Raw genomic sequence first — 264,788 nt, forward strand, 5'->3', positions numbered from 1 at the left:
AAAAAAAAAAAAAAAAAAAAAAAAAAAAAAAAAAGGTTATGAAGAACCTAGGGGCAGGACAGGAATAAAGATGCAGACGTAGAGAATGGACTTGAGGACATGTGGAGGGAGAAGGGTAAGCTGGGATGAAGTGACAGAGTGGCAGGGACTCATATACACTACCAAATGTAAAATAGCTAGCTAGTGGGAAGTAGCCACATAGCACAGGGAGATCAGCTCCATGCTTTTTGACCACCTAGAGGGGTGGGATAGGGAGGGTGGGAGGGAGACGCAAGAGGGAGGAGATATGGGGATATATGTAAATGTATAGCTGATTCACTATGTTATAAACAGAAACTAACACAGCATTGTAAAGCAATTATTCTCCAATAAACATGCTAAAAAAAGAAACGTAAGGTGCCAAATTATTTTTATTCCTGATATATATCACTGGAAAAAAAAAACTCACCTTAATTCATGGAGTAAGTACCTAGTATTTCTCCTTTCCCCCTCCAACTCCCATCTTCCTAGCTGACCCTTATTTGTCAACAGAATTGGATGGAAAAGGAAAAGATTATATATGCATTTGGTGTGCATATAAGATGAATTCTACCCATTTTCTATTAATGCTCCTGTAAAACCACCCAGGCTTCTGTATTGGGGTCAACAGAAACGTTCCATTTACCATTTAAGACCACTTAAGACATGCAAAAAAAAATAGAAGAATATTAAGGGGATAATTTTCTCCTGCTCTTAGATACTAAGACAAACCTGAGGCATTTATGAAAAAAAAATACTGATGTGAAGCAGGGTCATTTATTTTTAAAGCACTGTGCTGCTGATTTGGTAATAATGACCTATTATCCCTGTCAGAGTAATAGACTATTCCTGGAGCTTCATTTCTGGTGTGTGAGCAACTGGCATAGTAGAGATGATTATACTGTCTAATAAATGTGTATAATCATTGAAGACACTGGTTGACAATACTATCATTAAATTGTCACCAGCTTGGCAAAGAGACAAACACCTCTACCACATCAACCTATCAGAGATGTTTATAACTGCAAAAACATCCAAGCACAATATTAATGTTAATAACTGAAATCTCATACACACACACACACACACACAGACACACACACCCCAGAATTCCAGCCACTAGGACCAAAGTGTGGCCAGGGATGAGCTGGAAAGAAGTGATACCTGGTCCTTGAGTCAGGAGTCCTGGGCTCTAAGCTCATCTCTCTGAGCCTCAGTTTCTTCCATTTTTAAAACAGAGATCATGTCTGTCCTGTGCATCTCACAATATTATTATCAGTAACAAAATTGTAAAAGATACAAAATACCAGGTAATAATAATATATTATTATGTATCTATATAACATTATGGTACAAGTTGCTCTTGGTATATTTAAGATTTTACATTGGTTTACTTTTTTAAAAAATTGTGGTGAAATACATATAACATTTATCATAACCATTTTAAATTGTACAGGTCAGTAGTATTAAATATGCACATTATTGTACAACCTTTATCAGCATCCATTTGCATAACTCTTTTCATTTTGCATCACTGAAACTCTGTACCCGTTAAACAATAACGTCTTATTCCTCTCCTCCCTCCAGCCCCTGGCAACCACCATCCTATCTTCTGTCTCTATGAATTTGACTACTTTAGATATATAAGTGGAATCATACCGTATTTATCCTTTTGTGTCTGGCTTATTACAGTTTGCATAATGTCCTCAAGGTTCATTCATGTTGCAACATATGTCATAGTTTCCTTCCTTTTTAGCTTAATAATATTTCATTGTATCTATAAATCATTTTTGGTTATCCATTTATGGTTGATGAATACCTGGGTTCCTTCTACCTTCTGGCTATTGTGAATAAGCCATAATTTATATGAATAGGAAAATAGGAATATATTCTATTTATGAGTATGAATATATCTCTTCAAGACCCTGCTCTCAATTATTTTGGTTATATACCCAGAAGCGGAATTGCTGGATCACATGGTAATTCTATGGTTAATTTTTGAGGACCTCCCATACTGTTTCTCACAGTGGCTGCACCATTTTACATTTCCACCAACAGTGCACAAGGGTTCTACTTTCTCCACATTATCAACAAGGCTTATTTTCTGTTTTTTTTCTTTTTTTTTAGATAGCAGCCATCCTAATAGGTATAAGGTGGTATACATTGGTTTATTTTTAATACAATGAAGGACAAGAACCATTGTCTAATATTATCATGAAAGTTTTCACATTTGGAATGACATTTTATTTTATTTTATTTTTATTGAAGTATACTTGATTTACAATGTTGTGTTAGTTTCAGATGTACAGCTAAGTGATTCAGTTATACATACATATATATCTATTTTGTTTTTCAGATTTTTCTCCCTCACAGGTAATTACAAATATTGGAATGGCATATTTTTTAACCATAAATTAGATTTGCCAAGTATGTTTACAACTATAGTACAGAGTAATTTAGGAGCTCCTCTAACACCTGTGTGTGTGTGTGTATATATATATATATATATAGATAGATAGATAGATAGATAGATAGATAGATACAGGTATTTACATATATAGTTTTAATGGAAATTTGCCCCCCAGAATTTATATGTTAATTATATATGTAACTCATACATATATAAATAGTGATACCTAAGAAGTTTTATAATTTATATATGTATATATAAATTACAAACCTTCTTAGTTTTATATATGTATAAAACTTAGTTATATATAACTTCTTAGTTACATATTTTTTTTTTATAAAAAATAAGCTTCTTAGTTACAAAATTTCTGAGATATATCAACCAGTCAATCTAGAGAATAAGAATCACTGGAAAGCTGAAAAACATGTCGGTGCTCAAGCCTCATCTCCAGAGATTCTCATTTAGTTGGTCTTGATCAGGCCCAGATGTCAGTATTTTGATGATTCTAGTGAGCAACCCGTGTGGTGAACCACTGCTGCCCTGTATCCATTCCACTGCAATTTTAAATCTGTTACTCTCTTACTTTTCAAACTGTGGATTTGGGTCATCATCACCGTCAGCATTATCATCATCATCATCATCATCATCATCACCTGAGAGCTTAGAAACTGAGAATCTCGGGCTCCACCCCAGACCTACTGAATCAGAATCTGCATTTATAACAAGACCCCCAGGTAAGGCATATACACATTAGTCTGAGAAGGGCTCATCAGTGGAGATGGAGAGAAGTTGTTTACCACCAACCACACACTATTTCTTTTCAAATCCTTGCACTGTAATATGCTTTTGAATAAAACCTATTTATAAGAAATACAAGCTGCTAAGACATGTACCCCATACTCTGCTTATAAAGTTTAATATTGGACTAAAGTAAAAGACTAGATTTTTTTGTAGGCAAATTTTGTATTGTTTGATTTGGTCTGTTGTTTCAGCCATATGAGAATTTTTTTGAATTCTAATTTTGTAACCCAGCATTCTTTCATTGATCACCAAGCTGCAGATATTAGCATAAAAGTCATTAGTGAAAATGTTGAACATTTTAGGGCTGAGGGATCAACCTCTAATTTATTCCTCCTGGAAAACTTCCTCTGAATTTATAATATTTCTTAACTAGCATTGTTTGTATTATTCAACAAGTTAAAAATCCTCTTACCTAATACAACGAGCCCACAGTTCTTTCATAAGGATATCTTGAATTCTTAGTCATACTGAAGTCCCAATACTCTGTCTATAAAATTCCTCTGATTTCCAGTATATAGCCCTTTAGAAAAAGCAAGATGCATTTAGACTGGTATGGCTTTATTTTTACTGAACCTACACTATTCCTAGAGATCACTGTTTACTTTGGAAACTCTTTAAAACTATCTTTAATTTAATTAGTCCTAGTTTTATTGACGATTTACTTATTCACAACATTTATTCTTTACAATTTCTTAAAGATTTCTGATGTCATTTCAACTATAGTTTTAGTCTATAAAAATAATAATGATAAAATGAATAGCTACTGTACATCGAGCATTTATTATGTGCCAGGTGCTGTGTTAAAGTGGCTTACATTGAATTGTCACCCTAGCCCTATGAGGTATATACCATTATCCCGATTTTACAGGTGAAGAAACTGAAATTTAAATCTGTTAAGTAACTTGCTAGGAAAACAAAGTGGACTCTAGGTCTGACTTCAAAGCCTGTTTTCCTAATCAACATACTATATTACCTTCCCTTGGAATGCAGTGGTTCAGATGTGGAGTCTTGAATAAACTGGGGCTCCAATTCCTTCTTATCAACACTCATCAACACCCTTTCCAGTCAAGTCTGATGAGCAGTCTTCTTACCCAGAAAAAATATTTAAAGGTAGTACAACAGGAGTGGAGAGGTTCTGCTTCCTCACTGCTGTTACATGCCAACCTAGCATCATTATTTTCAAGCCCTGGGCCGTTCCCTTCTCAGAATTCTTCCCACTCTGAATTTCTTATTTTCTTTACTATTTTTGTCTGGTTCCAATATTAGTCTTCCTCCAAGACTTGAGCTACTCCAAACCTTGCGTACATGTCATCCCATTCAACTTTCATCCATGCTCATCAGAAAGCTTATTGTCCAATCCAATTGATCTCATTTGATTCCTCCAGTTTTTCTTCCTTGGTGGAACCACTGCAATAGTCAGGATCAAATTGTGCACTTAATCATTTTCATTGTTTGCCTTACTTCTGATGGACTCACTATCATGACATCAGTTAGCAAACTTTCCCATTGGGGCTGTAAGAACTAGTACACTTCTCAGAGACAGCCAGGCTTGCACTCACAATCAGCCCATTCTCTGACTGCATTTGGCAGTAGAACTTTGCCTGGTGTTGTATGTGATATATGTTTTTCCTCTAGCAAAACCTTCCTGCATTCTAAGGAATCTGCTGGGTTAGTGCACTTAGAATATCAAGAAAACAATAAATATGCCATGACTCTGTCATATAGAAAACTTTCTTGGCTGTCAGCCATAGAGCTTCTGATGTGGAGAAGGGCTGTAGAGTAGCTGTTAACAGCTCACACTTAGAGTGCATAAAATCTACCATGAGTCAGCTGTAGGCGATGTGGAGATGGTGACATTTCTCAAGCTTTAATTTCCTCCATTGAAAATAGGGATGGTAAGAATGGGATAATACGTTAATGCAAATGTTCCTTAATGTGATGTAAGTGTGCCTTAGCACAGTGGCTGTTAAACTTCAACTCCTTGGCCCCCAGCGAGATTTTGATCAGCTGCCCCAAACTCCTTCCCAGCCTACACTATCAGCCCAAGGGTGTAGCTGAAGCTTGTGACCCCAGTGAAAACACTTAACCACTTTCTAAAGGCTTTGTGAACATTCTCATCCTCCAAGTGGTTTACTCTTGTTTAATTTTGAGTACAGAACAGGGGCCAAATTGATTAAAAGACATTGTGTATAGTTGTGAATAGTTTTTTAGAAAATATTTTTGGGTTTTAAAAACCTGGGAGAGGGAAATTAGCTCACTGGTTTCTTCCCATACTTAGGAACCCTCACTAACACTCCAATTCTCCTGAAAATAAACAGGAGCAAAGTGAGCTTCTGCTGCAGGGACTCCCTGTTTTGGATTACAGGCATGGGAAAGTCATTTCGATTCAATTAAAATGACATCCGTGTGGTTCTGTGCCATGAGGCAAAAGGTGGTACATTAGATTCTATTGCTGCTGTAACAAATGATCACGGATTTAGTGGTTTAAAACAATACAGATTTATTAGTTACAGTTCTGGAGATCAGAGGTCAAAAAAAAAAAAAAAAAACCACAAAAGAAACCCAGTCTCACTGGGCTACTGGGCTAAAATCAAGGTTACTTGATTTTAAAAACCAGGGCTGCATTCCCTCTGGAGGTTCTAGGGGAGAATCCATATCCTTGCCTTTTCCAGCTTCTAGTGGCCACCTGCATTCCTTGACTTGTGACCCTTTTCTCCATCATAGAAGCTACACTGTGGTATCTTCAAATCTGTCCCCCTCTCTCTTTCTCTTTCTGAGCTCTGCTTCCACCGTCATATCTCCTCTGACTCTGACTCTCCTGCCTCCCTCTTTCATTTATACGGACACTTGTAAATGGAAGTGGGCTTTCACTTTCAGAATGGGCTCACCCAGGTAATCCAGGATAATCTGTCCATCTCAAGATCCCTAACTTCACATCTGCAAAGTCCCTTTTGCCATGTTACTGACATATTCACAGATGTGGGGGATTAAAATATGGACATCTGTGAGGGCCTTATTTTGTCTACCACAGGTGTGGATTATACATTCTTTCCTCAAGCAGGGGGCCCAGATATTAGCAGTACTGGTTTATATTTTACAGTCAATACTTCAAATGGGACAAGGTGGCATTCAGAGAAGCCAAAGTTAATCAAATAAAAAGCAGGTATCAGCATGCACTTTATCACATCACCAAGAGAATCAAAACAGTATGATAGTAAATTTGACTTCTTGTCACGCTGAATTCTTCTTTCAGTGCTATGTTATCAGAAAGAGGCAGTATTGTTTAAATGTAATTTATATAGTGCCTTCCCCTGAGTGATGAACAGAATATTCCTCAGTACCCTCAGAGAATTAGGCTCTCTATCTCTCTTTATCCCAGCTCAGCCACTCCAGCAATATAATATGCAGCAATATAACATCTGTGTGCAAGAAATAAATCAGACTCACTAAATTTAAGGATGTTCACTTAAAGAAATTCCTTTTGGAGTTTCTTTTTTTCTCATTTGAAAATGCTCTTCTTTGGGTATTATAAAGCCATTGACCCATATTAGATTAATTAGGTCAATTAGCCTTTATGTAGTAATTACCAGTCAGATGGCTTTGAATAATTCCCTTTTAATAAAGATGTGCCTTGAAAAGAGATTATCAACTTAAATTCCTGCCACATAGTAGCATTAAAAAAACATGCATTTAGTAATTCTTTCTGCAATGTGGTTTGGGTGTAGCAATGAAACTGGGTAGAAAAAGCTTAAGGACTTTACCTTGATGAGTTGATTATTCACATTCACACACTGTTAAAAGCCACGTGGGTATTTTCCATTCAGAGAAGCTGTTGGTAGCCCTGAATGCTGAGCCTAATTCAGAGCAACTCCCTCTCTTTTTCTAACCTGTCAATAGGAATTCCCATATTTTTAGACTCACACTGGCCCCAGCACCTAAACTGGGACTCCCACTTGCTGACAGGACTATCTGAATTTTTTTGCTCTCTGCTTCTCTCCTTCAACAACATCCCCATATTTTATCCTAATATTGACAATAGCTGCCGCTCAATGAATATTTGCTAGGTTCCAGACATTTCACATTTGTTATTCCTAATTGTTACCATGAGTTAAGTCACTACACAGATGTTTGTTGAAATATTTGCTCTAGATACTGGAGATAGTCAAGTGGATATCCTATGTCCATGTAACAGTTGAGGAAACTGAGATAGAGGACCTTAGTGAGGAGCCTACCATCCCGCAGCATGGGGTTTTGCAGGAAACCCAGCGTCTGACTGGCTCCAACTTGGCTCCGTGCACCCCACCAGGCTACCCCCATTGCGGGAGGGGGCACTAGAATTGGTGTCTCCTTTGAAAGCTGTGTTAGAAAACTCACCGGACTGTTTGGGACATAAGGTTACTAATGAAGTCAGAACCTTCAAGAAAAGTTTAAAGGCACTTTAGGAATCAGGTTCAAAAATAGAAAACTCACAGTTACTTAGAACAAAAGTCCCACCCCTAGTAATTAAAGGGTTTAATTTTTTTGCTAAATTTCAGAATTCTGATACATATACAAGTGCAAAAACGTTGAGGTACTACTTAAACGAATACATACAAATGGCATGAGCGATAGTTCTAGGTGCATCCCTTGCTGTTTTCTCTTGCTGTAGTTCACTTGATTCCTGATGTTTAGATCAGAAGTCAGTGCTAAATTGTCGGTTGCACCCTGACATTAACATGTTGTGTAGTCTTTGATCTTCCACAGAACAGAAAGGACTCTGTGAGCAAATTTACTCTATTGCTAAGATCTGGACATTTCGGTGACATGGAATATGGAGATAACTTTGTTTCTGTTGGTTTGTTTTACAAAAGTTTTAGATTCCTACAAGAATCAGAAAGTTTCATATTGGGAATGTAAAAATGGAGTTTCTGGAGGGCAATTTGATAACAATTTGTTTCAATAATTTAAAAGGCAAATAGATAAAGATGTATGCTTAAGAATGCTCATTGTAATACTAGTTATTAAAAAAACTGGAAACGATCTAAATATATATCAGTAGGGTAATCATTAAATGTTATGCACATCCATGCTTGTACTACATGAAAAATTATTATGTATAACATTTATATTGTATTGCTAAATGAAGAAGAAAATAAAGATTAAAAAACAGATTATAATCCCACTTTAAAGTGTGTGTGTGTGTGTGTATCTGGATGACTGTATTCCAAAATATGCAAACTGTGATTATCATCAAGTGGTGGGATTGAGGGTGATTTTTTTTTTTTTTTTTTTTTTCGGTATATGGGCTTCTCATTGTTGTGGCCTCTCCCGTTGCAGAGCACAGGCTCCGGAAGCGCAGGGTCTGCGGCCATGGCTCACGGGCCCAGCCGCTCCGCAGCATGTGGGATCTTCCCGGACCGGGGCACGAACCCGTGTCCCCTGCATCAGCAGGCAGACTCTCAACCATTGCGCCACCAGGGAAGCCCTTGAGGGTGATTTTAACTTCTTTGTGCATTTCTGTATCATCTGAAATTTTCTTTTATCCACATTTCCCACTTAGATCACCCAAACCACCCCCCACTGACAACAATTCTAATGCATTTGATGTAAATCTTTTTAGTTTGCATATATTTCTATAAAATATATTTTCTTGTTCAGATATTTTAAATTTACTTAGTTTCATATTCTATTCCTTAACATTTTTCACCTAGTACTGTTTGTTTAGGCCTCTGTTGTTTGTGTACTAGTCTATTGCTGAACTATTTTCATAGTATAGGCACTGTAAATATGCATATGCTACTTTCATAATCAGAAAAAAATCCAGCAAAGCTCTTTTTATTATGAAGAAGGAAAAATTAAAGATAATTATTTCTTCTAACATAAGAGCATAAATTGCTTTACATAATTTTGTAAATGAAATATCCAACTGGAGAAATATTTATTACACTGAAGATTCTATTTTTCTAAACACACCTACTTTAGAAAAGTGTTTGGACATATGGAACTCTTTTCTATAAGTATAGAAAATTCAAAGAGAAAAGAGACTATTTCTTTCTATGAAGACTCTAAAATGATTTATTTTAGGAGGCAAAAATTTCAAAAGACAAAGTTATTTTGAAAGTGAAAAGTAGTGAAATGAACTTATTACAGTGTTCTCACCATATATTAAAAATGAAATTAAAATCATTTAAAATAAAAGAAATATGACATTGTAACACAAACAGAAATTGAGGAATATCCCAGAAGGATAGGACATGGTTGATGGACAGCACAGGAAAATGAAAAGGCAATCAGAGGAAGTAATAAAGCCTACTGGGAAAAACTTGAAATTTATATATTGAAAGTTCATAATTTTTAACATAAAAATCTAATAATAACTGATAATCCCTTTCTTTTCTTTAAATTTTAATTTAAGGATAAAAATAGAACTTTAAGAATAACTTTATTCAATCATATTTTTATAAGATAGATATCAAATACTCTCAGCAAGACTGTGTTTAACTTGCAAACTTTTCTTCAAAACAATATATTCCTAGATGAGAGATGTGGAAAAAAGTCACATATAACTATTTATTATGGGGGAAAGTGGCAAGATGAGAGTCATATTTCAAGCAGATGTTACTTAAGTCCTTCGATCCTGGAAAAGGTCACAAAGAACTGGGTTTCTTCTCTTTCTTTTTAAAGTTAGTTTTCACTGGCAGCAGAGAGAAGCTTTATGACATACCACTAGCAGACAAAACCAAGCTGCCTTTACGAAAAGAATTTTGTTGAACACAGGGTCTTTTTTTTTCTCTCTCTCTCTCTCCAAAATATTGGGTTTCAAAATGAAGTCACTGACCTAGGAAAGACAAACAAATAGTCTCCAGGGATCAGGAGGCAGGACAAAAAGCAGGTTAAAGTACAGAAGTTTAAGTGTGAGAACCAAGAAACAAAATAATGACCTGAGGGCTCAGGGCCAGTTGGGAAGAAGAGATGTCTACTAATGTTGACAGGTGACCTGCAAAGGGGAACAGCCCAGCACAATGACCAGGTTCTCCAGGGAGGAGGTCACAGCAGTCTTGCTTCTCTGGAAACTAGAGTTAAACTGGCCACTGAGAATGTAGGAGGTGTCTTGGCTAAGAGCCCTCTTGAATTTGCCTTAAATTCTCTAACACAGAAACTCTAAAGATTAGGAAAAACATGGATTTTGATAATTTTATGCGGCTATAAATGTTAGTGTTTCACTCATTTCTAAGCAGAATGGCATAATGTTTACACAAAGGATTCTTGGATTGCACAAAGTTCAAGCTTTTTGACCTCTTGCAATTTATTTAACTTCCTCATGTATAAAATATATACATAACAAGAGAATTTACCTCATAGGACTATTGTAAGGATTAAGCTAAATATGCCATCCATGTACTATGTGCCCAATGGCCTTATGCAGGAAGTAAAAAAAGGAAGTATGTTTAACATTTGAGCATCCACCTGAGATTCAGATCTGAATTTTTATAGCAATTGAGATTAGTGTTTTGTAATGTTTTTGATAGATCATATTGAATCTGAAGAAGACATTGTTTGTTACTAATAATATTAAGAAATGAGACCTTGCACAAATCTATCACTATTAATAATATAGTGGGTACAAACCTCGGTCCATTAGCTCAAGGATACAAGAAATGTTAAGTTTTAATTTTTCTTTCAAGCCCCCCTTCCACTAGATGTTGGAAAAACAATCACAGTCAACTCAAGTTTTCCCTCCCCTTACATTGGGATTGCATCCATGTTCCAGGGGGCTGTTACCTGTTGTCAGTTGTCACCCTCTCTGTATGCTACTATCTGGTAAGGTGTACATCCTGGTCCTGATGTACAAAGTTTATGTCCGTGTCCTCCTAGTGTTGGACATCAGCTTCTGTGACTGTTGGGAGAGTGGAAAAATGAATGGGGCACTAAAAGGCCCTACTCCATCCCCTTCTAGCCTCTGGCTCATAGAAAATGCTTCTGCTGTGCCCCATGCTATCCTGGGGCACAAAGGGACTCTGTGAGCTTATCTCAGTCCCCCTTTCCAACTCTAACACACAACACTGCCATTGCTACTCTACTGCTCCCAAACCATCGACTGTGGGGTCTTATCACCTCAAAGGAAGTAGGAAAAGTGACATTCTTTCTGCTCTTGAATCTCCAAAATTATGCAGAGATGAGTGTTCTATTATTCCCTAAACCTTACCACACCCTACTTCAGATGAATCCAGGAGAAAGCTGGGCACAGGTCCTTTTTCAGGTATCTAGCATCTTTACTTTTCCTCTGACTTCTCTTCTTCTCTACAAGTCTAGAGAGTCTTCAGTCTTGGGGACAGGGAAAAAGGTTTTGACTCATCAGGTATTTTTCCAATTCTTTCATCTCAAGTCTGGATCTTGACTTTTGAAATTTAAAAAATCAAGTATTTGACATCTCCCTTGAGGAATATCTACTTCATAGTCTAGTTGCTTCAATGAGGGGGCAACAGCAAACAAAATCAACCAGCCAAACAAACAAACACGATAGTTCAATACACCAGAATACACTGAAGTAGGGAGGGATGTATGTTTTATCATTTTCATCTAAACTTACATTCTAAATACTCTCCATAATGAATTAAAAAGTCTCCCAACTAAAATATTTGTCTTTGGTTAAAAACATGGGTTACCTTATATACTATTAAGTATCTGATTTTATAATTTCCTTTATAATTATTAATTACATAAATTTTATGCATATAATGATTCTAACACTAGTCTGCCAGATGAGGATGCTTCTTTTCTTTACTCTCTCCTTGCTTTTTTTTCTCCTTCTTTAACCTGTTTGTCAATGTTCCTCAGTGATCTCTTGTTACTCTCCGAATTTATTCCATCCTTTAGCTTCACATTTTTTATTTATAATTTGCTATCCAAAAGAATGTGTAGCTTTCCTTTTTGTAAAATTTGACTATGTCTGCATATTACCTTCTTAAGAAGTCCAGACACTATAAATCTTATGTAGAGTCTAGAAAAGCCTTGAAGTCAGAGACATTTGATAATATTATTTGATGGTGATGACGTTTATTTTTTAAAAAACTTGATAACGTGAAAGGTCATATATTTTTGTTGAATTTTGATCCCTGATACCTGGATCATCTATGAGCCCTTTGAAACATGGCGTGGTCATATTTATCTTTCTAGGACTAATTCATGATACAATAGATAGTATAGCAATTGTTTAATCACTACATTGAATGAAAGAACAATAAGATATTTGCCTTTTTTTAAACAGTAATGCATAGCAAGAGCATTCTAATCTACATACACCATATACTACAATATATGTGTACAATATTTCAAAAATATAAGTGTAGCAACAACTATGAGTAAAATTGTGTTTGGAATTGAGTTATTATGGTTCATAGGTAGAGAAGAATTTCTTAATACATTTAAGGAAGAAGAGAGTGAAGTACATTTTACATTTTTTAATCAAAAGATTAAAAGTTTACCAAACAAACAAAAAACGTTTACAAAACTGAGCATGAGATATAACCCTTAATGTTAGAACTGAAGTAGGAAAAGTATGGAACCAACCTAGGCTCAGTTCTGGTTCTACCAATTATTAGCTGAGAAATTATGGGCAAGTAATTTAGTATTTGGGGGGGCTCAGTTTTCCCTTCTGCAAATCAAAATTTTGAGTTAGAATCTTTACATTTTTTTCATTGTACCATTGCACCATTCAATTATTTCCCTGATTTAAAAACTATATCAGATAAAAAAAACTTAAAAATTATTTTTTAAATAAAACTCTTGTAGCAAATTAGTCATTAAAAAGGATTGTAGTAGTAGGCTTCAGAGCCTTTTCTGGCACTGGTAGATTTGAAACACTTTAAAGGACAGGACCCCAGGAAGAAGAGAGTGTACTGGTGCAGGAACCAAAAGATTTTTGGATCAGTTTTCCTTGATTTTTCTTTATTTAAAGATTGAAGTATTGGAGCCATCGGGATAAAGCTTCAGCACCCTCAATGTTTTCTTTCTGACATCACCATTAATAATCAACCTGCTGGAAGAGTTGTCTTTGAATTATTTTCTGATGTGGGACCCCAAACATGGGAGAACATTTATTGTCTTTGTGCCAGTGAAAAGGGGACAGAGAAATCAACTCAGAAGCCATTATGTTTTAAGAATTGTCTTTTTCACAGGGTTGTCAAAAATTTTATGGTTTAAGGTGGTGACTTCAGTGAAGGAAATGGAGAATGAGGGGAATCTATTAATGGAGGATATTTTGGACGAGAGTTTTGCTATTAAATACAAGAGAGAATTTCTCTTATCAATGACCAACAAAGAAAGCAAAGGATACAAACAGTTCACATATCTTCCTAACGGTGAAACCAACTCCTCATTTAGATGGGCATCATGTTGTTTTGGGGAAAGTGATTTCTGGTCAAGAAGTTGTGAGAGAGAGAAAATCAGAAAACAGATGCAGCTAGCAAACCATTTGCTGAGGTGCATATATTCAGTTGCAGAGAGCTAATTCCCAAACTAAAACGAAGAAAAGGCATAAGTCATCATCACCATCCTCATCATCATCCCATGACTCAGAAGAGATTCTCAGTCCTCTTCTGATTCTTCTGATTCTGAAAGTGCTTCTGAAGAGAAATTTTTAAAAAGAAACATAGGAAAAATTCCTGAAAACACAAAAAAGGAAAAATGAAAGAAAAGTGCATCTAGTGAAATGAGGCTGAAAATCTTGAAGCACAACCCCAGTCTATTGTCCATCCAGAAGATATCCTCCTATACTTGAAAACAGATTCCTAATCAGGAGCATGGGAAGACCAGAACCTCAGTGGAAACGGAAAACCAAAAATCAAATGGTCAAGAAAATGACCATGTACATGACAAAAATAAAAAATTTGAATCAAGCTCTAGGACAAATGAAGACAAAAGTGGATCAGTGAGTTGTGCAAATCAATTTCCATTCTGTCTAAATTTTTAAGTTTGGAGACTTGCTGATGAATTTCCTTTATGTTGTTTTCATCTTTTCATTGTTTTTAGGTTTTTGACTTTTTTTTTCTTTTTAATGTGGACTTAGTTGAATTGATATTTGATAATCTGTAACCTGGATAATTTGCCTTGCTAAAGTTTTAATAAACTTGAAATGATAAAAAAAATATTGCAGTAAAATTAGCTTTTAAAAAAATTCTAAATGGTAAAAGGTTAAGTTTCCAAACATCAATTCGGAAAGTAAAAAAAAAAAAAAGGTGACTTTATCGTGTGTGTAGTTTTAAGATTTTTTTTTTGATGTGGACCACTTTCAAAGTTTTTATTGAATTTGTTACAATATCGCTACTGTTTTATTTTTGGTTTTTAGGCCATGAGGCATGTGGGATCTTAGCTCCCCAACCAGGGGTCAAACCCGTACCCCCTGCATTGGAAGGCAAAGTCTTAACCACTGGACCACCAGGGAAATCCCGTGTGTGTAATTTTAAAGGATTGAAGCCATCTAACTGTCATAAGGAGGTATTTTAGGCAAAATGCTAATGTCAGCAGAATTTTAATTCCTCTTTTAATAAAACATTTTATAGCTACGACATATAATTCGTGACTGTAGGTTTATGCACACTTTTCTAAATCTTTCAGAATGCTATACGGGGTTTGGATTATTTTGTCTCATTTTGTTTTGCTGAAGTATGTAGGGATTTTTAAGGCATGTGTTAGTTTAGGGAAAGGTTTCTGAATTGAAATGTGAAAATAAGAAAGACAAAGATTGCTCTTTTGAATTATCTGATTTTATTATATTAATAAAACAAAACTCTATAGAGCATCTAAGTGCCTCTCAAGCTACATAACAAAATACCCAGTTGATGTATGAGAATTATAAAGATAATTTACACAGTTGGTGAAGAAACAACCTATACTGAAAGTCATTAAACAATAGCTATACCACCATGTTACATTTAAAATAGGAAATATATGTGCAGAAAACCAAGTAATCATCATTACTCTTTTATACTTGTCTTCTGGAATGGATTCTCTTAAAAGTCTGATATCGTCCCTTTCCTTTCCTTTCCAACGAAAACAAGTGCTTCTCACACTTTAACATGACACATAATCACACGCGGATCTTGTTAAAATGCAGATTCTGACTCAGAAGGTCTGGAGTGAGGCCTAAGACCTTCTAACCAACTCCCAGGGATCTCCTTTGTTACTGGTCTTTGGATCAGACTTTGAGTGGCAAGATCTTTAACTACTGGCAGCCCGGAGTTGAAATGCCAAAAGACAAGAAGTACCAGCATTTTCCTTTTTGTTTTGTTTGTTCTACTAACTAACCAAAACTCACACTAAATTCTTAGCTTACTTACTTAGCTTAATTCTAAGCTTAGCTTAGTTTACTCCTCTTTGCCCTGACTTCCTCCTCACTGGTGCCTTCTCTATACACACCTGTTATTATCTAGGATGCAAACGTAAATGTTATCCATTTATCCAATGCTCTCCCCCTCGGTTAGGGGTCCTCAGAGAGTGGTTCTCTACTGTGCTTGTTGTGTTGTTCCCATTTTTAAGAAATGGGATCTTGGTAAGGGATGCTCCATAAACTACTAAGAAGTAAATTGTGCCAAAACCTAAAAGAGTGAATAATCCAGCAATCATTTGGATTTGGCTTTAGAATGTATTATAATAGAATATGTCGAAGATTTATTTTATAATTACATTTTACTTAAGGTAATATTAAAATAGATTTGTATGCTCTGACCATAAACCAACTAAGAGTGTTGGCAAGGAGGGAATGGGAGTGGAGGGGACCTATTTGAAAGCATGAGGAAGTATATGTAGGAGGGAGGTCTAAGATTAATGTTTTTCCATGGATGATAATCTGTGGAAGTCAAGAGTTCATTTTTCAAGTTCTATGCAATTTAATGCAACTCAAATATGACAACTGAATACTGTATTATTTCACCCCTTCCCAATGGGTTATTTAAAGTGCCATTAAGGACACTTTGTTTTTAGCACAAACAGGTACCATTCATTGAGCACATACTATGTATCAGTCCTTAAACTAAGAACTTCCTATGCAGTGGCTTATTAAATTCTCACTCCATCCCTGTGAGGTAGCTGCCATTATGCTAACATTATGGACGAGAAAAATATAGCCAATTAAGGACATTTTTAATTGAAAAAAACTTCTGAAAAAATATAACCCAACAAAGATTTTTGTGAAAGCTCTGTTGTATGGTTCATTCTATAAGAATAAATAAACCCAATATATTTAGAACATAACTAATAAATAGGAAAACTTAGGGTTATTATTCAGTTCATGGAAAGAATACCCAGTGACTGTACTCCTTTAAGTGATCAGTATACGTAACAGGATTTTGAATTAATACATTTAACATACATATAATTTTTCAGGTAAGCACTTGTACAAATGGCAAATTATCTACCCAAGTGTTTCTAAAATTGTCCTGATCATAAAGAATGACCTAGAGTGCTTGTTAAAACTACAGAACTCCCAGTTTTGTCCACTGGAGATTCTGAATCAGTAGCTCTGAGATGAAGTCTGGGAGTTTGTACACTTAACATATTATCCATATGTTTTTTATGATGAGGCAAGTTTGGGAAACATCAGTTTGCTGAGTAAAGCTCAGGTTTCTTATTTTAACATCTAAAGTCCTCCACAGAGTGACCTTAGGTACAGTTCAAACATCTCCTACAACATTAACTTACGTTTAGAATTATCTATTCATTGTACCCCACATAGATACTTTCCTCCCTCGGAGGTTTGCTCAAGCTGTCCCCTCTGCTTACAATGTCCTTTTCTCATGTATTTTCCCATCAAAATCTTATTCATCTTTCAAGGCTCAGCTCAAATTTTAACTTCTCTGTAAAGGCTTCCCTGACCCCACAGTCAGGATAATATTCTCCCTCTTACGAACTCCCATAGTTCTTTAAATTTCTATTGCAGTGATCCTCAAAGTGTGATCCCTGGAACAGCAGCATCAGCATCACTTGGGAATTTGTTAGAAATGCAAATTCTCAGGCCCCACTCCAGACCTATTGAGTCAGAAACTGGGTATGGTGCCCAGCAATCTGTTTTCAAACATACTCTCTAGAGTATTCCAACACACCCTGAAGCTTGAGAACCACTTCTCTAATGTATTCTTTATTTTATTATTGCTTCATTATAGGTCTTAATTTCTCTACCAGAATGTAAAGTAAGCTCTATGAGACCAAAAACAGTGTTTTCATCATTGGTGTCCTTTGCATTAACAAGCACAGTACTTTTCACTTAGAAGATCACAATAAGTCTTATTGAGCTAAATTGCTATTTCCTTAGTATCAAAGTCTATATATGCTAGATGAGCAGATTGTTGTGTACCAATTTTTCATTTTAATAATGTTTAATAACTTTTAAAGGTTGTAGTATGATGGATTCAGATGAAGAAACACCAATTGTAAAGATGACTAAAATAAGGGCTGGTTGCTCTTATTTTTCAACAGAGACAAAGACAAAGCCTCTTAGATTTGTTCTAAGTTTAATACATATGATGCCTCATAAGTATTTACTAATAATAACTAACAACCTCAGCTTTTTCTTTGCTTCTCTTGTCTCTAAGGCTTTTATATCTAAAGAAAAATTCCTAAAATATCTTAAGTGGCTTCAACTTCACACTGTAACTATGAATAACTTAGATAATAAACATTGCTGAGATTGGTTCATGATAGCAGAGTAGAAGGACGTGCACTCACTCCCCCTTGTGAGAGAACAAGAATCACAACTAACTGCTGAACAATCTTCCATAGAAAGACATTGGAATTCACCAAAAAAGATACCCCACATCCAAAAACAAAGAAGCCACAGTGAGATGGTAGGAGGGGCGCAATCACAATAAAATCAAATCCCATAACCACTGGGTGGGTGACTCACAAACTGGAGAACAATTATACCACAGAAGTCTACCCACTGGAGTGAAGGTTCTGAGCTGCACGTCAGGCTTCCCAACCTGGAGGTCTGGCAACAGGAGGAGGAATTCCCAGAGAATCAGGCTTTGAAGGCTAGTGGGATTTGATTGCAGGACTTCAACAGGACTGGGGGAAACAGACTCCACTTGTGGAGGACACACACAAATTAGTGTGCACATCAGGACCCAGGGGGAAGGAGGAGTGACCACGTAGGAGACTGAACCAGACTTACCTGCTAGTGTTGGAGGGTCTTCAGAGGTGGGGGTGGCTGTGGCTCACCCTGGGGACAAGGACACTGGCAGCAGAAGTTCTGGGAAGTACTCCTTGGCATGAGCCCTCCTGGCGTCCCCCATTAGCCCCACCAAAGAGCCCACAGCCTCCAGTGCTGGGTGGCCTCAGGCCAAACAACCAACAGGGAGGGAACCCAGCCCCACCCATCAGCAGACAAGTGGATTAAAGTTTTACTGAGCTCTGCCCACCAGAGCAACACTCAACTCTACCCACCACCCAGTTCCTCACATCAGGAAGCTTGCACAAGCCTCTTAAATAGCCTCATCCACCAGAAGGCAGACAGTAGAAGCAAGAAGAGCTATAATCCTGCAGCCTGTGGAGCGAAAACCACATTCACAGAAAGATAGACAAAATGAAAAGGAAGAGGACTATGTACCAGATGAAGGAACAAGATAAAACCCCAGAAAAAGAATTAAATGAAGTGGAGAAAGGCAACCTTCTAGAAAAAGAATTCAGAATAATGATAGTGAAGATGATGCAGGACCTCAGAAAAAGAATGGAGGCAAAGATCGAGAAGATGCAAGAAATGTTTAACAAAGACCTAGAAGAATGAAAGAACAAACAAACAGAGATGAACAATTCAATAACTGAAATGAAAAATACACTAGAAGGAATCAACAGCAGAATAACTGAGGCAGAAGAATGAATAAGTGACCTGGAAGACAGAATGGTGGAATTCATTGCTGGCAATAAAGAACAAGAAAAAAGAATGGAAAGACATGAAGACAGCTTTAGAGACCTCTGGGACAATATTAAACACACCAACATTTGCATTATAGGGGTCCCAGAAGGAGAAGAGAGAGAGAAAGGCCCTGAGAAAATATTTGAAGAGGTTATAGTCGAAAACTTCCCTAACATGGGAAAGGAAATAGCCACTGAAGACCAGGAAGTGCAAAGAGTCCAAGGCAGGATAAACCCAAGGAGAAACAAGCCAAGACACATAGTAATCAAATTGATATTAAAGACAAAGAAAAATTATTAAAAGCAACAAGGGAAAAACAACAAATAACATACAAGGGAACTCTCATAAGGTTAACAGCTGATTTCTCATCAGAAAATCTACAGGCCAGAAGGGAATGGCACGATATATTTAAAGTGATGAAAGGGAAGAACCTACAACCAAGATTACTCTACCCAGCAAGGATCTCATTCAGATTCAACAGAGAAATTTAAACCTTTACAGACAAGCAAAAGTTAAGAGAATTCAGCACCACCAAACCAGCTCTACAGCAAATGCTAAAGGAACTTCTCTAAGTGGGAAACACAAGAGAAGAAAACAACCTGCAAAAACAAACCCAAAACAATTAAGAAAATGAAAATAGGAACATATATATCGATAATTACCTTAAATGTGAATGGATTAAATGCTCTAACCAAAAGACACAGGCTTGCTGAATGGATACAAAAACAAGACCCATATATATGCTGTCCACAAGAGACCCACTTCAGACTTAGGAACACATACAGACCGAAGGTGAGGGAATGGAAAAAGATTTTCCATGTAAATGGAAGTCAAAAGAAAGCTGGAGTAGCAAAACTCATATCAAATAAAATAGACTTTAAAATAAATAATGTTACAAGAGACAAGGAAGGACACTACATAATGATCAAGGGATCAATCCAAGAAGAAGATCTAGCAATTATAAATATATAGGCACCCAATGTAGAGGCACCTCAATACATAAGGCAAATGCTAACAGCTGTAAAAGAGGAAATTGACAGTAACACAATAATAGTGGGGGAATTTAATACCTCGCTTACACCAATGGCCAGATCATCCAGACAGAAAACTAATAAGAACACACAAGCTTTAAATGACACAATAGACCAGATAGGTTTAATTGATATTTATAGGACATTCCATCCCAAAACAGCAGGTTACACTTTCTTCTCAGGTGCACACGGAACATTCTCCAGGATAGATCACATCTTGGATCACAAATCAAGCCTCGGTACATTTAAGAAAACTGAAATCATATCAAGCATCTTTTCTGACCACGGCGCTATGAGATTAGAAATATATTACAGGGGAAAAAACACAAACACATGGAGGCTAAACAATATGTTACTAAATAACCAAGAGATCACTTAAGAAATCAAAGAGGAAATCAAAAAATACCTAGAGACAAATGACAACAAACACATGATGATACAAAACCTGTGGGATTCAGCTAAAGCAGTTCTAAGAGGGAAGTTTATAGCAATACAATCCTACCTCAAGAAACATGGAAATCTCAAATAAACAATCTAACTTTGCTCCTAAAGAAACTAGAGAAAGAAGAACAAACAAAACCCAAAGTTAGTAGCGGGAAAGAAATCATAAAGACCAGAGAAGAAATAAATGAAATAGAAACAAAGAAAACAATAGCAAAGATCAATAACACTAAAACCTGGTTCCTTGAGAAGATAAACACAACTGATAAACCTTCAGCCAGACTCATCAAGAAAAAGAGGGAGAGGACTCAAATCAGTAAAATTAGAAATGAAAAAGGAGAAGTTACAATGGACACTGCAGAAATACAAAGCATCATAAGAGACTACTACAAGCAACTCTATGGCAATAAACTGGAAAACCTGGAAGAAATGGACAAATTCTTAGAAAGGTAAAACCTTCCAAGACTGAACAAGGAAGAAACAGAAAATATGGACAGATGAATCACAAGTAATGAAATTGAAACTGGGATTAAAAATTACCCAACAAACCAAAGTCCAGGACCAGATGGCTTCACAGGTGAATTCTACCAAACATTTAAAGAAGAGCTAACACCCATCCTTCTCAAACTCCTCCAAAAAATTGCAGAGGAAGGAACACTCCCAAACTCATTCTATGAGGCCACTATCATCCTGATACCAAAACCAGACAAAGACACTACAAAAAAAAAAATTACAAACCAATATCACTGATGAACATAGACACAAAAATCCTCAACAAAATACTAGCAGACAGAATCCAACAACACATTAAAAGGATCGTACATCATGATCAAGTGGGATTTATCCCAGGGATGCAAGGATCCTTCAATATATGCAAATCAATCAATGTGATACACCATATTAACAAACTGAAGAATAAAAACCATATGATCATCTCGATAGATACAGAAAAAGCTTTTGAAAAAGTTCAACACCCATTTATGATAAAAACTCTCCAGAAAGTGAGCATAGAGGGAACCTACCTCAACATAATAAAGCCCATATATGACAAACTTACAGTAACCATCATTCTCAATGGTGAAAAACTGAAACCATTTCCTCTAAGATCAGGAACAAGACAAGGACGTCCAGTCGTGCCACTATTATTCAACATAGTTTTGGAAGTCCTAGCCACAGCAATCAGAGAAGAAAAAGAAATAAAAGGAATCCAAATTGGAAAAGAAGAAGTAAAACTGTCTTTGCAGATGACATGATACAATACATAGATAATCCTAAAGATGCCACCAGAAAACTACTAGAGCTAATCAATGAATTTGGTAAAGTTGCAGGATATAAAATTAATGCACAGAAATCTCTTGCATTCCTATACACTAACAACAAAAGATCAGAAAGAGAAATTAAGGAAACAATCTCATTCACCATTGCAACAAAAAGAATAAAATACTAGGAATAAACCTACCCAGGGAGACGAAATACCTGTACTCAGAAAACTACAAGACAATGAGGAAAGAAATCAAAGATGACACAAACAGATGGAGAGATATACCATGTTCTTGGATTGGAAGAATGAATATTGTGAAAATGACTATACTACCCAAAGCAATCTACAGATTCAGTGCAATCCCTGTCAAATTACCAATGGTATTTTTTTTACAGAAATAGAACAAAAAATCTTCAAATTTGTATGGAGACAAAAAGGACCCTGAGTAGTCAGAGCAATCTTGAGGGAAAAAAAAGAGAGCTGCAGGAATCAGACTCGCTGACTTCAGACTATACTACAAAGCTACCATAATCAAAACAATATGGTACTGGCCCAAAAACAGAAATATAGATCAGTGGAACAGGACAGAAAGCCCAGAGATAAATCCACACACCTGTGGTCAACTAATCTATGACAAAGTACGCAAGGATATACAATGGAGAAAAGGCAGTCTCTTCAGTAAGTGGTGCTGGGAAAACTGGACAGCTACATGTAGAAGAATGAAATTAGAACACTCCCTAATACTATATACAAAAATAAACTCAAAATGGATTAAAGACCTAAGTGTAAGATGGGACATATAAAACTCTTAGAGGAAAATATAGGAAGAACACTCTTTGATATAAATCACAGCAAGATCTTTTTTGATCTACCTCCTAGAGTAATGGAAATAAACACAAAAATAAACAAATGGGACCTAATGAAACTTAAAACCTTTTGCATGCAAAGGAAACTATAAACAGGATGAAAAGACAACCCTCAGAATGGGAGAAAATATTTGCAAACAAATCAAGAGACAAAGGATTAATCTCCAAATTATATAAACAGCTCATGCAGCTCAATATTAATAAAACAAACAACCCAATCAAAAAATGGGCTCAAGACCTAAACAGACATTTCTCCAAAGAAGACATACAGATGGCCAAGAGGCACATGAAAACTTGCTCAATATCACTAATTATTACAGAAATGCAAATCAAAACTACAAAGAGGTATCACCTCACACCAGTAAGAATGGCCATCATCAGAAAATCTACAAACAACAAATGCTGGAGAGGGTGTGGAGAAAAGGGAACCCTCTTGCACTGTTGATTTGAATGTAAATTGAAACAGCCACTGTGGAGAACAGTATGCAGGTTCTTTATAAAACTAAAAATAGAATTACTATATGACCCAGCAATCCCACTACTGGGCATATACCCTGAGAAAACCATAATTCAAAAAGACACAGGCATCCCAATGTTCACTGCAGCACTATTTACAATAGCCAGGTCATGGAAGCAACCTAAATGCTCATCGACAGACAAATGGATAAAGAAGATGTGGTACATATATACAATGAGTCATTTACGTGTATATTTATGACAATGAGTCATAAAAACGAATGAAATTGGGTCATTTGTAGAGACGTGGATGGACCTAGAGACTGTCCTACAGAGTGAAGTAAGTCAGAAAGAGAAAAACAAATATCGTATATTAATGCATATATGTGGAATCTAGAAAAATGGTATAGATGAACCAGTTTGCAAGGCAGAAATAGAGACACAGACGTAGAGAACAAACATATGGACACCAATGGGGGAAAGTGGTAGGTGGGTGGTGGTAATGGGATAAATTGGGAGATTGGGATCGATATATATACACTATGTATAAAATAAGTAACTAATAAGAAAAAAGATAAAATTAACCCATACTTATGTATTCATGGGAAAATTAAAAAATGTAAATGATCTAAACAGTCAAAGATGGTCAGACTGGATTAGAAAGCGAAACCCAACTATATAAAAACAAACATTGCTTACAGTGCCTATATACTACTTAACAGTAAAGAAATTTGAGATATATCCCACTGGAAAATAACATAAAATAGCTTTTGCTATAGTAAAAGTCAACATAACAAAGTTTTAGAATTTGTCACATTGAGAAACAAGTTAAACAGTCTATATTGATTAATGTTTCATTTATTGTTGCTTGAAATGATATAACAATAGGTTCAGACAGCCATTGGATTCTTAAAAATCTTTAGTAAAACAAAACAATAATGGTGAAAAATCGATAGAGTAAATAGATTCACTGACCTACCATCATTTTGCTTTCACAGAATACCTTTCTTCTTGTTAAGAAAATATAAAATTGGTTCCCATCAAAACCCAATTAATAACCAATAATTATTTCTAAATGAAACAATTATCAACTTATGAAACAAAGCCACTGCAAAAGTGCTTTATATGAAGTTATCAATATGATGGGGAAAAAAATCAGTCCAAATATTTTGTTGCAAAAGAGTCAACAAAGCTAGTCAAATCCAAGAGAAGAAAAATCTGAACAAATATGAACTACTTTCTAAAAATAAAAATCATGCTTTGTAATTAGGTGTCTTTAATACTTTGTCTTATTAATATAAAAAGCATTTTTGTCTGATTGTTTTAGAAAATACCATCAAATATTCCCAGAAAAGACTTCATTTCATCAGCTTCATCCTCAGGATAATACCGACTGGAGGAAAAAGCAAATGTAAAAATAATTATTTTTGTAACACAATTTATTTTTAAATTTACAATAAATAATAATAAATATAAAATGGATAAACTTGGAGATTGCTGAGAGGGTTAATTTATTAAACAAACTTCAATGTGCATAACCTTGTAAAAAGTCTGGAGCAAATTAAGATTTCATAAACTGTGAAAGATAGAGACAAGTGTCTTAGATATTTCTTTAAACATATTGGAAAGTAATGCCATTTAATCAGTGTCAACAGGTCTATAAACCTTGACTATTCAAGGAGAGGGAAACTGCTAGAGTTACCCATAAAAATGACCAGCAGTCGGGGCACTGATTAAACTTAGTCTGACCTTCACTTTGAATCTGTAGAATTGTAACAGAACTTGGTGGCTAAAATACAACTTGAATGTTAAAAAAATTAGCTGATCTCATTTCTCAAGTGACCTTACACTTCATATTATCAACATAGTGTATTCAAATCAGTAAAAAAAGTTTATCAACATAATATAATGTTTTAATTACTAGCATCAAATATATGGGTTCTCAAAAATTGAGATATTTGATATTTTGAATTATCTTAAGGAGCTTAGCTCACCAGTGGTCTAAAATTTTAATGTCTTTAAGTAAATAAAACATTTAGGTTCTGATCTTTAAAATGAAACAGGGAATACTGAACTTCTTTGTAAAAAGTTCTTACTAGTGTAGTTTCAAAATATTTTTAAAGAGTTCTTACCTGAAATCAATCTCCTTTTTATGTTCACCATTTCTAATAAAGCAATCCACTTTCTTAACAAAATTTGAAGAGCTTGGTATTTTTTCAGAGTGAGTAAAGCACAGCTTTTCAATCTCTGGCGACAGACTTTGTTGTTTTATTTCTTGTAAATGGACCTATATTTTGAGGTTAAAAAAATTAACGATCGTTGAAGGTTTAACTATTCAGGTGGTATTTAAAAGAAAAACAAAAGAAGTGCTTCTTCTTATAATACTTGCATTTCCAGCTTGTTGAGGTAATTTTGTCATGGAGGATGCAGCAAACTTGGACATAGCAGAATTTGATAAATAAATATCTGGCTTCTCATGTGATGAAACAAAACTAAAAATCAAAATGAATTATTTATAAAATACAGCAAATAAGAGAAACAAACCATTCTAATTTAGATCAACAGTGATTCTTTGGAAAATATGATTAGAGTTTATCATATTTATCAACCCCAAAATTAATGCTCCATTTCTTAGACTCATGCAGAACTTGGTGTATCTCCTCTCTTTTAGATAAAACAACAACTTATATAGTCCAAATAAAATAAGAATGTTACTTTTAAAGGCCTACAGAAATAATCATTCAACAATTTTCATTAAAACTGTCTTATGTTTAATCATCTATCATCTAGCAGTTTGTAAATCTTTTCTAAATCCCACTTGCTTAACTTTTAGTCTCCTTTCCCTATTCTGGTCTCACTGTAGACAGACATCTCTACCTATCTGTTCATGTATAACTGTATACTAGAATTCACCTTTAATCTTTTGTATTAAATTAATTCATTAAAAAACATTTATTATTCACTACTGTATGCCACACATTATACTAGGAGCTAAGTATGAAATAGTAAACACAGCCTCAGGTGGTTATCATCTATAGAGGGACAGACAATGAATAAACAATAAATATAATTATAGATCCTGAAGTGATATGAAAGAAATGAAATGAGCAATATTATAGGAAATGACAGTGTGGAGGCACAAACCCACTTTAAAAAGGTGGTCATGGATGCCGCTATGAGGAGGAGACAATTTAAGCTGACACAGGCTAAAATGTGACAGTCATACAAGGAGCAATAAACAGTAGATATGGGTAGAGAAGAATCACATATATTGATAAGAACTGAATCTCTTTATCTCTGATGAATGGCAAGGAATTAATATAGTAAAAAGGGTATGAAAGGAAAAGCATGTGTTTCCTTTTCATCTCAGACCCTCAGATTCCACAGGCCTTCTTCCTAGCAGCAACTTCTGGCATCGGTTTCTCAGAGGTTTCTTGATAGGATTCCTTTTTAAACTCACTTATCTTCTGTTGGTCACTTCTAAACTCTCCCAGAATTATTTGTACTTTTCTAAAAGTGTGGTGCACAAAACTGTTCATATGCCTGTTATCTTCTGACTTGTGATTTGCCTATTTTCTCTATACCCCCGGCTTTGTTCCACTTTGATGTTTCTAATCTGTTTATTCCGTATGACTCAGAGTTAGAAGCAATGAATGGAAATGATAAAAAGACACATTTTAGACAAATATTTTTAAAAGCTATTGAGTGATCTGAGAGATACAAACATGGAACAAGCACTGAAGAGTGAATAAGCTCCTGGACACTGGAGTTGTCTTGGTATAAATAGCATGATTACTTGCCAGTGATGTTGGATGGTTATTTAAGGATCCAGTGGTGGGGAGACTAAATGACATTTAAGTTAAACCCCCTTCAACTCTGAAATTCTCTGAAATCTATGATTCTGTGATGTTGATACTAATGTTCAGTAAAATGACTAAATAATAGCAAAAGTATCAAAAGACACCATAAATTTAAAACTTTTTTAAAGCAGGAGACATAAATAATCCTTAAGTAGAAGTTGGACCATGAATAAAAAGTTATCAATGTTTCTTCTCTGTGGGAAAGTTTTGGCTCTGGCTATAATTTCACTCCCTTGAGTTCTAATCAGGTCCAATATCCAAATGCATTTTACATTTCTACAAAGATACTGTAAGTTGCGGGGATGGGCAGTGGCGGTGGTGTGATGAATTGGGAGATTGGGATTGACATATATACACTAATATGTATAAAATAGATAACTAATAAGAACCTGCTGTATAAAAAATAAAATTAAAATTAAAAAAAAATACTTTAAGTTGAACATTTCTAAAATTATTGTTTTTTTCCCAAACGTCTATGTTCTATATTCTCAGATAATACCTCAATCTACCCACTTGACATTTATTCTTCCCTCTTCCTTTACTACCATATTCTAGCAATTGCTAAATCTAATCTGTGTTATCTATGAAATATTTGAAAAATCCAATTCTACCTCTCAGTTTCTATCACCTCCACCCTAGTTGAGGCCTCATCATAGCCTGCCTTTCTCATTGGCCACCATGCCCCTGCTGGTCCCACCCTCTACAAATCATTCTAGATATCACTGCTAGAATGATTTTTTCTGATTAAATTATATAAACTGTGCTTAAATATTTTGGATGGGCCCTCACTACTTACTATGGAGATCAAATACTAGAGGCCTCTAGGCTACATATGGTCTAAAAGCATTATTATTATTTTTTGGAGAGAGGGTGCTGCAGACCATATCACATTTTAAAAAATTAGCTGTCAAAATTTAAAAGTCAGGAGAGCTTCAAGATGGCGGAAGAGTAAGACGTGGAGATCACCTTCCTCCCCACAAATATATCAGAAATATATCTACATGTGGAACAACTCCTACAGAACACCTACTGAACGCTGGCAGAAGACCTCAGACCTCCCAAAAGGCAAGAAACTCCCCACGTACCTGGGTGGGGCAAGAGAAAAAGAAAAATCAGAGACAAAAGAATAGGGATGGGACCTGCACCAGTGGGAGGGAGCTGTGAAGGAGGAAAGGTTTCCACACACTAGGAAGCCCGTTCGCGGGCGGAGACTGCAGGTGTTGGACAGGGTAAGCTTCGGAGCCACCGAGGAGAGCACAGCAACAGGGGTGTGGAGGGCAAAGCGGAGAGATTCCCACACAGAGGATTGGTGCCGACCTGCACTCAGCAGCCCGAGAGGCTTGTCTGCTCACCCGCCGGGGCGGGCAGGGGCTGGGAGCTGAAGCTTGGGCTTCGGAGGTCGGATCCCAGGAAGAGGACTACGGGTTGGCTGCGTGAACACAGCCTGAGAGGGCTAGTGCACCACGGCTAGCCGGGAGGGAGTCCGGGAAAAGGTCTGGAACTGCCGAAGAGACAAGAGACTTTTTCTTGCCTCTTTGTTTCCTGGTGCACAAGGAGAGGGGATTAAGAGCACCGCTTAAAGGAGCTCCAGAGACGGGCATGAGCCGCGGCTATCAGCGCAGACCCCAGAGACGGGCATGAGACACTAAGGCTGCTGCTGCGCCACCAAGAAGCCTGTGTGCGAGCACAGGTCACTATCCACACCCCCCTTCCGGGGAGCCTGTGCAGCCCTCCACTGCCAGGGTCCCGGGATCCAGGGACAACTTCCCCGGGAGAATGCATGGCGCGCCTCATGCTGGTGCAACGTCACACCAGCCTCTGCCACCGCAGGTCGCCCCACATCTGTACCCCTCCCTGAGTGAGCCAGAGCCCCCAAATCAGCTGCTCCTTTACCCCGTCCTGTCTGAGCCAAGAACCATCACCCTCAGGGAACCTACACGCAGAGGCGGGTCCAAATCCAAGCTCAGCCCCTGGGAGCTGTGTGAACAAAGAAGAGAAAGGGAAATCTCTCCCAGCAGCGTCAGAAGCAGTGGATTAAATCTCCACAATCAACTTCATGTACCCTGCATCTGTGGAATACCTGAATAGACAACGAATCATCCCAAATTGAGGAGGTGGACTTTGGGAGCAACAATATATATATATATTTCCCTTTTTCTCTTTTTGTGAGTGTGTATGTGTATGCTTCTGTGTGTGATTTTGTCTGTATAGCTTTGCTTTTACCATTTGTCCTAGGGTTCCGTCTGTTTTAATTTTTTTTTAATACTTAAAAATTCTTTTTCTTAATAATTATTTTTTATTTTAATAACTTTATTTTATCTTCTTTCTTTCTTTTTTTCCTCCCTTTTATTCTGAGCTGTGTGGAGAACAGGCTCTTGGTGCTCCAGCCAGGAGGCAGGGCTGTGCCACTGAGGTGGGAGAGCCGAGTTCAGGACACTGGTCCACAAGAGACCTCCCAGCTCCACGTAATATCAAATGGCGAAAATCTCCCAGAGATCTCCATCTCAATGCCAAGACCCAGCTCCACTCAACAACCAGCAAACTACAATGCTGGACACCCTATGCCAAACAACTAGCAAGACAGGAGCAAAACCCCATCCATTAGCAGAGAGGCTGCCTAAAATCATAATAAGTCCACAGACACCCCAAAACACACCACCAGACGTGGACCTGCCCAACAGAAAGACAAGATCCAGCCTCATCCACCAGAACACAGGCACTAGTCCCCTTCACCAGGAAGCCTACACAACCCACTGAACCAACCTTAGCCACTGGGGACAGACATCAGAAACAACGAGAACTACAAACCTGTAGCCTGTGAAAAGGAGACCCCAACCACAGTAAGTTAAGCAAAATGAGAAGACAGAAAAACACACAGCAGATGAAGGAGCAAGGCAAAAACGCACCAGACCTAACAAATGAAGAGGAAATAGGTAGTCTACCTGAAAAAGAATTCAGAGTAATGATAGTAAAGATGATCCAAAATCTTGGAAATAGAATGGAGAAAATACAAGAAACATTTAACAAGGACTTAGAAGAACTAAAGAGAAAAAAAACAGTGATGAACAAAACAATAAATGATATTAAAAATTCTCTAGAAGGGATCAATAGCAGAATAACTGAGGCAGAAGAATGGATAAGTGACCTGGAAGATAAAATAGTGGAAATAACTACCACAGAGCAAAATAAAGAAAAAAGAATGAAAAGAATTGAGGACAGTCTCAGAGACCTCTGGGACAACATTAAACGCACCAACATTCGAATTATAGGGGTCCCAGAAGAAGAAGAGAAAGAGAAAGGGACTGAGAAAATATTTGAAGAGATTATACTTGAAAACTTCCCTAATATGGGAAAAGAAATAGTCAATCAAGTCCAGGAAGCACAGGCAGTCACATATAGGATAAATCCAAGGAGAAACACGCCAAGACACATATTAATCAAACTATCAAAAATTAAATACAAAGAAAAAATATTAAAAGCAGCAAGGAAAAAACAACAAATAAAACATAAGGGAATCCCCATAAGGTTAACAGCTGGTCTATCAGCAGAAACTCTGCAAGCCAGAAGGGAGTGGCAGGACATATTTAAAGTGATAAAGGAGAAAAACCTACAACCAAGATTACTCTACCCAGCAAGGATTTTATTCAAATTTGATGGAGAAATTAAAAGCTTTACAGACAAGCAAAAGCTAAGAGAATTCACCACCACCAAACCAGCTCTACAACAAATGCTAAAGGAACATCTCCAGGGAGGAAACAAAAGAGAAAGAAAAGACCTACAATAATAAACCAAAAACAATTAAGACAGTGGAGATAGGAACATACATATTGATAATTACCTTAAATGTAAAGGAATAAATGCTCCAACCAAAAGACATAGATTGGCTGAATGGATACAAAAACAAGACACGTATATATGCTGTCTACAAGAGACCCACTTCAGACCTAGGTACACATACAGACTGAAAGTGAGGGGATGAAAAAAGATATTCCATGCAAACAGAAATCAAAAGAAAGCTGGAGTAGCAATTCTCACATCAGACAAAATACACTCTAAAATAAAGACTATTACAAGAGACAAAGAAGGACACTACATAATGATCAAGGGATCAATCCAAGAAGAAGATATAACAATTGTAAATATTTATGCACCCAGCATAGGAGCACCTCAATACATAAGGCAATTACTAACAGCCATAAAAGGGGAAATTGACAGTAACACAATCATAGTAGGGGACTTTAACACCTCACTTTCATCAATGGACAGATCATCCAAAATGAAAATAAATAAGGAAACACAAGCTTTAAATGATACATTAAACAAGATGGACTTAATTGATATTTATAGGATATTCCATCCAAAAACAATAGTATACACATTCTTCTCAAGTGCTCATGGAACATTCTCCAGGATAGATCATAGCTTGGGTCACAAATCAAGTCTTGGTAAATTTAATAAAATTGAAATTGTATCAAGTATCTTTTCCAACCACAACGCTATGAGACTAGATATCAATTACAGGAAAAAATCTGTAAGAAATACAAACATATGGAGGCTAAACAACACACTACTTAATAACCAAGAGATCACTGAATAAATCAAAGAGGAAATCAAAAAATATCTAGAAACAAATGACAATGAAAACACGACACCCAAAACCTACGGGATGCAGCAAAAGCAGTTCTAAGAGGGAAATTTATAGCAATACAATCTTACCTTAAAAAACATGAAACATCTCATATAGACAACCTAACCTTACACCTAAAGCAATTAGAGAATGAAGAACAAAAAACCCCAAAGTTAGCAGAAGGAAAGAAATTATCAAGATCAGATCAGAAATAAATGAAAAAGAAATGAAGGAAACGATAGCAAAGATCAATAAAACTAAAAGGTGGTTCTTTGAGAAGATAATCAAAATTGATAAACCATTAGCCAGACTAATCAAGAAAAAAAGGGAGAAGATTCAAATCAATAGAATTAGAAATGAAAAAGGGGAAGTAACAACTGACACTGCAGAAATGCAAAGGTTCATGAGAGATTACTACAAGCAACTCTATGCCAATAAAATGGACAACCTGGAAGAAATGGACAAATTCTTAGAAATGCACAACCTTCCGAGACTGAACCAGGAAGAAATAGAAAGTATGAACAGACCAATCACAAGCACTGAAATTGAAACTGTGGTTAAAAATCTTCCAACAAACAAAAGCCCAGGACCAGATGGCTTTACAGGAGAATTCTATCAAACATTTAGAGAACAGCTAACACCTATCCTTCTCAAACTCTTCCAAAATATAGCAGAGGAAGGAACACTCCCAAACTCATTCTACAAGGCCACCATCACTCTGATACCATAACCAGACAAAGATGTCACAAAGAAAGAAAACTACAGGCCAATATCACTGATGAACGTAGATGCAAAACTCCTCAACAAAATACTAGCAAACAGAATCCAACAGCACATTGAAAGGATAATACACTATGGTCAAGTGGCGTTTATCCCAGGAATGCAAGGATTCTTCAATATATGCAAATCAATCAACGTGATACACCATATTAACAAATTGAAGGAGAAAAACCATATGATCATCTCAATCGATGCACAGAAAGCTTTCGACAAAATTCAAAACCCATTTATGATAAAACTCACCAGAAAGTAGGCATAGAGGGAACTTTCCTCAACATAATAAAGGCCATATATGACAAACCCACTCAACATCGTCCTCAATGGTGAACAACTGAAACCATTTCCACTAAGATCAGGAACAAGACAAGGTTGCCCACTCTCCCACTATTATTCAACATAGTTTTGGAAGTTTTAGCCACAGCACTCAGAGAAGAAAAAGAAATAAAAGGAATCCAAATTGGAAAAGAAGAAGTAAAGCTGTCACTGTTTGTAGATGACATAATACTTAACACAGAGAATCCTAAAGATGCTACCAGAAAACTACTGGAGCTAATCAAAGAATTTGGTAAAGTAGCAGAATACAAAATTAATGCACAGAAATCTCCTGCATTCCTATTCACTACTGATGAAAAATCTGAAAGAGAAATTAAGGAAACACTCCCATTACCATTGCAACAAAAAGAATAAAATACCTAGGAATAAACCTACCTAAGGAGACAAAAGACCTGTATGCAGAAAACCATAAGACACTGGTGAAAGAAATTAAAGATGAGACAAATAGATGGAGAGATATACCATGTTCTTGGATTGGAAGAATCAACCTTGTGAAAATGAGTCTACTACCCAAAGGAATCTACAGATTCAATGCAATCCGTATCAAACTACAACTGGCATTTTTCACAGAACTAGAACAAAAAATTTCACAATTTGTGTGGAAACACAAAAGACCCAGAATAGCCAAAGCAATCTTGAGACAGAAAAATGGAGCTGGAGGAATCAGGCTCCCTGACTTCAGACTATACTACAAAGCTAGAGTAATCAAGACAGTATGGTACTGACACAGAAACAGAAATATAGATCAATGGAACAGGATAGAAAGCCAAGAGATAAACCCACGTACATATGGTCACCTTATCTTTGATAAAGGAGGCAAGCATATACAGTGGAGAAAATACAGCCTCTTCAATAAGTGGTGCTGGGAAAACTGGAAAGCTACATGTAAAAGAATGAAATTAGAACACTCCCTAACACCATACACAAAAATAAACTCAAAATGGATTAAAAACCTAAATGTAAGGCCAGACACCATCAAAGTTTAGGGGAAAACATAGGCAGAACATTCTATGACATAAATCACAGCAAGATCCTTTTTGACCCACCTCCTAGAGAATGGAAATAAAAACAAAAATAAACAAATGGGACCTAATGAAACTTAAAAGCTTTTGCACAGCAAAGGAAACCGTAAATAAGACCAAAAGACAACCCTCAGAATGGGAGAAATATCTGCAAATGAAGCAACTGACAAAGGATTAATCTCCAAAATTTACAAGCAGCTCATGCAGCTCAACATTAAAAAAACAAACAACCCAATCCAAAAATATGCAGAAGACTTAAATAGACATTTCTCCAAAGAAGACATACAGATTGCCAACAGACACATGAAAGAATGCTCAACATCATTAATCATTAGAGAAATGCAAATCAAAACTACAATGAGATATTATCTCACGCCGGTCAGAATGGCCATCATCAAAAAATCTACAAACAATAAATGCTGGACTGGGTGTGCAGAAAAGGGAACCCTCTTGCATTGTTGATGGGAATGTAAATTGATACAGCCACTATGGGGAGCTGTATGGATGTTCCTTGAAAAACTAAAAATAGAACTACCATATGACTCAGCAATCCCACTACTGGGCATATACCCTGAGTAAACCATAATTCAGAAAGAGTCATGTACCAAAATGTTCATTGCAGCTCTGTTTACAGTAGCCAGGACATGGAAGCAACCGAAGTGTCCATCAATAGATGAATGGATAAAGAGGATGTGGCACATATACACAATGGAATATTACTCAGCCATAAAAAGGAATGAAACTGATTTATTTGTAGTGAGGTGGAAGGACCTAGAGACTGTCATACAGAGTGAAGTAAGTCAGAAAGAGAAAAACAAATACCATATGCTAACACATATATGTAGAATCTAAAAAAAAAAATGGTCATGAAGAACCTAGGGGCAAGATGGGAATAAAGATGCAGACCTACTAGAGAATGGACTTGAGGATATGAGGAGGGGGAAGGGTAAGCTGGGACAAAGTGAGAGAGTGGCATGGACATATATACACTACCAAACGTAAAATAGTTAGCTAGTGGGAAGCAGCCGCATAGCACAGGGAGATCAGCTCAGTGCTTTGTGACCCCCTAGAGGGGTGGGATAGGGAGGGTGGGAGGGACAGAGATGCAAGAGGGAAGAGATATGGGGACATATGTATATGTATAACTGATTCACTTTGTTGTAAAGCAGAAACTAGCACACCACTGTAAAGCAATTATACTCCAATAAAGATGTTAAAAAATTTTAAAAGTTAGGAGATGTTACATAAATTTTTGATCTTAGCTTTTTTTAAAAATCAGGATATTTGACAACACTAGACTCACATTTCCTGTACAGCAACAACTGGTTGGAGCTGAGTAGTGGTTATTTCCTTTAGATGGGACACTCTACAGTTAAACTTGGCCCATGAAATCCCAAAGGCAGTTTGAGCTTGTGACCCCTGACCTACTGGATACAGCACAGGTATCTAAATATGGCATTCATGGCCCTTCACAGACCTCAGCAATCTTAGCCTTAATTCTATGGCTACATAGACCACACTTTACTGACCCTTGAGCATGGGATGCCTTTTCAAGCCTTATCCCTTGACATGTACTCTTCTACCTGGAATGCCTTAGTCTCCTCTTTTCTACCTGTCAAACTCCTATTCAGTTTTCACATCTTATAAAAAGTGAAGATTCCTCAGCTCTAGCCCCAGAGACCATGATTCAGTAAGTCTAGCATAGGGCCCAAGAATGTGCATTTTTAATGTGCACCCCTGGGTAATTTTGATTTTGGGGTGGTCTGACAACAGCACTTTGAGAAACACAGCTCTAAGATTAAGAGGCTTTAAGTTGGCTAATACCCTATTGCTTCTCTGACATCTAATGACTTTATCCCCATCTCCACTTACATGTCAGGAGGATATAAAGTTGTAAGTGTTTGAAAATAAAGTTCTAAAACTTGCCTGTTTGACATTTCTCTTTGGAATTTGCTTTTTGATTCTTCAAAGGGTAGCTTACTTTCCCTGGTTCTTGAACTCAAAGGGTTTCCAAATCCTAGGTAAAAAGATAACATTTTGAAATAAATCGAATAGAATATCTGTATTCTATTCTAGAGTAGAATATCTCTCCAAACAGATATGATCTGGTTAAGGAGAGAATGAAAAATTCTTCTCAATAATCAAATTTAATGTGCATAGACAAAACAAAGGAGCAAAGCTAAGAGAATAAAACTATAAAACACATAGGTTAGCTTATTAGTCACTATATTAAAAGGTCCCCAACCACTATCATTCATTTATTTATTTATTTATTTATTTATTTATTTTTAAGCCATGTAAATGATCAAGTCGGAGTTCATTCAATATTTTCAATGGTCTGCAAGGGACTGATTTCCATCTGTCAGCCATCCTGGGAAAGAGTATCTCCGTCTCCCTATCTTGTCTTATACTTACCAAGATTTTCACTTCTCTGTTTTGGTGAAATAGAGTGGATTCACCAGTAACTCAAAGGCCTAGTCCCATTATTTTTGGATTGTATATGATTTAAGCACAATATCTAATACAAGAGAAAATAATCTTTTCCTGTTTATTTATTTATACTTGAAAAGTCAATATTTCTATTAGAAATAAAAGTTATCTTTTTATGTTTTTTGCTAGCATGTGAAAAAAGAATATTTTTTAAATTGGAACATTTTTGTTTTTCACAAACATTACCAGACTACGTGAGATCTTAAAATGGAGAGCAGGATAGTCTGTTTTATGAGGGAAAATTCGATAAACAATCTGAATTTGAATAGAGCCTTTAACAAGATAAGGAGCAATAGAATAGAAAAAGCTCATTTCCTATATCGTCATCATGGAATAACCTTGACCTCTGTCCCTAGGGATAGGGAATGTTATTTGTGGGAGGGTCAAATTTTACTTTTGCTAAAAATGATAATCTTAACAAACTGAAACTAATTAAGCAAGCACACAAAAAAGAAAAAGAAAATTAGTCCCAAAAGCTTAACTGAAAAATATTCAAATTATTTCTCATAAAATTATTTCATTCTAACATATATTTCAAATACAATACACACATATATACAAAAATACATACATACAAATGAAATATATTTCATGCTATTTACCTGATGTTTTTGTCTTCTCGGTATCAGTTGAAAAGCTAGTAACTTCTATTAAGCTTTCATCATCAAAATCATCCCAAACTTCATTTCCCAATTCAAAGTTCACATTCAAAACTTCTGAAAATGAAGAATTACTTTTAACCGCATCTGTCAAATCCTGGTTTTCAGATGCATTAAGATTTCTGTTGAACAGCATTGTTTGAGGGGCTTTCTCATTTGAAGTTGTAGAATAGGTCCGTTTAGAAAAATCTGTCATGTGTATGTATAAATGAGTATAGGCACTTTTTAAACCTTAAGCATCATTATCTATTGACATATCAAACACATCTTTCAACTACTAAACAGAGGTCTTGAGTAGTAGTGTTCTAAAGCATTGCTGAGTATTGTATTCAACAATTTTATTTACTGTATTACATGTAGTGATTGACTGCTGCACTAAATTTAATTTTCAAGGTATTCTTCTAGACAGAATTAATTTTCCCTCTTAATTCCTACATAAGAATAATCTTACTCCAAGATTGGATTGTAATAGCTTCTAAAATGGGCTTCCTCCCCCATCTCTTCTCCCTACAAGCAGTTAATTTTGAGTATTGTTACGAAAATATATCGTTATTTTTCTCCTTCTAAAATATCCTCAGTGTTATCCATTGTTTATAGCCTGGGTTTAGAGCCAGACTACCTGGGTGAAAATTCCACCTCTATCATTTACTAGTTGGATGATCTTAGACAAGTAATTTAAACTCTGAGCTTAGTTTTCTCCTCTGCAAAATGGGGATAATAATAGTACCTAACATGGAACTTCCCTGGTGGCATGGTGGTTAAGACTCCCCGCTCCCAATGCAGGGGGCCCGGGTTCGATCCCTGGTCCAGGAACTAGATGTCACCTGCATGCCACAACTAAGAGTTCGCATGCCACAACTAAGGAGCTGGCAAGCCACAACTAAGGAGGCTGCCTGCCGCAACTAAGACCCAACACAACCAAATAAATAAATAAATAATAGTACCTAATACATATGATTGTTATGGGGACTAAATGTCTTTACTTGTACAGTTTTCCATAGCAGTGGTTAATAAATATTCAATAACTCGCTTCTCCAAAAAATTTTATGCATATATATGTATTATATGTAAAGGATGTATAGCACACAATTTACAAATAATGATAAAATATACAGCATGCTTAACTGTAAATTCCATATAGCTAATTGATTATCACTGAACGTTTTCATTGAATTTTGCCAAACTCTTGTATCTGTATCAACCTATGGTTACAATTTATAAATGAATGTAGTTCTCACATTCATTTGTCAATTCGAGCGTTGTTTGATATTTTTGTTGACTTTAATAAAAGTAAAACAATAAAGACATATGTTGGGATTTCACTCATTCACCCATAGCCTTAAGCAATTTCCTTGCTGAATTAGATAATAATTTTCAAATGCTAGAAGAATATTCCTTCAATTTTTCTTGCTATCCACAATATAAGGGCTACAGACATGACACACTGATAAATTAAATCTGCACTACTGTCATTTTCTCCATCACTTTCTTAGGTATAAACAATAAACAAAACAATAAGTTAGGCCCTGATTTGTAGTGTTTGCTGATTTCCATTCTATAAGTATTCCCACCATGACTGATTTCAAGCTACAAATGTGACGTAACTCAAAGCAAAGTTGGGAAGAAATACAAAATAGCACCCCTTTATACAGTATTTCCACCATACAGATATAAATATAGATGCAAATAATCTCAAGAATACAGATAACAGTAAAATGTAGTAGAATAATTAGGAAATGGTTAGTTTTTAATATTTATAACCTTTGTGTTTAATATAACTTAATTGAAAGTTTATATAATTAAACTTTAATGATGCCTGATTCCCCAAAATTTAATAATCATGTCACAAGTTAGTACAGGCTTGCTCCAGTAAAATTTAAAGTGAGTTTCCTTCACTTTAAATAACCTCTATCCTTTTCTTCACTATCCAAATCCTTCTCTATCCTTCAACTGTACCTACAACTCCAGTACACATTATTCTACTTTTGTGCCTTGATACACATACACAGTATGCTATGTCCTGAAAAGAGAAGTAGGTACAAAGTGCAGTGGAAATATAAAGAGAAGAAGACCATCTGGCTAGATGGGGACTGGCAGCTAAAGAAGGAAGAGACTTGAGCATATTTATATGCTGAAAAGAAAGAGGCCACAGGGAGAAGACACTGAAAATAAGGGCAAGAGGAGAGAGATAGCTGGTCTTCTAAAGACCCAGAGGGGGCAGAATTGGAAAGATTATGATTACAGGTGGAGAGATAAACTTTGAATAGAAGAAAAGATAATTCTTCTTTCAAAATAAATAGAGAGTTATGGATGGGTGCAGAAACAGAGAAATATAATAGTTGGGGGGGTGGAAAGTTGAAAGAGTTTGTATATTACAGGCTTGATTTTCAATTCTCCACTGATAACTAAAAGTCAATTTCATTTTATAGAAATGGCATTGCCTGGGAATCAAGAGATATGAAATCTATTTCTAGTCCTGCTATTAATTAGATATGTAATTTTGGGCAAGTCATTTAATCTCTGAGTCTTGGCTTCTTTAATTGTAAAATGAGAAATTGCACAAAGGTCTGTTACAATTTAAATTTTACAATTCAACATGCTTTCTCATAATTTCTGACATTTTTTCTTCTTCTCTTTTTGCACCTGGAATACAGATGATAAAAATTGCCATGTTTTTCTTAAAACATTCTTAAGAGCAGTATTTGAATACATTTAAAGTATGTTTTGTCACCAAAGACTAATGTGGAAAAAGTATAATGAATATACTCAATTACTATTAATAACAGTACCAGATATTATGCTAAGAGCTTTATATATATTATCTCATTTAACCCTAAAATCCCTAAAATATAACCAGATGAGGGAATTGAGATGAACTGGGTAAGTATACTATGAAAAGTCATACAACTACTAAATGAGCTAGGATTTGAACCTAGACAGATAATCTCTAGATCCTGTAAGTTGAACTACTATATTATATAGCTTCTTTAAAAAAGGTGGGGGGCATTCAGTAAAAGAGGGATACAGTTATTATTGGGGTTTAAAGTATCTAGATGAGACTTTTATATCATAATACAAATCACATTTGGAATAGTGGGTGGGAAAGAAATAAAAGTAGAAAAACTATGTAAAGACAACATGAAAGTAGGGAAGGACAAACTCTGGTGTGGAGAAGGGCAGGGAACAGATCAGCCATACAAGGAGTAAGTTAGAGGGCTACAGGTTGAAGAGAGATAAAAATAAGAGGATTGATACTCTTACACCTTCTATTCATGTTGTAATAATATTTTCAGGCTTTGAACAAATTGGATAAATGTTCTGATAGTCTAGGTAAGACCAGGGGATTTTTCTTGATCTGATATTGGGCCTAATGGCTGCCACGGTGTCATAAGGGATGATGGGTACTCCAGCCCTTGCCTACCTAAGATCTTAAATTATGGCCAGAGAAAGCAATAGAGTGAAAGAATGAAGGAAAGAGTGGCAATAGAAGTCAAAAACAACACACACATGAAATTAATTGTTTTTAGAAAATCCCAAGTTTACCATTTCTACATACAGCCACTTGAACAAACAACTCTGTGGCCAGAATTATTTCTCACACGTTTTAACAGGCTGCTATTAGTATAGTAGCATGACCCAGAGAAATGGTGCTATTAATGGCAGGACCCGGAGAAATGATGAAACAGGCCCAAAGCTGAAGAATTTATATGCATTATCTCTTTAATTTAATGACAGACACAGATAAAAAGCAAATCTATATTACAAACCAGCTATATCCCACAAACTAGGTTATAGTCTCACATATCATAGAGTTTGTAAGAATCATAGGTTTAAGAACTGGAGAGATATTAAAGGTCACCCAATTTAATCCCTTAATTTTAAAGATAAGACTAACGCCCAAAGAGGTTAAATAATTTTCCCAAGGTCACACAGCTATTTTATAAAATGGACTAATTTTATAAATAAAAACTTATTTCAAATAATTCTAAAGACATATAAAAGTAATCGTTCAGCATTTTAATACTTTGCATATCCTAAGATCCCTTATATTCTCAGCTTTTCCTCATATTATCTTTTTTTTCTTTTGCAGTATGCGGGCCTCTCACTGCTGTGGCCTCTCCTGTTGCGGAGAGCAGGCTCCGGATGCGCAGGCTCAGCGGCCATGGCTCACGGGCCCAGCCGCTCCGCGGCATGTGGGATCTTCCCAGACCGGGGCACGAACCCGTGTCCCCTGCATCAGCAGGCGGACTCTCAACCACTGCGCCACCAGGGAAGCCCCCTCATATTATCTTTAAATTAAAATAGTCAATGCTATGTACGAAAAGATTTTTTAGGAATCTATGATAGACACAACAAGACCATCTGAAATAACAGACCTAAGAATTTGAAACTGCTTCAATAACTGAAGAGAAAAATGTTGCCAAGTTAATAATCATAATTTTAGATTTTGGTTTTTCAATAACACTGCTTGTCAATCCAAAGTAGTGAGAAATCATTTTCTCTCTCAAGTCAATATCAACAGTAATTTACCTTTGTCTTGATATGCAGATGGTTCTGGTTGTTGACCTTTTGTGTAGATCTCATGCTGATACCTCTGCTCCATTATAGGCAATTCGGGTATGTTTAAATATTCTGACCTTTATAAAGATAAATAAAACCATAAAAATGTTAAAGAAAATATTAAAATTAATCTGACTTTGAAAACTACTGATTCATATAAATGGGAAAAAACTGGTTCAGCCACTCAACACTTCTATGATAAACTGTACTAGCCTGAGTAGTAAAAGGTAAAAAAATAGGTGTTTAATGGAAGTGACAACTACTTAGGTCACTTAGTCATCTTTACATTCCCCCATTGGGTAGATTTCTGCTATTTGTGTGTAGCCTTAAAAATTTATTTCTAATGCTTCTTTCAGTTAGATAACAAAAGTTAGGATCTCTTGAAGTAGTGTTGGCATCTATTCTGATTGGTCAGCAGCTGTTCTGTACTGGTTGTTAAGTGTATTAAATGTCATCCCAGCATACAGAATGCCCTTATCTGGAAGGGAAATTACATATACTGTTACCTTTTAGGTATCATAATAGGAAAAGAATGCTGAATTATCATCTAGGGCCCTCTGAATATGAGCTTTGGTTATTTCATCTATATAATAGGATAAAAATACCTTGGTTTATGAGCCAGGTTGTTGTTAAGTTCAAAAGAAAGAATGCACAAACATGCAATTTTTAAATTATAAAGTATTTTATAAATCTGAGGTATTATTAATATAGAGTGGGCCCCTAAATGGAAAATATTAGACTTTATACACCAACATGACTTCTCTTTTTAAAGTATACTCTTGTCATCTGTTAAGTTTAGAAGGCAGAGAGAGCCTGGAGGCATGACACATAGGATGGGTAGTTTTCCAGGAAAGAGCAGATTAGATCAATGTTAAAGTATCCTTATGACTGCAGAGTTCTAAATAAATTTGGGGTGTAAAAGATAACAAAACTCTCCTGATGTAATTACCTCATTATGGAACTAAATGATTACTGTGATTCAAAGGTAGCCAGTAACCATCTTTCTCTGAATAAATGACTATTTGGAGGAACAGAGAGTTTATGATGAATATTTTACCTCCGATATTAACATTATATTTTTACCTTGATATACTGGTAAGAGAAGGTTTTGGAGTAAAACCAAACTCTTTAAGGTCCACACTTTGAGATTTATTCATCTGCATCTATTAATGAAAAATTAACAAGTTCAACTATCAATTTCATATCAATACACCTTTTAACAAATAAGCCAAACAGAAAATTCCTGCTGATACATATAGTCCCCAAACCAATAAATTGTGAGAAACTCAAGCTAGTTTTCAACTCAAATCTCCTTCTCAGGCCCTTCTTAAATGTTGATATTCTTCATGGTTCTTCATCACGAGGCCTTCTTCTTTTCTCACTCTCACTCATTCTCAATCATAGATCTCATTTACTCCCATGGCTTCAATTACCATCTACACATGAATGACTCTCAAATCTATAGCTCTCTGTAGATTTGAGCTTAGCTCTCTTTCTTGATTTTCTAGCTCAACTCTCTCCTGACTTTCAAACAGCTATTATCCAACTGTCTATAGAACATCTTTACCTAGACATCTTGTAGGCCTCTAAATTCAGTATTTCCCAAATGAACTTATCAAGTCTCTACTCCTCCAAACTTGTTTTCCATTTAGAGTTTCTACCCTAGTGAGGCCCCACTTTTTTCCCAGTTGCTCAAGCCAGAAGGGCATCATCTTTATTCCTTCTACTTCACCCCTTAAAACCAATAAGTAGGAAGGTAGTTGTTTCTACCTCTGAAAAATATATTAAACCCAGCCACTTCTCTCCATTGCTACTGCCATTACAGTAGACTAGGCCATCGTCTTGCCTGCACTACTGCAAAACCTCCCTAATGAGTCCTTATGTTCCTTTTCTATTATCCTCTAATGCATTCTCTACATTGCATCCAGAATGAACTTTATAAAATGCGGTTCCAATCATGCCACTGATTAAAGCCCTTCAGTGATTTCTCAGTACTTTCAGGATAAAATCCAAATCCTTAAAATAGCAAAAATGTTTTCATGATCTAGCTCCTACTTCTTCAGCCTTATCTTTCTCCACCCTCCTACTTGTAAATGAACTCCAGATATACCGTATTACTTCAGTTTTTAAAAAGATCTCTATCTCTTTCTCAGCTCTGAACCACTGCATATTCTCTATAGCTGAAATACTTTTCTATCCCTCTTTACCACCACTCTGGTACTCACCTCTCCATACTTGCTTATGCCCATATATCATTCAGGTCTCAATCACGTTTATTAGGAATCCTTTCCTGGCCTATCAAATGTGGAGTGAAGTTCAAGTTATCTTACACTTCTGTCACAGAATCACTCATCACACTGTATTGAAAAAGCCTATTTACTTATTTGTATCCTTCACTCAAACTGTAAGCTTTATGAGGTCTGGGACTAAAATGGTCTTATCACTGGATCTTCTACACCTACTATAGTGCTTGGCACATTCTTGGTGCTCGATGAATATGGAAGGAAGGAAGGAAGGAAGGGAGGGAGGGAGGGAGGGATGAAGGGAAGGAAGGATGATATGGAATAAGTACAAAAAGAAGGTAGGAAAAACTTGGGACACTAAAAAATAATTGTCTCGGAAAAGGTGGTTGCCATTTCAAACTGTAAACCTCTCCATGTTTCCCAATATTCTCCTTGTTTTAGCCTCATGACTGAGAATCTTCTTTCTTATAAAAGACCTAGAGAGGAGACCCTCAAGATGGCGGAAGAGTAAGACTTGGAGATCACCTTCCTCCCCACAAATACAACAGAAATACACCTACATGTGGAACAGCCCCCACAGAACACCTACTGAATGTTGGCAGAAGACCTCAAACTTCCCAAAAGGCAAGAAACTCCCCACGTACCTGGGTGGGGCAAAAGAAAAAAGAAAAAACAGAGACAAAAGAATAGGGACAGGACCTGCACCAGTGGGAGGGAGCTGTGAAGGAGGAAAAGTTTCCACACAGTAGGAAGCCCCTTCACTGCTGGAGACCGGGGGTGGTGGTGGTGGGAGCTTTGGGGCCACGGAGGAAAGCGCAGCCACAGGGGTGCGCAGGGCAAAGCGGAGAGATTCCCGCACAGAGGATCGGTGCTGACCGGCACTCACCAGCCCGACAGGCTTGTCTGCTCACCCGCCGGGGCGGGCGGGGCTGCGAGCTGAGGCTCGGGTTTCAGTGGGAGCTGAGGGAGAGGGCTGGGGTTGGCTGCGTGAACACAGCCTGAAGGGGGCTAGTGCGCCACAGCTAGCCAGGAGGGACCATTGTTTCAGGGTGCACAAGGAGAGGGGATTCAGAACACCGCCTAAACAAGCTCCAGAGATGGGCACGAGCTGCGGCTATTAGTGCAGACAACAGAGACGGGCATAAAATGCTAAGGCTGCTGCTGCTGCAGCAACCAGGAAGCCTGTGTGCGAGCACAGGTCACTATCCACACCTCCCCTCTGGGAGCCAGTGCAGCCCGCCACTGCCAGGGTCCCGTGATCCAGGGACAACATTCCCGGGAGAATGCACGGCATGCCTCAGGCTGTTGCAACGTCACACTGGCTTCTGCCACTGCAGGCTCGCCCCTCATTCCATACCCCTCCCTCCCCGCCGCCTGAGTGAGCCAGAGCCCCCGAATCAGCTGCTCCTTTTACCCCGTCCTGTATCAGTGAAGAACAGACGCCCTCAGGCAGAGGTGGGGTCCAAATCCAAAGATAAACCCTGGGAGCTGTGCGAACAAAGAAGAGAAAGGGAAATCTCTCCCAGCAGCCTCAGGAGCAGTGGATTAAATCTCCACAATCAACTTGAGGTACCCTGCATCTGTGGAATACCTGAATACACAACGAATCATCCCAAAATTGAGGCCGTGGACTTTGGAAGCAAAGATATATATTTTTTTTTCCTTTTTCTCTTTTTGTGAGTGTGTATGTGTATGCTTCTTTGTGTGATTTTGTCTGTATAGCTTTGCTTTCACCATTTGTCTTAGGGTTCTGCCTGTCTGGGTTTTTTTGGTTTGTTTTTTCTTTTTTAGTATAGTTTCTAGTGCTTGTTATCATTGGTGGATTTGTTTCTTGGTTTGGTTGCTCTCCTCTTTCTTTCTTTCTGTTTTTTCTTTTCCTATTACTTTAATTTTTTTAATTTTTAATAATTATTTTTTATTTTAATAACTTTAATTTATTTGTTTTCTTTCTTTCTTTTATTCTCCCTTTTCTTCTGAGCTGTGTGGCTGAGAGGGTCTTGGTGCTCTTGGCCAGGTGTCAGCCTGTGCCTCTGAGGTGGGAGAGCCGAGTTCAGGACATTGGTCCACCAGAGACCTCTCAGCTCCACGTAATATCTAATGGCAAAAGCTCTTCCAGAGATCTACATCTCAACGCTAAAGCACAGCTCCACTCAACGACAAGCAAGCTACAGTGCTGGACACCCTATGCCAAACAACTAGCAAGACAGGAACACAACACAACCCATTAGCAGAGAGGCTGCCTAAAATCATAATAAGGTCACAGCCACCCCAAAACACACCAACAGACATGGTCCTACCCACCAGAAAGACAATATCCAGCCTCATCCACCAGAACACCAGAACACAAGCACTAGTCCCCTCCACCATGAAGCCAAAACAACCCACTGAACCAAGCAGACACTGGGGGCAGACACCAAAAACAATAGGAACTACAAACCTGCAGCCTGTGAGGAGACCCCAAACACAGGAAGTTAAGTAAAATGAGAAGACAGAGAAACACACAGCAGATGAAGTAGCAAGGTAAAACCCCACCATACCAAACAAATGAAGAGGAAATAGGCAGTCTGCATGAAAAAGAATTCAGAGTAATGATAGTAAAGATGATCCAAAATCTTGGAAATAGAATGGAGAAAATACAAGACACGTTTAACAAGGACCTGGAAGAACTAAAGAGCAAACAAACAAGATGAACAACAATAAATGAAATTTAAAATTCTCTAGAAGGAATCAATAGCAAAAAAAATGAGGCAGAAGAACGGATAAGAGACCTGGAAGATAAAATAGTGGAAATAACTACCACAGAGGAGAATAAAGAAATAAGATTTAAGGACAGTCTCACAGACCTCTGGGACAACATTAAACACACCAACATTCGAATTATAGGGGTCCCAGAAGAAGAAGAGAAATAGAAAGGGACTGAGAAAATATTTGAAGAGATTATATTTGAAAACTTCCCTAATATGGGAAAGGAAATAGTCAGTCAAGTCCAGGAAGCACAGTCACATACAGATAAATCCAAGGAGAAACACGCCAAGACACATATTAATCAAACTATCAGAAATTAAATACAAAGAAAAAATATTAAAAGCAGCAAGGGAAAAACAATATACAAGTGAATCCCTATAAGGTTAACAGCTGATCTTTCAGCAAAAACTCTGCAAGCCAGAAGGGAGTGGCAAGACATATTTAAAGTGATGAAAGGGAAAACTCTACAACAAAGATTACTCTACCCAGCAAGGATCTCATTCAGCTTTGTCAGAGAAATTAAAACCTTTACAGACAAGCAAAAGCTGAGAGAATTCAGCACCACCAAACCAGCTTTACAACAAATGCTAAAGGAACTTGTCTAGGCAGGAAACACGAGAGAAGGAAAAGACATACAATAACAAACCCAAAACAATTAAGAAAATGAAATAGGAACATACATATCGATAATTACCTTAAATGTAAATGGATTCAATGCTTAAACCAAAAGACATACACTGACTGAATGGATACAAAAATGAGACCTACATATATGCTGTCTACAAGAGACCCACTTCAGACCTAGGAACACATACAGACTGAAAGTGAGGGGATGGAAAAAGATATTCCATACAAATGGAAATCAAAAGAAAGCTGGAGTAGCAATTCTCATATCAGACAAAATAGACTTGAAAATAAAGACTATTAGAAGAGACAAAGAGGGACACTACATAATGATCAAGGGATCAATCCAAGAAGAAGATATAACAATTGTAAATATTTATGCACCCAACATAGGAGCACCTCAATACATAAGGAAAATGCTAACAGCCATAAAAGGGGAAATCGACAGTAACACAATCATAGTAGGGGACTTTAACATCCCACTTTCACCAATGGACAGATCATCCAAAATGAAAATAAATAAGGAAACACAAGCTTTAAATGATACGTTAAACAGGATGGACTAAATTGATATTTATAGGACATTCTATCCAAAAACAACAGAATACACTTTCTTCTCAAATGCTCATGGAACATTCTCCAGGATAGATCATATCTTGGGTCACAAATCAAGCCTTGGTAAAGTTAAGAAAATTGAAATCATATCAAGTATCTTTTCTGACCACAAAGCTATGAGACTAGATATCAATTACAGGAAAAAAAAAAGGTAAAAAATATAAACACATGGAGGCAAAACAATACACTACTTAATAACCAAGAGATCACTGAAGAAATCAAAGAGGAAATCAGAAAATACCTAGAAACAAATGACAATGAAAACACAACACCCAAAACCTATGGGATGCAGCAAAAGCAGTTCTAAGAGGGAAGTTTAGATCAATACAATCTTACCTCAAGAAACAAGAAACATCTCAAATACGACCTAATCTTACCTCTAAAGCAATTAGAGAAAGAAGAATAAAAAAACCTCAAAGTTGCAGAAGGAAGGAAATTATGAAGATCAGATCAGAAATAAAAGAAAAAGAAATGAAGGAAACAATAGCAAAGATCAATAAAACTAAAAGCTGGTTCTTTGAGAAGATAATCAAAATTGATAAACCATTAGCCAGACTCATCAAGAAACAAAAGGGAGAAGACTCAAATCAATAGAATCAGAAATGAAAAAGGAGAAGTAACTACTGACACTGCAGAAATGCAAAGGTTCATGAGAGATTACTACAAGCAACTATATGCCAATAAAATGGACAACCTGGAAGAAATGGACAAATTCTTAGAAAAGCACAACCTTCTGAGACTGACCCAGGAAGAAACAGAAATATAAACAGACCAATCACAAGCACTGAAGTTGAGACTGTGATTAAAACTCTTCCAACAAACAAAAGCCCAGGACCAGATGGCTTCACAGGAGAATTCTATCAAACATTTAGAGAACAGCTAACACCTATCCTTCTCAAACTCTTCCAAAATATAGCAGAGGAAGGAACACTCCCAAACTCATTCTACGAGGCCACCATCACCCTGATACCAAAACCAGACAAAGATGTCACAAAGAAAGAAAACTACAGGCCAATATCACTGATGACCATAGATGCAAAACCCCTCAACAAAATACTAGCAAAGAGAATCCAAGAGTACATTAAAAGGATCATACACCAGGATCAAGTGGGGTTTATCCCAGGAATGCAAGGATTCTTCAATATATGCAAATCAACCAACGTGATACACCATATTAACAAATTGAAGGAGAAAAACCATAGGATCATCTCAATAGATGCAGAAAAAGCTGTTTTTTTTTTTTTTTCAGTATGCGGGCCTCTCACTGCTGTGGCATCTCCCATTGCAAAGCACAGGCTCCGGACGCACAGGCTCAACAGCCATGGCTCACGGGCCCAGCTGCTCCGTGGCATGTGGGATCTTCCCAGACCGGGACACAAACCTGTGTCCCCTGCATTGGCAGGTGGACTCTCAACCACTTGCACCACCAGGGAAGCCCCAGAAAAAGCTTTTGACAAAATTCAACACCAATTTATGAAAAAAACCCTCGAGAAAGTAGGCATAGAGGGAACTTACCTCAACATAATAAAGGTCATATATGACAAACCCACAGCCAATATCATTCTCAATTGTGAAAAACTGATACCATTTCCACTAAGATCAGGAACAAGACAAGGTTGTCCACTCTCACCACTATTATTCAACATAGTTTTGGAAGTTTTAGTGACAGCAATCAGAGAAGAAAAAGAAATAAAAGGAATCTAAATCGGAAAGAAGAAGTAAAGCTGTCACTGTTTGCTGATGACATGATACTATACATAGAGAATCCTAAAGACTCTACCACAAAACTACTAGAGCTAATCAATGAAATTGGTAAAGTTGCCGGGTACAAAATTAATGTACAGAAATCTCTTGCCTTCCTATACACTAATGAAAAATCTGAAAGAGAAATTAAGGAAACACTTCCATTTACCATTGTAACAAAAAGAATAAAATACCTAGGAATAAACCTACCAAAGGAGACATGGACCTGTATGAAGAAAACTATAAGACACTGATGAAAGAAATTAAAGATGATACAAACAGAAGGAGAGATATACTATGTTCTGGGATTGGAAGAATCAACATTGTGAAAATTACTATACTACCCAAAGCAATCTACAGATTCAGTACAATCCCTATCAAACTACCAATGCCATTTCTCACAGAACTAGAACGAAAAATTTCACAATTTGTATGGAAACACAAAAGACCCTGAATAGCCAAAGCAATCCTGAGAAAGAAAAATGGAGCTGGAGGAATCAGGCTCCCTGACTTCAGACTATACTTCAAAGCTACAGTAATCAAGACAATATGGTACTGGCACAAAAACAGAAATATAGATCAATGGAACAGGATACAAAGCCCAGAGATAAACCCATGCACATATGGTCACCTTATTTTTGATACAGGAGGCAAGAATATACAATGGAGAAAATACAGCCTCTTCAATAAGTGGTGCTGGGAAAACTGGACAGCTACATGTAAAAGAATGAAATTAGAACACTCCCTAACACCATACACAAAAATAAACTCAAAATGGATTAAAGACCTAAATGTAAGGCCAGACACTATAAAACTCTTAGAGGAGAACATAGGCAGAACACTCTATGACATAAATCACAGCAAGATCCTTTTTGACCCACCTCCTAGAGAAATGGAAATAAAAACAAAAATAAACAAATGGGACCTAATGAAACTTAAATGCTTTTGCACATCAAAGGAAACCATAAACAAGATGAAAAAACAACCCTCAGTATGGGAGAAAATATTTGCAAATGAAGCAACTGACAAAGGATTAATCTCCAAAATTTACAGGCAGCTCATGCAACTCAATATCAAAAAAACAAACAACCCAATCCCCAAATGGGCAGAAGACCTAAATAGACATTTCTCCAAAGAAGATAAACAGATTGCCAACAAACACATGAAAGGATGCTCCACATCACTAATCATTAGAGAAATGCAAATCAAAAGTACAACGAGGTATCACCTCACACCAGTAAGAATGGCCATCATCAAAAAATCTACAAACAATAAATGCTGGAGAGGGTGTGGAGAAAAGGGAACCCTCTTGCACTGTTGGAGGGAATGTAAATTGATACAGCCACTATGGAGAACAGTATGGAGGTTCCTTAAAAGACTAAAAATAGAACTACCATGTAACCCAGCAATCCCACTACTTCACATTGCATATACCTTGAGAAAACCATCATTCAAAAAGAGTCATGTACCACAATGTTCATTGCAGCTCTATTTACAATAGCCAGGACATGGAAGCAAACTAAGTGGCCACTGACAGATGAATGGATAAAGAAGACATGGCTCATATATACAATGGATATTACTCAGCCATAAAAAGAAATGAAATTGAGTTACTTGTAGTGAGGTGGTTGGACGTAGCGTCTGTCATACAGAGTGAAGTAAGTCAGAAAGAGAAAAACAAATACTGTATGCTAACACATATATATGGAATCTAAAAAAAAGAAAGAAAAAAATGGTTATGAAAAACCTAGGGGCAGGACAGGAATAAAGACGCAGATGTGGAGAATGGATTTGAGGACACGGGGAGGGGAAGGGTAAGCTGGGTCGAAGTGAGAGAGTGGCAGGGACTTATATACACTACCAAATGTAAAATAGATAGCTAGTGGGAAGCAGCTGCATAGCACAGGGAGGTCAGCTCGGTGCTTTGTGACCACCTAGGGTTTGGGAAAGGGAGGGTGGGAGGGAGACTCAAGAAGGAGGAGGTATGGGGATATATGTACATGTATAGCTGATTCAGTTTGTTATAAAGCAGAAACTAACACACCATTGTAAAGCAATTATACTCTAATAAAGATGTTAAAAAAAAAAAGACCTAGAAAAGAATCAGGCACTCTGCCATTTTCTTCGTTCTGTTTTGTGGCCTGATCAATTATTTTGCCCTGGATATGATGACTTAGGCTTAGAGTAAGTCTGCTAGTGACTAGCCTATCAACCAGTGGGGACTCCCATTTCTTCACCACTTGAAAGGGAGACTCTTGCTCAGTACTCATCTATGTTCATCAATCAAAATCAACTTCAGACTTTCCAGCGCAGTCCACCACAGATGGAGCCACAAAAGGGCAAGAGTTTCTAGTTTCAATTGCTGAACCAAAGCAAGCTGCATATCCCTCTTCTCTGGTTTAAAAAAAAAAAAAGGCTTATGAAGCAAAGGGATGTATAACTATGCCCCTATGCACCAAAAGTGGATTTATAGATTAATTATTAAAAACTATAGTATCTTTTCCTATAGAAACAGTATTATGAATAATAGTCATTTTCCTACTCAAGGCTTTATGTAACTCTAAAGTACTCTGTGGATACCTACCTGATACCCAGAATAAAGGGATATTCATATACATTTAATTACAGAACAAGGGATAAATGTTATTAAAACTAACCTTTAGACGTTTCACTGGAGGAAGAGATGAAACAGCATTTCTGTTTCTTAAATCAGATAAATATGAAGAAACTGCTGACTCTTTCATTTCTGACTTCTGTGCAACTCCATTTTTACCTATGAGAAGAAATTCTAGATTGTTTAAGTTAAACTTTATGTATTGTTCATATAAAGCCAAATTTCTTCAAAATTTCTAATCTAATATTTACTTTTTTAAAATGTTAACCACAAAAGAAAGAAAATTATTTGAGTTATAAGCTGCATAATATAAATATCATACATAGATAATTAGGATATTATTACTATTCTTCAATGACCTTTCAATTTTTAAAACCTGAAATAAACTTGTTTTATGGAACTCACAGCAGTCGTGTCCACATGTATGTTTATTTTTACAGTGATGTTTACATTCTCGGTTCCCAGGTTTTTTGCAGGCAGTCATTCCTAAATTAATATAAGAAAAGAAAGCCTCTTTTTCACTACATCTATTAATGTGACTAATTATAATTAGTTTTTATCCAGCTCTGTCCTTTCTGGCAGTACAAAAAGATTATGATTTTCACACTCCCTCAAAAGTTAACCCCTTTAATATGTATTTTTAAAAAGATATTCTGATAACAATCAGTCCCTGCCCACTATGGGGCCCATCCCAGCTTTTCACAAGGAGCACTGAGTCACCTATAAGCTTCTCTTAACCTCCCTGATATAAATAGAACCAAATTATCACTGAACATCAGTTAACTCCTGCTGAATGAGATAAGAATGAGGGTGGAGTTTTGAAACTTTTTTTTTCTACTTTATACTTAAGCCTGAAGAACCCGGAAAGAAGGAAACCTCATGGCATTTTGATGGTACCACTGACAGCAGCTAGTAGATAGGACACCATGCATATTTAATAAATGTTAGAAATAAGTGCTTTAGGGATATAAACAAATTTGCTATATGAATTCATAGAAAGGAGAGATTGCTTTCAGCTTGACCCCTCTAAGCTAGATTTAATATATCGAAATATATAATCTATTCTTCATTTATTATATTTAAGTAGGTTTTTTCTTGATTTTAACTCTCCGAGTAACATGGGAGAAGGGAGAGACATTTGAAGTGGTCCTTGAAGGACAGACAGGATCTGGACATGAGAAGGGGACCAGAGGAAGATGTTCCAGATAGACAGCATAATATCCAAAGGCAACCAACCACAGACTATAGAAACACATCAGTTTATTTTTGCTGGAGCACAGATTTTAAATTAGAAATGTTGGAGGTAGTGAAGAGCTCTGAAAACTTTTGTAATCTTTCTCGGTCCTTTACTCTTCATTTTCAGTGTGTTGCTCAATCAACTTTTTCAAGGCATGGCACATCTGAACAATGATAATATATGTATAGCACCCAGGGGTAAATGAATAAGGCTGCTCACCATATGAGGCAACTGGTTAGATGCCTTGGGGGCTGAGCAGATCAATGTACTGGGTACTGAAAAAGTAATAAAATAACCCTGGCAGCTGGTAGCTGACAGCTGAACCATAGTGTTCCCAACTGAACATAAACAATTTCGGCAGAATATAAACAATAATCAGATAAGGCCACTCTATGATCGTAGTAGAAGACAGATATAAGACTAGTGTGTAATTATTTCTGAAAGTAGAGACAAGGACGCTGAAGAACCACAAAAATAACTAAACATCTCCCTCTTCTGGCTAACACAAATGACTACTATTTTTTTAATTCTCCCATCTCCAAGATAAGATATAGCAAAATATCCAATATCCCATTTGCTGATAGCACCCAATCTAGAACTGACCTCTGCTTCTCCCAAACCCTTCTAAGAATCACCTGGCACAAGCTGAACTCCTATAATAGGCTCCTCGCAATTCCCTGAGATGACCCACAGTTCTGCAGGTGCTGTGCTCTCCTTTGCTGCAGCAAATTAAAAAATACCTAACTTTCCTCAAATATAGGTATGCTCTTAGTGATCCTTGTCTGAAAGGTTTCAACGTTATACTTTACAAGGTATGTCACGGCTTACTGGTTGAGAAGTTTTGCCCCAGTTCGTGATCTCTGTTTTCCTTGAATCCAGTCCTACCATGCTACAATTTATCTATATGCTGTTCCTTAATTAATCCTCCCAAAATTCAACTCTGATCAGATAATTTGCCCACTTAGAAACGTTAGTTACTTCCTGCTGCCAATAAAATTAATTCCACATTTAAGGTCCTCTACAACGTAATTCTAGCCTCCCTTCTAGCACCCATATTAACTCTACATCCAAAAACATACATTCTCTTGCCATTAGTGTTCAAAGAGTCCCAAGCCTTTCTATGATTGTACCTTTGATATTACCTCTTGTCTTAGAAGACCCTTCTTTGTCTACCAGAAGCCTATCTATCTGCTTTCACGACCAACTCAAATGGCACCTCCATCATGGAGATCTATACTGATCACCTAAATTGGAAGTGATTTCTCTCTCCTTCAAGCCCTTATGGCATTTTCTTTGCCCCTCTCACCTACTGTATGTTGCTTTATATTTAATGTATTTACATGAAAAACACAGTGGTGAAGTACAGGGCACCCTAAACTAGAGTAAGAAAACATGAGTTCTAATATGGATTGTTCTCTGTTAAAAACAACAATAACAGCAGGGATTAAAAATAATACTACCTGTTTTGGACTTCCTTGGTGGTGCAGTGGTTAAGAATCCGCCTGCCAAAGCAGGGGACACGGGTTCGAGCCCTGGGCTGGGAAGAGCCCACATGCCGCAGAGCAGCTAAGCCCGTGCGCCACAACTACTGAGCCCATGTGCTGCAACTACTGAAGCCTGTGCACCTAGAGCCCGTGCTCCGCAACAAGAGAAGCCACTACAATGAGAAGCCCGTGCACCACAACAAAGAGTAGCCTCCACTCGCCCCAACTAGAGAAAGCCCGCACACAGCAATGAAGACCCAAAGCAGCCAAAAATAATAAAAAATAAATAAATAAATTTATTAAAAAAAATAATAATACCTGTTTTGTTACCTCACAGAGGTAAAAAGATAAAATGAAATTACGTATGTGATAGCATTTTAAAATTAAGTAATAAACTAATATATTAGTGTATGTATTATCTCTATTATTACATTAATTAAAGATTATACAAGTAAATATAAAATTGTTCTGAGTGCTATGAAGGAGAGGGGCACAATGCTACATAACAGGGGGAATGGTCCTGGTCAGGAATGTCTTGGAAGACTTTCCTAATGAAGTGATAATTGGACTGAGGACTGAAAAAAGAATGGCATTAACAAGGCAAAGGGTAGGAGAAAGAAAGGGATAGCAAATGAAGAAGCTTTCAAGAGAAAGCTTTTTTTCAAGAAAAAGCTCAAAAACAAGAGAAAGCATGACACATGGAGAAATTAAAAGAAGGTCAATGTGGCTGATGCTCAAAAAATGAGACTGCATGAGATGAGACTACAGTGGTAGTAAGAACAACCTATATTCCTAGGGAAACAGCTCCACCATGGCACCCTGGTGATTGCATGTCTCCACCTAGGCAAGGCTCAGTTAGTTACAGAATGCCCTCGGATCCTCCCTGGGACATGTCAAGATAGGCAGTCTTGCGAGGAACTGTTAAAGGCTATTTCTCATCTGCCTCCTTAGCTTGCAGGAGGCTGCCTATCCTGCACAAGGCTGCCATGAGGCAGTTTCTCATCTGTCTCCTGGTTCTAGTAAGGCATAGGACTTTCCACCTTGACCCTTTCAGGTACAGCTGTAGGCTATAAAGTTGCTTAGCTGCAGCCTAGAGTTGACTCCTCAAAAACAAAGCAACCCATCATTTTCATCTGGTCCCTCCAGTTCCGTGTCATCCTCTGGGATTATGGATGCATGCAACTGATACCATGCTGATCATGTTTTGCTGTCTGTGTAAGTAGTAAACTGTCTAAATATATTTGGGTCTCTTGTGTCTTTACCAGTCAATCCTATGGAGGTGAGGCAAGACTACATAGCAGCTGGCACCCCACTGCTACTTAGGAACTGATTGACTTAGTGTTAGTATGGAACCTTGTAGTGGATGTTAATGATGTGGATCTTTTATTCTAGGAGCTATGGGGAGCCACTGAAGTGTTTTAACCAAAGAAGGGACATAACTGAATTTGCATTTTGAAAAAAGCAATCTATGGAGTGTAGTATGGAGAACAGATTTGAGAGAGGACAGAGTAGATGCAAGAAAACTAGTTAAGGGCTTCCCTGGTGGCGCAGTGGTTGAGAGTCCGCCTGCCGATGCAGGGGACACGGGTTCGTGCCCCGGTCCGGGAAGATCCCACATGCCGCGGAGCGGCTGGGCCCGTGAGCCCTGGCCGCTGAGCCTGCGCGTCCGCAGCCTGTGCTCCGCAACGGGAGAGGCCACAACAGTGAGAGGTCCGTGTACCGCAAAAAAAAAAAAAAAAAAAGAAAACTAGTTAAGAGGCTACTGTAGGAGAACGGATTTGAGAGAGGACGGAGCAGATAAAAGAAAATTACAGTAACAGTCTAGAGTGGTAGTATTAGTAGATTCAAAGAGAATGACTAATTTGAGAGATACATAGAAGGTAAAAATATTTTTAATGCAGAATCAAGTGGAGTGCTTTTCTTTCTTGAGCAACATATTATTTTCCCTGAAGTTTTACTGACTTTTAGTCTAGCAATATCTACCTAAAGTTTCTTTAGTTCATTCAATATTTCAAAGATAAAGGCAACTATATGAAAACACCTTACCCATTTACTCCCCCAATATATATCTCCTTTCTTGAGCCCTCCATCTTCCTCCCAATGCAATCTAGGCCTGTGCTATAGTTGTCATCCTGGAACTTCCTTTCATTAAGCTTCTGGGCTGAATCCACTATTGCTGGATTCTTTGACTTTTTCTTTATTGGTTAATTGTTTTCTTTATTGGTTAATTGTTTTTTCTTTATTGGTTAATTTGTTTGATTCTGCTCATCCTAGAACAACTGCCTGAGAAAGGATGTATGAGAGTTAAACTTTCTGAATCCTTGAATGTATTAAGATGTCTTTATTTTACTTTCACACTTAATTAATAGTTTTCCTGGGTATAGAACACGGGGTTGGAAATCATTTTCCCCCTGGATTTTTAAGTCCACTGTCTTCTACCATCCAGTGTTGCTGATAAAAACATTAAAACTACTTCAATTTTTGTTCCTTGGAAACATTTATGATTTTCTCTCTATCCATGATGTTCTGAAACATTGCTTCCTTTGTAGATCTTCTTTCATTCATCCTAACCAGCACTAAGTAAGCCTTTTTGATGCGCAGATATATGTCTCACTTTAAGTCTAGTGAATCTTCTCAAATTATTTATTCTGATTTGTTTGTTCTGTCTTTCTGAAACTTTTATTAGTCGGGTATCAGACTCCAGATTGCCCTCTTTTCTCATGTTTTCTGCCTCCTTGTCTTTTTGCTTTCATTCAGATTATACTGATTTTATTTTCTGGCTCTCCAGCTAAGCTGTTTTCTTTTTTTTTTTCAAATCATAATTTTTACTTCCCTGTGCTCGCTCTTCTTCTTTAATTTTTAGTTTTTTCACAGCATGCTATTCTGTTTTATGGTTTCAATTTAGTCTTTAATTTCTCTGATGTTACTGATTAGTTTATATTACGTTTTATTACATCTCTGAATTATCCGGTTGTTCTTTCGTCCACTTTCTGTTTACTTATTTTGGGCTTTCTTTCACATGTTCCAAATTTTCCTCAAATGTCTCTTCATCCTTGGTTGTCTGCTTATACAGCAGTCCTATTATATCTCCACAGATGAGAAAATTAATTCATAAAGAGGTTAAGTAACATGTTCAAAACTATGAAATAATAAGTAGCAAATTTGAGATTCTAATTCAGGTGGTCTAATTCCAGAGCCTGATCTCTCAACCACCCTGCTTTACTAGTTATACTAGCTGCCTTAGTTCTCCCCATATAATGCATTTAATTTACTTAGGGAAGGAATCTACAGTTTGTGGGGTGGGAAGAATAGGAAGAAACGCCTGGAAGGTTGTTGTTTTGAAGTAAGTGATAAGGAGTCACTTTGTCCCTTATCCAACAATTTCTAATAGATGAACTTCTAAACATTACCACAAGATGGTGCACAATGACTATACACATTTGTTCCCAGTGGTGGAAACTAACTAGGATCTGGAAATCTAATTATAGAGATTCTGGGGACACCCCAAAATTTCAAGGCAGTGTTGGCAAGTCTTGCTAGGAATGAGAACGATATACAAGTTTGTTTACAGAATACTAGCATACGGCTGTTACTACCTAAGTGACAAAACTACTGTATTTCTGTTAGAAATGATACTTAGAAAATATAAGTGCTCCTCCACTTATATATAAGTGCAACTCCACTCCCTAAGTCTGAGAACTGTCTGAATTTGTCTTATTAACAAACACAAGCTTACAGAGATTGTCAACTGGAAAAATAAGGTTCTGAGGGAAAAATAAGGTTCTGAGAGAAAACTGACCTAAGCTGTACACTTAGGTGTAAAATTAACAGATCCCATACCCCATCACTATCATAATCTGAAATGCATATATTTTCTTAGTTCTGTCACATAATATATTAATTTACATGTTTTTAAAGTTCCCGTTTCCAAGTATTTAAAGCAAAATAAATCATTAATGTGAACTAGAAATATATTTGAAGTAAATACTTAAAATTACTTTAACAGGGTCGATAATGACCAGTGGGGTAAGGGTCAGTTGCTTAAAAAAAAAAAAAAAATCCAGAAAAAAATTAAAAATAGGAGGCATCCCTGACACAGCTTCACATCCTAACTATAAATTCAAATAATGTGGTCTGTGCATAAGCTACTGGAATTAATATTTTTAAAAGAATATTACTTTTTATTTTTCAGTTCCTGATATATGCTAATCATATTTATAATTTTACTTTTTAAATGAGAAAGCAAATCTCCTTTCATTTTTTTTGTCAAATATTACACTATCATTTTGTTATTTATCAAGAAAAGGATAGCACTAATGAATTGGAGTCCTTGATTTTGCAATTTAATGCATGTATACACCAAAGAGTACAAAGAAAAGCAGACGCCTTTTGACTAGTATTTAAATGTGCACACTTCCAAACTGCTTGGGCACTGGTTTTATCCTTGCATTCTTCAAGTACATTAAATTTTCACACTCAAAATGGCATAGCAAATGCAGATGAACTTATTAACGTCAAATCAATTTTCTTCAAAGTAAACAAAGCCCATATTTCTTATTGAGAATGCATTTAAAGGATAAGAAGTTTAAATGATAAAAATAAAAGTTAAAAAAATTTACAACTAAAAAGGTGTATTTTTCACACTGCCTAATCTTAAAAATAGCAAAAATATTTTTCCTAAAATTTTACAAAAATTTTATCTCTTGGACTATAACTGTGAGAAACAACTAAAAAATAAAATTTTTTGAAAGAGTTGTAGGAAGCATAAAAAAATTTCTAATTATATTTGTACTCTTAGGTGCATACTTCTGTTTTTAAATATGGTCCTACAATTTGACAATATAAAATATTAAAATATTTGTTGAACCTACAAGCACATTTGGAAACAATCATTTAGCAACTATATTCTCTGAACTAAATATCAGTTTTTATCATTTAATAAAATGGTCTGACAAGAGGTCAGAAAAACTGAAATCTGTATTGTTTTGAAAAGGCTGTTGTCACAACCTTAGTAGGGTAAATCTATGACCCCTTCATTGTGTAAGTTACTGAGAAAGAAAATGCAGATAGTGTATGTATGTTATATATAAAGGTATAATTATCCAACTTTATTTGGGGATGCTTGAATTTGCATATAAAAACTGAATTATATAATCAGAATGTTCATAAGATTTGGGATGGTTTTATATATAATATATGTATGTGAAGGGGGTATGTGTATAATAAAACATTTGCCTGATAGGAAGCATCTTTTATCTGTTTTCCACAGGGTTATGCTGAAAATGTGGGGGACTTTTGCTCTCATAAAAGTCTCATGCTAGGGCTTTCCTGGTGGCACAGTGGTTGAGAGTCCGCCTGTCGATGCAGGGGACGCGGGTTCGTGCCCCGGTCTGGGAGGATCCCGCATGCCACGGAGCGGCTGGGCCGGTGAGCCATGGCCGCTGATCCGGGACGCCTGAGCCATGGCCGCTGATCCGGGACGCCTGCGCGTCCGGGACGCAGCCTGTGCTCCGCGACGGGAGGGGCCACAGCAGTGAGAGGCCCGCGTACCGCAAAAAAAAAAAAAAAAAAAAAGTCTCATGCTAGTAGGAAGTATAGTAAACATCGTAATTTTCACTACAGTTGCAAGCAACAGAAACAATTCAAGCTATTAAAAAAAAAACCCATGTGGTGGGTGGTGGAAATGTATTACATGAACATAGCCATCTCACAGAATCCAAAAGCAGCATGCAGCTAGGCATCACGAGGGACTGAAACCAAGAAATGGAAAGTCATCGGAACTTCAGCTCTGGCCTTCTCACCTTTGCTTCTTTCTATACCTCTGATTTAGTCTTCTCTTACATGGTCCAGCTAACTTTGATTATTTCTGTACATGGTAAAGGATGGCCACCGACAGCTCTGATTTTATATTCTCTTAGTGCAGTCCTAATTCTAAATTGTCTTTCTTAAACTGAGGTATTTCTTTTCTTCTAGGAATTTGGACTTTGAACTGAATGAAAGAAGGTCACCCTGGCTCCTGATAATTTTGCTGTCAGAAAAATAGTGGCCAGAACAGGGGTCCAAGGAGAATGCAGTACAAACAAGACAAACAACCTACTTCTGTGATGTGGCAGTCAGTTCTAAGAAAAAGGGAGTCATTGAAAGATAGACAGAAACCTTCTTCCTTTTTTATATCTAAACATATACACCATGAGATTTCTAGTTTTCCTGTAGCGTGGTCTTTCATCTTTTGCTACTGTATTACTAGATATTTGAGATTTCTAATGCTATTGTAAATGGTATTTTCAGAATTATGATTTCTATCATTTTTTTTGCTGGTAAGTAGTAATACAACTGATGTTTAAATTTTTTAATTGTAATAGAATTCATACCACAAAGACCTTTTTAAAGTACATGATTCAGTGGGTTTTTAGTATATTTTCAAGGTCGTACAACCATCATAACTATCTAATTCCAGAACACTGCCATCACCACAAAAAGAAATCATGAACCCACTAGTAGTCACTCCTCATTTCTTCCTACCCCTTGCCCCTGGAATCACTAATCTACTTCCTGTCATTATGTATATGCCTATCCTAGACATTCACATAAATGGAATCATACAATATCTGATCTTTTGTGACTGGCTTCTCTCATTAGCATAATATTTTCAAGGTTCATCCATGTTGTAGCATGTATCAGTAGTTTATTCCTCTTTGTGGCTGAATAATATTCCATTGAATGAATGTACCACATTTTACTTATCTATTAGTTGATGGATATTTGGATTGTTTCTACTTTTTGGCTGTTATGAATAATGCTGCTATAAACATTCATGTACAAGTTTTTGTATGAATAGTTTTCAATTTGTTTGGATATATACCTAGAGGAGGAATTCCTGGGTAATTCTATGTTTAACTTCTTGAGGAACTGACAAAATGTTTTCCAAAGCAGCTGCACCATTTCATATCCCCACTACCAAAGCATGAGGGTTTCAATTTCTCTGCACCTTTGCCAACACTTGTTACTGTCCATCTTTTTATTAAAGCCATCCTACTGGGTGATACCACACTGTGGTTTTGATTTGAATTTCTGTATTGATTAATGATGTTGGACATCTTTTCATGTTGTATATTGGCCATTTGTAGCTCTTCTTTGAAAAATGTCTACTTAAATTCTTTGACCAGTTTTAATTGGGTTATTTGTGTTTTTATTGTTGAGTTGTAAGATTTCTTTATATATATTAGATTCTAGTCCTTTATCAGATATATAATTTGCAAATATTTTCTCATCTTTTGGGTTGTATTTCACTTTCTTGATAGTGTCAGTTGAAGCACAAAAATTTTTAACCTTGATAAAGTCCAATTCATCTGTTTTTCTTTCTTTGGTTGCTTGAGCTTCAGATGTCGTATCTAATAAACTACTGCCTAATCCAACGTCAAGAAAATATACATCCATGTGTTCTTCTAAGAGTTTTACAGTTTTAATTCTTATCTTTAGGCCATTAATCTATTTTGAGAAAATTTTTATATATAGTATGAAGTAGAGGTTCAAACTAATTCAACTGGCTATCCAGATGCCCAGCCCTATTTGTTGCAATACTATCCTTTCCCCACTGAATTGTTTTGGCATTTTTGTTCAAAATCAATTGGCCATAGATGTATAGATTTATTTCTGTACTTTCAATTATATTCTATTGATCTATATGTCTATTATTATGCAGTACTACACTGCCTTGATTATGCAGTACTACACTGCCTTGATTACTGTAGTTTTATAGTAAGTTTTGAAATCAGGAATTGTGAGTCTCCATGTTTGTTCTTTTTTTTAAAGATTGATTTGGCTATTTTGAGTCCCTTACATTTGCATATGAATTTTAGAATCAGCTTGTGAATTTCTGCCAAAAAAAAAAAAAGCTAGAATTTTGATAAGGACTGTATTGAATCTGTGAATTAATTTGGGAAATGTTGCCACCTTAATGATATTCAGACTTCCAATCCATGAACATGGCATATCTTTCCATTTATTTAGGTCTTCTTTAATTTCTTACAATGGTGTTTTGAAGTTTGCAGTGTTCACACCTTGCACTTATTTTGTTAAATTTATTAAGTATTTTATTCTTTTTTGATGTTATTGTACAATTTTTAAAATTGACTCTTTATCCAGTGATGTTTCTAAATATATATATTAATTCTGATAGTGTGTCCGTAGAGTCTTTTATATTTTCTAGGTACATAATCATGTTGCTTTCAAGTAATGACAGTTTATTTCTTTCTTCCTAACCCTTATCCCTTATATTTCTTTTTCTATATAATTGTACTGACTAGGACTTCTAGCACAATGTTGAAAAGAAGTATTGAATAGTAAGAGAGAACATTCATCATTCTCCATTTAAATAGAAAAGTTTAAAAATATTTCACTATTGTGTATTTGCTATATATATACATTTGCTATATATTTTTAATGAAAAATTAACATTGAATTTTTGTCAAAGTTTTTTTGACATCTATCAAGAGGATCACATGTTTTTTTTTCCTTTTTGTTCTTTGCCCTGTTAATGTAAGGATTATATTGATCCATTTTTAAATGCTAAGGCTCTCTTGCATGTATGGAATAAGCCATACTTAACTGTGCTGTATTATGCTTTTCAAATATGTGGCTGGATTCCACTTGCTAATATTTTGTTAAGAACATTTGGATTTATATTCATGAATAGACTGATGAATAATTTCTCTTTCTTTTAATGTCCTTGTCAGGATTTGAAATCAAAGTCATGCTGGCCTTCAAAAAAATTAAAATATTAGAAAATATTCTTTCTTTTTTTCTGGAAAAGTTTGGGTAAGTTTGATTTTATTTCTTCCTAAATATTTGGAAAATTTTACCAATGACATTACCAATGAAGTTATCTAAGGCTCAGGGTTTCTTTATGGAAAGATTTTTTTTAAATTACTTCAAATTCATTATTAGTGTTAAGACTACTCAGATTTTCTATTTCTTCTGTCAGTTTTGGTAAGATTTCTCCTCAAGGTATTTATTCCTTTTTACCCAAATTATGTCAAATTTATTGGTATAAAGTTATTCATATCTTGTTGGGGTCTTTTTTACGCCTGTAGGATCTGTAATAATATCACCTTTTTCATTCTTGATATATTTTTTAAATTAATTAATTTATTTTATTTAGTTTTGGTTGCATTGGGTCTTCGTTGCTGCATGCAGGCCCCCTCCAGCTGTGGCAAGTGGGGGCCACTCCTCACTGCAGTGCGCAGGCCTCTTACTGTGGTGGCCTCTCCCCTTGCGGAGCATGGGCTCCAGGCACGCAGGCTTCAATAGTTGTGGCATGCGGCTCAGCAGTTGTGGCTCACAGGCTCTAGAGCACAGGCTCAGCAGGTGTGGCACATGGGCCCAGCTGTTCTGCGGCACGGGGGAGCCTCCCGGACCACAGCCTGAACCCATGTTCCCTGCATTGGCAGGCAGATTCTTAACCACTGTGCCACCAGGGAAGTCTGATATTGTTAATTCATGTTTTATCTCTTCTTTATCAGTCTTGGTAGGGACTTCTTAAATTTATTCATCTTTTCAAGGAACCAAATCCAATAAATTTGGCTGATAAATTTAGCAGTAATAATTAATTCCTTCAGTTATTTTTTTTTCTCAAAATGTCTCGATTTCACTTTAATTTTTGAAGGATATTTTTCACTGCACATGGAAATCTAGGCTGGCAACATTCTGAAGCTATTGTTCCATTATCTTCTGGTTTCCATCATCACTGCTGAGAAGTTAGCTATCAGTTTCACTGTTGCCCTTTGAGGGTAGTGTGTAGTTTTTCTGTGTTTGCTTTTGAAGATTTTCAGCAGTTCTGCTATATTGTGCCCCAGTGTGGTTTTCTATGTATTTGTCTCTGCTTGGGTTTGCTGAAATTCTAAACTCTGTGAGTTGATGTCGTTCATTATTTTGGAATGTTCTCAGCCATTGTCTCTTTAAATATTGCATTTGTCCCATTCTTTCTCTACAGTGTTTCTCAGCCTTTACGCATATGTTAGCACTTTGAGTATTATGCTCTTTTCTGTTCTTTCTGTTCTCTTATCTCTGGGCTTCCATTTAGACATTTTCTATTGATATGTCTAACAGTTCACAAATCCTGTGTTTGGCCATATCCAATCTATTACTAAACCTACCCAAAGAGTTTTTCACTTCAGATATTTTATTTTTCAGTTCTAGGAAGTTCACTTAAATCTCTGTATGGATTCCAATTTTCTGGTTAAAATTTCCATCATTTCATTCATTTCATCTTTTTTTCCCTCTATTTTCTTGAAAATATTAATCATAGTTGTTTTACAATCTTTAAATGCCAACGCCACCATTTGAATCATCCACAGAGTTGCTTCATTTTCTTATATAGTTAATTATGAGTCATATGGCCCTTCCTCTTTGCAGGTCTCACAATTTTTTTATTGTATGGCAGACATTATATCTACAGATTCCAGATTATGTTATATTCCACCATAGAGGGTTTCTTTTTTTCTCTGTCAGGCAAACATGGTGAGTAGCTGATCATATAAACCCTTTTTAAGGCATGGCTTACCCGGCCTTTAATTAAGAGCCTATGGATCCTTGACTCCTCAGCCCTGGAATGGCTCTCCCTCTCTGGAATTTTAGTCCCTTTAGTTCGCTTTCATAGATGTCCTAAAAATTGTAATTTTTATAACTTATGTAGGCTTTTATAATTGCTGCTATCAGAGCATTGGCCTGTCCCAAATTACCTCATCCTACCCAGAAGTGGAAGCTCCTCTGAATTCTTTAAAGAGGAGGATGAGTGCTCCTCGGCTCACAGAGTAGTTCTGTATGTCCTCTTTTGCCATCATTCACTGCAATTACTGTTTATTATAACTACCTATACTATTCAGAGAACATGACTGTTTAGATTACTTTGGTAGGTAGCTGCTGCTCTCACATTCCCCAGTACCTGTTAATTGCTCCCTTTACTGGGCCTTTCACAAAGCAGTGAAAATAGAACCAAGTGAATAAGGAAGAGCTGTATGGTAGACTGCCTATGCCTCAAGTATTAACAACATTTAGTGTTTGTTTTGTAGATTTGCTATGGAACACTGTAAATGTTTTACATTACTATCCATCAGAATTAATTCTTAAAAACTATTCAAACAACAGAAAATAAAATAATAAATAAAATAGTACATGTGTAGCCAGTTGGTGGGATACCCACACACAGAAGATCTATTCCAAGTAATGTTAAAACACAGTAATTTGATTACACATGCCTAGTGAGATATAGTCTAAGAATAAAAATATTTACCATAAAAACCTTAAAGTATTTTTAATAATGACATTAAGAGTGCACTTTGGGGAATTCCCTGGCAGCCCAGTGGCTAGGATTCTGTGCTTCCACAGCAGGGGGCATGGGTTCGATCACTGGTCAGGGATCTAAGATCCCACAAGCTGCACAGTGTGACCAAAAAAAAAAAGTGCACTTTGGTGTTGTTATCCTGAGACTTTGTTGTGTGTATAATGTAGAATAAAGAAAATTAGTGGGGAAACCTTCAAGATGGCAGAGGAGTAAGACATGGAGATCACCTTCCTCCCCACAAATACATCAGAAATACAACTACATGTGAAAAACTCCTACAGAACACCTACTGAATCGTGGCAGAATCTCAGATGCCCAAAAGGCAAGAAACTCCCCACGTGCCTGGCCGTGTGGCTTGGTGCTCCAGCTGGGTATCAGGCCTGTGCCTCTGAGGAGGGAGAGCCAAGTTCAGGACTTTGATCCACTAGAGACCTCCCGGCTCCACGTAATATCAAACGGCAAAAGCTCTCAATCTCAATGTTAAGACGTAGCTCCAATCAACAACCAGCAATCTAGAGTGCTCGACACCCTATGCCAAACAACTGGCAAGACAGGAACACAACCCCATCCATCCATTAGCAGAGAGGCTGCCTAAAATAATAATAAGGTCACAAACACCCCAAAACACACCACCAGACACGGTCCTGCCCACCAGAAAGACAAGATCCAGCCTCAGCCACCAGAACACAGGCACTAGTCCCCTTCACCAGGAAGCCTGCACAACCCACTGAAACAGCCTAAGCCACTGGGGGCAGACACCAAAAACAATGGGAACTAAGAACCTGCAGCCCGCATAAAGGAGACCGCAAACACAGTAAGTTAAGCAAAATGAGAAGACAGAGAAACACACAGCAGATGAAGGAGCAAGGTAAAAATGCACCAGACCAAATAAGTGAAGAGGAAATAGGCAGTCTACCTGAAAAAGAATTCACAGTAATGATAGTAAAGATGATCCAAAATCTTGGAAACAGAATGGAGAAAATAACAAAGATCTAGAAGAACTAAAGAGCAAACAATGATGAACAGCACAATAAATGAAATTAAATATTCTCTAGAGGGAATCTATAGCAGAATAACTGAGGCAGAAGAACGGATAAGTGACATGGAAGATAAAATAGTGGAAATCACTATTGCAGAGCAAAATAAAGGAAAAAGAATGAAAAGATTTGAGGACAGACTCAGAGACCTCTGGGACAACATTAAACACACCAACATTCGAAGAAGAAGAAGAAGAAGAAGAAGAGAAAAGGAAAGGGACCAAGAAAATATTTGAAGAGATTATAGTTGAAAAATTCCCTAATATGGGAAAGGAAATAGTCAATAAAGTCCAGGCAGTGCAGAGAGTCCCATACAGGATAAAGCCAAGGAGAAACACACCAAGACACATATTAATCAAACTATCAAAAATTAAATACAAAGAACAAATATTAAGAGCAGCAAGGGAAAAACAACAAATAACATACAAGGGAATAACCATAAGGTTAAGAGCTAATCTTTCAGCAGAAACTCTGCAAGCAAGAAGGGAGTGGCAAGACACATTTAAAGTGATGAAAGAGATAAACCTACAACCAAGATTACTCTACCCAGCAAAGAATTCATTCAGATTTGACGGAGAAATTAAAAACTTTACAGACAAGCAAAAGCTGAGAGAATTCAGCACCACCAAACCAGCATTACAACAAATGCTAAAGGAACTTCTCCAGGCTGGAAACTCAAGAGAAGGAAAAGACCTACAAAAACAAACCCAAAACAAATGGTAATAGGAACACACATATCGATAATTACCTTAAATGTAAATGGATTCAATGATCCAACCAAAAGACACAGAGTGGCTGAATAGATACAAAAACAAGACCCATATATATGCTGTCTACAAGAGGCCCACTTCAGACTTAGGAACACATACAGACTGAAAGTGAGGGGATGAAAAAAGATATTCCATGCAAATGGAAATCAAAAGAAAGCTGGAGTACAATTCTCATATCAGACAAAATAGACTTTAAAATAAAGACTAATACAAGAGACAAAGAAGGACACTACATAATGATCAAGGGATCAATCCAAGAAGAAGATATAACAAATGTAAATATTTATGCACCCAACATAGAAGCACCTCAATACATAAGGCAAATGCTAACAGCCATAAAAGGGGAAATCGACAGTAACACAATCATAGTAGGGGACTTTAACACCCCATTTTCACCTATGGACAGATCATCCGAAATGAAAATAAATAAGGAAACACAAGCTTTAAATGATACGTTAAACAGGATGGACTAAATTGATATTTATAGGACTTTCCATCCAAAAACAACAGAATACACTTTCTTCTCAAATCCTCATGGAACATTCTCCAGGATAGATCATATCTTGGGTCACAAATCAAGCCTTGGTAAAGTTAAGAAAATTGAAATCATACCAAGTATCTTTTCTGACCACAAAGCTATGAGACTAGATATCAATTTCAGGAAAAAAATCGATAAAAAATAGAAACACATGGAGGCTAAAGAATATGCTACTTAATAACCAAGAGACCACTGAAGAAATCAAAGAGGAAATCAAGGAATCCCTAGAAACAAATGACAATGAAAACACGACAACCCAAAACCTATGGGATGCAGCAAAAGCAGTTCTAAGAGGGAAGTTTATAGCAATACAATCCTACCTCAGGAAACAAGAAATAACTCAAACAAACAACGTAACCTTACACCTAAAGCAATTAGAGGAAGAAGAACAAAAAAAATCCCACAGTAAGCAGTTGGAAAGAAATCATAAAGACCAGATCAGAAATAAATGAAAAAGAAATGAAGGAAACATAGCAAAGATCAATAAAACTAAAAGCTGGTTCTTTGAGAAGATAAACAAAATTGATAAACCATTAGCCAGATTCATCAAGAAAAAAAAGAAGACTCAAATCAATAGAACCAGAAATGAAAAAGGAGAGGTAACAACTGACACTGCAGAAATACAAAGGATCAAGAGAGATTACTACAAGCAACTATATGCCAATAAAATGGACAATCTGGAAGACATGGACAAATTCTTAGAAAAGCACAACCTTCCGAGACTCACCCAGGAAGAAACAGAAAATATAAACAGACCAATCACAAGCACTGAAATTGAGACTGTGATTAAAACTCTTCCAACAAACAAAAGCTCAGGACCAGATGGATTCACAGGAGAATTCTAACAGTTAGAGAAGAGTTAACACCTATGCTTCTCCAACTCTTCCAAAATATAGCAGAGGGAGGAACTCTCCCAAACTCATTCTACTAGGCCACCATCACCCTGATAACAAAACCAGACAAAGATGTCACAAAGAAAGAAAGCTACAGGCCAATATCACTGATGAACATAGATACAAAAATCCTCAACAAAATACCAGCAAACAGAATCCAATGGCACATTAAAAGGATCATACACCATGATCAATTGGGGTTTATCCCAGGAATGCAAGGATTCTTTAATATATGCAAATCAATCAATGTGATAAACCATATTAACAAATTGAAGGAGAAAACCATATGATCATCTCAATAGATGCAGAAAAAGCTTTTGACAAAATTCAACACCCATTTATGATAAAAACCCTTGAGAAAGTAAGCATAGAGGGAACTCACCTACACATAATGAAGGCCATATACAACAAACCCACAGCCAACATTGCTCTCAATGGTGAAAAACTGAAACCATTTCCTCTAAGATCAGGAACAAGACAAGGTTGTCCACTCTCACCACTATTATTCAACATAGTTTTGGAAGTTTTAGCGACAGGAATCAGAGAAGAAAAAGAAATAAAAGGAATCCAAATCGAAAAAGAAGAAGTAAAGCTGTCACTGTTTGCAGAGGACATGATACTATACACAGAGAATCCTAAAGATGCTATGAGAAAACTACTAGAGCTAATCAATGTATTTGGTAAAGTAGCAGGATACAAAATTAATGCCCAGAAATTTCTTGCATTCCTATAAACTAATCATGAAAAATCTGAAAGAGAAATTAAGGAAACACTCTCATTTACCATTGCAACAAAAAGAATAAAATACCTAGGAATAAATCTACCTAGGGAGACAAAAGACCTGTATGCAGAAAACTATAAGACACTGATAAAAGAAATTAAAGATGATACAAACTAATGGAGACATACACCATGTTCTTGGATTGGAAAAATCAACATTGTGATAATTACTATACTACCCAAAGCAATCTACAGATTCAATGCAATCCTTATCAAACCACTACTGACATTTTTCACAGAACTACAAGAAAAAATTACACAATTTGTATGGAAACACAAAAGACCCCAAATAGCCAAAGCAATCTTGAGAAAGAAAAACAGAGTTGGAGGAATCAGGCTCCCTGACTTCAGACTATACTACAAAGCTACAGTAATCAAGACAGTATGGTACTGGCACAAAAACAGAAATATAGATCAATGGAACAGGATAGAAAGCTCAGAGATAAACCCATGCACATATGGTCACCTTATCTTTGATAAGGGAGGCAAGAATATAAAATATAGAAAAGACAGCCTCTTCAGTAAGTGGTGCTGGGAAAACTGGACAGCTACATGTAAAAGGATGAAATTAGAACACTCCCTAACACCATACACAAAAATAAACTCAAAATGGATTAAAGACCTAAATGTAAGGGCAGACGCTGTAAAATTCTTAGAGGAAAACATAGGCAGAACACTCTGTGACATAAATCACAGTAAGATCCTTTTTGACCCACCTCCTAGAGAAATGGAAATAAAAACAAATATAAACAAATGGGACCTAATGAAACTTAAAAGATTTTGCACAGCAAAGGAAACAATAAACAAGACGAAAAGACAACACTCAGAATGGGAGAAAATATTTCCAAATGAAACAACTGTCAAAAGACTAATCTCCAAGATTTACAAGCAGCTCATGCAGCTCAATGTCAAAAAAACAAACAACCCAATCCAAAAATGGGCAGAAGACCTAAATAGACATTTCTCCAAAGAAGATGTACAGATTGCCAACTAACACAAGAAAGGATGCTCAACATCATTAATCATTAGAGAAATGCAAATCAAAACTGCAATGAGGTGTCACCTCACACCAGTCAGAATGGCCATCATAAAAAAATAAATGCTGGAGAGGGTGTGGAGAAGATGGAACCCTCTTGCACTGTTGGTGGGAATGTAAATTGATACAGTCACTATGGAGAACTGCATAGAGGTTCCTTAAAAAACTAAAAATAGAAAAACCATATGACCCAGGAATCCCACTACTGGGCATATACCCTGCGAAAACCATAATTCAAGAAGAGTCATGTACCTCAATGTTCATTGCAGCTCTATTTAGAATAGTCAGCACATGGAAGCAGCCTAAGTGTCCATTGACAGATGAATGGATTAAGAAGATATGGCACATATATACAATGGAATATGACTCTGCCATAAGAAGAAACGAAATTGAGTTATTTGTAGTGAGATGGATGGACCTAGAGACCGTCATACAGAGTGAAGTAAGTCAGAAAGAGAAAAATAAATACCGTATGCTAACACATATATATGGAATCTAAAAAAAAAGAAAAAGGTTCTGAAGAACCTAGGGTCAGGATAGGAATAAAGACGCAGACGTAGAGAATGGACTTGAGAACATGGGGAGTGGGAATGGTAAATTGGGACAAAGTGAGAGAGTGACATGTACTTACACATACCACCAAATGTAAAATAGCTAGCTAGTGGGAAGCAGCCGCATAGCACAGGGAGATCAGCTCAGTGCTTTTTGACCACCTAGAGGGATGTGATAGGGAGGGTGGGAGGGAGATGCAGGAGGGAGGAGATATGGGGATATATGTATATGTATAGCTGACTCACTTTGTTATAAAGCAGAAACTAACACACCATTGTAAAGCAATTATACTCCAATAAAGATGTTAAAAAAAAAAAAGAAAATTAGTGACATTCTATCAGTTTGGGAGTTATTGTGAAACAAATCTCTCAGCATGGCAGAAAGGAGATATAGATTATTGAGTTTAAGGATAAATACTATAGCCCTGAATTTGATTTGGACATTTAACTATGAATCAATTATGTATTTTATCTCAAAAAGAAAAAAATCACATATTTCCTAAATCTGTGCATGGAAAAGGCAAGAGATAATAATCAGTCAATGGCAATGAGCTCTTCCAGCACACAGAAAACTATTTATCATGAAAAGAAACCAGGTATCTTTGGAGAAAAGGCTTATTACAGGTCTGGGTCTGGAATTATAAAAGGTTAAGCCTAGAACATCATATAACCTCACAAAGCAAGGAAGCTGTCAAGACTACTAGGGACATAGCAAAAGGATTCAGGAGCCAATCTGGTGTGTCTAGATGGTATCAAGATGATATATCTACAACATTTATGAGTAATCAGCGGTTTGAACATTAACTCAATATTGGATAATTATTAGTTACTATTAGCTTTTTATGTCTAAGAGTAACGCAGTATTTTTTTCGTAAATCCTTACCATTTACAAATATATACTGAAACATTTACAGAGGAAATAATATGATATCTGATTTTCTTCAAAAAATACAAGGGGAAATCTAAACAGAGGTACAGATGAAACTATATTAGCCCTGAGTTGATAATTGTTTAAGGTGGGTGATGAGTACATGAAGGTTCAATATACACTTCTTTCTACTTTCATCTTTATTTGAATGTCCCATAATAAAAAAAAATTGTCACCTGCTTTGCCTTATCAAATCCATTAATTCTTGTATATCACTTGCTCTCCCCCTGACATGGCCATAAGAATGGAGTGGATATGAAAAGGGGGAAATGTATACAAAAAACTAGTCAAATAATTCTTTGCTCCAAAAATCACCCCAATTTTGACAAATATTAACACTAAGAATTCCTACTGTACATTATTAATGCAATAATTAGAAAGTCTAAACATCTAATTCCACAGTATCCACAATCTGAATGATGATACTGATGATACTACCCTCAGCCATATCTTTGCTTTAATGCAAAACAGGACTAAATACAGCTATTTACCTTTACTGGGCCCTGCTATTGAATGTTTAAAATGGGACATCTCTGTTTCTGGTTTTTTTCGCATAAGTATTTGATTTCCAAATCTCTTGGGTCCTAAGTAAAAGACTGTAAATTTCTGGTGTATATCAAGTCCAACTGAAAAAAGAAAAAAAAAAGCATACAAATGCTTATTAAAGTCATATAAATCCACACATGAGACCATTTATTTGTTTTTATACCTGCTATATTTTATACCTTTTTGAACTGGAAAGTCTAACAAGTCCAGGAAATAGAGATGTTTTAAAGATACTTTAAAAAGTATAACAAATGAAAATTTATACATCTGTCATAAAAATAAAAATCAATGTTCCTACAGTAATTGAAATTTATCTTAAAAAATAAAATGTCTATAAATGAACAGATAAAATTTTAATTTTATTATCCTAGTCTCTGCCATCTTTTACATATCCAAACATACGAAGCTTCCTTTAAAATTATTCATTTTACTTAAATAAATTATTTTTACACAATATCATTTATGTTGCTTTTCTGTTTTACATAAAGGAAATAATTTTTAAATGCTATCATATTTTTTACATTCATGTCTTCATTACTTCAATGAACTTACCATATTCAGAACTAATTAGATTTATGCTAAGATCTTCAGATTTAAGAGCTCGCCTCACATCAATCTTTTTAGCCCAATTTCCAGCTTTTAGCAAAACAGAATCCCTGAAAAAGAGTAATGCATCATTTAATAGTGATCTTGAACACTAAATGAAATGAAATACTAAATTAATGTTCAAGGGCTAACTGATCCTAAGATAGGTCCTATCTGGTAGTAAACTGAAGTGAGACTGAAAACTACCTTCCCCAAGTTCTGAGAATAGGGAAATGGAGTGTCAATGGAGCTACCGTTGCCATAATTTTCTTAACTATATGTTCACCCAACAGCTGGTTCTAAGTTGCACTGAATCATTTCAGGCCTGCTTGAATATATAATTGCTATCAATAACCTATGACCTTGACCTTAAATCACTACCACTTTAAAATGGCTATACAAAAGTTACATGGATTTGTGAGAACTTCAACAGTATTTTTTTAAATGATATGAAATAGTCTGTATCTAATAACACAACACCAGCAACCAATTTTGTGATTGAACTTATTTTAGCCTCCTATAGTCGAGACTGTCATTAGATTTAGTTGTCACAGAGAATAAAGATTTGTATAATTATATATTCTCTGTAAGTGTATCATGGCTAGTTGCAGGAGAGTAATTATCAGTGAAAAGGATATCCTTATCAGTCACTGCAGTCCCATTAGGAACCTTGCACAGGATGTTTTAGGAAGCCATATTCTAGTACACTGGCAAAAATTAGGAGATTCCCATTTCAGAATCACTGCCATCCCGAACTTACAGGTACAGTTATATGCTAGGAGCATAGGCTCTGGAGTAAGAATGCTTGGCTTCAAAACTAGTTTTTGCTGTAAACTACCTATATAACCTTGGTCTCAAATTTCTCCTCTATAAAGTATATATAATGATAGCACCTATCTCATACAAAGACTAAACAATTCAATACCTGGAATCTACTAAGTGCTCAAAAAATATTAGCTGTAGCTACAACTATTATCTTTAGAGTTTGTTTATGACATCCTGGGAGAAAATATCAATATGCAATAGTATTAGAAAAAAGGCTGAAGTAAAATTATAGAATGACATGCTAGAGAACTAGATATAAGGCAAGGTACCTCCTTTATCTATTGGATCTGGTTGCCTGGATCCTACAATGGCGGTAGTAGTTTGTTAGATTTTAATTTGGAAATAGAAGATATATTTTGAAGTAAGTAGAAGGAAGATTGCACTCAAAGAGTAGTAAGGTCATGAATGATAGGAGAAAAGCAACAAAATAAGAAAGTTCAGCAACAGTGAATTAGAGCTACTCCTAAAGGTCATCTATTACTTGTTTCAAACCATGGTGACAGACTTTACACTTTGTTCATTTGAGTACTAAATATCATCTAAACCAACAGACCCAATATTAGTATCTTCTTTAATAGACAAACTATCCCGTTATAGAATCAGGAAAATGTAATTTAATTGATCCCACCATGATTTTATTACACTTTTCCTCAGCAGAATTTTTCTTTTATAGTATATGCTTAGAAATAAAACAAATAGAAATTTCACACTTACATAATTTTGTGCTTAGAAACCAGTTGATTATCTGCATCACCTATGATTAAGGTAACGTAGTGGGAATCTGGTGCTGTTCTTTTAGTTTGTAGCTGTTCAAAATTTCTTAATATAACAGTCACTAATATTTCTGCCATGGTATCACTATATCTTGCAATCTTTAAAAAAGGATAGGCATAAAAAGTGTTAAAAATAACCTTACTACTCATACTCACCTCCAAGTCAGCTATGGGTAGCTTTATTCCTGAAAATCAAAATATATGAAAAATAGAAAATATTTACCTGTTCCACTTCAAGTTCATATTTTGGTAGATACATCACTGTTTCTTTTATCTGAGTTCCAAAAGGGGGATGTCTATTTAAAATCTAAAACATATTTATGTCATTATGTTCTTATTACAACACTAAAAACTCTTTTAGTAAAATATTTTTTAGAGTCAATAGTTTTAACATGCTTATTAGCTAAAATCTTAAGTTAAAAATATATATGACTGGGCTTCCCTGGTGGCGCAGTGGTTGAGAGTCCGCCTGCCGAAGCAGGGGACATGGGTTCGTGCCCCGGTCAGGGAAGATCCCACGTGCCACGGAGCGGCTGGGCCCGTGAGCCATGGCCGCTAAGCCTGCGCGTCCAGAGCCTGTGCTCCACAACGGGAGAGGTCACAACAGCTACAGGCCCACATACCGAAAAAAAAAAAAAAACCATATATATATATGTATGACTATGAGAGGGAAATCATTTTTTGGCAGAAATAAAGATACAAAAGTCAGGCTTTAGAATTTATACAGAATTCAGGTAACATTAGGAATAAATAAATATTAAATACCAGTTCAAGTTTCCTTGCATCTGTTTCTTCTATCTTTTTAAAGGTAGTCAAACCTGCATTTACCATAGCATTTGATAATGTTACACCTGTGGAAAATTAATCAAATAGTTTTTAAACAATCCACTTAAAACTAAATCTACACTTAAATATTTAACAACTACATTAGTAAAAAAGAAAAATTTAAAGAGCCAGACTAATGACTTATTTTTAAAGTTGTTAAAAAATGTTCTCAATTGGATTAATTGGGCTGCGATGTTATTTGATTGTTCATATTTATTTTTTCAAACTCAAATAAAACACTCATGTGCTTTATAAAAGAAAGAGGAATTCTTTGGTCCACATGATGTCTCAACCCTTAGTTTTACCTTATGTCATAGAGCAAGTACCAAGAAACATCTATGGTTATACTCATGTTTTTAAAAAAGGCAACATTATTCAGGGATGGGAATATTGTTTCATGAAGCTATGGCTCTCTGAGCATTTCTGTCTTTTTTTTTTTTTTAACATCTTTATTGGGGTATAATTACTTTACAATGGTGTGTTAGTTTCTGCTTTATAACAAAGTGAATCAGTTATACATATAGCATTTCTGTCTTGAAATGAGTTCATGGTAGGTTTATGTTGAACTTTTAAAGAAACAGGAACTCAAGAAATTGAGTTCTCTGTTTCTGTACTAATTCAGATAATTTTACTCTTCTGCCTAAAATTTCCAATGCCTTTCCATTGCATTTAGAATAAAATGGCAATTTCCTTACTATGGCCAAACTCCCTTACCTATATGACTTGAACACAGCCTACCTCTCCCATTTAATTTCCTACCATTCCTCTCTTGCTATTCTCCAGCCACACCGGCTTTAATTTTGCTCCTTAAATACATCAAGTGCTCTTCCATCTTTGGACATTCTCTGTTTCTTCATGCTTTGAGAAACTGTAATTTTTAATTCTTACACTCATATGAATGATTTTAACCAAATCCCAAAATAGAAGATATTGTCAGAAGCATAAAATCCTAAACTAGTACCACCTTGTTTAAGGCACACATATTACTGATGAGGGTATGATACTCCTTTCCTTACTCATATCTTTAACTATTCCTGGGAATTTCTCTTACTCAATATTTAGACACAACTCCTAGTATTCTTAATTCCTTAATGTTCATTTCCATTTTCCCTTATAACCTTTCCTGATTTTTAATTTTTAGTTTATAAACATTGTTGAAAATCAATTTGCATTCATTATTTTTTTCCTGGTGCTCAATAAGAACTTAGATTTACTTTTTTGTTTGGATTCTCTCACTTTTCTATTACATGAATTTTGCTGGTCAATATTTGTTTCTTTTTGTTCAGCTGTACTAAGTGTGAAAAACATGTTCGTGTTCAACAATTTGGAAGGGATAGAATGCAACTGATGCCCAGACTGACAATATTCTAGAAAGTCAGAAAGACTGGCTTCTTCCAGTATAGTGAAATTTTATTAATCAATTTTTATGGATAATTCATACTTTTCTTAATCATTCTGCTATTGATGGACATTTAAGATTATGTGATTATAAACAATGTTTATATTTGTATCCATGTGGAAATATTTCTATAAATTTAATTGCTAAAGTGAAATTGCTGTTTTAAAGAGATTGTGCATTTTAATTGGTAGATATCATGAGACTTAGGCTCCAACCAACACTGCATGAGAATGTTCATAACCTTATACTATCTCCACTACAGGACTTTTAATTTTTGCTCATTTGGTGAGTGAATATAGTTTCCTTTGGATTTATTTATTTATTTTTACAATTTTACTGACTTAAGTATAATTCACATACAATATACTTGACATGTGATTTTGTGTGTTTATGTATGTGTGTGTATGAGAAACTATCACCACAACCAAGCTAATAAACATTACCATTGCCTCTAAAAGTTTCCTTGTGCCACTTTGTAATTCTTCGCTACCTCTTCTGTCCCCTCCCCACACAGTCCCCAAGCAACCACTGATCTGCTTTCTATCACTATTGTATTTTCTAGTCTTTTATTTAAATGGAATTAAATAGTTTTCTTTTTAGTCTGGCTTCTTCTACTCTGTATAATTATTGTAAGATTCATCCATGTTGTTGTTTGTATCAACACTTCATGCCTTTTTATTACTGAGTATATATATCCATACTATGGGATATACCACAATTTATTTTCCATTTGCGTGTTCATGGATATTTAGGCTGTTTTCAAATGTCTTGGTTATTAGAATTGTGTGTCTACATGCTTTTATTTCTTTTGGGTACTTAAGCATGAAAGGGCCGGTTGCATGGTAGGTTTATGTTGAACTTTTAAAGAAACAATCAAATGGTTTTCCAAAGTGGTTGTAACATTTTACATTCCCACAGTGAGAGTTCCAGTTGAACCATATCCTCTCCAGCACTCTGTCAAGTTTTAATTATTTTAGTGGCGACTTCCCTGGTGGCGCAGTGGTTAAGAATCCACCTGCCAATGCTAGGGGACACGATTTCGATCCCTGGTCCGGGAAGATCCCACATGCCACAGAACAACTAAGCCCATGTGCCACAACTACTGAGCCTGCTCTCTAGAGCCCATGAGCCACAACTACTGAAGCCTGCACGCCACAAATACTGAGGACTGCGTGCCCTAGAGCCCATGTGCTGCAACTGAGCCCACGTGCCGCAACTACTGAAGCCCATGCGCTGCAACTACTGAAGCCCATGTTCCTAGAGCCTGTGCTCCGTAACAAGAGAAGCCACCACAATGAGAACCCCATGCACCACAACAAAGAGTAGCCCCTGCTCGCCATGACTAGAGAAAGCCTGCACACAGCCAAAAATAAATTTAAAAAAAAAAAGAAAAATTAATTATTTTAGTGGATGTGTACTGGTATTGCGTTGTCATTTTAATTTGCATTTCTCTAATGACTAATGATGTTGAACACCTTCTCAGGTGCTTATTTGCCATATACATATCTTCTTTGGTGATGTGTCTGTTTGAATCTTTTGCTCATTGTTTTACTCAGTGGTTTGTCTTATTATTGAGTTATAAGAATTTTTTATACATTCTAGGTACAAGTCCTCCATCAGTTATATGTTTTGCAAATATTTTCTTCCAGTCTGGTGGCTTGTTTTCTCCTCCTCCTCCTTCTTTAATAGTATTCTATGAAAAGCAAACGTTTTAAGTTTTGATTAAATCCACTTTTTTTCTTTTATATAGTTCGTGCTTTTGTGTTGTATCTAAGAAATTCTTTGCCAAATCCAAGATCACCTGCTGACTTTGAAGGTAGAGGAAGAGGGCTATGATCAAGGAATCAAGTATTCTCTAGAAGTTGAAGGCAGGAAAATGGATTCATCCCTAGTGTTTCTAGAAAGGAAAACAGCCTTGCCGAACCTTGATTTTATCTCAGTGAGAACCACATCAGATTTCTAATCTACAGAACTTTAAGATAATAAATTTGTGTTGTTTTAAGCCACAAAGTTTGTGGTAATTTGTTACAATGGCAATAGAAAACTAATATAGCATAGTTTTTCTAATTTTAGTTTCTGATTTTCCTTACTAGTATGTAGAAATAAAGTTAATTTTTATATATTGACCTTACATCCTTCAACCATGCTAAACCTTTCCTACCTTCCATGGAATTTTCTACATAGATGATCATGTGATCATGTATGAATAAAAACATTTTTACTTCTTTCCTTTCCAATCTGTATGCTTTTAGTTTCGTTTTCTTGCTTTACTGTACTGGTTAGAACCCCTAGTACAATGTGTACTGGAAGTAGTTACAGTGAGCATCCTTTTTGTTCCTGATCTTAGAAGGAAAGCATTCAGTCTCTCACTATTAAATATGATGTTAGCTGTAGGTTTTTCATAGAGGTCCTTTATCAATTTGAGAAATTTCCTTCTATTTTACATTTGTTGGGAGTTTTAATTAGAAATGGATTTTGGATCTTGTCAACTTTTTTGGGCATTATTGAGATGATCATATGGTCTATTTTAGTTTGTTAATATGAGGAATTACACTGATTGACATCAAGTGGTAAACTAATCTTGTATTGCTAGAATAAACCACATTTGGCCATGATATGTTAGCCCCTTTATCTATCGTTGTGTTCAATTTGTTAAAAGTTTATAAAGAATTACTGCATTTATATTACTGAGGGATATCTTTTTTATATTACTGAGGTCTGTCTTTCTTGAATGTCTTTGTCAGGTTGTGATAACAAGGCAATCTTGGCCTCATAGAATGAGTTGGGAAGTATTACCCCCCCTTTTAAATTTTCTGAAAATGTCTGTGTAGAACTGATATTGCTTCTTATTTAAATGTTCAGTAGAATTCACCAGTGTAAACTTCTGTGCCTGGGATTTTCTTTGTAAGGTTTTAAACTACAAATTTAATTTCTTTAATAAATATAAGCCTACTCATGTTGTCTATTTCTTCTTGAGTGGACTCTTGACAGTTTGTGTTTTTTAAGGAATTTTCCCATTTCATCAGTTGTGGCATTTATTGACATTAGATGTTTATAGCATTCCCTTTCTATCATTTTGCCATCTATAAGATCCATAGTTATATCTCACATTTTTGTTTTTGGAAATTTGTGTCTTTTCTCTTTATTGCTTGATCAGTCTGACTAGAGTGTTATCAATTTCATTGATATTTCAAAATAATCACCTTTTTGTTTTGTTGATTTTTTTGTTTTCAATTTATTTATGCTCTTTTAAAATTATTTCTTTCCTTCTGCCCACTTTGGGTTTAATTTGTTCTTTTTCTCATCTTATCACATGGAAACTGAAATCACTCTAGAGAACTTTCTACTTTTCTAATATAAGTGTTTTAGTGCTATACTATTAATAATCATTTTATATAATTTCAAATTTTTCTGTAAGTTGAAATCTCCTAAATATTGTATGTAACCTTCTTCCCAATTCAGAACTCTTATCTCTGTGGGATGGGCATGGCATTTGGTTTGCCAGGACTTATGTATTGATAGGAAGGTGAGCCTTTAATCAGGAATCTTTCTTCTACTTTGACCTTGCTTTCACCAGTCAATCTCCACCTTCACCCCAGTTCCCAGGACTGGTCAGCTCTCTGACGGATTTCCCCCACCGATTTCAAACTTCAAGGAAATACAAAGTAGTACTTCCTCACAAAATAGCTGGAGATCTTTGTTCTAAGGAATAATTAGACAATCCTCAGTGACCCATTACCTAATTTTTTAATGTCCCCAAGATGCATACAAAATTATAAAGCTAATAAGACTGTCAGCCATGAAATAACTCTCTTTTTGGAGTTCTAGCTATCTAAGAAGGAACAGGGTCACAAAGCCAAAGACACCAAAGTGAAAAATTCCGAAGTGCTTTAGGCATATCCCAGTCTTTGTAAATGGCACCGTGTAGAGTTTTTCAGTTCACATCCTGAGCTAGATCCCAACAGACAGGAAAGAAACCTGTCTATAGAATCTCTATGAAAATCATTACTAATATTGAAATGTTACTGAAAAAAGAGAAAAAGTTAAGATATAAATAAGTGACAATTTTCTGTAATGAATTAGGAATGACCAGGACTGCTAGCTGTGTACCTTGTCATTGAGATCAAAACAAAACAGTCATAAAAGTAGAAGAGAGAACAACACATAGTTACCTAATTACTAAAACAAAATTTCACTCTTGGTTTGAGAACAAATTTAAAAATAAGAACATTAATTTTTATTAGGTTTCCAAATTGATTTCAAATAGAATCCTTTAAGCATAAGCAAATGACAATCAGATTTTCAAGAGAAGGAAAGTATAGTAACTTATTTAGGCCCATAAACACATTTTTCCTTAAAGGTCTATAACCATCTTAGAACAATTTTTCTAACAGTGAAATACAAAATAAATTGCAGACATTGACACATTGCCTACCTGTATTCAGTACCTACCGATTTTTTCCAGCTGTTTGGATACATGCAGAGAGTTTTCCCAAAGTTTACATCTAAAACACTTTGCTAAAATCAAACTGTTCAACAGTACAGCAAACTTTTCTTGAATAGCCATAAAATCTGACAACCCTAAAAAAAAGTTTCCAATATTAAATTTGGTATACTATTTTACTGGAAAAATATTGAAAATCCATTAATCCTATAACATACATCTTGTAATTCGTGAGCCATTTCTGAAAATCTTCGAAGTATCTTGCGTCAAAGCAAAGTCTTGTATGGGAATGCATCCTAGCTGAGCCTGAATAAGACTGAGGAAAGAAGAAATTTTATTATTTCTTTTTAAAAATTACTATCTCACAGTGTTTGACATCAATGACTGAAATATCTCTTCTTAAAATTCCTCTCTGCCTTGATTTCTGTGACACTACATGACTCTGCATCTTGTATCATCATTATTGCAAGTAATTGTTGACTTCCTCTTCCCAGCCTCTAAAAGGTCAGTTCTCATTTTTCTACTCTTCTTTATTCACTCAACCTCTCTTTCTCTCAAAAATCTCATTTCTTCTCAAGATTTTTGTTATAATCTCTAGATTGATAAATTTCAAATGATCACAGGGCACTTGCACTTTGACTGTTTTTTTCATCTCAACACATCTAAAATTTGTTATCATATTCTTCTCCAGTGCAGCTGACTTTGGGCTTTACTATATATAGGTATTATAGAAAACAACATAATTTATATAATCACCATATATTTATTAAGTACCTATTGAGTAAAAAGCATACTGTTAGGTGATAAAATTCTGTTCAACATTTGAAGGTTGGTAGCTTATTAGTTGATTATTAGCAACAAGCAGTTGCTTGGCTACAAAATTTGAGGGGTGGAAAGAGGGGAGAAAAGAAGTTACCGTCTATTGTGCCTACTATCTCCCAGGTCTTTGCTACCTCTTTCGTCTGTTTACTTATCTAACCGGACCTTGATATGCAAATCCCCCTATGATTCTAACTAAAATTATTAGACTTGTATCACTCTCTGGGGGGATCTCTTGTAAGACCAAAAACAGGTACACAAAGAGAAAGGGTAGAATAGTTATATTTTATGGTTTAGTTTTAGCAAACAATATATGAAAATAGAAAGAAGCAACTAACTTCACAGAATGGGTGCATACAGCTGAAACTACAGAATGATTACTTCTTTTGGCTATAATATATGCTTCTGAAAATTATTTTATATCATCTACTTAGAAATGATTGTATACCCCATGTTCATAGCAACATTATTTACAATCGCCGAAGTATGGAAGCAACCTAAGTGTCCATCAACAGATGAATGGATAAAGAAGATGTGAGATAGATATATATATAGATATATATAGATATATATACACATATACACATATATATACACAGTGGAATACTACCCAGCCATAAAAAAGAATGAAATTTTGCCATTTGCAGCAAAATGGATGGACCTGGAGGGCATTATACTAAGTGAAATAAGTCAGAGAAAGACAAGTACTATATGATATCACTTATATGTGTAATCTAAAAAATACAACAGGGGCTTCCCTGGTGGCGCAGTGGTTGAGAGTCCGCCTGCCGATGCAGGGGACACGGGTTCGTGTGCCGGTCCGGGAAGATCCCACATGCCGCGGAGCGGCTGGGCCCATGAGCCATGGCCGCTGAGCCTGCTCGTCCGAGGCCTGTGCTCCGCAACGGGAGAGGCCACAACAGTGAGAGGCCCGCGTCCCACAAAAAAAATAAAAAAATAAAAATAAAAAATACAACAAACTAATGAATAAAGCAAAAAAAGAAGCAGACTCACAGATATAGATAACAAATTAATGGTTACCCATGGGAAGAGGGAAGGGGGAGGGGCAATACAAGGGTGGGGAAATATAGGATTATTATGGGATTATATGAAATCATGTGTGTGAAACTTCTGAAAATTGTAAAGCACTAAAAAATTTAAAGAATATTTCATTCAATTAAAAAAACATATCTCACAACCTATTAGCATTAAGATTAGCATTAAAGAAAGTTGGAAACTAAAAAAAAAAGGAAAGAAAGAAATGGTTATAAAGTTACATGGTTTGTTAACAAAGAAGGAACTGATGGGAAAATGTGGATGGGGTGCTTTCAAGTGCTGGATAAATAAAACTTCTTGTGAAACTATTCTGGAATGCACAAATGAAGAATATATACAAAATTATAGAGTAAAAATAAGACTTTTGAGGTAATATTTATGTTTAACATCAATATACCTTAAAAAATAGTACACTTTTCAACATCATACTTCTCTGTCAGAAATTTTACCACAAAAAGCAGTATGTAAGAGAAGAACAAACCTGACTCCATATTGGATCTATTCCTTTAGCTCTAACCTTTGTGCTCTGTTGCCCATACTTAGTCATGCTGGCTCTGAACCTTTGTAAAAATGTTGCCTATGGCTTCAAATATACATAATAGCCCTTTCTCAATGCTCTGCCTCCTAGGCTTGACCTTTAAAAGTATAACATGTTTACATTCATGTAGAGATAAAAAGTTGCAGAACAGAAAATAATGATTGTTGATTGTCACGTTGGAGGTTTACAGGAACATTGGGACCAAACCTACGTGGACAGCTGCAAGAACAAAGGATTCTGGCACCAAGAAGTCTGCAACAACAACCAGCTACACCCTCTCCCCTTTTAGTATAAAAGAAGCCTGAATTCTAACTCGGGTAAGATGGTTCTTTGGGACATGAGTCCACCATCTTCTTGGTCTGCTAGCTTTCCAAATAAGTGGCTTTTCCTTGCCCCAACACCTCTTGTTTTACTGTCCTGTCATGCGGCGAGCAGTACAAGCTTGAACTTGGTAACAATAAGCAGGAATGGAAGGGAGAACAGGGATTTATTCTAGTAGGTACAGAACCTTGGCAGGGCTGTCTGTCTCTCTCCACCAGATAAGGCCAGCCTGAGCTTATCCTCAGTAGAAGTAAAAGTCTCACAGCCTCAGGTAAGATGGCACCTCTGCCATCTCAACTAATGGGGTCAGACTTGCATGATAGTTATGTAATGACTAAATCAGGGTTATTGTAAGGATTAAATGAAATAAAGTAATGATGCAATTTGAATTAGGTTCAACCATGACCAGACTATAGAGGCTTAAATATAAATGGTTTATTCTCTTATGTAAAAGAACTCCAGAGTTAGGCAGTCTAGGGCTTGGTATGGTAGTCCAACAAGTCACCAGAGACCTAGGATCCTACTATATTTCTATTCTGCCATGTATGGCTTCCATTCTCAGGCCATCTCATGGTCTAAGATGACTGTTGGATCTCCAGCCATTACACATTCACTCCATACAACATGTTGGAGGAAGTGGTGGAAGACAACAATTGATGCCCTTTTTACCACCTGACTCCATTTCCTTTAAGCAGCCTTCTAGGAAGACTTAACATCTTCTGCCTACATCTTGTTAATTGGACAAACTTAGACACAGGGCCCTATTTAGCTACAAAGTTGACTGGGAAATGTAATCTTTTCCCTGTGAAGGTAAGATAAATATTGGACAGTAAGCTAGCAGTTTCTGCCATAGGTATGTACAAGTATACCACATTTTATTGCACTTCACTTCATTGCACTTTGCCGATATTGTGCGGTTTTTGCAAATTGAAGGTTTATGGCAACCCTGCAGCAAGCAAGTCTATCAGCACCATTTTTCCAGCAGCATTTGCTCATTTCATGTCTCTGTGTCATATTTTGTTAAGTGCCGAAATATTTCAAGCCTTTTCATTATTATTATATTTGTCATGGTGATCTGTGATCAGTGATCTTTGATGTTACTGTTGTAATTGTTTTGAATTTTTAAATTAAGGTATGTACACTGTGTTTTTGACAGTGCCACTACACACTTAACAGACTATAGTCTAGTGTAAAGATAACTTTTATATGCACTGGACTGGGAAACCAAAAAAACTGTGTGACTTGCTTTATTGAGATAGTCATGTTATTGTGGTGGTCTGGAACTGAACGCACAATATTTCCAAGGTATGCCTGTAAAGCATCTAATGCAGTGCTTGGAACACAGCAAATATTCAAGAAATGGTTATTACTATTATTATTATCAATGGTTGAGCCATTTATGACCTGCTCTCAGCTTCCACAGTTAGTCAACTAATAAAAATGATACCAGAACTTCCCAAAAGACTTCTGTATACTGGCCAACTTAGTAAAGGAAGGTATAGAAAGAGTAGAAATCCTTCATATGAAGATAAGTTAAAGGTGTACTATAAAGCTGTACAACTCTCTTGAGAGGAGAAAAAGTTATTCTGAAGTCATCTTTTTCTGCCTAAACATAGAATAAGAATGCCCAAAGAATCAAATGAGAGAAAAAATTCAAGATGGCACATGGAGCCTTCTATATATATAACTCCTCTTTAAATTCCATAAAATGATGTACAACTATATAGGTGTGTTTTTGTGTGTTAGTCTCTATCCACAAAACTACAGGAAAGCAAGAAAGCATGCCATTGGTGGGCCAGAAAGTTGAATGTTAGAAATCATATCTATGAAAAAGATCAAATCTATGAGAAAAACAAAACTGGAGATTATCCATAGTACATGCAGAAGAATTAATAGATCAAGAAGGAGAGAGGGTCCTAGGGTATTTGTTGGAGCAATTCACTGGAATGCTGTATTCTGAGCAGGTAGTTTAGTCTACCCCTGTCACTCTCTCTCATTTGTGGAAAACATTAAGCAGTTGTGGTATGTATTGAGAGGCTAAAGTAGGGAGTGTAGACACTGAGGCCAGAGAGGCAGGACAGTTCTCCAGGTAGGAACGAAAACCCCAGTAGAAGTAGAAAGACTTTACTCTTAAATTGCAAGGTATTTCCACACTTTTATGGGAGTCAATCTAATTACTTCTCCACAATCATTAGAGATAGTAAGTAACAGAATAGGTAGGCAAAAATATATTTACAAATGCAAAAGCAAACAATGAAGTACTACCTAACATTTGAGAAAAAAATTTAAAAAGACACACAATATTAATAAATGAAATAACAATTGAGGAAACAGAGTTAAGTGCACAGAAAAAGAGTTTCAAAATAAGCATAATTGATTTATATAATTAAAATTTTTTTCAGAGAGATTAGAAATACCATGTATAACATTTCTCCAAAAAAGACATACAGATGGCCAAGAAGCACATGAAAAGCTGCTCAACATCACTAATTATTAGAGAAATGCAAATCAAAACTACAATGAGGTATTACCTCACAGCAGCTAGAATGGGCTTCATCAGAAAATCTACAAACAACAAATGCTGGAGAGGGTGTGGAGAAAAGGAAACCCTCTTGCAGTGTTGGTGGGAATGTAAATTGATACAGCCACTACGGAGAACAGTATGGAGGTTTCTTAAAAAACTAAAAATAGAATTACCATATGACCCAGCAATCACACTACTGGGCATATACCCAGAGAAAACCATAATTCAAAAAGACACATGCACCCCAATGTTCATTGCAGCACTATTTACAATAGCCAGGTCATGGAAGCAATCTAAATGCCCATCAACAGATGAATGGATAAAGAAGATGTGGTCCATGTATACAATGGACTATTAGCCATAAAAAGGAATGAAACTGGGTCATTTGTAGAGGTGTGGATGGATCTAGAGACTGTCATACAGAGTGAAGTAAGTTAGAAAGAGAAAAACAAATATCATATATCAACACATATATGTGGAACCTAGAAAAATGGTACAAATGAATCGGTTTGCAGGGCAGAAATTGAGACACAGATGTAGAGAACAAACGTATGGACACCTGGGGGGAAAACAGTGGGGGGTGGGGGTGAGGGTGTGATGAATTGGGAGATTGGGATTGACATGTATACACTGATGTGTATAAAATTGATGACTAATAAGAACCTGCTGTGTAAAAAAATTAATTAAATTAAAAAATTTTCTTTTTAATTTTAAAAAAAAAGAAAGAAAGAAACTTATTTCTTAACCCTGTCCTTACCGTTAATCTTACTCATGCAATTTGTTTTGTATTGCTATCAGAATAAACTTTTAAAATCACACACACACAGAAAAAGAAATACCATGTATATTTTCGAAAGCCAAGCAGAGATACAGTAAAATACAAATTTTATCAGTTATTTTCTTTGTAATGTTGTAGGAGCTTTCAAAATATCAATGCTTTAAAATTTCACCTAAAATTCTTTGAAGAATTCTAATAAATCCTTGATATGCTTTAATGCAAAAAAACAAAAAAATTTATCACTGAAAAAACTCAATAGATAAAGCTGAAGAGCAAATTAGTGAGATGGCTAACTGAGCTAAGACATTCTCCTAAAAGCCAAGCATAAACAGATAAAAAATATGAAAGGATAAGTATAATACGTGGAGGAGATGGTCAGAAGTTCCAACATTCATCCAGCAGGAGTTCCAGAAGGAGTGAACAGAGAGAATAGAGAAGAAATAATTAAATTATAGAAGAAAATTTCCCAGAGCTGAAGAAAGATACAAGTCTACATATTAAGAGGGTCCACAGAATGCTGTGCAAAATAAAGAATAAAGACACACGAAGACTTTCTGGTGAATTTCCTAAATCAGATAAAGAAAAAAGTTATTAATAAAGAACTGAAAACATGGGGACTTCCCTGGTGGTGCAGTGGTTAAGAATCCACCTGCCAATGCAGGGGACATAGGTTTGAGCCCTGGTCCAGGAAGATCCCTCATGCCGCGGAGTAACTAAGCCTGTGCACCACAACTACTAAGCCTGCGCTCTAGAGCCCACGAGCCACAACTACTGAGCCCATGTGCTGCAACTACTGAAGCCCGCATGCCTAGAGACTGTGCTCTGCAACAAGAGAAGCCACTGCAATGAGAAGCCTGCGCACCGCAAAGAAGAGTAGCCCCACTCGCCAGAACTAGAGAAAGCCTGCGTGCAGCAAAGAAGACCCAACACAGCCATAAATAAATTAATTAATTGTTTAAAAAAGTACTGAAAACAGATTAGATCACCAACAATGGATGCAAGAAGAGCAGTATAAACATCTGAAGAATGATTTAGCCAAACTTATTCAAATGATAGGGCAAAATACATTTCAGGCTTACAAAGACTCAGAAGGACTCAGAAAATTATTTGAGAATGTATCCAAAAAAAATAAATTATATATCTAAGGAAAAGGAAGATAGAGATTTTAAAAAGCAGAAAGTAAGCAAAGCAATCAGTAAAAAAAGAAATTAGGTTAAGTCTACAATTTTTAATGCACAGTAAAATATTTTAAATTTAACAATCTGGAACTAAAATCCAAGATGATCTGAACATGGGAGAGAGCAAGAGGCAAGAGGAAATTGAAAATATGATAAAAGTTTTATCTCATATGGGAAGTTTTTAAATGTTCATTTTCTATAGACATTGGTTAAAAACATATAAAATTTTAAAAGAAGAGCTAGTTAGAAGAACAAAAACAAACGAAACTTGACATATCCAAAAAGAGGCAGAAAAGGCAAAAGAAATAAGTGAGGAAAAAAGAAACAAGCAATAATCGTGCAAATTAGAAAACATACAATAAGATTAAGTCCAAACACAGTATCCTCAGGGGATACATTTCAAGATTCCCCAGTGGATGTCTGAAACCAAAGATAGTATGAAACTCTACATATACTGTTTTTTCCTATACATACCCAGGATAAAGTTGAACTTATAAATTAGGCACACTAAAAGTTAACAACAATAACTAATAATATAATAGAACAATTAATAGTGTTAATAAATGTCATGTGAGTGTGGTCTCTATCTCTCTCAGAATATGCTATTGTACAAATATAATGCCTTTTCCATCTTAACTAAACACTTGACATGCACTGTGGCTGTAACTTTTGCAGCTTGAGGTGCGACAGCAAAACCAGCATGAAATTTCTTTTTCCTTCTTTACAGTTTCCTTTCTTTTTCTTTCTTCACAATTTCACAGGTAGAAGACTCATTCGTACTGTAGATCTTAGCAACCTCAGCATATTAACCTCTTATTAACCAGCATAGCAACCTCTAAATTATTAAATCTAGAACCTATTAAATCTAGAACTTTCACCTTTTCACTTAAAGGAAGGACTTGACAGCTTCTCTTTGGCATATCTGAATTGTCAGCATCACTGCTCTTGCGCTTTGGAGCTGTCAACTTTAATAATACAGTAGCCAGTTATTTTATAACTGGCTACTGTATTATTTATAAACTTGCTTTATAGCAAAAGCAAGTTTATTGAGGAAGAGCCAAAAGAACTGCAATTCAGGATATGCAAACTATGGCAAAGCATAGGCAAATCAAGAGAACAAGGAATTTGCTTTACAGGGAAAAGGGGGGAGATAGGAGGGGCTGTGAAAACCAGAGTCCATTGGAGGAAGCTGGTAGTACAAAGTATGGAGGCTTCTCATTGTCGGGCTGGTACAGTCTCCGACTGGCTGGGCTGTCAGGGCAGAGAGAAGTTTTCTTTTTCCTGCTGGATAGTAAAGTAGAGGGATTTTCCTATCAGAGAGGTAGGTGTACACCTCTTTCTGCTTGGAGCAATTGATGATGCATGGCAGAGTGTGAGAGCTTCTCCTACAGGTCTGTCCTGATTCCAATTTTAGCTGAGGTTCCTTTAATTCCACAGGGCCATTGTTAAGTAAAATAAGGGTTAGTTGAACACAAGCACTGCAATATGGCAACTGTCATCTGATAACTGAGATGGGTACTAAGTGAAGAACAGGCAGGATACACTGGACAAAGGGATGATTCATGTCCCAGGTGGGACAGAGCACAACGAAGTGAGATTTTAAACTTATGAATTGCTACTTAGAACAGTGCACAATTTTAAACTTATGAATTGTTTATTTCTGGAATTTTCCATTTAATATTTTCGGACCACAGTTGACCACTGGTAACTGAAACCGTGGAAAGCGAAACCGTGGATAAGGGGGGGACTACTGTAATTATAATAAATGTGAATGAACTTATTCTCAATTAAAAGAATTCTGAGATCAGGTAAAAAGAAAAGTGATAAAATCTAACTATATTCAATCTATACAAATTATAAAACAATATGAAAACGTTAAGAAAAAGATTAAATGATATACTAAATAAAACAAGTATGGCAATATTATTAATAGTAGACAAAACGGAAATAAAAGCAAAAAGTATTCAATAGGACAGTTAGTTGACTCATCTAACCTGCCTCTTTCCATCAGCAGAAACGACAAGACAGGACAAGAAAGGCAACATGGACAAACGGGCCAATAGGCCTGTAGTACCTAACAAATGTGTAAATACACAGGTTAAGTACAACTCCTTTTATGTACAATCCTAAGAAGACAATTTCCTTATGATTTGTTCCTTTATTGTATAATCCATCCTATACTTTTATAGTCATTTCCACAAGTCACAGCTGATCAGACAATATGTCACTCTTCTGTTTACTGTGTACTTGTTCCTTTTCTGTTTGCTTTTCCAAATATATTGGTGGTATATATATATTCCCTTGAACTATCTGACATTACATCTTTAGATCCATTATATAATCTGGCTATATTTTCAATATATTTTCCTCTTCCAATATAATAAATTACTCTCTTGATTAATAAAACTTTACATGAAAAATGAGTGATATTTCACTTTGAGTAACACAATTAGCAAACTCTTCCTAATGGCAAAATATGCAATTTAGTGCCTAAGGAACACATCATTCATTTATCCATTTACCATCCACATGGAATAATGATAAAAATTAACCATGTATTAAGCCACAAGTAAAACCACAATATCTATCATAAAGCAGAACTCTAACAGGCCACATTCTCTAATTACAATCCAATAAAATTAGAAATTAACAATAAAAGAATGACAATTTTTAAAAAGTATTACTTTAAAAATTTTAAACATAATTTTAAATAATTCTTAAGAGGAAACTAAAACTGAAATTACAAACTATTTAGAAAGAATAGCAATAGATTTAGAAAATCTATAGAACAATGTCAAAGTGGTATTCACTGGAAAATTTGTAGTCTTACATATTTTATAGAAAATTTAAAAAAATAATAAATGGAGAAAAATACAATTTAAAAGATTACAAAAAGAAGTAGAAGGAAAAAAAATAAAGACAAAATGGGAAATTAATGAAATAAAAAATAATAGAAAGTAAAGATTAAAAATGTAAAATTAATAGGACTATTAAACATGATCAATAAGTCAAAAATAAATGGCTTGAAAAGATCAAAATATAGAAACCTCTAGCAAATCTGATTAAGAAAAAAGGAGACGATACAAATAATATTAGATATTAGAAAAGACATTATATATTTAGAGGAAATTTTTAACTTATTAGAGGACAAAATACTTTATGCCATAAAAACTGACAAGCTGGGTGAAATGAATAGCTCAGGAACATATAAAGTAAGAAAAATTGATTCAAAAAAAGTTAGTAACCCTGCAAAGAACAAAAAATGAAAGAAATTGTAGAGAAACCCAACTTTTAGATCCAGAGACAATGGTGAGCTAAAATGGATTGCTCGCTCTTCTCTCTGAATTCAAATCTGTTTTTACAAATAAGTGAGAAGGAGGTTAATGGATTCCACAATCGAATCCAAAAAGTGTGAGAAATTCCCCAGTGGTGAAACACTGGAAACTTGACAATTAAAAACAGTAAAAAGACAAAGATGTCTGCTCTCTCTAAAACTAGAGAACATATACTAAAGTTTCTATCTACAAGAAGTTAAGAAAAATAGAGTTGCAACTATTAGAAATCGAGAGATAAAACTATCACTATTTACAGATAATATGATTGTCTATCTAGGTAATCCCAGCAAACCAACTAAAGGACAACTCATACTATTAAGAGAGTTCAGTGAGATAGCCAGATAAAACAATCAAAATTTTAAAAATTGATAGCTTTCCTATATACCATCAATAACTGACCATAAAATGCAATGGTATGCAATGTAAAGAAGGACTCACAATATCAAACTCCATAAAATACCAAGAAATAAACCTATCAAGAAATATAAAACCTAAATGATGAGTTATAAAATATCACAGAAAGACATAAAGATCTGAATAGATGGAGAGAGATACCATATTCCTAGATAGAAAGATTTCAGAACTGTTAAAGGAAGAATTCTTCCACAAACTAATCTATAAAGCCAATTTCAATAGGACTTTTTATAAATCTTGACAAACTGATTCTAAATTTCACAGGGAGGAAAAATGCAGGAATATCCAAAAACATTTTTTAAATAACAGTAAGAACGGACTTGCCTTACCAGATAACAAAACATGCAATAAAAGAATAGCAAGTAAAACAATGTGGTATTGTCACGGCAACAAAATAAACAGGCTAACAGTAAGTGTCCAGAATCAGATCCTTAGGAATTTAGTTTATGAGAAGGTGGCATTCCAAATCAATAGGCAAAGAGAGAAAGACAACATAGTTATCAAACACTCCTGACTATCTTTCAGGGACAAAATATAATTAAATTCTTAACATATCACATATAAAAATTAACTCCAGATGCCTATGAAAAGCCTTTAGGTAAAAATAAAATGATTTTAAAGTATTAGAAGAAACGATAGAAAAAGTCCTATGATCTTAGGATGTGTGGCAGAGACTGCTTTACCTACCCAACATTCATTCTTTATTTCCTTATTAATAGCAGAATCCTAATTTTAATATAGGCACACTATCACCAAGACATTTCCCAGTCTCTTTTGCACTTAGCTGTATTAGGTGAGAAAGGGTTATCTGGGACTTCCAAGAAACCTACTGAAAAGAGAGAGGATATTCAAGTGTAATGGCTGAAGCTCTAGTAGTAATTTTGGACAATGAGGTGACCTTGAAATAGAAGTCATGTGTGGGATAGCAGAGCAGAAAGATAGGAACATAGTATTCATTACACCTTGAAGCCACTATATCTACCTTAGACTATCTACCTTGAGTTGTATATTCTGTGAGAGAAAAGTAGCCTATTTTGTTGAATCTACTGTTAATTCATTTTATTACCATTTTATGTAGTTGAACCTAATCTTAAGAAATACAGGATGAAAAAAAAAAAAAAAGAAATACAGGATGGGAAAGGCCTTCCTAAGTAAGCAAGACACAAAACCTAGAAGTCATAAGGAAATGACTGACATGCATGATTTTATAACAATTTAAAATTTCTGTATAAAACCAAATAATATGTATATTCCCTCCTAATAATTAGGGATTTGAAAAGTTTAAAATTTTTCACTCATTAGATTGACAAAAGTTCAAGATAAAAAAACAAGTATTGGGAGGATTTATGGAAATGGTCATTCTTTTTACACTGTGGGTGGGAACTGTAAATAAGGTAAGCTTTTTAGAAGGCAATTTGGCATTAAATATTAAATCTTTTCATGTATATACCTTTTCACCCAGAAATTCTTGAAAAATACGGTGTAAATAAAAGGAAGTTCATTTCAGCACTATTTGTAATAGCAAAAGTTTGTAAGCCATCTAACTCTTCATCAGTAAAGAAGTGGTTAAAATTTACAATATGTTCATACTATGGAATACACTGCTATTAAAACACACATTGGGGGCTTCCCTGGTGGCGCAGTGGTTGAGAGTCTGCCTGCCGATGTGGGGGACGCGGGTTCGTGTCCCGGTCTGGGAAGATCCCATGTGCCGCGGAGCAGCTGGGCCCGTGAGCCATGGCCGCTGAGCCTGTGCGTCTGGAGCCTGTGCTCCGCAATGGGAGAGGCCACAACAGTGAGAGGCCCACGTACGGCAAAAAAAAAAAACAACACACACACACACACACACAGGTATCAAAATAAATGAGGTTGATGTGTATGTACTGATATAGAAGAACTTCATGACAGGAGCAATAATTATAGTATGACCTTTTTTATATGTAGACATAACGTATGTTTATTAGCCCATATATATGTACGAAATAAATAGAAAGGAAATTGGAAGGACCCACAGCAAACTACTGATAACAGTTACTTCTGGGGGTCAAGGGAGACCTGACTTTTTGCTTTATAAATTTTATTTTTGAATCTTTAAAAATGAATCCATGCGTTACTTATATAATAAGAAGAAACAAACAAATGTGAAAAGAAATCACTGACTTGGAAATACACCCTATAAGTTCATTGAAAAATACCAAATAAAGAAAACAGAGCTAGTGCTTAAGATGAAAGACCCAGGAATTATGAAAAATTAAAAAACAGCCTTAAAGGGCAGAAAGGTGAAGGATAAAATTTTAAAATTAAAAGGATTAACACCTACCTGAAAAAGAACTGATCTGAAATTCAGCAAAGTAACAGGAATATGAGAGAGACATAAAAGTGGTAACTATTAGCCATCATCACCCACCAAAAGACTGTACATTTTGGATTAAGAAAATACCCCACACACATTCACTCTTCCTAGCCACACTCAAGTAGTTGCATAAAGGTGGGAAATTATAATGGGAAGTTAAATTATGATACATATAAAAACAATTATAAAGTCATCAATTTTAAAATCTGACAGTCCCAATGAAAAGAATGTATGACCCCATCTAAGGTAAGGTAAATGAAAGCGTTAAAATTGCAAATAGAGTGTTCCCAACAAGGTGCTTGTGGAAAAATACCTTGATTTAATTTGACTCAGTAGTTGATACAACAGAGTATATTGAAAAAAACATTGTGAGAATCAAGAGATCCAGATTCTAGTTCTAGATCAGCCCCCAGTATAGCAACATAGCCTCGAGCAAGTCACAACTTATCTAGGCATCACTTACTACATTTGTATAATGAGAGGACCTGGGTACAGGATCTCTAAGTTCTGTATGATCTCTAAGGATATTTAAATTTCTAAAGAAATATATCTAAGAAACAGAACATTAACTTCTGTTGTCCAAGCTGTAGATCTGCCTGATGAGTTGTACACAGCAGTGGAAGTTTGTTTATGAGATGCCATGGTATTTGGGAGATAAAATTCAATGAGACGTTAGGAAGTATCCCAGAGAACGAGTGACCTCCTTTAGCTAAGGAGAAAAAGGAAATTCTTTGGCCAACTGGTTTTATTGAGCCACATAAAAAAAATCATTTTTACCTGAAATGATCTAAATCAAATGGTTTAACACTAAGACCTAAATACTCAGAAAACCAAGCACTTGGCACCATTTGTGATTGGAAACTGGGTAAAGTCATTACAATACAATGTAACTTTAGTTTACTCTTCCAGCTACTACTCCTCTATACAAACTTCCCTTTCCTGGGAGAATAGTCATCCCATTGTCACAAAAACATTCCTTCACTGATATCATTGCATTTAGTATGTCTTTCCCAGAATACCACTATCATTCAATAGACATTTAGTGTATGTGTTTTCATACTGTCCATTATTTTTATACACATGGTTCTCATTCAAGCCAACTTGAAAGTTCCTGTGGATGAGAAGCATATCTTCTTCTATTGTCTAACTTCCCTCAACAGATTACACTCTCAACATTTGTTGATTTAAAAATTCACAAATTATCTCTTTTAATTAAAGTCTGAGTTTTGGGAAATTAATTTCGCACCTACATTCTGACTCCTCATTCTTATGTAAATATGTTCTTTTTTGTATTAAGGAAAAGAAATTTAAAATAAGTTTAAAAAAAAAACCTTCATAAATATGAATCAGGGACAGGTAATCAGTATTTTAAGACATTTAACAATTGATTTTCTTTACCAATTTACTTTCATTTCTCTTGTTTTAATTCTTCCTCCCATTGGAAATCTGTAAATAAACAAGGCAAAACTATTATTATTATTATTTATTTTAACTGAATGAAACCTTTTTAAAATTACTTAAAACATATTTAATTTCTGTACCTGATAGTTATCCGATTTGGATCTTTGTTCAAAGTATTCAGTGTTTTCTTTTCATTTGTTCTTAATTGTATATCTAGAAATTCCTTGCAGCTGGCTACCATTGTGACCTATAAAATTTCAGCATTTGTTCATTTAGTTATGTCCATTCTTTACCTCTTTTCCCTCATTTATTTTTTCTGTATTTATTTATTTTTAATGCTGCCTTGGGACATCACGTTTAGCATAATAGAGTTAAAAACCTGCCTTATGCATTTTGCTTCTTTAAGAATTCATTCATTCACTAACGAAAGTTTACGAACACTTGTTATATGTCAGACACTGTGTTACACACTGGGGCTATGTAAGTAAGATTGTAAAGATTAATAAGATAAAATTTAAAATATTCAGCGTAGCACCTAACACATAATAAGCACTCAATAAATGAAGATTTCATTACTATCGCTATTACTACTGTTATATTATTATTTACCCTTCTATAGTTTGCAAATTATTATTCCTATTGAGGATTATTTTGTAATGAAAACAATGTGTAGGTATTAAGAAATCTGTATTCCAGAGCTTAATTCTGTCAAATGACTCTGCTTTGGTTTTTCACACCTGTAAAATGAAACTAACACCCTTTCTAATTCTCTTTCACACTTACTGAACTCAAAATCAGATGAGTTAATGTTAACATTAGGGAGTTTCTATTCTTGATTTCTTCTCAGTTAAGAATAATATTCAATACAACATTGTAAATCAACTATACTTCAATAAAAAATAAATTTAAAAAGAATAATATTTACATGAAAATACAAGCCTTCTTCTCATCAATTTTAATGCAATTTTTAGTATAATAATCTTATCACAATAATCAACTTAGATATTTTAAATAAAAATAAATAGTTTGGATTTGACAATATATATAAATGTCATGTTTCATGTTCATATCCCCAGTAATGGAAGAAAGGACCAATACAGTTACCAGGTGCCAAAAACATGACTATGGTTCTATTCACTGCTACAGCTACAAAGTTGCCCCCACTGGTGATATCTTAGTATAGCCTGTTTTTACTCCCATCTTCTCCAAAATCAGTTCTTTTTCCTGGTCTATCACCAATAATATTCTCTTTCTACTGTTATCATTATTCTGATGCAAAGGATTTAGGGAAGAGTTGCAAGTAGGAGGCACATGGGTCCCTCAGTGTCCCTCATTCATGGCAGACTTTCCCAATATACCATGCCACACCATCTTGGAATCTTTCTCAGCACATTCTTTCTCAACATATTACACTTGGTAACCACTACCAAGGTAATCAGCATTACCACATAAGTTGAAAGGCAGTTGCCATCCTGACTTTGGGTATGTATATGAATTTTCTTAGCCCTAACACAGAGATACAATTGGAAATATATTCTAAGGAGTACTATTCTATATCTTACAATCAAAGGCATATGAGGGGGAAAAACATAAGCACTATTAGAAATGCTTTCTTTTCTGCTCATTTATTCTTAAATTGCATGAGATACACAAATTATTTACTCCAATATTATTTTATACTATATCATTATATATTTATTTTCTTGTGAAAATTAATTTACCAGATCCAATAAAGTTTCTTTTCCACTGATTGTACAAAATTTCTTCACTGTCTCAAATGTAATATAATACCAAGCCATCAATCTTCCTGCCTCTGTGGGAAAAGACAGAAAAATAAACATTCCCCATCAGCTGAAACAACTTGAATTTTCATCAATTTAACAAACATTTCCTTAGCATCTTTGCTGTGCCTTTAACAGCATCAGGTACAAAAGACACCAAAAAATCTAGAAGACACGGTCTCTGGAACCTACAGGTTAGCTAGGGAGATAACCACATGTGAAATAGCTAGACTAGAGTACAAAATCCAGTTAATGATACTGTTTACATACACAAACTTAAGTACAGAGGAAATTAAGCCTAAAAGAATGGTCCATGTGGGATTACCTTCTAGACCTCAGGAAAAAACAAAACTTGTTTATCAAAAGAATAAAGTTTAAAAGACTCTTCAGAATAATGTAATGAGAGATATGGCTTGATAAACATAAGACTAAAATTCAGGTCAAACTGACCTGCTTAGAATCTTTGGGCCACCACTTACTAGTTACTAGGTGATCATGTGCAGGTTACTTTACCAGTTTCTTAATGTAATGTGGGAATAATAAAAGTATGCATCTCATATGTTTGTTGTGAAGAAGATTAAATGCAATAATACATGCATAGTACTTAGCATAGTGCCCAACGTTAAATAAATGTTGCCTACTTTTATTATCAAAACATGATGAAAGGTAGAATACAGAGGCCCTGAAATAGCCTTTAAATGCTATAAAGGAGTTTAGATTTTGGTTTTGATTTGTAAAATAACAGAAGACCACTTAAAATTCTTGAGCAATATTTCAATTAAATTTGAATTTGAAACTAAATTGTTTTGGAAATAAAACATCAGGTAGGCTGTGGGTAGGAGGATGGGTAGAGTGAGGATAAGTAATTGATGAAATGGAATTCATTTAAAAGGTTACTGGCTTCAATTATAAGTTGTCAAGAACATTACAAAGAATTTCAAGTCTTGTGAACACACACAAAAAAACAGCTGAGAAGAGGAAAAAGGCATACTGTTACTCAAGGAAAAGGCTAATATTTAAGTATGTGCTACAGGTTTTGCTGAAGAGGAAAGAATTTGACATTCCATCACTTATAGGCACCAAGAATAAGGTACAGTAGACAGAACTTAGACTCAGGAATAGCCACTTTCTCAATTAGGAGTCTAGTGAATATGTTCAGCCAAAACGTGAGTAATGCAGTGGTCCACCAAAGGGAGATTCTAAGAGCAGTGTGTGAGATAGCGAGAATATGGTTACCAAGGGAACTAGTATATGTTATATGTAGGGTAAATTTTAAGATGCTCCTCTTATCCTAGATGTTTATAACTTAATATAGGGTATCTCCCTGCTAGGAAAAATGAAAGGTTTTGAGAAAAGGCTTGATATTTGCTGGCTTATTAGTAAGGACGAAGGTTTCCTAGGTAAGGTATAAAAATAAACAAGAAAGAAAGCTATAAAGAAAATGAGTCAAGGCAGAAGCAATGGAAATAATTTTTTAAAATTTGCAAGTGAAGAGAGGAAATAAAGAGGCAACTTGCTATCAATATAGCTTTTGAATAATAGCAAATACAGGGTATTTCAAAGTAAAAGTCATAGAGTTGGGGTAAGGAGAGTGGAAGCAGAGGTCATGAGAATGCACCTCTCACATATCCTACTGCAAGAAGTGCTCTGATGGATGGCCCCAACTGCTATGTTCTGAATCTATCACTATGTACACACCAAGATCACACTTCTCAGGAGATACAAACAAATGACTGAGCATGGCAGGAATATTAAGAAAGATCTATAAGCCAAGGGACTCTTAGGATGGGCAACTTTGACTTGAAGATTCCCCATCAACTTTGCCAAATGGTCTTAGGACTGCATTGCAGGATAAAATTCTCCTTCCTTCTCTCTTTCCTTCCTTTTCTCCTTCCTTCCTTCACTCTCCTTCACAGAGGTAAGATTTGCATCCCAGTTTAATGACTTTCCATGCCTTTTGCAATTACTGCCCATTTTCATAAGGTTGTTAATCCTTCATAAATTTGCACAAACTAAGACTTGGCCTTTTGAGACCTCCTTCTATACACATTAGCAGGCAGAATAGCCAAAAATCTGGACAAGAACACAAGCATACAGATAAAAATACCTAGATACTTGAGTATTATAACCACAAACTAAAAAAGCAAAAACTATATGAAGCAGAATTACTGGAACATACAGACTAAAAATTTAAATACAAAAAATAAATATTCAAAGAGATGAAGTAATAGTAACACAAAGGAACAAGAAGTCATAAAGAAAGAATTAATTAGAAATAATATGTAAGGAGCTTCCATCCACATTAACAGCAGGCTAAGTAATTATGAACCAATGCCTCTGCTGAAGGCAACTAAGTCAGATAAATGAAACATATGAAATATCTTTTATAAGGCAGCAAAGAACTAACAAGATATTTATCTGGGAGAGGGCTTAAAACCAAAGGGATAAGCACACACAAAATATTTATAAAAACTGACCACATACTGGGCCATAAAACGAGTCTCAACAATTCTCAAAAGATTGAAATCATACTGAAAATATTATCTGATACAAAGCAACTGTAACAAATATCAAAAACAACAGCAACAACAAAAAAATTGAAAAGAAAAATAACTAGAAAACCATCATATGTACAGAAATTAAGAACTAGATTTCCAAATAACCCATAGGTCAAAGAAGAAATAATGAAAATTAGAAAATACAACAAACTGATTGATAATGAAACTATTACAAATCACAGCTAATAAAAATTCTTAGCCTTAAATAAATATATAGTATTCCTATACATTTACATAAACCTTTATTTCCTGTAAATATATAGTATATGCATTCCTATAAAATCTTGTATTCTATAAACTACATACTAAAAATAACAAGGTTTATGGGAAAAAGTATTGAGGCAAACAACTAAAAAATTCATACAACCTTATAACAAGAGCACTAACCTAAATGATCCTAATAAAAATACTGGCACAGTTAAAAAGACATATTAAATTCCTCATAAAGTTATATATACATACATGTATGTAACACTTTATGTGTGTGTGTTTTAAGTAGCTTGATGGTGTAGGGTGTAACAAGAGTTGAGGCTGCTGAATTAATAAATACAGAGGACAAAATGTCCAATGATTGGGCATTGCATAATATGTGCTTTAAAAGAAGAGTACATGACCAAACTGGGTCCAGAGGAGGAACAGGTAAAACAGCATCATGTACAATACCGTATTCCTCTGAAAACTCAGCTACATTCAGCTAGAATATATATTTTATGTTAAGCTGCTGTGATAGTTAATATTATGCGTCAACTTAACTGGGCCATAGGGTGCCCAGATATTTGGGCAAATATTATTCTGGGTATGTCTGTAAAGGTGTTTTGGATGATATTAACATTTAAATTGATAGACTGAACACTGATAGAATATTAGTGCTCTTTGCAATATTAATGGATTTCCATTTAAAAGATTTCTGTGGACAAATAAGAAAGTAAAAATCTTAGGCTAATCAATTTCATCTCTTTTTTACTACCTTTCTTCTTAGCACATTTAGTATGCTACTGAACCCCATGAATCTCCTAGAGAAGATAGTTTAGAGTAAAACTGCATTCTCTATTTTAATTTGGAGTCTCTCACCCCCCACCCCAGAACACTCACTAAGATAAATTGGTGTATGACATGAAGATCTAAATAGATTTTCACTATACCATTTATTGAAACATCAATCCCAAGGCAGTTCTCAATTTTAATGTGCAAAAGCAGCATCCAGGGAACAAGCTTAAAATCTAAATTACTAGGTTTTACTCCTAGAAGGGGAGGTTTGTAGGTCTGGAGTAGGGTTCATTAATTTCATTTTTAACATAACAGCACCCTCAGTTGACTTTGAGAGGAAGTAGTTAACCCAACCACACTTTAGGAAACATTACCCTGCTACGTGATAAGGAATATTTTCAGCTCCAAGATTGGATTGTCCTTTTGGACATTCCTGCCTGGACATGGAATGAGTGAGGAATGAAAGAGAAACCAAAGACATCAAACATTTTTTAATAGGCTTAACAAACCGGTTATGCTATTGAGAATAAGAGGCAAGTAGAGATACATTTTCCTAACCTTGGACAAAAAAGAGCAACGACTCATGTTTTCAGAGGAATTTTTTTTGCTGTAAATGTTCATTATCCCATTTCATCATCACAACAACCCAGTAAGGTAAGTAGGATGTGTAATATATTCTTGTTTTACAGATAAATAAACTAAGGCTCAGTAAGCATAAGGTCACAGCAAGCATAGTGGCAGAACTGGGACTGAAATCCAGGCATTTGGAACACAAATTTTATGTTCATTCCACTGTATAGTATTCCAGGTCAAATTAACTGTTATATGCTCTGGGTGTCAAGTTTCATGTCATATATGTAAGAAAAGATTTCCAATAGAAAACTAACGTTCAAATGTCATAGCAAAGGTGAGAGACCAGGATCAAAACGACAATTCATTTACATAATGACCATAGCTTAAGCTGTGAAGGTAAATTATGTTTTCAAAGAAATTATCATAAACTGGGAATAAAGGTCCAACATCTACACATTTAAGAAGCCCATAGTAAAGCAAAAAAGGTCAGCAAGGAGAAATTGATTAAAGAAGCAGAAAGAGAATCAAAAGAATGTTAAAAAGAAGAAAATTAATCAGGTAGTATTCACTGATGATTGAGAAAGAAGACAAATATTACACATATCATTTATTAAGTATGTTTAAAGGCAGAAGGAATGTTGTCAGTGGATTCAAGAAGTTCCACAGGGAAAGAATTATAGTGGGAATAAGATTCTTGAGAATTAAAATATCTGAAGAATAGATGAAGAAGTTATATTAGTGATTCTCATGCCCCCTTTAGTGAGACATCCTAGAATACAAAGAAGGTAATTCTCACAAACAAATTAGGTTTATCAGAATGAGAACCATGGGAGAGGAAACAAATGTTATAAATCTAGGGCTGAGAGTTAGGGAGGTAAATTGCTTTTAAAAACCTTATACAAATAAATATAAATAAAAACATAATACAAAATCATACATTTCTATAGTACAGTTGCAAGTATGTAAAAATGCATTTAAAAATGGAAGGATACATGAAATGTTAACAGATAGTCTGATTTTTTTAAACTTTCCTATACTTCCCAATTTTTATTCAGTAAAGTATATCTTCTTAAAAAGTTTAATTTGTTATAATGAAGTCAATATTTTCCCCTAAGAAACTTCTAATCATGAGTGGTAAAAACTACAAAACATTCTTTCTTGCTTCTGTTATACCCTATATAGAATCAAAAGGAGAGAGACAGAGAGAAAAGGAGCCTAAGTAACCATCCATATAAGCAATGTTTGAATAATTAAGAATTGGCAAAAGGATAGCTACAAGAGTTATGACAGGACTGAAGCAACCCAAAGATTTGAGCATTTTAATCCTCTGCTAAAAGTCACTGGCGTTAGTGAACACAAATTCTGTGCCTGTCAAAAAGAAGATCTATAATTTCAGAAATAAAACTCGTATAAATTGATCATGCTAATAATGATGATACCCTACTGAGAACTGAAACCACAATTTTACCATCATCTAAATTTTAGTAGAAAAAAAATTTTAATTTAGCCTTAAGTAAGCAATTGTTAAATTTACTAACAATGATGGAAAAATTACCAGTTGGTTTGAAATTAACATCTTCATCCATCTTTATCAGGTCCAGAGATGATAAATCATTCAGATTCTTCAAACATAATTCTGTTCAATTATAGAAAACACATTTTTTACTTTAGTAAAATAAAGAATCAACACAAAATAGAATTTACTATAAAATATCCTGAAGGTGTATTTCAGTGTAATTGTTCTGGGAAGAACTGTAGTCCCTATTTAAGTGGTTAAAAAAAAAAAAACTCATTTAAACAAAAGAGCTGACTAATATGCTGAAAAAATTTTTCTAACAGTAAAAATAATACAAATAATAAAAATAACACTCAAGTGATAACATTTACAACTTGGAGCTTTTAAAATGATATATTTGTACTATCTCATTTAATCCTCAAAACACAACATGGCAGGTATTAGTATTATTTCATATACAAGTTAGAAAATTAAAGAATAGAGAAGCTAAGTGACTTGCTCCAGGTCTAAATAACTGTTTTGCCATTTGACTTCCAATACGGCAGTAGTTTTTCTTTTTAAAAAAGCTTTAAGATATATACACACAAAGTATAAAGAGTCAAATAGTTCTACAGAGATTGTTCAAAAAACACCAGTCTTTCCCCTCCTCCTAGTTTGCCACACTCTCTTAAGGTAACCATTATGACTATTTTAGCTGATGTTTCTAGTATTTACTTCAGCATCTCTGAATATGACACTATTGCACCTGGAAGGAACCTCTGAATAGGAAGCAATGCAAGTTCACTCTCACTGATTGATGGGGATCAGAGCAATTGTAGTAACCTGTTGCATTCAGTGTTCTCTCTGTTCCCTGCTATAAAGACACAGACCTACTAGAGAATGGACTTGAGGATATGGGGAGGGGGAAGGGTAAGCTGTGACAAAGTGAGAGAGTGGCATGGACATATATACACTACCAAACGTAAAATAGATAGCTAGTGGGAAGCAGCCGCATAGTACAGGGAGATCAGCTCGGTGCTTTGTAACCACCTAGAGGGGTAGGATAGGGAGGGTGGGAGGGAGGGAGATACAAGAGGGAAGAGATGTGGGAACATATGTATATGTATAACTGATTCACTTTGTTAGAAAGCAGAAACTAACACACCATTGTAAAGCAATTATACTCCAATAAAGATGTTAAAAAAAAAAAAAAGCCCAGGAGATTGGAGGCGGTTAACAGCAGAGAATGGGAATACCACAACCTATTCAATGTTATATAGAATAGCCACTCACAAAAACATAGCCCTTAGAAAGCAGGGTTCTTTGAAAAATACTTTAGTTTAAGCAACATTGCTAAGGCAGCTTGATAGTTTTAAGTGTTTGGTTAAGTAAGGCTTTTGAAGTCTTTGCTAATTTTCTTAATTACCCACTATTAAATTAACAATCAGTGGCCATCAACAAAAGTCTACACATAATAAATGCTGGAGAGGGTGTGGAGAAAAAGGAACCTTCCTACACTGTTGGTGGGAATGCAAATTGGTACAGTCACTAGGGAGAACAGTATGGAGGTTCCTTAAAAAACTAAAAATAGAGTTACCATATGATCCTGCAATCCCACTCCTGGGCATATATCCAGAGAAAACTATAATTTGAAAAGATACATGCACCCCAATGTTCATTGCAGCACTATTTACAATAGTCAAGACATGGAAGCAACCTAAATGTCCATCAACAGATGAATGGATAAAGAAGATGTGAGATATATATATACACACACACACACACACACACACACAATAGAATATTACTCAGACATAGAAAAGAATGAAATAATGCCATTTGTGGCAACATGGATGGATGGATGGACCCAGAGATTATCATACTAAGTGAAGTAAGCAAGACAGAGAAAGACAAATAACACATGATATCACTTATATGTAGAATCTAAAAAAAATAAATAATACAAATGAACTTATTTACAAAACAGGAAGAGACTCACAGACATAGAAAACAAACTTATGGTTACCAAAGGGGAAAGAGGGGGAGGGATAAATTAGGAGGTTGAGATTAACATGTACATACTACTATATATAAAATAGATAACCAACAAGGACCTGCTGTACAAGCACAGGAAACTATACTCAATATTTTGTAATAATGTATAAGGGAAAAGAATCTGAAGAAAAATATACATATATATAAAACTGAATCACTATACTGTACACCTGAAACTAACATGACATTGTAAATCGACTACACTTAAATAAAAAAAAAACAATGCTCTCAACTTTCAACTTCAAAAAAATTAATATTCAGTAAGTTAATCAAACAAGAATGCTTACTATATGCTGAGCACTATTCTAAGCTTAAAGTTTATAGTAGTGAACAAGGCAAGGTTCTTCTTCTATAAAACTTGTATTTTACTGAAGAAAGCAATCAATAACAAATAAATAATTTCAGGTATTGATAAGTATTACGAGGGAGGGAGAGATTGGGATTGACATGTACACACCACTATATTTAAAACAGATAACCAACAAGGACCTACTGTATAGCACAAGGAACTTTGCTCAATATTCTGTAATAACCTAAATGGGAAAAGAATTTGAAAAAGAACAGATACATGTATATGTATAACTGAACCACTGTGCTGTACACCTGAAACTAACACAACATTGTTACTCAACTATACTCCAATATAAAATAAAAATTAAAAAAAAAGAAAGGTATTATGAAGGAAAATAAAGCTGAGACAGGAACTAAAGAATAACAGTTTTTTAAGCTTTTATTTAATTAAGCTTACGTGTATTTCAGATACACAGCTTATAATTTCTGATTAAAGTAAGGATGTAGTCATCCTAATTTTCAACATAAACACATCACCTTTTCCAAGAGCAGGAAAACAGCAGTAACTATGGAAATTGTTTTTCCTTTGTCTCTGTAAATGTGGGTTTAAATAAGGTAGTCCAGGAAGGTCTCTCTGAGGAGTTGATATGTAAACAAAGACCTGAATGAAATGAAGGTTCAGGCCACGTAAAATATGCAAGAAGTGTTTCAAGAATAAAGAGAGTGCAAGGACCTGAAGTGCGAACAAGCTTGATGTGGTTAAGAAACAGCAAGATAGCCAATTTGGACAGAGTGGAATAAATGAGGAGAAAGTGACAAGAGATGAAGTTAGAGAAATAGGCATGGGGATACCAAATAGGACTTTGTGGGTTCTGGTGAAAGTTTGCATTTTATTCTAAGAGTGATGGGAGAGGTACTGGAGGATACTGAGTAAGAAAGTATAACAAAATTTAGGAAACAGCATATTGTATGCTAAAGATGCTTCCTAAGAAATTTAAGGCAGAGCTCCAAGCAAACCAAAACATTCTATCCAGTTATATAATAAATTTGGCTATTCTTTATAGGCAAAACTTAGCCACCTATAATAACTGAAAATAAGACAAATATGAACTGTTAAGAACATTTAAGAATGCCAGAGATTTCTGTGCATTAATTTTGTATCCTGCTACTTTACCAAATTCATTGATTAGCTCTAGTAGTTTTCTGGTAGCATCTTTAGGATTCTCTATGTATAGTATCATGTCATCTGCAAAGAGTGACAGCTTTACTTCTTCTTTTCCGATTTGGATTCCTTTTATTTCCTTTTCTTCTCTGATTGCTGTGGCTAAGACTTCCAAAACTATGTTGAATAAGAGTGGTGAGAGTCGGCAACCTTGTCTTGTTCCTGATCTTAGTGGAAATGCTTTCAGTTTTTCACCATTGAGGACGATGTTGGCTGTGGGTTTGTCATATATGGCCTTTATTATGTTGAGGAAAGTTCCCTCTATGCCTACTTTCTGCAGGGTTTTTATCATAAATGGGTGTTGAATTTTGTCAAAAGCTTTCTCTGCATCTATTGAGATGATCATATTGTTTTTCTCCTTCAATTTGTTAATATGGTGTATCACGTTGATTGATTTGCGTATATTGAAGAATCCTTGCATTCCTGGAATAAACCCCACTTGATCATGGTGTATGATCCGTTTAATGTGCTGTTGGATTCTGTTTGCTAGTATTTTGTTGAGGATTTTTGCATCTATGTTCATCAGTGATATTGGTCTATAGTTTTCTTTCTTTGTGACATCCTTGACTGGTTTTGGTATCAGGGTGATGGTGGCCTCGAAGAATGAGTTGGGGAGTGTTCCTCCCTCTGCTATATTTTGGAAGAGTTGGAGAAGGATAGGTGATAGCTCTTCTCTAAATGTTTGATAGAATTCGCCTGTGAAGCCATCTGGTCCTGGGCTTTTGCTTGTTGGAAGATTTTTAACCACAGTTTCAATTTCAGTGCTTGTGATTGGTCTGTTCATATTTTCTATTTCTTCCTGATTCAGTCTTGGCAGGTTGTGCCTTTCTAAGAATTTGTCCATTTCTTCCAGGTTGTCCATTTTATTGGCATAGAGTTGCTTGTAGTAATCTCTCATGATCTTTTGTATTTCTGTAGTGTCAGTTATTACTTCTCCTTTTTCATTTCTAATTCTATTGATTTCAGTCTTCTCCCTTTTTTTCTTGATGAGTCTGGCTAATGGTTTATCAATTTTGTTTATCCTTTCAAAGAACCAGCTTTTAGTTTTATTGATCTTTGCTATCATTTCCTTCATTTCTTTTTCATTTATTTCTGATCTGATTTTTATGATTTCTTTCCTTCTGCTAACTTTGGGGTTTTTTTGTACTTCTTTCTCTAATTGCTTTAGGTGCAAGGTTAGGTTGTTTATTCGAGATGTTTCCTGTTTCTTAAGGTACGATTGTATTGCTATAAATTTCCCTCTTAGAACTGCTTTTGCTGCATCCCATAGATTTTGAGTCGTCGTGTCTCCATTGTCATTTGTTTCTAGGTGTTTTTTGATTTCCTCTTTGATTTCTTCAGTGATCACTTCGTTATTAAGTAGTGTATTGTTTAGCCTCCATGTGTTTGTATTTTTTACAGATCTTTTCCTGTAATTGATATCTAGTCTCATAGCGTTGTGGTCAGAAAAGATACTTGATAAATTCCTATACACTAAGGATGAAAAATCTGAAAGTGAAATCAAGAAAACACTTCCATTTACCATTGCAACAAAAAGAATAAAATATCTAGGAATAAACCTACCTAAGGAGACAAAAGACCTGTATGCAGAAAATTATAAGACACTGATGAAAGAAATTAAAGATGATACAAATAGATGGAGAGATATACCATGTTCTTGGATTGGAAGAATCAACATTGTGAAAATGACTCTACTACCCAAAGGAATCTACAGATTCAATGCAATCCCTATCAAACTATCACTGGCATTTTTCACAGAACTAGAACAAAAAATTTCACAATTTGTATGGAAACACAAAAGACCCCGAATAGCCAAAGCAATCTTGAGAACGAAAAACAGAGCTGGAGGAATCAGGCTTCCTGACTTCAGACTATACTACAAAGCTACAGTAATCAAGACAGTATGGTACTGGCACAAAAACAGAAATATAGATCAATGGAACAGGATAGAAAGCCCAGAGATAAACCCACGCATATATGGTCACCTTATCTTTGATAAAGGAGGCAGGAATGTACAGTGGAGAAAGGACAGCCTCTTCAATAAGTGGTGCTGGGAAAACTGGACAGCTACATGTAAAAGTATGAGATTAGATCACTCCCTAACACCATACACAAAAATAAGCTCAAAATGGATTAAAGACCTAAATGTAAGGCCAGAAACTATCAAACTCTTAGAGGAAAACATAGGCAGGACACTCTATGACATAAATCACAGCAAGGTCCTTTTTGACCCACCTCCTAGAGAAATGGAAATAAAAACAAAAATAAACAAATGGGACCTAATGAAACTTAAAAGCTTTTGTGCAGGAAAGGAAACCATAAACAAGACCAAAAGACAACCCTCAGAATGGGAGAAAATATTTGAAAATGAAGCAACTGACAAAGGATTAATCTCCAAAATTTATAAGCAGCTCATGCAGCTTAATAACAAAAAAACAAACAACCCAATCCAAAAATGGGCAGAAGACCTAAATAGGCATTTCTCCAAAGAAGATATACAGACTGCCAACAAACACATGAAAGAATGCTCAACATCACTAATCATTAGAGTAATGCAAATCAAAACTACAATGAGATATCATCTCACACCAGTCAGAATGGCCATCAACAAAAAATCTAGAAACAATAAATGCTGGAGAGGGTGTGGAGAAAAGGGAACCCTCTTACACTGTTGGTGGGAATGTAAATTGATACAGCCACTGTGGAGAACAGTATGGAGGTTCCTTAAAAAACTACAAATAGAACTACCATATGACCCAGCAATCCCACTACTGGGCATATACCCTGAGAAAACCATCATTCAAAAAGAGTCATGTACCAAAATGTTCATTGCAGCTCTATTTACAATAGCCCGGAGATGGAAACAACCTAAATGTCCATCATCGGATGAATGGATAAAGAAGATGTGGCACATATATACAATGGAATATTACTCAGCCATAAAAAGAAATGAAATTGAACTATTTGTAATGAGGAGGATAGACCTAGAGTCTGTCATACAGAGTGAAGTAAGTCAGAAAGAGAGAGACAAATACCGTATGCTAACACATATATATGGAATTTAAGGAAAAAAATGTCATGAAAAACCTAGGGGTGAAACAGGAATAAAGACACAGACTTACTAGAGAATGGACTTGAGGCTATGGGGAGGGGGAAGGGTAAACTGTGACAAAGCGAGAGAGAGGCATGGACATATATAGACTACCAAACGTAAGGTAGATAGCTAGTGGGAAGCAGCCGCATAGCACAGGGAGATCAGCTCGGTGCTTTGTGACCGCCTGGAGGGGTGGGATAGGGAGGGAGGGAGGGAGGGAGACACCAGTGGGAAGAGATATGGGAACATATGTATATATATAGCTGATTCATTTTGTTGTGAAGCTGAAACTAACATACCACTGTAAAGCAATTATACTCCAATAAAGATGTTAAAATGAAAAAAAAAAAAAAGAACATTTAAGAAAAGTTAAATCTTTACAGTTACCAGAACATAGCAAGATATTTCTTGGTCTGTCTCATTTTGTGTATTTGATCATTATGATAAAAAATATATGCTTTTAAAACTCCATTACAAATTTGGTCAATACATAAAGAATAATACAACTATATTATAGATCTGTTTCTCAACAGCTGCATCATGAACATAAGCTATTGCTAATCAGCATGTTTTTTTGTGGTACGCGGGCCTCTCACTGTTGTGGCCTCTTCCGTTGCGGAGCACAGGCTCTGGACGTGCAGGCTCAGTGGCCATGGCTCATGGGCCCAGCCGCTCCGCAGCATGTGGGATCTTCCCGGACCGGGGCACAAACCCATGTCCCCTGCATCGGCAGGTGGACTCTCAACCACTGCGCCACCAGGGAAGCCCCTAATCAGCATGTTTTAACAATATATTTATTCTTTAAGAAAGACAATTTTACTGCTTCATCCTTATCTCTGCATTTTTATTTGCCATATGTGTATATCCAAGTAGAGAATAAATTAAAATTGGCTAAATATTTTTTGGGATCTAACATGTTTTCTTTTCCTGGAAGACAGTCTCAATACAATGAAGAGGCAGCAATTTCTACTCCTAATAAATGCTTAACAATATTTTGATATTTTAAAAGATAGGTAATGAAATACTGAGTGATTAACTGAAAACTAAAACTGGGTTTGATAGGAATATTTCATTAGCACAGATTAAGATAAGAAGCCCATAATCAAGCTTGGCTTATATTTTCAGTTAAAAGTAAACTAGAAAAGGAACATAAAGAGTTGAGTATCTATAGGCAACATTTCCAAAGACCAGGATCATTTTAAAAATAAAAACAAACCAAGTTAACATGTTATACAAAGGAAGATATTCTGATAGAATTAATAAATAGATTAATACAGAAAAAAAGTACATGTGCCAAGCTTTATTTACCTGTGAAAAAGAAATCCATATTTTCTTTTCTGCAAACAAGGTTACTTTAAAAAATACTTTCCCGGAGCATTCTTACTTTCAAAATAACTAAACTTTTTCATTAAAATGTATAGAATATAATTTTTTAGAAGGAAATGCATCTAACCTTGTAATTTTGATTCAATTCCATCTTTGCTCAATCCAGATGCAAAACCTATATAAGTTATGACAATTTATTAAAAATAAAATACAATGAGATGAATTCATCTTTATAAGCTCACTTTATACCCCAGTTAACTAGAAAAGAGTAATCTAACTCAATCTTAAATAGAAGAAAAAAGTAGCTTAAAGTTAAAACAAGGCTTAAACATCTATAGAAAATAAACACTGTTGTGAAATCCTTTCAATATCAATTGGCTATCTCTTGTTATTTTTATTGTATAACAGTGACCAGGAATACTACATGTATTTTTTTTCCTTAGAGGTCTGAAAGTTTTGAACCTATGTGTATTAGAATGGTATTATAACACGTCAGGTTTTAATTTGATATTCTGCAATCCCAAGCATTTTTATTTTATAACCTGTACCACATGAAAGAACCCTCTAGAAGCAACATAACCATACGTGTGCTAGCTTTAGAAGCAAGAAGAAAATTCAAGCAGCAACAGTATTACTATATACTTTGATTTGAACACCAGTTCAGACAAAATTCAAAATCTCTTTTTGACTTTAACTTATTTTAAATAATTTTAGGCATTTAAAAAATTTTTGAGATAATTTTTTTCTAAAAGATCTATTTTTAATGGTGTTGATTTCAAACCTTATTAAAAGACTAGAAGTAAAACAGATAAATATTTCTCACGTTTCCCTACTCTTGCTCTAACTGTATTTGTTATAATTGTTTTTACTTCTGCTAACTATTAGTTTCTATAATCTATTCTGTGACTTATTAGTATAAAGTAGGCCCAATTGGCTTGATAAAGTTACTACTCTTCAAAATCAAAGTAACAAACCATAATGAGATGGATTTTTCAAGGCTCTGATATAAAGCAAGGTTGATCGTATCCATTCCAAAGCAATATTCACATCTGTGATGGTATGCAATACTATCTCCGCATTTAAATGCTCAATAAGATGTCTGTGCAAACTAATGAAAAAAAAACCTTTTCATTAGTAATATATATTTCAGTGCCATACAACTGTTACTTGTTTAGAATAATATTTGAATAATTCAATAATTTAATTGAATAATATTGTTACTTTAATAATTCATGAAAGTTAACTTAATTTTCAAAAATATGACAAAACCTTAAAATGTCAGTTTAACTTTTAAAAACATTATAGATTTCTCTCTACTCCATGGATCTAGAAGACATTATTGCTTTAAAAAAGGGTGGGGAGTGGATTACATCCTATTTTCCCCAAAAGTATTATAATCAAACACTTTACTAAAAGGTCTCAGGTTGCCTGTCTCCTACTATTATGCAAATTTTAAAGATGTAAAAAGATGTGAAAATTACATTCCTCCCATTACTAATTTGGCCTTTTATAACAAGGATACATGCAACTGCATGCTAAGAAGCATTGCTGAACAAAGATATTACACTGTCTCTTTTTTAACTATTAAATTTCTTAAAAGTACACACTTTCTAATTAGATTATTGAAAAGTTTCAAGAAAATCCCCTAATATATTAAAAGGAAAAATACAGCCTATATTAACATTAACGTATTAACATCTTTTGGGAATATTTTCCATATTACCTGCTTTCTACAGTGTCACTACAAGCTAGCATCTGAATATACTTCTCTTTTGTACTTAACCGAGTCATAATAACTGCAGTAGCTGTAGTGTCAAACTGGAAGGAAAAAATAAAAAAAAGAAAACAGAGAAATTTAGTAAAGAAAAGCACATGTTGATACCAGTCTTCTTCAATAACTCAAGATTTTCATTTTATATTAAACAGTTCCCTGTCTTAAACAACAGGTCAAGAAGGCCTTAAAAATGCTTCTGAATTTGAATATTAACTGAAAATTTGACTTAAAAACCTTCCAAGAGTATAGATGTAAAAGTACCACTTTGGTTTCAATGTAACATAATTTTGGCAGTAGTAATATCAAAACAAACTTAGGTAACTGGTTATAAGCTGTAAGATTCGGGGCAATTTATTTATAATCTAATTTATCCTATAATAATTATAAATTTGTATGACACAATATTTTGATATTCTTTGAAAAGATATTCTTCCTAAATTTTCCCTTAGTACCTATATGAATGACTTCTTTATTCAAGAATTTGTCAGATTAGGCCATGTTTTATAATGCGTATGGGCTGATTTTTAATTGTCGCAATATCTTGGGACCACTGTTGGCATTTTGTGCTAGGATCCAGGGATGGTACATGTTCTGCAATGTATGACAGTCCTACACAATGAAAAACTGTCCATCCAAAATGCCAATAGCATCCCTATTCAGAATAAAAAACAAACAAAACCAAAAATACTCAAAACCAAAAAAACTCTTTAACAGCATACACATTAATAAACCCAACCATTTATCAACCCAACCATTCATCAACCAATGGGAGCTTAGAGGGAATGAAGGGAGTATGTCTCCTTTGGTGAGACTTGTTTTACTTCTACTCCTCCGTTAAAGTACATTTTCTTAGTTACATTTATGCTTAAACCTAATCTAAACGTGAAATGTTAATCTTTTGTTTAACAAAAAATACAAAATTATTTCCTTTTTTTGCTTTTTATCTTGTCTTTAAAATAAATTACAAAAAGTGAAACACTGTCACTTACTTGAGGTCTACCAGCTCTACCAATCATCTGTAGAATATCTGTTTCACTGTACTCTTCAAACATTCCTCCAGCATAATGCATTGTAGATTTTATAACTACTAGGTGAGCAGGCAAATTTACTCCCATGGCTAAGGTACTGGTAGTAACTGCATCAAATTATGGAATATTACTTTTAAGTCATATAACTTTATTGCTTCAAGTAAACATTTTCTTATAGAAGATATATTCTTATAAATGTAATAAAACTCATATATAGGAAATTTAGAATAAAAAGGAAAAAGAAAACATTACAACGTAAAATAATATATCTTAAAACCAAAAAGCTACTAATTCTTACTTTTCAAATTGCACTATGTTCAGTAAGATGATAAAGAACTAAAATTGCCAGAGAGTTTACTATAGCACGTATATGTATGGATAGTTATATAATTTTAGATTCTTGGAAGAAAAGCAGAAATGAGTCAGAATACCTGAGCTTTTTCTTTTTCCAAAAGATCTTATAATATTCACAAGAATACGTTTTACTTACAAAGAACCGGTAGATCTCCAACAGTAAAAGCTCCTTCAACTACTTTTCTATCTGACAGCTCCATACCAGCATGATGATAAGCAACACCATGTATTAAGATATCTATAAAAGAAATATATCATCTGTTATGTACTGTTGATATTTCATCAGTAATTGGCTCTTTTTATCTATAGCTGAAAATACTATTCAAAAATTATCTCTAAACCTACCTCTCAGTTTTGAATCTCTTATGGAATATGCACAGTTATGTAACCTATTTTAAAAAACACAAAATTATTGAGTTATTCCCATTAACATCAAAACTCTTAGTGTATTAGTTAATTATTTTGAAGATTACAGATATCAAAATATTTTCACAACATCATTTTTTGAAAACCATCTTTAAGAAGCAGAGAATATCTAACTTTCATACTGAGAAGTCCCTAATTTATAACTAAGAAAAAAAAAACCTAAATAATCCAATTTTAAAAAGGGCAGAGGACCTGAATAGACTTTTTTTTCAAAGATGACATCCAAATGGACAGCAGAACAAGAAAAGGTGCTCAACATCACTAATCATCAGGGAAATGGAAATCAAAACCACAATGAGATATACCCTCACACCTGTCAGAATGGCTATTATCAAAAAGACAACAAATAAGTGTTGGTGAGGATGTGGAGAAAAGGGAATCCTCATGCACTATTGGTGGGAATGTAAATTAATGCAGCCACTATGGAAAACAATACGGAGATTCCACAAAAATTTTAAAACAGAACTACCATATGATCCAGCAATTTCACTCCGAGGTGTTTATCCAACAAAAACAAAACCACCAATTCAAAAAGACATATACACCCCTATGTTCATTGCAGCATTATTTCCAATAGCCATGATATGGAAGCAACCTAAGTGTCTAACAATAGATGAATGGATAAAGAAGATGTGGTACTTGTGTGTGTGTGTGTGTGTGTGTGTGTGTGTGTGTGTGTGTGTAAAATATTACTCAGCCATAAAAAAGAATGAAATCTTGCCATTTGTGACAACTGGATGAACCTACAGGGTATTATGCTAAGTGAAATAAGTCAGACAGAGAAAGACAAATAAGTGAAATAAGTCAGACAGAGAAAGACAAATACCACATGATTTCACTCGTGTGGAATCTAAAAAACAAAACAAATGAACAAACATAAAATAAAAACAGAGTCATAGATACAGAAAACAAACAGGTGGTTGCCAGAGGGGAGAGAGGTGGGTGGAGGAAAGAAATGGGTGAGGGAGATTAAAAGGAACAAACTGCCAGTTATGAAATAAATGAGTCATGGGTACAAAATGTAGAGTGTGGGAATATGGTCAATAATTATATAATATCTTGCATAGTGACAGATTGTAACTAGACTTATCATGGTGATCATTTTGAAATGTATGGAAATACTAAATCACTGTGTTGTGTAATAGGAACTAACACAGTGTTGAAGGTCAATTATACTTCAAAAATGAACAAATTCATGGAAAAAGAGATCAGATTTATGGTTACCAGAGGCGAGGGGTTGAGGGGGTGGGGAGGGGCAACTGGATGAAGGAGTCAAAAGGCACAAACTTCCAGTTATAAGATAAATAGGTACTAGGGATACAATGTACAACATGATAAATATAATTAACACTGCTGCATGTTACATATAAAAGTTGTTAAAAGAGTAAATCCTAACAGTTCTCATCACAAGTGAAAAACATCTCTATTCCTTTAATTTTGTATCTATATGTATGGATGATGAATATGCACTAAACTTATTGTGGTAATCATTTCATGCTATATGTAAGTCAAATCTTTATTCTGTACACCCTAAACTTATACAGTGCTATATGTCAATTATATCTCAAAAAAACTGGGGAAAATAGGGAAATAAATAATTATAAATAAAATCACAAAAAAAAAAAAAAAGAGAGAGAAAAATACCCCCAAAGGCTCAGGAAACATTTTCACAATGAGAATACTACCAATTAACTTCCTGAAGTTAACTAAAATTTTTTAAAATATAGAAATATTTTTTAAGTTAAATGCATGATACAACAGAAAAATTATTTTTAAAAAAGCTAAAGAGACCAGAGTACACAAAAAGTTGGGCATGTTAGACAAGTTTAGAAACCTTAGTAACAGAATCTGGGGTTTATGGGCAAAAAGAAATCTTGTGGGAGCTGCTAGAATGTGACTGGTTAAAGGGGAATTGACATAAGCAGCAGTCTCTTCCTCTAGTCTATAGCAACTCAAAATGGCATTCCACTCCTTTTCACTTATGCTTTTCTCAGGGAATGAAGTAAAAGCCGAACATACAAATGAGAATCTATTCAACTGTTTATTGTGCCTGAGTAACAGACTGACCGTGATATATGATAAATATTCTCTAGAGTATAAAACAAAGAGGTAGGTAGAAAGAAATCTATGTTATTGTTATCTTGATAGCATTAATTTCACATTTTCCCTTTCTGTCTACCTCTTAGACCTCATGTACTTTTTTGGCTATAAGCTCTATTTTGGTTTCTCTTTCTCTGGCTCTCTACTATATCTTATTGTTTAATCATGCTTTGCTGATGTTTGTAACAAAAGCTGCACCATAGAGAGTTTTTATCTTATGGCTGTAACTAAGGAGATCAAGTTAAATCCTTAAAGCAGAAGTAAAATTATGAAAATAGTATATACAGCATGGATAGGTGGCTGCATATGTAATTCTTTAATGCACTAAATGACTAGAGATCCACCCTTTTAGTGGATAGAAAGTCAAATGTCAGAAAGCTAAAGTGGTATCCTCTAGGTTTGGTACACATCTTTGGTTGAAAAGTAACCAGAGGTGTAGCCACAGGGTAGACTGTAATTGGAAAGCTGATCTGATCCAAAGTGAAGAAAAGTACATCCCCCACCGTAGAAAATTAGTCAGAAAAATCAGTATCTGCTCATATCCACATGTAATGATCTAATCCAACTTTGGTTTGAGGTCTACCACTAAACTTATTTATTTCCAAAAATTGTTATTAATAATAAGCTAATATTAGTAGTAAGCATGTGCTGGCACTCTGCTGAGTCTTGCTAAGATTGAGGGGTAAATAAGATGACCATGAGTCCTTCTTTCCTCAAGACGTTTACAATCTAAGGAATAGAACAGATATTAAATAACAATTAAACAAAAGCATATTTATTATAATTACAGTAAGTTTTATGAAATAAAAATATAGGGTGCCTGTAAAAGCAAATAAAGGGACACTAAGAATCATGTAAAACTTCTTAAGAAACTGATATTAAAGGTGAGACTTGAAGGATGAATAAGAGGTAAAAAACAATTCTGGGCAAAGAAAATATGATTCAGGAAAGCTCTGTGTAGGATAACAGTTTGGTGTATTCACAGAACACATTATACAGGGTATTGCAGGCAATATTAAGTATTTAGGATTTTAGCCTAATGACAACAAGAAACTATTAAAGTGTTTTAGGCAGAAAAATGACATGTTTAGATTTGTAATTTTAAACATTCACTCTGCTATGAATATAACAGATTAAAGTGGGATAAGAGTGTGTTTGTGGTCATCAGATAAAAGGCAAGAGATTAATAATTACTTGAATGGGGAAGGTGGCAGTGCTGATGAAGATAAAATGATATATTTGAGATATATTTACAAGTAAGAATAGACAGGACTTGGTAATTGATTGCCTATGGGGAAGAAGGTGAAGGAGATGTCAATGACAGGTTTCTGCATGAGCAACTAGGGAGATGATAAATAATCAGGATGGGGAACACTGGAGGAGGAACTGACTTGAGAGAAAGAACCAAGGTTCTCTTTTGGACATACTGAGTTTGACATGCCCACAGATATACAATCGGAGATGTCAGGCAGGTGGATGGTAGACCTGGAGCTCAGAATGGAGGTCTGTATTGGAGCTGTAAATTTGTAAATTCACAGACATATATAACTATGTGTATACATATGTTCTTTGAACCATGTGATAATGAGACTCAAATACCTAGGAGTGTGGCATTAGAAAGAATGAACCTTGGATAGAACCCCTAGAGTGTTAACATTTAAGAATCAGGTATTATAAGTGAAAAGGGACTGAGAATGAGTAGAAAGCAAAGTAGCAAGAAACATGGTAGAAATGATCATGGAAACACAGAGTGTGGAATTTTTAAATTGGGTGGGAGTGGTCAAATGTGTTAGAAGCTCCTGAGAGATCAATTAACAAGATCAGCTTTAGTAAAAGATTACAACAGATACTGGATTGAAAGTGAGTAAAAAATTGAAGACAGCAATATGAATAATCTTTCAAATCTGGCTATGAAATAAAGAAGACAGGATCACAGTTGCATCAAGATTCATTGTCTTAATCATCCAACTTACTTTTATCCTTATTTTACAGATGAGGAAACTAAGGCTTAGAGAGGTCAAGTAACTTGAAAAGGTCAACCCAGTTTTCTCATCTCATCTAGGTTATCCCTAAAAGTCTTTCTACCTCCAAGAAAAAAATTTAAAATATACCTCTGTTTCTGTTCCACAGTCATAATAAATTTCGCATCTTTCACAAGAACAGAAGCAGCCTGTTGCACACCTTTCCTTGTTGCACAAAACTAAAAATGAATGAATAATTTTTGTATTAATCATATTAAAAACTGAACATTACACTAAAAAATAAGCAACCAACAAACCATACCACAAGCGTGGGTTTCTGATCAGAGTACGTTTGTATAACACTGGCAACTTTGTAGTTGAGGGTTAAATCAAACTTAAATTCGGTTTGGTTATTACTGCAGGGAAATCCAAGGACCACTTTCTCAAGTTTCACTGGTCTATGTCCCTCATCCATTTTCAGACATACAGCAGATCTTTCACCATCTGAAAGCCATTCTGCAATCTTTAAATGACAGAAACATACACATTAAATTTTTTTCTAGTAAAGTTTTATGGCTAAAAAGCCCAATTATAGTTCACTTTAAAGTCAAGTTTAAAAATATTTAGTCAAGTAGTCTTTTTCAACATTACATATTCTAGTGACACTGTTCTATTGATATATTGGTAAATATTTTCAATAACAGTGGTTCAAGATTATACCCACTTTTAACATGGTAAACTTCCAATTAATTATTATTATTTTGTTTTATTTTCCTCCTAAGAGTCTAAAGTAAAATTAAAATTAATTTCAACAGAGAAGTCAAATTTCTCACTAGCACTGTAACTTCTTTGCTATTTTTCAGAATGATGCCCAGATATGGCTGACACTTCTCTTGTGTTATCCTAAATATTAGCTGAAGAGTAGCAAAGTAATGATTGGCTTAGACTGGCAAAGGCTGACAACTTTTTTAAACAAAGAACAAATAAACACTGAGAGATAGCAGTGCCAAAAGCACATTTCAGACTCAATACTAGAGTCCTTAGTTAATTTCTGGAGCTGTGGAGAGCCATCCTTAACTTCACATAGCCTGGTTAGTAATCAGGCTTCCGTGCCCTGCTATGAAACTGATTGTTTCTTTGACAGGAAGATAAATTAATGAGTTTTTAATGGCACAGGAAGGAAATATTAAAACATTTTCAAGGCTCTCATAGGTAGGGATGAGAACAAGAATTTACAGTTTGAGCAGAGCAGAAGGCAAAGGTTGAAGGTCTTAACTCAGGGGAAAACTGAGGTAGAGGACTTGTAGAAAGAGACAGAGAGATAGCATTCACAGAAGTAGTGATTATCACAAAGGGGAAGAGAGTTTCAAGAATTACAGAGTATTGATATTTTGTCACTGCTTACGAATAAATAAGAAAAGTTTAGTATCCCAATGTGAAAAAAGGGTTAAGTCTATGACCTTGCAGGTTGCAAAATAAGAACTTAAAATAGTTGACAAATATATTAATATTTACTTCAGTAAATCAATGCAGTAATCAATGCAGTACAAAATTTTAAAATAAGGTACCATTTCAAATAACAAATTTGAGAACTATTTAAAAGTAATAATAACAATAATAATTTCATTATTATACTATCCAGCATTAGAATACAGAGAAATGGCTGATGGTAGAGGTATAAATGAATATAACATTTATTGAAAGCACTGTGTTCTTAGAGTTTTATATACCCTTTGACTCAGTTATTCTACTTTAGCAGACCATCCTAAGGAAATAAATGTGATGTTTTCTTAGATATAATTTCAAGACTATTTACAATAGCAAAAAATGGAAACAATCTTCCACCATTAAGGTATTAAATAAATTACAATAAAACCACAAAAAATTGTATTAAAGGAGAGTAGTTAATAACATGGAAACATTTGTAGCTAACATGCAAGTCATAAAAGTGTATGTATATTATGATTCCATCAATACATCTAGAAGGACAAATGCTGGGTTTTTTTTAATTTACACATACTTTAAAATTTTCTCTATTATTCTTGAATATAAACAAAACAAGTAGTCATTTTAAGAACAAAAAGGATTAACTGTGCTAAACTAAAGATAAAGGCAAAATTTTACATTGGATTAGAGAATACTGTACAACAGCTTTTGTGGAAACAATTTCTAAGAATTAGCTGGGGGAAAAGTCATATTACAGTAGGCTGAGAAGTAAATAGGAGTAAGAAAGCAGAGTGAAATTGTACTACTTTTCAAGTTTGCCAAAAAACTGAAGAAGAAAATTAGGACATGTGTTTGTTATAGAAAGTATAATACTGTACAATTATTTCTTTACATGTTCATGTACCCTATTAACCATGAGATCCTCTTCAAGAGCAGGGTCTATATGTTTTCACTTTTGCATCTATCATTAGTGCTTACCACAATTCCAGGCACATAGAATTGGGGGTAACATAACACCTCATATTATGAAGTGTCTAAAACCCATGAAAGTATGACTTTTAGATACTATTAAACAATAGACTTGCACCAAACATATTTTATTAAGCGAAATCAACCAAATTTTATGGCCTTAATGCTGTCATACCCTATGAGATCTAACCATAACTTTCCACAACATACTTTTCCTATTAAGTTGGTTAGGTGATTTACAGAAAAAAAAAAAAACCCTCACTTTTCTCTAAGATTAAATATTTCACTAAGTCATAAAAGATTCTGATAGATTAAAATTCTAACTTACATCCTCAGCATTTGGAATTGTTGCAGATACAGCTACAAATCTCATTGGAATAATACTGCTGGTATTTTCTACAGCATGAGATAAAAACTGCACAGTTTTCATTCTGCTGACTACAACTTCAAGAGTTGGTCCACGATTTTCATCTTTTACAACGTGTATCTGAGAAAAAAATTAAGACTCATTAGCTATAAAAATAAAAATCTATCTAGTCAATTAAAATGTAAAACAATATTAAACACTCTTTCTTAAGAAAATAAGCATTTTCCACTTGAAGGGATAAAGCAAACATAGAGTTTGGTTGAAAATGTCTTGTTTCTTTATATCCATTCAAATCATCTCTTCATGTTTATCTCTGAAAGTGAATAACACGTTCACTACCTCATCAATGAGAAACAATCGAACCAGTTGGACCAAAGAGTTGTCTCTCCATTTCCTAGTCATGCTATCCCATTTTTCCTAGAGAAAAAATGCAAGTGGTTTAACATGATAAGGAATTATAATAAGTATTATTAAGATGTTGGTAAAAATTTTAACATGACTTGTTACAAATGATGGGCAATATTTTAGTTGATGTCTTAAAAGTATCCCAAAAGATACTTAAAGATTTTTAAAATTTTAAAGAATTTTGATAATCATGTGTTTAAAAAATTGAACTCCCATTTATTTTTTAAGTTTAATCAAAAATATTCAAAAGTATAGTCTAATTACCCTTTCTAAGCTCTACCAAGGTCCTCCTGCTACAATACATAATATTTGGATAAAGAATACAAGCAATAAGTATGATTACAAATCATCCACAATAACAAACTGCCTATTCATATCTTTTGCCTATTTACTCCATTTGGTTGTTTGTCTTTTACTTAATTGATTTGTTAGTATTCCGTATGTACCCTGAATACTAGTACGTATTGTTTGCTTCACATTGCAATTATAGTCTTCTACTTTGTATTTTCTTTTAACTTTTTTCCATGGTGAAGAGAAAGAGATATTTGCTAATAAACCAAGGAAATAATAAAATATAAGCAACACCTACTGGAGTTGTCATAATAATATGGGCTTGCTGAATCTCAAATAAGTCATCCATTACTGTATCTCCAGTGAGTTCTTTACAGTTCAATCCTATTGGTCCAAATTTTTCTTTCCAATCATCAAAACGCTGACTACACAGGGCTTTTATTGGTGCCACTACAACAATATAAGATATTTATTTTAAATATCAGTGCAATTTGAAAATTATTTTCACAAATAGTTAATAAAGTTAGCACACATCTAGGTGCTGCCTAGTATTTATAAATTAAAAATTAACAATATAAACATATTATTTAGAACTATAAAAGTAATCACCAAACAGAACTAAAAATAGAAAAAGAAGTGATTCCTCAGGAGATTGTAACTAAGAATGAAGAAAGGTAGGGTGGAAATTATCACCCTTTGTGATCACTGATTTTTTTAACCATGTGTATAAATTATTTTGATGAAAAATTTTTAATATATACCTAAAAAAAGAGAATAGAGGTTCCTATGGAAATTTCTCAGATTACAAAATGTTTGATTCTATTTGTTCATCTTCCCTGTCCTTTTAAAAATAAACATGTAAAGGCCAAATTCTCAATTCCAATACTATTTTTATTTGTAAATCTGGGAAGATGTGTTTTGAATTTAATGTTAACAGATAAGACCAAATGTGACAGGTCTTTATTTAAAAAGTATGGAAAACCAAATAATAATTCTTATGTCTTGAATTTGAACTTATTTCTTACTTTTACCTCAATGGTTTATCATTATTATAATTAATTATCACTCTTTCAGTATATAAATACTTACTGTAAACAATTTTAATGTTCGACCATGGCAATGGTACTTCCATTAACAATCTTGTTATAGCTAGCTCAAACAATACAGTTTTCCCCGAACCAGTTGGAGCACAAATCACAAAATTCCTATCTGTATAAAGAAGCTAAAAAATAAAATTTAATCAACCATAGAATATACAGAAATTTTCAATTTGTTAGAAAATATGCCTTAAGAAGACTCTATGGAATAATAGTTCAAACATCTTTACCTCTAAACTTATTAAAATTATAAGCTGGCTCTAGGTCTATCACCCTCAAAAAATAAAACTATTAATAATTTATCATCTTGTTTGGTCAAAGTAATATGCTAGATAGACCTAGAAGAAAATAATTTCTTTAGCTTCCAGAAAAATTGTTATAAATCTAATAAATATAAAAAACCCACCTATGAAAATTACATGCATTCATTTAACAAACATTTTTTGAGCTCTTATAATGTACCAGTCACTGAGTGTAGCACTGAAGACAAAAAGATGAATGTGATCTAGTCTCTGCCCTTAGAGAGCACACAATCTAGTAAGAAAAGGTAGATAAGTAAATAATTAAACAAAATACTTACATCATCAAAGGCTTTGGACTGTATATAGTTGAAATATGGGAATTCTTTGAAAATACTTCTAAATTTTGCCGCTGAGAATAACATTAAGGAGTTAAATATTTCAGAACTTTAAAAGTCAGTTACTCTTAACTTAAAAATTAAGTTAATATTGACTTTGACAATATTTAATGATGATGCTTAATACTTGCTATTTTATCATAAGAAAGGAATTAACAGATATAGAGGGAAGCACCGAGATGGCAACATAGGAGGCTCCTGAACTTCCATCCTCCCATGGACCCACTGAACAAACAGCTACATGTGGAGCAATTCCCTCTGAGAGAAATCCCCAAACTAGCTGAATGATTCCTTTACAACAGATAAATGAGAAAATACCTACATCAAAATGGGTGGGAAAGGCTGAGAAACTCTTGCCATAAATCCCACTCCTGGCACATCACCATACAGTTGGGAAGAAACCTCCAACTCCCAGATCCTCCCTGAGGAGCAGAGGGTTTGGACCACACATCTAGTGCCCCAATTTTTAAGGCTCCTGCCTGAGGGATGGGCTCTCAGAACACCCAGTTCTAGAAGCCAGAAGGGCTTGCATTTACAAGCAAAGAGAATAAGCATCTTTTAAATGGGCACAGGAACATCCCACTACCCCTGCAGGTATACATCCAGGCTCAGTGCAGAGGGGGCAGGCAAAAATGCCCATCTTCAGTTTCTCCCTGAAAGGAATTTTATTGCATACTTTCTCAGCTGCTGCCTGAAGTTCTGGCTTCTAATCAACCTGCATCTAGGTGCTGACTGACTGCAATCCTCCCCTTTGGGACACTGATGGATCTTGGCACACCCTTAACTTCTGTGAGCCACTAAGAACAAAGGCAGAGGCTTGGATAATCACAAAGGTTTGACAGGTAACTAAGAGCCCAGGCCAGGTTGACTGGAAAGGTTCATCTCTTATACCAGACCAATCTCTCAAGACTGGGGAGGTACCTGTTTTGTCTAACGTTCAGAGACCAAGACAGAAAGTCAAGAAAAATGAAGAAACAGGGGAATATGTTTTAAAAATAAATAAATAAATAAATCTCCAGAAACTGAATTTAATGAAACAGAGACAAGTGATTTACCTGATAGTTCAAAATAACACATAAAGATGCCCATCAAGGTCAGGGAAGCAATGCATGAGCAAAATGAGAATTCCAACAAAGTCATATAAAATATTTAAAAGTACCAAACAGAAATCATAGAGCTAATGAACAGAATAACTGAACTGAAAATTTCAATAGAAGGTTTCAACAGAAGACAGATCAACTGAAAGAAAGGATCAGTGAACTTGAAGACAGGGCAGTGGAATTAATGCAATCACGGGAGCAAAACGAAAAAAAAGAGTGAGAAAGAGTGAAAGCAGCTTAAGGAACTTATGGGACACCATCAAGTGGACCAATATACACATTATAAGGGTTCCAGAAGAAAAAGAGATAAAGGGGAAGAAAGCTTATTTAAAGAAATAATGGCTGAAAACTATCCTAGCCTGGGGAAAGAAACAGACATCCAGATCCCAAAATCCCAGAAATTACTAAAGAAGGTGAATCTCAAGAGACCCACACTGAAACTCACAGTAATTAAATTGCCAGAAGTTAAAGACAAAGAGAGAACCTTAAAAGCAGCAAGAGAAAAGCAACTTGCTACATACAAAGGAATTCCCATAAGATTGAGTGAATATTTCAGCAAAAACCTTGTAGACCAGATTGTGGAATGATATATTCTGGGTGCTGAAAGAAAAAACTGCCAACTAAGAATATTTTACCTGGCAAAGCTGTCCTTCAGAATTGAAGGAAAAATAAAGAGTTTCCTAGACAAACAAAAACTGAAGGTGTTCATCACTAGACCAGCTTTACAAGAAATGCTAAAGGAAGTTCTTTCAAGCTGAAATGAAAGGATGCTAATTAGTAACAGGAAAACATATAAAAGTACAAAACTCACTGATAAAGGTTGATACATAGTTGCATTCAGAATACTCTAATATTGTAATGGTGGTAGTTAATCACTTATAACTGTAGTATAAATGTTAAAAAACAAGAGTACTGTATCTATAATAATTTATTAATGGAGACACAATATTAAAAGATACAAATTGTGACATTAAAAACATAAAATGTGAGGGCTTCCCTGGTGGTGCAGTGGTTGAGAGTCCACCTGCTGATGCAGGGGACATGGGTTCGTGCCCCGGTCCGGGAAGATCCCACATGCCGCATGGAGTGGCTGGGCCCGTGAGCCGTGGCCGCTGGGCCTGCGCGTCCGGAGCCTGTGCCCTGCAACGGGAGAGGCCGCAGCAGTGAGAGGCCCGTGTACCGCAAAAAAAAACCCCATAAAATGTGAGAAAGTGAATGTAAAATTGTAGAGCTTTTGTACACACTCAAAGTTAGTTTTATCAGCTCAAAAGAGACTGTTAAAACTGTAAGATTTTTTTATGCGAGTCTCAAGGTAACTACAAAACAAAACTCTACAGTTGATACACAAAGATAAATAAAAAAGAGTAAGAACATACCACTACAGAAAATCATCAAATCACAAAGGAAAAGAGCAACAGGAGAAGAAAGGAGCAACAGAACTACAAAACATCAGAAAACAATAAAATAAGTCCAACCTATCAATAAATACTTTAAATGTAAATGGACTAAATTTTCTAATCAAAAGTCATAAAGTGGCTGAATGGATTTAAAAAAACAGGACTAAATTATTTGCTGCCTATAAGAGATTCATTTCAGCTTTAAAGACCCACAAAGAAAGTAAAGGGATGGAAAAAGATATTCTATACAAGTGGAAATCAGCAGAAAGTAGAGGTAGCTCTACTGACATCAGACAAAATAGACTTGAAGCCAAAAACTGTAATAAGAGACAAAGAGGTCATTATAATTATATAATCCTCCATTGGGAGGATACAGCAACTGTAAATACTTATGCACCCAACATTGGAACACCTAAATATATAAAACAAATATTAACAGATCTGAACATAGAAATAGACAGCAATACAATAATAGTAGGGGGCTTCAAGACCCCACTTTCAATAATGGATAGATCATCCAGAAAGAAAATCAATAAGGAAACATCAGACTTAAACTATACCTTATACCAGATGGCTCTAACAGATATACACAGAGCATTCCCTTCAGCAGCAACAGAATACACATTCTTCTTAAGTGCACATGGAACATTCTCCAGGAAATATATGTTAGGGCACAAAACAAGTCTTAAGTTTTAAAAGAAGAATGAAATCATATCAAGCATCTTTTCCAACCACAATAGCATGAAACTAAAAATCAATTAAAAGAAGAAAACTGGAAAATTCACAAATATATGGAGATTAAACAACATGCTCCTGAACAACTATTAGGGTCAAAGAAGAAATCAAAAGGGAAATCAAAAACATACCTTGAGACAAATGAAAATGGAAACACAACATACCAAAACTTTTGGGATGCAATAAAAAGCTGTTCTAAGAGGGAAGTTTATAGTGATAAGTACAAAAATGAAGAAAAACGAAATATCACAAATAAACAACCTAACTTTACATCTCAAGGGACTGGAAAAGGAGGAACAAAATAAGTCCACAGTTAGTAGAAGGAAAAAATAACAAAGACTGGAGCAGAAATAAATAAGAGACCAGAAAAACAATAGAAAAGATCAATGAAACAATGAGCTGGGTCTTTTTGAAAAGATTAACAAAATTGACAAAACTATAGCTAAGATAACTAAGAAAAAAAGTAGAAATGATTCAAATAAATAAAATCAGAAATGAAAGAGGAGAAAACACAACTGATAAGACAGAAATACTAAGGATCATAAGAGACTACTATGAACAATTATATGCCAAAAAGTAGATAATCTAGAAGAAAAGGAAAATTCCTAGAAACAAGAACCTATCAAGGCTGAATCATGAAGAATAGAAAATCTGAACAGATCAATTACTAGTAAGGAGACTGAATCAGTAATCAAAAATTTCCCAACAAAGTCCAGGACCAGATGGCTTTACTGGTGAATTTACCAAATATTTTAAAAGAATTAATACCAATCCTTCTCAAACTCTTCCAAAAACTAAAAGAGAAGGGAATGCTTCTAAACTCATTTTATGAGGCCAGCATTCCACTGATACCAAAGCCAGATAAGAACACCATAAGAAAAGAAAATTGCAGGACAATATCCCTAATAAACATAGATGCAGAAACTTCAACAAAATATTATGAAACTGAATTTAACAGTACATTAAAAGGATCATACCCCATGATCAAATGGAATTTATTCCTGGGATATAGGATGGTTCAACATCCACAAATCAATCAATGTGATATACTGCTTTAACAAAGCAAAGAATAAATATCATATCATCTCAATAGATGAGGAAAAAGCATATGACAAAATACAGCATCTTTTCATGATAAAAACTCTCAAGAAACTGGGTACAGAAGGAATACACTTCAACATAATAAAGGCTGTATATAACAAGCTCACAGCTAACATTCATACCCAATTATGAAAAACTGAGTTTTTCCTCTGAGGTCAGGAACAAGACAAGGATGTCCATTCTTGCCACTTTTATTTAGCATAGTATTAGATATCCTAGACACAGCAATCAGACAACAAAAAAAAAAAAGAAAAAAAAAAAGAAAAGGAATCCAAATTGGAAACAAAGAAGTATAACTGTTTCTATTTCCAGGCGACAAGAAACTATATATAGCAAAACCAAGACTCCACACACACAGACCAAAACAAAACAAAACAAATAAACAAATTTTAAAAACTGTTACAACTAATAAACAAATTTAGTTAAGTTGCAGAATACAAAATCTATATACAAAAATCAGTTGTATTTCTATACAGTAACAATGAAATATCAGAAAGAAAAATGAAGCAAATAATCTCATTAACAACAGCATCAAATAGAATAAATACTGAGGAATAAATTTAACCAAGGATGTAAAAGATCTGTAAACTGAAAACTATAAGACATTGATGAAAGAAATTGAAGACACAAATTAATGGAAAGATACTTCATATTCATGGATTCAAAGGATTAATATTGCTGAATGTCCACACTACCCTAAATGATCTACAAATTCAATGCAATCCCTATCCAAACTCCAATTGCATCTTCACAGAAATAGAAAAAACAATCCTAAAAATCATATGAAACCACACACACACACACACACACACACACACACACACACACACACAAACAAAACAGCTAAAGCAATACTAAGAAAGAAGAACAAAGCTGGATGTAACACACGTCTTGATTTCAAACTATATTACAAAGCTATGGTACTCAAAGCAGTATGGTACCGACACTAAAAACAGACACATAGATCAATGGCGCAAAATATCCAGCCCAGAAATAAACCCATACATATATGGTCAATTAATTTTCAACAAAGGAGTCAAGAATTGGGAAAGCATAACCATTTCAATAAATGGTGATGGGAAAACTGTATATCCACATGCCAAAGAATGAAACTGGACCCCCATCTCACACCATACACAAAAATAAACTCAAAATGGATTAAAGACTTAAACATAAGACTTGAAATCATAAAAGTCCTAGAGGAAAACAAAGAGGAAATGCTTCTTGACACTGGTCTTAGCAATGATGTTTTGGATTTGAAACCAAAAGCAAAGGCAACAAATGCAAAAATAAACAAGTGCGACTACGTCACACTAAAAAGCTTTTTCACTACAGAAGAAACCATCAACAAAATGAAAAGACAACCTATGGAATGGGAGAAAATATTTGCAAACCAAACATCCAGGGCTTCCCTGGTGGCGCAGTGGTTGAGAGTCTGCCTGCCGATGCAGGGGACATGGGTTCGTGCCCCAGTCTGGGAAGATCGCACATGCCGCAGAGCGGCTAGATCCGTGAGTCATGGCCGCTGAGCCTGCGCATCCGGAGCCTGTGCTCCACAACGGGAGAGGCCACTACAGTGAGAGGCCCGCGTACTGCAAAAAAATAAATAAATAAAAATAAAAATAGGCAAAGGACCTGAATAGACATTTTCCCAAAGAAGACATACAAATGGCTAACAGCACATGAAAAGGTGCTTATCATCAGTAATCATTAGGAAAATGCCAATCAAAACCACAGTGAGTTGGCACCTAACACCTGTTAGAATGGCTATAATCAAAAAGATAAGAGATAAATGCTGGCAAGGATATGGATGTACGGAACCCTTGTACACTACTGGTAAGAATATAAACTGGTGCAGTCCTTATGGAAAACATTATGAAGTGTCCTCAAAAAATTAAAAATAGGAGTACCACATGGTCCAGCAATCCCTGGGTTATATCCAAACGAAACAAAATCAGTATCTCAAAGAAATATCTGTATAGCCACGTTCATTTCAGCATTACTCACAGTAGCCAAAGTATGGAAACAACATAACCATTAAGAAATGAACGGATAAAGAAAATATGTATACAACAGAATATTATTCAGCCTTTAGAAAGAAGGAAATTATGCCTTTTGTGACAACATGGATGAAACTGGAGAGCATTATACAAAGTGAATTAAGCCAGACAGAGAAAGACAGATCCTTTCTGTGATATCTGCATGATATCATTTATAAGTGGAAATTAAAAAAAAAAAAGTCAGACATAAAAATAGTACAATGAATGGTGGTTGCCAGGGGCTGGGGGTATGGGAGAAACAGAGGCTGGTAATGGTAAAAGAGTACAAACTTTCAGCTACAAGATGAGTAATATCTGAGGATCTAATGTATAAAATGGTGAGTAGAGTTGAAAGTACTGTATTGTATAACTGAAATTTGCTAAGAGAGTTGAACTTAAGTGTTAACGGTTCTCATCCAAAAAAACAAAAAAAAAGGTAAATATGTGAGGTGATGGATGTGTTAACTAACTCGATGGTGGGAACATTTTGTAATGTATACATTTATCAAACTATCATATTGAACACTTTAAATTACTATAATTTTATTTGTCAATTATACCTCAGTAAAGCTGGGGTGGGGGAGGAATTAAAATTATTCCAGTCCCCAGTCACCTTCCATATTCTGAAGAGAACTTGTAAAGTCCTTATGGAGAAACAAGGTTATATAAGGGTTATACTTTGACAATTAGATCTGATAGAAGAGATGCAGAAACATATGTAAAAGTGTATCAGAACTAAGAATGTGGTTTATCTTTTCCAGAGTGGTATTTTTTTCTTATTCATCTTGATGAGGCCATTTGATATTTATCTCTTCTTTAAAATTCCAAATTTCATTTTTTAATTGTTGATTATGTTTCATTAGCTGATGTGTGTTGCTGCTGGTCACCTAACCCTGAATTCCTTTGTTTTTGGTAATTTCGTTGTGCTAAGTGGTGGATTTAATTGCAATTATCAGCATACTGGCTCAACAAGGACTTAAATCGTCCTTCCTCTAAGAAAGCTCAAAAATATTAATAGATATAAAGAATAAACTGTCCCCTCTCCAAGTTAAGAGTCTATTGCCAGTTTGGGAGATATTTGTACTTGCATGGATTCTTATTAGTCTGAATCACATTTGTCAACTACATTTATGAAACACTGTGCAGAATACTAGACTCAGAAAGCTGCAGGAAGTTGTAAATAAAGAAGAAAATGAGTTCCTGCAACTGAGGCTGTTACAATCAATTAGGAGATATAAAACAGGTAATATATCTGAGAACACAAATACATAGTTATTTAAGCAATTACATTTTTATGAAGATATTAAAAAACTGACGGATTGTGATAAGTGATCCTGATAAAAGTTAAATCAGAGCATATTACTTCTCTGCTCAAATTCCCCCATTTCTCTCAAAGTATATGGCCACAAGGCCCTACATAATCTTGCCTCCCCACTCCACCTTTGTGTTTCTGACCTCATGTCCTACTACTCTTGCTTCTGACTCATTTCCTCTGGCTTTATTGGACTCTTTTATGTTTTTCAAAAACATCAGCCATGTTTTTGCTGTAAAGCCTTCCCTCTGCCTAGATTGTTCTTCCCTCCATATTTCCTTGGCTCTTTCACTTCCTTCATGTGCTTACATCTCAACTTCTAAAGAAGACATACCCTAATTACTCTATTTAATTCTAATCCTGAGCCCCCATTCCAGAATTCCCAATGTAATCTCCTTTACTCTGCCCCACGTTTTTCTTTTCTCATATTACTCATCACCTTCTAAAATACTATATGACTTATTTATATACTATTACAATTGTTCTGATCTATCCTCTTCTCCACCCCCATCCCAAGAATGTTAAATTCTCAAGGGCAAGAATTCACTGCCTGTTTTACTAACTGACATATCCCAAATGCCTGGTACACATTAAGAACTCAATTAATACAGGCCTGCATTTATTAAATCAAGCAGATAATTTATAAACCTTCATTTTACTTTCAATTGTGCACTGTGTCAGAATACTCATTCCAAAACAAAAATGTAATACTGAGTTTGTCAATCCATCAGTTTTTGAACGAATCTCATTTTTCCTTCAAAATATATCTCTTCCTTTAAAATATTTATTTGTAACAAGCCCACAAGTGGGTCATCATGCTGGTTTTTCTCTCATCAGGTAATTCCACATCAATTTACACTCACAAAAATGAATCTATGATTCAGAGTAGATGTAAAATCAGTTTCTAGCTCATGAGAAAACTCAGCTACTAAGTATAGCATTTATCATCACTATCAACACTTGATATCAAATTTTTCCTTTTTTTTTTTTTTTTTTTTTGCGGTACGCGGGCCTCTCACTGTTGTGGCCTCTCCCGTTGCGGAGCACAGGCTCCGGACGCGCAGGCTCAGCGGCCATGGCTCACGGGCACAGCCGCTCCGCGGCATGTGGGATCTTCCCGGACCGGGGCACGAACCCGTGTCCCCTGCATTGGCAGGCGGACTCTCAACCACTGCACCACCAGGGAAGCCCCAAATTTTTCCTTTTGTCCTAAGAATTCTCAGCAGTCTCACTGCAATTACATGTTATAACGGGATGCGGGGCGGAAGGAGCAGGATGTCTACAGAACTGAAAATGACAACAGTACTGTAGCAGGATCAATCTGACCAAACTTCTATTGTCCTGAAGATTCAAATATAGTAAACTATTGTAAAATAATCAGAAAATAAGTCCAAGTAATCCCCAGACTCTCAAATTATCGTAACTAGCATTCAATCTTCCACTTTAAATATACACTTGGAAACAATAAAGTGCAGCAAGTTCAACAAGTTTGACAGCAAATGAACTTTTTGGACAATAAATCAATGGACACAAGAGTAGGCAGTAGTCTAGCTAACAAAGAGACCTAAACAACAGAAGCACTTCAGCTATGCTAAGATAGCAAGAAAATCTTTATAAAACTCTTCAAAAATTAGTCACATTATGGCAAGTTCAGGTATGGGATAAGAATTTTTCATCATACAGATAATGAAACTACTTTTAACTGTTTACTGCTAACCTATTTCCTACATTCGCACACTATTTAGATCATCAGAGAGAAGGAAGTGCAACAAGACTGAGACAACATGATGAAGAGGAGCACTAATGGCTGGCCATTTCTGACATTATTATATCATATATAATCCTTTTATTGTCCCCTCCTCCCATTCTAATTCAGTTCAGTTATATGCACTGGAGGCAATTTTTCACAAGTGGTCAACCAAACATTTTCTAACTATACTTCAGAATTCTCAGTCCCCAGAGTACCCAGGATTAGAATCACTCATCCCTAGATTTCTCTAGCTCAACGGCCCCATATCTGGAATTCACTGTTTTGCCAACTAGATCATAACTTTTGTGGATTCTAGAGCCTTCCCCAGCTTTGAGTCACTAATTCTATAATCCTAAAGCATGGCTTAGGTAATGTAACTTGACCTGCTCAAAAATATTGCATGGTTTCTCTTCATGGCTTAGTAAATATATTAAAAATAAAAATAAAAGCTTCTTGGTATTCATGGCATTAAATGATCTAATCCTAAAATACCTATCCATCATTATTTCCTCCTACTCCTTTTTTAAAAAAAAAAAATACAATTCCTTTTTACTGCATTTAAAAAAAATTTATTTATTTTTTTGGCTGTGTTGGGTCTTCATTGCTGTGCGTGGGCTTTCTCTAGTTGCGGCAAGTGGGGGCTACTCTTCATTGTGGTGTGCAGGTTTCTCATAACGGTGGCTTCTCTTGTTGCAGAGCACAGGCTCTAGGCATGCAGGCTTCAGTAGTTGTGGGGCTCACAACTACTCAGTAGTTGTGGCTTATGGGCCCTAGAGTGCAGGCTCAGCAGTTGTGGCACACGGGCTTAGTCGCTCCGCGGCATGTAGGATCTTCCCAGACCAGGGTTTGAACTCGTGTCCCCTGCATTGGCAGGCAGATTCTTAACCACTGCGCCAGCAGGGTAGTCCCCCTACTACTCCTTTAATCATGACTTTTTTCACCCAAACTGGAATACTTGTTCTTTCCAAACATATTCCATACTTTCTTACCCTTGCCCTTGCTCATGGCTACTCTTTTGCCAGAACAACTTCTCCTCTTTATACGGCTTTCAATGAATTTGGAGATAAGAAGATACATAAGGCTTGGTCCTTGCCTTCAAGGAGTTCATAGGTCATAGGGAACTAGTTACAGAAACAGCTGATGAGTTATAATAAAATAGAATAAGTACACTGTTACAGACATATACAAAGTATCAAAGAAGCGAAGAGAATGTTACCTCCAGAACACACATATATACTCAAAATAATTACGTTGGAAATACCCAGACATGTAAATAGGTATAATCTGCAAATCAGGTTATTTCAAAAATTACTAGATTTGTAAAAATGTCCCCAGTCCATAGAATATCCCATTCTCAGTCATTTCCCCTACCCATGTTTATGCCAATACGCTGTTCTTACACAAAATATAGAAAATTATCTGTATCAATTTGTAAGTAAATATACTCACAGTTCATTCAGTAATACAAATCTCATATCTGTACTTGTCACAGACTGGTAACAAACAGTTCACAACTGGTACCAGTCCACAGATCACACTTTCAGTAGCACTATCACACATATTGGGACTCTTACATGACCCAAAAGATTCACTTTTCCCTCTTCTTCTTTGTCAACCAAAACAAACAAATAGAAACACAATGATACAAAATGTTTTAAAATTATGACTTCAAATATAATGCTGCTATAGTAAAATAATTTAAAGGATACGGATTTCTGTGACAGCCTTCAAGGAATTGAAACCATTTTCTGTTACCCCTAAAAAAAAAAATCCTACATACTTATGCATATTTTTAACCTTTTCCATAAAAGCTACTTCAATAAAATTTGTATAACTTTTCATTGAGAGCACAGTTAAAACAATATTAGATCACAGTTTAAAAAAACAATGCAATATAGTAAAGAAATTGTACATAGAGACAGCCTACTCAAATTTTTGTATCCTTACCTATGCTAAGAAAAACAGACTAGACTGTACTTTTAGAAAACCAACTGAAAAAGCAAGGAATTACCTTGAACTTCATGAGGCTGGGAGGCAACTGAAAAAGATGGTCCTTTGATTATGCCTTCTCTGATTTCAGAAGCAGAAAAAGTATCACTGGCTCTAAACATATTAATGTCTGAATATTGAGGTTTCTGCTTACTATTGCTATATTTCCATGATTTCCCTTTGCTCATTTCTATTTGGACAGTTTTCACTGAGCCAATATGAGAGTCCAAGTTTACTCTGTCATTGGAATAAGCACTTCCGTGTATACTGTCAGATATTTTAAATAATCTGCAAAACAAAACATATTTGCATTTACAATAGTTACTTAGAATGTGAAAAACTAGCATAAAATTGGTCCCTTTAAAAATACCTACAGATTTTGGTTTATTAGAACACAAAAGCTAAACATTCTCCTAAAGTATAATTTGCTGAATTTACCACTGAATTATTTCTTTTCCTAACACTCAGATAAATCCATCTGTGGTAGCCAGCCTCTGAGATAGTTCCAATGATCCTTGTTTCCTGGTGCTCACCCCCTTTATTAGTCACCTTCCTTGAATCAGGACTGGCCTATGAGACTAGCAGAGTACTGTGGAAGGACAAGCGTGTGACATCTAAGGCTAGGTCATAAAAGACTGTCACTTCCACATGGTCTCTTGGATCACTCACTCTAAGGGGAGCTAGCCACTATATCATGAGACCACTGAAGCAACCCTATAGAGAGGCCCATGTGGACAGGTACTGAGACTTCTTGTCAGTATCTAGCACCAACTTTCCAAACACTGTTCAATAATCATTTTAGTGTAAGAAATAGTTCTTTATAAAGTTCTAGAAAACAAAGAAAGGCCATTGTATGATTGTAATTTACTATATTCGACTGATTCAAAGACAGTCCATCAAAGTAATTTGTTCACAATAGCCCTAAGGGAAGAAGTGACCAATAGGATTCCTAATACAACACTAGCACCTTATAGAATAAGTAAAAGGGTGATGGCAGGTTATCAGTCTTACAGAATTCTGTAAGGAATGACACCCAAATAAGTACTGTACAAATACAGAATACTTTCTAAATTATTTTGACTATTAATCTTAATGACAGGTTTTTGTATGAGAAAGACCAATCTTTCAAAAAACTAGAGAGAGAAATGTATTTTAGAACAAACTGTAGAGTTGCATCCTCCAAGGCCAGCAGTTCTATTTTTGAAGACAGAAAATTCAAAAGAAGATGGTTAGTCTTAGATAATAGAATCCCATTATGAAATGGTATTGAGGACAAGGAAAACACTTATGCCACAAGATGACTCCTTGCTACATGCTGTGATATCAGTTAAAAGGACAGACTTTGGAATCAGACAAACCTGAATATAAATCCAAAGCTCCTCCACTTTCTAGCTGCATGACTTTAGAGTTTGAAATAGGTTTTTCAAACCATAAAAATATTATCCACATACTAGTTATCTAAATTCTCTGAACCTCAGATTCTTCCTAGGTCCTCTGGAACTCCCACTCCACATTCTCCATATCCTCAGCTTCTTTAATGAATTTTATATTTACTTCCAGGTCTTAACAAAAATATTTATTTTTCCTGGAAAACTCTTGCTCCTTAAAAAACTCTTAAGTGGAAAAAACTGCTAACTCTCCCACATCCAATGTATTGATGGTTGAGAGCCTTCTTCTCCACCCCAAATCTACTTCATTACTTTTCCACTCTCTTACAAAATTATCTGTACTGTCTAGCTATACCACCTTGTAACCCTCCTCATGGCATGTATCATATATCAACCTCTGGTCACTTTAGAATCTTTTCCTCTCAATCCCAAACTCTGCCATCATCTGGGTTACTTCAACACTCATGTAGACAACCCATTCAAAATCCTACCCTCTCAGTTTCTTAGGCTTTTATCTTCAGTGGCTTTATCCCTCACATGATCTCAGTCACCTACTCTCTCACCTTAGACATTATCATTATCCAGAACTGCTCCTCTTTTCAAATCAACGATTCTGACATATCATTCTCTGAACACAACCTCCTATCCTTTTAGCTTGTTTGCTCAAGGTACCAATGAGGTCAAAGAACAAAATTACTATAATTAATCTCCTTATTTTTTCCCAAACCATCTTCCCCTTCATTTTTCTCACATACCTTTAATGAATTTAATACCACGACCTATCTTTTCAACCACTCTCTTACCAATATTCTAAACTCCTCTTCCCCTTTAGCCTTTTATCATACTATCTTGCAAATCTGCAATTCTAGATGAATCTAACTATCTATTGTTTTTTATAATTGCAGCCAGGTGGTGAAACACTACTGGAAAAAGTACAACTGTTAGGTAGATGAGTTATATTAAAATTCAAAGTCATCATTAGCAAGACTGAAGAAACAAAATCAATATACAAAAATCAACTGTATTTCTATACACTTTCAATGGACAATCTGAAATTCCATTTAAAATAACATCAAAAAGAATAAAGTACTTATGAGTAAATTTAACAAAATAAGTATAAGACTTGTCCACAGAAAACCACAAAACATCTTTGAAAGAAATTAAAGAAAACCTAAATAAATGGAAAGTTATCCCAGTTCATAGATTGGGAGGTTTAATGATATTAAGATAGCAATAGTCATCAGGTTACCTACAGATTCAATACAATCCTTATCAAAATCCCAGCTGGCTTCTCTGCAGAAATTGACCAGCTTATCCTAAAATTCATACAAAAATGCAAATAAATCAGAATAGCAAAAAAATCTTGAAAAAACGGAACAAAGTTGGAGGACTCACACTTCCTGATGTAAAACTTTACTATCAATACAAAGCTACAGCAATCAAGAAAATGTAGGATATGCCATTGTGAAAAATATCCTTATGTCAGGCATAAGGACAGACATACAGATCAATAGAATAGAATTGAGAGCATGGAAAAAAACCTTTGTGTGGTATAATAGAAAATATATGTTTGGTTTTTGTTCCCAGTTCCTGGCACAGAGCTCCTGAAACCTTTGGAATTCCCTGCTTGACAGAAGTGATAGAAGCATCTTTTGTTATTCATAATAAGCCCCTTTCAATCATACCTGAGTTTATGCTAATGAGGTGACTCTTGTCACTTAGACAGTTTCAGGATGGGGACCAATCACCAGAAAGAACTAAACTTGATTAGAGGGTTGAGATTTTCAGCTCCACTCCCAACATCCAAGGAGGGGAGAAAGGCTGGAGATTGAGTTCAATCACCAATAGCCAATGATTTAATCAATCACGCTTATGTAATGAAACCTCCATGAATAAAAAATTCCTAAATGACAGGGGGTTCGGAGAGCTTCTAGATTGGTAACACATCAAGGTGCTGAGAGAGTGACACACTCAGAGAGGGTATGGAAGCTCTGCACACTCTTCCTCTCCATACCTTGCCTTATGCATCTCCTCCATTTGGCTGTTCCTAAGTTGTATCCTTTATAATGAACTGGTAAACATAAGTAAAGCATTTTTCTAATTCTGTGAGTAATTCTAGCAAATTATTACATCCAATATGGGGTAGTGGGAACTCCCAAATTTGTAGTCTGCAAGGCAGAAATGTCAGTAGCCTGGCACCCTATTTGTGGCTGGCATTTCAAGTAGGGCAAAGGACTGAACCCTTAACCCATGTGGTCTGATGCTAACTCCAGGAGTTAGTATGAAAACTGAACTGAACTGTTGGACACCCATTGGTGTTGATGAATCAGATAATTGGATGGTGTAAGAAAGCCCCCAGACCTTCCATTTATGGTTGATTGATTGTCAGTGAGGGTGCCATGACATTCCATGGGGAAAGAATAGTTTTTGTTTTTGTTTTTTAACAACTGGATATATATGTGCAAAAGAATGAAGTTGGACTCCTACCTTGCACCATATTGAAAAGTTAACTCACAATGGATCATAGATCTAAATTTAAGAGCTAAATTTATTAAACTCTTAGAAGAAAATGTGGGAGTAAGTCTTTGCAAACTTGGATTAGGCAATGGTTTCTTAGATAGGACACCAAAAGTCCAATCAACATAGGACACCAAAAGTCCAGTCAAAAATTAGAAAAATTGGACTTAACTTCATTAAAATTAGAAACTTTTGGGCTGCTAAGGATATGAACAAAAAAGTGAAAAACAACACACAGAATGTGAGAAATTATTTGTAAATCATATAACTGATGAGGGATTTTTATCCAGAATAAAGAACACTTACAACTCAACAATAAAAAGACAACGCAATTAAAAATACAGGCAAAGGATCTGAATAGACATTACTCCAAAGAAGATATAAAAATAACCAATAATCACATGAAAAGTTGCCCAACATCTTTAGTCAGCAGGAATATGCAAATCAAAACCAAAATGGTACACGTCACACCCACTAGTATGGCTATAATAAAAAAGACAGACAACAAGTGCTGGCAAGGACCTGGAGAAATCGGATTCCTCATATATTGCTAGTGGGACTGTTCAGTGGTATAGTTACTTTGTAAAACAATTTGGCAGTTTCTCAAAAAAGATAAATATCGAGTTACCATATGACCCAGCAATTCCACTTCTAAGTATAAATCCAAAAGAATTAAAATACATTTGACCCTTGAACAACATAGGTTTAAACTGCACCAGATCACTTATACTTGGAATTTTTTTCTTCAGTAAATACTACTATGGTACTACACGATCTGAGGTTGGCTGAATCCACTGATGCAGAACTGTGGATAGAGAGGGCCAACTATAAAGTTATACTTCATTTTTTGACTTCCCAGAAGGTCAACACACTCCTAACCTCTGTGTTGTTCAAGGGTCAAATGCATATATTCACACAAAAATGTATACGTGAGTGTTCATAGCAACATTATTCATAATAGCCAAAAAGTGGAAACAACTCAAATGTCCATCAATTGACAGATCATTAAACAAAATGTGATATACCCATTCAATGAAATATTATTTGGCCATAAAAAAAGAATAAAATACTGATACATGACATAACACGGATGAACCTTGAAAATGTTATGCTAAGTGAAAGAAGCCAGACACAAAAGGTCAGATATTGTATGACTCCACTAATATGAAACGTCTAGAATAGGTAAACCCACAGAAACAGAAAACTATTAGTGGTTGTCAGGGGCTAGATGGGGGAAGGAGGAATGGGGAGGGACTGTTAATGAGTATAGAGTTTCTTTTGGGGCAGCAAAAACATTTTAAAATTGGAGAGTAGTGACGGTTGCACAACTCTGTGACTACACTAAAAACCATGAACTGTACACTTCAAAATAATGAATTTTATGATATATGAATTACATGTTAATAAAATTTATTTTAAAATTCATAGAATCAACCTCAACTGGGCCCTTTTTACAGTGTCCAAAAATCCTACCATTATTCTAATTAGTTGCTTTCCCATTCTCCGCAATTTCTTCCACTCTTCTCATACTTGCTCAATAACCCCACTTTTCCCCTCAAACTCCACAGATGACTTTGCCTCTTATGTCACAGAGAAAACAAAAACTGTCAACTAGATCTCTTCTGAATCCTTAACCCATACATCCAATTGTCTTTTGGACAATTTGTAAGTACCCAAAATCAACATGTCGAAATCTGTACTCACCAAGTTCCCCTATTCTTCCTTTACAGTTTTCTGTATCATGAAAGAACACTATCATCCTTCATCATTCTGGCTCAAGCCAGAAACCTAGGAGTCAGGTCTCGTATCCAAACGTCATTTAAGTCCTGTGGGAATTCTATCTCCTAAAAAACTTTGAACTTTTTCATTCCTGTTATCTCAGTCCTAGGTCAGGCTACCATCTTCTCTCACCTACACTAATAAAATAGCCTAAGTGACCTTCACAGTGTATTCTAGCTCTCTTCTAATTTATCATACTGGGGCCAAAATGGACATTAAATAAAAAAGAAAATCTAATTTTACTCCTCTACTTAAAACCCAGGACCTTAGAACAACAGTTCTCAAACTTTAGTGTGCATAACAATCATCTAGAAAATTTGTTAAAAATTTGGATTCCTGGGTCCCATCCCCACCTTTATACAGACTGTGATTCAATACGTCTAAGGTAGAAAGCAGGAATCCAAATTTTTAACAAGCACTCCAGGTAATTCTGATGCAGAGAGCTCATGGGCCACAGTTTAATAAGCACTGCCTAAATGTACAAAGTGTTTCATGACCTACAAGACTCTGAATGACTTGGCCCCTCCACACCTTATCTCGTAGCATTCTCTCTTACTTAAACTAAAGAAAAATTTCTAAGAATAAGCCAAGCTCTGCGTTACCTTAGTACTTTTGCACATACTATTCCTTCTGCCTGGCACACTCTCCTTCTTTATTTGCATTCAGCTTGATTCTATTCCTCCTTACTGTTAAGCTTAAATACCATTTCCTCAGGAAAGTCTTCCCTGATTGTGCAGAGCAGATTAGGACCTCATATTAACAACAGTTCTCAAATGGTAGACAAGATTCAGAGAATTCATATGATCAAAACAATTTCCATAACACTTTTTTCCATAATTTTAATTTATAATATGGTTAAATATCAATAGATATAACCCAAATAAGCAAAAGCTCTATGGGAATCCTCAGTAATTTTTAAGGGTAAAAGGGTCCTGTAAACAAAGTTTGAGAACCTCTGCTCTAACCATATATCTCATCAAAATAATTGTGGTGCAAAAAGTATTCAATCAATTATTTTTATTTACTATCTGCCTTTCCCTCAATAAACTGTAAGTTCTCTGAAGGCAAGAACCTATGGCTAGAATCCCACAGTTAACAGTGTCTAGTACATAGTAGACTCTGTTTGGTTTTTTCTTTGTTTGCTTTTTAATATTTATTTATTTATTTTGGTTACACCGGCTCTCAATTGGGGCATGCAGGATCTTTAGTTACAGTGTGAGGGATCTTTTAGTTGTGGTGTGCGGACTTCTTAGTTGCAGCATGTGAACTCTTAGTTGCGGCATGTGTGCGGGATCTAGTTCCCCAACCAGGAATCGAACCCCAGCCCCCTGCATTGGGAGCACGGAGTCTTACCCACTGGACCACCAGGGAAGTCCCTGGTAGACTCTATTTGTTGTTGATATTTTTCTCATTCAGATTCTACCATACTTCATACGTCTGGACATACACATAAATATTCAACTTTATCATTGAATATTATTTATTTCATTTAATTAATTACCTCTTGCAGAAGGCTGACGTGCTCTCTCCTTTATCTTGTGCAAAATTAATTAACTTCGTATCATCCGGAACATTTTTCTCAAGTGCTATCTCAGTGCCAGTGTGATTTTTCCATTTCTGAGAAGAACCATATGTCAGCTTGCCAGCAACATATAAGTCATTGTTACCTGCCCCTCCAAAATTTAGATCACCTTCTTCATTAGAAGGGAAGGCAAATTGGAATTTTTGTGTTTGTGAAATATAATTTGTGTCTTCATTAGTGATCTTCAAATTTGATGGTAACATTTTTGACCTCTTTCTCTGACCTACAAAAATGGAATATTTTAATTACTACATGTAATGATAGAAAAATAATGATAGAAAAATTTAATAAAAATTTTCAAAACAACTTACTAGGTAAATATGAATATAACAAGATAATCTGTAATACTATATGTGATTTTGAAATACAGGTAGTTGTTACTATTATGGTATATTATAACACTACAGGATACTCAGAAATTAGTTAAGAATTAATGAAATTAAATTTGAAATTTATATTAAACCTACATTATAAAATAGGTTTAATTTATGACCCACAGAAATAACCATAATTATAATGTTTAAGTATTTATCTACTACAAATGATATAATTATATATGTAATTATGAAGATTTTAAAAATTATATAAATAATTTATACACAAAAATACAGCGACCAATCATATAAAATGTTACTGAATAGATTCACTATTAAAATACATGACACAATGCTTTTAAATTTGTAATCTTGCTTCTAAAATCAAGATAAGGGAATGCTTTCATCAAGGTGACAGAATTTTAAAGGTGTCTTTACAGAGACTTTATAAGCATCTTTGAAAGGTTTGGAAGGAGTCTGGAGGCCTCATTAGGGCTTAAAATTTTTTTTTTTTTTTTTTTTGGCGGTACACGGGCCTCTCACTGTTGTGGCCTCTCCCATTGTGGAGCACAGGCTCCGGACGCACAGGCTCAGCGGCCATGGCTCACGGGCCTAGCCGCTCCATGGTATGTGGGATCTTCGCGGACTGGGGCACGAACCCGTCAGGCAGACTCTCAACCACTGCGCCACCAGAGAAGCCCATGGCTTAAATTTGCTTTATCATTTAGGTGTACATACTATACTACTACAAATACATATTATATATGGGTGTTCTAATATAACATATAAGAGAATTATCATATTTTATATATGTAAAAATTCTACATATTATTTGGTACATACAAGAGTATATAATATGTATTTTAATATATAAAATATACAAAAATTACGAAGCTTAATAATAAAATGTACATGCATGAACCTACCATTCAATTTAATAATCAGGTTTACCAACAATATCACATTAGACCACAAATACTGTTTGAATGTGCTGGTTTTCTAGATTTGTAAAGATGGTAACAAACTATATATAATCTGCATCTTGTTTTTTTCACTCAATATATTTCATGAATCTGGTTCCCTAAATGAGAGGATCCTACCTTTAGTAAAGGGTAAGGCAAAAACTAAATAGCACTGACAATTTTAACGGTAAGAGGAAACAAATTCACAGAACAATATAACAGGTGTGTGTGATAGTATACTTTATGCATATAATATACATATGTGTGTATATATAAGTATGGAGAGGGAAAATGTTTCAGATTTTAAGATTTGCTAAGCACTATTTTGAATGGGTCTCTAACTTTCATTTTATTGCATTAAAATAAAAGAATTAATATTTCAATATTAGACTTTTTTACATTGACACGAGCTGAATGGGTTTGGCTTCCCAAAAAATATGGGACAATTTACCTAACAGTTTATGACTTTCCATTTCTTCCTCTAATGCTTGAGTCTCTGGAATTTCCGAAATCAATGGAGCAGGTGGCAGAAACCAATCCAAAGATTTTTCATTGTCTGGATGGCTATATAAAATATAAAAGTATGAATATATGTCAATAAAGATATAACATCAGAAACTATGTATTTATTGAGAAGCATACAGCAGAAGCAAGAAGAACTACAATCTTGCAGCCTGTGGAACAAAAACCACATTCACAGAAAGACAGACAAGATGAAAAGGCAGAGGGCTATGTACCAGATGAAGGAACAATATAAAACTCCAGAAAAACAACTAAATGGAGATAGGCAACCTTCCAGAAAAAGAATTCAGAATAATGATAGTGAAGATGATCCAGGACCTCAGAAAAACAATGGAGGCAAAGATCGAGAAGATACAAGAAATATTTAACAAAGACCTAGAAGAATTAAAGAACAAACAAACAGAGATGAACAATACAATAACTGAAATGAAAAATACACTAGAAGGAATCAATAGCAGAATAACTGAGGCAGAACAGATAAGTGACCTGGAAGACAGAATGGTGGAATTCACTGCTGCGGAACAGAATAAAGAAAAATGAATGAAAAGAAATGAAGACAGCCTAAGAGACCTCTGAGACAACATTAAACGCAACAACATTCGCATTATAGGGGTCCCAGAAGGAGAAGAGAGAGAGAACGGACCTGAGAAAATATCTGAAGTGATTAGAGTCGAAAACTTCCCTAACATGGAAAAGAAAATAGCCACTCAAGTCCATGAAACGCAGTGAGTCCCATACAGGAGAAACCCAAGGAGAAACATGCCAAGACACATAGTAATCAAATTGGCAAAAATTAAAGACAAAGAAAAATTATTGAAAGTAGCAATGGAAAAACGACAAATAACATACAAGGGAACTCCCATAAGGTTAACAGCTGATTTCCCAGCAGAAACTCTACAAGCCAGAAGGGAGTGGCATGACATATTTAAAGTGATGAAAGGGAAGAACCTAAAACCAAGATTACTCTACCTGGCAAGGATCTCATTCAGATTCGATGGAGAAATCAAAAGCTTTACATACAAGCAAAAGCTAAGAGAATTCAACACCACCAAACCAGCTCTACAACAAATGATAAAGGAAATTCTCTAAGTGGGAAACATGAGAAGAAAAGGACCTACGAAAACAAACCCAAAACAATTAAGAAAATGGTAATAGGAACATACATATCGATAATTACCTTAAACGTGAATGGATTAAATGCTCCATCCAAAAAACACAGGCTCGCTGAATAGACACAAAAACAAGACCCATATATATGCTGTCTACAAGAGACCCACTTCAGACCTAGGGACACATACAGACTGAAAGTGAGAGGATGGAAAAAGATATTCCATGCAAATGGACATCAAAAGAAACCTGGAGTAGCAATACTCATATCAGATAAAATAGACTTTAAAATAAAGAATGTTACAAGAGACAAGGAAGGACACCTCGATACCAAAACCAGACAAAGATACTACAAAAAAAGAAAATTACAGACCAATATCACCGATGAATATAGATGCAAAAATCCTCAACAAAATCCAACAACATGTTAAAAGGATCACACAACACGATCAAGTGGGATTTATCCCAGGGACGCAAGGATTCTTCAATATACACAAATCAATCAATGTGATACACCATATTAACAAACTGAAGAAGAAAAACCATATGATCATCTCAATAGATGCAGAAAAAGCTTTTCACAAAATTCAACACCCATTTATGATAAAAACTCTCCAGAAAATGGGCATAGAGGGAAACTATCTCAACATAATAAAGGCCATACATGACAAACCCACAGCAAACATCATTCTCAATGGTGAAAAACTGAAAGCATTTCCTCTAAGATCAGGAACACGACAAGGATGCCCACTCTCACCACTATTATTCAACATAGTTTTGGAAGTCCTAGCCATGGCAATAAGAGAAGAAAAAGAAATAAAAGGAATCCAAATTGGAAAAGAAGATGTAAAGTTCTCACTGTTTGCAGATGACATGATACTATACATAGAGAATCCTAAAGATGTCACCAGAAAACTACTAGAGCTAGTCAATGAATTTGGTAAAGTTGCAGGATACAAAATTAATGCACAGAAATCTCTTGCATTCCTGTACACTAATGATGAAAAATTTGAAAGAGAAATTAAGGAAACATTCCCAATTACCATTGCAACAAAAAGAATAAACTACCTAGGAATAAACCTAACTAGGGAGACGAAAGACCTGTATGCAGAAAATTATAAGACACTGATGAAAGAAATTAAAGATGATACAAACAGATGGAGAGATATACCATGTTCTTGGATTGGAAGAATCAATATTGTGAAAATGACTATACTACCCAAAGCAATCTACAGATTCAATGCAATCCCTATCAAATTACCAATGGCATTTTTACAGAACTAGAAGAAAAAATCTTAAACTTTGTATGGAGACACAAAAGACCCTGAATAGCCAAAGCAGTCTTGAGGGAAAAAAACGGAGCTGGAGGAATCAGACTCCCTGACTTCAGACTATACTACAAAGCTACAGTAATCAAGACTATATGGTACTGGCACAAAAACAGAAATATAGATCATTGGAAGAGGATAGAGAACCCAGAGATAAACCCATATACTTATAGTCAACTAATCTGTGACAAAGTAGGCAAGGATATACAATGGAGAAAAGATGGTCTCTTCAATAAGTGGTGCTGAGAAAACTGGACAGGTACATGTAAAAGAATGAAATTAGTACACTCCCTAACACCATTCACAAAAATAAACTCAAAATGGATTAGAGACCTAAATGTAAGACCGGACACTATAAAACTCTTAGAGGAAAACACAGGAAGAACACTGACATAAATCACAGCAAGATCTTTTTTGATCCACCTCCTAGAGTAATGGAAATAAAAACAAAAATAAACAAATGGGATCTAATGAAACTTAAATGCTTTTGCACAGAAAAGGAAACCATAAACAAGACGAAAAGACAACCCTCAGAATGGGAGAAAATATTTGCAAACGAATCAACGGACAAAGGATTAATCTCCAAAATATATAAACAGCTCCTGCAGCTCAATATTAAGAAAACAAACAGCCCAATCAAAAAATGGGCAGAAGACCTAAATAGACATATCTCCAAGGAAGACATACAGATGGCCAAGAAACACATGAAAAGCTGCTCAACGTCACTAATTATTAGAGAAATGCAAATCAAAACTACAATGAGGTATTACCTCACAGCAGTTAGAATGGGCTTCATCAGAAAATCTACAAACAACAAATGGTGGAGAGGGTGTGGAGAAAAGGGAACCCTCTTGCACTGTTGGCGGGAATGTAAATTGATACAGCCACTATGGAGAACAGTATGGAGGTTTCTTAAAAAACTAAAAATAAAATTACCATATGACCCAGCAATCCCACTACTGGGCATATACCCAGAGAAAACCATAATTCAAAAAAACACATGCACTCCAATGTTCATTGCAGCACTATTTACAATAGCCAGGTCATGGAAGCAATCTAAATGCCCATCAACAGACGAAGGGATAAAGAAGATGTGGCCATATATACAATGGACTATTACTCAGCCATAAAAAGGAATGAAACTGGGTCATTTGTAGAGATGTGGATGAATCTAGAGACTGTCATACAGAGTGAAGTAAGTCAGAAAGAGAAAAACAAATATCGTATATTAACGCATATATATGGAACCTAGAAAAATGGTACAGATGAACCGGTTTGCAGGGCAGAAATTGAGACACAGATGTAGAGAACAAACGTATGGACACCAAGGCGGGAAAGCGGCGGGGGGATGGGGGTGGTGGTGTGATGAACTGGGAGATTGGGATTGACATGTATACACTGATGTGTATAAAATGGATGACTAATAAGAACCTGCTGTATAAAAAAGTAAATAAAATTCAAAAAAAAAGATTTACACAGCCTATGAACAAATAAATGTAATCATGGGCTACCTTAAATATTTTGTAATACCTCTCCATATGTGTTTTTTAAAATGTGAATTTTCAGAGCCATAAAAAATAAAATAATTTTATTTAAGAAAAAACAAAGAAACTATGTATTTATTAATGAAACATTACTCAATTATAGACTCTTAAACTTAATATACTACCTTTCTGTGGTGACTTTGACTTATCCCTATATAGCAGCATTCTTTTTTTCCTTGTGTGTCATGTGATTAATGACAATGCTATGTGAGATATTCTACCTAAATAACGGCTATAACTCCATTTTCTTTTCTCCAATTCAAATGCTTGTGACAGGAATCTTAAATCTGCTCCAATATAAAAAGGAAGTAGTAAATCATTCTGAAACTTTAGCATCTTAACGAATACAAGTAACAAATTACTGATGATACACCTGACATTCTCGAGTATTCTCGAGTACTCCTAAAACATTATTATGAATTAATGTCTTAATCCAAATATTCTTGGTCCAGAACCATCTATAACCACGGAAAATCCAAGAAAACAGTTGAAACTGACAATCACTTTGTAAACCTACAGTAATTGATGAGATTTTTGTCACCGTTTGCATTGTTAACTACCGTTCCTTATCTTTCAGCTGCAATCCTATTAATATATAATGTTTTAATGTTTCCTTTCCAACCAAAGTTGGCTTGTCCTTCATTAGAAGAAAAAGATAAGCATTAGGTAACAAAATAAAGTTGAGAAGAATACCACATAAACTGTCTAAGCCAAGTCCCAAGGATTTTATGATTTTTTCTTCTCTCTTTATTTAGAATTTTAAACTCCCAGAAGTGAGAGGCCCAGTCTTTCAATTTTCTGCCTCTCACAGCACCTCAAACATAGCTACTACAGCTCTATTTTCTAAATCAAAAATCTGCAACACATCACCTGACAATGTCTGACAGATTGTCTGACAATACACCAAAGCAACTGAAATTTAGGACTATGTCACAGAGTCCCCAAGATCACCACCAGGGTCAATGATTCCCTAGGACGACTTACAGGACTCAGCATATAGTCCTACTCATGACTGTGGGGTGAAGTCCAGGGGAAACCAGGCACAAGCTTCCAAAGGTCCTCTCCCACTAGAGTAACACAAGATGTGCTGAATTCCCCCCAAAACAAGTTGTGACAACACACGTGAAATGTCGCCAACAAGGGAAGTCATTAGAGACTTAATGCCCAGGGTTTTTATTGAGGGCTACTCATGTAGGCATCCCTCTCTGGCACATACCTAAATTCCAGATTCCCAGAAGAGCAGATGTTCATTATAAACCACTTTCTTTTTTTTTTTTTTTTTGGTGCAGTACCCGGGCCTCTCACTGTTGTGGCCTCTCCCGTTGCGGAGCACAGGCTCCGGATGCGCAGGCTCAGCGGCCATGGCTCACGGGCCTAGCCGCTCCGCGGCATGTGGGACCTTCCCAGACCGGGGCACGAACCCATGTCCCCTGCATCGGCAGACAGACTCTCAACCACCGCGCCACCAGGGAAGCCCTAAATCACATTATTTTTATAAACAGTTTTTACACAGTGAGCCAATTTATAAGTTAACGGTAGGAAGCTTCCTAAAATCCAAGTTCTCAGACTCCAGACAAAGGCCAACCTTACAAGTAGGCCTTTTCAAAGATAGTGGTTTGGGCCTGGTATATTAACTCTTTTCTGCACAGAGACTATTCCTGAAAATCCAAGAAAGATGTTAACAAGATACAAAAAGCACACATCTAGCTCTCTATTCAGCCTCCCCATAAAATCAAATCTTCCTTGATATCCGTATTTTCCAGAGGTGTCATCATTCTCCCCATCACCCAGAATCCAAACCATAGTACAGTCTTTTACCCACTATATCCATGTCTCTTATTGCATCTTCCTTATAAAGCTTCTTGAATACATCGCTTCCTTGTCTTTCCATTAGCACTATCCTAATCAAGGCTCTAAGCAACTTATGTCTGATTGAGAACAACAGTATTTTAATTGACCTCACTGCCTCTGGGCTTTCTCTCTATATTTCGTGTACTCCTATCACATTAATTTGGAATTGTTTTCATGTTATTCCATTCAAATCCTTCAGTGGCTTCTAAATAACACAAAACTACCTAGAGGCCTTAGGTCATGTTACAGTTTCAATTCTCCTACATGTCCCTCATAGTACAGACCAAAGTGAACTACTTGTATACCAAACAGATAACACATTCTGTCCGTCCTTATCTTTGTTCAAAACTATTTTCTTTATTTGGCTTGCCCCTATACCCGACACTACCCCTATATCCAAATATAGAAGTTCAACTGTTTTTTTTTCATTCATTAATCAATTCAGCAATTATTTACTGAGTACTATGTGCCAGGCATTGTTTTAGGCAGCAGAGCATATGCTCATTAAAAATCCATTTCTAATCTTACACACACAAAATCAGGGAACTAGATCCCACATGTATGCCACAACTAAGAGTCCGTATACCACAGCAAATGAGCCCACGTGCTGCAACTAAGGAGCCTGCCTGCTGCAACTAAGACCCGGTGCAACCAAATAAATAAATAAATATTTTTTTAAAAAAAAGAATTATCCAGTCCTTCAAAGCCTGAAGTCTCCCCCAACTACCATAAAGCCTGACCTAAACAGTCTGGCCCAAGTCTCTCTCCAAATCTGAAATTTCTTTGCGTGAATATATGCTTATAATTTGCTTTGCACTTTTTTTTTGTATTGTTAGAAGAGCGACCATATGTTCCAAATTTGCCCAGGTCAGTCTTGATTAACACCTGTTGCTTCATTTGAATGCACTCTTTCACTCTCAAAAGTGTCCCAGTCTGAATTACATGGTCACATTATTTATGAATGACCTTTCTATATGTTTATTTAACCTCAAATAGGCTTTAAGTTTTTTAAAGTAAAAGTCTGTTTCATTCTTTTTATATCCCTTTCAGCATTCAGTCAATATTTGAATTAATATTTGAATGAATGGAAGAATAAATGAAGCAGTAAATAATTTACTCAATGCTTCATTAAAAAGGGTAGTACGATAGAACAAATACATAGAAAACTTAGAATTAGAGTGATTCACATGTGAAAATCCATAAAAGCCAGTATTTAACAGACTCCCTATTCCCCATTCATATTTCCTTTGGTACCACATCTTTATTTCCACCCCTACTTCCTGCCTGCACTGAATCTGCCTATCACACTTGGCCTTTGGCACACTGCCCTTTCTGTTTCCAAAAGGTGCCATCATCACTCCTTGTCCTGAGCTACTCTTTGACCATTACTTTCAGTCTTTAGCCAAAAATAATTTGAACAAACCAGAAATGCAAATGAATGAAAGCCAAACAGACAAGAATCTACTCTGTTTTTAAAATTGTAACATGTAACATGTTAAACTTCAGTTACTCCTTTATATCTGAATTCCATGTTTACCAAGCATATACCTGAAATGCCATTCTGTTGTTCTCTCGTTTTTTATTTATAAATTTACCAGAGAGAAAACTAAAATGCCTTAAAAATCAAAAACCCTTAAGCAATATACTATTATCATTCTTTAAAGCAGACTTACTTTTCAGCTTCATCTGTTTTTTCAAAAAACAAGTTATCCAAGGAAAACAAGGAGTCATTTGATTTCAGCATTGTTAAAAACTGGACTTTGTCACAAATCTAAAAAATACACAAAAAATAAGTAGTTTATATTCTATTTACAAAGATGTAGAAACAAAATTTCTGGATCCATAAACTATAATCATTAATTTCCCAAAATAACCACAGATAGCCTTTCAGCAACATCTTTTGTAACTTCCTCCAAAGTGCTAAAATATTCAAATACATTATTCTCTGTTCTCCACTCATTCATACATATTCACATATGTACCCCTCTCTTCATTCTGCACCAATGCTTAAGAGTGTTTTCTTCCATTCTCCACCTGACAAATTCCTACCCATTCTTAATGGCACAGGTCAAACGCCATTTCTTCTTCAAAGTTTTCTCTGAATTACCCAAAAGCAGAATTAATGGCTCCTTTCGGGCTCCTAAAATATTTTGTTCATACCATTATTTTTGAGTTAGGATAGTGCATTTTATTGTGAATGTGTGTGTTTCTAACAATGTACTGTGTACATATGCAGGGATTTCCTTCAAAATCAAGGGATAGAGTAGATTTGCTTCAAAATAAAGAGAGAAATGTTGAGGGTTATTGATGAAACAAGATTGGCAATGAGTTGATAACTGCTAAAGCTACGTAATAGGTACGTGGAGTTCCTCAATGTTTATTTTTATATATGTTTGAATTTATCAAAATAAACAAATTTACTAGTTTAACATATATACGTATGTTTACATTATATTACCTAACATATATATAAATGTTTACATTGCTTTTTAAAAGGATAATTTTTACATCCAAAGATGTTATCTAAATGTAAAGGATAAAAGCATTCAGCACTGGCTACCTGGGAATATAGCAAAAATCTAGGGCTGAGCAAAGCCTCAAATTTAACAGGAGAGAGTAGAATTATTTCTACAGATACATACTTTGTAATTCTTCCCCCTGCACGTCAACACTACAACTCAACTTTTTCTAATTGATGAAACATGATATAAGATTCTATATGACAAAACATGAAATCAGACGCACATACCAAAAAATATAAAATCACATTTCTATTTATTCTGTGATAGTTAATACATTGCAAAGGTTTCCTTAGGATGGAAACTAAAATCTGACACTATATGAGCGCCATCTCGTGGAGAAATCCATATTACCAAGTTAGAGCAGTGTGTGTGTATGTATGTTTGTATGTATGTATGTACCTATTGATTGATTGATTGATTGCTGCACCAGGGAAGTCCAGTCCCTTCAATTTTGAGTCCTCCCTGATGCGATAGTGAAACACGCATGGAAGTATGTGGGGGAAAGAGGAACGCTTCCACATGCACCCCTTGACAAAATGCTACTAACAAGAGGGCTAAATTTGATTACATTAAGGACTGTTCTTACTTTATCAGAATACTGTGGGGTTTTTCATTGGTTTAGTTATTGGGCTTTTCCCCTTTCTACCTGTTTAGCTTAGTTGTCCTCTTCATTTTTCTCAATTTATTAATCGTTTAGTCACCAACAAAAAGAAACAGTAAAGTTGAAACAAATTAGCATGGTTCTACAAATGTCTAAAACAATTTAATTATGTGGACAATAGAAGCCTAGGATAACAGAGTGGGAGGCAGAAGGGAGTCACTCAGAAATTGCTAACTGGAGTCTTTAACAACTTATTTAAGTAAAGAATTTCAGAAGCTGAAAACAATTACCCGATAAAGTATAAATTAAAATGCCAATCATGTTTCTATATTATACAAAAAGTAACAAAATATTCCCTTTCTAGTCTTAGGAAAATTATATAATTTTAAACAACAAAAAGAGTTTTCCAAATTAAAACATTCCAGACCACTTTTATATGGTACCTCAGAATTTAAGTAGAAACTCTTAAGGCTGACACGCACATGTTTGAACTCTTTATTCTAAAAGAAGCTGCAAACAAAACAATAAAACTGCAAATTAAAAATATTTGTTTCCGAAAAAAAAATTTCATAAATTAATCTAAAAACCTCCTATATAAACAGCAAATATTTTCAAGAGAACTTTTGATTTGACTCCTAGTTCTGGCATAAAAGAGAATATAACTTGTTTGGGTCCAGAATAAAAACATTATGTATATATTTTAGTTGTGATGCAGTCCTACGAAAGAAAACCTCCTTTATCTAAAATACTCCATCCTTATACTTTGCATTATTTTTCTTCATAGCACTAATTTATAACTGTTCAGTTGTTTATCTTTCTCCCTGTAGCGGAAGCAGGGACTTTTTACTCATTAATGTATTCCTATAACCCAGAACAGTGCCTGATACATAGCAGATGGTCCATAACAATTCACTGTGGAATAAATACATTAGCAATGTTCAGTTTATAAAAATAATTTTAAATAAAAATAATTTTCCGTCAATTCTGAGGCTTAAAATTTTATCCCCCAATCTTTAATATTCAGTTTAAAAATGTGATTTGTTTTTCTAATTCAGGATTCACGTAATCAAATCATGAAGGTTCTAAAAGACCGTGGGATTCGGCACTTGAATTATGTAAATAAATATATTTTTCTAAACATAGGTCCTACAAGGGACGTTACCATATTTCAATATGAGTTTGTTATTGTAGGAGATGATAGATTTTGGATTAATTAATTTTAAGTTTTAGGTTTAGAGTCAGATTTTCTAAGTTTCCACATTAGACTATTCTTTACAAAGTTCTAGTTTCAGCATGTGGTATAAAATTATGTTTTCCTTTTTTAAGTGCTTGCTTCTGCTTTAACTAATCACTTAAAATACTTAAACTGTTTCTGTAACTACATAATTTGCTGATTGTTGAAATGACCTGCACCTTACGTAATTATTTTAGTGACAATTTAGCATCTTCTTACCTTCTATAATCCTTACTGTATAAGATGTTCAGATCTATTATCTCTTACAATTTTTATTCTCAGAAATATACTTATTTCAAAAGTGCAGAAACCCAGACACGAAATATTGATTTGCCAGAAACCGTTAATCAGTGAAGACTCAGACCAACATTCACTGGAAAAACCAACCATCACAAATGACTGCAGGGAATTTGACTAAGTAAGAGAATGAACGTGGGAACAAATTAATACCCCGAGTCTTGGCCGAGAGGTCCTTACAGTCGGAGCGCCTGATCTCCAGGGGAACCCGGGGCAGGGAAGTTCCAGCAGGAACCGAATCTGGGTCTGAAGAAAAAATACCCCCGTGACGTTCCCTAAATCCGAGAAAGCCCACCCCAGACTCGTGGGCGCAGGGCGGAAGACTTCCGGCCGGGTGAGTGGCCGAGACCCGAGCGCGGGCGCCGGCAGCGGGCCCGCGGGGCTGCAGGTCGCGTTGCTGTGGGCACGCGGCTACACGCGCGCTGGCCACCAGCTCCCGCCCCGGGAGGGAAACACACTTGGAAGTAAACACGTGGGGCTCCAGGAGCTATCAAAGCAAAACAAAAGTGCGCCAGCCGGCCCCTCAAGAGGCGGAGCCGCCTCAGGCCTCGCCCGCCCCTTCTGACGCGAAGGCGGCTGAGGAGCCGCGTGGGCTGGGGTCGCGGTCGGGGTCGCGCCGGCGGTCCTATACCTCGCCGCGCCCGTCCGCTGCCGCCCGACACTCGGCTGGGAAGCTCAACCACTTCCCTACGGACACCCTGACCCCTCTCACCGCGGGGTCTCCGTTCTCCCGTCCCTTCCTCCCTGTGAGACGCAACAGGCCCCAGTCCCCACCTTCCCCAGCTGCCGTCCCAGCTGCCCGCTCTCCCCTCCCCGCCGGCCCTCAGAGCCGAGCGCCTATTCACCGGTCCCCGGAGGACCCCCCCCAGCCTGGCTAAGCCGAGCTCCAAGCAATGGATCGCCAGGGCCCCCAATCTTCCCTCCTCTCCTTTTCCCCAGAAGTTTATAATTCCTTTTTAATATATGCCTCTCAGGATACTGTGGCTTATTCTCATTGAATAGAAATCTTAATCCTTCCCCCAGCTCTTGGTAACTCTACTTTCCCTCCCGAAGAATTTGCTTATCCTAGGTACCTCATATAAGTGAACTCACAGTATTTGTCCTGTGTCTGGTTTACGTCATTTAGCATAAGGTTTGCAAAGTTCATCCATGTTGTCGCAAGTATCAGAGTTTCATTCCTTTTTAAGGCTGTGTATTCCATTTGTATGTATATACCACATTTTGTTTATCCATTCACCCACGGATGAACATTTGTGTTGTTTCCAACCTTTTGGCTATTGTGAATAATGCAGCTATAAAACTTGTAAAAATCTGTTCTGGAACTTGTGGTTACCAGTGGGGGAAGGGTGGAGGGAAGGGATAGTTAGGGAGTTCGGGATTGACATGTACATACTGCTGTATTTTAAATGGATAACCAACAAGGACCTACTGTATAGCACAGGGAGATCTGCTCAATATTATGTAACAACCTAAATGGGAAAAGAATTTGAAAAAGAATAGATGCACATATATGTGTAACTGAATCACTTTGCTGTACACCTGAAATTAACACAACATTGTTAATCAACTATACTCCAATACAAAATAAAAAGGTTTTGTTTGTTTGGTTTTTTTGCAGTACGCCAGCCTCTCACTGTTGTGGCCTCTTCCATTGCGGAGCACAGGCTCCGGACGTGCAGGCTCAGCGGCCATGGCTCACGGGCCTAGCCGCTCCGCGGCATGTAGGATCTTCCCGGACCAGGGCACGAACCCGTGTCCCCTGCGTCGGCAGGCGGACTGTCAACCACTGCGCCACCAGGGAAGCCCCCAAAATAAAAAGTTTAAAAAAAATAAATAAAAAGCATCTGAAGCAGAAAAAAAAAAAATCTGTTCTCAGTCCCTGCGTTCAATTATTTAGATAAATACCTAGGAGTGGAATTGCTGGGTCATATGATAACTCTAATTTTTTGAAAAACAACCAAACTGTCTTCCACAGTTAGTATATCACTTTACAGTCCCACTAATAATGCAGAAGCATTCCAATTTCTCCACTTCCTTGCCAACACTTGTTATTTTCCATCTTTTACAAATTTTAGTCATCCTAGCAGATGTGAAGTGGTATCTCATTTATTATGGTTTCGATTTGCATTTCCCTAAGGACTAACGATGTTGATCATCTTTTCATGTGCTTAATGGTTATTTTAATATCTTTTGGGGAAAATATCTATTCAAGTCCTCTGCCAATTTTTTGTGTTATTTATTATTTTTTATTGATTATTATCTTTTTATTATATATTTTAAAAAATATTCTGGATATTAATCTTTATCAGATATATGATTTACAGATATTTTCTCCCATTTAGTAGGTTTTCTTTTTGCTCTCTTGACAGTATCCTTTGATGCACAAAAGTTTTTAATTTTGGTGAAGTCCAATTTATCTTTTTTCTTTTGTCACCTGTGCTTTTTGTGTCGTATCTATGAAGTCACTGCCAAATTCCAATATCATGAAGATTTACTCCAATGTTTTCCTCTAAGAGATTTACAGTTTTAGCTCTTAAGTTTACATCTTTGATCCATTTTGGGCATGCCATGGACCAACAAGGTGTATTTATTTCAAATAAAGGTGGGGGGTTGTTGTCAAAATATAGTTTCTTGAAAGACTGGAAGAGCTTGAAAGACAAGTAATAGGTATTCATGACACAGGAGGAAGATAGATTTCTGCTGATACAACTGATGCCATAGGTTCTGTCTCATAAGTTCAACATAATCAAAATTTTTCTCTACTTTGTAACCTCCACTCTTTTTAAACTCTGATCAGGAGGAACTGATATTGAAATATTGGTGCTGATGGCTTTAGAGAAGCAGGAACCAAGACATGTTGTAGTTTCAGGACTGTTTTTCTCTGGATGACAGCCAGAAATATGCTGTGTTGTTGTCAGACTTGGAAAAGAAAAGGTAAGCGCATTTGGGAGACTCTGAAAATTGTACAGTTAATATCTGAGAAAGTAAACAGAAAGAAAAGAAATCAAGTCTGGTAGGATGGGATTCTTGGGCGGAAAAAAAATTTAGAGGGTTATACACAATTGTGTGCAGAAGAGTCCAGTGCTATCTATACATTTAGTAGATGCTTAAATAGAAAAAGATGAATGAATGAAAATCAAAGGTTAATTGTTCTTTAGGGAAGGATTTAGTAAGTCTCTATGTAACCAAGAAAATAAAAGACAAATGTTAATTAGAAAGTAATTCCTTGAGTTCCAGCTTCTAAGGAGTATGTTTAATGATGATGCAGAAGAGACTAGTACCCATATTTTGGGAGATCCATTTACTTGTTTTTAGGCAGAAGTTGACTTCTTCAGCCAAAATGAATTTAAAGTATCTTCTGTTCTCCAAAGCCAAAAATGTTGATTTTAATGAGACTGCCAGATAGTGTGCTCCAGTTAGACCCAGACCCCAGCCACAGCTAGCCAGAGTGTATTATTACAAAGAGTATAAGCCTTCCATAGAAATTAGTCGATAAAGACTCAATATTCAATGGCTGTTTTTTGCGTAACTATGTAAGTAGAGTCTAAAATGTAACACAAACCCTGAAGTAAGAAGCAAACATCCCAGAACAGCAGCTTTGGGACAAATAGCAGTACTCCACACTGGAATAGAATTATTTCCTAATTAAAAATTAAAACCAGTTTCTTCAGAATGAGTAAATGGGAGAGGGATAACCAGTGCACATTCTCTATGGGTAGTTGTACTTAGATTTGTGTAACAAATTGAACAAATTTTTCTGCCATTATTATAAAGTCCCAGTGTAAATAGGAATTAACACATTCCTTCAGATGGTTAGTATCTGAAGGAGGTAGGCTTTACCTGACTGTTATACTCAAGATTCTGGCATCCAGTATTTATGTAAGACCATCTTTTTTTTTTTTTTTTTTTTGCGGTACGTGGGCCTCTCACTGTTGTGGCCTCTCCCGTTGCGGAGCACAGGCTCCGGACGCGCAGGCTCAGCGGCCATGGCTCACGGGCCCAGCCGCTCCGCGACATGTGGGATCATCCCGGACTGGGGCACGAACCTGTGTCCCCTGCGTCGGCAGGCGGACTCTCAACCACGTGCCACCAGGGAAGCCCTGTAAGACCATCTTAATGAAACATGGGATATATTACATCTACAAAAAGATTCTTTGAGGGAACTTTTAAAAGCCACTGACAGACATTTTAAAAGATATCTAAATATCAGGGATCAGAGTATAAAACAGATTTTAAGAATAGGCATTTTTTTTATCAAAGACAAAAGAGTAATTGGCAAGATCTCACATGATCAAAGATTAAGTTGTTTATATATTACTTAGAAACAAAATCATTTCTAGAGGTGATATAATTTTGTATCACCATTGTATCATAATTACAAATACAGAGATTTTCAGTGTTACAAGTAACCAGTTAAGATACTAGACAGATTGGAGTACGGACAGAATAACAGAAATAAGAAACACCATGAAGGAACAATAATAATGCATCTGCCTAGAATCCTTCCCAGGAAGGGGGAGAGAGTGGTGAGAGATGTTATTACAGCTGGCAGATAATTACTCATTTGTGATATATATTGAGTTAGAATGCATTTAAGCATGGGTTATCTCATGTTTAAATATGTCAAAGCATTGAGAAAGCACAGGGCATGTAATAGCGTATATTTTAACATTTTTGGTGATCCCTGGAACAAAGCTGAGAGTGCTGCATCCACGTCTGCCCAGAGTCTGAAGCCTCCACAAAGAGAAGTAGACACATCGGTTTTCTCACAACAACTGCCACCATTACTAATCATCGGAGAAGGGAAAGGGCTAAATCTGAAGATGTTCTTTGGCATTTCTGGCTGTTCTGATCTGCTTCCAGGCCTGGGAACATGAGATAACTTTCTGGAGGAAAGGTGGGCATGCTGAAGTGCACAAAGAATAAAAGTAGCTTAATGCTGAGGTTAAGGCCCCCCTCACCCCCGGTACTAGGCACAGGAGAAAGACTCATTCACATCTGGGGAGCAGCAGACTCAGAACGAAGCAGCAAGAGAAGCTGTGGGGACCAGGCTGCTGAGGAGAGGCAGCTAAGCAGTGCTCCCAGACCGTTCCCAGGGCCTGGTGCCGCTAAGCCTTCCAGCATGGAAGGTCCCTCCTTGGTAGGTCCCTGCTGGCCTCAGAACAGCACACTGCCCAAACACAGGCAGGGATATGAGCAACAGAACTGTCACCATGGCTGCAGTGGCAGCCTAAGTAAGAGCTGCGAAATCAGCCAGGAAATTGTGCCTATGATAGTTAATAGGACGGATTGCTAAAGCCAGGAGAGTTTATGAAACCCCTTCCTCCAGTTGTCAGCTGGGAAACAGTTGGGTAGGGAGTGTTAGAGGAGCTGGGATTCCAACAATTAGGAGGTATGGTTTCAAAGTAATAACTTGCTTTGTTGCCTTTGGTGGGGAAAAAGTCACCTGCATTATTACATTGCTTTAACTAACTCAGATTAGTGGCCTATGAAACACCAGTGTCACAACAAAATGTATATAGCACTCTACAGCAGCAGTCCCCAACCTTTTTAGCACCAGGGACCAGTCTCGTGGAAGACAGTTTTTCCACGGACCAGGGTGGGGGGTGGTTTCGGAATGATTCAAGCGCCTTACATTTATTGTGCACTTTATTTCTATTATCATTACATTGTAATATATAATGAAATAATTATACAACTCACCAAAATGCAGAATCAGTGGGAGCCCTGAGCTTGTTTTCACTTGATTCTCACTGATAAGGCTTTGATATGAGTCTGCAAGCAATTGATTTATTATGGTCTCTGTGCAGTCAGACCTTTCTGCAAATGATAATCTGTATTTGCAGCCACTCCCCAGTACTAGCATCACCGCCTTGGCTCCACCTCAGATCATCAGGCATTAGATTCTCATAAGGAGCGTGCAACATAGATCCCTTGCATGCGCAGTTCACAGTAGGGTTCGTGCTCCTGTAAGAATCTAATGCCACCGCTGATCTGACAGGAGGCAGAGCTCAGGCAGTAATGTGAGCGATGGGGAGTGGCTGTAAATACAGATGAAGATTCACTCACTTGCCTGCCACTCACCTCCGGCTATGTGACCCGGTTCCTAGCAGGCCATGGCCCAGGTACTGGTCCATGGCCCAGGGGTTTGGGACCCCTGCTCTACAGTTTACAAACATTTGTTCGTTTGATGTATGGGCAAAATGTCTAAGAATTCACACAAATAGTGTGTGTGCATGTCTGAGTGAGGGTGTGAGAGAGTAGATGCATTGTCTGTGTGTATTATGGGGAGAGCAAGAGAATAGAGTCGGCCCAGAGTCGATGGAGAAAAAAATTATATATTTAAGCAGAAGGAACATTGTCCTTCCACTAGAAAATAAGAGTGGTGTGGGTTAAAGCAAGTCCAGGTGAAACCATTCTGGCCAAGAATATATTCCAAAAGGTGAAGACTGTGGGACCTAATGAAACTTCAAAGCTTTTGCACAGCAAAGGAAACCATAAACAAGACGAAAAGCCAACACTCAGAATAGGAGAAAATATTTGCAAATGAAGGAATTGACAAAGGATTAATCTCCAAAATTTATAAGCAGCTCATGCAGCTCAATAACAAAAAAGCAAACAACCCAATCCAAAAATGAGCAGAAGACCTAAATAGACATTTCTCCAAAGAAGATATACAGACTGCCAACAAACACATGAAAGAATGCTCAACATCATTAATCATTAGAGAAATGCAAATCAAAACTACAATGAGATATCATCTCACACCAGTCAGAATGGCCATCATCAAAAAATCTAGAAACAATAAATGCTGAAGAGGGTGTGGAGAAAAGGGAACCCTCTTGCACTGTTGGTGGGAATGTGAATTGGTACAGCCACTATGGAAAACAGTATGGAGGTTCCTTAAAAAACTACAAATAGAACTACCATATGACCCAGCAGTCCCACTACTGGGCACATACCCTGAGAAAACCATAATTCGAAAAGAGTCATGTACCAAAATGTTCCTTGCAGCTCTATTTACAATAGCCCGGAGATGGAAACAACCTAAGTGTCCATCATCAGATGAATGGATAAAGAAGCTGTGGCACATATATACAATGGAATATTACTCAGCCATAAAAAGAAATGAAATTGAGCTATTTGTAATGAGGTGGATGGACCTAGAGTCTGTCATACAGAGTGAAATAAGTCAGAAAGAGAAAGACAAATACCGTATGCTAACACATATATATGGAATTTAAGAAAAAAAATGTCATGAAGAACCTAGGGGTAAGACAGGAATAAAGACACAGACCTACTAGAGAATGAACTTGAGGATACGGGGAGGGGGAAGGGTAAGCTGTGACAAAGCGAGAGAGAGGCATGGACGTATATACACTACCAAATGTAAGGTAGATAGCTAGTGGGAAGCAGCCGCATAGCACAGGGAGATCAGCTCGGTGCTTTGTGACTGCCTGGAGGGGTGGGATAGGGAGGGTGGGAGGGAGGCAGACGCAAGAGGGAAGAGATATGGGAACATATGTATATGTATAACTGATTCGCTTTGTTATAAAGCAGAAAGTAACACACCGTTGTAAAGCAATTATACTCCAATAAGGATGTAAAAAAAAAAAAAAGAAAATACATGGAGGGCTTCCCTGGTGGTGCAGTGGTTAAGAATCCACCTGCCAAAACAGGGGACACAGGTTCGAGCCCTGGTCTGGGAAGATCCCACATGCCGCGGAGCAACAAAGCCCGTGAGCCACAACTACTGAGCCCGCTTGCCACAGCTACTGAAGCCCGTGTGCTTAGAGCCCATGCTCTGCAACAAGAGAAGACACTGCAATGACAAGCCCGTGCACCGCAATGAAGAGTAGCTCCCGCTTACCGCAACTAGAGAAAGCCTGCATGCAGCAACGAAGACCCAACACAGCCAAAAATAAATAAATAAAATAAATAAATTTATATATATATATATATATATATATATATATAAAGGAAATACATGGAGATTGGGAGGGAAATAAAAACGCTACAAGCCTAGTAAACGGCAAGTAAGGTAAGAGAATGATTAATATAAAAGCAAAGCAAGGTAATGTGTACTGTCAGAATTTTTTCAGATAACCGTGGAATAAAAGAGCTGTCAAATTTTCAGGTGTCATTGATCATTAGGAACTATATTCTCCTATTTTATGTGTCCCTTAATTAACAGAACACTTAAACCATGCTATCCTAGGGAAAAAATTACAGCATTAACTCCAAAAAAGAAGTCCTCCCAAACCCTGCAGCCTACGTTCACACTTTATATTCCACCCACACTTGTAGAAATGGGCAAGTAACCAACCAGTAGGAAACTTCTTTTTCCAGCAGGATGCTTTGTATCACAAGTCATTTGGGGAAATTTTAGCTAAATAAATTATTTGGTAGGTTATGATCTATAATATTGGAGAATTAGAAATTTTTTCCTGGATTAAAAAAAGTACCATTCACACAATTTATCTGAAAATTTCTCCAAATCAAGAAATATTCTAGAAATTAGTACTTGCTTTTTTAATATAGTAATTTTGCCTGGACTTCTCTATACCTGGCCCCTGGCTCCTTCTACATACCATACTATTTCCTTTGAACAATGGTTGTCACTGATTTGGTTGTTGTTGTTATTTAAATGTTCAATTAGAAAAAGTTTATTTTTAAAATCTCTGGCTTTGAACAAATCGTATTTTATTTGCAACATATGCTGTTACCTAGAGTGGACGTAAAGTATAAAGAAGATATATCTTTCCTTAGACTTCATTCCCAAGTGGCATTTCCCCAACATATTCATATATACCAATAACATAAAATATATATATATATAGCAAAGCATCTTCTAAACAGCTCTGGAATTTTTTAATTTTTTATTTCTTCCAGCCTAACATCTTAGCTGCCATATGTTTTGAATTTTTCCAATCCACAGAGATTGCATAGCAAGTCACAAACCACATGACTGGAAAATTTCTTAATATCAGAAGTTAGGGGTCATTGATCCACATGCAAATGGAAAAATGAACATCCCTCCAAACACATATCTGATACAAAACAAAAAAATTATTTTCAAGTCACAAAATGTTGGGGTTTTTTTAGCTTCTATCACTTATAAGCAGAATGTCTCAGTTGAATTATATTTCCTAATTCAGAAAGTTTCTCAGAGGTTTCTTACCTGTGCTTTCATTTCTGGATGTTAAAGATTTGACCTGAATCAAATCTTAGGTCAAATAAATAATTCCAGCTCCCTCATTATACTGAGGGATTGATTTGCTTAAGATCAAGCTAATCACTCACTGGCAGAGACAGTGAGCTCAAATTTGCCTACACCTTGTCCTCTGCTCTTTCTACAATTATTCTTTGTCCCTTGAACAAGATTAATAGATAATATATAAGACAATTGCAATCAGTTTTGGATGATTCTTTTTATAAGTAATGTTGACAAACCAAATTATATTTCAAGGTGGCAAAACAGGAAGTTTAAATAGCTTAGGATTTAAAGAATACATTTTAAAGAGAGTCAGGGGTGAGGAATTGGGGAAAGGTACTACCTAATATGGAGAAGAAAAGCTGGCTCTTTTCAAATATTTGAAAGATTCTTGCAGTGGAATAAATAATTTGTTCATGCCTTGATAGGCATGATTTCAGAGGGTAGAACCAGGACCACAGAATTGGTTTAGGGTTATTACTGACTGAGAAATAGATTTCAGCTATGAAGAATGATATTAAAAAGGCCTTCTCATTTTTTCTTACCAAATATATTGAGAAATAATTTATGTACAAAACTGCATCCATTTAAAACATACCATTGAATGAGTTATGACAGTTATATACATCTGTGAAATCACAATCTTAATAAAAAATACAGAATATTTCGAGCAGCCCCAAGATTCCTCCTCCCCGCTGTAAAGGTATCAGAAGATGCCTAATGGAGAATCAGGACTTTCACCACCACCCAACAATAGTGAGACTATGTACCCCTCACATTGTCAATGGAGACCACATGGTGAGTTGTAACATGGGCCTCTGAACAAAGCATCCAAAAAATGGGGACGTTTATTCCAGTTATAAAATTTATAAGTTCTGGGGATCTAATGTATGGTATGGTGATTTAGCTAATAATACACTGTTATATACTTGTTGCTAAGAGAATAGATCTTAAATGTTCTCAATACAAAAACGAAATGGTCATTATGTGACAGGATGGAGGTGTTAGCTAATGCTATGGTGGTAAACATTTTGCAATATATAAATGTATTAAAGCAATACATTGTAACCTTAAACTTACACAATATTATATGTCAATTATACCTAAACAAAGCTGGGAATGAATGAATGAAAGAACAAATAAATAAATAAGTAGTTTGTTCTAGTCGCATAGTTCATATTTTGCCTTCAAAATTAGTCTAAAAACAAGATCCACCAGAACACAGGCACCAGTTCCCTCCACCAGGAAGCCTACACAGCCCACTGAAACAACCTTAGCCACTAGGGGCAGACACCAAAAACAACAGGAACTACGAACCTGCAGCCTGCAAAAAGGAGACCCCAAACACAGTAAGTAAAGCAAAGTAAGAAGACAGAGAAACACACAGCAGATGAAGGAGCAGGGTGAAAACCCACCAGACCAAAGAAATGAAGAGGAAATCGGCAGTCTACCTGAAAAAGAAATCAGAGTAATGATAGTAAAGATGATCCAAAATCTTGGAAATAGAATGGAGAAAATACAAGAAACGTTTAACAAGGACCTAGAAGAAAAAAGAGCAAACAAACAATGATGAACAACTCAATAAATGAAATTTAAAATTCTCTAGAAGAATCAATAACAGAATAACTGAGGCAGAAGAACAGATAAGTGACCTGGAAGATAAAATAGTGGAAATAACTGCTGCAGAGCAGAATAAAGAAAAAAGAATGAAAAGAATTGAGGACAGTCTAAGAGACATCTGGGACAACATTAAACATTGCAACATTTGAATTATAGGAGTCCCAGAAAAAGAAGAGAAAAAGAAAGGGACTGAGAAAATATTTGAAGAGATTATACTTGAAAACTTCCCTAGTATGGGAAAGGAAATAGTCAATCAAATCCAGGAAGTGCAGAGAGTCCCATACAGGATAAATCCAAGGAGAAACACGCCAAGACACATAATAATCAAACTATCAAAAATTAAATACAAAGAAAAAATATTAAAAGCAGCAAGGGAAAAACAACAAATAATATACAAGGGAATCCCCATAAGGTTAACAGCGGGTCTTTCAGCAGAAACTCTGCAAGCCAGAAGGGAGTGGCAGGACATATTTAAAGTGATGAAGGGGAAAAACCTACAACCAAGATCACTCCACCCAGCAAGAATCTCATTCAGATTCGATGGAGAAATCAAAAGCTTTACAGACAAGCAAAAGTTAAGAGAATTCACCACCACCAAACCAGCTTTACAACAAATGCTAAAGGAACTTCTCTAGACTGGAAACATAAGAGAAGGAAAAGAACTACAATAACAAACCCAAAACAATTAAGAAAATGGTAAGAGGAACATACATATCGATAACTACCTTAAATGTACATAGATTAAATGCTCCAACCAAAACACATAGACTGGCTGAACAGATACAAAAACAATACAATATATATGCTGTCTGCAGGAGACCCACTTCAGACTTAGGGACACATACAGACTGAAAGTGAGGGGATGGAAAAAGGTATTCCATGCAAATGGAAGTCAAAAGAAAGCTGGAGTAGCAAGTCTCATTTCAGACAAAATAGACTTTAAAATAAAGACTATTATAAGAGACAAAGAAGGACACTACATAATGATCAAGGGATCAATCTGAGAAGAAAATGTAACAATTATAAATATATATGCACCCAACATAGGAGCACCTCAATACATAAGGCAACTGCTAAGAGCTCTAAAAGAGGAAATCGACAGTAACACCAATGGACAGATCATCCAGACAGCAAATTAATAAGGAAACACAAGCTTTAAATGACACAATAGACCAGAGAGATTTAATTGATATCTATAGGCCATTCCATCCAAAAACAGCAGATTACACTTTCTTCTCAAGTGCGCACAGAACATTCTCCAGAATAAATCACATCTTGGGTCACAAATCAAGCTTTAGTAAATTTAAGAAAATTGAAATCATATCAAGCACCTTTTCTGACCACAACACTATGAGATTAGAAATCAATTACAGGGGGAAAAAACGTAAAAAATACAAACACCTGGAGGCTAAACAATATGTTACTAAATAACCAAGAGATCACTGAAGAAATCAAAGAGGAAATCAAAAAATACCTAGAGACAAATGACAATGAAAACACGACAATCCAAAACTTATGGGATGCAGCGAAAGCAGTTCTAAGAGGGAAGTTTATAGCAAAACAAGCCTACCTCAAGAAACAAGAAAAGTCTCAAACAAACAATCTAACATTACACCTAAAGGAACTAGAGAAAGAAGAACAAACAAAACCCAAAGTTAGCAGAAGTAAGGAAATCATAAAGATCAGAGCAGAAATAAATGAAATAGAAACAAAGAAAACAATAGCAAATATCAATAAAACTAAAAGCTGGTTCTTTGAGAAGGTAAACAAAATTGATAAACCATTAGCCAGACTCATCAAGAAAAAGAGGGAGAGGACTCAAATCAATAAAATTAGAAATGAAAAAGGAGAAGTGACAACAGACATGACAGAAATACAAAGCATCCTAAGAGACTACTATAAGCAACACTTTGCCAAGAAAATGGACAAGCTGGAAGAAATGGACAAATTCTTAGAAAGGTATAACCTTCCAAGACTGAACCAGGAAGAAATAGAAAATATGAACAGACCAATCACAAGTAATGAAATTGAAACTGGGATTAAAAGTCCAGGACCAGATGGATTCACAGGACAAAAGGATTCACAGGACAAAATGGATGGATTCACAGGACAAAAACTGGACAAAAGTCCAGGACCAGATGGATTCACAGGTGAATTCTATCAAGCATTTAAAAAAGAGCTAACACCCATCCTTCTCAAACTTTTCCAAAAATTTGCAAAGGAAGGAAAACTCCCAAACTCATTCTATGAGGCCACCATCACGCTGATACCAGAACCAGAAAAAGATACTTCAAAAAAAAAGAAAATTACAGACCAATATCACTGATGAATATAGATGCAAAAATCCTCAACAAACTACTAGCAAACAGAATCCAACAACACATTAGAAGGATCATACACCATGAGCAAGTGGGATTTATCCCAGGGATGCAAGGATTCTTCAACATACCCAAATCAATCAACGTGATACACCATATTAACAAACTGAAGAATAAAAACCATATGATCATCACAATAGATGCAGAAAAATCTTTTGACAAAATTAAACACCCATTTATGATAAAAACTCTCCAGAAACTGGGCACAGAGGGAATGTACTTCAACATAATAAAGGCCATACATGACAAACCCACAGCAAACATCATTCGCAATGGTGAAAAACTGAAAGCATTTCCTCTAAGATCAGGAACAAGACAAGGATGTCCACTCTCGCCACTATTATTCAACATAGTTTTGAAAGTCCTAGCCACGGCAATCAGAGAAGAAAAAGAAATAAAAGGAATACAAATTGGAAAAGAAGAAGTAAAACTCTCACTGTTTGCAGATGACATGATACTATACATAGAGAATCCTAAAGATGCCACCAGAAATCTACTAGAGCTAATCAACGAATTTGGTAAATTTGCAGGATACAAAATTAATGCACAGAAATCTGTTGCATTCCTGTTCACTAATGATGAAAAATCTGAAAGAGAAATTAAGGAAACACTCTCATTTACCACTGCAACAAAAAGAATAAACTACCTAGGAATAAACCTACCTAGGGAGACAAAAGACTTGTATGCAGAAAACTATAAGACACTGATGAAAGAAATTTAAAATGATACCAACAGATGGAGAGATATACCATGTTCTTGGATTGGAAGAATCAATATTGTAAAAATGACTAAACTACCCAACGCAATCTACAGATTCAATGCAATCACTATCAAATTACCAATGGCATTTTTTACAGAACCAGAACAAAAAAATCTTAAAATTTGTATGGAGACAAAAAAGACCCCGAATAGCCAAAGCAGTCTTGAGGGGAAAGAAACAGAGCTGGAGGAATCAGACTCCCTGACTTCAGACTATACTACAAAGCTACAGTAATCAAGACAATGTGGTACTGGCACAAAAACAGAAATATAGATCAATGGAACAGGATAGAGAGCCCAGAGATAAACCCATGCACCTATAGTCAACTAATCTATGACAAAGGAAGCAAGGATATACAATGGAGAAAAGACGGTCTCTTCAATAAGTGGTGCTGGAAAAACTGGACAGCTCATGTAAAAGACTGAAATTAGAACACTCCCTAACACCATACACAAAACTAAACTCAAAATGGATTAGAGACCTAAATGTAAGACCGGACACTATAAAACTCTTAGAGGAAAACATAGGAAGAACATGCTTTGACATAAATCACAGCAAGATCTTTTTTGATCCACCTCCTAGAGTAATGGAAATATAAACAAATGGGACCTAATGAAACTTCAAAGCTTTTGCACAGCAAAGGAAACCATAAACAAAACCAAAAGACAACCCTCAGAATGGGAGAAAATATTTGCAACTGAATCATCAAAGGATTAATCTCCAAAACATATAAACAGCTCCTGCAGCTCAATATTAATAAAACAAACAACCCAATCCAAAAGTGGGCAGAAGACCTAAATAGACATTTCTCCAAAGAAGATATACAGATGTCCAAGAAGCACATGAAAAGCTGCTCAACATCACTAATTATTAGAGAAATGCAAATCAAAACTACAATGAGGTATAACCTCACACCAGTTAGAATGGGCATCATCAGAAAATCTACAAACGACAAATGCTGGAGAGGGTGTGGAGAAAAGGGAACCCTCTTGCACTCTTGATGGGAATGAAAATTGATACAGCCACTATGGAGAACAGTATGGAGGTTTCTTAAAAAACTAAAAATAGAATTACCGTATGACCCAGCAAAATCCCACTACTGGGCGTATACCCAGAGAAAACCATATTTCAAAAAAACACATGCACTCCAATGTTCATTGCAGCACTATTTACAATAGCCAGGTCATGGAAGCAACCCAAATGCCCATCAACAGACGAAGGGATAAAGAAGATGTGGTACATATATACAATGGAATATTACTCAGCCATGAAAATGAATGAAATTGAGTCATTTGTAGTGATGTGGATGGATGTAGAGACTGTCATACAGAGTGAAGTAAGTCAGAAAGAGAAAAACAAATATCGTATATTAACGCATATATGTGGAACCTAGAAAATGGTACAGATGAACCGGTTTGCAGGGCAGAAATTGAGACACAGATGTAGAGAACAACAGTATGGACACCAAGGGGGGAAAGTGGTGGGGGGTGGGGGTTGTGGTATGATGAACTGGGAGATTGGGATTGACATGTATACACTGATGTGTATAAAATGGATAACTAATAAGAAAGTAAATAAATAAATAAACATTTTAAAAAAAAGAATATACCAAATTTATTTAAGCTTTCTTCTGTTGATGGACATTGAACCAGGAAGCAACCCTCACCCCCAGACACTGAATGTGCCAGCACCTTGATTTTGCACTTCCTAGCCCCAAGAACTGTGAGAAATGAATGTTTGTTGTTTATAAGTCAACCAGTCTATGGTATTTTGTTATTGCAGCCCTGACAGACTAAGACAGACATTTTGGTTGTTTCCATTTTGGACCTATTACAATTTGTGTTGCTATAAACATTTATATACATGTCTCTTGGTGCACTTAAGAATGTATTTCTCTTTGGTATATAACAAGGAGTAGAATTTCTGGGGCATACAATATGCACGTATTCAGTTTTAGCAGACACTGCCAGGCCACTTTTCAATGTGATTGTACCAATCAATATACACCCCCCTCAAATTGCTCCACATCCTAGCTAATTCTTTTATTATTTTTTTTTCTAGTTAGCTAATTCTTGATATTGTTCATTTTTTTTTAATGTCAACCATCCTTACAGGTATGCAGTAATACCCCATCGTGGTTTTAATCTGTATTTCTCTTATTACTGAGAAGTCTTAGCATTTTTTTCTTATGCTTATTGGTCTTTTATGTAATCTTTTATTTATTTATTTTTTGGCATGTGTGAAATGCCTGTGTCACTCCCGCCCACTTTTTTGTACTGATTTGTAGGCATTCTTTATATATTCCAGGCATGTCTCCTGTCAGCTACATATGTTGCAAATATTTTCTCCAACCCTGTGACTTGTCTTTTCACCCTCTTAATAGTGTCTCTTGATAAATAGAAGTTCTTAATTTTAATAATGTTCTGTTTATCAATATTTCCCTTTTTGGTTAGTACCTGGTTTAAGAAATCTTGGCTGACTCAAAGTTCATAAAGATATTCTCCTATGTTAACTTCTAGGAGTATTACTCCTCTGGTTTGCACAAGAACTGATTTTTGTTTACTGATTTTCTACATGGATATTCAATTGACCTAGCACTACTTATTGAAAAGAACATCCTTTTCCCTGTGGCATTGCAGTGGCATCTTTGCTATATATTAAGTGTGAGGTTTTTTCTGAACTCTGTGCCATTCCATTGGGCTATTTGTCTACCCTTGTGACACCACATTGTCTTAATTATCACTTTAGAATAAGTCTTGGTATTTGGTAATAAAAGTTTTCCAACTTTATTTTTTAAGACTTTCTCTTTGTATGTGTTTTCATATAAATTTTATAATTAGTTTATCAAGTTCTACAAAAAAAAATCGTGCTGGCATTTTGATTAGCATTGCATTCAATCAATAGATTGATTTGGAGAGAACTGAAATCTTACACTGTTGTTATTATCAGATATCAGATGATTTCCTCTTTAATAATTTATTTTTTATTTTCCTTGTCTCATAAAGTGGGATATAAGCTCCATGAGAACAGGAAATTTATCCATTTTGTTTATTGCTCCGTCCCAGAACCTAGAATAATACCTGGCACGTTGTAGGTTCTCAAAATACTTTTGAAGTAATTAATTAATATTCTAACTGAGATGTCTTTTTTATCCTCCTCTCCCCTTTTATCTTGGTCAATCCACCTCATCCTTCAGATCTGAAATCATATGCCATATCCTCAGGGGAACTTTGCCTGATCTCCAGACTGGGACAGGCTCCTCTGTTACCTGTCACCTATTCTGACATCCTGTACTTCTCTCTTTTTTTAGCAATTACCTACAAACTATCATGTAATAATAATAATTGACATCAGTCTCCCATACAGAATGTAAGCTCTGTGAGTACAAGGACCAACTCTGTCTTAACTTCTTACTCACTGCTATACTCCTAGTACTTGGCCTGGTGCCATACACAAGGCAGGTGTCAAAAAAATTATTCAATTATTCTCTAGAAGAGGCCTAGACTCCCTCTGCTGTTTCTTAAAAATAGAGGTTATTATATTACCAACGCTTTGCTACCCTAACATCAAAAATCTTTCTAGATATTTCTACTGATTTTTTGTTCTGGATTATTAGGTGGACATTCTCTATCAGATTTCCTGGGTGGGAAGGGGATCCTTCAGGACCCCTACCCCAGATTGGCTGAATCAGAAGACTCCTAAATTGGAAATTGGGATGGTATGTTTCTAACAAACTCTGCAAGTAACTGTTGCAGTGGTGAATTTGGCACTCACTTCTTTGGATTACATTCATGACATTGTTGCTTTATCTCTTGCATGCCATAATTTTTGTAACACAGCTCTGGGTCCAGTTTCTCTCATCATGCCTGCCCATATCATGTTCTGCTCTCAAGGCTGCATTTTCTCTTTGGCCATCTGCCCTCCAAGGACAGCTGGAAGGCCACCCTGACTGCCTAGTTAAGAACCTCATTAATCTCATCTTTATCTTTCTGGTCATGCTGACCACCCCAGCTAGAGGGGCCACATGATATCACAGCTCTCTGATCCAACTTCAAAGACACTAAAAATGAAATAGCTCAATATTTAGGGAATTTTGAGACAGGAAACCAGAATTTGCGTGACCTTGAAAATGTCACTTAACTGCTTTTTACTCCAGGCGTAATAATACCTGCCCTCCCTACCTCAGAAATGTTGTGAGGATCAAATGACATGATGTATTGTGTCAGAACTTTGTAAACTATAAACGGGTGTATAAATATTAATTATAATTAATAATCTCAACCATCCAACTCTTTGCATGATAAGAGGAACTATTTATACACTGTGAGTTTAATGGGAAAGGACATCCTTCCTAGCATTGCTTCATTCCTTGTAAGAAATAAACCAGCTGGCTAACTATTGTCTTCTCTGACTTCAAAATGTCCCATACTGTGTAGTTCCAGCTGCACAGTAAAATCTTTTTTTTTTTCCTTTGGCCGTGCTGCATGGCTGTGGGATCTTAGTTCCCTGACCAGAGATTGAACATGGGCCACAGCAGTGAAAGCACTGAGTACTAACCACTGGATCATCAGGGAATTCTCTAAAATCTCTTAACACTTTTGAACCTTTCTATTTTTTACTACTTATCTGCATGGGTTATACAAAATTGCCTTGGTAATATTTTTCAGGTAATGAAAGTAGAAAAGTCTCAGGTTGTCCTCTTGAAAAGCTAAAAGTATTAACCTATTCAGTGTAATAATGATTTCCACTTCTGTAATGAACTTTAATGATCTCTCCCCTGTAGTCTAACACCCAGTGCTATTGAATCTAATCGCTAGCTCTCAATTTCTTACTCTCCCTTTCACGTCTATTGCCATTGTCTTATTCAAACCTTTCTCATCCTTAATATTGACCTTTAGAACTCCCTCCTGGGACTTCCCTGGCAGTTAAAACTCCGTGCTTCCAATGCGGGGGACACGGGTTCAGTCCCTGGTCAAGGAACTAACTTTCCACATGCTGCAAGGCATGGCCAAAAAAAAAAGGAATTCCCTCCTGCCTTGATTAACTGCCTTTATTTGCTGCCTTGCAATTCCTCTTTTGTACTGCCATAAGGGGTCAGCAAACTATGGCTCATGGACCAAAAAAAGCCAACCCATAATATTTGATTAGAACATAGCTACACTCATTCATGTACATATTGTCCATGGCTGCTTTGGTGCTACAACTGCAGAAATGAGTAGTTTCAAAAGAGACCAGATGGCCTGGGTAGTGGGTTGAATGATGGCCCTCCAAAAGATATGTCCACCTCCAAATCCCTGGAACCCGTGAATGTTACCTTTTTTAGAAAAAGCATTTTGTAGCTGTAATTAAAGAAAGGATCTTAACATTCTAGATTATCCAAGTGGGCACTAAATTCACTGATAAGTGTCCTTGTTAGAGATACACATAGAAGATACACACAAAGGAGTAGGTGATCTGAGGATGAGATTGGAGTGATATGGACACAAGCCAAAAAAAGCAAGGAATGCCTAGAGCCACCAGAGACTGGAAGACACAGAATCTCCCCCTAGAGCCACTGGAGGGAGTGCAGTCCTACTGAAACCTTTAATTTGGACTTAAGGTCTCTAGAACTGTGAGAAAAAAAATTTTTTTTGATATTTTAAACCACCAAGGTTGTGGTAAATTTTTACAGTCACCTTGGGAAATTAATACAGCACGAAATTCTAAGACATTGACTATCTGGTACTTTAAGACAAAGTTTTCCAACCTTCACATTTAGAGTTTTCTTTTCTAAAATACAAATCTAATCACTTCAGCAAAAGGTTCAAACTTATTAGCATGACTTATGAGGAACTTCTTAACTAACCCCTGCCTACTTTCCCAGCTGCAATCCCAGTTGCCTACTTTTCCTCTTTATTTTCTCCTCCTTTCTTTTTTTCAAATAAACTTTTAATTTAGAATACATTTAGATTCATATAATAATTGCAAAGATAGTATGGAGGGTTCTTACATACTCTAAACCCAGTTTTCCCTTATTAACATTTTACATGAGTACTGTACTTTGTCACCATTAATAAACCAATATTGGTACTTATGAACTAAAGGCCATTCTTTATTAAGATTTCCTTAGTTTTTTCCTATTTTCTGTTCCAGGATCTCATTCAGAATACCCCATTACATTTAGTCATCCGATATCTTTCTTTTTATCTCTTTTCCTTTTTTTTCCTTTTCCTTCCTTCTTTCCTTATTTGTTTGTTTTCTTCTTCTCTGTGCCAAACACTGGGCATATAAACAAGCATGGCTTTTCCTTAAAAGTCTAGTGAGGATAACTGAAAATGAAGAGTTTAATTAATTAATTAATTAACATAGTCAAGATAAATGCAAAGAAGAATATGAACAGTGGACAGACAGAAGCTACATTTAACAGAGCCATATTAGGGAATAACTCCGTCTGATTAATTTTAAAGATTATTCTTAGTGGGAATAAAAGTGGCAGAAAAAACACATTAAGGAAACTATTGTGATCGTTCAGGTTAGAGATGGCAGTGGCTTGGATTGAGCTGGTGCAGTGGAGATGGAATTAGAGATATTAGCCATATTCCAGAGGTATTTTTGAGGTAGAAACAAGGGGACTTGTTGATAAATGTAGATGTGGTGGATAAGGGACAAAGTAGAATCAGTCACCAACCTATGAGTATAGATCTATTCTCTAGCCATACTAATCACTTGTTACTCCTCATACAGGTTCCAAGCTCTCACACTTATTGAATCCTCTCTGGGTAAATGCCCTTTTCTTCCCCAATTGTTTTATTGGTAAATAATTTCTCTTCAATATTCTCTTTAATATTCTTCACCACTTCTGGGGAGCCTTCCTCTTCTTTGCCTCTGTATCCTTCCTCCACTCCACCTTCCTGAGTGAGGGGTCTTTCCCCTTTCTGTCCTTATAGCTGCTGTACATACTTCTATGCTAGCTTGTGGCACCCCATATTGTACTGTTATTTGCTTACATATCATATCTGTCCTTTGAAGGCATTGTGTCATATTCATAGTACAGTCCCTGGCACAGAGAGAAGTAGATGAATGTTTAATTGATCGAGTCTTCATAATTTCACAGAAACAGAAAATAATATTACTTATAATTTTCATATTAGAAAGCCATTATCAAAACAATCACTAGAAAATCTAAAATATAACTAATGTCATCCACAGGGCACTTACAACTTCTGATCTTTTGCAAGCACATTCCTTGTTAAAACTTGTAATTTAAACAAGTCTCTTTCGTACTAAAATATATAGAAGTCCCTATTAAGAGACATCTGTAGAGCAGAGTCATATTATTTGTAAAGTTTCAGCCTTCATTTTTTAATTCCATCACTCTTTTGGTTTCAAGTAAGAACGGTAGTCTCCATTTCTAAAAGTTAAGAATCACTCATGTAAATCAAAGAACTGAAGCCCCAAACTTTGATTAATTGAAAGGTTTTGGTGATGGTCTTAAAAGTGTGTATGTTTCAATTCCTTTTCTTTCAGAATATTGTCTTCTGTTTGATCTCAATGAAATTGGATTATGATTATGTAACTTATTTAATCAGCTTGATTTACAAATTTAGTCCATGCTGATAATAATGGTGTTTTTCTTCTTATAAATAAAAACATTTACCTTGCATTTATTTTCATATTAGAAACATGTTCACAAGTTGGTCATACTTTTATAAATAATAGCCACTGCATTTCCTAAAATAAAGAGCAACTTCCAACAAGTATGCCTTGTTCAACATTTTATAGATTCCTTTCAAGATTTTCTCAGGAAAAAAAAAAAAAATGATGTTCTGGTTGTTCCCTGGTGGCGCAGTGGTTAAGAATCCGCCTGCCAATGCAGGGGATACGGGTTGAAGCCCTGGTCTGGGAAGATCCAACATGCCACAGAGCAACTAAGACCACAACTACTGAGCCTGTGCTCTAGGGCCCGTGTGCTGCAACTACTGAGCCTGCGTGTTGCAACTACTGAAGCCCACATGCCTAGAGCCCGTGCTCTGCAACAAGAGAAGCCACCGCTATGAGAAGCCCGAACACCGCAACGAAGAGTAGCCCCTGCTCGCCGCAACTAAAGAAAGCCCACACACAGCAATGAAGACCCAATGCAGCCAAAAAAAAAAAAAAAAAAGTGATATTCTGCTGGGTTCTGTTTTCTTGTCTAATGCAATATATTGTAGTATAAAATACTTAGAAAGCCTGGAATTGAGGTTGCACAAATGTAGCTAACTTTCACATCTTTTAAGACATCATAGTCTTAAAAATGTTAGCTAATTCTCTGTGAAGAGGCAATCTAAAAGTCTTAACTCCAGAGTGGGAGTCAGAAGATTATGGCTTATTTTCAGACCACAAAAACTCAGAGCTGGTCACTGAACTTATGCAAACTATAAATAATTTGCTATTTGTTTCTATTATGTGTAGAATTTGCTGGTTTCTGTTTACTTGTTAGCTTGAGTCAATAATACCAATTTTGATATTTGAATTGCTAGAAGGCAGGATCTAATTCTGTTGAACATATGCTATTTCGTATTTTGGATACTGATGTGCATGTATAGAGATGTTTTTAAAATAATATTTAAATGATAACGAGGCAACCTTCAAAATTTCCTTCTGGGAAAACACTTTTTTCCCCTCAACGTTGTCAAGCACAGATAAGATAGTCAGATGAGCCATATTCAACTGAAAGTTCTCTTCTAAATAATCTTTCGCTATTAAATAATTCTGACCTCTGACCCTGTTTTGTTTTTAAGGAGAAAAATTGACCCTTATCTATGAAGGAAGCCTATCTTTCTAAAAAAAGAATATCTTGCTCCCATTAGCTGAACAGATAGCTGAACAAATCTCTGGACTCCTCTTTGGGTACGATTCCCCTGCCACCACCATCTCTAGAGCTTAGATGGGAAGTCTTGTATTTGCATTCCGAACTGGCCCTGTTCATATTTAGACTAAATCAACCATGTCTAAGCCAACTCAATCAAAGTGCTGTTGAGCTTTTATTAAAGATCTTCAGGGCAATAAAACTACTTATGACATCTTTAGTGGTAACTGCTAATATGGGAATAGAAGGAAAGGGAGAAGGAGAAAAAAAAGAAGAAAGAGGAAGGCAAGGGGAAGGGAAATCCTTAGGGGAGCTTTGAAAACCATGGTCCTTCTTTTTAAAACATTTTCCCAATCTCATCAAGATTTAAGCAGATGGGAACAGCAGAACGTCTCGGTATGCTCCAACAGCCCCTTGAGTTTCTTTTGTACCACCACCATGCCCAGATTTCACGCCACTTAGAAACCTGGCTCTGGCTGAAACATGGAAAATAACCAAATTCTTTTCCCTTTTTCCCTAAACACAACTGAGAGCCCCCATATTGTGAATGTATATTCCCCATAAATATGAAATTGCTTAGGAAGTGTCCAGAGCAATCTCATTAATAAGAAATGGAAATATTGTGGTTACCAATTTCTAGAAACACAAAATTAAGTCTGTGTGGTCAAGGCTGCTAGTTGTTATCCAGTATCCATTCTCCCCTTCTTTATTTTGTAACGAAACCACTGACTTTTAGCTGCTCAGAATAAAAGCTACACTTCCCAGTCTGCTTGCAGCTAGGTATAGTCACATTACTGACTTCTGGTGCATGGAATTTGAGCAGATGTGATGTATGCACCTCTTGATCTACCCTTAAAAGGGAACAGTATGCCTTCCATGTTTTTTTCCCTTTTTGTGCTAACTGGAATGCAGAAGTGATGCTGAATAGTTTTGAGCAATGTGTGTGTGGGAAATACCTTGTGGTAACAAGATAGCAGCAGCCTGGATTCCTGGACAACCACCAGGTTTCCTGGAGCAAAGCTACCATCTAGCCCTGAAACACCAACCACCAGACTGTTACACAAGAGGAAATAAAGAAATAAATATCTACCTTGTTTCAGTCACTAATTTGGGTCTCAATCTAGATACTGAACCTGTATTCTAATACCAGTACGCCAATGAGTTAGAAGAATAATAAAAATACCCTAAGGCTGAAAAATTAAAAATTATGTCCAAAAGGATGAAAAGGAACTCAAATGTAGTCAAAGCAATAGTATCACCAGTAAAAACCAGAAATTTAAATTTAAATATTTTTAAAAGGCTGACATGCCATTTGAAGATTGATGACAGAAAACTGAAATTGGTAAAATTGATAAAAAAATAGCAAATAATGTTCCAAAGCTTAGCAAAAATATCAGAAGGAATCAAAATATTTTATCACAGATGAGATGTTAAATTTTAGCTTTAAACAAGGAGCAATTGGTATTTTGAGTTGATAACAGTTTGCAGAAAGATTTGACATCCTTCTGTTCAAACTAGTGGAAAGGAAATGAGGATTTCTGGAAAAGATTACTAATTTCAACTGTATGTTTAATATCTCAAATAATATTTATACTTTCTTTCATCAATAAGAAAGTATAAGGAAGTATGTGGGAAGGATCAAAAAATAAATTGACTAAACAATATTAAAATGCTATAATATGAGTAAAGTGAGAAATGACAGGATCAACCACACCATGTAATAAATTTGTTGATTTTTAGAAATAAACTAAGTTCAAAAATTCCATTTGAGAAATTGGTGAGAGAGTCCTAAGGATTCTAAACGTTGGTATTCAAACATTCAAAGACAGAAATGTCATTGAAAAAGTTTGAAAATAAATTAACATATACTGACTTTTTAAAAAAATATGTATTATTGATATGATAGAAAGAGGATGAAAGTGGATGCATTTAGAGATAAGAATGAGAGCGACTGAAAGTGAGTAATGGTATGAGCTATAAATTCAACTTCAAATGAACTTTGCCCCTGATTGGGAGTGAGGGCAAAAGTGACCAGATTTCTCACATTTTCTTCTTACTCAGCACATAGTAGAAGGTTTTTAAGATGGAGCATTTCCAAGTTTTTTTTTTAAAAATGATGCTAATCTGTTTTCAAAAATAATCTTGTATAAAAGCCCAAAGTAAGAAACAAGCAGTAAGCAGAGTGTCTCTTTCTAAGGCTGAAGCAATTGCCAGGGCCCAGAACTCCAGCTGCCCAAATATTTCGATTTTTCTGTATCTACCTTCCCATGCTCCAGATGGGTATTCATAGGAAGGTGTTCCTTGACATCTTAGAGGTTCCATGAAGACTCATTTAAACGCCATATTTATATTGTTATCGGTTTGCTATACTGATCAGTGATAGCATTCATATCTATCTGCCTGGATAGCAAATATTTATTGCCTAGTGGAAGGAAACAGTAATCCCTTTTAACCAATATTTAATACCTTTCATTTTGGTAAATATCAGTTTAAATGAGGTGCTCCTTTTCCCATGGTTGGTGGATTAACAACAGACATTATTTCCTTTTCCTAAATGTAGGCATAGAATTTCCTCCCTTCAACTTCTCCATTTGAGAAGTATTGTTTAATAGTAACCCCAAATATTTGGTTAGGTTCTGAGTATGAAGTTGTTCAACATTTTATTTTTAGTTTTAAAAAGAGGACCAAAAACAGTCCTGAACATCTTCCTTACTTTCACCATTTTTTCCAAAGATGTCTCTCTTTTTCTCATCCACTTTTAAAACGTGATTGAGTATCTACAGGAAGCTAAGTTCTGAGTCACTCTCTATATTCAACCACTCATTCAGAGCTATTACTGTTGCCTTGGGCTTTGTCCTCTGTGGACCATTTTGAAGATGAAACTGAACACAGTTCTGAGCAGTCTTCTGGCCAGACCCAGAGCCACAGTGCATATTATAATGTAAGACTTGTTAGTAATGGAGGGAAGAATAGAATGCCTTTCTAAAAATGTGTTTCCTGGTAGAAGTCGATAATTTTTTTTAATATTTATTTATTTGGCTGCATCAGGTCTTCACTGTGGCACACGGGCTCTTCACTGGGGAAGGAGGGCTCTCTAGTTGTGGTGCATGGGCTCTAGAGAGTGCGGGCTTAGTTGCCCCGCGGCATGTGGGATCTAGTTCCCCAACCAGGGATCGAACTGGCATCCCCTGCATTGGAAGGCGGATTCTTAACCACTGGATGACCAGGGAAGTCCCAACAATAACTTCTTTAATATGAAAAGTATGCATGTCTTCTTTATAATTTTTGTAACCCAAAATTAATATGAAACTTTATCATCATCAGGAAAAAAGGGTAAACATCATTTCCATGCCAAAAAATAGAAAAGAAAAACATGCTAGATCATATGACTCAACTAAATGTTTCATAACAATGTGTTGATAAATTATTATCATATTTGGTAAAATTAAGAATTTTATGATACCATTTATCCAGTTTATTCAATCCAAAATTGGCAACATTAATGCTCAAAAAATTTCTTTTTTCCTTTTTTTTTAAGTTTGCCTGGCCTTGGTATACTATAATGTTCACTAGAAACAGAACTTCAAGGGTAAGGAGGAATAAACAGGGTCCAAAGTTTTCTGCAATTCTGTAGCCCTTTAAGTGTTCCTAGAACAGGAGAAGAGTGGGGATATACAAAAACAGCTTCAAGGAACTAGCTACTTTGGAACACTAAACCACAATCCCTGAGCAAATTCTATTTTAACAATAGCCACAGAATCTTTTCTAAAGTATTTCCTCATCTTTAATGTTTTAAACCCGGTGCCTTAAGCGATATACTGGTTATCTTCCTCTCTCTAGATGATTCCTGCTTTGATGAGTTGCTTTATGTCTCAGGGTTTCAGTAGATGGTCTGTTGGGTATGGCAAAAACATTTCACATTTGGCTGCTGAGATTTCTATACACTTCTGACAAGCTGTTGGATTTAGGGGTAAAGCAAGATTTTCTCTGAATGTGCTTCTTTGTTCTCTCATGGGGTTTAAAATAATTTTCTTATAAACCCTCAACCTTTTTTTCATATTGGAAATGAATGAAAACAAGCAGAAACCTTATTACAGCTTACTTTTCACCTAAGCAGTACGGAAGAAGATCTTTTAAAATCCGTAATCTTTGTGACTTAAAAGTTTATAGATTTTGGTTTCTTACAAATGAAAGTTAAGTAGACAAAGTTATATTATGGAAAAACTAACTTGGAAGAGTGTTTTCCAAGGCTGGTGCATAGTAGGTGCTTAACAAATGCATGTTAATTACTTTCTTTTGAGGCCATCAGGAGTTTCTTCCTTCTTCTGTCCACAAAATTATTATTATGCCAAAGTTATCCTCGAAACTCTCACAGACTTAGAATAATTATGCTTAATGAGCATCTGATTACTTACCATATCCTGAAATTAGAATTTCAAAGCCGTCATGGTGTTTATTATTGGGAAGAGGTATGGGGGAGCAGCACAGGGTGTGGCTAGGAGCATGGGCTTTGGCATTACCCAGACCTGTGTTGGAGCCCAGAGCACCTGGATAAGTCACTGAACTTCTCTGTGCATCTGTTTCCTCACTTATAAAATGGAAGAAAAAATACCCACCTCAAAAGGTGTTGGTACAAGGACCTACTGTATAGCACAGGGACCTATACTCAATATCTTCTAATGACCTATAATGGCAGAGAATATAAAAAAAGAATATATATATTTTTATATATATGTATAACTGAATCACTTTACTGTATACCTGAAACTGACACAACACTGTAAATCAACTATATTTTAATAAAATTTTTTTAAAAAAGAAAAAATCCCCCCGCCTCCGCCAAAAAAAAGGTGTTGGTAAAGACATGAGATTATGCATGTAGAGCCTAGCCCAGTAACTTACATTGTGAGCATCATTATTATTATTGTCATTATTATCAAATACCTGAAGTGTCAGAGAAGAAAAACAAACATAAGTTTTAATATATTTATAAAGGTAGGTCTTCTCTATTTATACTAAATTAGCACTTTCTACATGTGCTATGAAGAACGTGAGGATCCTGTTATTTTCTAGAGAATATACTGAAGTATTAGATTCTATTAACTAAATTATAAAGATTATTTTTTATATATTTACATGTATATGGAACCAGGACAAGCACTGAGGGGAAAATGCAAAAACAAAAAATCCTGAGCCTTTATGTAATATCCACTCAATCCTTCTAAGGTTCTGAGTTAAATAACAATAGTTAAATTTTTCCTCTGGCTTTTAAAAATTTACACTGTAATATATTTTCACTGTCCACTAGAGGTAATAAGTTATCCATTGGAAAGAGCCAATCGAAGGCCATATCACACTTTTTAATACTCTTTATTTCAATGACATTCTATAAACTTAATAATTATTGAAATTAATTAGTCTACAAGGTTATAAAAACCAGAGTAAAACAAAAAAAAGGTAAAAAAAAAAGTCTTCCTGAGACATACATAGCAATAAGCACTGTTCCAGCTTAACCTTATAATGTCATCTAGAGATTTTAATATAATGACTCTTGACTCTTTCTTTCTTACTTGTAGTTAAACTTACCCCATCCCAAAATACCTTTTTATAGGAAGAATTTAACCCTTACTCCTTCCCCTTCCTCCTGTACCATTTTGCTGCTGCCTTACTTCTAACTTTTGCCATGTTTTCTCTGGAGGATCTTGTTTAACATCAACCCAGCACATCATTGCCCTAAAATCTCCTCTAGTTTTCTGCCTAACTTAGATAGGCTGGCTTAATTCAATTCTTCCTTCTTTTTTCCTCACAAAATATACAAGCACACTTCATTTTATTGCACTTCGCTTTATTGTGCTCCATAAATACTGCATTTTTTTACAAATTGAAGATTTGTGGCAACCCTGCATCGAGCGAGTCTATCTGCACCATTTTTCCAACAGCATTTGCTCACTTCATGTCTCTGTGTCACAGTTTAGTAATTCTCACAATATTTCAAGGTTTTCAGTATTATCATATTTATTATGGTGATCTGTGATCAGTGATCTTTGATGTTACTATTGTAATTGTCTTGGGGCATCACAAACCATGCTCGTACAAGACAGTGAACTTAATTGATAAATGTTGTGTGTGTTCTGATTGATCCACCAACCAGCTGTTCTCCCATCTCTCTCTCTCTACCCAGGCCTCCCTATTCCCCAAGATACAACGCTATTGAAAGTAGGTCAATTGATAACCTACAATGACCTCTAAGTGTTCAAGTGAAAGGAAGAGTTGCATATCTCTCACTTTAAAGCAAAAGCTAGAAATGATTAAGCTTAGTGAGGAAGGCATGTCAAAAAGCCGAGATAGGCCGAAAGCTAGACCTCTTGCACCAGTTAGCCAAGCTGTGAATGCAAAGGAAAAGAAGGAAATTGAAAGTGCTACTCCAAAAAAAAAAAAAAAAAAGGTGCTACTCCAGTAAACACATGAATGATAAGGAAGAGAAACAGCCTTATTGCTGATGTGGAGAAAGTTTTAGTGATCTGCATAGAAAATCAAACCAGCCACAACATTCCCTTAAGCCAAAACCTAATCCAGAGCAAGGTCCTAAGTCTCTTCAATTATATAAAGGCTGAGAGAGGTGAGGAAGCTGCAGAAAAAAAGTTTGAAGCCAGCTGAGGTTATTTCATAAGATTTAAGGAAAGAAGCTGTCTCCAAAACATAAAAATGCAAGAAGAAGCAGGAAATGCTGATTGTAGAAGCTGCAGCAAGTTTTCCAGAAGATCCAGATAGATCATTAATGAAGGTGTCTACACTAAACAACAAATTTTCAATCTAGACAAAAACAGCCTTATATTGAAAGAAGATACCATCTAGGACTTTCATAGCTAGAGAGTAGCAGTGAACACCTGGCTTCAAAGCTTCAAAGGAAAGGCTGACTCTCTTGTTAGAGGTTAATGGAGCTGGTGTCTTGAAGCTGAAGCCAATGCTTATTTTCCATTCCAAAAACCCTAGGGCCCTAAAAATCAGGCTAAATCTACTCTGCCTGTGCTCTATAAAAACAAAGCCTGGATGAAAGCACATCTGTTTACAACATGGTTTACTGAACATTTTAAGCCCACTGTTGAGACCTACTATTCAGAAAAAAAGATTCCTTTCAAAATATTACTGCTCATTGACAAAGGTACATGGTCACCCAAGAGCTCTAAGGAGATGTACAATGAGGTTTCTATTGTTTTCATGCCTGCTAACACAGCATCCATTCTGCAGCCCATGGATTGAAAAGTAATTTTGACTTTCAAGTCTTATTATTGAAGAAATACATTTTATAAGACTATAAGATTATTGAAGAAATATACATTTTATAAGACAAATCACTATCAGTGATTTGTCTGATAGATTTGGGCAAAGTAAATTGAAATCCTTCTGGAAAAGATTTGTCTTTCTGGATGCCATTAAGAACACTCATGATTCACAGTAAAAGGTCAAAATATCAACATTACAGGAGTTTAAAAGAACTTGATTCCAACCCTCATGAATGACTTTGAGGGATCCAAGATTTCAGTGGAGGAAGTAACTGCAGATGTGGTGGAAATAGCAAAAAGAACTAGAATTAGATGTGACTGAATTGCTGCACTCTCATGATAAAACTTGGATGAATGAGGAATTGCTTCTTATGGATGAGCAAAGAAAGTGGTTTCTTGAGATAGAATCTACTCCTGGTGAAGATACTGTAAAGATCGTTGAAACGACAACAAAAGATTTAGCATATTACATAAAGTGAGTTGATAAAGCAGTGGTAGGGTTTGAGAGGACTGACTTCACTTTTTTTTTTTTTTTTTTTTTGCGGTATGCGGGCCTCTCACTGCTGTGGCCTCTCCCGTTGCAGAGCACAGGCTCCAGACGCGCAGGCTTAGCGGCCATGGCTCACGGGCCCAGCTGCTCCGCGGCATGTGGGATCTTCCCGGACCGGGGCATGAACCCGTGTCCCCTGCATCGGCAGGCAGACTCTCAACCACTGCACCACCAGGGAAGCCCCCTGACTTCACTTTTGAAAGAAGTTCTACTGTGGGTAAAATGCTATCAAACAGTATTGCACACTACAGAGAAATCATTCTTGAAAGGAAGGATCATTTGATGTGCAAACTTCATTGTTGTCTTATGTTAAGAAATTGTCACGGCCACCCCCAGCCTCAGCAACCGCCACCCTGACCAGTCAGCAGCCATAAACATGGAGGCAAGACCCTCCACCAGCAAAAAGATTGTGACTTACTGAAAGCTCAGATGATGGTTAGCATTTTTAGCAATAAAGTATTTTTTTTATTAAGGTGTATACATTTTTTAGACATAATGCTATTGCATACTTAATAGACCACAGTATAGTGTAAACATAACTTTTATATGTACTGGGAAACCAAAAAATTCATGTGACTAGCTTTATTGCATTATTTGCTTTATTGTGGTGGTCTGGAACTGAACCTACAATATCTCTGAGGCATGCCTGTATTTTCCTGTGTAGGTAACATTTCTGCTGCTCTTCGTTATTTTGTGCAGACCCATATTTCCCATCTGGTGTCATTTTCCTTCTGCCTGAAGGACTTCCTTTGACATTTCTCGCAGTGAAGGTCTGCTGATGATGAATTCTTTCATCTTTTATATGTCTGAAAAAGTATTTATTTTGCCTTTCAAAGATATTTGCACTGCTTATAGAATTGTTTGACAGTTTTTTCCCTTCAGTACTTTAAAGATGTTGCTCCAACATCTTCTCACTTGCATTGCTCCCAGTGAGAAATCTGCTGTCATCTTTATCTTTGTTCCTTTGTACAGCATAACATGTCCTTTTGTTTTCCCCCCTTTGGCAACTTTTATGATTTTTCTTTTCATCATTGGGGTTGAGCAGTTTGAATATGATGTTCTTTTGTGTAATTTTCTTTAGGTTTCTTCTGCTTTGGTTTCATTGAGCTTCCTGGCTCTGTGTGTTCATACTTTTTATCAAATTTGGAAAAATTTTTGGCTACAATTTCTTCAAATATTTTTTCCATTCCTCTCTCTCCCTCCCTCCCTCTCTCTCCCTCTCTCTCTTTCTCTCTCTCTCTCTCTGTCTCTGTCTCTCTCTCTCTCCTCTCCTTCAGGGACTCCAGTTACCTGTATATTAAACTGTTTGACTCTATTTTTTAAATTCTTTTTTCTCTTTGTTTCATTTTAGTGTATTTCTATTAATATTTTTGAGTTCACTGATTTTTTTGTCTGCATATCTAATCTGTTGTTAATTCTATCTAGTATATTTTTACCTCACATATTGTTTCACCTCTAGAAGTTAGACTTGGGTCCTTTTTACATTGTCAGTGTCTCTAACTTTTTGATGATATGAAATACAATTATAACTATTTTTTAATGTCTTTGCTAATTCTAACTCTGTGTCAGTTCTGGGTCAATTTCAATTGATTAATTTTCTCCTCATGACAGGTTATATTTTCCTGTTTCTCTGTATAGCTGGTAATTTTTGATTGGGTGCATTGTGAATTTTAACTTGTTGGGTCCTAGATATTTTTGTATGTCTATAAACATTTTTGGGCTCTGTTAAGTTACTTGGAAACAATTTGGTCCCATTGTGTCTTGCTTATAAGATTGTTAGAAGCAGAACAGTGCCCAGTCTAGAGCTAATTATTACCCACTATTGCGGCAAGTAGCATTTGTATACTGTACCTAGTGTCCCATAAACTTGGAGGTTTTCCTGTCTGACTGGTGGGGAATGGGCATTATTTCTAGCCCTGTTACTTCTAATCCATGCGGGTGGTTCTTCCCAGCCAAAGGCACATGTTTCCTGGCCAAAGGTGAGATTCTTTACTTTCATGATCATGCTTATCAGTACTCAGCTGAATACTTGAGAGGACCCTCTGCAGATCTATGGAGTTCTTTCTCTGATATCTCTCGTCTCTGCGATTCTCCTTCCTGTAAGCTCTAGCTGTGTTGGTCTCCCTATACTTTCAGCTCTATCTCCTTAACTCAGAGATTCTTCCAGACTCCATCTGGGTTCCTCCTTCCTGTGCTGGGACCTAGAAACTCTCTCAGAGCATACCCCACCCCCAAGTCATGAATGGAGCACAAAAAAAATTAAAGAGTTATTAACTTATTAATTCTGTAACTTATAGAGACTGGGGTGCTCATGATACAATGAGACTGGAGTCTCATTCTCTAAGTGGGCAGATTCCTAGGCAGTGGTCCTTTTGATTGTCCTGTATCTACCTAAGCAGGGAAAAGCAATTGGAATGGGCTATAGAGAAGGGGTTTTAGGGAATAGGCATAGTAAGAATGCATGAATTTCCCATGGGTCAAATATCAGGAGAGTAGGAGGGCTTTAACCATCGTACTAGTGCCCCAGCTAGATGGGAATTCTGCTGGTTGACATGACACCAGTAGCAAGAGGCAATCAATGGGGTAAACCATCCTTGAGGGTGTCAAGGAAGTGGTTCCTCTGAAGAATCCCACAAATGCCCCCCCCCAGAAACAGCAGTCAGACAGCTGGCACAGAGGGCACAAATGTCGAATCAACATTAACCAGAGAAGTGATGCACATCCATTTCAGTAATGGGCTCAGCTAAGTAAAAAGACTCGTGTGCTTTTCCTTTTATCTTTTCTCCTGGCCCTCAAGCCCAAAAGAGCTTGAAGAGGGAGAGGGAGAAGAGAGCATGAAAAAGCAGCTCTTGTCTCCCTGTCCTTGTCCCCTGAGCCACAATCAAGCCAGGGCTGGGGAGGAAAGAAGATGATGTTAGAGTTTTAAACTGATCGGACTGATTGTTTAATAACTGAGGGTGACTAGAAAGTTATGTATTTGCCTACGATTCTATTGAGAGAGCAATGATTGGAGAAAAATAAAACCACTCCGTGTTTATTTCCCAGTAAGTTCAAACTGCTAGATAAATTGGTTACATTTCTACCTTCAACACAGAGTTCCCAGAACATAAGAACTATTTACTAAATTATTCAAGTAATAGCCCCTGATTACTTGGAATTATCATGTTTGTTTATTTATATATTTTTTAACATCTTTATTGGAGTATAATTGATTTACAATGGTGTGTTAGTTTCTGCTTTGTAACAAAGTGAATCAGCTATACATACACATATATCCCCATATCTCCTCCCTCTTGCGTCTCCCTCCCACCCTAGCTATCCCACCCCTCTAGGTGGACAAAAAGCACCGAGCTGATCTCCCTGTGCTATGTGGCTCCTTCACACTAGCTATCTATTTTACATTTGGTAGTGTATATATGTCCATGCCACTCTCTCACTTCTTCCAAGCTTACCCTTCCCCCTCCCCGTGTCCTTAAGTCCATTCTCTACATCTGTATCTTTATTACTGTCCTGCCCCTAGGTTCTTCAGAACGTTTGTTTTTTTTTTAGGTTCCATATATATGTGTTAGCATACAGTATTTATTTTTCTCTTTCTGACTTACAGTGGAATATTACTCAGCCATAAAAAGGAATTATAATTTTTAGATGATGTAAGTACATAATGCAAATTAAAATCTGTCAGGACTAAATCTTAGCTGTTAGGCAGCTGTCTGGATTCTCCAACATTTAGTTTGATAAAAGAAACTCAATTATATGAAACTGATTCTCAAATATATAAGCAATTATTTAAATTTTTTTATTTCAACTGTCAAATCAGGTATTTCCTTTGTGCTGTTTTTCAATATTTGTGATGAATTTCTCCCTTTCTCTATGTTAGGAAAAACAGTATGCTTTTACGAAATACTGTCTGGGGCTAAGATGATATTTATGTGACAGTTCTTTGTTGTATAAAGGTAAGTGACCCATTAAAAATTACCCCATCCTCATTCAGCATTGGATGTAAACCACAGTGAATTTACACTGCCCCATGTGATAGATAGGTCTCCTTACCACTAGACGGCCTGATCCTCTCAAAAAATGTCTAAGAGCAATTTTATATTGGAGACTGGCATTAATTGCCCTGTATGTAAAGAGAACTAAGTTCAAGTAAGGGTATGGGACTGAGATATTTTTGTTGAAATGATTGAGCTTTAATTAACTTTTCCTGATATATTTTTTAAAAGATTATTCCCACTTCTACTATTATATTTTATCATTTTCCACATGGTATATGCTATTTGCCTTTTAAAATTCTCAGAATATCTTGCTATGGAAATGATTAGGATTAAGCTGTATAATTCCCATAATCACACTCTTTCCAAACCACATAGTTATAGTTTCATCATTGGAAGGATACTCATTGCCTTTTAAGCATTTCATTAAGAAAAAAAAATGAGGAGACTTCATTTTAAAAAAAGACCATATACCTGTCATAAAATCCTTTGGAGTTCATAAAGCATTAAAATTCTTTAATAAATACCTTAGATAGGGACTTCCCTGGTGGCACAGTGGTTAAGAATCCACCTGCCAATGCACGGGACACGGGTTAGATCTCTGGTCTGGAAGATCCCACGTGGTGCAGAGCAACTAAGCCTGTGCACCACAACTACTGAGCCTGCATGCCACAACTACTGAAGCCCGCATGCCCTAGAGCCCATGTGCCTCAACTACTGAGCTCATGTGCCGCAACTGCTGAAGCCCGCATGTTCTAGGGCTCATGCTCCACAACAAGAGAAGCCACCACAATGACAAGTCTACGCACCACAACAAAGAGTAGCCTCCGCTCACCACAACTAGAGAAAGCCCACATGCAGCAACGAAGACCCAACACAGCCAAAAATAAATAAATAAATAAATAATTTTAAAACACCCTTAGATATAATTTTCTCTCCCTTTACATTCATAGAACTTGCAATTATTCAGGGCTTGAGCTCTAATTCTGTAAGCTAATTCGGAGACCTCAAATCCCTATTCTTCTCTTAAGTGCAACTGGCCTTTAGGTTATTTCCCTGCTCATTAGTACCTCGACCACAGGATGGACAAGGAAAACAAAAGCTCTGTTCTTTTCTAAACGCACTCCTGGAATATAAATGACTGGTGCTGCAATAACCCATGTCCTTTATTTAGAAAGGAAGTAGATAGAAAAGAACTAAGATGAGATATGTCTGGCACAGCTCTCTGTACCAGGCCCCAAAGGCATAGCAAGACTGAGGCAAGTCCTGCTTTTAAAAAGCAAATATATAAGATCTTTTTCCAGATCTTGGAATTTCCCTCCATTCATATTTGTGAGCATGATTAGAACTGTCTGAACTTTGGTGCTTTCCGTGATCGTTCCATTTTGTGAGCCCAGAAAAGTAGCACACAGGCAATGTACATGTTTCTATAAAACCTCTGTTTTACTGTATATTCTTGGGTTTGCATTATTTCATAAAAAGCACATGGAAAGTTAAGGCTACCCTGGCTGCATTCACAAAAGTTCAGACTTACTGAAATATTCCCACTTAATCTAACCACAAATATATAAGGTGAATATAACAGCAATTGCCTTGCAGAGTTATTAGAGGATATTATTAGAGAATTACAGACATGGATAATGTATGTAACAAAATGCCTTGCATATTAATAGATGCTCAATAAATTAGACTGTAATAAAATATATTCAGCAATGACAATAGTCTTAACTATTTAAGTATTTATAATACTTACTAACAAATTTATATCATTATTAGATAATTCAGAAGTTAACTCAGAACCTGGAAGTACCTCAAGGTCATTGTCCCCTATATCCAGTTAGTCACCATTATCACCTACAACTCTGAGAGCACCCAGGAGTCCTATATAAGCTAGAACAAAAGTGCTTCAAAACCCCATCTAAGGTTCCTTAGTATTTCTACCAGACTCAGTCTGCCCTCTCTCTGCCTTCCATATCTTTTTATTTCCCATCCATATCTTGATTCTCCCACTCTTTCCCTACCCCTATGGATTAGTAACCCTGCTTTTAGTCATAGTTATAATCCTGGCATCCCTTCAAGGCACAATTTCTGGAATCTTATCAAAGAAAAGAAGTAACCAACACACCGCCTCCACCCTTGCTAGAGCCTTGTCTGATGGTAGAGAAAGTTTGGGCACCAGACTCTACTAATTCTGATACAAGTAACAGACACATTTTGAATTAGCTTCAGCAAAAGGAATTTATTGGTAATGATTCTGACTCCAATTCCAATGTGTGTGTGTTCATGGGGGTGGTTCCTCACACCACCAAGCAATTCTCCTGCACCAGCTGAGTGTCCTACAATTCAACTCAATTCTGACACTATCTACCTGGGGATAGTGTCAGATTCCACAGGGCAAGGGCTCAGTCCCACAGGACTGTCCAACCCTGCCTTCAAACACCAGTCAAAAGTCCAGGTTATCACTTGTGCTTCTGACTAACCTGCTATACATTGGAGGTTCCAACAACCCCTTTCTTGGGTTCAATTAATTTGTTAGAGTAGCTCACAGAACTCAGAAACATTTTACTTACTAGATTATCAATTTATTATAAAGGGATATAACTCAGGAACAGCCAGGTGGAGGAGATATACAAGGCAAGGTATGGGGAAAGGGCATGGAGCTTCCATGCCCTCTCCAAGCATGCTACGCTCCCCAAATTGCCATGTGTTCACCAACCTGGAAGCTCTCCAAATCCCATTCTTTGGGGTTCTTATGGAGCCTTCATTATGTAAGAGGCATGATTGACCAAATCATTGGCCATGGGCAATTGATTCAGTCCCTCAGAGGTGGGGAGTGGAGAATAAAAGTTCTGACCCTCTAATCACAGGGTTAGTTCTCCTGGCCACCACCCCTTATCCTTAGGTGGGCTCCAAAAATTACCTCAGTAACATAACTTAAGACACCTTTATAGCTCACATCACTTAGGAAATTCCAAGAGTTTTAGGAGCTCTGTGCCAGAAATGAGGATGAAGACCAAATACATACATCTTACTATAAATCACCCCCACCCTCTCTATCTCTATCTTTGTTCCAAAGCTGCCCTCAGTTTTTATTTTCATGTGGCCAACATAGCTTCCAAATTTACACCATCTTTGCTCTTGGGAAGATTTCCAACTTACTAGATGACTCAATCCAAATTTCAAATTCTCAGGAAAGGATGTGATTGGCCCAGTTTAGGTCAAGTGTAATCCACCTTGATCCATTCAGCTATGGACAAGGGGCAGATTCAAGTAACACAAATATGGCAACAGAGGGTCCACTTTTATGTTCTCAGAGAAGAGATGGGTCATCAGACCTGAATGGTGTCTCCTACATCATGTCTCACCCATTCTTCCCTTCTTTTCCATTCCCACTGCCACCATTCCTGGCCCTTCAAGTCAGGTAGGCCTTCCCATTCACTTCCCCCAAAGCTTTCCTCCTCCTTTCTCTTCCATCTCTGACTTTTTTCATTCCCTTTCACCTATTTTTGTTGTTGTTGTTTTTCACTTTTTAAAAAATTGAGGTATAATTGACATATAACATTATATTAGTTTCAGGTTCCAACATGATGATTTGATATTTGTATACACTGCGAAATGATTCCCACAATAAGTCTAGTTACCATTTGTCACTCTACATAGTTACAATTTTTTTCTTATGTAACTTCCGCAATTTACTCTCTTAGCAACTTTCAAATATGCAATGCAGTATTATTAACTATAGTCACCATGCTACACCTTACAACCCCATGACTTATTTTTTTTATAACTGGAAGTTTGTACCTTTTGACCTCCTCCCACCCCTCTCCCCTCTGGCAACCACCAATCTGTTCCTTTTGTCTATGAGCTTGGTTGTTTTGTTTTCTTTTGCTTGTTTATTTGTTTTGTTTTTTTAGATTGTACATATAAGTGAAAGCATACAGTATTTGTCTTTCTCTTTGTGATTTATTTCACTTCATATAATGCCCTCAAGGTCCATCATGTTGTCACAAATGGCAAGATTCCATTCTTTTTTATGGCTAAGTAGTATTACATTGTGTATATATACCACATCTTCTTTATCCATTCATCATCCATCAATGGACACTTAGGTTGCTTCCATGTCTTGGTTATTGTAAATAATGCTGCAATGAACATGGGGTGCATATATCTTTTTGAATTAGTGTTTTCATTTTCTTCAGTTAACTACCCAAAAGTGGAATTGCTGGATCATATGGTAGTTCTATTTTTAGGTTTTTGAGGTGCTTCCATACTGTTTTCCATAGTGGCTGCACCAATTACATTCCCACAGTACATAAGGGCTCCCTTTTCTCCAGATCCTCATGTGACTTTTGTTATTTCTTGTCTTTTTGAGAATAGCCATTCTGACAGGTGCAAGGTGGTATCTCATTGTGGCTTTGATTTGCATTTCCCTGATAATTAGTGATGTTGAGCTTCTTTTTCACCTCTTTATTTTTAAATTTTTGGTTCATACCCCAGCTTTTATTTCTGCTCCTGGTCTCTTTGTGATTTTGTGACCCTTGACCACTCACTGTCACATTAAACTTCAACTTTCCCTTATGATTTGTGACTCAGCTTACTTCCCTTGGTCCAGCAAATCCACTGGCCATCTCAGATGAAAGGTTCTGTTATAGTCCTAATCCCTCAGAACCCCACTCCCTGCTCCTCTGCCCACTTCAGCAATGGTCCCACGAGAGGGAAGAGGGAGAACATGAGCCTGCAAACTGCTTCCAGATGAGTACAATATTCCTAAAACACTTCTTTGATCATATCACCCCTTGCCTCAAAAATTCTTCCATGATTCTTTAGCCTGATATTCAAAGATCTTCCAGAGTCAGGCTCCAAGTTATTTTCCCAACCTTTTCTCTATTTCCTTAATGAAGGTTCTAATCCACACACATTCCCTGAATGCTTTGCACAGAATTGTATTTCAGGTCTATTGTATACCTGGCACCTGGGAAGCAATACATACTTGTTTCCTGTATGAATAAATGCAGAGTAAATGTCAGTCTGGCATAACTTGATTTATTTGACCTTGAACAGTTTTCACAGTATAGTTATATGGAAGATGTGAGAAATTACATTAAACCTATACTGACCCTATGGCATATGTTGGTGCTGGTTTTTAAACCAAAATTCTGACAACAGCATATTTCCTATTTGTCTTTTTTCATAAAAATGGAGTACAGAATATGACAGGAAAACATCTTAACTATTTGCATATGCTGGTTGTTTGAATTCCAAGCTAAACAAAAGTTTACTGTATTTCTAAATCCATCCTTTACTAGATGCCAGTAACTTGGGCTGTATTGTGAAGCCATCTGTAATTTTTTGCCTCTAGGATCTTTTGGCCTCTGGACAATACTGTTGCTTATCCTCTTTATCAAGCTTAGCCAAGTAAAATGAGACAAAGCCTGTTTTGTATGCTATAAGAGCAACCACTTCAAGTTAAATTCTTTCGAGTCTGTTCTCACATTATTTTGTGTCACAGATACAAAATACCTTGACCTTCATTCTCTAAAATCTGTCTTTTGAAAGGTCATAATGAATCACAACACCAAAAAATGATGTAAGCATAAACATTTTTTGCCGATGTATGAAGATACTCTTGTCAAAGGAATATTTTACTATGAAATCTATTATATCTGTTTTAGCTCACCACATAAACCAACTTTAGTGTGGGTATCAATAAATACTTGTTAAATGAATGAATGAACAAATATGGAAAGTAAGAGAATCATGCATTTCCAGTCAATGACAGCTACGTTAAATGGAGTTAGATATAGGTTAATTAATTTTAAAAGTAATTCAAGAAAATAAAATACCTAGTTGAGCTAACTAAATTTATTCTATATTATTAATTCCATAACTGTCTTTCTACCCTTTTCTTTTATCTTCTCTAAAAAAGAAAATTATATTTAAAAAATTTTGGTGTTAAGGTTTTTCAGTTTTTACATTACTGTATAAATTTATAATGCTCATTCACTGCTTCCGTATTGAATTTTAAAATATGTTTTATCTTGGCATAGTGACCTTTGAATTATTTTATTCAACTCTTTAACTGTATGCAAGGTGGCGTTGGGGCAGGGGAGGCACAATGTCTCAGCCTGAGTTCCTAAAACTGATGCTGTGACAAATTTTGGATGAAGCTTTCTCAGGCTACTTTTGTAGTGGAAAAGGGCTGTCTTTTTAAAGGGTCATTCAATCCTTGCCTTTTTAAAAATCATAATCAAAATCTCTTTAAATATTCTTTAAAGTTTAGAAATAGATTTTTTAATGTATGAGGCTCTTTCATTAAGCTAAGATTCCAATAAATTTTCACTTATAATATTGGAAATCTTATTGCCAATGATGTTAAATTTATGATAATATTTTCAAGCTTTTAAACTATATCTAATAATACTAATAGCTAATATTTTTTCAGGGTCCTTGGTCTATGTCAGTTACTATGTTGGGGCTTTTACATGAATTATCTTACTTAAGCCTCACAATAACCTTATTTGTGCCCATTATACAGATAAGAAAACAGGAACTGAGAAACAAAGCAATGTGCTCAAGATCATACAGCTGGCAAATGGCAGGACCAGGATTTGAAACCAGATCTGCCTGATGCCAAGGCCTCCAGTTTTCAAATCTGCAACATTATGGCGAAGTCCCCTAGTAACACAGTCCTGAGAGAGGGCATTTTAGAAAGGCAAAGCCTTGAGGGAGATTGATTGCTTTGGCATACCTTCCAGGTCTTCAATACAGATTAGAATTTGCCTGTTTGCCAGAGGCAAATAGAAATGGTACAACAGGAGAATGAGTTAGAAGCTATTGCATTTCCAGGGTTAGTGCACTACAGTAGCTGCTACATCCTGGTATACTGGATTCTTGCCCTTTGGAAAGTGGGTTACAAACAGTTGTGCTCAATTGTGAGGTTTAGATGAAAGAGAATGGGAAGTCTAGAGAGCTATCTTAAATTGTGTGAGCATGAGGATGTGGGGATGACTGTTTAAGGAGAAATAAAGGGACCCTCTCCCTGGCCCTCTCCAGCCCCAAAGGAGAAAATACCCACTGCCCTACTGCTCATGGGTGCACCTGGATTTTCCTCTTTACCTGGTACTGCAGGAATCAGACATCTCTGGGAAGTTTTCAAAGTTAATTTGTCCCCAAAGGGAGTACAAAGGAATGGCATGCTTTTAGATCTCTTTTTGCTAGTTTAGGCCAAGAATGATGCTTCTAGACAGCAGTGAAAGTTGAGTATGTGGCTGAGTGCAGCATGTGATCCCTTAATTTCACTAGCGTTCCATCCTGCAGACTGAGGTTGTTAGATGTCATCTTAAGTGTGTGTTTAATTTTTCTCAGTTTTGAACTTTGACCTTAATCTGGGCAGGCATATGCAGCTAAAGGGGGATACCAGCATTCCTTTCGTGTCAGTGTTTCAGGTCATACTCCTTAGGCATCAGATATTCCCAGAAAAAGTCTGGCATTTCCAGACTTAATTTTTTAAAGTCATCACTGATGGCTCTTGAAAAGAAAGATCCAACTAGCATGCTAAAGTGAAATGTCGAAGGCTGAGTATACAATAACTGTTTAAAAGGTATTTTGCAAAACTCTGATCCAGTTCTTCCCCTCATGTTAAGTAACATATATTTGCCACACACACTCTCCACCCGCTCTTCTAGGAGCAGGCCTTTGGTTTCACATCCCATTCTCATTCCAGCCTCATCACTATGCTGAAACTGCTTTGTTAAGGTCACCAGAAAACTTTATATTGCTACATTCTAAGATCTTCTTTTAGTTGTTTTATTGTTGTTGCTAATCCAGTCAAGTTCCTTATCCCCTTTTTATATAGCGAAACATACATAAATTTAGTCCAAATGAAATGCCTCCCACCCCCTACCGTGGCCGGATAGATGCAGTGGATTTTTCCAAGACTCCTCAAAATCCCACAGGACATACTGCTGCCAGTGACTGTATCTGCACCAGGTGGAATCTTGCTAAATCCGAGACACTTAACTCCATGCAGTGCCAAGCCATTTTATACTTGGAACTTACATCACCGTTCAGGAAGTACCTACACGCGTGTCTTTAAATGGTTTCTGGTTTTGGTTTCCATGTTAGCACACTCCTCATTTTCTTTCTATTTTTTTGGCTGTTCTTTCTTAGTCTCTTATGTCAGCTTCTCATCTGCTACCCAACAATTAAGTGTCAGTGTTCCTCAGAATTCTGTCCTAGGCCTTCCACTCTTTGCCCTCTATACTTTCCACTGAGAAAATATCAATTCCCATGAGTTCAGTTGTCTATACACTGACAAATCCCAAATTTGTATCTCTGGCACAGATCACACTTCTGAGTGACAGATTTGAATATGGAACTGCCTACAGGACACTTCAGTGTAGATGTCTCAAAGGCATCCCCAAGTCATTCAGTATGTCCAAGACTGAACACATTGATCAGTGTTTCTTACCTGAGTTTATGGCTCCATTATTCATCCAGTTACTCAAGTCATAATCCTGGGGCCCATCCTTGACTCCTACTTCTCCTTCATCCCTCCCATCCAGTCAGCCAATCAAATTCTTAGATATGATTTACCATTGTCATCGTCCAATGGAGAGTGTCCTTGGCCACAGATGCAAGCATCTTAGTCCTTGGGATAGGTATATCTATCTATTACCAAACACGGAACTGAAGAAAGACCATCACATCTGTGACAAACACTCCCCCAGTGATGGTAGTTCACTGCCAGATGCCCCAGCAGTAACATCAGCTGCAGGTTATGTGCAGTTCCTGGCATTAACACCAACTCCATCCATTTCTCTCTCACAAATGTATGACACATGGAACTCTCCTTACTGTAATCCGTACTCAGATTTCATTTTCTAAGCAAACATTCCAGTCTTTGGAACAGTTACTAATATATATATAACATCTGTATATAACTAATATATAGATGTTCTGGCTCTTTCCATCAGGCTTTGTGGGCTGATTAATATAAGCCACTAATGACAAATAGATCTACGTTGTAAGAGTTGATAAAATCTAGTTTCTAAATCTACAGGACTGAGAGCCAGATCATAGGCTGTGGTAAATTCACCAAGATAATCCATCCTGCGAAGACTCTTGAAAGGAGGCCAGTTGATCTTGCCTAGAGATACCCATGTGCTTTCCATTTGCAATGCCTCTGAGGTCTTCTTGGGAAGATGCCTAAAGCCCTTGAACATTTGTTGAAAAAAAATATACAGAATTGCTTGACTTAGTATAATGCATGCACAGACTTCCTTTGGTGATGGGGATTATTTGCAAAAATATGCCAGAAGCTGGGATAGCAAAGGGAGTTGCTTCACCAGCCATTCAGAGTGCCTGGATGTGGTATTCCTCCTACACTGGTAAATATAGTGGCTACACAGAGAATTAACAATGTGGTGTTTCTCATAATAGCAACCTGAATATAAATGCCTTTGTTCATCTAACATTTTATTCTTCTCCCAAAGAGGACTGACCACCATATGAAATATGCCTTTGGGGTCCATTTTGTGACAAGTAACCTCAGAGATGGTTCAGCCCAAATACAGCTGACTCTGGCATATACAGTGCCCATCCAAGTCAAGTTCACCATGGCTGCAACACTGAATTGGGTTCACTAAAAGCATCCTGTTGGAAGCATTGCGGCCTACGTGGGAAACAACTGGCCATTCTCTGTGTGTGGCAGGCATTTTAGGGCTTCAAGGACACCTTTTGTGGCCCATTCAGTAGAAACCACAAACTGCTTTAGGAACTCAGAACGATGATAAGCAATGAGGCTAAAAAAGACAGACTTCAAGGAGGAAACAGCATTCCCTGAGTACAAGAGGAGAAGGTAGGGCATTCCAGACAGAGACAAGTTTTGGAAGCAAAAATGAGCTTTAAGAAGACCAGCCTGCAGAAATCAGAAGGTACAAATCAGGCCAAAGTTCGGAAAACAGTGCAAATGGAGGGTTGGTGCCAGATTGTGGAGGGCCTTGAAAGCCAGGGAAAGGACTTTAATCTTGACTGGTTGGAAAAAGGGAGCATCTTGAGGACAGCTTGGAGAACAGAGACCGAGAATCAGGAAGACTAACCAGATGACTATTGTAATAACCAGGGTCTAAGGATGTGAACTAAACTGGCCGCTGTAAGAAAGAGAGACATTTCTGAAAGGAAAATGGTGCAGTAGAAAATAACCCAATTTATAGTTATAACCAGCTATCATGCGTAAGAGATAGTGTAGGGCCTAGCACTATGAGTCTCTCAATGGGGTCCATAAAATGTTCATAAGCACCCACCTTGACTTTCATTCATCACACATGCCTTGACTCAAAATTCTGGAACATTTTCCTGTTCCCTATCTGAGCTGCAGATAAGGGAAAGGGGAAAGATTTCTAGGCTTCTAGAAAATTGTTGGCCCGCAGGGCAAGAAAATTACCTTGATTTTCCCTCTTTGTCCCTCATATTTAATGCATCAAGCCCTGCAGATCCCAAACCTCCCTTGTATCTGCCCTTTTTCATCCATCTCCACTGCCTCTGTTCTCATTGCTGCATTTGGGTTCCTACCATAGATACCTAACACATCACCCATCTTCCAGTCCTGCTCCTTTCCAATATATCCTCCATACTTCTATCAGTGAACTGATAACCTTTGCAAAACTCTAGTCTGACTATTGCAATTCCACTTTAAAATATTAGTGATTTCCTGCTAAATGTGTTTAGAAGGAAGTTCAATCTCTTTATCCTAATTTACAAAGGTTATCTTGATTTGGCCCAGATGTTGCAGCTAGATGTATATTTTTGGCCACATATTTTAATATGTTTGGGAAAATTCACATAAAATCTGTATGTTAGATTTCTCTTGAAAAAATAACAAAAAAATATCTGGCAATATTTGGACCTTCATTCATAATGACTACATCAGGCTGGAGTGAGGAATCGTTGCCCATTTGGACAAAGCATGTGCTCTCTGGTTTATCACTGTCTCCACTCTCCATATTGTATTTTACCCAACCTGCTTCACTCATTCACCTTATCTGCTTAGCTTCGGAAGCACTTTTGTTTGCTTCCTGTGGATACCCTCATATCATCCCCTATTACTTCTTCCCACACCCCTTATTTTACTGAACTACTTATAAGAAGAGGTAATATTGCAATAGGTAATGTAGCTTCCAGACTGTGTGACTTTGTAAACGCTGCTTCCTCTGTTTAGAACATTCTGCCTTTACCCTTTACCTATCTAACACCAACTTTCCTTCAAGACAGTTCAAGGGCTCCTTCTCTAATTTCCCCTTAGTTCCCAGGCTCATTTCTTTGCCCTTCTCTGTAGTTTTCAACTCTTACAACCTTACTTTTATTGCCCCCATCACACTCTATACCTGCTCATTCACAGCACCTATCATACTGTGCTATAGTTAATAGTCAGAATATTTTCCACACTAGACTATAAATTCCGTGCTAGATTTGCCTTTCCTTTGCTTGGCACAGTACCTGGTATCTTATAAGAGTAAATATTAATGAGTGATGTTGGAAAAATTTATTTAGGGGTAACAGGCAAAACTAGTCAGTACAAAAAAGAATGTAATGGAAAGAGGAAGAGAACTGAACAATAGTTAGTAGGTGAGAAAAGGGAATGGAAACAAAGAAGAATTAATTTAGAGGAGAATTTGTCTAAACAATCTTAAAGGCAAAAGGAAGAGAGAGTTTCAAGTTCCAAACAGAGACTCAGAGCCATCAAATGCCCTAGAAATACCAAGGATGATGGTATATTGAGAAAGTCCAGGCTTTAAACAAACTGATATCCAACCCTCAGTTCCACCACTTACTAGCCGTGTGATCCAGCAAGTTACTTAACTTACTTAGCTCTTTTGAAACTCAGTTTCCTAATTTGTAAAATAAAACCTACTGTGGCAAGGGAGTGATTAGAAATAAAAAGTAAAAAGCTGAGAGAACTGTTTTCATTAAAAATGCTATCATAGGGCTTCCCTGGTGGTGCAGTGGTTGAGAGTCCGCCTGCCGATTCAGGGGACACGGGTTCGTGCCCCGGTCCAGGAAGATCCCACATGCCGCGGAGCGGCTGGGCCCGTGAGCCATGGCTGCTGAGCCTGCGCATCCGGAGCCCGTGCTCCACAACGGGAGAGGCCACAGCAGTGAGAGGCCCGCGTACCGAAAAAAAAAGAAAGAAAAAAATGCTATCATACACTGGTACCCCTTTATCAGTGTGTGGCAGATACATTCTCCCTCACTTCTCCATAGAACACCATATAAATTTGAAACCCTCAAGACTTCAGGCCATTGACAGTGGTAGCCAATGGAATTGATAGTGATGCCCAGCAGAAACAATGGTACCAATCAGGAGCAGCAGTGTAGGACAGTGCTGATGCTCATCAAAGCCCAGAGGAAGCAGCACTAGTGCCTGGCAATCCACAGCAACGTGTTCATGGCGGACAAAGCGGTACCCAAGAAAGATGGTCACTGGCTGAACTTGTCTGTGAACACGTGAGGACCCACTGAGGACTCTCAGAAATATTTTAGGGTAAGCAGGGAGTTTTGAAAAGCATTAGTAGGTAAGAGCAAAAGCCAGAAAAACTCAGGTTAAATTACTATGGACAGTTGTTAGAATTCAAGATAATGCATAGAAAATTAGCTAGCAGAGCACCTGGCATTTTGTAGGCACTTTATAGTATTCACAAAAGATGTGTATTGCTGTTATCATTATGAGAAGAGCCAATCATCACAAAGACCTTGTCACAGAAACTGGCTTCCACTTGCTTTTTATAAGTACCATGTTTTACCTTTTCTTTGCCTATGTTTATCTCATTCTAAACAATTCAACCAGAATACGAGCTTCTTCTACATACCTGCCCATGCTTCCTATTTTATTCTTCCCGCCATCTTGGATTCCAATGTTGCAAAGTGTCAGAGAAGTCCAGTTGAAAGATTTCACTTCACTTAGCCAATAAAACATATCTTCTGTCTTATTTGCAATGGAAAATATGCCACCTATTCTAATTTCCCACCCCTTCCCCGCCAGGCAGAACCTGCTATCTCCTGAGAATTTCCCCCAAATCTTCAAAATACTAGCAATAGACATTTAATGATGGCCCAGTAGGATGTTCAGTTTTCCTGTCTCTTCGCTAGGAACTGGAGTATTTCATCTTCTCCACGTATGATCTGAAGGAATAAATGAGCTCCTTCATGTTTCTAATAGTCTCTGCTGATAACTTACTCAATAACAAAAAGATAACAAATTACAGGAGTATGCACTGTTTCTTAAAAAAAATTTCGCTCATATGATTTTTATGTGCTTGTCTTGATAATAATTTGATTACAAGTTACATTATCCAGTTTCAATGTAAATTCTTTTTTTTTTTTTTTTTTGGCCACACCGCATGGCATGTGGGATCTTAGTTCCCCAAACAGGGATCGAACCTGCACCCCCCTGTATTGGAAGCGTAGCATCTTAACCACTGAGCTGCCAGGGAAGTCCCTGCCATATTCTACAAGTTCCTCAAAGCAAAGAACAATTAAATTTTATCTTTGAAACACTGTAAATTATAGAAAGAATTATTTCATAACACGTGACCTCTTAAAATTGTTTGAATAGTAGACATAAATTTGCAGAAATAGAGTCAATATATTTCTTCATCAAAAGTGACCTTTAAGGGGCTTCCCTGGTGGCGCAGTGGTTGAGAGTCCGCCTGCCGATGCACGGGACACGGGTTCGTGCCCCAGTCCGGGAAGATCCCACATGCCACGGAGCAACTAGGCCCGTCGGCCATGGCCACTGAGCCTGCATGTCTGGAGCCTGTGCTCCGCAACGAGAGAGGCCACAACAGTGAGAGGCCCGCGTACCACAAAAAAAAAAAAAAAGTGACCTTTAGGGAGTTCCCTTGTGGTCCAGTGGTTAGGACTCGGCGCTTTCACTGCTGTGGCCCTCCGGGTTCAATCACTGGTCAGAAACTAAGATCCTGCAAGCTGCTTGGCAAGGACAAAAAAAAAAAAAAGTTACATTAAATATACTGTAAAGGTAGAGTGAGACATTTAAAAGAGTAACTGTAGTGCCATGTACGCACACAAAAAAGCTTATTTATTAACAAAAATCAAAGAACTACGTTTCCTAATAATAAAGCTGAAAAACAGAATTTCCGACATAAAACCAAAGGTTGCCAATGAGGACAACCAACAAAATTGTCTAGCAACAAGAAAAAATGAAAGAAGGCAGGGAGTCGTTCTAAGCTCTAGAGTTAGTTCATTAGGTTCTAGGACAACTAGTTGACCTGCTGACTCTCTGACCATTCCTGACAACCGGATCTCCTAAAAAGGCAAGAGGTGCTTCATGGGAAGAGGGTAGTGGACTAGAGCAGAGAATCTGTGTTTACTGGAAATCATCATGGCTTCAGGTCTCTTATTTTGGTCTTCAGAATATAATCAGCCTCATAGAATACAAAATATACAGACATATATGCTATCTATGGCTAACATATACAAATTTGGTAATTTTTCTAGAAATTGTCTTAGTGAAAGATCACACAGTGGTTGAAAAGGAGGATTTTATCTAGGTAGCATTACTTTTATTTTACTCATGGATAATTAAGAACTCTAAATATATTGGTATGAAACATAGAACCACAGATGATTTGAGATTCTCTTCGCCACTACAAGTTGAAAGGGCAAAGGTTTATAAAACCACAGTGATAGATGTGTATAATGAAACAAAGGAGAAATGACTAAATAGTATACATTTATTTATATACATATTGAAGTTATGATTTTAATATCAAAGTAGCTGTTGACTTACATCATCCTAGATTTAAAAACAAAGATCCTTCTTGATCTCAGGCTCTTGAATGATTACATCAGGAAAAATCTTCATAATTAAGGCTTTTGGCGTCTCTAGCATAGCTCCAAATGGGAACATTTTAATAGGCTTATATAAACTAGAAATAGGGTGATCACATAATTTATTGTCCAAGCCGTGACAATTTTGAGAGAGAAAGGGGGCACTGACCAGATGGAACACGAGGAAATGAGGCATAAACTAGGACTGTCCCAGGCAAACCAGTGTGTGTACTCCTAGTCTAGCTGGAGATAAATCCCTTCTCCCATCTCAGCTTTTTATAGACATTTCCCAGTTTCAGCCTTGTCCTACCCCATGGCTGTAAGGTAGTGTGGAAGGAGAAGTCCATCTTTCACCCCTATCCTAATTTCCCCCTTAATTCAAAGAGGCTTCATCTTCCCTTTGAGAGATTTCTTCACTGGCAATATTCAGCACTTGCCTACATATCCAGCATCAATAAATCAAATGATTATCAAAATTACATACAACATATCTGTCAACTAGAGAAAAGATAAAAGACTTTCAAAGACTAAAGACAAAAAAGATTGTAGATTATCACCTGATGACTCTGTTTAAAATGTGGTGGAATATTATCTATGAAGTATTAACAGATTATTTTTCTTTGACACTTTCCCATCTTTTAACACTTCCCCTCCTTCGTTGCCTCAGGGAAGGGGTGTTACAGAAGAAAGCAGATTTTAAAAGAGCCTATTCCTTGCTTTTAAGTTTCAAAACCCAGGCCCTCAGGAGACCTGAACAGACTCAGGGCAGTTTTAAGAAAAAAAGGAAAAAGGAGAAAAGAAACAAAAATAAGAACCTGGCTTCAGGCCTGGAGGGTGGAAGGAGAGGAGAGTCAAGGGGAAGAAATAAGATCTTAGAAGCTTGGGGTCCTTGAGAAAAGAGCATCTGCACTTCCTCACCCCATCCCTCAGGTTGAATTGAGACCTGCAGGGGTCTACAGAAATTTGGGATAGGTTTAGGAGAGCCAAGAACAGAGGGGAGGTCCTGCAGGTGGGAAGACCCTGGAGAACAGGCACCTCAGACAGCCTCACCCATTCCCCAAGAGGGTGCAGAAAGCATGGAATACCTTCTGTGTGCCCAAGAGGGTGATGAATGACCCTGACACCTTACAGAGTTTTCCACTGCCCTGCAGGTCATGGGAGCAATTGACTCAGCAGCAGAATGACCACTGTTGCCCAAGAGAAGGGGCCAGACCCAAAGGGGGCTTTAGGAATGAGCCTGAGAGCTGACTCAACGACAGCCCGCATGGAGCACAGACTGAGGACTCAGTGAGGCGATGGTGGCCCCAGAGGATGTCAGTTTGGCCAGATGATCTAATGCCCAACCCCCACCTCACACCCTGGCACTCTTGGAACATAAGTACAACAATGGGAAAAGGGAGAAGAAACCCCAACTTAACTGATATTATGTTTCTGCCATCCGAGGGGAAAGCTCAAAACAGAACTTAGGCTGAGCTAGAGGAAAAGACATTTGTATTTCTTATTCATATGTGTTTGTGGATGAGAATTTGAGCCCAGTACATATAGACAAGGACATGCAAAATGACAGATCGTAGTGCGACCTATGCAAAAAGAATGAGGAGGAAGGATATCAACCAGAACAACTTTGAATCCAGACCTCCTCCACTCACACAGTGAATTCAGATAGGTCCTCCACCCTTTCATTCTTTTCAAACCACTTTAACCACTGTGTTAACAAGTCCTTTCAATGCCATTTCCTTGACACCATCCCCTTCTTTCTATCTCCAGTGCCACTTCTTTAGCCTAAGCACTTACCATTTCTCTTTTGCACTAATGTATTGTATTAATAATAATAATGGTAACAGCAACAACAAGCTAACATTTATGTGGACCTCCTATGTGGCAGGCATTGTGCTGTTTGCTGTATCTCTACTAACTCTTTTAATTGTTACATCAATCCTATGGGGTATTTACTATCCTTATTCCCATTTCACAAAGGATAAAACTGAGGCCCAAAGAGGCTAAGTAAATCATCCACAGCCATAGAGCTAGAAAATGATGAAGCCAGAAAATCTGGGCCCAGACACCTGTCTCCAGAGCTATTTCAAATGACTACTCTATACTGCTTCCTCTTAGTTTCCTAACTCTCCCTGCATCTAACATTGTGCCTCTCTCTTCCACATTATTACCTACATAATCTTTCTAAACCATAAATCTGAACAGAGTACATCTTTCATAAAATCCTTTAAAGGCTTCCCATCATTTTTAGCATAAAATATAAACTTCTTAGAAAGCTGACATGATTCAGCTCCTGCCTCTCCAGTCCCATCCCATAGGCATATTTTCCTGGCAGAATTTTCCTGGAATTTTCCTAGAATTTTCCTGACATATAGTACTGGCAATATTCCCTGACCCAAATGAATGGACAGGATGTCTCACTCACACACACACACAAATTCCCACTTGCTCCTTTTAAGAGTTCACTTATGAGCTTCCTGGTTTTGGAAGCATGTTTTTTTATGATCCTAACCTAAAATATATAATAATAAATTCTAATCAGTAACTTTCTGGTCTGGTTAGTGAATTTTTTGTCTATCTTCCCCACTACACTGGGAGCATCCTAAAGTCAGGCTATATTTGATTTTATTTGTATTGGGCCAGAATGTTGCAGGCACTCAATACAATTGCCGAATGAAATAATCAAAATATCTTTCATATCCTCATCCATTCGGCTCAATTCAACAATAATTTCACAAATATAAATGCCAGGCACTTTGAAATACTTTCAAATTCAATTCTCCCGGCAATATTATAAGATAGCCATTAGCATTCCAGTTTTAAAGATAAAGAAAACTGAAACTGAGAAGTGCATATAGAATAAAACAAGGTAATAATGTATTATCTTGCAGGATTTTTTGAGAATTAAAAATAACATAAATAGGCTTCCCTGGTGGCGCAGTGGTTGAGAGTCCGCCTGCCGATGCAGGGCACACGGGTTCGTGCCCCGGTCCGGGAAGATCCCACATGCCGCGGAGCGGCTGGGCCCGTTAGCCATGGCTGCTGAGCCTGCGCGTCCAGAGCCTGTGCTCCGCAACAGTGAGAGGCCCACGTACCGCTAAAAAATAACATAAATAAGTACCAAGTAAACATAGCAGTAACTCAATAACTGGTGATCCTTACAATTATTGATCTGTTGTAAGTACCAGGACTTATTAATGTTTCCTAACTATATGTCAAAGCTGGTCCAGATATACCACATCTGCTCATAATTTAAAATTAATGTCTCGTTTTTTTTTTTTTTCCTAAGAACGTTACTTCCATTCTTTAGTGTTCATTCTGATCCTTGGTGTTAACCCTTGGTTCCCACAAGGTCCACATTCCTAATTTCTACAGGTCATTTCACAAAATGAGACACAGCTCCCCCCCTGGGGACCTCCTGACCCCACTGTGCAGAATACATTATTACATTTTTCCCAGCATTTTAAAAGAATTTCCTTCCTGGCTTTAAGAAACTGGATGCTGCCTGCTTCTTGTCATTTTAAGAGTTGATGAGTTACAGCCTTGCCTACACACAGCTATGGAGGACTGTGAGAGAAGCAGCTGGCTCTGCTCAGATGAACTAAGCAAGACTCCCGCAACCTTCAATTTCACTCTCCAGCCCCTCTCCGCTAGCACCTGGAAATGCTCATGTTCTCTAATGCTCATGGGGTACCATAAAATATTTGCTTCCCACTTCAGGGTGGGGTGGGGTTGGCGCTGCCCAACCCAGATGAGCAGTGCCCAATTTTAGGATGCCAGTCCCAGCTGTGCTCCCACCCTGACTTCATGCTCCCGCCCTCCTGACACTTCTGGGCCTTCTCCTCAGGAATTTGGGGAGAAGGGAAAGGAAGAGAGGAAAAGAGTGCAAAGAAAAGCCAGGAGCGGGTCCCAGATGAGCTCACACTCACTCAGAAAAGAGGACCTAATTTGAAGATCCATTAGAGTAGGAGTGAACGTTGAAGCCAACTAGTTCACTGGTGAGTAAACATCTTTGCATTTGGGCCACAATGAAAATGTCTGCAGGTGTGGCAGGAATGAATCTTTGCAATTTAACAGACAGTTTTTACTCCACATTTCCTCATACCTCACAACCCTCCTCTTTACACAGGTGGCAGGTAGAATATGAGGCATGTATTACCTCAAAGAAAAGATGAGCTAGCAGCCCATATAAAAATTCTTGGCTTGTGAATTTCAAATTCACAGGCTTAATAATAATATTTTATCAAACTAAACATTTTGCATGTATTCTCTTATTTAATCTTCATAATTATGTGGTGTGGTAGACAGAATAATGGTCCCCTCAAAGATCTCCATGCCCTAATTCCTGAAACCTGTGAATGGGTTACCTTAGATGGCAAAAGAAACTTTGCAGATGTAGTTAAGTTAAGGATCTTGAGATGGTGAGATAAGCCTGGATTATCCTGGTGGGTGAAATGTAATCACAAGGGTCCTTATAACAGGGAGGCAGAAGACTCAGAGTCAGAGAAGGAGATGTGATGGTGAGATGAGGTGAGTTGAAGGGGAGAGCAGGGGAGGGAAGGGAATGGAGTTCAAGGAGTCATTCACTCTAACCAGGACCAGGGAACATTTGTTTATGTGATTTGGACAAGGTTCATGTTCTGTTCTGACATTAGTATAGAGTGGACTTGCTTTTGCCTTGATCCATCCCCTTCACAGACTGGCCTTGTCGGATGTTGCTGTTTTGTGAAATTGTTTATGTTGAATGGGGGAACAGTAAGGCCTTAGCCAACAGTACCAGGCTAGCTCTTGTATATCAGGGGCTGCTTCTTTCTCACTTTTTATATAGTTTATATATAATGTTATATATATATATAATTATATGTTTTAATAATTAATTATATATATAATTAATATATTTAATTATATATATAATTATATATTATATAGTTTATATAATCATCCATTTGATGTTTCATTCTTTATTTAACTTGATGTTTCACTCTTTATTTAACTATGCCCTTCTCTTGAACATATAGGTTGTTTCCAGATTTTCAGTATTACAAATAAACCTATAAATTTAGGCCTCCAGCTGCCTTAAATAATAAAGGAGATTTACTGGCTCCTGTAACTCTTATGTCAAGAAAATAGAAAGACAAGCCACAGACTGGAAGAAAATATTGGCAAATCAAATACCTGATAAAGGTCTTGTGTGTCTAACATACACAAAGAACTCTCAAAACTCAGAAATGTTTTTCTTTTTAATGAACAAAAGGTTTTAACACATTACAAAAAATATATATACATTTGGCATACAAACAAATGAAAATATGCTTAGCATCATGAGTCATTAGGAAAATGCACAATGAGATACTACCATACACTCATTAGAATGACTAGAATGAAAAAGACTAATCATACCAAGCGCTGGCAAGGATACAGAGGAACTGGAAGTCTCATAAACTGCTAGTGGGGTGTATAACCACTTTGGAAAACAGCTTGGCAGTTTCTTAAAAAGTTAAACACATACCTACTGTGTTATACAGCCATTCTACTCCTAGGTATTTACCTAAAAGAAAAGGAAATATATGTCATACAAAGACTTGTATACAAATGATCATATCAGTCTTGTTTTGTTTTGTTTTGCGATACGTGGGCCTCTCACTGCTGTGGCCTCTCCCGCCGCGGAGCACAGGCTCCGGACGCGCAGGCTCAGCGCCCATGGCTCACGGGCCCAGCCACTCCACGGCATGTGGGATCTTCCCGGACCGGGGCATGAACCCGTGTCCCCCGCATCGGCAGGCGGACTCTCAACCACTGCGCCACCAGGGAAGCCCTGATCATAGCAGTTCTATCTGTAATAGCCAAAAACTAGAAACAACCCAAATGTGCATCAGCAGGTATGTGGGTAAAAAACTGTGGTACGTCCATACAATGGCACACTACTCAACAATAAAAAGGAATGAACTTTTGATACATACAACATGAATAAATTTTTTAAATAATTATGCTGAATGAAAGAAGCCAGATGGAAAAAAGTACACCTATTTATATAAAAAGTACATTCTATTTATATGAAACCCAGAAAACGCAGCTAGTCTATAGTGAAAGGAAGCATATCAGATGTTGCCTGGGGAATGGGAGGGGTGGGAGTGACTGATTACAAAGGGGCAGGAGGAAACTTGTGGAAGTGATGGATAGGTTCACTGTTTGTTTGTGGTGATGGTTTTGCAGGGTATACATACATCAAAACTCATTAAATTATACAATTTAAATATATGCAGTTTAAATCATTATTTTTTAAAAGGAGGGAGAGTGAGGATGGGCTTCAAAGAAGCCAGTGACTGTCATCAGAGATCCAATTTCTTTCCCATACTCCACTGTGCCTCCTGGTCTGGAAGACAGAAAGCATCCCCTGATTGACAGGGGGTTTCCAAGCAAGACGCCTGAGACCTGAAATTCACCCCAACTGAGTATGCTTAGGTCATGTGGCTATTTTCCAAACAATCACTATTGTCAGAGGAACAAAATACAGGGAACTAGGCTCACCACTAGAGAAGGGGTCATATATCTTTGTAACTCTGATTATTTCCTTGTGAGAATATTATAAGCAGAATTACTCTGAAAAAAAAAGTTACCAAAATTTGTAAGGCTTAATGTCCTGGGGAAAATAAAAGAAAGGCAGAGTTAAAAGGGTAATTGAAGAGAGTTTAGTGAAGGACTATTTACAAAGATATGCGGAAAATTAAGGGCTAATGAAATTGCTGGGGGGACTAACAACAGTGGGAGAGATGGGGAGATGGGGCAGGGAACCTTCTCCATTTTCTAGACCTGAAGGTGAATGGAGGAGCTGTTCTTGCAACCTGGTGAGAGAGAAAACTGGGAGAGGAGATATGGGTTGCTGCAGCCTTATGTAGGGAACACAGCCAGTCAATTTGGGGCCCAGCAGGGAGGGAGATGGGGAAACAAAGCCCCAACCTCTCTTTCCTTTTCACCTCTCTCCTGCCGGTTAACCAACCTTGCCCAGAGTCTAGAGGTTAAAGGATCCTGGGTGATGTGGTCCAGTCAGTAGAGATCAGCTTTCCAGGGCACAGAGTGCAGAAGGGTGAAGAGGGGATATTGAACAAAGAGAATATCCAGCACAGTACTTCTTGCTCAGTTGCTTTCCTCAAAGCTACCTTTTATTTTTATTCTTTTATAAATTTATGTATTTGTTTATTTATTTTTGGCTGCGTTGGATCTTCATTGCTGCACATGGGCTTTCTCTAGTTGCGGCGACCAGGGACTACTCTTCGTCGCGGTGCGCGGGCTTCTCATTTCAGTGGCTTCCCTTTGTTGTGGAGCACGGGCTCTAGGCACGTGGGCTTCAGTAGTTATGGCGCACCGGTTTAGTTGCTCCGCAGCATGCAGGATCTTCCCAGACTAGGGCTCAAACCCATGTCCCCTGCATTGTCAGGTGGATTCTTAACCACTGCACCACCAGGGAAGTCCAAAGCTACCTTTTAAGTTTTTGTATTTTCCTTTCTTAAAATACCGCTGGCTGGTGGTTAATGAGGGACTTCCGTGCCCTGCTAAGAAACAGCCTCCTGTCTTATCCCTGTCCCCACGTTGTTTGCTAAGTATGTTTGAGGTTGTCCTACAACAACTGAAGTTCTCTGTAAGGTAGGACAGCTGGGCATCTGGCAGCATAAACGGGGAATGGCTTTTTAAGGGAGTGTCTTGCCAGCTCCAAAGGCTTAAGTCAAAAGAAAGTTCAGATGATCTCTTGCTCTCGGTTTCTTCCCTCACCCCAAATTCATAAGCAGAATAGTCCTAACTGGATAAAAATGTAAAATAGCAGTCTCTTCAATTTGTCATTAAAAAATGTAAACACATGGTAGGTACCACTGAATGGCCATATTAGGGAATAGAAGAGGAACTGAGAAAAGATAGTGACTTCCTTTCCATCGTAAAACAAAGAGATTCGTGCCTTTTCTTTCCAAGGTTTGGTATCTGTTATAAAATGATACTGTTGTTTTGTTGGCGCAGTAGGGAGCACAGTCTAAGCAGTGAGTCACTCTGCAGACCAGACTTGTCTGAGTGTGTCTGCAAATTACTAGAAGATGGGGGTGGGGGGGAGGGGGGGTGATGGTGGAAGTCCTGGTCTGAGTCAGAAAGCTGAGATCAGGAACAGCCACGTTCAAGGACAGGAGAAGGTGGATGTCTCAATTCAAGTAGAGAGGGCAAATTCACCCTTCCTCTACCTTTTTGCTCTACTCTCTTTTGGTTCAATGGATTGGATCATGTCTATCGGAATTGGTAGGGTGCTCTTTACTCAGTCTACTGATTCAAATGCTAATCTGGAAACACCCTCACAGACACACCCAGAAAAAAATGTTCTACCAGCTATCTGGCCATTCCGTAGCCCAGTCAAGTTGACACATAAGTTTAACCATCACACTGTGTTTGAAAAAAAGAAAAACCTGCTTTTATACCTGCTTAACAGGATTATTGAAATATTACACTAAAATATTTAATGTGAAAAAAAGCACAGTGTCTGTTTCATAATAGGCAAAGTTAGTTTTCTTCTTTTTCATACTATCTGCTTCCCCACTCAACGTCACTGTCTACATAAAACCTCTTTTCATCAGTCATAAGAAGTTGTTCTTAATCACTTGACTGCTTTGTTCATTTTTTTTTCTTTTTGTTGAGACTTCAGCTGCCACTCAATCAGGTATAATTTGCTAATATCCTTTTGAACATACTCTGATTTAATTTAAGATAAATGCTGTGTACATTTAAGGAAGGAAGGGAAAATGGGACAGTAACTATAGTGGATTGAATAGTGCCCCGCAAACACAGGCCCAGCTCCAAGTCTCTGGAACCCATAAATGTGACCTTATTTGAAAAAAAAGGTCTTTGCAGGTGTAATTAAGCCAAGAATCTCAAGATGAAATCATTCTGGTTAATCTGGGTAGGGCTCAAATCCAATGACAAGTGTCCTTATAGGAGACACATAAGGAGTAACAGGGAGAGAAAACAAGAAGATCACGTGAAGATGGAGGCAGAGATTGGAATTGTGCTGCCGCCAACCAGGGTATACCTGGAGCCCCCAGAAGTTGCACCAGGCAAGAAAGGACCCCTCTAGAGCTTTCAGAGGGCGGGTGGCCCTGCTGACACCTTGATTTCAGACGTCTGGTCTCCATAACTGTGAGAGAATAAATTTCTGTTGTAAGCCATCCAGTGTGTGGTAGTTTATTATAGCAGCCACAGGTACTGATATAAGAAATCACATCTGGGGCTTCCCTGGTGGCGCAGTGGTTGAGAGTCCGCCTGCCGATGCAGGGGACACGGGTTCGTGCCCCGGTCCAGGAAGATCCCACATGCCGCGGATCGGCTAGGCACGTGAGCCATGGCCGCTGAGCCTGCGCGTCCGGAGCCTGTGCTCCACAACGGGAGAGGCCACAACAGTGAGAGGCCCACATACAGCAAAAAAATAAAAAAAAAAAAGAAATCACATCTACTGCATGCTAGCAGTCTTACAGGAGCTTCAAACATGCTGTGTCATTTAGCCCTCAAAAGAACCTGTTCAGGTAGTATTACAATCAGTGCCTATTTTTAGATGAAGTAATTCATCCACAGTCACAGAGTTAATGAATGATGAGCTGAGATTAAATCTAATAACTTTGATCATAAAGCTCATACACTATCCATTGTATCATGTTACCTGTCAAATACATTATGCTATTTAAAGAGAATGTGACATTGAAAAAAAATCAAGTTTTTTTTTTTAACCCATAAACATACAAAGTAGTGTCACCATATAAGTGTTCATAAATATTTTCCACCTGCTTGCTAATTGAAGGGACAGGAATGTTTAAGTAGAGATAAGATGGCAATACCCTATTAAGTATGTCAAGGAGTGCTACACTTCAATATTGGTATTTATGTTTCTTTTTAATCTTTTAACTTTTCCTTTAGGTGACCTTAGTTTTTTATTTATTCATTTAATAATTCATATGTGCCAGGTAATGTGCTAGGTGATAGTGATATAAAAATAAATAAGATATTATTCCCATCCAAGTTACTCCAAAAGGAAAATTAATTACAGCTTATAAGTTGTATAAAATAGATTGTTCAAACACTTTAACCATCGATAATGTAATGTTGCTAAAATTTTCATACCTTCTGCTCTTTACTGCTATTCAAACAATGAAGATTTCCCACCTTGGTGTGAAACATAAATTTACATAAGCTCTGTTTTACATGTATGCATGGAACAAGTTGTCAATATGACATAAGTACATGTAGTTATTAGTCATGACAATAATGTGTGGGAATGGGTAAGGGTCAAGGCAGACCCATAGAACTTCTAAGTTTTTTCATAGTTTAGCTCAGATCATTGTGTGAATTTTCCCAACCCAGGAGCAAGAGACTCTGAAGAGATTATCTCGTTTAAGCAGGGTGACCAGTCTCAAAAGACTCTTAACATTTCTGTTACTTAAACCTGTTAAACTCCATTTCTATTGAATACCACTCGTAAATGTTGGGAGATAATTTTCTATCGATCTCTCACTTTTCTGCACATCCTGTTAATAGAATCACTGATAGCTATTGTTCTAGGCTGTCTTTTTAAGGATGTCTATATAGCAAACAGCGTGGGACGACTGAGATAGTATTTGTCTCTGGAGTAGAGGACAGATTTATTTGCTGACCAATAAAATAAAGGTCATGTCTTTCACCAGGGAAAAGTTTGAGCAGGTCTGCTTGTGGCCACTCTGGCATGTGCAACCTGGAAGGGAGGAGGGAGTTGACCAACGGGGAAGAGAAAGCAGTGAATAAATACTTGCTTCCTCTTTTAAACCTGGGTGAAATGCTCTATAACACATTTCAAAAGCCCCCTCAGAGGATTCTGCAAGATTGTGCACCAGTCACCCACAGGGGTGGCCAGACCCTTAACACATCCTTGTCTTGGCTTCTCCAACTTCCTGCCTGTTATACCTGCTCCCTGGAATAACACAGTTTAATAAATGTTATTGGCCTTAAGGGGAACCCACACAAAGACACCATCTTACATGTCTTGGTTTTAGCAATTGTTATTTTCCTGTAAATTAATGTCTGGAATATTTGAAGAGTTATTATTATCAGTGTTGGGACTAAGCTGTTTAGTGCAAAAATCCTGGGTTCTAACAGAATCCAATGCTTTTCAGGTGCCTTAAGAAGAGTGGTTAGTTCCTCTCTTAATTTCTTTCATAGGACTCCCTAATTTCATATTGAAAAAGAGAAAATGTAAACTGATAACCACAAAAGAGCATGGAAGAGAGAAGTGGGCATATTCATTCCATGAATACATTAGTTTCTATAACTGCCTCCTCAAGATTAACTAAAAAAAAAAAAATAAGAAAAAAGACAGGAAAATTTGGGATGCTGGCTGTTAAACCAATTTTACAATAAAGTGTTCACTTTGTTCAAGCAAAGTGTAAAGTTTAGGGAACTTTACAAAGTGTAAAGTTTAGGGAACTATCCTTCATTTTTAATATTCATGATGACTATCCATGGGTAAGCTGCAGTGGAAATGTGTGGAAAGAATGCACTGGCCTTGCTTCTTGGAAGGGGTCTTGCTACAAGGAACTATCTTGTAAAGTTAACTTGCTTTGACAAGTTCCAGATGTGATTCATCTGACCAGAATTATTGACATACTGGAGCTGAGCATAGATCAAGGAGATGTGATTTCTTGCAATATAGAAGATGAGTATTTATATAATCAATTGTTTGTCTTATAGGATCTAAAACTAGAATATATATATTTTTTATTTTAATCATTTTTGGTAAGACTGTTGTTATGCTTCATGTGTGTGTCACATGAAAGAAGGCACCAATCATTTTCATTTCTGGGCCTCTATTTTCCCTTCTCTTTTATATTTTGGTTGCCACCCTCTGCCACTTTCTTAGCTATGTGATGGCTTCAAGAGACAGTGGCTATACCTTCTTAAAGCCAATAACTCACTACCTTCAAGGATGGCTAGTAGGCAAGGGACCCTCTTTAGGTCCCTCTAAAATATTCTGAGATCAGTTACCCTTTCTGAGGAACTTGCGGGTTTCTATACAGGCGCCATAAAAATTCTCCAAGAAAGTTTATGATGTAGCTTATAATTTGCTCCAAATTTTAAGACACATGTGCTACTCAATCCTTTTCATGTGGATAGGGAGAAAGCCTGTGTTAGAATGTATGAGTAACAACATAAGTGTGACTTAAACTGTTAAGAAGGATTAGAATCATTGCTCATGAGAACATTGAAGTAATTTTACTGGCTTTACTATAACCCATTGCCAGCTATACAAATGCAAGAAGGAAAGGCTCAGTGGATCTTTGCCTTCGCTTCAAAGAGGCACTGAGTATTTGCTGCCTTCTCCCTCTTCATATCAAAATTAAATACCAGGGACTTCCCTGGTGGCGCAGTGGTTAAGAATCCGCCTGCCAGTGCAGGGGACACAGGTGGTTCGAGCCCTGGGTCTGGAAGATCCCACATGCCGCGGAGCAGCTAAGCCCATGCGCCACAACTACTGAGCCTGTGCTGTAGAGCCCGCAAGCCACAACTACTGAAGCTCACGTGCCTAGAGCACATGCTCCACAACAAGAGAAGCCACTCAGTGAGAAGCCCGCGCACAGCAAACGAAGAGTAGCCCCCACTCACTGCAACTAGAGAAAGCCCACGAGCAGCAATGAAGACCCAACTCAGCCAAAAATTAATTAACTAATTATTTTTTTAAAAAAATAATGTCACTTGGTTATCAAGAGTCTTAAAAAGAATATTAAAAAAAAATTAAAGACCAAAGTCATTGTCCATCCAGAGTCACACTGTTAAAGACTTCAGGATATGGATTTGTGCCATATTTCCTCCACTCTGCCTTCTGTATTTTTTTCACACAGAGAGGGTGAATTGGGGCTCTCCTATCAAGAAAAAGAAACTACCGTTAGAAAGTACTAGTCTCAATTCTTAACTGTTGTAATCAACAAATCCTAGTGCATTTGTATCCTCTCTTTCTCTGTATTAAATAGCTGATTTACTGTATGGTAAAAATTTCTTCTGCACTCCTTAATGGCATTTGTTTACTTCGTATGTTCATGCTAAAATGCAAGCTGCTTCTGTGAGGCTCTAAAAGCTGACAAACTTTTTCCATAAAATATTTTAGACTTTGTGGGCCACATGTCTCTGTGGCACCTATTCAACTCTGCATTGTAGGACAAAAACAGCCATAGACATTACATAAACAAATGAGCATGGCTGTGTCCCAATACGGCTTTATTTATGGCATTGAAATTTGGTTTTCATGTAATTTTCATGTGTCACAAAATAGTATTCTTTTTAAAAAAAGTGTTTTCAATAATTTAAAAATGTAAATTCATTTTAGCTTGCCGTGTGTACGAAAACAGGCAGCAAACTAGATTTGGCCCACAGATCACTGATGCTCCAATATCAAACTTATGAGAGTTACAGTTTATCATTGTGCTTAAAGCTTCAGAGTAAACCATGCCTGTGTCTCCATTTTAAATTCTATTTTAGTATTTTGGGGGAGGGGAAAGTATTTACAACCTTACTGTAAAATTCTTCTTTGGGATAAAATTTGGTATTTAAAACCTAAAATAGAGAAGACAGTTGTTCTAAATCTGAAAAATCACTAGGACTGAACCCCAACTAACGTTGCTGTATTAAACTATATCTTGATTAACTGTCTTAAAAATAATGAACATTCACCTCTTTAAGTATTTTAAATAAAAGCTGACTATAATTTTCTTCTGTAATTTAAAAACATACAGGAGGGACTTCCCTGGTGGCACAGTGATTAAGAATCAACCTGCCAATTCAGGGAACACGGGTTCAAGCCCTGGTCCGGGAAGATACCGCATGCCGCGGAGGAACTAAGCCCGGGCACCACAGCTACTGAGCCTGTGCTCTAGAACCCGTGCGCCACAACTACTGAACCCACGTGCTGCAACTACTGAAGCCTGTGTGCCTAAAGCCCATGCTCCACAACAAGAGAAGCCACTGCAAAGAGAAGCCCACGCACTGCAACAAAGAGTAGGCCCGGTTCACCACAACTAGAGAACGCCCTTGCACAGCAACGAAGACCCAAAGCAGCCAAAAAAAAAAAAAAAAAAAAAGCAAATGGCAGTGCCATTTAAAAAAAAACAGGAGTATTAAAAGTTTCATACAAAACTGATATATCATTTAAAAATTTTCCTCAAGCATATTTCTTTTCTAGCAAAAGGGTGCCAAGACAAAGGCCCTGAACTTGGAAATTCTAGTGATTTTTCAAAACCTTAAATCATCTTCTTTAAAGATAACAGGAAAATGGAAGTCAAACAATTATGACTTCACTGTAGTGAATATTCTTCCCATTAATGGCTGAAGTGAAAATTGTCAGCTCATTTTGGAGTGGTATAAGATGCTAGCAAGATTTAGTCCCAGGAGATGAGGCTCAACACATCACAGTACTTGCTCCTTGACCTCCCTGTCCTGACAGTATTTTACATTATATTGGAGCCCAGTGAATGTAAAGAAAATCTCAACTTTCATAAGTTTGCATTTGAACTTTAAAAATATGAATTTGGTCCTATGAGTCTCTCTGAATTTTAGTGATAATAACAGGATTTATTCCAAAGTGTTTGAAATCTGTATGTTTTAGGCGGGAAAAATAGGTTGTTTTCTTTGTATGCTTCAATCACCTTCAAGTATAGCATGTTTATTTCATCTTATGAATACTTTTTCTCCCTTGGTAGATTGCCAGTTATTTCTTACAGATCTTCCCATTCTTCATGTTTTTAATTTTGGAACTGAGTTACAACTACCCACATGTACCACATAGATGGATAGATGAACAAGTATACGAAACAAAAAGATAGATAAATATTATGCTAAATAGGCTGGCTTCTTCTTCTTTTTTTTATTTTTTCCTAATCCTGAGAGATTTGTCTCTCTTTATGCTACAAAACAGTATCTCCTTTCCAATAATGGAGGATGCAATTACTTATACTGTACTTTCATACTGAATTAAAAATTTAACTTAGCCTGAGGCACTTATTTGCTATCTATGTTAAACAAAACATTTTTGAAAATATAACTGAGGTATACTGGAAAAACTGGATATCCACATGCAAACAAGTGAAGGTGGACTTTTACCTAACACCATATACAAACATTATCTCAAAATGGATCAAAAACCTAAACATAAGAGCAAAAACTAAATGTCTCTTAGAAGGAAACAAAGGGCAAAAGTCAGATTTGGCAGTTTCTTGACTATGACACCAAAAGCACGGGCAACAAAAGAAAAAAAATAGACAAATTGAATTTCATAAAAATGAAACACTTTTATGCATCAAAAGACATGATCAATGGAGTAAAAAGACAACCCACAGAACAGGAGAAAATATTGGCAAATCATATATCTGATAAGGGATTAATATCCAGAATATGTAGAGAACCCGTAAAATTCAACAAAAACAAAATGCAATTCAAAAAGGGTGAAGAACTTGAATAGTCATTTCTTCAAATAGGATAAACAAAAATGACCAAGGAGCACTTGAAAAGATGCTCAACATCACTAATCACTGGGGAAATGTAAATCAGAACTACAATGAGATACAACCTCACACCCATTAGTATGGCTCCTATCTAAAACAAAACCAAAAACCAGAAAATAAGAAGTGCTGGCAAGGATGTGGAGAAATTAGATCCCTTTATGCACTGTTGATGGGACTGCAAAATGGTACAGCTGCTGTGGAAAACTGTACGGAAAACTCAAAAAATTAAAAATAGAATTACCATATGAGCCAGCAATTCCTCTTCTGGGTATATACCCCAAAGAAATGAAAACAAGGTTTTGAAAAGATATTTGTACACCCAAGTTTATAGCAGCATTATTCATAATAGCTAAAACGTGGAAGAAACTTGTGTCCACTGATCGATTAATGGATAATCAAAATGTGGTATATGTACACAGGGGAATATTATTAATCCATAAAAGGAAGGAAATTCTGACATATGCTACAACATGGATGAACCTTAAAGACATTCTGCTTAGTGAAATAACTCAGGCACAAGAAGACAAATACTGTATGATTCCTCTTTTAGGTGGTACATAGAGTAGTCAAATTCATAGAGATAGAAAGTAGAATGGTGGCTGCCAGGGGCTGAGGGAAGCAGGGAATGGGGAGTTATTGTTTCACGGGTATAGAGTTTCTGCTTTGCAAGGTAAAAAAGAGTTCTGGAGATGGCTGTGCTGATGTCGCACAACAATATGAGTGGACTTAATACCACTGAACTGCATGCTTAAAAATGGTTAAGATGGGTAAGGTTATGTGTATTTTTGTTTTAAAAAATTTTTGTTTTAAATATAGTCGAGGTCTAATATAAACCAAGACCTTTGTAATCAAAGAGTCCTGGATTCAGATTCCAGTTCTGCCACTTACTGGCTGGTAGTCGTCAGCAATTTACTTAGTCTTTTCTAAAGCTCCTTTTCCTAGGCCATAAAATAATTTCAATAATTAAAGAATTAATGAGATAGCACATATAAAGATCTTACTACAGGGCCCGACTGTGTGCCTGTGACAGTACCCATTCAATATATCCTTTTCTCTTCTTCTCATTATACCAATAATTCAAACATACATCAAATGGGATTGAAAGGGAATTCTCGAAGTTTTCCCTTATTGCACTGCTATTGAACTTTCCTAATTTCCATTCAGGATGCCTGGATGAGAGGGAAGTCCCCTAGTTCGGTTGCTAGAATTTATGTCCCTCAATGCCACTACTGTGTTCTTTTACCTATAAATGTCCATTTCTCTCACTATTCCAATTTAAGACTAAGCTTAAACATTATCCACCTACCTCAGCTGGAGCTCGGCCCTGAGAACAGGGGTGGGGTGGGACTCATTTATCCCAATTCTCTCTCAACGATCCACCAGGTTTTTAAAAACAAATAGGCCTGTTTATTCGAGAGGCAGCAAGCCAAAAAGAAAGTAGTGCCAACAGCTGTCAGCCTCTTTTTGTGAGCCAGCACCTGTATACAGGGAATATCTGTTCTGTTTGTTCATATTCTCCCACCATGGACCCCAGAGCAGTGTAGTCTCTTGTTTTAGGTGTTTTCTCACAGGAGAGATGTGTCTGGAGGCAAGTGTCATGTTAGTGACATTTCCTGGACTGTGACTTCAATTGCAACTGACTCTCATCTTCAGGGGGAAGCAAGAAAAGGTAGAACCCAGTCTCAATCATCACCCAGACAAGCAGGATACACATAGGAAGTTCCTCCTGTGCCCAGGGTTCAGGCTGTCCCCTCTCTAGCCCCTACTCCACACAGGGCCCCACTGCTCACTAATCCACCTCCCTCAGAAATGGCTACATCAGAAGAAGGGATGTCTTCTTCATTGGCTAATTTGTTCCTACATCCACTCATTAGAATCACTGACCTAGTTATTATTGCTTCAGCTGTTTTCTCCTGCAAAGGAGACCACATTTGGCAACACTAGAAATAACATTCTTGTGGTCACATCAGCAATGATGAGAACAGGGTTGTTACTTTTGCTTTCTTGTAAACTTTTTAGTTTATAAACAAACTAGATGCGTCTCTCCTTTCAACATCTCTCAAGGAGAAATAAGCACAAACGAAATAGAAGGAACTTGTATGCAGCATAAAGCATCGTGTAGGAATAAACTCCTTTTGAAACTTTTCCATAAAGAGACCATTACAGATCATCTGTTTCAAGTTTTCACTCTTGTTCGCTCTCTCTCTAAACACTTATTGAAAAGGGCACCTTGCTTATAGCTGCTTCCTCCTACACTCTCTCCTAAGTGATCTTAATAAAACTTGTATTTTTCTCTCTCTCTCTCCTGCAGTTAATATCCTTTACTAGCTCTCTACCGCCCTCATTTTGAGAACAGCACACGAGAAGCTTCACGATGAGGTTCCTGTTTGTTTACTCTCTAGCTTTTCTGCTACCAGTCTTTCTCTATTTGTGCTGAAATACTACCAAGCAACGTATAGTTCCCTGAACAGTCCTCTTAGAAAGCCTAAGAGAATGCCTCTTCCTTCCCCCATCACTGGGGAATTTCTATCAAATTTTCAAAACCCACCTTGGACTTCAACGCCCCTGGAAAAAGTTTTCTGATTCAGAATTAATAACTCCTTCTTCTATGCACTTATTCCATTCTACTCATTCATTTATTTGACAAATTCAATAACATTCGACAAATATTTACTGACCTACGTAACACATGTCAAGTACTGTGCTAGAGAATTTCATCACCATTATTGTCATCCTGGCTAACACTCACATAGAGTTCACACTGTGCCAGGCACTGTTCCAAATGATATACATGTACTAATTCATTGACCTGAGTAACAACTCTTTGAAGTAGATACTCTTACTATAACCATTGTGTAAATGAAGAAACTGAATCCCAGAGAAGTTAAGTAACTTGCCCTTGCTCCCCCTGGCAGTCCAGCTTCAGAGTGCATGTTCAAGACAAGCCTCATCCATATCGTAACAGAGATAACAAGGCTAATGAGGAAGATTGACATTAACAAGCAATTATAGCACAATGTGGTAAAAGAATGAATACAAGATGCCGTGGAAGCGTGCATTTGAAGGACTAACCTATTCAGTTGGTGAGGCTTCCCTGAGAAAGATGTGCTTAAAGCTGAGTTGGTGAAGGATGAGTATGGAAACTGTCCACTTCAACCCCTAGATAGACTTCAAACTACTTGAGGGAACAGTCCTCTTCTTAGTTATCTCCGTATGACAGGACCTATTCTACTGCTAGGCACACGAAATGTGAGGAGGTATTATTTGCTGAATAAATACATAAATTAAAATGTTAAGTATCTTCTATGAGCTCCACCAGGAGCTTTATTTTTATTTTTTTTAACATCTTTATTGGAGTATAATTGCTTTACAATGGTGTGTTAGTTTCTGCTTTATAACAAAGTGAATCAGCTATACATATACGTATATCCCCATAGCTCCTCCCTCTTGCGTCTCCCTCCCACCCTCCCTATCCACCCCTCTAGGGGGTCACAAAGCACCGAGCTGATCTCCCTGTGCTATGCCACTGCTTCCCAGTAGCTATCAGTTTTACATTTGGTAGTGTATATGTGTCCATTGCCACTCTCTCACTTCGTCCCAGCTTACCCTTCCCCCTCCCCGTGTCCTCAAGTCCATTCTCTACGTCTGCGTCCTTATTCCTGTCCCACGCCTAGGTTCTACAGAACCTTTTTTTGTTTTTTTAGATTCCATATATATGTGTTAGCATACGGTATTTGTTTTTCTCTCTCTGACTTACTTCACTCTGTATGACGGACTCTAGGTCCATCCACCTCACTACAAATAACTCTCATTTCTTTTTATGGCCGAGTAATATTCCATTGTATATATGTGCCACATCTTTATCCATTCATCTGTCGATGGACACTTAGGTTGCTTCCTACCAGGAGCTTTAAGTATTTTACTTAATCTGTATATAACAATTCTGCAAAGCAGTTATTTTTCTCTTCTGAATTACTAATTGAGAAACTAAACTTCAGTTCATTAGTGGACCTTTGTGTATTTCAAAATTCCTTGCTGTTCTGCAGTTTCAGAATTGACTCATGGACTGCTCTTTGACTTTTCAATAATTTATAATTTTATTTTATTTTTATTTATTTATTTTTTGGCCATGGCACGTGGCTTGCAGGATCTTAGTTCCCCAACCAGGGATTGAAACTGCACCCTCCGCAGTGAAAGCACGAAATCCTAACCAGGGAATTCCCTATAATTTTATTTTTGAAATACACATTTTCCCCATGAAACTCTAAGTGTTTTGTCCTATGTATATTTTACAATGAAAATCTAGGATTTTATTTTATAACCTGTGGGTTTATTTCATTTACCTGACTATTTCTTAGTCCATTCAGTCTGCTGTAACAAAAATCATAGATTAGGTGGCTTAAACAACAAACGTTTATTTCTCACAGCTCTGGAGGCTTGGAAAGTCCAAGATCAAGATTTAGACAGAATGAATATCTGGTGAGAACACGCTTCCTGGTTCATAGACAGGAACTATTTATGTCTATTACTATTGCTATGTCCCCACCTGGCAGAAGAGGTGAGGTAGCTCTCTGAGGTCTCCTATATAAGAGCCCTAATCCCATTCATGAAGCTCCACCCTCATCATCTAATCACCTCCCAAAGGCCCCACATCCTAATACCAACACTTTGTGGATTAGGGTTCAGTATCAATGTGTGAAGTGGCTGGGGCGGGGGGAGCAAGGGGAGGCATAAACATTCAGTCTACAGCAATTGCCCTAAGAGACAATTTTTGTTCATATTCAAAAGCTATGTACCTTGAACGACCTTTATAAAAAACACAGGATTAGGGGTGCTAACCCTCTATGCAGTCCAAAGTTTTTTACAGTCAGCCCTCTATACCCATGGTTCCTACATAATCATGATTCTACATCAGTGGATTCAGCCAACTTCAGACCCTATAGTACTGCAGTACATATTTATTGAAATAATCATCATATAAGTGAACCCACACAGTTCAAACCTGTGTTGTTCGAGGCTCACTTGTAATTGCTAAGTTGTCTATCTTTGAGGACTTTCTAAGAGAGTGCCTCAGCTTCTCAGCTTCATAGTGAAGATAAAAAAAATAAGTGGGGAGAGGATAAGCCTTCTCATAACTTTTCCTTTTTATACACTAGGCAGTTCTTTCTTTTTCTTTTTTCCATTAGTAGGTACCTCCACGAAGAGAGAAGAGATGAACAGAATTATTTGAAAGCTGTGCTGGGAACTTATTCTGCGTTGACTGTACAAGTAGCCAGGAACTCCACACTCTTCCCAGAGTGAGAGACTGTACTCAACTCAAATTAAGTCTCTACTTGGTGGGCACCTGGTTTTCCCCATACTAGCTGTCTATAATCACTTAGAATTTAAACACAGATCGCCTGGTGCCCAAGTACTTTGAACCCCACTAATAAGATTGTTCACCCCTGTTGCACATGGGAGTCGAATGGGGAGTTTTAAGAGAATCTGATGTTTGGATCCCACCCCCAGAAATTCTTATGTAACTGGTCTGGGCTTCGGCATTTTTAACAGCTTCTTAGGTGATTCTAATGTGTTGGCAAGGTTGAGAACCAGTGTTCTAGAACACTGGACTGTAGATTCTGATCCAGGAGGTATGGGGTGGGGATGAGGTTCTGCATTTCTTTCCTGTGCCTATGTGCTGAAATGGCTGCAAGCAGAAAGTACTAATGGAGCCCAGAGGAGGGGATACTACTTACTGCCTGGGGAGAAATTGGAATAGGCAAAATAACTGAGCCTGAGCATGGGAATCAGGATATTTTCAATCAGGATAATTTGGTCTTTTCACACCAAAACACAACTTTTCCTCCAGCAAATTTAACTACCCTGTGGAATGCTCTTATCTCTGAAATCCCAGTTTTCGCCACTCCGTGAACCATCTACTACTTCTATTCTTCTAACTCAACCTTATATCTCCATTATAACCAATCCTTACATTACAGAGAGAGTTCCAATTCATTGTTCCCAGCACTTCTTATCTACCTATCTATTGATTCAACAGTCCATCAGTCTATATATATCATTATCTATCACCTTCCTAAAATCTTTCCCCTTCACCTCCCAGAGATTCCGTGGTGTATCATTACAAGCACTTCCTTGTAAATATCCTTACTTGCCCCTCTCTGTGTGAAGTCCATCCTTAGTTAAATCCAGCTATTCCTTTCCACATCTGCATTCTCTTGACTGAAGTTTACTTCAGGACTCTTGACTGAAGTTTACTTGAGAAATAAACATAACACTATGCTGTCTGGACTCACTTTAAATTTATGACACAAATAGAAAATGGGCATTCAACCCCGCTGGCAATGTCACAATCTTTCTACACTTCACCTCCTCACTCTCAGAAGATACCTCTGACCTTCTCACTCCTCCAACCTTTAATATACCCTTCTTGCTGAAGACCTCATCTCATATTTTATTAAGAAAATTGATGTGATCAGGTAGGAGCTATCTTATTCTCCCACCCAAACACAAACCATTGTATCTGAATTAAATCTTCTGTCTTTCCCTCCTGTTAAAATGTTGGGAATCTGGGTTCTTTTCAAAGGTCCGTCCCCCCTACTTATGCTTTGGATACATTCCTTCATCCTCCTCTATAATTTCATTCCTGTAGGTATTCCCTTTTTCTCCAGCATCAAATAGTTCTTTCTGCATTACATCATTCCCACAAAAATATAAGCATTTATCTGCCAACACAACATCAACAACAAAAAACTTCCCTTGCTCTATTTGACCAACTATAGCCACCATCCTATTTCTCTGATCTTCCCCCTCCAAAAAAACAAAAACAACAAAAAGAAAACAAAAAACAAACAAACCCAGAAACAAAGGAAACAAAACCTTAAGATTTGTCCTACTTGTACACCTTTTGTTCTTCATACACTTCAGTCTTTCTGTCTCACTATACCTCTGAAACTACTCTTGCCAGAGACTAATGATTGCCATGTTGCCAAATCCGTTGTCACTTCTGTCCTTGATACTTGACTTCCATGAAGCATTTACTATCGTTGACCACTCCTGTTCAATTGTAAAACATTCTCCTCTTGATTACTATGACATCACCTTCTTACCTCACAGGTTATTCCTTCTCATTCTCTTGCTGGTTCATCTTCCTCCTTTGCCCAACTTTGAAATGTTGGAGATTCCCCTAGCCCAGTTCTCTATCTACAGTCTTTGATTAGATAATCTCATCTAGTCCCAAAGTTTTACGTTTCATGTATAAACTCATAACAACCAAGTTTATGTCTCCAGCCCAGAATCCATTCCAGACCAGTATATTCATCTGTTTACTTGACATTATCACTTAGATATCTAACAGGCATCTTGGACTTGATTATTGTCAATGCCCTCCAGCAAAAGACCGCTAGGAACACAACTGTAATTGAACGAGGTAGGTTTATTACTTGCTTCTGTGAGAATGCAAACCATGGAGAACCATGTGACATCTCAGTAAGAGGGTGTTAGCAACTTGGGTTTGTGTTATGTGATTTAGGGAAGGGTTCAAGGAAGAGGGATTTTGCTCTGGATTGGAAGCTGTAGGAAGGCAGGAGTAATTCTATAATTGTGTATTTTAATTAGTACTATCTAGAATGACTGAATATTATCTACTGGACAGAGGCTAAATAATCAGTACAGGAGCAGCAGTTCAGTCATATTATCCAGGATAAGGAAATGTTTGCTCATTTTTGTGGCTTGGACAATGTTTATGTTTAGTCTATATCCAGGCATGATTACAGTGATCTTTTTTTTTTTTTTTTTGTCTTCAAAAAAAGACTTTTTTTCTTTTGTCATCAATCATGGTCACAGAGTAGCCTTGTCTGGTGTTGATGTTCTGTGAAATTTCCCCCCTCTAACTTACCAAGCTCATTTCTATCTCTGCACTTACTCTGTCCTTTGCCAATTAGTCTCTTTCCCATTTGGCTCCCATCATGGTGAGTCCTTCTTAGTCACCATCACATCCTTCCACTATTTTTCCTTCTTTGGAGCCCTAATCAATATCTAAAAAGAATGTTGCTCATTTGTTTGTTTATTGCCACTGCCTCACTGGAATTTAGCTTCATAAAGGGATGGCGGTTTTTTCTATCATGTGTTCCCCGCTGTAACTCCAGCCTCTAGAAACCAGCCTCAGAGCCGAGGGCTCAAATATATACTGACTGACCGACTGACTGAGTGAATGTCACTGGGCTCATTTCTTCGAATACAGCCATAAACGATTAGTATTTGCCTTTCTCTGTTTGCTTGCTTTTAACGGAGAGTAGGGCACTCAACAAAAACAAGTGAAGCTGGGAGTCAAGAAAATGAATGTCTTTTATTCAGCGTGCCCAACGTCTCTGTAAGTCGGGATGTGTTACGACTCCAGTACCTGAGACTTCTATGTCTCTGAATTATCCTCTTTCCTGAAAATACTGTTAGATCCTTAACCTTACGTTTCACTCTATTTTTTAGTAAAGGATTATGCCCGGACTTTATATCTGTAACCGTTATTTCAGCCAGCCACAGCCTTGCGGAAGAAACCCAACCCGCTTGCGCAAGCGCCCAGTAGCAGATAACGCGGCGCACAGGGATTTACAGTGCGCATGAGCAATTAGAAGCAGCAACGCGAGAAGTGTTGCGCAGGCGCGTTTGGCAGACTCGCTAGGTGGGCGCTCTCGGAGGCGGCGACCTAGGCCTTTGGGGAACCAGAGAAGTCGTATTCCTTTAAACCGTGAGTTTCCGACGGTTTGCTCCATGGCGCGGGATTGTGAGGGATTAGAAACGAATTCTGGATCGTGACTTCGGTCTTTTAGCAGTGCAGTTACCCCCCCACACCCCACCCCCACTTCGGATCCCCCTGACCTGCGGCGGGAAAGTCGTGCGCCTGCGCACTAAGCATCCCGTTCGGTCTGGAGTCTGAGGGAAGAAGGTCCTTCCCCGCGGAGCTCGCAATCCGCGCTCGCCGAGGGAACCCATTCATTCTCTTCCTCCGCCCGGCGCTCGTGAGCCGTGTCGTATCAGTTCTCCACCAACTTGCGTGGGGCCTTGGACAAGCCTCCTGGCGCTCCCTTTCAGCAATCAAACGATCTCCTCCTCCGACCCTCTTCCTCAGGTCGAACCGCTCTCCCCACTAAGGCCTCTCCCCCCGCATTCGCTGCCTCTGCAGTTCCCACCGCCTCCCTTGCCCCTGACGGCGGCTGCCGGGGAGACTCCTCTGTTAGGCACATTTCCCTTCGGCCCCCTGCCGGTGTTTCTGGGAGGTGAAAGTGGAGCCCATGGAATCCTTAGAAATGGCTCACGGTTTTCCTTCCTTTGGGGATTTGGACATACGGTGCGTTTTTAATTGTTTGCCCCTTTGGGGACAGTAGCATTTTTTAGTGCTTAGTTCACTGAGTGATTTAAACTTCTCATCTTCTCCAGTATGCCGAGTTTCACAGCTGCTTTGCTCCCCCTGTGGACATGACCCCTTAGCTGGCGTTTTGCGCCGCAGTCGCTTTGCGATGGAGGCTTCTTTAGGGATTCAGATGCAGGAGCCAACGGCTTTTTCTCCTCGCGGCCGGTTTCTGGCGGATGGCTCATTAAAACATGAGCAGAATTTTAAACTACCAGGTATGTGTTCATTGCCAAAGATGTACAGGCAACAATTCTGGAATTTCGATTATTTAAAAACAAACAACAAAAAACACGTCCTGAATCTTAAAGTGAGTTATATGTTTATATAGGAGCATTTTATGAATCAGTGAAGCTTCATAAGATCTAGATTTAGGATTGGATTGCATTTTAGAAGGATTGTAGTCCAACCATGTCATTTTACAGATGAAGTTGCTGCAGTCTAATATTAGTCGTTGTCTAAGAACACAAAGTTTGTTGATACCCAAACTAGACAAACAAAGTTTGTTGATACCCAAACTAGAATTTCTCTTCTAGACCAATATGGTGATTATTTCTAATCACCATATTGCATTAAGCTTGAATTTAGAAATCGGCATTGGAGGGACTTTAACTTACATATTCAAAGGCAGAATTAGTTGACAAAAGTAAATGAAATGTTTGTAGCAGTAATGAAGGACTGTATCTCAGTGTACATCATGAAGTGTTGCTTCACCCTTACCCAGACCTTGAAATGAGAAGGAGAGGGACAAACAATGCCTAATCTTGTACACTGTAACATGCACCTTCATTCCTGCAGCGTGCCTGGGACATAGCAGGCATTTAATAAATATTGGTTAAATAGGAGTTCCAATTGACTGTTTTTTTTTTCTCTTTTCTTTTCTTAAAATGTAGCTAAATGTTATTTTCTCTTTGTCTTAAGCATATTTAGTGCTTTTTCAAAAATACTAATTTTGACCTTTCATCCATGATATATACTTATGCACTACAAAATAGACTTTAACTCGACCCTAGAAAAATATGACATCCCATACTTTTGCTTTCTGACTAAGGGTAAACTCATCTTTATGTTAAAATGAGTACCATTCCTAATATCCCTATTTGATGAAAGCCACTGTTATTCCAGTTAAAGTTTCTATGCTTAAAACTTTAGAGTTATCTTTGACTTGTGCTTTGTATTTGCTCCCCTCATCCAGTCACCCAATTTTATCTTACTTCTTTTTAGTATGTATAGTGTTGCCTCTTCCCATTCCCACTTTCACCACATTCATTCATTCCCTTACACTTTGCTCCTGAATTACAACGAAGTTTCTTACTTAAACTGCCTGCTTTCACTTCTCTTTTCATCCTCCAGTTCATTTTGTACACTGCCACTAGAATAATCTTAAAATGCCACTTTCATCCAGTTTCATGGATGCTTTCCTTCTTGCCTTCCATATTTCTTGCAATTACCTGTTTTTCATGGTTCACCTTTCCCTATGTCATCAGACACATAATACAATAACAGTCATTATATTATTATTATTCTTGTATTGTTTAGCACTCTGTGTATTCTGTCTCTTCAGTTATACTATAAGGTCCTTGAAGGCAGTATCTTGTATAGCTCCTGATGTACATTGTGCATTAGGCAGAGTGTATGAATGAATGAATCTGACTTGGATCTAGCATACGTTCAGGTAAAAACTACTATTCTAATACTCTTCTGAACACCTGCTAGGAAATGAAGAGTGGTGTGAATTTTATTCCAAATTTCCAAAGTTTGGTGGCTTTTATATGTAACAGAACATTGAGCATTATAAACAGTACCTTTGATAATTTATAAAACATGCTGAAATTTTATTCATATGGTTCTTTTTTATTTGACCCTTAATAAAAGCTAAGATTATATCAAAAACATAACTTGAATAAGGAGTAAAGCTGATGAAGTCCAGGCACATAACTGTCTCATGATCTAATATGATTTACTCTCCTTTGATGTAATAACTTTTGAATGGTGGGATTTTTATATATCTTTGTATTCCCAGGGCCTAACAGTCTTCAGCACATAGTAGGTGCCTGAAAATATTAGGTTGAATGATTAGATATCATTCATCCAAAGAATATAAAGTAAAATTTTTAGTACAATGCCTGCATAGTATGACCCTTTGTTTGGGGATATTTGTCAGCTTTTTATAACTATTTTTCTGATAAAAATTATAGATGCTTATTGAAGAAAATACAGAAAGTCAAAGTAAGAAAATATCCCACTGTACAGATATTGCTACTGTTGACATTTTGTTATATTTCTTTGGTCTTCCTGTGCATACAGAGATACATTTTTTAAAAAACAATTAGGATCACAGCCAGCTTATTTCTGATCTCCATTTTTAACTTAGCAATATATATCTTGAACATTTCTTAATGTAACTAAATACTCTGCGCTTGGACTGCCTAATGTTCCACTGCATGGTATCGTATAATTTATTTAATTGCCTTTTCTTATTGAACCTTTAGATTGTTTTCCATTTTTTCCTATTAAGAAAAATGCTGGTGAACAAAGTACCTGGCAAAGTATTAGCTCAAATGTTTATTCTTTCATTCTTTCAGCAGGCTTTTTTTTTTTTTAAGTATCTACCATATGCCAAGTTTAGTAAGTGATAAATATCTTTTCAGTGAAAAATGAAGTATAAACTGTATATATACTGAATGTCTCCTCCATACTGTTGAACTGTACTGGAAGGCTTGCTTTCATTGTGTTATATGGATGCTCTTAGCCTACGATTCTAAAGTGGGTTATAGGTAACGTCCTGGTTTGCCTGAGACAGATCCAGTTTATTCCTGTTGTCACAGTGTAATTATTAGTGCCCCCTTTCACTCTGAAGACTCTCCCAGTTTGGGCTAAATTATATGATCTCCCTAGTTATAGGAAGCATTATTTTAGGCAAAACATGAAGCCCCAGAATAAGCATGACATATATTCCTGGAGGTCAGTTTTACTCCATGGTAAGTAATTGAAAACATTTCATTTGTATGATGAATATTTCTTAAATGTCTATGTCTTTTATGTGCAGGCACCCTTCTAGGTGCTAGGAATAAATCCGTTTGTAAAACAGACAAAAATCAGTGCCCTCAATCTAGTGGATAGAGATAGAAAATGAATAAATAGTATGTTCAAAAGTGATTAGTGCTGTGAAGAAAATGTAGAGGGGAAGGGGAGATAGGAGGTATTGGGAGAGGAGATTGTGATTTTAGTAAGTGTAATTGGTTGGAGAAGGCTTCAGTGTGGTAACATTTGAACTAGGACTTGAAGGTGGTGAAGGAGTGAGCTGTGCGTGTATCTGGGGAAGAGCATTCCAGACAGAGGAATCAGCAAGTACGAAGGCCCTAAGCTGGGAGTGTGACTAGCATTTAGAAATAGCTAGGAGGTCATGTGAGTGGAAGTGGGAGAGTGATGGGAGTGAAGTCGAAGAGAGGGGTGAGGAAAGGAGGTAGTTCTTTGGCTTTTATGTGGAACAAGATGAGGGTGAAAGCAGGGAGTATAGTTAAGGATGCTGTTGCTGTAGCCAACTTGGATATATTATGTAGCAGAAAAAAAAATCGCTTAAAATTTCAAAACAGAAGCGTAGACCTTCATAATATTTAATGAAGACCTAAATAATATTTTAGTTTGTGGACTTTTTTCAGGGTCTTTCCCCAGTCCTCAAAGTATATATTCATTGGTCTCTGCCTTTAGTAGTATTTTCTAGCTTTTGATATGAGTACTCTCTTTCACTGTCTCCTCTCATCTCCCAATTCATAATCTGGGGATTTTTCATTCACTTTGGTTGTCAGGAAATTTTTCTGTTGTTCAGAAACATCAGAGTTGTTCTGCAGTGACAGGAAACCTTAATATAAACATAGTTTGAGTTTTGTAGAGATATGTAAGTGCATAGTAAGTGAGTGGTGGTGTGGAAGCACATTGAGCTTGCATAGTCATTCACATGGCCTTGCATTACAGTATTTTCTTACTACTTATATTTTCTTCCTGCTTATTTCTAACAGTTAACCAGCATCTCTACTACTAACTGCCAGCTCATGTTTATGCAAAGGGAAGTTCCAAAATGTGGAACTCGTAGGAAAAGCATAGAATATTGTAGTTGGAAGGTAAAGTTCATCTAATCCAGTTCCTTTGTTTTAAGGGTTAAAAACCTGAACAGTAATGTGGTTTAATTATAGGAGTTGAGTGAATCCAGACTCTTTAGATTCCAGGCTTTTTTCTGTATCAGCACTGTTCATTAGAACTTTATGCACTAACAGAAATGTTTGTATGTTGTCACATATGGCTAATGTGACTGAGGAAGTTGATTTTTAATTTTATTTAATTTTAATTTAAATAGCCACATGAAACTATATCATCCTACTACAAAGCTTTTGGTGTAATTAATCATGTATATACAACAAAGCATGCACACAAACACTTCAATACATTTAGTAATAAAAAGACCACAAATGGTTCTTAAAATATTTTGTCATACCTAAACACCATTAATTGTAAGATACACCATTATTTTATGTACTGCTCAGAAATACTGCCAGTTATACTGTGACAGTGCTTTCCTTAACACCTAGAATTTTTTTTTATAGTTATTGGAAGAGTTCTTTTAGATGTAATTAGACAAATAATTGTATATCTCTGGGACATACATGAAATGGAAAATAAACATTTCAGATCTGTCCCTTCTGAATCACTTTTTATACTCAGACTTGTTAATATCCTATTTTTTTCCCCTCACAATATTGTTCTCATACATTAGTTTTTGTTTTTTTGGCTGCATTGGGTCTTCATTGCAGTGCGCAGGCTTCTCACGGTGGTGGCTTCTCTTGTTGCAGAGCACAGGCTGTAGACGCGTGGGCTTCAGTAGTTGCAGCATGCGGGCTCAGTAGTTGTGGCTCATGGGCTCTAGAGCGAGGCTTAGTAGTTGTGGATCACGGGCTTAGCTGCTCTGCGGCATGTGGGATCTTCCCGGACCAGGGCTCGAACCCATGTCCCCTGCATTGGCAGGCAGATTCTTAACCACTGCACCACCAGGGAAGTCCCTGTTCTCAAACATTAGTGATGCAGAATTTCTTTGAAGAATTCATTTTTTAAAAAAGCCATTGTTAATGAGTTCTTAAGAACAACCCAGTTATGTGGAGCTGGCCTACATTTGATTTCTACTTCACCACCTCTACTATTCCTCCCGACAGCCATTTTGGCTCTTAAGGATTAAATGTGAATGCTCCTCTGTGATTTCTTGAATTTTCTTCAGGTCATTGACACCTGTTGTATAAGTTTTGATGCTGGCCAGCAACAGTTGTAAGTTGCATCCCAATTTCAGAGTCGTTAAAATTGTGTCTTAGAATCAAAGAAATGTAATAAAAAATTGAATATATCATTGTAGTGCCTTTTCATGATGCCTTTCCTATGACACTGGAATTTGAAGCTGGTTGGACTTGACACTCATTAGGAATGATTGTAATTGACTGTGGCAACTATTACTGCTAGAAAGCCAGCTTTTCCCCCAGGCCTTGGTTTTGTTTTCGAGAGAGAAGTAGTGTGGTAGCTGATGGTGAAGTGATTGCTTTTGTCTTTGGCTTCACTCTCTTGTAACTTGTAAACTTTTGCTTTTTTTTTTTTTCCTACAGCTGTCTCTGAACAACCATGATGATAGTAAGAATTCATTCATTCAACAAACATGCCAGGAAGTTTTCTAAGAGCCGAGTGCATTGTGGTGGATTATACAGACAGGGAGCCTGTACTGGTGGAGCTTATATTCTAGTGGGAGGAGGCAGACAGCAAACAAATAAATAAACAGGATAATTTTATAGTGAATAAGAACTCCAAAGACAATAAACAGGGTAATGTGGATAATGGGAGGAGCGCTAATTTAACTAGCGATGTCAGAGGAAACTGTGACAATTGAGCCAGCCATACGAAGTTATAAGGGAAGAGGATTTCAAGCAGAGGGAATAGTAAGAGCAAAAGCCCTAAAGAAATAATGTTAATAATAGTAACCACAGCAATAAGAATCACCAGTATAATTTAATATTTACAATGTGTCGGGCATTGTGTTAGAAGCTGCTCTTGTGTTGTGTATATTATTTCATTTAATCCTCACAGTATTTCAGCGGCATGGGTACTGTTATGCCCCCTTTTCTATAGATGGGGAAATTAAGGCTCACAGAGGATAAGTTGTATGCTCTAGAAAGGTCATACCTGCTGGGTAATAGTGGAGCCAGCATTTTGATTTAGGCCTGTCATCTCCAAAACTGGTTCACAGGATTATTGTTATATTGCCTGTTATATTGAAATCCATGAAGCTTCTCCAGTTCATCTGCAAGGTAGATGGGAAGGTGAGGGTAATTTAAGTAAGTTCTTCCCATTACCTTAGATGGAGTGATGTAGTGGAAAGGCTACTGGATTAGGTCTTCTTGGCCTCTTATTTAATCTACACCTCTTAGTATTCTTAGTATTCTTCACCTCAGATTTATCCTCCACTTGTCATCTTCCTGCTTAAAAACTTTACATGGCCTTCCTTTGCATCCTCTGCCTTTCCTTCCTCAGCCACATTGAATTTTATTATCTCTCCTACTCTCCCCTCCCTCCACAATAACCCATGCCTTTTTCCTTTTCCATGTCTTTGCATACATAATAGTTCCTTCCTAAAATGCCTTCTTGCACTTTCTCTACTTGGTGAATGCTTCAAAACACAGGTTAACAGTCACCTGAAGCCACCTGGCACCTTCAGGAGTGTTCATTCCCCTCCCCCCTTCTACCTAGTAATATGTGCATTCCTCTAATATTACAGTTAAAATCTTGTATTAAAAGTGAGCTTTTAACATCTGTCTCTTCTACTAGGCTAAGCTCCTAGAGAACAGGGGCTTCCACTACCTTTGTTCATTTGTATTTTTAATATGCCAATTGCTGGGCACTTTTAAAAACACAGTGTTTGTTAAATGAGTGAGTCTATAAACTTACCAGCAGTACCTCTGTGAAATTGGATAAGTGATTTAATTTCCCTGAATATGGATTCCTTCTCTGAAAGATCAGGATAATTATTTCTGTTCTCCCAATATCACAGTGCTGTTATGTAGATCTGAAAAGATAATATGTGTGAAGGTGCTTTGAAAATGCCTTAAAACTGTTGTATGATGCAGAATGTTATTATAACTTTAAAAGTAGCTGATGCTTGGCCTAGATATTGTAATAAAATTTGAGGACTCTTAAGTATGTAGTTCTTTTTTGTATCCAGTAGTTTATCACATTTTGTATTATTGCCTCTCTGAATTTTAACCATGTAGGTTTTTGTAAAGAGCTTATATTTATTTAAAAGTAATGATTTTTCTGCTGTCAAGATATAGGATACTACTGTTAATTGGGACAATTTTTAAAGAATATATTTTTTAACATTCTTGAGACCTTTAGTAGACCTTCTTTCTAGAGTATACTGTGAATATTCAATATGTAAAACTTTCCAAGCCTGTAAGATTTTGTATCTTTGGGGGAAAGAAACAGTTTTCAAGAAGATTGCATTGTGTCCTTGTCATGCCATCTAGTGATCGCAGCACAAATTGTTTAGTTATTTTTTAAATTTAGCCTCTTCATTGTGTTGTACTCTATGCAGTGACAATGTATCTATATGTTAGTATGTAATTTCAGAGTAGCAGCAATTGGGTGTGAGTGATTCAGTTACTTTGCAGTTTTGTCTGTTCAGGAGGTGTGTGAGTTAGAGCAACTTGATGGGGTTTTAGTCTTATCATGAGTTTAAGGTTTATTATAGATACTTTTATTTGTAATGTAATTACTTATGTTTTAGAAATTATTTTATTGAGATTTTTCAACCTAAGTAATTAATTGTACCTAAATTCTTTTTTCCTTGATAGGTGTTAAGAAAGATATTCAGAAGCTTTACGAAGCTGTACCACAGCTTGGTAATGTGTTTAAGATTAAGGACAAAATTGGAGAAGGTAATCTGGGGATATACTTCATTATCTTTATAAGCTTTTTTTCCTCCTGTTTTCCTTTATATAATCTTGATTTTCATTATTATTTCTTATTGGAAAAATACCCCTTTTAAAAATACTAAGACCATGGTTATATTACTAATTATCAGCTTTTCTTTTTTCCTTGGAAAGAATCTAAGAATAAATAAATATTTACAGTAAAATGAACAGTCCTATTTTAACCTTTATAATTTTATACTATGAAAAGTATTGCTGGGGGCTTCCCTGGTGGTGCAGTGGTTGAGAATCTGCCTGCCAATGCAAGGGACACGGGTTCGAGCCCTGGTCTGGGAAGATCCCACATGCCGCGGAGCAACTAGGCACGTGAGCCACAACTACTGAGCCTGCGCATCTGGAGCCTGTGCTCTGCAACAGGAGAGGCCGCGACAGTGAGAGGCCCGCGCACTGCGATGAAGAGTGGCCCCCGCTCGCCACAACTAGAGAAAGCCCTCACACAGAAACGAAGACCCAACACAGCCAAAAATTAATTAATTAATTAAAAATAAAAAGGCAGATGCTTGCTTTAAAAAAAGTATTGCTATATTAATAATATATTATTAAAGATAATTATTAAAAATAAAATGTTTGAGATTTAAGTGGGGGGATTTGATCATGGAAAGCTGAATCTTTTTTCTCTTTCTCCATTGCGTTTAGGTAGAATTGTACGTTGAACAATGGCAATTTTTCATGGCAAAATGATGAAAATAAAGTGGTACAATATTTATAGGATAGTCAGTATTTACGTAAATACCATTGAGAGACTAGCAATCATATTGATTGAATGAAGGGTAAATTTGGCAGACAAATGTGAAGGGATTGAGAAGATAACAGATAATAGAACTTTTTAGTGACTATACTGAGAAATAGTAAATAAAAACTTAACAGTAAAAAAAAAAACAACAAAACTTCCGTTTATTCATTGCTTGCTTTTCACAATGGAAAGTGTGAGATGAGAAAAGGCTGAGTCAGCGAGGGCAGAGAGATTAGAAGATGAGATGATTTGGGATGTAAGAAGCAAATCTTTATATTTTTTTTCTTACCTTTTTTTGAACACTGACTTAGTGTTCAAAAACTTTGTTCTGGAAAACTGATGTCCTCATAACAAATAGCAAACTATTCCTGGAGAGGGGGAGGAGTGGAGTGTGTTCTAAGGCTAATAAGTTTGAAAACTATAGCATGTATAGCTCCCTTTTCGTTATTTATGATGTACTTCAGTACATTAAAGTTCTAGAAATAATCTATCAATTTGCTTTAACTCAGTATTTCTCAGATTTAACTGACCACCAAATCTTATATTTTTTTCTCTTTAGTTTCATGGTGAATTTAAAAGTTTAAAAAAACTTTTTAAAATAAAAAATGTAGTTTTTTTTGCCCCCTAAGACTGTTATCATTTTTACTTCTAACAGAACTGAATCCAAGTCTTAAGAAAGTAATTTACAATGATAAATTGTAGAAAGATACTTGGTAGATTGGGTCATACCATGGAAATATTTTATGCTAACTCAGTTAAACAGATTTACTGTATAGCTTTGCTGAATTAATATACCCCCTAAAGATGTGAGGACAGTTAAGAATGTATTAAAAATTGAAAATAAGTTGTATTTACAAATGTGTTTGCTTTTTGTATTCAGTGTCATTAAAATATTGATGACAGATTATGATAATTTTATGGATTCCAAACAGTTTTTAAGAATTATTTTAGCATTGTCTCATAAACATTTTTAAAAACCAAATATTGAAAAATCTAATAAATTGTTTTACAGGCACTTTCAGCTCTGTGTATTTGGCCACAACACAGTTAAAAGTGGGACCTGAAGAGAAAATTGCTCTGAAACACTTAATTCCAACAAGTCATCCTGTAAGAATTGCAGCTGAGCTTCAGTGCCTAACAGTGGCTGGGTAGGCAATTTAAAGATATTTTTAATTGAACTGCTGTATATAATTTTTAAGATTTTTAAGTAGATATCTAATAGGGATGGTGAGATTGTGGATTAAACATATTCTTCAGTCAGGTGTTTGCAGTTTGCTAGCACTTTTCCACTAATCTTGGAATGGCTAGTTAAGTTTATATTAATTTTTAAAGTGTATTTCTCCTGAGGCTCAGCTTGACTTCCTGTTCTCTTACCACTTCTTTTTCTAATCTTCCTGCCAAATCATAAACCTTGGCTTCCATGGTGTAGATATTTTTAAAAATGTGGGGAACTCATATTTCACATCTCCCCAGATATTGACAGCCTCATCTCATATTTTATTTTGAACAACAGAATCCTCTGGCATGTCTTTCTGTTTGGTTTCTCTCTGCTAGGTCATTCCTGTCAACATAGAGACGTGATGTAGTATCTCTTATCCTCCCTGTACCGCCGTCCCCCTTCCAGCTACTCCATTATTTCTTTGCTTCCCTTCATGGCCAGACTTCTCAAAAATTACCTGCACAGACTGTTTTCACTTCCACACCCGCCTTTTGCCACACACACACAGTGAGGCTGCTCTCCTCTATGCTAAGTGGAAACTACTTTAGGGGCAACCATGACTTTGTTTTGCCGGTTCCTTTTTCTGTTCACATGAACTCCTGGCAGTGTTTAACATAATTGATTTGAACCATTGTCTTTTGACTTCTGTACTACCATATACTCCTTGATTTCTTCCTGCTTTATTTGGCCTTTCATTTTCAGTATCCTTTGCCAGTTCTTCCTCTTCCACCTGACCCCTAAGTGTTGGAGTTCCTCAGTGCTTGATCCTGGACTTTCTTTCTCTAGACTTCTTTAGATGGTGTCATGTATTCCACGTGGCTTTAAATATATAGTAATGATTCCCATAAGTGTATATCTAACCTCAGACCTCTTAACTGCAGATTTGTGTGTATCCACCTGACGATTTGATATTTCCATTTGGGTACCTAATAAACATCTCAAACCTAATATGCGAAAAACGAAATTTTAATTCACCTTCATCTGCCCCAAAAATTACCTGTGGCAACAATCTGCCTTCATCTATCCATCTCAGCAAATGGTACCACAGTCTACCTAGTTACTCAAGGCAGAAACCTAGTAATCACACTCAATTTCTCCATTTCTCTCCTAGTCCACTCCATCACCATGTCCTGGCAATTCTGCCTCCAAAATATATCTAAAATCTCATCCATATCTTTGTCTTCTCAACTGCTGTCTCAGTCCAAGTCTAGATTACTATAGTAGCCTGCTTCTTCTCTTCCCCTCCTAATCCCATAGTCACAAAACAGCCAGAGTGATCCTTAAAATATAAAAATATGTATGTATGTAATATAAATTGGATACTATTACTTCCACTACTTAACAATTCTTCAGTGGTTTCCCAATGTTCTTTGAAAAAAAAATCCAACTTTATCCCATGCCAGTCTTTCCACCTCCTTCACTGTGCTCTATTTACTTTAGCTTCTCAAATTTGTGTCAAGAGCTTTCTCACTTCAGGGCCACTACCCATACTTCTTCCCTATCCAGGAAGACCCCTCCCAGTCCTTGCATGCTAACTCCTCATCTTTCTGCTCTGAGCAAGAATGGTACCACTTCAAAGAGGTCTTCTCTGAATTAGATTCTATTTTTTATTGTCACAGCACCTTTTGATATCTTTCAAAACCCTTACCATAATTTGTCATTATTTGTTACCTGGTTTATTATCCATATTGCCCACTATTTAGGAAAGTCCATGAGGGCAGAAATCATGTTAATTTTAATTCACCTTCTCATCCTTAATGTCTAACATAGTGTCTGTCAAGTAACAGTGCCCACTAAATATCTATTGAATGAATAAACACGCCTATTAATTTGTTTTACCCCTCAGAAGACAAGAGGATAAGATGGCTTCTGTAAGGCATGATTACATAATACCTTCTAGTCCCCTGAATAAGATTATTCCTTTTTCCACACTTTAAATAACTCCCTCTACCACTTTTTCTTTCCTTGTTGTTCAAAAATGTGCATGCTAAAAAAAGTCTACCTGATCTTGCTTCCTTTCTAGCTCCCACACTGGTTTTTATTCTTTGACAGATATTTCAGGAAAATTGTCTTTATGTTCTGTTTCCATTGTATACTATTTTCCCTCCTTAAATCCTGTTTGGCCTCTTCCTTTCCACTTAAACTGCTTTCTGAAAATTAGTTAATTTCTTTTTGCCAGTTAATTCCTCTTTGCCAGACTGAAAGCCTTCCCTCAGTCCTTATTCTAATTGACCTCCTTGTTGATCACCCCTTCCTTGAAAACTCCTCACTTGCGGATGTCCCTATCTGGGCTTTCTGCTCCTTCCTTATTTTGCCCTCCAACGTGAGACTTTTCCAAGGCTCAGTTTTCTCTTCTCTAATAGTTTCACAGCTTTAGGTATCATTTATCTATAATATTGTCACTGACTTACACTTGACTTCTCACTTAAGATATAGTCTTGTATCTAGATATCTCTATCAGAATGATGAGGTTTTGGTTTTTGATGCTTCTTTTCCTGTTTTCTCTACATATTTTGTTGGTATCCATGTTGTTTTAGTTACTCAGTCTCAAAACTCTGAAAATCCAGTTTACCCTATTTTCCTCACCTTTCTCTGAGGTAGTATAGTATAGTGGTTAAGAGTCTAGGTCTGGAGCACACTGCCTGGATTCAGATTCTGGCTCCATGACCTACTAGTTGAGTTACCTTGGGGAAGTTCCTTAACCTGTCTGTCCCTCAGTTTCCTTATATGTTAAAAAAAGGGGGGGGGGGTAGGACATAATGGCACCATCCTTATAGGGTTGTTGTGAAAATTAAGTGAATTTGTTGATAGGTGTGAAGAGCTTGGCATGTAGTGATTGTTCAATAAATATTAGCTATTATTAATTTTTACTTGATTTATTTATTACTGTTACCATCTTATCTGCTACTAAGTCTTGTTAATTCATTTTTATTATTCATCTTTTCCTTCCCATTCTGTCACCTCCTCAAAATTATCTCATTTTGAATTATAACCTCATAACTGGTACTGTTTGTTTAAAAAAAAACCCTTCATCTTGCATAAGTCAGTTAAATGAGTAATCTCTCCTGTATGGTGATGGTTTTAAGTTAGTTTTCTGGCATTATTTATGCATTGCTAAAACTGCATTTTTTAAAAAACTGCATAAAGTTTCAGTTCATTTGACCTTTCTTCTCAAGTTCATTGTGCATTTTTCCACTAGGGGGCAAGACAATGTCATGGGAGTTAAATACTGCTTTAGGAAAAATGATCATGTGGTTATTGCTATGCCATATCTGGAACATGAGTCCTTTTTGGTAGGTTTTAATATTTCTTGAATTTTTATTAGCTAAATATTTCATTAAAACAGTCTTATAACCTTATTCATAACTTTATTTTAGGACATTTTGAATTCTCTTTCTTTTCAAGAAGTACGGGAATATATGTTTAATCTGTTCAAAGCTTTGAAACGCATTCATCAGTTTGGTATTGTTCACCGTGATGTTAAGCCCAGCAATTTTTTATATAATAGGCGCTTGAGAAAGTAAGTATGGAAAGTTACCAGCAAATACTTAATACTTGACTGAATCTGTGCTGTGGGTCCACCTCTTAGATGCAGAGCATCCTGTAACAGCCACACACATCTTTTTCTGTTTCAGATTTTCACTGTGGTTGAGGAAGGGAAATACACTCAAGGAGAAAAAAAAATTGTATTAGTAAAACAGTGTACGTCATGAGGTGTACCATGGCTCAGTGGAAAGAGCTAAAAGACTTAGAAAGGGTCTAGTTTTTTGTTTGTTTAACCTTATACATTTATCTCTGGGCTTCATTTTTCTTTTCTAGTAAATGAGGGGATTGGACCACATGATAGCCAATTTCATGTCTCAACACTAAAGTTTTGTTTTTTGACTATTTTTTATGCTGATTATATACATAGAGGCATTGTAAGCTGAAAACTTAAAAACTGCTCTTTATATAATGGCTCATATTGAGTATAATAAGGATAATAGAACCATAACTTCTTTTCTTGGGCTTTTGTATTCCTGACTTTTAATTTTTTCTTTAATCAGATTTTTAAACCATGATTTTAATTTATTTTTCTTTTAAACTTGTTTAATTAAAAATTATCTGCTATGGTGCCATCTCTGCCACCATCAGAGGACAAAGGATTGTGTTTACATCCTGCATTCCTTGTTGTCTTGTCTGCACAAGCCATGGGAAGAAGGGGAGAAAAGATGTTTTCTTGTGTGGGATACATCTTTCCTTAATTTTCAGTAGTTAGCTATTAAATCCTTACCTTGTCTGTAAAACTTACTTTTCTTTTTTCAAGAATGTTATAAATCCTTAATTTATCCCCCAAAGAATACAGTTTCTGGGTGAATATGGTTTGAGCATATTATGATACTAACTAAGCTTTGTTACAGAGAAGTAAAAGTGCTTATTTTTGTTTCATAGGTATGCCTTGGTAGACTTTGGTTTGGCCCAAGGAACCCACGATACGAAAATAGAGCTTCTCAAATTTGTCCAGTCTGAAGCTCAGCAGGAAAGCTGTTCACAAAATAAATCCTATGTAATCACCGGAAACAAAATTTCATTGAGCGGCCCAGCAGCACCTAAGGAGCTGGATCAGCAGCCTACCACAAAAACTGCTGTTAAAAGGCCCTACACAAGTGCACAGATTCAGATTAAACAAGGAAAAGATGGAAAGGTTCTACCTCTTTTATTTCTTAAGTACTAATACGGTTTTAGAAATGTACTCCATTCAACATGGGGAGTTATAATTCTAGGATAACGCAACAAAAGAACAATGTTGTTTACACGTGTTATATATTCAATTGATTAGATTTCACTAAGATTTACAATGGATTGTTTTATGATTTCAAAACTGAAAATTTTGCTTGGTAGATTTATAATGTCTTTATCATTATAATTGCATTATATAACAAAAACGGAAAGTAATTTTCCCTGCATGTTATAAAGTTCATATTAATTACCCTTTTTAAAAGAAAGCATTAGTTATAGGGGAAAAATTCTGAAGTGTCTATCTCCATTTTAGCTGCACAGCAAAATGTAACATCCATGCAGGTGGTTTTAGAATTTTTTAGTTATATATATTTGTGGACTATGATAACATTGTATGGGGGTTAAGAGTTCTGTCTAGACTGTTTTTTCCTTTCACAGAAGTGTTTTGATGGCTGAGAATGACTTGGATGCAGCTGTTTTTGTTTTATGTCACTTAACTCTTTCAAAACTATGGCAGAGTACAGCTGGCAGAAAGTGTTACAGATATAATCCTTATTTTCCTTGTTTTTGTTGGTATTGTAGGAGGGATCTGTAGGCCTTTCTGTCCAGCGCTCTGTTTTTGGAGAAAGAAATTTCAATATACACAGCTCCATTTCACATGAGAGCCCTGCAGTGAAAGTAAGTAATGTAGCTTAATAGTGCAATCATCAGTCAGTCGTACACTGGAGAGAATTTGGGGAATGGCTAGCTTTTATTATTAGTAAGTTTTTAAGAGTTTTGCTTTAGCAGAAGGTATTACTGCTTTGAGCATCTAGTCAATGCTTTCATTTTCTCCAGTTCTGAACTTTTCTTTTGGAATTTTTTGTCATTTTTGATTAGCTGACTATTGTTGCTCTTTCTCTAAAGGAACATTTAGAACGTTAAGGCCTTTTCTCTCATTGGCTGGAACGTGAGCTCCCAACAACTAACACATTTCTGACACACAGTTGATAGCGTAAAGATGTTTGTAAAATTTACAAAATTATCACCAATGTTAAGTGGTTTTTAATTGACTTATAATATCCTGTAGGAGCTAGATAGCATGAGGAACAAATTAAAACTGATTTTAGCCAATGTAATTGTGCAGTTTACAGTTCTGAAATGGAGTTAGACACTAGAATGTAATTGTTTTGTAACATTTCAGGAAAAGTTCTAATAAAGTGTAATTCAAATATTCACCAAACTAGGAATGGTTAGTAAATTTTTAATATGTTTATTCAACATAGTAATGTAAAAAGACCATAAATATTTTGATAGACAAGTGTTTATTTACAATCCAACAGCACATTCAGCAGTTTTGAAAGTTATGCTTCCCCTATTGCTTTTTGCTCTACTAGCATCTCAAAGGCATCATGTTAAATGCCATGAAAATAGAGAATATGACTTTTCTTTTACAGCTTATGAAGCAGTCAAAGACTGTGGATTTACTATCTAGAAAATTAGCAACAAAAAAGAAGGCTATTTCTACAAAAGTTACGAATAGTAGTGTGATGAGGAAAACTGCCAGTTCTTGCCCAGCTAGCCTGACCTGTGACTGTTATGCAACAGATAAAGTTTGCAGTATTTGCCTTTCAAGGTAATGTGTTTTGATGGTGCTATAAAATCACCAGCATGCTGCCAGACAAGATGAGAAATTGCATTGATTTTGGTGGACAGTTGATTTGAGTGAGTGAAAGGGAACAATGCAGTTCTGTGAACTGCATAGGCACTAATGCAGATTGGTACCTTGAAGAGCAAATGACAAGTATTGTCATATTTGTTCCCTTCACATGCAAATGCTCTTTGGAAAACACATTTACTTTTACATGCAAATAATTTTGGTAGGGGTAGGGATAGCTCTTATGAAACTTCAGAATTGTATGTTTTACTTGCTGATTTAATCTTGTTTTCTTTCTTTTTTCTTGCCTGTGTAGAATAACCTGAACCAAATACTAGAACTCTTCTCTCACTCCCACCTCCAACTCTTCGCCACATAAATTTTTTCTTCCCTTCAAGACTTTTATAAGCTTTCATGAGCCTTTCCTGATTAACTCAAGTATATAAGTGAACAAGTATCTCAGAAATTAATCACTCCAAACAGAAATAAATTTTTATACCTCAGAGTTCCCATTGTATTCTATTTTTCTGTTATGTTCTTACCATATACTACCTCTTTCTATGCCTGGAAGTTACCTTAAAACCCTTCTGGAATAAGGCCTGGGAACTGGTGTCGGGGGAGAGACCTATAGAAACAAAATCCAGGATTTTCATCACACTGGATTATCATTTGCTTTGTAATAGCTTTTATTTATATAGATATCAAGGTAGAATTTACTGTGAACTAAATTGATAAATGTTATTTTTTGGTCTTAAATAATTAAACTTTACATAACTAGAAAAATCTTATTTCATCATCATAAGGCGGCAACAGGTTGCACCTAGGGCAGGTACACCAGGATTCAGAGCACCAGAGGTCTTGACAAAGTGCCCCAACCAAACTACAGGTATGTTGCACTAGAAATACAGAACCCAGTTAAATTGGTTGCCGTGGGTGTATTTTATTTTATGATTTTTGTCTACTTATGATTAAATTTGAGCTCTGCTGCTTTTAACTAAGTTATGTAAGTGGTTCTAGCAGTGTGGCATTCCCATTTTTGAGATAGTGCTATTTATGAAAGCTCCTAATCCTAGTGTTTCCTTTTTTTTTTTTTTACCCGATAGATTGCATTTTGCTTATCTGTTTACAAGATGATTTCACCAGGAATAATTTTAACATCACCTTTGTGGGGGAAAAAGTTGTGTTTAGTAGTATTTGCTAACTTAGCAACATTTTATGTTTGTCTAATACCTGAAAATTCTTCTGTGATACACATATGATTGTGTGTTTGATTAAAATTTTTTATTATTGTGAAAACAATATAATAGCATTAAAGAGATTTTTGAAAAAGAAAAAAGTCTATAGCCTGAAAGAGTTGTCATGGAACATCTTATTGAATAGATGAACCCTGCTGTTCACTTGGATTATGGACCTTACAGAAATGTATTCATTTGTTCTGTGTTTATTCTGTGCTTGCTAATGATATAAAAAATGAATGAAACTCTGCTTACACTCTGGTCAGGACATACTCGCAAATATAAAATAACCTGTTAAGTATGGTTATAAAACGTTATACAGAGTATTTTAGGGGTATCTAACCTTATCTGAAGGGATTATGGAAGGAAGTTCATGGAAGATAGAACGTCTGAAAAGAAAATGTAAATTGGAGTGAGGGGTTTGCATGAGCAGAGGAACTCAAGAAATAGCATGGTCATACAGGAATCAATAAGAGTTTAGTGTTGCTGGAATGTATGATGAAAGTCAAGGAGTGGTGAGAAATAAACCTGGAAAAAGGTAGACGGTCTCGGATCACAGTTGTTATATGGCTTGGACTGTACCCTGTGGGTTTTGGAAAGTTATTCAAGGGAAAGGGATGGTAATAATTGTATTCTAGATGGGTCATTCTGGCAGGTATGCAGAGAGGACCAGGTCCAGGTGAGAGATGATGAAAACCTGAACGAGGGCAGTAATAATACAAATGAACAGAAAAGTGAAGAATTGGGGACTTCCCTGGTGGTCCAGTGGTTAAGACTTCACCTTCCAGTGCAGGGTGTGCAGGTTCAATCCCCGGTCGGGGAGCTAGGATCCCGCATGCCTCATGGCCAAAAAAACAGAACATAGAACAGAAGCAATAGTGTAACAAATTCAATAAAAACTTTAAAAATGGTCCACATCAAAAAAATCTTTGAAAAGAAGAGCAAAGAATTGGAAAGGCAGAGCTTCATGGATAATTGGATGTGGGATTTGGGTATGAAGTGGTGGGGAAAAGGCATCCAAGATGTTTATCAGACTCCTAGATTGGGAGATTTGAATGGGTACCAGTAACCAAGGGGAGAATAAAGACGTAACTGGTGTACAGGGAAAGATAAAGATGATTGGGGGCATAATTGGTTTGAGATATATGTGGAACATCCAGATAGAGATGTCCAACAGAATAAAAGTAAGTGAAGCACAGGGAAGTCTGGACTGGAAATACAGTTGACTGTCATGATTACTATATAAAAGGTAGCTGAAGCTGTGAAGTGTATGGGCCAATAAGGGAGAGTATATAGGGTAGAAGTTGGAACTCTGGGTAACCTCAGCCCTTAAGGCTTAGAGGAAACATTGAAGGAGCAGGCAGAGGTACAAAGGGAACCAAGAAAGGCAGATGATGCAGTGGCCAAGGGAGTAGAGCCAATAACTTGATGATACTGGGAGTTCAGCCATTAGGAGAGAAGATGTCCCTAAACATTTTTCTTTTGGCCACACGGCATGTGGGATCTTAGGCACGTGGGATCTTAGTTCCCCTACCAGGGATCACTGCCATGTCCCCTGCAGTAGATGTGCAGAGTCTTAACCACTGGACAGCCAGGGAAGTCCCCCTAAACATTTTTTTAAAAAATGAGTTTATTCTCATGAGGCTGAGCTGGTCTTAATCATAACTGCCAGAATTCTAGAGATTGATAGTTTCTACAGCAAAAGTTAGGGTTAACATCTTGCTGAAGATGAGCTTCTAACGTTTAATGCTTTTCACTAAAGTGAAACACTTTCATTACTATGGTGTGTAACTCTTGGGGTACATCCAGATTTTTTCCTACGTAGCTACTTTGGATTTATTTTGATGTTATAAAATGTGCATTTACTTAGTGATGAGATATCCTTTTAAACTTAGCAACTTTCATGTTGCTCAAGAAGGAAAATATTGTATTTTGCATTAAGGATGTTAAACCAGGGATTCTTAACCCTGAAATCATTAAAAGCACCTGAGGAACTTTAAAAAAAAACTGATGCCTGAGCCCTACTCCAGACCAATTAAATCAGAACCTCTGAGGGGATTGGCCGGGGCATCAAAATTTTTTTAAGGCTCTTAAGAGGATTTGAATATACAGTAAAGGTTGAGAACTACTGATGTAGGAGTAAAATTAAAGTTTGTTTTCTGTTACAGCAATTGACATGTGGTCTGCAGGTGTCATATTCCTTTCTTTGCTTAGTGGACGATATCCATTTTATAAAGCAAGTGATGATTTAACCGCTTTGGCTCAAATTATGACAATTCGTGGATCCAAGGAAACTATCCAGGCTGCTAAAACTTTTGGTAAGCAGTTTTATATTATAGAACAAAACAAATACCTTTGATTTATCTCCTACAAATCACTTAATAAATTATTATGAAATTCTCTTTACAAATAAACATATAATGTTCTCTGGTGTTAGATACAAAGTTTCTCAATTGCTTGAAAATTAATTGCATTGTGTAAGAAAATAATTTATCACTTCTCTTCTCTACATGTAATCAGTTTATCTTATCAAGCGCAGAGTACTACACTTTTCCAATATTTAAAGTTCAACTTTATAATCTTAAAAGAATAAGGAATAAAATCTTAACTCCCTGTAGTTATGGTTTGACTTTATTGCATAAATATTTTTCATAATATGTTTTAATTTGTTTATTGTATATTTATTAAGCATCAGGTGCTCTTGGGCCTGCCTTAAATACTCTTAGTCTGTATTAACAAGTAAATAGTTAATTATAATACAGTGTAGTAAGGACTGCAGTAGGGGACATAATAGGATGTATGTTGTTGTCAGGTTCCTTAGGGTTAGAGTAGTAGAGAAGCGAAATGAACAGAATACCTTTACTGATGGAGTAATATTATAAGCATTTATTGGATGTGGGAAGTCATCTTAGCTACACAAGTTCCTGTACTTCAAGTCTGGGATATGCAGTGTACCTCATAGGGCACCTGAGAATTATCTCAGCCTTGCTCTTGCCAACAACTTGAACTCAGATGGCCACCTTGTATTTATTCTCCATGCACAATTATAGTTAATACTTTCCAAAGTGGGTGGGTGTAATTGAGTCAGCATGCTGCCCCAAAATATGGAACACTCCTTTGGGACAAAATTTCAGTCAGCCCACCTCAAAAGTAGCTGGGCTGCCTGTTGCCCAGCCCCAGAATCTGTGGGTCTTAATCAGGGGTGCATATCAGAATTGAGGAACTTCAAGAAATACATATGCCTGTCTCACCCCACCTATTCCTGGAAAATATGATTCAGAAAAGTATGATACATAGAAAGCGTTGAGACTTGTTAGTTTGAAAAAACAAGTGATTTTGACCAAGAACTATTTCTGAGTAAGAACTACTGCAAAAATGATTGTCCCTCACTTGGGCACCGGTACCGTGGTGTGATCCACCAGGAAGGCTTAGTGGCGGTTGTGGTTCTGCAGCACAGTCAGTCTACGACTTGCACCTTTCTTGAAACTATAATAAGAAAATTTTATCTGAGGGTGATAGGGTGAGATATTACATATACACATGGGAAATGGAACCATGAAGCAAAGCCTTGGAAATTGTATTCTTACATGAGAATGTTTATTTTCAACTGATGGGGAAAACTATCATCTGCTATTGAATAACTTCATAAGAAGTTTATGAACATGAAATTTATCAAACCCTAAACATTTTGTTGAAGAACTCAAATCTCCCCCATTTGTAATAGTAAATGATGACCAAAAATGCAAGTGCAACATCTAACAAAAAAACATCGTAGGGCAAGCATCATGATAGCATAGCAGGCAAGGGCTTTTAGAGATTTATCATTGTAATGCTTGCTCTCATATTTTAAAAAATGCTATAGAGCACTTGTCTTAGTTTCATTAGTATGACTTCTTTAGTTACAGCTGACCCTTGAAAAACATGGGTTTGAACTGCTTGGATCCACTTATTTGCAGCTATTTTTCAGTAAGTACTACAGTACTGCACGATCCACAGTTGGTTGAATTCACAGATCAGAACTGCAGATATGGAGGACAAACTATAAATTTATATGTAGATTTTTGACTGCGTGGGGTCAGCCCTCCTGACTCCCTCGATGTTCAAGGGTCAGCTGTATTGCAGTCAAATCTTACTATAACTTTGGGCTGAATACAAAAGGATTCAGAACTTCAACAGCGATGACCTTGTCCCCCTTTATGACCCAAAGAGACTTACCAGAACAGCAGGAGCACTTCTCTACTTCTCTTGTGTTGTGTGTAACCTTCCCCTCTGTCCTCAACCCCTAGACCTGGCCCCATTGTAGACTGTCATTAAGTACTCGTTGAATTAAATAAATTCAGAAGAAAAACCTTGAGCTATTCTCCTCTGGCTATAATTTTTTAGAGAGAAGAGGAATAATGAAATAGATTTAAAAGTAAAACAGGATTAACATGCTATACCCCCACAAACTTAGTTTTGGGTAGTTTATTTCCTTTGTCCCCTCACTGCTTCCCCCCACCACCTTTTTTCCCACCACCTTAGTCCACCTATCCAGCAGAGATGAGTGTATGTAAAAGTAACTTTTTATCATCCAGAGATAGATTGTTTTGTTAACAATCCACGTGCCCCAGAAAGGAATCTAAGTGCTGTGCAAACTCATTGTTTAGAGCCATTTCTATTTAATAAGGAAATATGGCAAAAGTAACAGACTATTGCCTATTTGTGTGCCTAGCTTATTTTTGCCCGTGTCTAATAATTTTGTTGGGGAATTGTTTCAGACATTTATATTTTTTAAAACGAAGATCTGGTTGGTTTATTAACTGATTTAAAAACACTTATTGAGACCGTATGTGTACTAGGTTAGATAGACTATTATTGAGTCTCTTCTCATAGAGCTTAAATTCTAATGGGGGAGAAAAAATAAACAAATACATACTGTCAGACAGACGGGTGGTATTGCGAAAAATAAAAGGGTAAAGGGAGTGAAGAAGGCTTAGCTATTTTGAATAGGTTGGTTAAGGACTGCATCTGTAATAAGGATGTGATATTTGAACAAAGACGTGAGAAGCAGAATAATACCTTTTTGTCTAGTCCAACAGGCATTAATTGAGAACCTAGTATGTACCTAGTATGGATGTCTAGGTTTTGGGGGTTCAAAGATAAATAAGATAGTCCCTATCTTCAGAGAGCTCATAGTCTAGCAGGTGAGACAGACATATATTTTATCAGTTACAATACAGAATAGCAAAAGTAATAATAGAAACCTTCACAGGATATAACAGAAGCTTAGGATGATCAACTCTGTGAGTGTCAGGCATCTTAGAGGTAATGCTTGAACTGAGTGGTGCCCTAAGTGGGAGTATTCTGGGCACGGAGTTGGGGGGGAGGTGCAGGGCATCCTAATCAAAGACAGGAACCATGTAGTTAGAGGCATGTAGAAGCTTGGAAGGGGGAGAGGGAATGGGAGCTGCTGCTGATTAAAGATTACAGAAGAATATAATGAAGCTGGAGACTTTGACAGAGTCAAGTGAGTCCTTTACTTATTAAGTCACTGCTTTCTACTTACTACCTTTCACTTTATGATTTGACCTTCAGCTATGTAAGGTAAAACACAACTTAAATATAGCACGTGATGTTCTATCTCATATTCAGTGTAAATATATCCAAAAAGCATGCAGTTGGACTTGCATGTTTCTCGTGGGAGAGACTTCTCATATATTCAAATAATATAAAATATGTATATTTTTTCTCTTTTAGGCAAATCAATATTGTGTAGCAAAGAAGTTCCAGCACAAGACTTGAGAAAACTCTGTGAGAAGCTCAGAGGTGTAAATTCTAACACTCCTAAATTAACAAGTGATATACAAGAGCTCACTTCTCAAGACACAGCTTTTTCAGAGAAGATGGACCATAAAGGTGCTCACCTCATACAAACACCTAAAGCACAACACTCAGGGAATTCATTGTGTAAAGGGGACAGTAATGGCTGTGGGGGTAATCTTGATGAGTCTCCTACCAATCTAGAAGGCTGGGATGAGGTACCTGATGCAGCTTACGACCTGCTTGATAAACTCCTAGATCTAAATCCGGCTTCAAGAATAACAGCAGAAGAAGCTTTGTTGCATCCATTTTTCAAAGATATGAGCTTATGATTATTGTTCTTTAAAGTTTGCTGTTGTGTATTGTGAGGTGAGGTGAAAAGGAGTTATTTGTAATAGCCATAAATTCTTGATTGGAGACCCGGGCAGGGTGAATAATTTGTTTAAAAATCTCCTGGCAGATTCTAAAATATGGATTAAGATTACTTAAAATGACTAGGATAGTTCTTAGACTAACAAAATGATCTTTGAGTTTGATCTACCCGAGTAGGATCAGATCTTTCATTTCCCTAATTACTTGTCACTGCCATATGCAGAAATAAGAGCAGTTTTAGCCTAGTACATAGGGGTTCAAGGTACGAGTCTTAAAATTAAAGGTTGTGACAGGGATTAAATGAGTCAAAAGACTTAGTTTACTGGTTTCTTCAAACTCTCTGTACTTCTGGAAAACTCCACCTGGTGCTGGTACTCTAACCATTCTGTAGGTAAAGAAGATAATTTCCTTTTCTAGAGGCATATATTATACCTTTTATGAACACTAAAACAATGAGAAAATATTGGGGGGGTATTACTTGAAATTGAATTTAATTTATTCATTTTTTTAAAGTATTTTGTGAAAGCATTTTTTGTGTGAACTGCCATGTTTTTCTTAATGGTTTCTCTTGATTTTTCTGCCTTCTCTAGCCCCACCTAACACATTCTCCTTGGAAATTTTATGATACTTTCCACAAAGTTTCTGGGTGCTTTGTTAAATATTGCCTGTGTTCACAGTTGAGAAATTAAAATAATGTGTTCACTGGTTGATAAAGGGAAGCTGCAGGACTAAGGTAGATATTGATAGTCCAAAATGCTTTTCTTTTTCTCTGAACATGTATGGTTTTTTCATACCATCTTAGATATGACTAGGTAGCTGCTAAAAGGAAAAGTGAACACAGAATTGAGAATATTATTGGAGATTTTTCCTCTGCCTAGAGCCATTCTATATCCTGTTTTGACCAAGTTGGTCCTGCTCAGAGAAGGATGCTTACTAGTGTCTTGGGGTAGGTTGGGAAGAGTTCTAATGAAGTAGGCAATGTAGAAAAGGAACTAAGATAGAGGTTTATATATTACAACATTTCAAAATGATATATATATCAATGACAGCATATCAAATTTACTATGGGAAATAAGTCTGCGAGTGTGGGCCTGCTGAGAAGTTTCCCACTTAGTAGTCATAGAGGTATAATACAGCTAAGGAAGATACAACATTCTTTTTGTTGTTTTGAGCACTGAAGTTAGTATGTCTTATCTATACTCCGTTTGGCAAGTATTATATATATGTATTTACCATTACCATTGATCTACTATCTTCTCATGCTGTAATCTTTTTTTAAAAAAACTTGAATGTTCTTGAATTTGTATGTTTAATAAAGTCATCCTTTTATATTTTTTATGTCAATGTCAGACTACTCATTTGAAAAATGCCCTTTTTTAAAAAAGTATTGACCACTAGGATTATTTTCCTTCTGAGACTGATGAATTCTCTCTGTTCGGCAAATAGTTGGTAGTAGATTAACAAACATTGACCTGACTCAAGTAATATATGAAAGATAGATGTATTTCTTTCTAGAAATGTGGCTCACAATCAAGTTAACATATTCTCAGAAAATTAACAGGAAGAAAAATCTACCAAAAGTGCAAGTAAGGAGACATTCTCTAAGAAAGTTTAATATTCAGGGCTGTGTTTTCAACTTTCCATTAATGTCTTTTGAATAGAAAAGTTGAAATACTCGACTTTAAGAATAGAATTTGGTTGATATGTAAGGGAAGGTAAAAGGAGCTAGTATTTTAAAAGATATCCAGGTTACAAGTTAGTTCTCAGGGAATTTCAATCCCACTAGAGAATGTTGCCTCAATTTTTGGTGTTTTGTAGTTAAAAATTAGGAAGGAGCTTCCCTATTCATATTCTTCAGGTTTTTCAGCCTTCTGAACACTATAACGACAGATAACTCCCTAAAAGATGATATTAATAGGCAGAATAGTCATTTCTAGGGGAAGATTGAGAAGGTAACTAGTTAATGCCATTTCCTATTACTATGGAATCTCCCAGAATATTCAGCTATTTTTCATTGTCAGCTTTTTAAAATTCTTATTGCTCAGACTCTTGAGATAAAACTTATGGGTGTTTTCATTTAATAAGCCTTAGACATTTATAACTATTAATATAACAAGCTACAAGTATTGGTTTTCAAAACAGGCTGCAGCTCTCTAGCATTTTTAATGAAACTTTTCCTTATAAGGAGATGCTTATGGTTGTCTTAATGACCTAAATAAAAATGTGGCTCAAGAATGGTTATTCCAAAGAATTAAACTTAGTTTATTCAAAATCTGAACATAAGTCATCAAGTGATGTTATTAATCTCTTACGTTCCTGGCATCAGTAACAAAATGGTGTTACAGATGTCAGAGTATTGATTGCATGAAATCTTGAAACCCACAAAACTCGTAGGCTTAGGTCTTAGTAATTTCTGCTGTTTATGTAATTTCAGCCCTACGCGTCACCGAAAAGTTATTTATCTTAAGAAACTGTGGCCAAATTTGGCGGGTAATGCTGTCTGCCAGTGTCTGCAGATGTATTGTTTCCGCCTACAACTGTGTGTGCTGTCTGTGGTCTTTAAAGAACACTAACACCAGGCAGAAATGTCAATTCTCTGTTCAGATTTTTTCCTATGTTCTTAGAACTGACGTTGCCATTTCCTAATTTTGTCAAATTAGGTGTTTCAACTATCTTCCTTTCTTGAAAGCTGGGTATTATCACCCATGTACTAGATAAGTAATCAGAAGTAGTTAATGCTGTGTCAAACTACAGCAGGATTTTCAACAAAGTCACCACAAAGTTCAGTGCTAAGGCAAGTATATAGTAAATAATGACATTTTAGATACCTGAAGTAAAAAGGCATGATCTTCGCAAAGCAGTTGGAAGTTGGCTGAGAAAATTATAAAAATGAAGTTCAGAAGAAAGAGATTCCAAAATAGTTTGTGCTTAATCTGAGCTGCTATTTTTTTTTTTTCTCAATAGAAGAAAATGAACTAAGGGAATAGAATTTCCCTATCCCTAACCTCTGTTTTGAGTACTTTAAAAAATTAGCAATGTATGTAAAAGAATTCTAGAGGAGCGAAAAACTTATTTGGAGAGTATGTACAAACCCTTTATAAGGCAAGAAAGATGACTACAAAACATGTAAATGTTGTATCTTTTTGGCCTTGCTGGGCTTAGTTCCCTGATCAGGGATCTAACCCAGGCCCCCCAGCCATGAAAGCACTGAGTGGTAACCACTGGACTGCCAGGGAACTCCCAAGATGTAAATGGTTTAGAATTTTGATGCACTGTATGCAAAATGCCCATTTAAATTTAACACGACACTGTCCCAGCCCTTAAGCAGATTCCATCTTGGACCCTACTGAAGCAATTCTTTGAGGAAAGTAATGGATTTAACACTAGAAAATTTAATCCTATCTTATGAAGGGAAATGAAGACCAAAGAGCATCTAAATTGATCTCTAGTTCTAGATTTAGAGAAGGCCAAGGTCACCCACTCTAGTAGGGAACCAAGAAGATGAACCAAGGGACAGGCTTCTGACATCCTGAAATCAGAACAGTAATAACAACACTGTCAGCTGCAGGGGTGAGTGGCACAAATCAGAAAATGAAAGAGCCATCTGATAATTCTTTCTAATTTTTGCATACGTTTCTTGTCTACATTCTATTCATGGTGTGTATTTATATGTGTATATTTAATTATGTATTCACCCTTTGTGTAAATTCCTTCTGTAATTTCTCTGAAGACTGTAGCATATGATCTAGAAATGACTCCAACTAGGACAAGACTAAGACAGTAAATCAGAAACAGATGTATGGCTCCGTAGCCTCACATTGTTGTTTTAGCTCTGTCCATAAGCAAAAGGAGCAGGGGGCCCGGGAATCCAGCCACCTTCGAATTTCTCTAGACACTCATCTTACTGCTTTTTTACCCGATAGAAGTTTCTCTGTTTCTTCTGGCATGTTGCTGGTCTTCCTACACACAAATGTTCTGACTGAAATCAAAACCAGCGCCACTGTATGTGTATGTATATGAGTAATCTTTAGACAAATATTATCAATGCTCCTTTATGCTTTTCCCCAAGGTTAGTGAAATGAATGTCTGGTGTTCTGTGAGTGTCCTTTTTGTCATTTTCACTTTTTATTTTAAAACTCCGTAAATGGGGGCTTCCCTGGTGGCGCAGTGGTTGAGAGTCCGCCTGCCGATGCAGGGGACACGGGTTCGTGCCCCGGTCCGGGAAGATCCCACATGTCACGGAGCGGCTGGGCCCGTGAGCCATGGCCGCTGAACCTGTGCGTCCGGAGCCTGTGCTCCGCAACGGGAGAGGCCACAACAGTGAGAGGCCCGCGTACCACACAAAAAAAAAAAACCTCCATAAATGGCCATATCAAATGTATACTCCTCTTTAAAATTTCAATCACTTTTATGTGTTAAACACCAGCATCTTTACATCTCTATGTTGCGTATTATGAAGAAACATCTTTTTTGTTTGCCCCTGTACACTGTGACTAGGCATTTATTGAGTGGGTGTTCAATGGATATTTGTTGAGTGCATGCATTTAAGTTACACCTAATTAATTTGCTTCTTTTGGCAAGATATAAGCCAAAAGCCTCTCTTAAGAAGGGTGCCTATTTTCCTGTTTGGTACAACTTATTTGATAGGGAGTGACACCAAATGGTAAGAAAAATGAAATGCCTCATCCCTCCTTACATAATCTCCAGTCGACCGTCCCTTCCCACTCCCCGCCCCAACAAATATGTAGTGTAAAGAAGGCACGATTTTGATGCCAGGCTTTAGGTTCAGGATAGCCCTAAAGGGGTCTTTGGACTTTTAGTTGCCTTTCCCTCCCTTAGCCCAGATGCATTCATTGTTACTAGGCTACCAGTAGTCCCACTCCTTCCTCTACAAAACCTTCCCTGATCACTCCAATCCAAAGGATCGTTTTCTCGGTTCCCTGTACCCAGATTGTAGGAGGGTAGAGGCTGTTTTATGTCCCACCCACCCCCACACACACATTTCTTATCAACACATTAGAGACTTAAGTACTCAGTCAAAACGGGTTGACGAAGGACCTGACACCAGGGGTTATTTCCAAACCCCAACAAAATAATCTCAGCCTAAAGGCAGCCACTTTCATTCTTAAACATCTACAGGATTATAACATTTTCCCGTGGTAGTCTGTCCTAAAATTTCCCAGCTTCTCACCCCCTTCCCATCCATATCATTTCTAATTTTTCTCCACTCCAATTCCCATCGCTTTGACCTCAGAGACAGAGAACAGCTGGTGGACATTGTTTTTAATAACCCTTAACATCCTTGTATAAGAGGCAAGTGAGCAAAAATTTTATAATTATTATAGTCATGGTTTTAGCGCCTATTGTGTGCCAAGCACCATAACAACAACAAAATCAGTTTGTTTTAATGACTTATAAGCATGTGTAAATTCCTATGGGAAATCATTATATACACACTTGATTATGCTTTGCTAATGCGATTCATCTTCATACGTGCAGGACCCTATTCATCTTGGATTTTTCTGAGGCAGCTTCTGTTACAAAAATATCAGTCCTCATTGATGTGTTCTGAGAATTCCAATATTTTCTGCATCCAAATCGCGTTGGAATGTCTTTCTAACTAGAATTAGTGTGAAATTGTTAGAAATGCATTCTACTCTTTTTAGCTTTGAAAATGTGTCCACTATAACATATGTGGCATTTGAAGTTCTCTTCTTTGGGAACCAGCTGATGTATATATTATTGAGTATAATGGAGAGTCTTCTAATGCCTTTTGAGCACCGAATGGGGCCTTAAGTATTTTCATTGAGGTCCTCACACTTAAAAGTATAGAGGTCACAACCGGAGAACTAATGCCCTCTTACTCACCCTTTGTCGATTAAAAATAAACCCTAGGGAATTCCCTGGCGGTCCAGCGGTTAGGACTCAACGCTCTCACTGCCAAGGGCCCAGGGTTCGATCCCTGGTCGGGGAACTAAGATCCCACAAGCCAAGCAGCACGGCTAACAATCCAAAAAAACCCTACCTGGAGGCAGTATAACGTAAAGGAGTCAGCCAAGGCTGGCTTTTCCCTTTACTGAGAGTCTTGGTTTCCTCAACTGCAAAACGGGGTTGATACGCCTATCTGTTATTTGGAGGAATGAGAGCCTGCTTCCTGAGTATAATGTTGACACAGTACACAGTTGTTCTCCTTTCTGCCCCCAATTTTCCCTTCATCTCCCCCATACAGGGGAGTAGGGCCTGAGAACATTTGTATATATTTCTCCCTTAACCTTTAAAAAAAAATTAGCGCATCAGGGCTTTTATACCTTTGAATGGAAAACTGCGATAATCGGGGATGCTGTGAACCCGACGTTATAGTAATGCTAATCTTCTATGCATTGTGATGTTCTGTCTGTCCACCAGATGGCAGGAGTTCCTCTGGCACGTCCTGTCAGCTGTCTAGACACATTCGGACTGGTGTATCAGTAAGGCTACTAAAACAGACAAGAAGGTACCCAAAAATACTGGCCCTTACACAATCAAAACAGTTTTACCAGGCAAAGGAGGAGCTAGTGATCATCTACCACACACTCATCTTTTTCAGTCACAAACTTACATGTTCTGCTCTTTCTCTCCTGGGCTTCTGCATATCCTGCTTCCTTTGCCTGGAACTCTTCTCCACCAAACCCCAGCCACCATCACCTGGATAACTCCAGTTCATCCTTCAGGGCTCAGTTCAGACATCACCACCCTTAGGAAGGCTTCCTTGACTTCTCATTCTGGGTTCAGTGTACCGTACTCTTCTTCCCTGATTCCTGGATCCTGTCACTATTCAGTACCCTGCTCAAATGTTGCCTGCTCATATAGGCCTCCCAGTTTACTTATTTATCATCTCTTCCTCTAGGCTCTAGAACAGTGCTTGGGACAAGTAGACACTCAGACCCCTATGGTAAGGAATGACTGTGCTCCCATAGTACCCTGTAGCCTCCAGTCATTCCTGTGTGGTGCTTACAGCCTATATCATCAGTCTTATCTGTATCACCTACTAGATTGTAAACATCATGACAACAAGAATCATGTCAATTTTATGCACCATCGAATCTTCAATGCCCGGCACGAAATTGGGTCTCAGTAAATCTTTGTTGAAAAATGAGCACATATAACAATAATATACACATAAGCACACAGTATGAACAAAGTGAAGCAAACGATTTTATTTTGTGTTTTGAAGAGCTCAGTGAAGCAGAGGAAGAGAAATGGTAGGAGGGACCTATACTAGGCCTTTTTTTTCCCCCTACAACAACATCTGTACATTCGGAGTCAGCCAGGTGGGCTTTTGACAGCTGCTACACTAAATGAATAGGTTTTATGTTGGCCTGAATTCTCTAGTGGATTTAGAATTAATGTCAAACTTTGTAGGAAGTTAAACGTGGTTTGCAGAGCAAGAGTTTGGGAGGCTGCAGAAAATTTGAAGAGGTAGAAAAGATGTTTGTGAGCAGCCATCCGGTGACCAAACAGATATGGTGATATAGAAATACATAACAGGAAAAGTTAGATTTAGACAGTTATAGAAATGAGGCTGAGGTATAACATTCAGCAAAAGACTCAGACTTGAACATGAGAAGCACTTCTAAGGATGTGCTCTGGGTCTTGACCAGCACGTGATGCTCATGTAAATGTGTGTCAGAGGGTCCCAAGATAAAGGTAGAACCAGTTTTAGCCAGAGTCAGGAAGGGTCACGTCCATTTCCTTAAAGATCCCAATATATTATTTTTAAAAGAACGACAAGGGACTTCCCTGGTGGTGCAGTGGTTAAGAATCCGCCTGCCAATGCAGGGGACACAGGTTTGAATCCTGGTCCAGGAAGATCCCACATGCCACAGAGCAACTAAGCCCGTGCGCCACAACTACTGAGCCCACGTGCCACAACTACTGAAGCCCGTGCTCCACAACAAGAGAAGCCACCGCAATGAGAAGCCCGCACACCGCAACGAAGAGTAGCCCCCGCCCGCTGCAACTAGAGAAAACCCGCTCACAGCAACGAACACCCAATGCAGCCAAAAATAAATAAATAACTTTAAAACATAAAAATAAAAGAATGAGATGACAAAGCAGGTTTACAAAAATGATAATTTTTAAATATTTCATCTAACATTATCATCAACATATAATTTACAATGTATGTTATGTATTAAGTTAAGCCACATGATATTACTGATATTCAACCACTTTTTTGACCTAGAAAAACAACTGTTTCATATAGTTCCACTTAATACCACCTCACCTGGAGATAAATGTCAGAAATCTGAATGGGAGGCTCTGCTCTTCCATCTCATGACTATGAGCAGTGAGCTAAATCCACACTGCCCATTCTGACTCCCCCAGTATTGACCAGAGCCTTAAGATTGAGGGCGTCTCATTTGTGTGTGAGCATGAACTCTCAACTTCCAAACAAAAGCGGTCTCAGCTCTCTGACCCAGGGCTGGAGGCCAAACATCTGGCTAAAAGAAAGCTACGTTCTAGAGACGAAGCCCATGTATTCATTAAGGGTGAGGAGGTGTCTGCTGCATCTTTGTATGTCTCCAAGTGCAAATGCTGGAGGTTTCTCTGTCCCTAAGTAAGTTCCCAAGTCAAAGAAGATGCAGCTGTGCCTGACCCGAAGTGGGCCTACAGAAATATTGACTGGCTCATTTTCTCCCTCAATGGATCACCTCCTGGCTCTCTACTGCTAAAGGTGAGACTGATTGTTTACTTACTCTCCCCTACTTCAGTAGTGAAAACCGTGCTAACAACTGCTGTTCTTCCTTTCCTTTCCCACCTGTTCCCAAGCATATGCACCCTCCTCCCTCCTTAATCTCCCTGCTTCTTTAGCCTTCCCTTCCTCTGCATCCCCTTCGTCCCCGCCTCCTCCCATAACCACTGACTAAAGATAAGCCAAATGATTGGTGGTCATTGAGGAAGACCCCATATCAGATTCCCCGCCCCCGTATCAGATCCTAAGCTGATCTTTCCTGACCCTGAGACGTCATGAGATGCACCTGGTGCTCTCAATAAAGAAGTTGTTTGGATAATCCCAATGGGACCAGATGTTTAAATTCTTCTTCTCACTCTCACCACCATAATGTGAGATGGATCCAAATATGTTGCAACAGCATGGCCTTGGGCCTGCAGCTCATGAGTTATGAAACATTGCAGCAAACTCCTTGTATGGCGATGTTATCAGCAAAGGACTCTGTCCTGTCCTTAACCCTATCAGTAAGAATTGCACACAGCTTTCTTCTTGTCTGTGCCCACAGACTTTCAGGAGTGTCTCCCTGATCATCTGCAATCTTTGCCGGAGTATAGGCAGGATTCTCCTCTAGCAAGTCCCTTTTTCCTTCCCAGGTACCGTGTTTATACAGTCCATCTAAGCAGGGCTTGGCAGTGGCACGTGAGCCCCCTAACTGATGCTTCCCTAAGTGCACATTTAAAGGGTGACATGTTTGAATTGGCAGCTGGGCTGCAGTAGGTGAAAATAAGAACATTGTGTTCCTTTCCGCATGGAGTCATGCATGTATAGATTCTCCAGCATATGATGAAGTTGCAAAAAGAAGGAAAATACGGACTTTAGTTTTTTGGTTTTCCTCTGCATATAAATTTTAGGAATCTCTCCATATTGTAAAACCTCACAGCACTTTGTACATCTTGGAGCGTGGCTTCCTTTATCCTGACTTGTATTGTTGTGATTTATATGCTTATCTTATCCTTGAGCCAGATCTTACTGATTTTCACATCCCAACTTTATTTCTTTCCCCACCCAGTGTCTAGCATAGTACTTTACACAGCGTAAGCATTCAATGACTATTTGTGGAACTGTTAAAGATGCTTTCCTTTGGAGCTGTTTTCATCCAACCCTTCCATTATCCAATTTTATTTGGAGAACATAGTATTTAAAATATTAGAAAGATGGCCGTAGGTGACTCAAGTTAGGGTGTGTGCCTGGGCCTCAACAGTTCCCTTTTCCTTTGGGAAACGTCTCTAATACATGGGAGTGATAATCATATTAGTGTTTGGTTACCTTGCCCCCTCCCAAACACCCTACCATAGCCAAATGATCCAGGACTTACACCTGACCAGGTGGGGGTCTCTCAAATTTTCACCTTCAGATATTTGAAACTTTAAGGGAGTAGACTTGACCTGAGTCCTATTAAAGACTGGGATCTTAAGGGAAGATTCAAGGACTCATATCACTGGGACTGCCTTTGTTCCCCCTTCATCCAAGGTCTAGTCCTTCAGCTCCTCCAATTACCTGAGCTGCCCGAACATCCTTCCAGGAAATCCTTTTTGTGCTCAAGTTGGCTAGTCAGTTTCTGTTGCACATACTCAAAGGACCTGAGCCAATACAATGATTGAAAAGGACACAAAGAAAGCCTACTAGGCTTTGAGGCCTGACCCTGTCTTCCAGTTACTGTGTGACATATTGGGCTGGCCAAAAAGTTCATTCGGGTTTTTCATGTTACAGAAAACCCGAACGAACTTTTTGGCCAACCCATGGTACCAGTCATGAACCACTGTGAACCTCGCATACTTATCTTTCTTTCTCTCTTTCTCTCTTTCTCTCTTTCTCTCTTTCTTTCTTTCTTTCTTTCTTTCTTTCTTTCTTTCTTTCTTTCTTTCTTTCTTT

General features: G+C 36.7%; 2 protein-coding genes and 1 pseudogene across 3 annotated transcripts; 2 read left to right on the forward strand and 1 right to left on the reverse strand.

Moving 5' to 3' along the window:
* Positions 1-13,171: 13,171 nt before the first annotated feature.
* On the forward strand, positions 13,172-14,142 carry LOC113624278 (peptidyl-prolyl cis-trans isomerase G pseudogene; annotated as a pseudogene).
* Positions 14,143-24,018: 9,876 nt separating this feature from the next.
* HFM1 (helicase for meiosis 1) lies at positions 24,019-145,553 on the reverse strand. Its single transcript, XM_027114305.1, has 37 exons — positions 145,448-145,553; positions 143,640-143,943; positions 136,477-136,742; positions 136,175-136,222; positions 124,975-125,045; positions 124,387-124,519; positions 123,596-123,747; positions 122,941-123,018; positions 122,563-122,721; positions 120,142-120,342; positions 119,970-120,058; positions 115,678-115,721; positions 115,469-115,570; positions 114,940-115,085; positions 113,900-113,994; positions 113,151-113,284; positions 112,304-112,351; positions 104,249-104,329; positions 98,516-98,607; positions 96,935-97,041; positions 96,792-96,839; positions 82,296-82,393; positions 82,086-82,214; positions 76,175-76,260; positions 75,633-75,716; positions 75,351-75,508; positions 73,779-73,882; positions 73,172-73,306; positions 52,491-52,571; positions 52,129-52,244; positions 42,585-42,664; positions 41,472-41,578; positions 36,885-37,130; positions 35,719-35,809; positions 25,530-25,662; positions 25,303-25,457; positions 24,019-24,563 (listed from the first exon to the last, which is right to left on the reverse strand). Exons 1-37 carry the CDS (start codon positions 145,467-145,469, stop codon positions 24,494-24,496), a joined length of 4,293 nt encoding a protein of 1,430 aa, XP_026970106.1. The 5' UTR covers positions 145,470-145,553; the 3' UTR covers positions 24,019-24,493.
* Positions 145,554-229,626: 84,073 nt separating this feature from the next.
* CDC7 (cell division cycle 7) lies at positions 229,627-255,487 on the forward strand. 2 transcript variants are annotated; one of them, XM_027114306.1, is made up of 12 exons: positions 229,628-229,752; positions 230,442-230,630; positions 238,293-238,376; positions 240,176-240,311; positions 243,582-243,675; positions 243,760-243,902; positions 244,814-245,066; positions 245,684-245,779; positions 246,538-246,716; positions 247,541-247,623; positions 250,141-250,290; positions 253,709-255,487. In XM_027114306.1, the coding sequence occupies exons 2-12, from the start codon at positions 230,522-230,524 to the stop codon at positions 254,101-254,103; spliced, it is 1,722 nt and encodes a 573-aa protein (XP_026970107.1). In that variant the 5' UTR covers positions 229,628-229,752; positions 230,442-230,521; the 3' UTR covers positions 254,104-255,487. The 2 variants fall into 2 exon arrangements, with proteins under 2 accessions (XP_026970109.1, XP_026970107.1); XM_027114308.1 differs by lacking the exon at positions 245,684-245,779 and having other exon boundaries at positions 229,627-229,752.
* The last annotated feature ends 9,301 nt before the right edge of the window (positions 255,488-264,788 follow it).

This window comes from Aethalodelphis obliquidens, unplaced genomic scaffold (assembly GCF_003676395.1).
Source record: "Aethalodelphis obliquidens isolate GAN/ISIS:26980383/991018 unplaced genomic scaffold, ASM367639v1 scaffold13, whole genome shotgun sequence".
NCBI classification, from domain to species: domain Eukaryota; kingdom Metazoa; phylum Chordata; class Mammalia; order Artiodactyla; family Delphinidae; genus Aethalodelphis; species Aethalodelphis obliquidens.

What these genes read in the sequence shown, in the direction of transcription:
- CDC7 (XM_027114306.1), top strand. Translation starts at nt 230,522, where the DNA reads ATGGAGGCTTCTTTAGGGATTCAGATGCAGGAGCCAACGGCTTTTTCT. An exon ending in CAGTGCCTAACAGTGGCTGG is followed by an intron (nt 240,312 to 243,581) that starts GTAGGCAATTTA and finishes TTTTTCCACTAG; the next exon opens with GGGGCAAGACAATGTCATGG. An exon ending in CCAGGCTGCTAAAACTTTTG is followed by an intron (nt 250,291 to 253,708) that starts GTAAGCAGTTTT and finishes TTTCTCTTTTAG; the next exon opens with GCAAATCAATATTGTGTAGC.
- HFM1 (XM_027114305.1), bottom strand. Translation starts at nt 145,469, where the DNA reads ATGGAAAGTCATAAACTGTTAG. An exon ending in GAAGGCTGTCACAGAAATCC is followed by an intron (nt 125,046 to 136,174) that starts GTATCCTTTAAA and finishes TGTTATTCTCAG; the next exon opens with CGGCAAAATTTAGAAGTATT. An exon ending in AAGAAACTTTATTGGATCTG is followed by an intron (nt 97,042 to 98,515) that starts GTAAATTAATTT and finishes GAAATTTTATAG; the next exon opens with GTCACAATGGTAGCCAGCTG.